At 36.4% G+C, this 270276-nt stretch overlaps 1 protein-coding gene and 2 pseudogenes across 15 annotated transcripts; 2 read left to right on the top strand and 1 right to left on the bottom strand.

The window, feature by feature from the left end:
* Positions 1–39250: 39250 nt before the first annotated feature.
* LOC129399262 (U2 spliceosomal RNA) lies at positions 39251–39338 on the top strand (annotated as a pseudogene).
* A 1535-nt stretch (positions 39339–40873) lies between these two features.
* Positions 40874–263351, top strand: KCNC2 (potassium voltage-gated channel subfamily C member 2). 15 transcript variants are annotated; one of them, XM_055118006.1, is made up of 6 exons: positions 40877–41350; positions 42665–43388; positions 224129–225056; positions 226735–226899; positions 232527–232621; positions 233697–233830. In XM_055118006.1, the coding sequence occupies exons 2-5, from the start codon at positions 42684–42686 to the stop codon at positions 232586–232588; spliced, it is 1860 nt and encodes a 619-aa protein (XP_054973981.1). In that variant the 5' UTR covers positions 40877–41350; positions 42665–42683; the 3' UTR covers positions 232589–232621; positions 233697–233830. The 15 variants fall into 15 exon arrangements, 14 of the variants coding, with proteins under 14 accessions (XP_054973984.1, XP_054973987.1, XP_054973986.1 ...); XR_008626937.1 differs by having other exon boundaries at positions 40879–41350; positions 231655–232621; positions 233697–233750; XM_055118009.1 differs by having other exon boundaries at positions 40874–41350; positions 226786–226899; positions 232527–233839.
* Positions 169322–169418, bottom strand: LOC129399258 (U2 spliceosomal RNA; annotated as a pseudogene).
* Positions 263352–270276: the final 6925 nt, after the last annotated feature.

Below are 270276 nucleotides of genomic sequence, written 5' to 3'. Positions count from 1 at the left end.
GTACGTGAGGAATTCACAAGGCGGCACATTTTTAAGCTTGTTCTTGTATTTGAACACTTGTAGCAGAGATATCCTGGGGAAATAGCACAAAGAACTGGAGCACATGTGGAGATTTAAGGTTCCATCCCTGGTACCATGTTTTCCCCAACACAGCTGGATGTGGCACAGTGGCCTGCAGAACTACTTGACCCTAGCAACACTGCTTTAGAGGGTCCAAGGCTTAAACCACCCAGACCACACAGCTTGCTGAATGTCTCAAGGAGTTCTCTTCTGGTCCCTTAGCTCTGTTTGCAAGCACCGCCCATCACAAAATAAATTAAAGTCACTTTAAGACAGTCAGTTTATTTCTTTGTAAAAAATATTTATTTTAATATAGAAAATAGCCACAACTGTTGATGCATTCTAGAATTAAAATCGATTAGGTAACAAAGTTGCCATGTTGAAATCAATAGATCTAGAAAATCAATTTTTAGAAAACATTGTTATATCTGATCCCAGGGTTGTTAAGTCTTGCCTAAGAACTTATTAGGCGATTTGTTGCTATAGGAGGTGTGGTGCGGCCTTGTATGCAGCTGCGTGGTCCAGAGACTTCAGGATCTATGGTCTGGCAAGAGTCGTATGGTGGCTGCGGGAGGTGGTTGTAGTTGCCACCTACTTTTGGAAGTGTGGGGGTGTTGGAGGGAGATTACTCACCCCAACTCCAGAAAAATCACGAATTCGCAGTCTAGTTTCTGAGTACCTGTAATTATTCGCAGATTGGTGTCTCTGCAGAGAACATTTGTGAAGCAGTGGAGTGAGCCCTTGGGTCACTGTCGTGGTGGGGTGAGGGTGCTGCTGCCGGGATTTTGGCTGAATGGGTGTCGGGCCACCCCTCTCCCTGTGGGCACTCCAGGCTTTTCAGCTCGGGTGACTGGTAAGCAGCTTGGTATGCATCTCCCAGGAGATTAAGTCAGGAAATTTCAGAATAGACGGTTTAAGTATCTGAATGTGTTATTTAAGGCAAGCGTCAACTCTCCGGGCAGTAAGCATCCCTAATAAAGAATGCACAGACTGAGGTGATTCAGTCAACGCTATTTATAAGAGCTATGGCACAGGGCCTCCTCTCCTCACTTCAGTTATCTGGAACTCAATAGCTGATGTCTAGCTAATTAACTTTATAAGCATAGTATTTTGTGTATTTATGAAGAGAGTGCCATTTTGGAGCCCTTGGGAGTCTTGGATCTCCCTGTGGATTAGAACAACTTCTGTTTGACTAAATCAAAGTGGGAAGCAAAACCAGCTGTACTCTGCTTAGCACAGTGGTGAGCACACAAGAAAGGTTAATGCAGATTCAACACAGCGGTGGCTGGACTCCCAGGGGAGCAGACTGTGGTATTTCACTGAGCTCACAGAATAGCTGGCGCTTGTTCGTTAAGATATGCTTGTTTAATTCATCTATGTGTGACTGACAGCTTTTGGTCCAGTTTATAATTAGTTAGGAAAGTAAAGAGGAGTGACTAATTTTCACTTACCCCAAACATTTGATGGGGTGATGGTGTCAGCACTCACTACTCTAAAGAAATTCTTGTGTTCGGTGAAATTTCCTGCGTCTAATTCAGTTACTGGTTTAAAATGGCAATTTTTTTTTATCAGATACTGTACTACTCATTGCAGAATCAAAAAATCAGGTAATAGTGTCTAAATTTTAGGAATTAAAAATTTAAATATCTTCAGTTTATGATTGATCAGGAATAAACAAGCTCAGTGGAGCATAGTTTGTATCTCTTGGGGGAGAAATAATAATTTACTACTTTGAAACATGTGATTTATTGGGCATAACTGAGAGCAGCAATTAATGTGATATATATATATACATATATATACACGAGAAAATAGCAAAAATAAATGGATATTCCTTTTTTACATTATAGTAATTGTAAAATAATTGTGTATTCATCAATTGCATTATTCTGAATTATTAAAATAAGTATTATTTAGATAGTTTCATAACCTTTTATAATATCCAAACAAAAATAAAATAAAATAAAATCTCCAAACAAGTTAAATTATTTGAAATCTGAATTTAACAGTTACCTGTATCGTGACAACTGTTATCCAACAAGAAAGAAATCAAAATTCCAAACATATATGATTCTTTTTGTCAAGTTATATATGGGATTTCTGAGCCGTGCCTGCCTGACCTGTATATGTTTAGTTATGAATGAAAAGTTTCTAAACTTTTGAACTCGATGTTGAGTTTCTTGGGTTTTTGAGATGATGAGAAATCCAATATAAAACAAATGACCGCAATTCAAGAAAATTATTCTGTCACTTGAGAGTTGCACACTTACCCAGTAGTTGAAGAGACTCTTACAGAAAAACTTTGAAAGCAATATAGGTTGTCAAGAAAAAGTAATATTTAAGGAGTATTTAGCTGAATACTCCATATCAAAATGTATGTAGAATGTTATTTTCCTAAAGATTTTGAAGAAAGAACACAAATTTAACTCTGCTGAATACTGATTTCAAATCAGTGCAAATTAATTGTGTGAATTTTAGTAGTTTCTTAGTTTTAGAAGTTCTTAGTATGAAATTTTACATTTTAATCTGAAGGTTTCTATGAAGCTTAAATAAGGGGGCTGGGGAGATTGTACAGGGTTTATGGTGTTTGCCTTATCGAACAGCCAACCCCAGATTACTGCATATAGTCCCCCCAAAATTGCAGGGATTTCTGTGCACAGAATCAGTAGTAAACCCTGAGCACTACTTGGTATGGCTCAAAAAAAGAATTGAGTAGAGATACAGTCATAGATTTAGTACATACTTATTTCCATTTTCTACTCAAAATAAATTACTTTTGTTAGTTTTTTCTGATAAATCCCAAACAACAATTATGAGTAATTTATTTAAAAAGACACAACAGAGAAGAATAATTTGTATGTCACTATTTCCTCCAGCATATATAAACTTCTTTTTATAGATACTCATCTTTCATCAGTGCACATGAAGGAAAAAAATTTTTTTTCTATTAAGACTCAACTCTTTTCCTTCTAAATATATAGCAAAGTGAGAGGATAAAAAATGATTTGTAGCCATATTCATTGTTATTGAAATTCTTTGCAAGAGGCTCACACAGAAGATTAACTCTGTATCTGGAGATTATAGACAGCATTCTGAATATCAGTGCACAATGAAACATTTGATTGCCTTAGTGTCTGTCATCCACACAATGTTTGTACATGACTTCACATCAAGAGGCTAGTCATGAAAGGGAGATAGCACAGGAACCAGGGAGCAGTATTTTCATAAGTAGGACCCCGATTTGATCTCTAACACTGCATTGCCTCCAAGCACCACCTGCTGTACCCCCAGAATATCCTTGAGTGTGTTGGTGCCTGTACCACAGGCCCAAGCGGAACCACATCCTCAAGCCCAGGTTGAGAATGGTTGACTGAGTATCTCATTGAATGACTGCAGTCTCCCCTGAACACCTCCCCTCACCCCCCCCCCGCCCAACAAACATACAGCCAAACAACCAATAAGTCTGTATTCTCTCTTCTTGGATTTGGGTAGGTTGTTACTTGTATATTAAAATAGTTTGTGGCAAAAGTGGTGCCTTGTTTATTTGCAGATAAGACAAGAGGAGATAATATGTTTGTTTCTGACTTGCTTGTTGAATCGCTTGAGCCACTAAGCAAGAAGCCAGACTATGAAGGACACCAAAGGAGAGAAGTTAAGTACAGATGCTGAGTCAGTTGCCCAATCTGTGCTGCCATGTGACAGATAGCACCAATTTTCTACAGTGTGTGAGTCATCAGGGGTTGATTGCAATCCTCACAACATCTCACTGCATTCACATGACAGACCCTATGTCAGAAATACCTAGGATGAGCTCTTCTAGAAAATTTTTGAAATGTCAGATTTATCTAAGTGACTGTCTTAAATGTTTTTTTTGGGGGGACAATTCTTTTCACACCCCAAAATAGTAATTATAATAATTCCTTTGTTATAATTTGAACAACTGAGGATTTAATAAAAATTTCCCAAGTATTCAAGAAGTTTAATTAACTTACTCCTCAGTTTATAAAATTCCTTTGTGACATTACAGGAAAGAAATCAGCGTGATAAGCTCATACTATTTCAGTTTGTGGTGGGAAATCAGTAGCTGTAATGTATAATTATCATAATCTAAAAAGTTGTCTTTGATTAATGTTAAATAAAAATGACCCAAATAAACATCTAATATGTTAGAAGTCTTATAGAACCAAAACATCTACTATTATATTAGTTTTGGCAATTAGTCAATTTATTACTCTCTTAGAATAAGTAGCATTCAATTTTTTCACTGAAAAAGAATGCCTAATCATTTTGAAAATTTTCACCAATGACTCTCATATAGATAATTGTGTTTGTTTCTTATTGCAAGAAATAAAATAGAATACAAGAGCCATCTCTAGTTTCATTCCCAGTGATAAGCCAGCTATTTTTGCTGTTATTGTTGTGTGTTTGTTTTGTTTTGGGGCCATATCTGGTGGTGCTCAAGGCTTACTCCTATGCTCAGGGATCACCACTAGAGAGTCTCTGGGGACCAAGTGGGGAGCCAAGATCTAATACAGGTTGGCTGCATGCTTTATTCACCATACTATCACTCTAATCCCAAGCCAGCTTTTGTTTTTATTCTTGCAGCGTCAGCAGCAGAACTACTAAGCCTACACTACAGAATCTAAGCCTACTCTACAATTGAGTGGTGCTCACACCAGTTAGTGAGAGAAAGGAGTAAAGAGAGAAAAAAGGAGGGAAAAGAAAGAGGAGGGGAGGGAGGTGACATAAATAGTCTTTTAAAAGTTAGATTAAAATTGAGATAGGCCCACCTAGGGTGGAAAGGGAAATTTGGGGGGTTTCTACAGAGACAGAAAGAAAATGGTTTTTCTGGTCCTGAAAAAAGTTAGCTATGGAACCTGTTCCCAGAAAACTGCTTTCTTGGAAGATGATGAGGATGCAAGAGCCTCAGGTGAGTCTGACTCTGTGTTGAACAGGGAACATCTAGGTTGCTAAAGCAGGTGATCCACATGTGTCTGAGGTACCACTTCTAAGGAACTTCGACGGTTTGTCTGAATTCTTAGTTCACCCAGTTACCCATGCAATCACAAAACTATTAGAGTTGTGCTTTTCAGTAACAGCACTATAATGCAATATTTTAAATTCAAGAAATATTACTATGACCAAATATGTCTCTTGTTCTCACCTCCTCTCAGATTTTGAATTTTATTTTATGTATTTTTTATTTTTATTTTTTTAATTTTTAAAATTCTGCTTTCATAAAAATGTTCACATTAATTGATTAAATTCAATATTTTAAACCAATCCCACAAACATTACACTTTCCCACCACCATTATTTCAAATTTTCCCACCACCACTCAAGCCTGCCTGCTGCAAGCAGATGCTAGATAATATTTTCTATTGCTCGTTATGAATAGCATGCTTTTGCAGACATGTGCTCCTCAAATTCTAAAATTGTAATGGTTGGGGTCTGGAGACACGTCTGTAGTGAGCTAATCCATTCTGAGATTCATTTGTGAGTGTCTGGATCATGGCTGTTGATGCACTTAAATGGCACCTGGAGGCAGTTCTTGGGCATGACAGCCGGGAGTCTGAAGAGGTGGGGAGACAGGAAGGACTGGCCTTGTGGCCTGGAGTCTTCAGTCCCTGGTCCCATGTACCTGGGTTTTACTTCTGGAAGTTTGTGGCCACCGAGGGTTCATTTGGACTAGGCAGAGAGAGAGGGAACGGCTGCTCCTTCTGAAGTGCCTGGTGAAATCAGCTCGGCACAGGGTCAGGAGAAATCTCCAGTGAGGTGCAGTCTTCTGGGATTCATTACTGAGTCTCAGAGTTTAAAATTTAAAGGCAGGGATATTAAACAATATAGTAATGAGTATTTTAATAATCTTTATGGAGAAATAATTATACTATGAGGCAGAAATTAATGAAGAAAGTCTCCTGTGAAGAAGTAACATTTGATTTGAAGCTCAAATGAGTCATTTAACTCAGATTAATAAAAAAGTGAACATTTTACAAATATAAGAAGAGTGTTTCATAAATCTGTTTTTTTAGTGTCTGTTTTTTATTCTAAATATTTTCGACCTCAGTGCCCCAATAACATCTTTAATTTTTATCTTCCATTAAGAGTTTTGTGGTAGGAAATTTTAAAGCTATGGTTTCTAACAGTTCATTAGGAGCATTTTCTGTGTTATCTTTAGTGATCTTTCTGCCAAAGAATATCAAAGCAGGGCAAGTGTGTTATTGTGCAGACACAGTGCTTGGCTTGACATAGTAATAGATTTTATAAAGGGAAATTTATGTTTTCAGAGCAGGGGATATTCTTAAGGGTTTTTTTTTTGGGGGGGGGAGGGAGTTATTCCCAGTGGTGTCATGTGGTGCCAGGAATTAGATCTGGGGTTTTCACATACAAAGCATACACTATCGTCCCACCTCCTTAGCCAGAAACCTGTGTGTGTGTATGTTATTAAATATAAAACTGAAGTTTCATGCTTGCACAGCCTACACTTTACCACTGATCCACATTACAAGTCTTAAGTTAGTAGATTTCTGTTATTCAGAAATTCCTCCTTAAAAACCAAAGTACTATTTCTGAAATATTCTATGTGTATAAAATGTTAATTTTTGATAGAGACTGAGTTAGTAATCAAAACATTACAGCATTATTTTTGTTTGTTTGGGGGCTATACTCAGTTGTGCTCAAGGCCTACTCCTGGCTCCTGTGAGACTATAGGGGAACCATATGTGGTGTCTGGATTCAAACCTAGGTGAACACTGTGCAAGGTAAGTATTCTTCTAAGGCGAGTGCCTGATACTACCCCAGAACTATCGCTGTGGCCCTGCAACAGATATTTATTTAAAGTAACATACTCACAGCCCAAAAAAATTCAGAGCTGTACATTTCAGATTCAACCAACTTTGGAAAAATACTTTGAGAACTGCTGCATCCAGGTCTCACTTATGTGATCATTTTCCTATATTATTTCTCTTTTTGTCCTTAACATTTTTTAGATATAGTTTAAAGAAGACCTTATTTTCCTCACATGTTGTCTGCTGCTCTATGATAAGATCTGCTGCCTCTTTACATGGTCTCTCTTCCTCACAGTGCTCCCTGACAGTGAAAAATCCTGCTGATATAAAGGTTTGCAGGAAGCTTTCTTTTGGCTTGGTTCCCATTGTAACATTCCTAGATTGTATCATAGCTCATTAATCCCAGTTGATTGAACCTGAAGTTTTCTGAAAACCTCCAACCACTGGCCTGATGCTGCAACAGACTACCTGCCCTCCGTGTTGATCCTTTCCCTCAAAATTCTTATGTTGAAAGTCCTAATTTCCAGATTTTCAAAGGTGATGTAAATTGGAGATAGAATTTTTGCAGATTAATATAAAGTAGAGTCATCAGAGTAGGCCTTAATTCAACATGACTGGGATCCTTTAAGAAAGGGAATTTTGGACGCATACATGTGGAAGGCGAATGAAGTTTGAACATGCAGAAAAATCACCATCTGAGCCGTGAAGATATCTGTCTCTAAACCAGGTACACTCTCAGGGGGAGCCATCCTACCCAAACCTTTCAGCCTTCACAACTGTGAGACATTAAATTTATGTTAGCAGCACAACTTGTGCCACTTAATTACAGTAGCCCTAGCAAATTAATATGATTATTAACTCCTGTCAACCTGTTTCTGTGTAAAACTTCATTGATATGATAAGCTCTCATAATAAAAGTTAGAATCTTCATTTAGTCAGTTTGACTACCTTTGTAGCTATTTCCATGAGAAATTTTGGCAGAGTTTAATATAATTTTGTAGTTAATTTAATGGGCTGGAGTGATAGCACAGCGCTTGGGTGTTCACCTTTCACGCGGCTGACCCGAGTTTGATTCCTCTGCCCCACTCGGAGAGCCTGGCAAACTACTGAGAGTATCGAGCCCGAGTGCCAGAGCCTGGCAGGCTACCCATGCATATTGGATATGCCAAAAACAGTAAGAATAAGTCTCTCAATGAGAGACATTACTGGTGCCCGCTCAAACATATCGATGAGCAACGGGATGACAGTGACAGTGACAGTTAATTTAATAGCAACATGTAGTTACTTTTTTTTAACCGAATCACCACTAGATGCACATATACAAAGTTGTTCAGGACTGGGTTTGAGTCACACAATGTTTCAACACCCACCCCTCCAGCAGTGTACATTTCTCACCACCAGTGACCCCAGTTTTCCTCCCACCATCTCACCTCCACCCCAGCAGACTGCCTCTATGACTGACAGACACTCTCTCTCTCTCTCTCTCTCTCTCTCTCCCATCCCTTCTTTCTATCCTTTTGGGCATTATGGTTTGCAATACAGATACTTAAAAGGTTATCATGTTTATGCTTTTATTACCTGCTTTCAGCACTCACTTCTTGCCCAGAATGATCATTTCCAACTATTATTATTGTCATAGTAGTTGCTACCCTTCCACCTCTACCCCCAACCATCACCACTACTTGTGGCAATCTTCCAATCATGGACCAGTCTTCCTTGCCCTGGTTTCTATTATCTTTGGGTATTATTCTCACACAATTGTTTTCCTTTCTTTTTCTTTTTCTCCTTCAAATGAGTACAATCATTTTATGTCTGTCCCTCTTCCTCTGACTCATTTCAGTCAGCATGATACTCTCTCAGGTTTATCCATTTATAAACAAATTTCATGACTTCATTTTGCCTGGTGGCTATATAGTATTCCACTGTGTAGATGTATCACAGTTTCTTTTTTCAGTCACCTGTTCTCTGGCACTTAGATTGTTTTCAGATTATGACTATTATATATATGTGCAATGAACATAGAAGTACAGATGGCTTTTCTACACTGTGCTTTGGGTCACTTAGGGTATACTCCCAGGAGTGGTATTGCTGGGTCATATGGAAGCTATTTTTGAGGAATGCCAATATTGTTTTCCAAAAAGGCTGGACCAATTGACATTCCAACCAATAATGATGAGAGTCCCTTTCTCCCTGCATCTGTGCTAGCACTGGTTGTTCTTGTGCTTTTTGATATGTGCCAGGTCTCTGTGGTGTGAGATGATACCTCACTGTTTTGATTTACATTTACCTTATGATTAGTTTTAGTTATGTAGAGCATTTATTCATGTGTCTTTTTGCCCACTTGTATTTCTTCTTTGAAGAAGTTTCTGTTCATTCTTTTCTGACATTTTTGGATGAATTTGAATGTTTTTTTCTTGTAAAGTTCTTCAAGTGGCTGTTTTAAAATGAGAAGAAAGAGGATGGCAATGGCATTATGGAGTTGACATGGGTTTGGGAGAAAATTAATGCTTTAATTTAGAAGAATTTGAAATTAAAACATAAGTTAATTCCACAAAGTCTTATCATTATTTCAAGTTTTAAATTTTGTATAAGTTTTACTTATTTTGTTAGACAAATTGAACTGTTTATTAATAATATTGTGATTTAAGCAGACATCGATTGCTCTTAAACACATTTGGTTTAAATTTTATTAGTTTTCCTTACTGAAGTAAATAGATAATAAATTTACTTTTGGGTTTGGGGACCACTTTTAGTAGTGCTTGGGGCTAGATTCACTCAGTAAGCAAATATTTAGAATCATTTAATGTGCCAGGCATTGCTTTAAGTATATCCATGAAAAATAATTCAAGTTTCTTGGAGTTTGTATTCAAATGGGAGTTGGTAATGAATGTATATGTGAATAATAAACATAAAACATAACAAATAACAAGGTGTGTTAGGTACTGATTATAAACAAGAGTGTGTGAGGAGTGGCTCAATAGAAAGATATGTATACATTTTAATAGAATGATCAAATTAGGCATTATTGAGAAAGCAACTTGAAAGATATTAAAAAGTGTGTCTTATGGAAACCTGAAAAAAAGTCAATGGCCAGTTCATATAAGTTAAAGAATTGTGTGTGTGCTCTGTGCTTTATGAACAGAAAGTTGTCATTATGGCAGAGATAGTGGGCAGTGAGAAGGCTGAGGGAAGGAAGACAAAAGTTTTTTTTATTTATTATTTTTTAATTTTTTAAAACTTATTGAATCACTGTGAGATAGTTACAAGCTTTCATGTTTGGGTTACAATCACACAATGATCAAACACCCATCCCTTCACCAGTGCACATTCCCCACCATCAATATCCACGGTATACCCGCCCCCTTTCCCACCCCTCCCCCTGCCTCCATGGCAGACAATATTCCCCATACTCTCTCTCCACTTTGGGGCATTATGGCTTGCAACACAGACACTAAGAGGTCATCATGTTTGGTTTCGTTATCTGCTTTTGGCACACATCTCCTTCAGCCATCATTTTCTTAGTGATCCCTTCTCTATTCCAGCTGCCTTCCTCCCCTCCGCTCATGAAGCAGGCTTCCAGCTATGGGACAATCCTCTGGCCCCTTGTATCTACTGTCCTTGGGTGGAAAGACAAAGTTTTACCATGCAAACATTTAATTTTATTTCTATAAGTCTTTTCCTTAAGAGTTGCTTCACTTTACATTCATTCAGATATCCACAAAGATATATTAATGATTAATGTCTGCAATATTCTAAAGACCAGGCTAGACCCTGGTGTCACAAAATAGAATAAAACATGTTTTGTCTTCGGGAAGACAGGCATTCTGTAGACTATAGATCTAAAAGGCAGGGGCCATGGCAGGGAACATTAGTAGCACCAACAGTTACAGAAGTAATAGTGTAGTTGAGTGCATGTATATATTTGTACATATGCCATAAAAATAAAAAATAGTGGAAGTTGAACAAGTTGAAAGGTATTATCTATGGCAATGGAAGACCTTAGGAGGACATAATTGTTATCTATTTATTTATGTCTTTCTTTTGTATTTCAGTTTCATTCAGAAGATAACTTTTATCTGTGAAATTTCTTGTAAACAGCTTAGAAGATGAAAGAAGCTTTTAGGTTTTATCTATGGTGCCATTAATATTAAGACTTGTTCTCTCACTCTCCTAATATCTACCCTTTTGTACTACTTTACTGCTTGCATTTATTGTGCCTATTGTCATTTTCCTTGGGAGGGAAGTTGGCATATTTTATTGTTTATCACTATTTTTTCATTGCAGTTCCTAGTTTTGTGCCTGGCACATAAATATGCAACAAATACTTTTTTTGGACAGACATAATACTTAAATTATATCTGTCTCAAAAATCCTAATATAGTTTATCACTTTTATATTGTATATTTTGTGCTTGTGTTTCTCTCCCATCACATTCTTTATGGTTTATGAAGAGAAGACATTTTTAAAGCAGGTTAGGTCTAAAAATTATTGCAGTTATTTAAAATCCATACTACCTTCTCTGACTGGGTGTTTTATATCTTACCTTTTAAAATTACTATTAGTTTTTTTCTTTTCCTTGTTATTTATGTACAGCTAAAGTGAAATTTCAGTTTATAAAAAATATGAAGATTTTAGGGTGTTCTTTTAAACTTTTCAGTTATTGTTGTTCTAATTGCTCTACTGTCCTTTGAAGAATAATAGAAAAGTGGAAAAGCTATTATATTAGGACATATAATCCTCAGCAATATACTTATAGGATATGAGCTAGAGATGATGTGGGAATAATAGAAATTTAAGAATTAGCTAGTGAATATCAGGGATGGGTGAAGTAGAAAGTAGAAAAGTTTATGAAGTCAAGTATAAGCAAGTAGAAATGAATGACAATATAGCATATGATATGATTGTGTGTGAATGTATGTGCAAGATCATGCACAATTTAGTTTTTGCAATATTTTCACTTGTCCAATATAAACTTGAAGTCTAAAGAATTGTTAGGAGCAGATCCAGAAAGGCTGCTTTTTCAGAACAATGGAGAGAAGCATAAAAGTATTTTCAGATCCAAGGGCTTCCGTTCAGTATAGTTCACATCCTTATCTCCAAATGCACACTAATGACAAAGCACCGATGATCTACCTATGCTCAGTACAATACACTCACATTTTTATTAATGGGTTTGTTGAGGCAAAACTCAAAAGTGCAATTGAACCATAATCAAGAAGAAGCTGATATGCAACACAAATTTATTGCTCTTTTTATTTGTTTGCTTTTGGGACACGTAAAATAGTGCTCAAAGATTATTCAGGGGACCCTATGGGAGGCTCCATGCAAGGCAAACACTCTACCTGCTGTACTATCCCTCCAGCTCCTTACTGCATTTATTTTTAACAAAACAACAAAAGATTAGGCAAGGTGGTTCCTGGCAATGGGGATTTCTGAAGCTTTCTTTTCCGACACTATCATCCCCTCTTTGGATGTATTACAGATTTGTCATAGGCTAGGCTCCTGCAGAAAATTGCCATGACTGTGTAAGAGCGAGGAGCCCATACTTAGATGGCAACTGACTATAAGATCATATTTAAATCTGACAGGAACTTGTAGTCCTGTTATTTAAGATGACTCCTAGGCATTTATTCTTTGAAACCACAATCTCTCCTCCAAGTGACACCAGCATAATTTGAGGTTGAAGTCAGCTATTGGGCAGATTTCAGGCACTGGGGTAAATTCATGTTGGTTTCAGGCATTTGCTACCCTGCTTCAATCCACAGACACGTTATTGTGTCCTGGGATAGGATGACAGGCATTTAAATTCTGACTATGTAGTGAAAATAGAGGCATACCTATGTTCTAATGCAACATTTGATAGATTGCATTGCATTTTATCCCTTTACTATTGCTAGTCAATGTTTTATAAAATCGATAACTGTTGAACCTTTGGACTGGAGCGATGGCACAGAGGGAAGGGCATTTGTCTTGCACATGGCCAACTGCGTTCGATTCCTCTGTCCATCTCAGAGAGCCCAACAAGCTACTGAGAGTATCCCGCCCTCATGGCAGAGCCTGGCAAGCTCCCTGTGGTGCATACAATATGCCAAAAACGGTAACAACATGTCTCAGAATGGAGACGTTACTGGTGCCTGCTTGAGTAATGGGATGACAGTGATACAGTGATACAGTGATTGAGCCTTTAAATTAAATTTGGCAGATTAAACCATCATTGTCCCAAACTATATTCAACTACATGAAATATCAATAAAGGGGGCAGAGAGATAGTATATGGACTAAGATGCAGGGCTTTCAATGGCTGATCCAGATTTAATCCCTGGAACCCTCTAGCATCACAAATTACAGCCCTGGAAATCCTTGAGCACTGCCATGTGCAACCCTGAATGAGACCCTTGAGCACTGCTGGGGTGGTCTGGGTAAGCCCAAATACTCTAGGACCCCCATGATAACTACATCCCAGAGCGCTTGCACTGAACCAGAGGCCTAGTTCAATAAGTCAAGTATTTGTTGTTGGCAGGGCCCCCCAGGCTTTAATTGAAGGAAAACTCCATTACATAAGCCTTTCTTCCACAACTTATGCAAGTCCTAAAAATAAAACAGATCCTTAAAGTAAGAGTTACACAGACTCCTCTGCTGAGGAAAAAAAAATTTATTCCACAAAATGTTTAAATCCAGTGACATAAAGAAGGCAAAATAAAATTCCTTAAAAATAAGTTCAAGTATCATGAGATGGGATGCCTAACACAATAAATTTAAACTGATGATGAAGAACATCAACAAGATGCATAAAATGCATAATTGATAAACAGTATATCATTAATTAAATATGAAAAATATATATTCAGAGGGATTGCCTCAACAAATAGATTGAAAATATCAAGTATTTCCTAAGAGTTGCTAAATATCAAAATATAACAACTGAAGGGGCCAGAGAGATAGTATAGGGGTTAGGGCACTGCCTTGCACAAGGGCAATGCTGGCTCAATCTCAGGAACCACATATAGCCCTTGATAACTGACAAAACTAATCCCTGAGCCCAGAGCCAAGGTAAACTTTAAGCACTGCTGGATATGGCTCACTACCGACTCTACACCCTCAAGAATATAACAAATGAAATAAAAAACTTCCATGGAGGGGCTGGAGTGATAGCATAGCGGGTAGGGCGTTTGCCTTGCACGCGGCCGACCTAGGTTCAAATCCCAGCATCCCATATGGTTCCCTGAGCACCGCCAGGAGTAATTCCTGAGTGCAGAGCCAGGAGTAACCCCTGTGCATCGCCAGGTGTAACCCAAGAACCAAAAAATTAAAAAAATAATAATAAAAAACTTCCATGGAAAACATAATGGATAGGTTCCATCTCCCAGAAAAAATAGCACTGCACTGTAGCACTGTCGTCCAGTTGTTCATCAATTTGCTCAAGTGGGAACCAGTAACGTCTCCATTGTGAGACTTGTTACTGTTTTTGGCATATCGAATACATCACAGGTAGCTTGCCATGCTCTGCCGTGCGGGCAGGCTACTCTCCATAGCTTGCCGGGCTCTCCAAGAGGGACAGAGGAATCAAACCCGGGTCCGCCACGCGCAAGGCAAAAACCCTACCCGCCGTGCTATCGCTCCAATCCCCCAGAAGAAATAGTAAATGTAATTGCAGACAAATTTTCAGTAACAAATCAATCAGAAGAGGAGAGAAAAATAATATTTAGGAAAATGAAGAACACTTTTGAGAATTATTACACTCCCTTAGAAGAACAAACAAACAAACAAACAAACAAAGCAAGAGTAGAGAACTTACAAAACTTAAGGAAAAAAAACTAACATAGATATCCAGGACATTGAAGAACTCTCAAATTTTAGAATTCAAAATGACATATATCAAATCATGTAATTTTTAAATTATCAATAATTAATAAGGAAAATATTAAAGACTTCTCAGGGTGGTTATGAAGTATTAAAAGTGCTGATTAGACTTTATTTATTTATTTTAATAAATTATTTATTTATTTTCTCTTGAAACACCATATTTTATTTAGAAAAAATTTTAAAAAATGTGTCTGGGAAAGGAAAGTCCAAAGACCAGGCTGAGACCCTTGGAAGCTGCTGCACACAGGCCTTGTGGGGCTGCTTGAAACGTCACAGGCCTAGACATTACCCTAGGAAGTTAAAGTTGCTCTGTCATGACATTTGGTTGACAATTGTCCATGACAATTGTCCTTGACCAATTGCATCCTGCTTCAGAAGCAAGAGGCATTTTTATCAAAAAATTATTATTATAAAATCACCCTGAGATACAATTACAAAGCTTTCATGATTGAATTTCAGTCATACAATCATCGAAAACCCATCCCTCCACCAGTGTATCTTTCCCACTACCAATGTTCCAGTATCCCTCATGCCACCCCCACCTCATCTCACCCCCTGCTTCTGTGTCAGGCACCTTCCTTCTTACTCTCTCTCTGCTTTTAGGTATCATGGTTTGCAATACAGATACTTAGAGGCCATCATATTTGGTCCTTACCTACTTTCAACATACATCTCCCATCTCGAGCCATCTCTCCGACCATCATTGACTTAGTGGTCCCTTATGTCTCCCTGCTGCCTTCTCGAGCTCATGAGGCAGCCTTTCAACCATGGATCAACCTTCCTGGCCCTATTCTTTCCTGTCCTTGGGTGTTAGTTTCATTCTATGTTATTTATATCCCACAAACATAGTAGTATGTCTGTCCCTCTCTTTCTGACTCATTTCACACAGCATGATATTCTCCATGTCCATCCACTTATAAGCAAATTGGAAGAGGCATTGTTGCATGAGTAAACAGCATATTTTATCTTTCAGCCCTGAGATCTTTGAGGTGAAGAGCTTGATTTTCATTGAGCATTTTTCTGATGATTTTTCTCAATGACCCCTGAATCTCTCATCTCTCTCTCTCTCTCTCTCTCTCTCTCTCTCTCTCTCTCTCTCTCTCTCTCTCACATTCTCTCTATCTCTCAAGAAATGAGGGGTATCTACTTCTTAAATCTTAGCAGTTACTTTAGGTGATGTGCCCACATCTCTGGGATGATTTGAGTCCATTTGTGTCCCATTTTATGCCTTTAACAATTAACATGCTTCTCTTCTCGGCCCCCTTGGCCCATGGGGTCTCTCCTCTGGCTCCTTCACTTTACTGCTTGGAGTGGAAATTCAGCAGGTAGATGATCAGGCTGTGAGTTCTTTCTGGACCTGTGACCAGGGGAGGGACCGGTGAAGGCCAGACCACCTGTTTCATCACCCACAGCCCATAGCACCCCACTGTTCGCAGAAGCCTTTATCAGTGCACTAATCTCTTTGAAGATAAAATTTGTTAGTGTGTTACTAAATGTTAACTTTCTTTTGCTAAACTACAGTACCATGTCTGAATTAATTATTAATATTTAAAATATCTCACTTCTTAACTCACCTTCATTTGCTTTGTCCAGAGCCTATTCAGGTCCTTTGTTTGATAGAATTCTGCAAAATGTATGTCACTTACTGCTGAGATTGCTCATACCTTCATATATTTACGTTGATTTATTTCTGCTGGTAGATTTTCTTGAAAGTGTGTAGAAAGTAGATTATTTTATGATAAAATTGTGTTGTGCATGCTCTATATGGAATTCAGAGGAAAACTCAGATTCAGTGATTGACAATGCAGGAAAAAAAGTGCCTGTAACTAGCCACTGTTCAAGTAACAGTGGTGTTATTTGTGTTTTATGGCCCTTTAGACTTTCATTGCTCTAAACTTCCATTTTATTGGGAACTCATTTTCTACCTGGTCTTTCTTGACAGGTTATTTTTCTATTTTAAATAGTTTGTAACCAGACTTTTAAAACGCAAAGTCTACAGTAGAATGATTCATAATTCTAAATGATAAAATCTTTCAAATGTAAAACCATATTCAAATGCAATAGTGAAATAAAGGATTTTCAAGATAGACAACATCTAATGATACTTAATATTAACAAACCTGCATTATACAAAATGCCTTATGATGCTCTTATAATGGTAAAGAAAAGCAAAACAACAAAAATAATTAGGCATATTAACAAACAGTAATGAGAACCAGAGCATAAACAAGGATAAAATAAATAAACAGCAAGACATCAAATGGAAGTAGTAATAGGACCAGACCTGTTTAGTCTAAATATATTTGACTGACCAATGCCAGCACAATAGTTGCTATTGCATATTTAGGTATATGCAGTATTATATATTAGATATTCTTGGATACTGGAAAATGAAAATATAGATATTCAGAATAAAAATGGAAGAAATTGAAAGAATCACCAAGTAAAATCACCCAAAATTAAAGGTTGAGAAATATCCCAAATATTAAAACTGAGGCAAAGAATACCAGATATATAAAGCAAAGGATACTTATAACTGAGTAATTAGAGCCCAAATATCAATGATCATCTGGAATACGAATCACTTGAACTCTGAAATCAAGACACACAGAGTGGTTATATACATGTACACAAGATCCTTCTATATTACATTTGTTTGTTTTGGGGCCACACCTGGCTATACTCAGGGCTTATTCCTAGCTCTGTGATGAGGGATTAACCCTGGCAGTAAGGGATATGAGGGATCATATGTGGTGCCTGAGATTGAATTCTGATTTATGAAATTCTATTCAAGCACTTTACCCACTGTACTTACTCTCCAGCCCCTATGTCTTTCATATACATATAGATATATATGAAACGGCCTCTCTGGCTCCTGATCAGATTGCTTAACCTTGATTCCAGAGACTGAGAAACAAATCTTGGAACCCAGTGGCTTTTGGCCGAAATGCATCTGGACTCCACATTAGGTTTTTGGCCCTGAGGCCACCCCAGATGGGAAAAGGTGCCGATCCACTGTCTTTACCCCCTGTACCTCGGGGGGCCGGGCCGTCATCATCCAGACGTCAATGGACAGACAGGTTTGGGCCCACAGTGAGGCACACAGGGCCTCACGGGATGGGGGTGGGGCCAGCTCTTTCCTCCCCTGCCCCAACGAGACCCGGAGTCGCCATCCATCAATGGCGTCTCTGGCTCCTGATCAAGTTGCTTAACAGCCATGATCCCAGAGACTCAAAAACAAATCTTGGAACCCAGTGGCTTTTGGCAGAAATCCCTCTATATTTAATCATTAAAATTCCCGAATTCCAAAATCGTATTAATGTGGACATCATATGCTATTCATAATCAGCAATAGAAAACAAAGTGTCTTATGTTGCCTTTCGGCAGATCTCTGTGTTGGGGAAAAATCTCAAATACCAATGGTGGGTCCAGTGTCGAAATATTGAATGTAATTAAAGTAGAGAGATAGAGAAATGTGGAAGTCATCTGCCACACAGGTAGGGGGAGGGTGTGGGATAGGGGGTATACTGGGGGTTTTTATGGTGGAAAATGTGCACTGGTGAAGGTATGGGTGTTTTATCATTGTATGACTGAGTCTTAAACTGAAAACCTTTGTAACTGCTGTCACAGTGATTCAATAAATAAATCTTAAAAAAGAAAGAAATAAAGAAACTCATCACACTTTCACATTTAAAGACAAGTAAAGACTCATTGTGAAAGTCTGTACTAACACATGGTGACTCAATACAAAAATTAAAAAAAAAAAAGAAAGTCTGTACTAAGGTTTATCAGCCAAAAACATGGATGGGGAGTATGGTACTGCTATATTAGTATCCAATAAATTAAATTTCAGCTAAAAAACAAATGAGAAAAACATAGACACTATATGACACTATATGACCATGGAGTCATCTTAATAGTCTATTAAGATTATATGACTATCATTAATATCTATGGACCAAACACTCTCACTAAAATATCTAAAGTACTTCTTAACAAGTTCTAAAGCAAGACATGGAGAGCTGCACATAATTCTAGAGGTTCTCAATATATCAGCAACATTAATAGGTGAATCTCTAGACAGAAAGTTAACAAGGGAATGATGACTTTAAAAGAAGCAATTGACCTGACGAACTTAATAGCCGGCTATAGAAATTTTTATCTTAAGAAAAATGAATAACATTTTTCCCAAGTGCACATGAGACATTCTCAAGGATAGGTCTCTTTTTGGGTGCAAAGCAAAATTCACCAGGCATGTGAATTCCAAAATAATATTACACATCTATCCTTACCACGATGATATAAAGCTATAAATGAGTCACAAGAAAACTCAAGCCCGTATAGACAAACCAACAATCATTCTGATAATTTCTTGAGTAAACAAAAAAAATAAAAATAATTTGGATACCAACAAAAATGAAGATGAGCTATCAGAATACGAGATAAAGTGAAAGTATTATTAAAAGGTTTTTCTTAGCAATACAGACCCACATCAATAAGTAAATTATTAAGTAAATTATCTAACTTCTAGAGGTACTAGAAAAAAAGAATAAAATCAAAAATAAATTAGTGTAGGCGCTATGGAAAATGACAAAAGATTTCAAAATAAAAAGTTGAAAAAAGAAATGTCATGCTATGGTAATAACACTCTTAGACATTTATCTGAATATTAAAACACTAAATTAAAAGAATATTTGCATTCCATATGACAAGTGACAAGTGGATAACTTTATTGATAATAACCACAAACATGGAATCAACCTAAATACTCACTGACAGATGCTGGATGAAGAAGGTGTGGTATGAGTACTCGATGGAATAATGCTTTGTAATTTTTTAAAAAGTTTGTCTTATTCCTTTCATGACATGGGCAGAACTTGAGGTAAGTGTGCTAAACAAAATAAGTCAGGAAGTAAAACCCAATTCCTTTATTATTTTATTCCTATGTGGAATAAAAAAAACCCAAGCTACCACATTGGTAAACAAAAAGTAACTCTTGGATGCTGTAAAACATGATGGTTTCCAAAAGAAAAGGGCAGGGTTTGAGAGGGGTGGGCAGAGGGAGACATTGTATGACATAAGAGGAACCTTGTTGTAGGTGTGGGGAATATATAATTATAGATATAGATATATAGATATATCTATATAGAGAGTGTATTAAGCCATGCTCTACAACATTTTAGTTTTATAAATCAAGTTTTCATTTATAAAAACTCTTCTCACGATGTATAATAAAGCTTTGGCTCACATACATTAAAGAAGGTCTTACCTTGTTTAAGCATTTCATTTAAGCATCAAATGATTGAATTTTAAACAGTTTAAAACAGTTTAAAACAGTTTTTAACTGTTTAAAATTTAAACTGTTTTAAACAGTTTAAAATTCTCTTAGAAAATTTCACCATTGCTTTGAGAGGAAGCAAGGACTTGAAATGGTTACTTAAAGATGTGACTTGTTCTGGAAAAGAACATGTTTGGCATAATGGCTTAGAAGAAGAAAGGCAAGAACTGAAATTGGAGAGCAATATTTCAATGTTTCTTACATATTAGCAAGATAATGGAATAATTACATGGTGAGATTTTGGAAAGCATTGGAAGACACTGAATGCTCACAAATAAAAAAAGTAGTAATTGCTTAAAAATATCATATTGGAGTAGAAAGCATTAGTAAGACCAAGGGATGATGGTGGTAGCTATGCAATTGTAAAAAAAAATAAATCTCCTGAAGAACAAGTTTCATGATTATTTGGAATGAAGACACAGAAACTTGAGGGGCTTTGGTTGCAGGTGACTGCATTTAAGTCAATAATTAGGCACCTTAGATTCAGATAAGTTTGATATTAATGGTAGTGGTTAGGCTTACCAGTAAGCAGCTTGTTCAAACGAGAAACTGAGAAATCTTCAGAGTAAAAAACAAAACAAACAAAACAAAACAAAACAAAAAGATCTAAGAAAATACAGAGCTCAAACACTCCACTATAGTTATCAGAACCACAAATAGGCATTTAAACTCCTTGGGGAATAGCAGTGCTGATGTATTTTTTCCCAGTTTTATCATTTTTACTGATCCTATGTTTAAGCAAAGACTAAGTTTCATTCAAAAGTTCATAAATTGGGAACTAAAATATCTGCTTTGTATTCTTTAGGAATGGAAAATTTCAAAAATTAGAAAGAAACATTTTCTTCCCCTTTAAAGATCTGTTGCTTCTGGGATTTAACTACTACTATTTTAACATCAGCACCAATGGTGGGCAAAGCTAAGAACAGTGATCTTCATAAGTTGCATCAACAACAAGTGGCCACACTGTTAGTTAATGACAAATATTAAGAGTAGATGGATAGAGGCACAGATGACATGTCCAAAAATGTAACTTGATATCAGAGAGATAGTATAGGGATTAGAACTCAGGCTTTGCATGAGCCTGACCCAGGTTCAATCTTCAGCACACTGGGTGTAGCCCTAGAAGCACCTGAACACCACTGGCATGACTTTGGTTGTCTTCAGCACTCATGGTTCTAGCATCTCACCCTCAGGCTCTAGTAGTTAGTCACCAGCTCAGTTGGTCTGGTATCTTCAGGGATGAACAATGCTTGAGAGTGCCCCCGCCAAAGAAAGAAAACAACAAGGATTGAACACTTGCAGCATACTTGACCTTTTAATAAAAATAATTTTAGCATTTGTTTACAGAATTATGAAATGTCAGGAATCTAACTTTGCATTTCAATATGTATGTGATTGTCACCATTTCCACCATAAAAAAATTCCAGTGACAACCAACAGCAAAAAGACCCCCCTACTAATTCTTCCATCACTTCCTTTCCTTTTCCCTGGTGGCTGCTAAGGTTTTCAGGAAGTACAAATTAGTTTTGTTGTTTTTTGCCAGTTTGTTTGTTTTGTTTTGTTTTAGTTGCACAAGTTACAAATGTGAATAATATGTTCTAGCAATTGTCTTTCAATAGTTGTCCATCTGCTTGTTGACATTTATGTAAGTTTTTCTGTTTTGGGCTACTGTGAATAATGCTATTGCATAGGGTGAAAATATCCTTTTGAATGAATGTTTTCATATACTTTAGATAAATATCTGAAATAAATGCTTAGACCTAATGTTGCTGGATAAAATCCTATTTCATTTAGTGATCAAGTGTAACATTGACAACAATAAGGCATGCACTGAGATGACAGAGTGGTAATGTGATTTTACCTTCATGATTCTAGGGCTACACCCAGATAGACCTAGACTCAGTGATTAAGGTTGGGAGAAATACCTTATTTCTTTGAATCATTTAGTCTAACTCCAATAAATTATTATCAGATATATTCCAATTGAGGGAGATTTGCAAAATAACTGAACAGTATGTCTCAAAATGTTCAAGGTCATAAAAAATTAGGAAAATTTGAGAACATGACATAGTCTAATTTAAGTTTTTTTTTTTTTACTAGATAGAATGTGGTATCCTGGATGGGATCTTGCAACAACAAACATTATTGAGTGTATTACAAAGTACATATGAATGAAAGATGGGGTTTAGTTAGTAATAATAATCATTGCTGGCTTATTAATTGTGGGCAAAGTGCAATAATTACGTATAATGTAACTCAGGGGGAACTGAATGTAGGTAAATAGAATCTTCTTACTCCTCATTTTTTAGAAATATCCCAGAGAGTCTCTTGCCCGAATGCCTGGCTGTCTTCCCCGGGGCTCTTTGTAGGGGGTGGGCTCCAGCTTCCCTCCCCACCGCAAGCAGAGCTCCTAGCAGCCGAAGACCACCGGAACCTAGCTACAACCATGCTCGAGACCCCTCTCCAAACGTTCGGACAGGCCTCACCCATGAAGGCACCGACAGAGGAACCCAGGTGTGTAATTGCATCAACGGTCAACATCCAGAGACTTAAAAGCGAGCTCCCAAAAGTGATATCTTGTAGCCTGCTTCTCCCTCTGGGAGAAATTGGCAAGCTTCTGAGAGTTTCCTGCCCACATGGGACAGCCTTGCAAGCTTCCCATGGTGAATTCATATGCTAAATCCAGTAACAAGCTGGATCTCATTCCCCTGACCCTGAAAGAGCCTCCAGTGCAACATCATTGGAAGGGCTGAATGAAGAGAGACTTCTAAGATCTCAGGGAAAGGACAAATGAGAGGTTACTGAGCCCGCTCGAGAAATCAATGATTAACAGGATTTCGTGATTTGTGTGATTCGTAATCCCAGACTATTTTAAACTAAAATGTTTATTTTAAAAATATGTTCTGAGTAATTTCTTTCTTTCTTCTCCCAAAACAGTAAAAACTTTTCTTTGATATATAATTCTGTCCTGTATGTCATTTATATGGTAGCCTGAAATAGCAAAACCACAAAGAAGGAGTCTTTCTAAAGTAGTCTGTAACTGAAGATGCCTGAGAGGAAAAGATCAATGGAAAAAGACTGCCCTTGTATCATAGTCAGAAACCCTGCAGAAATCCGCACAATATTTGGAAAGGTTTTCATAAGGGGGCCAAAGAAATTTATGAACCTGACTAGCTGGAAGTACGGGTCAGAAATTTATTTTTGATGCAATTACAAAGGTGATTTTTAACCACACTAAAAATAATAAATCACTGATTTATTGTGTGATACAATACTGGACACAGAGTATAGACTGTCTTCTTGTTCTCTTTAATCTCTATCCCTTGGATAGAGTCATTTAATCTAAGGTTGCTATGGAATCTACTGAACCTTGACCAGCTCATATTTCTCCATCTTTTCTTAGAGCTTTCTGTAAGAGACCTTGCCTACATGAGTGAGATTCCTTACTAAAAATTTATGATCAAATTTTCCTGATCTGGATCCTTGTTTATATAGAGATTAGCAAGACAGATATGTTCCTTATCCTGACATTAGAACTAGTTAGAAACACAAATATTAAGCAATAACTATCATACGATTATAAAGTTGAAAAGCAATTAATAGAATAGAATGATGACATAACAGCAGACTATTTTAAGTATTTGTGCCTCTGTGTAAAGAGTAAATACTAGAGAAAAATTGCAGAATTTGTTAGAATAAAATTATGTTTAAAAAATAAATAGAGTTGAGAAGATGAGTAAAATGAATAGTCATGAAGAAATGAAAAGACTGTGGCAACAGTAACACCTGAGCTTGAAGGGAATGACAAATAAGAGAATGGTAGGTTTATAAACAGAAGAAAGAACAGATGCAGAATTCCTGCATAGGGAAATTTACTGGAGAATATTATACTGGAGAAATTAGTATTTTAAATTAAGTTTCCCATTCAATAAAATGTATTGGATTTCTATTATGTGCCAGATTTTTAGATAAGAGGGATTCCTGTCTGTTTGGGGCATACAGACCAAGAGAAATGGAAAACTGTTAATTTAAAATAATTTATCATTGGTTAACTTATGTTGTCTAATAATTACAGCTCCATTTTATAAGATTAATAAATTATATTATTATTATCTTTTCTAAAATGTTCATTGGATAATATAGTCTTGTAATATTTTTACATTGTTTTCTCTGTATTTTTGAATATTAGAGAAACAAGATTCTCTCCAGGGTGCTAGTAGTACATGTACTTAACAAAACATCATTTCCTTTAGATTAATTTCTATCCCATATATTTTATAAATTCATTTGAATGTTATGATTCCCCTGGGATGACTCAACTGGTTTGAATGAAAATACTTCCTTTTGAAATATTACTGTTTTATTAAATATCATATGGCTTGACTTTCGACTTTGTCTTCTTGGTGTGTTTATTTTATTCTTTAAAAATAGTCACTCACCTTGAGGGAAACTCAAGTGCAGGACAGTTTAGAATTTTTTTCTTATAATGTACTGGTATTTACTCTAGCTGCTCCATCTTTGGTTCCTTGCTTAAATATGAACAAAAAATTGTTTATTAAGTTGCCCTTAGTATTTTTGTAAATTTAGAGTGCCTCAAGAGTAAAACTTTCTGAAAATATTTTAAGAACAGCTATCTTTTTTTATTTCTTTTTTGGGTCACACCCGGAGATGCACAGGGATTACTCCTGGCTTTGCACTCAGGTATTACTCCTGGCGGTGCTCAGGGGACCATATGGATGCTGGGAGTCGAACCCAGGTCGGCCGCATGCAAGGCAAGCACCCTACCCGCTGTGCTATTGCTCCAGCTTCAAGGACATCTATTTTAGCGTAGTCACTTGCTAATTTTTAAAAAAGAATATGTCAAGATATTGTGTGTATAAATCTCAGTTTGATGGTTTCTGGCCTCTCCCACACCCCATATTTACTCTCATCACAACCTTTTCCATAACAATGTAAACAGAATTATATTCTGTAGAGTGTTTGAAAAATCTTGAGGTCCTCCCTTTTTAGGTTCTAGTAATTTGAATTTTTTTCACCTTGCACTAAACAAATAAAAACATGTCTTTGAAAACTTACAAATATTGTCGAATAACCTGAGTTTTGGTCATTGTTCCTATTTGACACTCTGAGGAAGCATTGTTTCCTATTTCCAAAGTTCTTGTCACTTTTGCTTTACCAACCAATTTTTCCCCTATTGGTCATTATTAAGTTCAGAGTAGCAATTTCCCAAGTTGTTTCCACTACTATCTAAGAGGGAAAATTGTCAGTAAAAATAATCTCTTTACTACACAATTTGACAGCTCAGGACAATCATATTAAACCTTAATAGCTTAATATGGTTTCTTTTTTGATACTTAGACATTAGAAATTTAACTGCAGTCAACTTAACTACAATTGAGAAAATAACTCATTTATTTTTTTGCAGTCACTTGATTACCAAATGACCAAACTAGAATTAGCAATATTTATTCAACTAAATACTGCATGGTTTTAGACTTGATATGTAAAAGTACACTGTGTAATCTATGTTATACTTTTCCTAGAAATGTTTAGTTTAATCTAATAATGGAATAATCAGAGAAATTTAGCATTGGGAAATCCTGTGAGAAAAATTGACTCTTCAAAAACATCATGAGAAAGAAAGTAATAGAAAGAATTTCACATTAAAGAAGAGTAAAGACACAATGTGCACATAGACATGTCAACATGCATTAGATTCCAGGCCGAAATATTAAGCATGTAATGTTCATGGGGCATTATTGATCATCAATTTTCTTAGGTATTATGGGCATATGGGGAAATGGCTTTATTCAAAAGATATGCTCACCGAAATCTTTAGAGATAGAGTGCCATCTACACTTTATTATTTATTTATTGAAAAACACCCACCCAACTTCATATATATAAAACAAAATATATAATATATATATTTATGTGCATGATAGCTTTATAAGCAAAAAAATTAAAATACCAAGGTATAAAAAGGGTTTTCCCTTACTTTACTAATTATAAATTTGGAGCTTAGAAAATGGCTCAGTGACCTCAACACTTTCCAGCAACTGCCATGCCATACATTCAAATCTTTCAGAGTCAACTGTGTATTTGGGCAACACTAATGGCTCTGCTATCTGGGATCCCTGACAAGAAAGAGCACACATGTCTTTTTTTTTTTTTTTTTTTGGTTTTTGGGTCACACCTGGCGATACTCAGGGGTTACTCCTCGCTCATGCACTCAGGAATTACTCTTGGTGGTGCTCGGGGGACCATATGGGATGCTGGGATTCGAACCCAGGTCAGCCGAGTGCAAGGCAAACATCCTACCCGCTGTGCTATTGTTCCAGCCCCAAGAGCCCACATGTCTTAAAAGGGCTTAGGCAAGAGAACAGAGAGTATAGAGAGTATATGGTATAGGGGTTAAGGTGTTTGCCAGCACATAATTGACCCTTATTTCATTCCTGGTACCAGATAAAGTACCCTGAGCACTACAAGAAGTGATCCTTGAACTTAAAGCCATGATTTCATCCTGAACACTGCTGGTGTAGCGCCAAAACAGCAGCAATAAAACAATGCACTTAGGACAAGCATGAGGTCTTGAGCTTAATCCCTAACCCAGTTGTACAGAGATGATGCTCACAGTTCCACTATCTGGGATATCCTGCAGAGATGTGGGGGAGAAATGAGGAAATCAATGGGGAGGATATACTATGTTCACTGCACACTAATTACTAAACCAGAAAATGTGAAAACTATTCTAAATGATTTTTTATTTAAATACGAGTAAGGCATTTGCCTTGCATGCGGCTGTCCTGGGTTCAACTCCTTCATCTCTCTCAGAGAGCCAGCCAAACTACCGAGAGTATCCCACCCGCACAGCAGAGCCTGGCAAGCTCCTTGTGGCTTATTCAATATGCCAAAAACAGTAACAACAAGTCTCACAGTGGAGACGTTACTGGTGCTCGCTCGAGCAAATTGATGAGCAACAGGATGACAGTGATACAGTGATACCAAGAGAAAACTAAAACTTAAAAAAAAACCCTTAAAATGTGGCATATATCTTAAAAGTATAAACAAGCAAATTTTTCAACCATTCTAGATATTAGAAATAAAATACTGTTTTTATTATAATAAGCAAGAGTGCTATTTTTCCTTGAAAATAAAAAGTTTGACTGGGGTCTTATTTCTTTCAGGGCAGTAAATGTACAATTGATATATTATGGTACCATTCAGCAACAAATGCTTTTGGTGTCCCTTTTTAATCAGAATTTTACAATCAGTTTCCATTCAAAGTATTTTTATTATAATCAAGTAATATTACCAATTAGAATAGTCTTTTTTTTCAGCTTTTCATTTGGTTAGCCTGATTATAGGGTTTCCAGGTACTTTTCTTAAGTATGCTATGAAAGTTAGCAGCCCTGTGCCATTGCTTCTCAGCAATGGCACAAATATATTTCAGTACTGTTTTTTTTCTCTGTATATTACATTTTATATGATTTCATGTGTATGGGAACATTTTCCTTACTAAAAAAAGGCTGTGAAATTAAGGTGCTTACAAATTTTGATGGAAGTGATGAAATGTGTTTAAAAAAAAGTTGCTTGGTATCTGGAGTGCATATTTCTATGAGTGGAGCAAGCCAACAATTGGATTTTTTGGTCTTGTTATTGTACAGGGGCTGGAGCGATAGTACAGCGGGTAGGGCGTTTGCTTTGCATGCGGCCAACCTGGGTTTGATTCCTCCATCCCTCTTAGAGAGCCCGGCAAGCTACTGAGAGTATCCCGCCTGCACGGCAGAGCCCAGCAAGCTCCCTATGGTGTATTCAATATGCCAAAAACAGTAATAAGTCTCACAATGGAGACGTTACTTGTGCCTGCTCAAGCAAATTGATGAACAACGGGATGACAGTGCTACAGTGCTAATGTCAAGAGGGAAAAATGTATTCAACCTGATCCAAGCATTGCTTTCTAGTAATTTCTTTTGCATCTGGTAAGATAATACACCACATTTTGCTCTCCTCAAAACTTTATCCACATATATCATATAAATGTCTAAACTTTCTATCATATTTGGCATTTTATTATTCAGATAAACGAGAGTTTAAGGGACTTTTTAACGAATAAAAATGCATAATCTTTTGTTTTATATTAGACTTTTCCATCTGGTCTCCATACTCCATTGCTGTTGCTCAGGGCATGAAAATAAAGCATAATGAAAGATGATACAGGAATAGTTGAAACAATTTCAAGAGGTTTTAGGAATTTTAGGACTAGAGATTCTGCTCTCTTATCCTTACATAGTTATTTTTTTTTACCCTTGAATATAACTTTTTCTTTTATATACAATTAAACATTGCACAAACAAATTTGTAAGGAGCAAGAGTAAAAAGCTAGTATATAGTTATATTGTATATAATTTCACCTTCATTAGGATTCAAGGATGCAAAAATGTCAAGAAATAAAAAAGTCACAAGAACTTTCAATATCTCATCATCTGTAAATATTTTCCCTTTTAGCCTCCACTCTGTATACTCTCTATTTATTTATCCACTCTGTATACTCTCTATTTATTTATTTAACAGTTACATATTTATCTAGCTTCTAGGTGACTGATACAAGAGGTATCTATATAAGGACAGCCGACACTACAATGAAGCTGCAATAATGAATCTGAGATGGTAATGAAATAAAGGACAGTCCAGAAAAAGAATCACCATGATAGCAATTCATGCAAAGAAAATAGTAAGTGAAACAATCCCAAAGCAGTTTAATCCATCAGGAAAGGTAAACAAAACTACAATGGCCAGAGCTAGGTCTGTAATGTTACAGGATTAATTTTGAGGCCCCTTGAGCACCAATGTATAGCTTTCAACCCTCCTAGACCGCCAGGCTGGAGAAACTATGTTAATACATCCCCAAAAAAGATGAGACTATGTAGTTGGTAGTTTCACCCATTATAGCAATGAAATGTAGTTGGCTAACGATGCTATTAAATATGTAAGGTAAATTTCCAAAGTTAATCATGACAAAAGATTCAGGACACACACTCAGAGAGAGAGACAGAGACAGAGGCAGAAAGACAGACAGAGACAGAGAGACAGAGAGACAAAGAGAGAGAGAGAAAGAGAGAGAGAGAGAGAGAGAGAGATCTCAATTATTCAAGGGTATGCTTTGCATGCTGGAGGTGGAGGTCTGGGTTAAATCTCTGCCACCATATGGTTCCCGAGTGAGCACTGATTTGGGAGTCTCTTCTGAGCACCACTTACTATATCTCAAAAATAAAAATAAAGCAAAATTATCATATTACTTATAGTACACCAGAATTTTTAAGCTTTGGTATCTAAATATGGCATGAAAACAAATATAACTTTCTATCACAATTACAAGCAGTGTTTTATATCTCTTTGTAACTTTGTTCTTTTGTGTGAGAAGTTTAACATTTTCTTTGAGGATTATGCTATCCATATTGGACTCTTAATTTTTTTTGTTTCTGTCCACAAATTTGCATAAATGTTATGATCTGCCAAAGTTCAATTTATTTAAAAAGTAAATAAAAACAAATTCAAAGCTTGTTTTCGTGTTCTGGTTAGCAGGGTATCACTGTATCACTGTCATCCCGTTGGTTTTTAATCTGCTTGAGCAGGCCCAATAACATCTCCATTTGTCCCAGCCCTGAGATTTTAGCAGCCTCTCCCCACTAGAGGCTCTTCAGGGTCAGGGAAATGAGACCCATCATTGTTACTGTTTTTACCATATGAATACGCCACAGGGAGCTTGCCAGGCTCTCTGTGCACTTTCATAGCTTGCCAGGTTCTCCAAGAGGGTGAACTAGGCTATACGATGTTAAAGGATAATTTAAATAAATATTTGTTTCCATCTGTTTCTTCTTTAGAACTACTTCTTTGCCCAGTGCTGTCTTTATTTCCTCTGACTTCATTTGAAACGTGCATTCATTCAGTAGCTGTCAGAAGCCCATGTTTACACATGTCTAGGTGTCTTTAAATAATGAAGTTATAGAGGGTGCTTATATCTATTTATTTTTATTGCAAGTCTCTTCCGGCTTCCTCATTCCTTAAACTCTTACCTTGTGGGGAAACTACCCTGATTATTTCTAACTTTTCCCAGAGCAATATTTGTGACTCATGGTTTCTATTCTTCTCTTCTAGCATTAAACAAATCCAAATGAGTTCTTTTTAAAAATTCTATTTTGTTTTCCTTATTTTGATTATTGTTATTATTTGATGCGTATTTAGCAAGAAGAGGATACACAATGCTCATAAAACCCATTTCTAATGGGTTTTCAATTACAAAATTGGCATAATTCACATTTAATGCTATTTTATGACTATCATTTTTTATTTTTGATTCACATCATGGATTTTTTCTACATATTCAAACCATGGCTCTACTATTTACTAGATCATTGATCTTGGAATAAAACACCTGTGGGCTGATAGTTACTAGACAATCACTAGTTATATAGTGAGTCTAAATTTTTATTTGTTTATTTACTTATTTTGGTTTTTGTACCACACCCAGTTGTACTAAGGGCTAACTCCTGGTCAACTAATTCCTAGAATTACTCAGGGAATGATATGTGGTTCCAGGAATCAAACCTAGGTCAGCCATATGCAAAGAAAACACCCTATCTGCTTTCCTATCACTTTAGCACAAGTTTAAAATTTTAGAATCTCATGATGTTTTTGTTCATTCCATTGAGGGCAAATGGTACATCAGAAACTAATCCATTTCTCATGAACATTGTTTTCGTGAGATTCAGCTGCAATCTGACCTTTCCACACTCAGGGTCGAGGTCAGCCAGCATTTGTGCCAATTGTCTAATGCTTGGTGTTATTAGAATGAAGTCATCAGTGAAGCAAAGGTGGTGTAGTTGCTGACTGTCTATCTTCACTCCCATTCCTTCCCATTCCAGTCATTGCATGATTTTCTCAAGGGTGGCACTGTAGAGTTTCAGTGAAATGGTCACCCTGCCGAACCCCTCCATTTGCCCTCATCTGAACGGATATCTCTGAATACAGCACTTTATGTGTACCTAGGTTGAGAACTCAACATGACAAATGACCTGGCACCTGAACTGCACAGGAGAAAGAGAGCAGAGTGGAACACCTTCAAGAGCATCAAAGAAGTGGTTAAGAGGATGAAGAACCTTTGGCTCCAGGCACATCTTTTCGACTCCACTGTTCTGCACTAACATATGCCTCAGAGACCTGGGCCCTATGAAAACAGGATGAGAATGTTATTCAGGTATCCCAAAGAGGAATCAAAAGTCACATTTCACTCAAATGAGAGAAGGAATCTGGAGTTCCAAACTCTGTCTATGATTAAGAATCAGGGACGCTGTCTTGTTTGTCAAGGTATTGAAAATCAGATGGGCCGCAGATGGTTTCACTGGCGAATTCTTCCAAACATTTAAAGAAGACCTATTGCCTGTTTTCCTCAAACTTTTCCAGGAAATTGAAAAAACAGGAACTCTCCCAAACAGTTTCTATGAAGCACATATCTCCCTAATACCAAAAGCAAACAAAGACACCACTAAGAAAGAAAATTACAGACCAATTTCCCTGATGAACACCGATGCGAAGATCCTCAACAAAATACTAGCAAATAGGATCCAACAACTCATCAAAAAGATCATACATCACGACCAAGTGGGATTCATCCCAGGGATGCAAGGATGGTTTAACATTCGGAAATCAATCAACATAATCCAGCATATCAACAAAAGTAAAGATAAAAACCATATGATCATATCAATAGATGCAGAGAAAGCATTTGACAAGATCCAACATCCTTTCATGATGAAAACCCTCGCCAAAATGGGGTTTGGAGGAACTTTCCTCAAGATAGTCGAAGCCATCTATCACAAGCCTACGGCAAGCATTATCCTCAACGGGGAAAAACTAAGGGCCTTTCCTCTGAGATCAGGCACAAGACAAGGATGCCCACTCTCACCACTCCTCTTCAATATAGTACTGGAAGTACTTGCGATAGCTATTAGACAAGAAAAAGAGATTAAGGGCATCCAGATAGGAAGGGAAGAAATCAAACTCTCACTATTTGCAGACGACATGATACTATATCTAGAGAAGCCTAAAACCTCTACTAAGAAACTCTTAGAAACAATAGACTTATACAGTAAAGTTGCAGGCTACAAAATCAATACCCAAAAATCCATGGCCTTCATATATGCAAACAATGAGGCAGAGGAAAGGGACATGAAAAAAGCAATCCCATTCACAATCGTGCCCCAGAAAATCAGGTACCTCGGAATCAGCTTAACCAAGGAAGTAAAAGACCTTTACAAAGAAAACTACATAACGCTACTCCATGAAATCAAAGAGGACATGAGGAAATGGAAACATATACCCTGCTCGTGGATAGGGAGAATCAATGTTGTCAAAATGGCAATACTCCCTAAAGCATTATACAGATTCAATGCGATCCCTATAAGTATACCCATGACATTCTTCAAAGAAATGGATCAAGCAATCCTAAAATTCATATGGAATAACAAACGTCCAAGGATAGCTAAAACAATTCTTGGGAAAAAGATGATGGGAGGCATCACCATCCCCAACCTCAAACTTTACTACAAAGCAGTAACAATTAAAACAGCATGGTACTGGAACAAAGGCAGAGCCGTAGACCAATGGAACAGGGTGGAATATCCCTACACACAACCCCAAATGTATGACCATCTAATCTGTGATAAGGGAGCAAGAGATGTGAAGTGGAGCAAGGAAAGCCTCTTTAACAAATGGTGCTGGCACAACTGGACAACCACATGCAAAAAAATGGGTTTAGACCTTGACCTGACACCATGCACAAAAGTCAGATCAAAATGGATTAAAGACCTCAACATTAGACCACAAACCATAAGGTACATTGAAGACAAGGTCGGCGAAACCCTCCACGATATTGAAGATAAAGGTATCTTCAAAGGTGACACGGAACTAAGCAATCTAGTAAAAACAGAGATCAACAAATGGGACTACATTAAACTAAAAAGCTTCTGCACCGCAAGAGATACAGTGACCAGAATACAAAGACTATCCACAGAATGGGAAAGGATATTTACACAATACCCATCAGATAAGGGGTTGATATCAATGGTATATAAAGCACTGGTTGAACTCTACAAGAAGAAAACATCCAACCCCATCAAAAAATGGGGCGAAGAAATGAACAGAAACTTTACCAAGGAAGAAATACGAATGGCCAAAAGGCACATGAAAAAGTGCTCTGCATCACTAATCATCAGAGAGATGCAGATCAAAACAACTTTGAGATACCACCTCACACCACAGAGACTAGCACACATCCAAAAGAACAAAAGCAACTGCTGTTGGAGAGGATGTGGGGAGAAAGGGACCCTTCTTCACTGCTGGTGGGAATGCCGACTGGTTCAGCCCTTCTGGAAAACAATTTGGACGACTCTCAAAAAATTAGATATTGAATTCCCATTTGACCCAGCAATACCACTGCTGGGAATATATCCCAGAGAGGCAAAAAAGTACAATCGAAACAACATCTGCACATGTATGTTCATCGCAGCACTGTTTACAATAGCCAGAATCTGGAAAAAACCCGAATGCCCCAGAACGGATGACTGGTTGAGGAAACTTTGGTACATCTATACAATGGAATACTATGCAGCTGTTAGAAAAAAGGAGGTCAAGAATTTTGTAGTCAAGTGGATGGGCATGAAAAGTTTCATGCTGAGTGAAATGAGTCAGAAAGAGAGAGACAGACATAGAAAGATTGCACTCATCTATGGTATATAGAATAACAGAGTGGGAGACTAACACCCAAGAACTGTAGAAATAAGTACCAGGAGGTTGACTCCATGGCTTCGAGGCTGGCCTCACGTTCCGGGGAAAGGTCAACTCAGAGAAGCGATCACCAACTACATTGTAGTCGAAGGCCATGTGGGGGAAGGGAGTTGCGGGCTGAATGAGGGCTAGAGACTGAGCACAGCGGCCACTCAACACCTTTATTGCAAACCACAACAGCTAATTAGAGAGAGAAAACAGAAGGGAATGCCTTGCCACAGTGGCAGGGTGGGGTGGGGGGGAGATGGGATTGGGGAGGGTGGGAGGGACACTGGGTTTACGGGTGGTGGAGAATGGGCACTGGTGAAGGGATGGGTTCCCAAACTTTGTATGAGGGAAGTATAAGCACAAAAGTGTATAAATCTGTAACTGTACCCTCACGGTGATTCTCTAATTAAAAATAAATAAATTTAAAAAAAGAAACAGACATAAATTAAGACCCAAAAAAAAAAAAAAAGAAAATCAGATGGGCCGGACAGGTAATGCAATTTGGAGATGACCGCTGGACAAGAGCTGTTACTGACTGGATTCCACGGGATGTCAAAAGAATGCATGGCCGCCCACCTACAAGATGGTCAGACTTCTTCATCAAGACCGTAAATGAACGGTTTGAGGCTCTTTGTGTTCCTGGGGTGAGCAGACGCAATTGGGCTACACTAGCACGTGACAGGGACAGATGGAGATGTTACTGGTGCCTACTTGAGCAAATCAATGAACAATGGGATGACAAGTGATACAAGTGATACAAGTGATGATGTTTTTGAGTAAATACTGATACAATCACCAGTAGAGGATGAAGTGAGTTAAATCTAACATTATTAGTATTTCTTAAGATTTCTTATTTGCATCTAATCTCCTAAAAAGGAAAGCTCCAATAGCTACAATTTCAAATGTTGGTATTTTTTAATCATTCTGGAAAGCTCATGCCTAACATGATATAAATTGATATTACAATACATGCTTCTTTGACCTATTATAATTAATATTATGGTGCCTAAAGTTTGCTCTGAATAAATGTTCATTTTCCTCTTCTTTTACTCCTCCTGATATATTCTGAAGATGGACTATTTGGATACTCTCATCATATCTTCAATATTCACTTAACATAGCTTCTGTGTATATGTCATAAAGTTGGGTTACTTTCCTAAAACCATGACTATGTCTGCATCAAATCAATTAAATCTTAACCTTTTGCAGTTTTGAGAGCTCTTGGAATAGCCTGCTCCATTTCAAAGGATAGAAATTTCCTAAGACTGGGTGGCTATAAAAAAGGGGTAAAGAGATTCTCTACTCATCTTTCTATTTAACTTTGTCCTCTCTCTATCATCATTTTTATCGTCAATCCTTAGTACTTTATAATGTAGTTAAATAACTAAAACTGGTGCAAAATAATTCACAGAATATGCAGTAAATTTTTTAAATAAAGATGTTAAAACTTGGACCAGAACAATAGTATACCGGGTAGGGTATTTGACATGCACGCAACTGACCCGGGTTTAGTAATTCCTGAAGCAGAGAGAGGAGTAACTCCTGAGTATCTCTGGGTGTGACCCAAAAGGATAAAAAAATTATAAAACTTTAATGAAATGTCATATCTAGCACTTATGACCGGTAGGGGAACAAAACATTAAGAAAGTAAAGTGCACATTATTGAAATTTGTCAGTGATTTAACTTGTCATCATAGGAAATTTGCTGCATAAATTTAAACTCTTTGTTAGTTATATGACTTTATGGATTATAACTTGAATACCAGTTGCTCCATTTAGTAAGGATATGTATCTACTCAACTGATCAAATGTTTTTTTTTTTGTTTTTTGTTTTTTTTTTTGCTTTTTGGGTCACACCTGGCGATGCACAGGGGTTACTCCTGGCTTTGCACTCAGGAATTACCCCTGGCCGTGCTCAGGGGACCATATGGGACGCTGGGATTTGAACCCGGGTCGGCCGCGTGCAAGGCAAACGCCCTACCCGCTGTGCTATCTCTCCAGCCCCTCAACTGATCAAATGTTGATCAATCTATCGTTATAAGTCATTATATATTTAAGTAAATTACAGAAGTCTATGACCCAAGATTTTTCATAACAAGAGGTTGTTTTTGTAAAAAATTCTCATCAGTCAACATTATTCTATGTTCATAAAAAATTTCTTTCTTCAATGTAAAATTTTCTCTGCTCTCTTACACACTGCTGATTGTTTATGTTATTATTCTGGGAATTTATGCAGAGCCTCTGGTTCTTGACAACCAATGCAGATTATGCATTTCTCTCATATCAAAAGCCACGTTATACAATTAGTTATATATTAATTCTCACATGTAGGTCCATCTTATAATTATTACAAGCAATTATCTTGGATAGTAGAAAAAGGCTTTGCATGAAATAAAGCGTGATTAATTTATTTGTGTTTAAATTAAAATATTTGAAAAAAATGCAGACTTAATGAAAGATTCTAGAATCTGCTTTATTACATTATTAGAGCCAACATTGATCTCCTATATAATGGAGGATGGTAAAATAGGTAGGATTTAAGGTATTCAATAGAGGATATATGGGTTATCTCCTGCTGCTAACAATTATTAATTATATAATTTGAAGGCATGGTTTTTCTTCATTTGACAAAAATGATCAGTAACTAGATAACTAAAACGTACCAGATATATTCAAGAGTTTTATGTTTTATTTGCTTAATGTAATTTAATTCTCACAGTAACTATTATATTATCTTCCTGATTCTATAAAGGATTTATAGAATCAAGGAGTTATGCAATTTTTTCTAAGATTCCAGTTATTTTACAGTATTTCTTCAGATTAGACATTTAGTGAATGACATTCAAATGATGGGTTCCATTGTATGTATTTCCACAACTTGTGGAATTACTGTAAAATAGTGTTTTTCAAAAATGCATGCAACAAAGAAGATATGAAAACATATATTTGTTTTCTTATAAAATGCACAATTCATGGTATGTGTTAGCTGTCCTTAATAGGCAACTAAGGTCATAATTTTCCCCCTTCAGGTGAAGGGAACTTAGAAGATAAGTTCAATTTTATAGACAATTATCCCAAATGTAATAGACTTAAGCATAATTCCTTTTTTTAAATCTTATTATTCTGCAGATAAGTGCATTTGGGCTAGTCTCAACTGGACAATCTTCTGAACACATAGAAGAACACAAAAAAAGAGTAAGGCAACTCTACTTTGGAATTAAATGGCCATTACTTAAGGGTAGGTATGAAGTTTTATTCATGCATGGAGTATTTTAAAATAATAGTTGTTATTATTTTAGCTACTCTTAGCTATTTTAGCTACTCTTAGCTCTATTTAGCTAGTCTTGCCTATTGTGTTCTCTGACATTTTTCTAATATTATTTCTTTTTGTTCCAAAGGTGTATATTGTGTGTATGTGTGTCTGAGATATATGCCTCTCATATAAAACAGTTAAGACTTGTTCTCAAGGGTAGAGTTCAAACTGAGGGCAGAAACATACACAACTTTTGAAACCCAGGATTTTGAATTGATATAATGTCACTACCATTTTATTCTGTCGACCAAAGCAATTACAGAGCTAGTACACACTCAAGTGCAAGAGAAACAGACTTCATAGAAGAGTCTACAGTCGCCTTATAGACGGTCTCATTTAAAAGGAGGAATAGAAAGTTATAGCCATTTTGAAATCTAGTGGAGGAATTTTATTAATGCTTTTGTGAGTAATTTGCATTATTGTACTAACTTGAAGAGTTCATTTATTCAATTTTTAAACTTTTTCAAGCAACACATTTCAACAATCACAATGTAACTTCGTGAGATGAAGCCCTATTTCTGGCAGTGCTGTAGTGCTGTTTCTATAGCTTTCTATGATGCTAAGTCCAGGATCTAAAGGAGGCAGCTTTTCAAGGGCTTCTCTGTAAGGAGTAATGTCCATATGGCCTTTTAAATCCTCGTTCCACACAGACCAACAAAGGAGACCACAACTGTTATTTCTTACTTCGTTTTCCATTGCTATCATTCAAAGATTTGCTTTCTTTTTACTTTTATCTGTCTTTTACATCAAGATCAGTGAGTTTGTTAGCTGGAGGTGTTTTCTGTTCTCTCCTGTCTTATATAATGAAACTGGGATATTTTTCTTGGGGTCTTATATTGATTAAAATAAAAAAGACTGCCTTTTATTCATTGCTTCATCATCTCTCTTTTATTAGGTATAGCTCATGCTTTTTATTTTTCCACATTATTTCCAAACTTGCATGATATAATCTCTGATTTTACATCTATTCTGTAATGAATTACATAAAAAATTCAAATTCTAAAAGACACAATTTTGGTGTGATTATTTCTAGATGGCTCTTGTATAATCTTGGACTCAAGTGGATTCATTAGATCATTGTTTCCTTATTTTTCCTCCATAAGTCCTTTGCATCATTTTGTACCATTCCTTTAGGTTTCTCTATAGATCCTTCAAGCAACATTAATAGTATCAGATGAAAAGATTTTTTATTGAATTCTGCTATCAGTAAAATTATCTTTCAAGAAATTATGCAGGGGGCTGGAGTGATAGCACAGCGGGTAGGGCATTTGCCTTGCACGCGGCCGACCCGGGTTCAAATCCCAGCATCCCATATGGTCCCCTGAGCACCGCCAGGGTTGATTCCTGAGTGCATGAGCCAGGAGTGACCCCTGTGCATTGCTGGGTGTGACCCCCCCACCAAAAAAAAACAAAAAAAAAGAAATTATTCAGCTTAATATTATGTTCATTTAAATTAAAATATTAAAAGTGGTCATTAATGTAAAGAATTTGGTACATGGGAGCACCTTTCCCACCACCCCAAAACTAAAGAGGCTGAAGAGATAGTTCAGGAGTTAAGTTGCTTTTCTTGAATGTGCCTGACCCATGCTCTTCCCCAACACTGCATATTATCCCCTGAAAACCTCCAGGAGTGTTTCTTGAACATAGAGCAAGGAGGAAGCCCTAAGCAGCACCCCCAAGCCCCAAAACTCACCACCAAAGAATTTGAACACAGATCTCAGTAAAAGTGATCTAATATAGGGGGCTGGAGCTCTAGCACAGGGGGTAGGGTGTTTGCCTTGCACACGGCCGACCTGGGTTCGATTCCCAGCATCCCATATGGTCCCCTGAGCACCACCAGGAGTAATTCCTGAGTGCAGAGCCAAGAGTAATCCCTGTGCATCTCCAGGTGTGACCCAAAAAAGAAAAAAAAGAAGTGATGTAGTATAAATGATTTTGGTGCACTTCCTATTTGTAATTTATTTTAAATTAAACTTTATGCTTCTTTTTTCTATTGAATTTACCATTTTGCATGACATAAGATAATATATAGATAATATTAGAATTCATCAACATATTGCTTCTCGGCCTTTTGGCTAAGATCAAGTGTAGTAGAATTCATCAACATAAATAATTTGATTATAATTTTTCTTTGGAAATTTTTGCTACTTTAAAATGTAGTCTATTATTTATAGAATTGCCTTAGTAATTGATAAGAGTGTAAAAACTAGAATTATTACCTCAGTATTTAAATTTTTTTAAGTGTGAGTAAATCAGATTTATTTCTATAAACCTACATCCATAGGATTTTTTATGATCACTGCACTAAACTCTTATAGTACAGGTACACTTCCTATATGTTTCTGCACACCATATTTGATTGCAATAGTTTCTTAGGTATCTGTAATATTACAAAGTCCTTTCAGGTCTTTACTTAGTGTCCTAACAGTGTTTCACTTAATGAATTGCTTATATTTAATGTCCCACCTTTCTGTATTTTATATTATAAAACATTTTTTATTGAATAACTCTGATAACTCTTATCCTTTCAAAACATTTATATCAAATTTAATATCCTTTTTAAAAGATACACTCTCCACCATACTGTATGGTGTTTTCACTTACTCAGTGATCTTCAATCCTATCCAAATGACACGTCTTTTTTCTTTCTAGAAGTACTCGTGCCAAAGTAGAAACACAAGCTTTGTTAATGACATAGTCTGCTATGGGTTGTTTTCTACTAGGTCTCTACCCCCTTAAGAGGTAAACTTAGAATGTGACTTTAGAGTGAGATAGGATTTTTACCTCCTCTCAGAAGTGACTGAGTCAAAATGAGATGCAGTCATTAGTTATGGTGAATGCTAACAATTCTATTGTTTTTACACAAGTGCCAAATTTGGATTCAGAGAAAGACATGAATAAAGAGAAAATAGGGTAAGAAAAAAAGTTCTACAAAATAAGGTGGCCTGGACCAGATCATCCTCATAGCCTTCAGAAGGAACCAGCCCTCACTCTACCTTACTTTTGAACTTCTTGCTTTTCAGAATTTTAAGATGATACATTTCAGCTGCTAAGACAATCCAGTTTGTGATACCTATGACAGCTCTAGCAAAGGAAAAGACAAGGCATGTGAAATGTTTTAGAAAGGGAGAAACTGACTAATGAGATCATTGCTTTGGTACTTGGAAAGCAATCGCTCATCTCTCCAGCTTTTGATAAAGAGATGTGATTTTTTTTTTAACTTGCTGGAGCATTAGGTTTCTGGAATAAACTTTTAAAACTTGTTTTTATATAACCAGGATGTGGTGAGTGCAGACCTACATTTGAGGGAAAAAGAGCAAGCCAGAGCCATGTATAAGACAGGAGAAGCAAGACCCACTTGGCACCTGTAAGTCATCCTCCCTCTCCCCTCATTTGTTAGTAAGAGGGGGCGGAGGAGGGGGATTCAGGGCTCAGATTTTAGATTGTCTCACTTGTTGGTAGGGGTGGGGCTGCAGGCTGAGAAAGCCATGGGGTGGGATGTAAATAAGGCAGCTGGAAGCTCCGTGAGGGTGGGGACAGAGCTCCACGTTAGGAAAATATGTGAACCTGGTTGGTACAACAGAGCTTCCCCAAGACCCACCCACCCACCCACCCTCGCCTGAGCTCTGAGCTAGGCGGCGGCGGCTGGCGGCGTGTGGTGGTGGAGGGACAGCTCCAGCCGAGGCAGCGTGGGGAGGGGGAGAAAGACCATCTTTCGGTTGAAATCGGAGCCGGGTGACTTCACCTTGAAGCGGGGGAGCTCGGTGGACCTCAGCGGCCAGCTCCGCATCAGCCCCTGCCGGCCCGCCGGCCCCGCTCCCCGCGGGGTACTCGCGCGCCGGCTGGACCCGCCCCGAGCTCCATGGTTCGCCCAGCCCTGCGCGATGGGGACTCGGGGCGCGGAGGCTGGCGCGGGGCGAGCCCGCCGCGCACGGCATGAAGGCGGGGAGCGCGGCTGGCGGCGGGCGGGGGCTGGCTCGGCGACCCGGGCTCCCGGAGAAGCGGCCCAACCGCCTGAACCCCGAAAACGCCAACAAGTAGTTTCTCGTTGGAGAAGGGCGGATCGGTTGGGTGTCAGCATCCAACCCGGCTGCCCCGACAACCTCGTCCACTCGGAACCCAAGCAAGAACCACTTTTCTCTCGGTCTCGTTAAGGTATCTGGGCTGGGGAGGGGAAAGGGGGGTGATTCACGGGAAGGGCACGCTGACCCCGCGGGGTGGCATCGCGCCCTCCCCGCCCCAGCCGCGCCCCTCTCCCTCACTCCCTCTGCCCTCTGCATAAGGAGTATTAGAGGTGAAGCCCCCGGGGAGAGGTGGCGGGTGGCTGCAAGATTTTCCCGGGTGGCAGCCGGGATTTGCAGCTCAGGGACCCTGGGGGGTGTGCCTCCAGCAGTACCTCCCCACCCCCCAACCCCTGGCTCGCCCCTCCTAGAAAGCAACCCCCACCCCCTCCCAAGACGTTTGTTTTTCTTGGAAGGGGGTGGGGTAGGGTGGGATGCTTTGCTCACTTGGAGTCTCTAAGGGGGTGGGGGGAAAGATGCTAGTTAGTGGTTTCCTCTCCCAAGTAATAAGAATAATACTATTAACAACAATCACGCGAAAAGGAAATTCGAGCAGGAAATCAGTCTGCGGTCTCCTTGGTGAAAGGCAACAGCAGGGACATTTGTGCCTCCCCCCGCCGCCCCTCCCTCCCCCGACTTCTCCGTTTAGTCTTCTGCTCTGGGTGGCGAGGGAGGGAGTAGCGGGAACCGGGAACTGGGAGCGCAAAGGGCGCCCCCAGAGTGTCAGGGCGCCCCGAGCCGTCCAGCGTTGACCGAGGGTAGCGGACCTGGGTCGGGAGAGGGGATGTCCACTGCCCAGCCCCGGGTCTCTCACCTGACGTTGCTGCCAAGTTGGCCAAGCCGAGATAACTCCCAGCTTTAGGGAAGTGCCTAGTTAGGGGCCTGGGAGAGGGGTTCGAGGTGAGTGGAAAGAGAGAAGGACCCGGGGAGCGGCGGAGGACGGTGCTGGGGGACGGGAGAGGGGATGAGGAGGGCGTCTAGGAAGAGGGGTGTAGGGACAGGGGTGGGGGCTCCGGGAACTGGTTAGACTCGAGGGCAGAGCACAGAAGGTGCGAGAGCGGGGCAGCTCGGGTCCTGGAGGTCAGGGGAGCCTTGGGCTGCTCGCTCCTGACTTCCCTGCAGCCCTGGGCCCGGGGCGACGCTCCGGGCTGGGCCGGGCGGGGCGCTGACCTCTCGCGGCCGAGTGGGGTGGGGGTCGGGGGTCGTTGGTCTTCCCCTTGTGGCTCCGCCAGCCTCTGTGTATTGAGAGACTTGGTGTGTGTGTGTGTGTGTGTGTGTGTGTGTGTGTGTGTGTGTGTGTGTGTGTGTGTGTGTTGGGGGTGGGAGGATGCGAGTGGGGGGGGGGGGGTCACGATGCGCCTTGGCGAGCTCTTTTTAACTCGGTGCTCTGTGTTCGCCTCCTCTCCAGTCATGTCTGAGCCACAGAGATGGGCAAGATCGAGAACAACGAGAGGGTGATCCTCAATGTCGGGGGCACCCGGCACGAAACCTACCGCAGCACCCTCAAGACGCTGCCCGGCACGCGCCTGGCCCTGCTGGCCTCCTCCGAGCCCCAGGGCGACTGCTTGACGGCTGCGGGCGACCGGCTGCACGGGGGGTCGCCCCCGCCCCTGTCGCCGCCGCCGCCGCCGCCCCCGCTGTCCCCGGGCCCGGGCGGCTGCTTCGAGGGCGGCGCGGGGAACTGCAGCCCCCGCGGCGGCGGCGGCGGCGGCGGCAGCGGCGACCCCGTCGGGGGCGGCCGCGAGTTCTTCTTCGACCGGCACCCCGGAGTCTTCGCCTATGTGCTCAACTACTACCGCACCGGCAAGCTGCACTGCCCCGCCGACGTGTGCGGGCCGCTCTTCGAGGAGGAGCTGGCCTTCTGGGGCATCGACGAGACGGACGTGGAGCCGTGCTGCTGGATGACCTACCGGCAGCACCGCGACGCCGAGGAGGCCCTGGACATCTTCGAGACCCCCGACCTCATCGGCGGCGGCGACCCTGGCGACGACGAGGACCTGGCGGCCAAGAGGTTGGGCATCGAGGACGCTGCGGGCCTGGGGGGCCCCGACGGCAAGTCCGGCCGCTGGAGGAGGCTGCAGCCCCGCATGTGGGCCCTCTTCGAGGACCCCTATTCGTCCAGAGCCGCCAGGGTAAGGCCAGAACGCCCCCATCCCGCTCCCCAACCTTTCCCTTCTGCTCAGACTTCTCCCCCAGCTTTCCCTCCGTTTCCACTGGGTGGGGGTTGGAGAGGGTAACGGCTCTTCCAATCTGGTACAAGGGACATTTCAGCATCCCTCCCTACATCTTCCCCATCCAACCCCCCCCACCCCCCCACCACCACCACCGCGCACGCTGAATTTCCTGGACGCGAACATGTTTCCTGAAGGAGTCTTTAGGGCCTTCTCTTGTCTCTCTGCAAGGCTGTCTGGGAATTTGGTGCTGCTGAGATCTTGTTTTTTCCTCCGCTCCTGTACAAGCCTTTCCTCAACTTCTCCTTCAGCTCCGATGGCTCTTCAGGGCCTTCTGGCCATCATGACTTGACTTGACATTTTACCAAGGCCTGAACAGTCCTGCATGCAGGACTCACCCCGAGTTCAGCTCCAGTTAGGGATCTAATGCGAGGAGAGAGGAAGGGGAAGTATACTGATGGCAGGGGAAGGGATGGCGGTGGAAGAGGCAGTTGGGGAACATTTAGCAGGAGATTCACTTGCTGGGGCCTTTTCTCTTCCCAGGGAGATGCACTTTACCAGTGCCTCACTAGACCACTGTGGATTTGTGGAATCTGTTTCCTTTCCCTTGGTCCCCTTCTTCCAACTCTGTATATTACTGGTGGAAAGTGAATTAGTCCACTGGTGATACTAGTTTTGTCTGATTCTTTAAACTTGGAATAATTCTGATCCTGGTACACTTAACTTTACTCTTTTGATGGTGGTTGCTTCCTCAACTTGCCTTTTCATTTTCTGGCTTGAGGGAAAACTTAGATTTAAGCCTTGACACTCTTAATTACTTCTTCAGAATCCCATGAGCTACTATAAAAATAGCTATCATGGCTTCTACAATTTAAAGGAAATATATATATAAATAACTAAAAATTACATGGCATGTGAAGGGTTTAAAAAGATATGTGAAACTGGAGTGCTGTGTTTAATGTAGTAGAACTCTTGAGACAGTGTGTATCTGGATTGCTTCTGACAACCAGAAAAGATCCCACTTGGGAAGAAAATTCCAGCTTCACTTGGGCTTCGTCCTCATTATGTCTTCCTCTGAGTGTCAGAAGTCTCTGTGTTAGAGATGTTGTGCTGCTGTCTATCTACTAACTTGTCAAAACACTTGTTTTGGATAACACTCTACATACGCTGAGAATATGTTTTGATTTTAGTGTGAAATCGAATATGAAAGACAATTTGAAGCATTGCTTGTCTATCGGATATACTAGTTAAATGAATCTATAAATCCTAGTAGTCCATGTTCTCATATCAATGTAGAGTTAATCACTTCAACACAGAAATATTACTTTTAATATCACCCCATAAGTTCAGGAGTTGTTCAGAAGAAAACGCTCATTTATTCAAATTAAATCAGACTCCCAACAAATCTGTGATTTACATCATTCTCTTCTTTTACTCTTTTATTCACTCATTCATTCACTAATTCTTTTTTTCTCTTTTGTTTCTTCCTTACTCTTTCCTTTATTTGATAGATTTAAGCCAAGTTCCACAATGGTTGTTGTACTTGGTGACTAAAAGATGAACCTGGATTTGTTTATAGTCTCATCATGTGATTCCACCCACCCTCCCAGGTCTGATGTTATAAAAAACACAGGACATTTTGTTTTCTTTCCATTGGCTATATAATACATTTTCTTGTAGGCCAAATTGCATAGTAAAAACATTAAGAAAGTTTTATTTTTTATGCAAATATATTCAATTATCAGATAAAGCATCTGCCTTGAACCTGAACAAATTATTTTTAAACTATTACTAAAATTTCATTGTAATATAATATTAAGATTTGACCTGCATCCATTTTTGATGAGGAAAGGACATAGATAGACTTGAGATCAACACAAGGTCAAAGAGCCAATAGAAAAAGAATCAGCTGAGAATCCAATCTTAGACCAGGAAATTTCTTTGAGGTCACCTCTTAAAAACCTTTTGTTTTGTAAATGAGGGGAAAACAAAACATCCTACTCCTCAAAACAAAATGAAAAACAAAACCAAAAAATAATAACCCCAGTGGATTGAAAATGTGAAGAACCCAGTGGATTGCAAATATCAAGGTCATAATAGCAAATTAATAGCAGAGCCAAAAATGTGCTTGAGGTCTCATGACAAACTTCCCAGATCCTTTCCATCACAACCACTGATTATAACAATCTCAGATTTATGATACCCCTGCAGATTATGTTGCTCTTGTAGGATAACATTTCCCCACTTGAATGTATTAGGGAAAACTATATGAGATTTAATGCAGCAATCATTGGAATTCTAACTTTGAAAGGTCGTGTATAACTTTTTAAATGTATGTAATTCCAGGACTTTGCCTAGTAGGATGTAGATTTTAAAAAATTAACCCTGCTTTACCCAACATTTAAGTAAAAGGCTGGGATTCAAATTAGCTTCTTAAAATGAACTCTGAATTTTCCATTTTAATTGACCAGTCAATATGTTTTCTTTCTTTTAAATTAGCTAACATGTGTAAGACTTCTGGGAATTCTCTTTTCAAATCACTTGGGGAAGTCCAATAATCAGAAATCACCATTCTAATCAAATGTGATTTAATGTTTTTATATGTAACCTTTCAAGTTTAGATGGTGGCTTGATGTAATGCTATATGATTAGTTGATTGATGTATGGAATTACACTGGAAGATCCCAGGATGAAATTATATTTTGCATGGATATGCAACTAGGAGATAGAAATCAGTTTTAAAATGGTTTGCTTCAGCTGTGGTCTAACTGCCACATGTCTCATTCTTTTTTTTTATATATGATAATTTTTTTTTAACTTTTCAAAATTTTATTGAATAACCGTGAGATAGTTACAAGCTTTCATGTTTGGGTTACAATCTCACAATTATCAAACTCCCATCCCTCTACCAGTACACATTCCCCACCAACAATATCCCGGGTATACCCCCCCCTTTCCCACCCTCTCCCTGCCTCTAAGGCAGACAATATTCCCCATACTCTCTCTCTATTTTGGGGCATTATAGACAAGTCTCATTATTAATAGGAGTGAAAAAGTTAACTTTTAAAAGCATTGTTTTTATTCTACATTAGTTTATCTTTTATTTTTATGCTTGTGCGGAATAATTTTAACTGCCTGAATTACTTTTCCAATTTATCACACCTGCTTCATCATTTTCTTTATCTTCTTCACCAATATTGGGATGCTAGACTCAATTATATAAAAAATTTATATATTTTCGTGTATTCAAATATGTGTGTACTATTATTATACTCACTTTGGTGATCTAAATTGGTCACAAAAAAGACTGATAGGAATTGAATAATTAGAAGAATTTTGCGATATTGTATTTTTTCCTTTTGTGTTGGTTGATGTTTCCCTTCCTATGTTACTTTTAATTTCACTGTCATAGTGACTGTTATTCCATTGCTCATCGCTTTGCTTGAGCGGGCACCAGTAATGTCTCCATTGTGAGACTTCTTGTTACTGTTTTTGGCATATCAAATACACCATGGATAGCTTGCCAGGCTCTGCCCTGCGGGTAAGATACTCTCGGTAGCTTGCTGGGCTCTCCGAAAGGGGAGGAGGAATTGAACCCAGGTGGACTGCCTGCAAGGCGAATGCCCTACCCAGTGTGCTATTGCTCCAGCCCAGTTTTAATTTATTTGTTCAAATTATTTGATTGTTCAAATTAACCTGGCATGTAAGTTTACATTTAATGTTTAGTGAATTCTCAGCCTTAAGAGTAATAGTCAATTGTCTGGAAATAGCTCAAGTGGTATGTGTAAAACCCTGAATTTTATCCCTACAACCAATCACCACAACCACTAGCCCAGCTACTTGGGAACATAGCACCATAGACTGAAAACTGTCAAACGTAACGTGCTGCCCTCATCCCCACCACCTTGCCAGCACCTCTGAATGAGATCTGTAAAAATTATATTCAAAATACAAATTTATATTAAGAAGAGCTGGATAGGGCGTTTGCCTTGCATGTGGACGACCCAGGTTCGATTCTTCCATCCCTCTTGGAGAGCCTGGCAAGCTACTGAGAGTATCTCTCCCCCACAGCAGAGCCTGGCAGCTACCTGTGGCGTATTCAATATGCCAAAAACAGTGATACCAAGTCTCACAATGGAGATGTTACTGGTGCCTGCTCGAGCAAATCGATGAACAACGGGGACGGGCACCACTGTGAGACCACCAGAAGTGACCTCTGAGTGCAGAGCCAGAAGTAAATCCTGAACCTTATGTGACTCCAAAACAAAAACAAAAAAAGAAGGGATTATTAATTTGATGTGATTGAGTCATATTTACAAATGGTGAAAAAGGAAGTGTGTATAGATGTATTTGTAAAAGTGTTTTATTTACAAATTAATATTCAAATTTAGGAAACAATGAAGGTAATATGAGCTTTTATTCTGAGGATAGTGTATTATAAGTGAGTTGGCAGGCACCAGGCAGACATAGAACTTAAAGATGTTTTAGAAGATAAAAATATATAAAAGAAAAATATAAAAATCAAAACAATCTATTTGTTCCCAAGTTTGGAGAACTGAGAGCAGTTGCACTCTTTTCTTCTTTTGGATTAAAAAAGTTTTTTTGTTTTTTTAAATTTTTTTCCTTTTGAGTCCCACTCAACTGTGTTTAGATCTTACTCCTGCCTCTCTGCTCAGGAATCACTCCTGGTGGGTTTGGAGGAACTCACAGGGTGCCAAGGATTGAACCCAAGTCAACAGTGTGTTGGACAATTACCCACTGTGCTATCTCTCTAGCCCCTTCACTTATTCATTTATTTAATTTTTAAGGGAGGAACGTGATTGAACTAGTTTCTGTTTCATACTGTAACTCTTGGTAGCATGTAGCTATACCTATCTATATCTTTAATATTTGAATAGCCCTTTTTTTTAGTTAAAAAAACACTTTGCAAAAAATAAAAAATATCCATAGAACCATATTTTAAATGTTGCCATTTTGGTGTTAGGCAGATCATTTTATTTATGTTTTCCTGACTTTTATAAAGACGCCATATATGTAGATCATCCTGAATCATACATAGGTTGTGATTGCTGAATCTTGAAGATATTTACTTTGTTAGCATTTTATTTATTTATTATTGGGGAGAGGGGTTGCTCCCAAGCAGTGAACAGGGTGGGGACCATTCCTGGATGAGTTGGTCTGGTGTGTCAACTTTAGGCCTGAAGATGCAGAGTTGCTTGGGCCCTGAAGTGTCAGAAACTGCCCTTGGGCCCTCTATGGCTATACCCACCTCATGATGCTCAGGGCTGATGGGAATCCAACTGAATCAGGTGGTTTACAAGTACCCATACCTCAGTGCTACCTCTCTGATCTCTTTATTAGTGTTTCTCCCCTTTGCTTTTTGGGCCACACCCAGTGGTGTACAGGGCTTACTCTTGGCTCTGTACTCTGGCATCACTCTTGGTAGTAGCTCAGTCGGGGACCATATGGAGTGCCAAGAATCAAAATCCAGGTAGGTTGGTACAAGGCAAACATACTAACTGCTGAACTCTAGCAGTTTTATTTTCATGGTAACACTAAAATGCATTACTAAAACTATGAAGATTTAGATTTCAATGTTGAAATATACAGACTTCTATACATTTAAATTTTTTTGTTTGGGGAGAGAAAGTACTTCTGGAAGTGCTACCAGGGATACTGAGGGGATGCAAAGTACCACATATCCCTACAGCTTCAAATATGTAAGGCATGTACTCTCTCACTTTAACATAACCAGCTCATTTAATTTGTGTGTGTGTGTGTGTGTGTGTGTGTGTGTGAGAGAGAGAGAGAGAGAGAGAGAGAGACAAAGAAAGAGAGAGATTCTTGGGATTCTCTTGATGAGAGACATGAGTGGTGTGGCCCTGATGAGAAACTAAATTCTAGAAATATTAGAACTAAATTTTTCTAAAAAATATCTCACATGGAAATATTGCTGGACACGTGCAGAAAAATAACTCACTAAGAAATTATGGGGTTGTATTATTTGCCTTTACTTATGAAAGTGTTAGGCTTTTTAAATCTTGTTTTTAAGGCGGTCTATTAGCTCTCTTTGCAAGATTCTTAGTGAATATGACTATATCAAAGAACTGAATTATTTGAGGTGTGATCAAAGGTTTTTATCCTTTGAATATTAGTTAGAAGTTTTGCTTACATACAATCATATGACAATGCAATTTGGAAGTGAGGCCTCTGAAATGACTCTGTAGCACCGTAGCACTGTAGCTCTGTTGTCCCATTGTTCATCAATTTGCTTGAGTGGGCACCAGTAACGTCTCCATTGTGAGACTTGTATGTTATAATAATCTAGTGATACTTACATATTATGTAAGTACCAAAATATCTTGACCTTTCCAAGCCACTAATTTTACAGTTCAGGAGTAAATTTATTCTTATGCTTATATTCTGAATATTTAACAGGATCAAAGACTACCTAAATCAGCATACTACTAAAATAGCCAACTAATATCAATAGTCAGTTGCACTTTTAATAGATATTTGATCACTTTCTAAGTGATCTGATTCATTGCTGAGCTTTAGTTATGTCAAAGGTGATTGTAGCTAGATAGATTAAGTGTGATTTCTTTTCTGTGATATTTTGCTAAGAGTTCATTTGTAGATTTAAGTTTACAAAACCAAATGAGAGTCATTGTCAAGAGACTTATTTCCAAAAAAATTGAAAACAGGGAAATGTGTAGGTGTATATAAAAATTCAGGTCAACCTTTGCCATTTAAGAATGTGTATTACTGCCTTTTATTCTTACTACATAAATAAAATAAATGAAAATTTCAGGCTTTATATTTTTAATCTCTAGGTCATGTGTCCTTATTGCAACTACTTTTTAGAATATGTCTATAAGGCACTACTAGACTGATAAAAGAGAAACACAAATCTCTAGAAGGAAATATGAAGTGATAAAATGGTCTAAAAATAACCATTAAAATGCTATGTAAACCTAATTTTATTTGAAATATGAAGAATATGAATGTTCAGAGGAGCTGTCAAGATTTTTTTAATAACACTAACTTATGCTTTATCTGTAGGTTCAAAGGTAGTGGCTAATTATAATTCTCTGTAGTCAATATTTTCACAAGAAGTGATAAAGTGTGGGTGTTGGAAGAAGAAAGCAGAAGAGACTCTGGAAACTGCATTGTTAAAATGCCCTGTTTGGGATCTATGACACCTTTTCACCAGCCGTGATGTAACCACTAGCTGTGTGACCTTGGAGATTCATCTTTCTGAGTCTTGATCTCCTTTTTCTTATTCAAAAGAGAAGGGATTAAAAAAAATGACCAGGTGATGCCATTAGACTTGAATCAGGGGTGGGAATCCTTTATCCGCCAAGGGTCATTTGGATGTTTCCAGCATCATTTGCTGGCAGTACCCTACAAGCTGAGGGCAAGCTAATGTGAAGCAGGCGTCTGTCCAGTTCTGTACCATAGTCAGCCTCCATGATTTTATCAGTTCCATGATTTTATAAGCCATGGACTGGATTCCCCCCTCCCGGAGTACTTAGTATTCTTTTTAGCTTTAGATATTAAGGTTTGGAGGGAAATGGATATACTATTGCTTAAGATCTCAGGGGTTGAGGTGTGGAAGCACAGACATTTTGGGGCTATTATACTTAAGACTATTGCACTACTCAGGTAAATCAGCACTGACTTTTTGTAAAAAAAAATACATTTATAACTTTCTGCCCCTTTTTCCCTACAGCTGTTGGATAGCTGCTGTTCTGGTTACCATAGAAACAAGTTTGCTCCTAGCTTCCTGTTTCCATTGAAAACAGCTTTCTCTCAACCACATATTGATCTCAGGAAATCATTTTGTTGTGGTTCTGTCATGAAACCCATAAAGATGATTGTCTCTATCATATCCTAAGTCTTAGATTCAGTGCAGGTGTACATCCATCTACCCCCAAGGATAACTGATTTGAAAATATCAGTTTTATTTTAATTAGAAAAGTACCTTGTCAAAGACACTATCTTTCCCCCATCCTCCTCTTTCTATTTTTCGTGCAAAGGGAAAGTCTTATTCACTTGAGGATTTACAGATATGTCTAACACATTTAAGTGTTTACAAAATATTGTCAAGTCATTCTGTTCTAATCTTTTTAAATCCATTTTATCAGAATAAACAAATATAATAGAGTGTAATCTAGTATACTTTGTAGGTTTTTATTTAAAGTAGCCATTACTAAATTAATGAAGAACAACTTAAAATAAGTATCCAGGTACATTATCTAGTAACTATGTATTCCCTTTAAATATTCTCACTTAAGACATAGTTTTTCTGCTTAACAATACACCTATTCACATAAAAGGATATATACATTATTGTAGCATAGATACATTTTCAAAGAACAAGTATATAAAACATTTATATGGATAAACAATGGAAGAGACTTGTAGAAATTACACCTTAGAGTTTTGATGAGAGCATTTCTCTGTGTGTGCATTTTATATGTAAGTAATATATATATGTATATATATTTATATAAAATGACCCAAACATATATCCTTTGAAAAAAATTGACTGGTGAATATTACAGACTTACTAGAATTGGAAGGATTTGGTGATCATTTAATTTAATTGCCTAACTTCAGACAAGCCATCTGACTTGCTCATAGTGTTGGCTAATAACAATCCAGAAAGAGAGTTAGTGAGTGCATAAAATTTAATTGTTCAGAAGTCAAAAGTATATTGGGAATAATTGGATATTCTCTTTTATGTCCTATTGTTCAATGGCGAGAAATTGTTGCTCTGGTATTCACTATATTTTCAGATTACCCTTCATATTCTATCCTCAATTTCTGCAATTTCTGCTACCTCTATGTTTTCTAGTTTCAAACAAATGAGTTTTTTTTTGTTCTTTTTTTTTTTTTGCTTTTGGGGTCACAGCTGATAATCAATGCACAGGGGTTATTCCTGGCTGTGCACTCAGGTATTCCTGGTGGTGCTCAGGGGACCATATGGGATGCTGGGAATCAAACTTAGGTTGGCCTCATGCAAGGCAGATGCCCTACCCGCTGTGCTATCACTCCGGCCCCATAAACAAATGAGTTTAGAAGCCTCAACATTTACTCACTTTGCACTTACTGCTCTTTTACCCATTTGGCTTACAATCTTTATGACAGGATCTATAAAAGACTGCTCACAAACTCTGAAGTCATATATAGGTTTCAGAGGATAGTAGTATCACTGAAAAATAACATCTACATTATCTTTATCTATATGCGTGTATGCATATGCTTTTGTTTCTGTCATTTTTAAACTTTCTACTTTTTAAAATTTATATTTGGAATTTTTAAATGTCTTGTGTAGAATAACAGATCGTTCATACATTTTATATGCCATTGTCCTCTCACATATAATAAACCCAGTTACAGTGGGTTTATTAACTGTTTTTATTGTAGTTCAGGAAACTTGATTACCATAGCAGTGACTTTCATATTTTTGATGTAAAAAGTTAGCACACCTGACTACAGCCAAAGTGCCCAAACCTTCCACCACTGTCTTTATATTACTTCTAGCCTACCTCTCCCTTTCCCTTTCCCACACTGCTTGGTAACCCCAGCTTTGTAATCCAAGGCCAAAGGTTTGCCATCATTTAATAGCATTTCTTCCCTTGTTTCATTTCTATATACACCACAGATAAATCAGATTGTCATTAGTCATTCTCCCTCTGGTTTATTTTGTTTGACATGATGCCTTCAAGTTCCATTCAGCAAGCTACAAGAGTTCATATTGTTTTTTATAGCATAGTAATATTCTGTCATCTCTCTCTCTCTCTCTCTCTCCTTATCCCTTCACCCATCCATAGATATGCCACAATATCTTTATCCACTCATCTTTTTTTGTGGAAAACAGTATAGAGACTTATAAAAAAAGGATGATTAGAGTTTCCATATACCTAGTGATTAAACATGTTGGCATCTATCACCAAAACAGAATATAGTAATTTAAGAAAATAGGTGCAATCTGCATTCATTGACGCACTAAGTACAATAGCCAGGATATGCAAACAACTTAGATGTCCAAAGGCAGATAAATGATGGATAAAAAAATTGTGAAAGAGACAGACACACAGACAGACAAGCAGGCAGGTAGGCATGCATGCATGCATGCACGCGCGCACGCGCACACACACACACACACACACACACACGCACACACACACACAATGGATTTACCAGGAATGACTGGTGAATTTCATAGGCGAAATATATTTACAGCTATTAAGATTTACAAATGAGAGCAGATGTTGCTGTGATGCAGTAATAAGTTATAGAAAAACTTTTCCTTAAAATTTTCTTTACTATAAAGTTAGCAGAAGGTGATGTTTACTACACTGTGTTGAATATAAAGCAAAATTACAATTTGGAGAATAATCTATTTCACTCTCTAGGGATTAGAACAGAAGAACAGAGGTAAAATAAGTTGCTAATGCTATTGGAAAAATACTCATTATTTTCAATACTCACTTGACTGATCTCTTCTGGAAGTTAATAATAATGACATTTTAGTAAGCTGACTTTTTTTCAAATTACATGCATTAGGAAAATTCAGGCACATGCCTCGGTAGTAGCTTCTTCATTTGTAGTTCTAATTGTTTTAGCTATCGGAACTTATAGCTTAGCATATATATGTATGCTGAGGATATACATATATATGTGTATATCCTTATTTAGCACTGTAGTATTGTTGTCCCATTGTTCAGTGATTTGCTTGACCGGGCACCAGTAACATCTCCATTGTGAGACTTGTTACTGTTTTGGGGGCATATCAAATATGCCACGGGTAGCTTGCCAGGCTTTGCCGTGTGGGCAGGATACTCTTGGTAGCTTTCCAGGCTCTCTGAGAGGGATGGAGGAATTAAATCTGGGTCAGCCGCGTGCAAGGCAAATTCCCTACCCACTGTTCTATTGCTCCAGTATATCACACACACACATATATATAAATATATATATACATATATATATCTGATGTCCTTCTTGGTATCTTTAAAAATTAAAGCAGAGGTCAAGATAGACATAGATGCTCCTGGTACTTCTGCAATTGCAGTCTCAGCAATGTTCAGATTTGAGTTTTTTTGTATGGAAAGAGTCCCAGTGATGATAATATGCCAGCTTTTGATCACAGATATTCTATTACCTTATGTCAAAATCTCAACTCAAATTTGTATGATAAAATGCAATGCATTTTATAAAATGAATTGATTTAAAACAAGCTTTCAATATATCTAAGTAATTTTAATTTGAAATTCAAGACAACTTGTTTATGAATTATGTTTAATCAAAAACCATTTAAGCCAATATAAAATTATTTAAAGAGTATTATTTCAGACTAACATGAAAAAGCCAGAAAATACTCAGGATTTAGGTAAAAATCATGTTGTGTCTGTAAATTTTAAATGGAACTTGGATACTGGGTTGCTTACTTTAGTTTTTAAATTATTTTAAATTTTTTTGGTTTGGGGGGTCACCCTGTTAGTGCTCAGGGCTTGCTCTTGACTCTGTATTCCTGTATCACTCCTGGTGGTACTCAGGGGCCATATGGGATGCTGGGATCAAACCTGGGTTGCCCACATGCAAGGCAAGTCCACTAACCACAGTCTATCTCTCTGGCCATTTACTTTAGTATATTTTGTATATTGATGTAGGATTAAGTTGACATCTGCTAAAAGTGAATACTGCTTAACAATAATGTTGAAAGCAAAGGAAAGTACTCATAGCAAGTTCTTACTGTTTTGACATATTAATTCAGATAAAATTAAAATTTAGGAACACAGAAGTTGCAGTCATTAAAATTCTATTTTATAATCTAATTTTAAATTATTTCTTAAGTTGAGTGATGATATGACAATCTTAAAAATCAATGACACATTTTTATATCATGATGAATAAACTTTTATGAACTAGTAGTTAATTCCCATGTTAATATGCCTTGATATAGTGATGCTAGAGATGCATAATTAAGGAAAATTAATGAAATCAAATTTTAATGTACTAACAGACTTCAGTAACATTAAAAATTGATGCTCTTAATATAAAACACTGTTCTTTAACTGATCAAGTTTTCCTGCAAAATATCGGCTCAATTTTTAGTATAATATGAATCTTAACTTTAGTTTTAGTGAATATTTCCAAAATTTATTGTTTATGATTAAACATTACAGTAATTTATTTATAATTTCACTTTTTTAGGTGATTTTTGGTAACATTTGTATTCTAGAAATGAGTGTAGTTATTTAGAATGACTTTTAATTCAGCACTGTATATATATATATATATATATATATTATATGTGTGTGTGTGTGTGTGTGTGGTATTTTTTTAACCAGTAACAACTATTTGTATTTCCTCTACCTTGTTTTGCATTGATAGGTTTTGTGAAGTAACATGATATTGCCAGGCCTTCTGACATTTCTCTGTGGTGTTTAACAAACTGGATGGGAACCAAACATGAAAAATGAAAGCTTTAAAATGCTTTTAAATCTCTTAGCTAACAGCATTGAGGTTCAGCTGCTCGGTAGGACTCAGTGCTGAGAAAGCAAGAAGGTGAAAATCTGACATTTGTCTCAATGGCTATTATTCCATTGGAAAAGAAGCAGAATGTGTTTTGTTACAGTATAAAGTATTAAACTCTACAATCTAGATTCTGATATAGTGTGGATAAATAGACTAAACCAACTCTTCTCTATAGAAGTAATGATTTTTTAGTTAGTGTCCTAAATTCAAGTATTTTCCAATAATCAAAGAACAAGGTAACAGAGCAATGTGCCAGTAAGAATATTTGACAGAGAATAACATGCCATTAACTGAGGGGTAATACAAGCACCACAGCAATGAGGAGAATAGTCTTAAAAATAGCCAAGGTTTCAAACTGACATTGTAGGGACCTACGGATTTATGATATTTTCTTATCCTATTTAAGATGTTCAATCCAGGGAAGAACTACTGTTATTTTAATTTATTCCAATAGAGGTTCCCAAACTTAGTTATATTGAGAGTAGTAAGAGCTGATGATTATTATTTCTAGTTCTCAATTTTCACTTTAAAGGTTATAATTTAGTAGGGTTTGGATAGAATTTAGGTCAGGTAAACATGCTTAGGGTTGTAGCTATCTACTAACTGGTACTCTGACCTAATTATTGCAAAACAAATACTATTTAACAATAAAGTAAGAATATTGATTAGCATGCAATTCCCCAAATTACATTTTATAAATCTGCAATTCATCATGATATTAACTGGTGCTACATCACCCTTCAAAAGAGTGAAGAGGGAAGGCGAAGTTGGAAGTTAATTAAAACAAAGTTATAGTAAAATTTTGCTGATTTCACTACTTATTTTAACTGCAGATCTTTTTAGGATCAAAGAGTTGATACACTAATTTTTTTCTTTTTTCTTTTTTTTGGCTTTTTGGGTCACACCCGGCGATGCACAGGGGTTACTCCTGGATCATGCGTTCAAAAATTACTCCTGGTGTAATCGGGGGACCATATGGGATGCTGGGAATCAAACCCAGGTCGGCTGTGTGCAAGGCAAATGCCCTACCCTCTGTGCTATAGCTCCAGCTCTATTACACAATTTCTTGACAGCTGGGTTTGTGGTGAGAAAGAATCAGAGTTAAGGGCTTAGTTGGTTGAGTTTGTTTCCTTTGTGGTGTAGGGACACACCTCAGAGCTTGCATACACAGACAAGTGCTCTACCATGATACTTCTATCCCTGACTAGGATATAGTTGAATTTAAATTCTAATTTTCCACTAGCTTGATATATAAATGTCACCATGTTGCTTTTTATTTGAAACTGTGTAGGTAATAATAGTCCGTGATTCAAAGAATTGTTATGAAGGCATAATATTTTTATATTAAAAATATAGCCTGGAGATAGATCCTATTGCATAATTGTCTCATCATCATCATCATCATCATTATCATTATCATCATCATCATCAACATCACCGCTGTTATCATTCCTTTAGGCAAGCATTAGTTGTTTACTAGAATGGTTTGACAAAAATAGCCATTTTGAGGAATCTTATTATTTTTTGCATTTGAAATGATCATGAAAACCTAAGCTGTCCTTGAATTGTTTCATGTGAATACCAAATAACTGGTGATATGATTATATTTCTCGTGAATGACATATAATATGCATGCATTATATGCCAGGCAGTTTTGAGTGGGAAGGTGAGAGCATATTTGTAGCTTTTGAGGCATGTATGATCTTGTGAAACAGAGCACAAATGGGGAAGTGATAGTGAAATATGTTGATCTCCAACAGGAATAAGCATAGAATACTCTTAAGTTTAACATTGCTTTGCTAAGGTTGAAAAAGCTTCCTGGAGGAAACCCATCTTTGTTGGTGCTAGACTATGGAGGGGAGATAGCTAGATTTTCCAATAGAGAGGAAAGGCTGAACAAAGTATTAGGCATGCAAAATGCTCAAATAATTCCAAAGAGTATGAAATTGTGTGAAGGATGGGAAAAGGGGGCAGAAGAAAGAAGCTCGGACTATATGGAAACATTTGGTAAATTCTGAAGACTTCTGGTCTTCCAGTAATAAAGGAAAATGATTTTTAGGGAGGATGCTTGTCAGGCAGAGCATTGGGGTTAGGGTCACTCCTATCAATGCTAAGACCCATGATACTATGCTGCTCTGGCTTACCAGTACTGAAGTCACTGTGTTGGGGAGGAAAATATGCACCTCTCCAGGCCACAAGAATGCTAAGCCTGAATACAGCAGGTCCGGTGCTTGCCTAGAACACGACAGACCCAAGCTCAATTCCTGGCACCACGTATGGACCCCCAAGCTTCGCCAGGAGTGATCCCTGAGCACAGAGAAAGGAGTAAGCTCTAGGGTGTGGCCTCAAAGCAGCACAAGGCAAAGCAAAAGAACCAACCTGTGTGTGTTGTAGTCCTTTGAATTCTCCCTGGAATGTTGAACTCCTTTTTTTGAAACAAGGTAAGATTTTTGAAACTTATTTAGGAAAACGTGAGGAAAGAGGGACAAGGGAGTATGTGTGCAAGAGAGAATACCTCCAGAGTGGAAATAAGCAAGGAAACAGAGAGGAGTAAGGAAGATTCATGTTCAAGGGAGAACAGGGCCTTGAGGAGCATCTACCTGGGATGTAGAAATTCTGAAATCTTTAAGCAGAGCAATGATATGCAGATTTCTAATTAGAATATAATTCTAAAATCTTTATACCTGAAGAGGGGACTGGATTGGGGAAGGTGAGTACACATATGTCAATAGTCCATGTAAAGTAATTTTATTGATTGCTTCAGTGCAGTGAATGAAAGAGAAATCCACAATATTTCCATAGTTTCTGTTTGTAAAATACTGTAAGAAAACCTGAATGGCAGCTGTCTAATTCAATATTTGGTGGTTTTATGATTTAAGACTTTGGTTCATCAATAGTCATTTCTTCCATGAAACTTGACACTAATATTTTACTTTGCTTTGTAATTTTTCTTTTAAAATTTTCTATCAATTTCACAATTGCAGATGGTTATTTTATAAATTCTGTGGTTGTGAAATTAGATTCAGAATGTGCTCTGTAAAATTTTGGGGCACAGTAATTCTCCACCATAAGTTGGTAATAAGTTGGTAAGGAATAAGGAGTTCTCTTGATAAGGGATGTCTGCTTTTTATTGCTATAATGTGTTTTAAAGCCCAAGAAAGGAGTATTATGTTTTGCATAGCTCCTGTGATATGGAACAAATATCTAATGTACCAATTTATGTGGGCTTTGAAGCTGGAGGTTTAAGTTGAACTGGGTATTTTTTAAATTTTTATTTATTTTTTGCTTTTTGAGTCACACCCAGCAATGCACAGGGGTCATTCCTGGCTCTGCACTCAGGAATTACCCCTGGCAGTGCTCAGGGGATCATATGGGATGCTGGGAATCGAACCTGGGTCGTCCGCATACAAGGCAAATGCCCTACCAGCTGTGCTATTGCTCCAGTCCCTGAACTGGGAATTTTTTAAAAGGCTACCTCTATAGTCACTATTTCCTTTAGATTCAAGTCCAGCAAGAAGCAAAGTTAGTGAAGAAAGAATACAAAAGGAAAATATGTGCTCAGAAGTTGTCCTGTAAAGAGATGGTGACTGTAGATCAAAGGCAGATGATTAATTCTGAAGCATGATTATACAATGCTATTTCTCGCTTTAACACTCAAGTACTCCCCTCCCTTTTTTTTTGTCTGGATATTAAGTTATGCATTCCTTTTTCTAAGTCTTCCTTTGTCTATAACCTGTGATCCTAATAATACCTCTTAAAATTCCACTAGTAAAAGTATGATTTAAGCAACAGTTCATGTTTTGTTATCCTAGATTACATGTTCAGGTTGTTATACACTTGCAAATACTATCATCACAGCCTGAATAGTTTCTCCTCTTGGATTTAGTAGGTTGATTCAATCATCTTTCATTATCTTATCTAATTATCAAGTCTCATGTAGCACCTTCTAAAATTTTCCAAAGCAACTTCTTTCTATGAGTTTCCATGTCACTTTTCAAATGTGTATCATAACATTTGCTGACTGTAATAGATTCCCAAATCTAACATGGCAATTTGTAGCATAGTTCCTATCAGAAATCAATAAAAATTTATTTTCTAAAGTTCTAGCTCTACAGGCTACAAATCTGACATTCAGGTGTCAGCAGGAATGCTTACTTCTGGAGGTTCTGAGAAAAATATTGTTCTGTTCTAGTTTCTGTAGTTTGCTGGCAATCCTTGGGACACCTTTGGGTTTTAGACACAGACCCATCTCTGACTGCACCTTCAGAAGCATGTGTTTCCTTTATGTATACCTACTTTGTTTTCTCTTCTTCTGATGACACCCGTCATTGATTTGGCTATGACCTGTTCTAGTGCAGTACAATCCCTGACCTCATTACCTTTGCAAAGACGCTGTTCCAAAATAAGGTCACATTCTGAAGTTGAGATGGTTATGAAGTTGGGGGAGTCACTTTGCAAACCGCTCAACTGGCTTTTCAAATTTTCTATTATATTTTTTTATGCAACAAATATTTCACAATTTCTTTTTAAATATCAATATCCAATAAACACTGTATATTAATTATTTAATAAATGTTATTTTATTTGTTTGCTGTTTGTTGTGCCATACCTGGGAATGCTTAGAGTTTATTCCTGGCCCTATGCTCAGGAATCACTCTTGGGGATTGGGGAAACATATGGGTTGTGGGGATCAAACTCATGTTAGCTGTGAGTAAGGCAGGCACCCTACCAGCTGTACTATGTCTTGATGTGTCTTTTTGAAGATATTTATTAGACACATTTAAAATTATAAATAATTTTTTATGACGATCCTGGACTCTATATATTTTCCCCTTTCTTCACTTTTGTTCTTGTTCTTTTAAAAAATGTGTTATTAATCTTTTTCAAATTTCTTTTCTTGAAAGAGGGCGGGGTGATTATAGTGCTCTGTTGACAGATTGACAGGATTACCCAGAAACGTAATATTCCTTTCAAGGTCAGTGAGTAGGATTATTAGGTGTGCAAACTAGGGGCCTACTCAATACCTAAGAAAGAAGCTTTATTTGGAGAGAAGAACATTGTGCATTTCAATTAATCAAGTGACCTTTCCCTTTTCTCTTTTTTGCTGTACTTTGAGTAAATCTGAAGCTACTAAAGGATTTGCTTCACCATTTTCTATCACAGCATTGCTGCTAATTAGAAACTGTCTTCTGTTGGTTCAATTTAATTAATTTTTTGGTGTGTTTTTAGCTTTTTTTGGTCACACCCAGCGATGCTCAGGGGTTATTCTTAGCTCTGCACTCAAGGATTACTTCTGGCAGTGCTCGGGGGACCATGTGGAATGCTGGGAATTGAACCCAGGTCTGCCGCGTGCAAGGCAAACACCCTAAAGGCTGTGCTACTGCCCCAGCCCCGGTTCTATTTAATTTAGAGAGCTGTATCTTAAAGATAAAGGCAGTAGCCAGCCAACTGAAGGAAGTATGGAATAGTTTACAGGCAGCAACTTTTTAATGCTTGTTACCTCTTAGTTTGGGCTTCTTCTGGATATTGGAAGAAATGTTCTTTTGTGCACCTATGTTGAATTACATTTCCCCTTTCTTTCAACCTGTTTCTACACTGAGCCAATTCTACTTGTCTTAAATTTTAGTAGAAATAGTTTAGTAACAACAGTTTTGCCTGGTTTTCACCATTTTTTATAGGATTTGCTTATGGGTGAAGTTTACTTTCTTCAAGTGGAATATGATTTATGTAGCACTGTGCACTGTTGATCCGTTGTTCATAGGTTTGCTCAAGCAGGCACCAGTCTCCATTGTGAGACTTGTTACTGTTTTTGGCATATCAAATACACCACGGGTAGCTTTCCAGGCTCTTCTGTGTGGGCGGGATACTCTCGGTAGCTTGCCGGGCTCTCAGAGAGGGACGGAGGAATCAAACCCAGGTTGGCCGCGTGCAAGGCAAACGCCCTACCTGCTGTGCTATTGCTCCAGACCTTATCCGTAGTAGTTCTGAGCTTAAGACTAATGATACTCGTTTCATTCTTTTATTTTGAAACAGAGTTATGAACAGTGTCTGGTAGATTAATAAATGAGTTTTTATCACTATCCAAATTATTTCTCTCTGTTGTCTACAAAGATACATTGCTATATGATTCTTCTTCACAAGGTAAAAGTTTCTTTACTTTCTTTAGAGACCACCATTTTTGCTTCTGCTTTTATCTTTTCCTGTCCCGTGGTGTATAATTCAGCTGAATAAATTTTGCGTCTAGTGCATCATTTATTATTGCTATAGGAAATTTGTTAGGTTAGTATTAATATTAAATCCTGGAGAAATATCTCTTAGTGAACAGTGGAAATTTGTCATATGTCCTCTGAGAATATATTTGTAAGGAAATTATCTTTAATGGTTTAACATATGTTTGTGGTACATAAAATCACCAAATAAAGAGCAAACATTTATGAACTGTTTACATATTAGAGTACTTTAATTTTTTTCCACAGAGACATTATCTGTGGGACCAAATGTCTAGTTCCTATTATGTAGAGCAACATCCGACTAACAAAAATAGGTGGCAATGATTATCTTGCTAGCTTCAGAGAAACCATGCCTTTACCAAAGAATTACATGTCCTAGGAAGAGTTTCTGAAGCATGGGAATTGTAGCAGCAAGGAAATTAGACAGGAAAAGCAGGGAAAACAATTCTATCCATTACACTATAGTTATTTCATTTAATAAAATAGAAATATCAGAAGATAAGCCCCCCAACGCTATCTAAAATAATGGTTCATCAAACCAACACAGTAATGAAGACCATTAGGATCTGATAAAAAACTTAATTATGTCCTAATATTTCCCTTGAGATATGTTAAGTTAAAGAACTGGGATTACATATATTATACTAGTGGTAGCAAATTGACAGTAGAAATTTATTTTTATAATTATTTGTAATAGCAGAAATATATATCTTATTTTAATTTTTGCTCTTTTTAATTAATTAATTAATTAATTATTTTTAATGGCTCTTTTATTGGTCGTAATTTTTAGTCTTAATGTACCTGTTAAATTACTACCATTTTTCCTTTTTTTCCTTCTTCATTTTTGGGTTACTTCAAAAATGTTTCATGAAATTCTTGAGTATGACAAATTTTATGGAATGTTATTTGAGAAAATTTTTCTGTTGCATTTGTATATCAATTTCCCCAGTATACCCATTGAGAAGAGTCTTTATCTACTGGGGAAATGCGCAGACTCAGAATTTTTCTAAATTTCCTCATCATCTGTTTGTGTTATAGCTTAATATACCTTTCAGAGTCAAAAAACTATTAAGACTAAAGTTACATACATCTTTATATCGGGTAGACTTGAATTTGGGTATGACCCTACAGCATATCATTCCCATGATCTTGAGTGATGTAATTAACTTCTTAAAATTCCTGTTTTATTATTTATGAAAGCCACTTCCTAAAATGAATTTATGAGGATAGACAGTTGATAAGATAATGCATTTAATATCTGTAACAAAGTATCTAATATAAATTAAACTTTTTACACATTGTGAAGATTGTTGTGTGAATAGTAAGTACATTATTGACATTTATGAAAACTTGTTACCAAACTTGAGAATAAGAAGCTTTTATTTTCTATGAGTCAGGAGTAGAAAATTTGGAAAGTGCTATTATTAGAGACTCTATGGTTCTCTCTACCTTAATGCTAGAACATTTTGAAGATTATTTGTATTTTTTTTATTAAAGCAGCGACAACTTTCTATCATTGTCTTAACCATAATTTACTTTAACTTGGACCCTGTGTTGTAATGAATAAAGGTAACATTCCTGATGGCATTGCCTATTTTTCTGAAAATATGAAGGAATTGAATAATTAAGAGGTACAGAGTACACTGAGGTCACTTTTCTTTTTTTTTTTTTCTTTTTTACTTTTGGAAAAGTTTCTTGCCCGCACGCCTAGCTGTCTTCCCCGGGGCCCCTCTGAGGGGATGGGCTCCAGCTTCCCTCCCCACCGCAAGCAGAGCTCCCGGTGGCTGAAGACCACCGGAACCTAGACACAGCTATGCTCAAGGCCCCTCTCCACACGTTCGACAAGCTTCACCACGCATGAATGTACCGGCAGAAGAACCCAGGTGTGTGTAATCCCATCAACGGCCAACATCCAGAGACTTAAAAGCAAGCTCCCAGAAGCGTGTGGCTGCTTTGCGGCCGCGTGCTATCTTGTAGCCTACTTCTTCCTCTGGGAGAAACTGGCAAGCTACTGAGAGCTTCCTGCCCACATGGGACAGCCTTGCAAGCCTCCCATGGTGTATCCATATGCCAAAGCCAGTAACCAGCTGATCTCATTCCCCTGACCCTGTGGATAGGACGAATGTAGAGGTTACTGAGACTGCTCAAGCAACTCGACAATCAACAGGATTTCATGATTCGTGATTCGTGATGGTGCTTGGGAGACCATATGGGATGCCAGGGATTGCGCCCTGTCCAAGGCAAATGTTCTGCCCGCTGTACTATCACTCAGGCCCCCTGTGGTAGACCAAACTGAGGGCCTCACCTATGTCCACCACTTGAGTCTCACGCCTGACCTAGATTACTATATTATTAAAACCATTTCTGGAGAGTCACATATTTCAGTGAAGGCTTTTATGTGGTTAATGAGTGAAAATGATATCTGCAATTCGCTTACTAAGTTAAATACACATAAAGTATATTTTAAAACACACTCTAAAATAATACTGATTCTCTGGCCAGACTGGGACACAGTAGGTACCTAATGAGATGTTCTGTGACAAAACTGTTTCCTTAGTGGAGGACACTTCCCACTATGAAATGCGCCAAAGGCCTCTGCTTTAACCTACTGATAGAGCTCCTAGGGGCATAACTCTAAGATTTCTACTTCTCTCAGTTCTGTGGCTCTCTGGAAAGTTTGTCAATAAGGACCAAGACAGAGGAGTTACACTCACTACTGTTACATTGCTGATAGTAGATACCATAATTACTCCAGAACTGTCAAAGAGGAATGGCTAAGGAAAAATATTGTTGCAAGAGCAGGGTTCTTCTTTCTTATTAAGTAGTTCCTATTCTTTCAAAGATTATTGGTAGATTGATTCTTGGCTAATGTGATTAAGGGTCAAAGATAAGGCTAGCACCAACTCTAATTGTTGAACGCAAGAGAATATTTTATTTCTCTATTCTGCGTCAATATTCCTTCTCACACCATCTCCATTTCAAGAGTGTGAGCATAAATTAATATGAACCTTAATTCTTTGGGTGAAGCTCCAAAGCTATTCAGGGAGACTGTGGCCCCTTGCATCGATTATCATAGTACCAGGAATTGAACCTGGCTCTGCATGCAAGGCATATACATCGACCCCTGTGCTATTTGTCTAGCCCTGAGCATTAATTTTTAATTATTCTCATTAATAGACATTCAATTCACATAAACTTTTTAATATTCGGCATGTAGTTTTTGCCCTTCCTTTTATAGATTTTTATAAGGATTATAACCATTATGTGTTTTAAAAACATAGTGACATCTAGTTAATTTAGAATTATAGAAAACAGCATGAAAATGTCTTAACTATGCATAAGTATAAATATGTGTACAAATAATAGGGAGTACATGTAAATTTTAAATATTCTTACCCAGTATTCAAAATTAAATAGATTCCCTGTATTTTCATTTGCTAAGTTTGGCAGCCTTACATTTAGAGGTAAATTTTGTGCCTCACATTCTTTGGTCTTTTTCACATTTTAGCATTAGACCCTACACAAATTTTCCCAAACATTCACAAGGCTATCCAGTGTCTATGGTGAGTCTCTAATTTTTGAAGTAGCAAGTGTACAAATAGAGATAGATAGCCACTTCAGCTGTACAGGGACGCAGCTGTAGAACAACAGCAAAGATAGCCGGGTGCTTGCCAGCGGTGATTTCTATAGCCTCAGGGCCGAGGAAAGGGTATTATAAATTTTATTCAGATATTATTGAACCAACACACTTAAAATGAGGCTGTATTGTTTCTCTTTTTTTTTTCTTCTGGCTTTTCTACAACTCCTATTCACATGTTGAAAGCCTCTTTCTGGTATACTTCATTCTAAAATGAGAGACTACTGCATTAAAAAAAAAAAGAGGGCTTTTAATTATTACTGAAGATCTGCACAAAGGTTATGTTACTTGATGAAAGCTGCTAATTAGCTCAATAGAAATCCACCTTTTTGTTATAGGTGTATCTGAAATTTTATGGGTATGTAGATCCTCTTGGCAATTTGATTTCTCATAATTTTCATTTATAGCACTCCAGTTATTATATTTATGTTGTTAGTTGTGATATTTTCACACAGGCAATAGCCAGGGGGCAATTAAATTTAAATTAGGCAGTCTGCTCATGATATATGTTTCTGCCTTCAATTTGGTTCCACAGTCATTTCCTTTGGCCTTCACTGTGTCTCTTCTGCAAATAATTCTTCTCACAAACTCTGCCAGCTTGCCCCCACTGTGAGCTCCCCATGATTCAGTAAGTGAAGAACAAGCAGGTGAAGGAATGCAGCTGAGAAAATAAGGACAAAGGAAGGGGTTGGAACAAAGGAGCATATCCTATAACTATAATTCAGTAAGGCTGATATCCTGGTGTTTGGTACATTGTCTCTTGAAGTCAGTTCGAACAGAGGACTTCCAAAAATGTTTGAAACAATGACAATGTCACACTAAGGGCATAATCTCCCAAAGCAGAAGTGTGTTCTTCAGTACACAAATCCTTTGAGAGACTGCATCATAAAAAAACAAATTCTGTTTGAGAAATGAGTCATACCCTACCTTTATTTGTTGATTCACAGTGCACATTGTATATTAATGCCTCTGAGAAACTCCATTTAAAATAGGAAGGAAAATCGCTCCTCTTCCAAGTTTGTTTTTCCCCTAAAAATATCCGGGTTTTTGAAATACCTTTTGTAAAGTACTGTTGTAAGGTTTAAATGATAAAGGTCATGTCATCGCTTATCTAAGTTTGGTTTGTGTATTTTCACTTTTTGTTTGTTTATTTTTGTTTGTCTGTAATTTTGGGAGGGAGCATCCATGCAAGGGCAAGTGTATCTGGTAGATCAAACCCAGGGCCTCACCTATGTCCACCGCATGAGCCTCATACCTGACCTGGATTACTATATTATTAAAACCATTTCTATAGAGTCACGTATTTCAGTGAAAGCTTTTATGTGGTTAATGAGTGAAAATGTCTGCAATTCACTTACTAAGTTAAAGTGCAACCTGGATGGGAAGACACCAATTCGGTGAAGTGAGAGTTTAGCTCAACTCTGATTGCCTTGAGTTTGCCCCTTCTCCCCCTACCCATTTTTTTGTTTGTTTGATTTTAGACCATACCTAGTAGTGCTCAGAGATCACTTAGTGGTGTCTGGGCACTGTATGTGGTGTGGAGATTGAATCTGGGTTGGCTAAGTGCAAAGCAAGCACCCGACCCACTGTGCTTTCTCACCAGTTCCATAGTTTGTCCATGTTTAAGAAAGCAGTGAGGGTTTTGTTCATATGATTATGTAATAAAGTAATTAAGAACTAAAAGCTGTAATGTGACGGTAAGAATATTTCATACAAGCTAATAACAACCTTCTTTTAATCATAGGAAAGTAAACCACATACAATGCTGCTAAGTTCATAAATAAGCAAGGGTGTTTTTCTATCTAACAAATGTACTTTTAGGAATAGTAATTAGAAAATGTGTTAGTTTTCTCAAACTAATTTTTGCACAAAGTATTTATCAAATAGTTATGGAAATAAATTTGGAATCTATTTAATTTCTAATGAAAAGAGATGGCAACTCTAAATAAATTTTCTCACTGTACATAATAGAGTATTATTTTACTGTGAAGCACAGTATGAAAAAATACTCATAATATGAAAAATATTTCTACAATATTTTCATCACAAGTTGAAATTTTTCTTATCTGTTATATTACTAATAATTTACATAAGCATATGGTGAATAATTTTTTAGAACTAGTAAAGAGTTGTAATAGTAAATACATTAGGAAAATCTGTGATAATTTGCATTTTAGTTCTAAAAATTATATATTTATAAACTCATTTTTAAAATTATGAAGATAACATTTAAGAAATAAGTTACTCAAGTGAATAGCATGTACATGATACTGCTGACAATGATGGTGTAGCAATTTAAAAAATTTTTCTTAGAGAAAATATGATTATTAATAATCTCATTTCTAGTGTCTAAACTCTAATGCATGCTCCAGAGTGAAATTATCAGTGAGAAAAGTTAAGTATCAAAATTTTTATTTATTTGTTTATTATTCAGATTTTGGGAAAGAGAGTTTGATTGCATATCAAAGGGTTACTTCCTGCTCTGTGCTTGGGGTCCCCAGGGACTGCAGTGCCAGGCAAAGGGTCAGAGTAGGTTATATGCCAGGCAATCACAGTAGCCTCTCTAATAAATCTCTGGCCCCCACTGATTAGTTATTAATTGATCTTCATGATTACTAAGTGCTAGAAGTGATCTCAAGCTTAAAAAATTCGTACAGTTGAACTGAGATTTGTGAGTGGAACAAGACATTTAATCACGCAACTATACAGCTTGATAATTTGTGAGAGAGATACACAGAATTTCTTTAAAATCCGAGGTGTGAGCATCTCACCCAGACATAGGAATCAGAATAGATTTCCTTGAGAAAGCACTCTCTGAGATGTATCTTAAATGATATGTTTGATGTGAACCTGACCCGTAAGAAAGACATTCTCCATGGAAGGAGCAACACTGGGAATTTCTTTACTTTCAGCCAGTCATGTTGAAGGCAATGTTATACAGAGTTACAGAAGGATGGTTAAAGGATGTGCTATTCTTTCAAAAGCTTAAGAAGCTTTCTCAAAGAAGCCTAGCAAAATGTCCCAGAAGAGAACTCCTTCGTACTTTTTGGCTCCACTGTTGGTATATTTATTTATTGGTATTAAAAAGGAAATGGAATAATAAAATGTGAGTAAATTAAAAGAAAGAGACTGTGATAGTACATTTATTTATCAAACTTAAAGATTTTATAGTATTTTGTTTTAGGAAATTCACATAAATGGATTAAATATGAAAAATAACAAACCACATAAACTTAGTAGCATGTTTTGTCATTGTGCCCATTTCAGAATTCCATCCTCGTTCACTTGATTATATGGCATCTGTTACCATTCCTATAAAGAATTGCACATCAAGTTATTTTTATAACTTTATAATGCTGTATGCTTTATGAGAATGTTCAGTATATCTTGAATCTTTTTATTTCTGTATTTATTGCTTTAGAGTGGCCAAATTCAGAAAACTTTATTTATGAGAAGGGACAAGAAGGCGGGGAAGCTTCCAGGTTAGGGGAAGGGTCTCATAAAGAAGGGTTCCAGAGTAAGGCAGAAAGCCTTTCCCTTTCATACCTTTTTAACAAAGGGAGAAGATGAGCATTTCTTTATTATGTTCCAAGAATCTGGGTTGTTAAAATGGGAAGGGATGTGAAATGATTCTCCTCTGGTGTCTGGTTGGCAGGGCCTGGGTAGGCTCATCACCACCATACTAATGATTCCCTGTCTTTAGGGGCCATATTTCTAATCTCGTGTTGTGTGTTCCTCTTTTTTCCCTATGATTCACCCCTTTTTTATCAAGACTTCCACAGATCTTAAATCATGTTAGATGTGGAATATTTGTTTTTGCATCTTTCTACCGTTGCTCCCTTTGAATAAGCCTAGATTCACATACTCATTAATGCTTACATACTAACAATTTCCCAAGAGGATAGCCCCTGTCATAGTCATGTTGGAACTAGTCCTGAATAAAAACATTGGAAAGTTAATCACCATAAGCATGGAAATGCTATTATATCTGGAAATTCACAGATCATTTCATGAGGTGGTACCTGTGTGTTGTTCTTTGATCAATATATCAAGGAGGATTGAATGAATATTTTTAATGCATTCTTTCCCAAGTATTATGAGATAATTAAAAGAGACCCTTATGCCTGGTAACCTCTACTTTTCCTTATCAGAGAAAAGAAATACTTTGTGATAGGAGATTTTATCAGGCAATGCACAGTATTAAAATTGACTTTTTGACGGAATTAAACCTGATTTCACATATCAGCTGTTCCAGTTAAATTATTAACTTCTTTTCTAAAAGGACAAAAGTAGAAATGGTTAAATGAAAAAACTGCTTCCACCAGAAGTACAATCTAATAGTTAATAGTAACAATTCAGTGTAGTGCTAGTAAGGTAGAATTCCTCAGCCTTTATAAATCAGAATCTATGTAGACTCTCAGATGATTAACTTGGCCAAAATGAGAATATGTTTTTAAACTGTTAAAAAAACTGGTCAAATTCTGCAAAGGCATATAAAATTGTTCAAGGAACTCATTCTATTTTTAAGTCTAATGGAAGAATTTGTGTTAGTAATGGGTAAGACACAAATATGAATAGAATTAGCAATGAGTGCAATTGAACCAATCATTCTAATCAAATACAGTAAGTCTTATAGTGGAGTATGCACAGGAAACATATAAGAGGTAGATTCAATCAAATTAAGGCGGTTGGAAAAAACCTACAATAATTGAAGATAATATGCATCATTGGACTGGAGAGATAGCACAGCCGGTAGGGCGTTTGCCTTGCATGCAACCGACCCGGGTTTGATTCCTCCATCCCTCTCGGAGAGCCTGGCAAGCTACCGAGACTATCCCACACACACAGCAAGCTACCCGTGGCGTATTCAATATGCCAAAAACAGTAACAACAAGTCTCACAACGGAGACGTTACTGGTGCCCGCTTGAGCAAATCAATGAACAACGGGACGACAGTGCTACAGTGCTACAGTATACACCATCAAAGAAAGGAAGATTCAGAGAACTAGGTATGAGCAGGGCTGTGAGTGAGCTGTGAGAAGGGTGGGAGGCAGATGGGGGAAGTGTGATACTCTTGGGAAAGTTAATGCTACTGAGAAAGGCTAGGATAGTGAAAAGTTGAAGGAGAGAATGAACAGAGAGCAGGTTGATATTATAATGTTGCAAAGGGAAAAAGAAGTTATGCATAGGCCTAGAGAACCATGTAAAGGATTTTAGCCATATGATAAGAGCAGTGGGACATAAGTGTAGAATTTACAGTAAGTGAGTGAGAAATCAATTGGAAGTTTTAGAAATAATCATTACTACAGTTAGGAGGAGAGTAGTTAGGAGGGCAAGGATGAAAGAAGAGGCTAAGCCAGGCAAGGATTTTCTATTTCAATAACAAAATATATCTTCTCTCTTTTTTAAATTGATGTTTTATTGCGGTAAAATACTATATAGATTCTAGGTATATATCCACCTCTTATTTTTTCCTCCCTGTCATCACTTGAGTCTTCCCTTCTTGATAACCACAAATTGTTTCACATTTCAAAGTTTATTTTTGTAGCCAACATTTATCTTGTCCAACCCTCTGATATTTTTCTCTATATAACACAATTGAGTGAGATAATCATGTATTTGTCCTGCCTCTGGTTTATTTCACTCATCATGATACCCACCCCCACCCCCCAAGCCCATCCTATGAGCTTCCACAAGATGATGAGTTTCCACAAACTGCATCGAATTATTTTTTTCTAGTGGTTGCATTGTATTCCACTGTGTATATAAATACTGTTGTTTAATTTATCTTATATGCTTGTTACCTGAGCGTCATCATATGGCATTTGTCTCTCTTTATATGACTTCACTTTGCAAAATATTCCCAAGGTCCATACATGTTGTAGTAAATGGCAGAATTTTCTTTTTAGTTCTATAATAAACACTGGATTCTGCATATATTTTTGAAGGCTAAAATATGTATTTTTATAATCTGAGGTTAAATACCTAGAAATGTGATGATTGTATTATACAGAGTATTTTTTACTTTTGAGGAATTTCCACACATTTTTTTGTGATGCTGTCCCCATTTAGATGGCCTCCTTTAGTATATAAGTGTTCCCTTCTCTATACACCCTCTCTGACTATATTGTTACCACTGTCTTTTGGAATAATAGATATTCTCATAGATGTTAAGTGATATCTTATTGTTCTTTGACTTGCATGTTCATAATAAGAGGGGATGAACATCTCATGTATGTATAGAGGCTGTCTCTGTGAGCTACAGTAACAAAACTTTCATCTTTGAGTATCAGTAATACAATGATCGAACACCCATCCCTCTACCAGTGTACATTTTCCACCACCAATGTCCCTGGTATCCCTCCCCCTGCCCCATTTTACCCCTTTCCCTCCCTCCATGGCAGACAATTTCCCTCTAACTCACTCTGTACTTTTGGATGTTATGGTTTGCAATACAGATAACGAGAGTTTCTGCCCAATTTTTTATTATGTTGTTTTTTGTTGTTGAATTCATTGAGGTTTTGTGTATTTTGGATATTAACCGTCTGTTGGAAAAATACTATGCACATATTCTCTTCCACTCAGTAGAATGTCTTTTCATTTTGGTGCAAAACTTTGTGATGTGCTTTTATGTTTGTTTCTTCTTGCTTTAATTTCCCTTGGCATGGGAGATGAATCCTCAAACATAATTCATAGATTATCATGAATCTATAAGGTTCATGATAAGGAAACCATGTACAGTTTCATCTAAATATGTATAACTTTAGGTATTGAAATCAGAGCCTTGATCGATTTAATTAATTTTTAGATGTTAGGTAGTTGGCTATTTTCCCAAACACTGTCTATTGAAGAGCATTCCATATTTTATTGTAGGCTGTTGGCTACTTTATCACAAATCTGTTGTCCAAATTGTTTGGCTATATTTTGGATTTCTCACTTCTGTCACATTGATCTTTGTATGTGTTTATTCTGATACAATGCTGTTTTAATTACTATTTCTTTGTAGCGTACTTTGAATACAGGGAATGTATGTACTCTTCTTCATTCTTTCTCAGTAATGTTTTGCTAGGTCTTTCATAGTTCCTACTAAATTTTATGAATCTTTATTCATTTATGTGAATTTACTATGGGAATATTGATGGAAATTGCATTGAATTTTTATATTTCCCCGTGTACTATCCCTTTGTGCCTAATTGTTAGACTTATTTTGCCTATACATGAATATATGCACAGTGGATGATAAACAACTGCAGAATTTTTAAGACAAAACAACTCTTTACCAGATAGCCTGGACTTAAAAAAAAATGGGGGCTCTACATGATTCTGCTCAGTGCTTATTCCTGGCTCTGTACTTAGGACTTTACTCCTGAGTACTGAGAAGTAGGCTATAAGATGCCACGTGGCTGCAAAGTGGCCACACGCTTCCTGGAGCTTGGTTTTAAGTCTCTGGATGCTGGACGTGGGATTATATGGCACTGGGGGCAGTCCCTGGGTGTGACTGCCTAGCTACTGGAAAATGGGAAATCTGGGCGGAAAAGGCCCAGTCCCAATCCAAGCAGGCTTGGAGGTCTCTGCCCTGGGTTCACACACCTGGGTTCCTCTGCCGGTACCTTCATGAGTGAGGCTCATCCTAACGTGTGGAGAGGAGCCTTGAGCATGGCTGTGGCTAGACTCTGGAGGTCTTTGACCACGGGAGCTCTGCTTGGGGTGGGGAGGGAAGCTGGAGCCCACCCCCTCTTAGGGGCTCCGTGGAAAACATCCAGGCACATGGGCAAGAGACTCTCTTATAAAATCGAAAAAAATAATGCATCTAATGAACTGAAATAGTTTCATTGTCAGAGTGAAACAACCAGTAACTGGAAAGACCTGGAAACTCAATCACACTTGAAAGTTCTGTAAGGCTTTGATGTACCTTTGAAATATTATCTCCATATATTAGGAATTTTCACCTAATCCTTACGCTGCTTTTCATGTATAAGAGGATGAATGGTATTTCTGTCTTTCTGCTCTAAAAGGATGGTAAGAATATAAAATATCATGAGATGGTCCCACAATTTTAATAACAGAAAAATGTTTTATCTTTGTATTTGAAAATAAATTTAAATAATATTCTTGTCTTATAGCAGTTAATTAGTCAAGGTAAAGATACTATTTTCCAATTTAAAAATAAGTCCGTGGGGCAAAAGAGATAATACAGTGGATAAGGTGCTTACTTTTTATGCTGCCTGTGAGGCCCAAAAGCAGGCTTCTCAGAAGCCAGGACAGGCTGCAGCTAACATTAAGTCTCAATTCAGCCTCAGTTTCCGCTTCCCCAAAGCAGGACTTGCAGTTCCTGGTAAACTCCCAGTTGAGTAATCCACCTAGATAAGAAACTGGGCAGTTGGATCTGGCCAGTCATGAGGGTCGCCACACCCTTTTTGGAAAGAACCCCAAACTGTTACTGGTCTCTGCTGTCTAATTGCTGACCACTGTTGTAATAGGACAACGCTAAAAATAGATCAGTACATAAGCCGCTTCTAAACTGAACCCTATATAAACTGCTTGTGATTTGGAGTCAGGGTACTTGTCAAGATTTCACTGTGTTGGATGAGACTTCGACCCTAACATGAGCTAGCGCTGGCTTGGGCTAGTAATAAAGTTACTTTGCTGTTGCATTATCATGTGTGGAACTGGGTCTCTCCGCAATTTGGGATCTGAAACTTGGGCACAACACTGCCAATCTTGGTTCAATCCCTCTCTCCACATATGTTCCCATAGGCAAGCTATGGAGAGTTTCCTGCCCACATGGGAGAGCCTTGTAAACTCCCCATAGTTTATTCACATGCCCAAACCAGTCGCCATGCTGGGTCTCATTCTCCTGATCCTAAAAGAGCCCAATGTGGCATCGTTGGGAAGGATGAATAAAGAGAGGCTTCTAAAATCTCAGGGCTAGGACTAATGGAGACGTTACTGAGACTGCTTGAGAAATTTGACGATCAACGGGATGATGATGATGATTTTATATTGGATAAAGAAAAGAAAAACCAATAGTTTTATTATGGTGGCTAACATATAATAGACTGCAGTTTGCTTTTGAGATGATCTTGGTAAGAGATTTTGCTCCTTGCTTAGCAATTAGATTTGTCTGATTCAGGTTTGTGACCTCTGAAGGGATACCCCATTTGTAATTCTATGTCTCTGGGCAGAGCAACATGTTTTATTATTACAATGCTAGAAAAATTTCTAAGAATGAAATATCAATTATTAGTGCACTTCAGTTTTTGTTGTTGTTTAGTTTGGTTTGATTTTTGTGTCACACCTGGTGTTGCTTGGGCCTACTACTGACTCAGTGCTTGGGGACCATGTGGTACCAAAATTAAACCATGGACTTCTCAGCCCATTAAGCAATCTGTGGTTGCTGTTTTGTGAATTTTTAATGTCTGTGCTAACATGTAAATACGTTTTGTGAGTGTGGCAACTCTGTGGTCTTATTTCAGCCACAAAAACTAAAATGAGGGGCTGGAGAGATAAAACAACGGGTAGGGCATTTGCCTTGCAAGCGGCCGACCCGGGTTCGATTCCCAGCATCCCATATGGTCCCCCGAGCACCACCAGGAGTAATTCCTGAGTGCATAGCCAGGAGTAACCCCTGAGCATTGCCGGCTGTGACCCCCCCCAAAAAATAGCAAAAAAAAAAAAACTAAAATGAATCAGTAATCAAATTGAAAGATGAGACAATAACTTATTCAGATTCATTGTATTTTTCTTGCTCTACTAATAGTGATCTGGTTCACTCCAATCCTGAAAATTCTAGAATCAGAAGTTTTATTTATTTATTTTTTTAGCAACTGATTTGCAGTAAAACTTGTCCTGAAGTAATGTGAGGCTATTTTTAGTTGTCTTTATTTATTCCTCTTAGTGTGAATCCTTTGATTGCTGCAGAAATATTAATGGGCTTGATTATGGGGTGCTGCCCCAGACCTCCTTGGAGGTATTACATAACAAGTGCTAAACGTGCAATATTGCCTTCCTAAATTTTTTTTTATGGAAAGAATTTAGAAACACATCTGATCCTCAAAGTTATGAATAAAAAATGAAGATTTTACAAGGCATTCAATGCTTTTTATGACTCAGACTGGGCTGGGTGCATTTACACACAACACCATATTAGAGCATACAAAGGAGACAGCTTTTGCAGCTAAATGGGAAGGTTAAGATTTAGTCTACCTTGGTTGAAATGCCAGTTTTAACACCTAACCACCTGTATGTTTTAGGGTGTGGCCCATTTCCTTCCTTTACTTTCATGTTTTCATCTGAAAATAGAGATAATAACATGTTCCTAATAGGCTTATACAAAGAGTTAACTGATTTTTAAGAAATGAAGAGCCACTTAACTATCAATCTATAGATACTGTTAATCATGTTGATAAAATGGTATTGACACAAAGATATCTATTTATAAATGAAAATTTGAGATATAATTATGTTAAAGAGTGTACTTGTGTTTCCATAGCTGAAAAGTAATTGAAAGGGGTTTGAATTCATATCTGTGAGGTTACCAAATATGCACTTTATACTGAAGTAGGCAGGAATACAGGGAACCCCAAGCAATGTGATTAAAGTTACTCTGGTACCAGCCGAAAGGAATGACAGATGATTGAGATGCTGAAACAGAGGCTCAGTACTTTCAACATCAGCCCAAAGTCTGGAGCCCCTGCGACATAAACTTCCACAGAAACTAAAAGCTATGATGGGAATATAAAAGAAGACGACCAAGAAAGTCTCTAGCGTTTCCTCTTGATAACACCTTAGCAATAATTTTTTATCAGTATAAAAAGCCGTCAGTGAGACGGTTTGGGTAAAATCTATAAAACTAACTATGCATAGGTAAGCAACATTCCCTATCTCTGGGGTTTACCCACATCTCAACTTCTCAACTTGAGATAGGTACTCTCAGTTCTCATCCTAATGTAGAAGCACGTGCTCAGTCTTGAACTTGTGTCTCTTTTTCTCCCCTCTCATTTCCTGAGTAAAATATTTTATTTCACTCTTCTGTTTACTAAAAGTATTTCTTACAAGGGTAGACCTGGAATTGGGAACTGTGTAGAGGGAAGGACAGACTTGAAAAGAACAGTTTCTCACTTCAGCTTGAGGCCATAGTTCCCAGGGAATTTAGGTGATGGGCACATTTCTGCACGATGAAGATTAAACGTTCTTTGGGTACAGCTTGAGAGCTGGTGGGATGCTACCATACACAGGTGCTTGGGACAGGTGTTGCAGGTGCTTGTGGCTAACTCTACCAGTCCTAACACAGTGCCAGACAAAGTGTCTTGGTAGACAGAATGTCTTCTCCGGTAGCCCTGTTGGGTTGAATGGAGTAGCTCTTTCTCATTTTCTCAAGATGCCTATGTCCCTTGCCCCTATTTTAATGAAATTACTCGTGAAATTTGGCAGCGTAGCCAGGAGTCAGATGAGTGATCACATCTCATGAGCTATTAAGAAGAAATGCGGAGAAATAGCAAAATCAAGAAGCCAAAATGAATGTGTTGAAATGAAAACCTCAGGGAAAGAGGCCGCTTAGGGAAGATCAGGTGGGGGCTTTATAGTGGGGGGTCGACAGCTGCTATGAAGGGGGGTATATATTTAGGGGAAGGAGGTGCTATCAAAACCTGAGATGAAATTATTAATAATATGACTTTGGGGTCTTTGTCTATTTGTCTATGCCTTTGCTTATCTTTTCTACCTGTCTACATTCTATTAATATTTAAACTCCATCTCAGTACACACTGTCTTGAGAAATAGGGTTGCCACATCTGGCCAGTAAAACTGGAGGAAGTCCAAGCAAATACAGATTTCAAATAAACAATGTATTTAGAACTTACACATATTTTAACTGTTTATTGAAATTCAAATTGAGCTGGGAGTCTTCCAGTCTATTTTATCTTTTAGCCCTGCTCTTAAACTTTTAAGTGTAGAAGCAAAGTGTTTAAGTTGTCTTAAACACAAACTAGATGACATTTCAGTCAAACTTGGTTTTGAGAGGTTACAGCAAAACTAAGTATTTAAGACAAATACTTTAGACAACGTTATTTTCTGCTAATACTCCATGTTCTTTGTGGAAAAGCAAAAACAGCCAAATAACCTTATCTATCAATTCAAATACTACCATTTCAAAGTTACCTTTTCTTTTCTTTTTTTTTGAAATCTTTATTTTAAATTTTTATTTTTATTTTATTGAATCACCGTGACAAAAGTTACAAAGCTTTCAGGTTTAAGTCTCAGCCATACAATGACCAAACTCCCATCCCTTCACCAGTGCACCTGTTTCCCCACCAAGAACCCCAATATATCCCCCTCCCACACACCCCCACCTGAGTGGCTAATGATCTTCAAAAAGTTACCATTTCTTAATAAGACAGGGGGAAAAGAGAGTCTAGCTGAATCTCATATTAGCAATTAGATGCTTTTTGGCCTGGAAGTACAGATCACTGCAGTTTGCAACTCAGTAGCTAGAAATAGTCCCTTGGGCCAGTCAGCAGAGGAGGAACCACATAAGCACATTAAAGTCTGGAAGAAGAAGAAACTGTGTAGGAATAGTCCTAGTGAGATAATCCCTAGACACATTCTATAAATTGTGTTATCTCCATAAATGCTATCTCCTCTTTCTTGAGATTTATAGGAATTTGAATTCACTTGTTCATTTAATCAGTAATATTAATAATAATGTATATCATTTAAATTAATTTTTGACACACTTTAATCATTTTACATAAATTTTATCATTTGGGGATAAAAAATATTTGAAAGACCAAATCTAGAACTGTATTGATGGATCAATAACATGTGATTGATCTGATGTTTTGTGTGGGAGTTGAGTGCTCATCTACTTCCTAGCCCTGAGAGAAGGTATGATCTTGTCTTAGGGTTCCCATTAAAATGTCCATTGTACTGTCTACTTGGGTTTGTGGGTGTTCAATCTTTTCTCTGCTTCTCATTTGCTTACGAGTTCCCTTTTCCCACTCTCCAAGATTCGAAAATTAGGATAGGAAGCAAATTCCTTTACCTGGTCTCTATAGCTTTTGGACTCTTTGCTTGGAGGATTATCCCCAGCTTGGAGGATTTATATATGTTAATTTATTTTTCATAACCTTTTTCTTCAATGTTATCTTTTAAAACTGGTCAGATAAATAGTGCGAAAACAAAAGAGCAGATGCACATAAATCCACATTCAATAGAACTTATAGTAAATAGGTACTTGAATACTGTTATTTAACTTAGTGTGGTTTTCTTATAATAATGATGAATAAAAAGCATTCAAATTGAGACTTCTACACTGTAAAAGAACTCATGTCTAGAATGAAAAGGCATTTTGTTGACTGAGAGAAAATACTAGATCACCAATCATCTGACCAAGGGTTAATATCCAAAATAGATCAAGTACTTGTAAAGCTTAACAACCGAAAAACCTCATCAAAAATGGAAAAAGTAACAGACACTTTCTTAAAAGAGATATACATATGGCCAATAAGTATATGGAGAAATTCCTTTTATCACTTATCATTATGAAATGCAAATCAAACAATAACAATATCATCTCACACCATTAAGATTGACATACTGACATTAAAGAAAGAAAAAGAACAAAAACAATTAGTACTAGCATGAATGTGGAGGAATAGGAACCCTTATCCACTTTTGCTGTTGTTGGGAGTGTCAACTGATTTTGGGTAAATGACTGAATTTTGGTTGTTTTCTCAGGAAAAAATTTTTATTTTTCAGAAAAGAAAACATTTCAAAAATTGCAAAGAATTTGGGAATGAAAATGCTTCATTTGAAGTTATTGAACCTTCTTTCAAGTTAAGATGGAATTAATAGATTAATTCATTTATGTGGTGCTGGGAATGAAATCTAGGACCTCACATATATGAGACATGTGGGCCGAATATTGCATTGACTATTGAATTTAAATGACTACCTTATATGTAAAAGTAAAGCTTTAACTTTTCAAAGAAAATTTAAATCTCTATAGGTGACATTCTTAAATGTACAATGGTGAATTGTTTCCATTTTTCCCCAGGGTCAGATGAAGTAAGATGAAATATATTTTATTTACTCTATTTTTACTAGTATGTTCTCTCTGTCATAGAGATCTTCAAAGCTTGTTAAGTGAGTCAACTAAAGTATTGCAATATGTTTAGAAATTAGGTTTGTAAGGGCTTGAGAGTTATTCAGTGGGTAAGGGGCTTATTTTGCACAACATACCTGGTTCTATTTTTGGTATCCCATATGGTCCCCTGAGCACTACTAGGAGTGCTTCTTGAGTACAGAGCCAGGAGTTCCCTGTGAGTACCACTGGGTGTGCACAAAACAAAAACACAAAATTAAAAATTAGTTATATATAGCACTACCTATTGTGCGATGTTTTAGCTATGTATCTAATAATATTCAAGAATTCTATTCTAGCTTAAATAATGTTCTATTAATGTTTTAATGACATGTAAACTAAGGAACCATTTTATTAATATATTTTATAAATATATTACAACTGTGGTAAAGAATGTCTTTAATTGAATGCAATAAAAATCTTGATAAAAGAAGTTACTAACTTTTATCAAGTTAGAAAGATGAAGCATTTTATGATGATTAAAATAATTAAACTCTGATCAGAAAATTAGAATTTCTTGATAGCAATGTATAGGTAAAAATTTCAAACTGGTCTTCTACACTGAATATTCAATGAGGGAAAGTACAAGTGAAATTAATAAAATTTGGTTGCTTAGGAAATTTTCATATGGAAATAATATTCTATAATGTAAATTAGAGGAAAGGTTTAATACCTCTTTGAACTATAAATTTTTTGAAAATTAATATTTTGTATTGTTAAATTAGTTACACCATTACAACTTAAACAGCAATAGATATAATATTCAGATTCTTTGAACTATTATCACATTTTCATATCTATTTTTCTTACATAATTTTTCAAATAATGAATATTCTGTTAAGTATCAGTTTTTAATTTCACCCTATAAATTCTGCTTAAAAATTCTGAAACTTTCAAAAGGCATGCAATTACAGAAAAGGTACTAATGAAGATAATTATTGGCATAGGAATCTCTTGTGACAAAAACTGTGCTTGTGGAAGTATAAAAATCAATGGATTTTTACAAAATGTTTTGTCCGTTACATCTGTCTTTTCCACCTTTCATGTATAGATGTATAAATGAGGGAATATGGAGAAGTAAATAATGTGGCTTTATAGTTGACACTTTTTATAGAATGAGAAATGATTCATTTGTGTTCCTCTTTATTCTGAAAAGTTTTATAAAAAAGCATTACAGTTGTATTTTCTAGGCTATCTTTCAAGAATGGTTAGCTCTGATAAGGATCTTTTTTTGGTCAGACACATGAATGCAAAACTTAGCACGTTAGAGGAAGACTTAGAATTAACTAATCTAAAATAATTTACTAGAAAATGTTTCTTATTTTACTCGTGTATTTTTTTGCTATTGAGCTAGGAAAGGAGAAGGTAAAGTAGTGATTTTGGAGAACCAATAAATAATTTCCTAGGGAAATATAGAAACTATTGATATTTGAGGTTCAAAGGGATGGTAGCTATTGCTATAAAAGTATATGAGTCTATGACTGCATACGTATTATATATTGTTTCATTTTATTGACTACTGGAGTTTGAATACAAAATGTTCTTCTATTAGAACTGGTGTCTTTTAAAGTGTTTTATATCTGCAAGCACACTTTTTCTCCCAGTTTCATATAATAAGTGGTTGTAATAAATTTACCTTGTCAAGGTTGACTCCCACCAAGAGATTATAAATCAGTGAGTTACTGCTTTGGAAGCTTCTAAAAAAGTAGCAGGCACATAGAAATGGGTTAACTTGTAACTCTGAAGAATTGTAATTGGGGAGTTTTAACCCAATATAAAACCTTGAACTTGATTGTGGCATAAGCCATGTAGGAATGACCTGGATTTCATTCCCAGCCAAAGAGTGAAAAGCCCAGGTCATCCCCTACATCTCTCATTTACTAACATCAGTCAGGTAAAAGTTTGATTACTCTAAAATAGAAGAAGTTTCAGGCTGATTGATGATGCTCAAGTACATCAATATTCATTTGAGGGTCATGAGCTGATACAAATAGCCAAATGATCTTTCTCAGCATCTTAGAGGATGAAGATGCAGGTCAAGGTTGATGCACTCTTTCTTTGTCTTTCCATGCCAAGAAATACCACAAATACAAACTTGAGTATATTATATAAACCACAAATCTTATATGAGGTATGCAATGGAAACCTTGAAAAGGTGCCATGTGAAACAGTCACTTTGTTATCCCTTATTTGAGAAATTTGACATTCCTAGTGACAGAGAACAAAGGAATAATGAGAATTTAAAAATAGCTTATGCTTTTTCTTATTTTGTAAATTGGGTTGGGAAATGCAGGAAGAAATACATAATTTATAATTGTTTATACTTATGTAGGCAGAATTCTAATATGGTCCCCAAGTTTACAATTCTAATGTACACCACCTCACCTTTAATTGTTATGTGTGTTAATTGGATGAAATACCACTTCTGTATGTATTTAAGCATCATCTCAAACCCTGAAACTTGGAAGCATTCATGTATGAGTGGGCAAAAATCAACTTCTAAAGCACATAAGAACAAAGATATATCAGAGAACCTTGGGCAAGTATGTGATTATACGTTGTTCATTGCAATGGCCACTAATCAACTAATTGGACAGATTTAAAAAAAAACAAATAGAAATTGCATGATTCTTATGTTTTAGTCTTATTCTGTATCACTGTATCACTATCATCCCATTGATCATCGATTTGCTCTATCGGGCCCAGTAATGTCTCCGTTAGTCCTAGCCCTGAGATTTTAGCAGCCTCTCTTTACTTGTCCTTCCCAACAGTGCCACATTAGAGGCTCTTCAGGGTCAGGGGAATGAGACCCATCATTGTTACTGTATTTGGCACATGAATACACCACGGGGAGCTTGCCAGGTTCTCCCTTGTGTGGGCAGTAAACTCTTGGTAGCTTGCCAGGTTCTCCAAGAGGGAGAACTAGGCTATTAGATATCACGCTGGCACTTCGGAGAACTTGGTTTTATAGTCTCTGGATGTTGGCTGTTGATGAGACCTGATTCATATTAATTAATATAATTTAGAAATAAATGTAATATAATTGAATATCATATTTTTCTAAGAAATTAAGCATTTTGTTTAGTGAAATTTTCATGCTTAAAATGAATGGTTTTCTTTGATGACTGCTCATTATTTTGTATAGCTAGAATTCTTTGTTTCTTTATTTTAGAGGATCTGTGAGTTTCAAAGTTTGAATAAGAGGTTGAAATCCAAAAACAGTTTCTCTGCCTTAGTGTAGCTGAAAAAGCACTTGAAGAGGCTGAGTTGCACCTGGGCCGATCTCTATTACCTGTGTAAAGTTAAGCAAGTTACTGGATAAGTCTAGTTCTTGGTTTCCATTCCTGTATGATACTAACACCTCACCCCAGAGTATCCAGATGAGCTTCATAAAATCGTAAGTGTAATTGTTTTGGATCATGATCATCTCCTTTTAATTTTCTTATATTTTTTTGCTGTAACCTGGTAATCAGAGACTACTTCTGTAGGTGTTTGTGGTATCATACAATGCCAGGTATCAAATATAGAGCTCCTACATGCAAAGCACATAGTCTAACTCTTTGAGCTATTTCCTTGCCCAAGATTTTTACTTAGCATATCAAAGTGATATATTCTGGATTTGTGATTCTAATGACTTTTCTGACTTAGGAAAAAATGGTAGTTGTGACATTAAAATATTAAAACGTATTGGGATTTGTTCTTTTTTTTTTTTTTTTTTTGCTTTTTGGGTCACACCCGGCAATGCACAGGGGTTACTCTTGGCTCTACACTCAGGAATTACTCCTGGTGGTGCTCAGGGGACCATATGGAATGCTGGGATTCGAACCCGGGTTGACCGCATGCAAGGCAAACGCCCTACCTGCTGTGCTATCGCTCCAGCCCCCTGTTCTTTAAAAAAAAAAACTTTTGCAATATTTGAAAGGATTAACATTTATAACTTCTTCCAGTTCCACATTTTTTTAAACTAATGTTGAGTTTTCTTTTGCAGGCACAGGGAGCTCGATACCTAATGATTATAAGGTTCCTTACTTTAGAAATCTGGGCCAAATGGTTGTTGATAACATTCTGATAACATTCTGTATATCATGGTTTGCAAATCATTTGTCTTATATTTTTAAAGTTCTCTGATTTTAAGTTTTTTGATCATAGTTTTCTGATTACATTTCCACACTAAAGAAAAAAGAAAGAAAGATGAAAAATGATAATTAAAATGATGTTTTTTGGAATGGATTTTAAAATTTGGTCTAGTCCTTAAATGGAATAAAATATATTTACATTGTTACCTAAAATAAACAATAAATAACTCATTAATTTTACTTGCATAGGGGTATTTCTTCAACAATCTAGTAATTTGTACAATAAAATCTCCCCATATCTCTTTTGACTTTATAAACTTTAAAAAAAGAATTTTTTTTTACCCTGAGATTTATTAGTCGTATCTTACTGAAGTTCTTATAAACTGAATAATTTGTGAACTTGTTATTCATGCAACTAGTGTTTCAAAACTAATTGCAACTAGTTGTAATTCTCTGTTTATTATTACACAAAATATTACACAAAATATTTTTATTCAGTGCTCATGGCTTCGGTTACTGCAAGTGCTGAAAAATTTACCTGCAAGAGACTTTCAGAGAACTGGGGTGATAGATCAGAGGTCTGAAATGTGTGCCTAGAATCAGTGCCAGAATATACCAAGTCTCCCTAGCATTGCCTGATGTAGTCCTGCTGCCCTCTAGCACTGCCAGGAAGACTCAAAACAGCATTTCAAACAACCAGCAAAATGCCAGAGTCTCAAACAAGGGCAATCCCAATTAGGTCTATGCTTGAAAGAAATTATTTAACAACTATGATTTATGTATGATTGCATTTGTCTCTAGGCTTTAGTAAGAGAGGATGCATATCAAAATTAATTGCTGATATAGAGACAGATTTGACAAAAAGAAAAGTTTGTTCTTCCCCCTTCTTGAGATTTAACCCAATGGAAGAATGACAATTGAAAAATTAGGTGCCTTAAAAAGAAACATTTATTTGGAATATACTTGTGAGTGAATTTGCAATCAGAACAATGACATCAAGCAAAATACTATTTATTTGTTTATGTATTTAGTTAAATTTTGGTGATTTAATAGCTATTGCAGAAGACTGTATGATTTAGGAGAACAGCTTCACAACTCTTTAAATTTTGTTATGATACTAAAGCACACCACAGCCCATAGGACCCTTCAAATTGTTAATAAAAAATGTATAAACTTTCTTTCAAAAATATTGAAGTAAGCCAGAAATAGCTCAAGTAGTAGAGTATATACTGACCATATGAGCAGTCCTGAGTTTGTTCCCTGTAACCACATAATATCAGAGTCCTGCCTGGTGTAGTCTGATGAATCCTGATATATTGCCAGCGTATTCCTGCTGTAATATGAGTATCTCACAACCTGATCCAAAGTGTGGTCATCACGATACGCAAAAATAAATAAATAAAAAGTAAAATAAAACCTAAGCAAAAAACAACTCCTCAAAACAACTATTTAGAAGCATGGTTAATTTTTATTAATTGACATTAATTTCTAGTTTTAGTCAAACTGTTTTTTCACAATGTCCACTGAATTCGAAGTTATTTAGCTTTACATGTGAGTGAATTTTAAAATTTGAGCAATTCTCTTTACTCTCCTAATTATGATGTTAGTCAGAAAAAAATGTAGTTGCGAAAATATAAGGAAATAAAAATTCATACATATCAATTATGACTGAAAAAACGATTTGTGCAAAATTTATTAAATTTTATTTTTTTTATAACATTGACTGATGTGGAAGCTATTCAATGGTTTATTATATAACAAAATATTAGACAAACTTCTTAGATCTTTGGCATAGCCCCACTACTTTTCTTTTTTCATATTGAGCAGTTAGCGTCTCTGATTCATTGCCTGATTTTTCAAAACTGGAGTGGTGATACATGTTTTTTTATATTTTACTTTAATAAAAAATTGGACACAATAGCTGATCTATATACAGTTGCTTAATAAAACCATTATTGTTGTATCCATATAGATAACTCTATGCCTTCCAGATGACACATATTTTAAAAAGATTTATAACTAATTATAGAATGCATTCCTCTAATATCTGATTGGTTGTCCAACATACGCATGACTGTCAATTTTTTTCAAATCAATCATTTTTAAAAAAAGCTACATTCATTTTGTCAGTTACGGGATGGTGAGTGATGAAAAGCAAGAAAAGATTAGATTTATGGAGGGAGATATTCCAAAATACTTGGATGTGAAGCCCACTTTGGTCCTTGGCAATCTTATACTAAACATTTTTAACAAAGCCTTGTCATTCAAATGTGGAAGATAAATAGCTTACTTTAAATAAAATTGGAAATCATGATTGAGGATTTAATATAACTTTTATGTATTATAGATCAAAGTCCATCAATGTGTCAGGAAACCCTGAGATACTTTCATATTTACAATCATGCTTAAATAATATTATAAAATAGGAGTTGTAAAGAAAAGAAGCATTTTAAGATGAAAATACTAAAAAAAGTTATCCATTTGAATGTTTGACTTTTATATCTTTTTAATACAATCTTTTTTTCAGAATTACAGTTGAAAAAAACATAACAGCCAGTATCATAGAGCTGCCTAAACACAAAGTATTAACTACAGTTCAGCTGGTGGAGAAAGACCTTTTGGCTAAGGCAATTTTAGTTAGCAATTTTTATTTATTCTTATTTTTTACATTCTTGGTCTTTATGTTTCTTCAAGATTGCTTTTCTTTTTGCATTGCATGTGGTAATTTTGTTTTGATGCCTAGTCCAGATATGGTTCCATGAGCACTGCCAGGAATCACTCCTGAGCACAGAACCAAGAATAATCCTTCAGCTCCATGGGATGTGGTTTCAAACTGCCCCCTTCAAAACATTGCTTTATTTTTCTATTTTCCTCACAGTTATTTCAGTATTTATTCATTATTTCTGTTCATGCATTACATGTATGAAACATTCCTGCCTTTTATTTGTAGTCACAACAAAAAGCTTTTATTTTACATTCTTGAGAAAAATTCTAACTTTCTTTTTTTATTAATTTATTCTTTCATTGAATCACCATGTGGAAAGTTACAAAGCTTTCAGGTTTAAGTCTCAGTTATACAATGCTTGAACACCCATCCCTTCACCAGTGCACATATTCTACTACCAAGAATCATAGTATACCTCCCCCCAACTCCCCCACCTCTCCAGCCCCCGACCCCGCCTGTGTAACTGGTAAATTTCACTTTACTTTCACTTTATTTTGATTACATTCAATATTTCAACAGAAAATTCACTATTATTGTTTAGAGTTTCTCCCTCCTGAAGTCGGACCTGCTGAAAAGGAAGCATTTGATAATTTGTTTTCCATTGTTGAGAATGAAGAGATATGAGGTCGAGTGGCCGCACTAGTGGCCGCACGGTCCTAATTTATTTTAATCCAATAATTTGCTTTTTGTGCTAGTTACAAAAAAGTTTTATTTCAAAAATAAAAGTATTTGGGAGAGTATAACAGGTAAATGCTTGATTTGCTCGTGGCTGACTTGGATTCAGACCCCAGCACCCAACATGTTTTCAAAGCTCACCATGAGTAATTCCTGACCATAGAGCCAGGGGTAAATCGTGAGCACAGCTGGGTGTGCCTCCAAAACAAAACAAAACAAAACAAAACAAGTCTTCTAAATTTATTACTTAGAAACAAAAGTAGGGGCTGGAGTCATAGCACAGAGGGTAGGACGTTTCCCTTGCACACAGACCAGGATTAGATTCCAGGCTTCCCATATGGACCCCCGAGGTACTCCTATGAGTAATTCTTGCAGAGCAAGAAGTAACCCCTGAAGACCCACCGGCACCCAAAAATAGAAACAGAAAGAGAAAATAAAAATAGTTGATACGGTAAAAATTAACACATAACTCTTTTAGAGAATAGCATTACTTTTTGAATCTATATTGTTTTCTATTTTTCATATATTTTCATGTTTTTGCCACACATATACATAAGTACACAAACTAGAAATTTATATTTTACAGAAACTAAATCTATGATATGACTGTGTTCTTTTATTAATTTAATATACATATAACCATCATATCTTTTGGGCTGAGTGGGTTTCTTCTTTTCATAATTATGTAATTTATAAATTTAGTTTTACTTCTTTATAATTTTATTCTTTTATTTATTTTTGTTGCATAATCTTCATTTGGACTTTCATTATGACATTGAATAGATTTTCCTAGTATTAGAATTTATTCCTGAACTTAGTCTTATGCATTAAGTATGCTGATTTCTTATTGTTGTTTATATATCATTCTGCCCTTTAATAGATGATAGTTATATTCTAGTCATACTTTTGTTTAGTACTTTTGTCCAGAGAGTGTGCATTTTCTGCATTATTTAAGATGACAATTTTTTTCTTACATATTCACATTTTATTTTAATTATGGGCTGGAGCGATAGCATAGTGGGTAGGGCATTTGCATTGCACGAGGCCAACCCAGGTTGGATTTCTGCGCCCCTCTTGGAGAACCTGGCAAGCTATCGTGAGTATAATGGCAAGCTATCATGGCTTATTCACTATGCCAAAAACAGTAATAACAAGTCTCACAATGGAGACATTACTGGTGTCTGCTTGAACAAATCGATGAGCAACAGGATGACAGTGATACAGTGATTTTAATTATATCATGCTTTATTTTTAGATTTTAATTGAGACTTTTATTGCTGGTATAATTCCTACCTGGTACAAAAGTGTAAATATTTTATAGTTTATATTATTTTTTACAAGTATTTTGCTGAGTATTTGTGTGTACGTATGTGTCTAAATACTTAAATGATAATATTTTGTATTCTGTGATATATTGTTTTTGTAGCAGGGTAACTATGATGTCATAGAAGAAATCAAAATATTTTCTTTCTTCCTGTCTCTTTTGGGATAGTATGTAAAGGATTGGTATTAAGTATTTAAATGCTTGCTAGAGCTCACTAATAAAACTATGCATTCTGTGCCTTTTTATTAGTTAAATGGATAGTTTTCTTCTTAAGAGAATTTGACTTATCAGAGAAATAAATTGCTATTATAAAAGCATCTGCATACAGTAGAAATAATTCCATTCTAGAAAGAGCAGTAATGTAAAATACTGGCAGCAATTCAATAGAACAATCCCAGATGGTTAGGATAAGGCTAGCACTTAATGAGGATAAAAGTCTTCTCTGGGGAATTTTGATGATACCTGACAACTGTTCTATGGTGCATAAACCAAATTGAAATTTGGGATTAAATTTTGTACTGCCTCCCTGGCCCATATTTTCTTGGTTTGAAGAGTTTCACAACTTTCTTCATCAGATCAGCCAAGAAAATATGACTTAAACTTGTTTCAGAACTGTCATAGCACTGCCGTTATTTCGTTGTTCATCGATTTGTTTGAGCGGGCACCAGTAACGTCTCCATTTGAGACTTGTTGTTACTGTTTTTGGCATACCCAATGCATCACGGGTAGCTTGCTGAGCTCTCCGAGAGGGATGGAGGAATCGAACCTGGGTTGGCCATGTGCAAAGCAAACTACCCACTGTGCTATCACCCCAGCCAGTTTCAGAGCTAACACAGAAAATTCTAGTTCTGGAATAATTTGAAATTACAATAAGTATTTCATTAGATTATATTCTATTTATTGACTATCCACAAGGATAGAACCATGTGGTATTAAATACAGCAGTGGGTATCATTAAAAAATGATTCCACTGTCTAGGATTCAGGGTAATGGCTCAAAGTGGAATATCACATTTTGCATGTAGGAACACCAAGTTCCAGCCTCAAGCTGCAAGATCTCCCAAGCACTCTGTAAGTACCTCTGACACCACAAGATAACGAATTCCTGAGTTCTGTCAGGTGCTGAATTTTCTGTTTTTATTTTGAGTTCAATTTGACCCTATCAATTATATTGTTGTCATTTATAGTATATCCCATTATGATCTTTTTAAATTCCTCTATGATTGAAATTAGCTTTTTCTTAGTAATTTCAACCCACTTTTTTAAATAAAAATCTTGATAAATATATTTATATGTTGCTGTCTTGTCAATCTTTTAGAGAACTAGCTTGAATTTGCTGGGTTCCTTTGTTGTTTTCTCTCTATATATATGTATTTATTTCCTTATTTTAGCTTATTTGGGAACTTCATTTGCCTTTTATTTTCTAGCTTATTTTATTGTAGTTGAAGTAACCATGTAACATGGTTACAGTAATGTTAGTGCTTATTTTTAGGGATGTACAAAGTTATTGCACCTCCACTACCACCAAAGTGTCAATTGCCCACCACTAGTGCCTTGATGTGGAAGGTTAGATTTTGAGTTGAGATTTTTTTATAATATTTGTATTTAGAACTTAAATATTTCCCAAAACACTGATTTAGTTTTATCAAGTATTTTTTGTTCTATATTTTGTTTTTATTTATGTCCAAGTATTTACTAATTTCTTTAGATTTCCTTTTAGATAATTTTAAAATGTGTTGTTTAATTTCTGCATATTTGTGAATTTCTGAAATTTGCTTCTGTTATTTATTGCTAATTTAATTACATTAGAGTTAGGAATAGAATTTATTTGATTTTTAACTATTTTCAGATTTGTTGAGGTTTATTTTATCTCTATAGAGATAAATAGCATGGAGAATATTCAGAATATTTTATAGCCTGGAGAATATTGCATGTGATTCTAAAAACAATGCATGTTCTGCTGTTAGGAGAAAGGCTCTGTGTGTGACTATCAGGTGGATTTGTTTTAGTTTTTCCCAGAGTGGGTGACACTAACCATCAGGCTTAGTATTCTAGGGGGTAAGTCTTGAATCCAACTCTAACATGACATACAGATGTTTTTGTATGTTTCCACTAGAATATTTTATGAGTGAGCTTTCTAGATTCATAAGACATTCATAAGAATCTGTATAAGATATCACTAGTTAAATCACTAAGAAATGAAATAAAAACTTGAGTATGTATGATTAACTATAGTCTTATTTAAGAGCAGTAATTCTGTGTGTGTGTGTGTGTGTGTGTGTGTGTTTGTGTGTGTGTGTGTGTGTTTAACAACAGTGGTGTTTGGGACTTTCTCCTGACAGTATTGCTCTGCTGCAAATTTAAAAGAAAAGAGAGTATAGTCTAAAAACACTCCCAATCTCCAAAGTGGTTTTGGAATACCTGTGGGTTTTTTTGTTTTTCTTGCAGTATTTTTATGGTAAGTCTCATATCAGTCTGAAATGGAGTCAGTTGAATAGAACTGCTCTCAAGAATGTCTGGCAAACTAGTTTCCCTCATAATCACTTAAAATTATAAAGTTTTAGCTTTCAGCCAGCAAGCCACATTTCCTTTTTTTATGTTAGGTATTTTCATATCATTGAAATTCGTCTTAAGTGTGGTTGCCAGTATTTCTAAATTGTGTACTAGATTAATTAAAATAAATTAAAGTAGTTATGTTTTCTAATATTGTATGTTTAAATTGTATCATCAAATTCCACAGGGATATATGTGCTGACTGTTATATTTACTGCTTAGCATTCTTCAACTATACGTGGCTGTTACTGAAGCAAATTATTAATGTGCAGAAACTTAAATGAATTTGTACCAAATGAGAAGTGTTCTTTTTTGCCATCTGCTTGACTTTAAACTTTGAAATTCTATGAAAAAAATTCTCCCAACAATTCTGCTTATTTTCATAATAAATTCAGAAATACTTTTCTGGAAGATGAGCTATCAATCTCTTTTCTTTGGGGATCTTGTTTAATGGAGTCATATATGGGAAGCAATTCACAAAAATGAAATAAACTGTCAGCTTTATTAATTAACAGAAAAGCACATAAGAACAATATCTGAGAATCTTTGTTCATGCTCTTTTCTTTTGCTCGCTTGTCTCTCCCTCTGTTGACTTCGTGGGGAAGCTGTAGCTTGGCTTTTGGCTTTTGGCGAAAATGAAACATATCTTCTTCCCCAAACCACATACTGGAACAGTAAGAATGCCTGCACAGGAAGAGAAAAACAGGGTTTACTCTGCAAATTCACTTTATAGCTAATCAAATACATCTGCTTATGAAGATAAGTTACGAGGAGTCTCTTACCCTAATGTGCAGGAAATACAGAGGAAGAAGGCTATCATTTTGATATCCTGAACATGGATGTTCCTGTGCTGGTGAGTTCTTGATAATTGTATGAAAGATTTGTGTACAAAATTGTGTAGGATGTCACTTGTCTGGTCCCATGATTCCCAGTCTCCTGTAGAACTTCCTAAGTCCTGTCCCTCGTGGTTTACTCACTCTGGTGTATGATGGCTTGGTGGTATCCCTGTTTAGTTCTCTACCAAGGGTAAACTTGCCTAGTCTGAAATCTTGTCATTGGGCCTTTCCTGGACTCCACCCCCACTGTTCTATCTTTCCTGCATATGGGTGAGATTCCAGAGCTCTGTGTCTGACACAGTTCCCTTGCTAGCCTTGCTTTCCTAATCTGACCACCACCGCATGCTTTTGCGTGAGACTCATGTGCTCAGTTCCTGTTCCTGGGCCTGCAAGCCCTGCCTAAATATACCATCTGTGTGGGCCCTACCTGCTGCCACAGTCTGCCTAAGTGTATGCAGAGAGAGAGAGAGAGAGAGTGGGAGGGAGAGAGACTGGGGAGAGGGGGTGGGGCTGGGGGCTTCCTTTTATCTGCTACCATCTCCCACCTCCATCCATCCATTTATCTATTTTGATTGGCTATATGTTCAATGGGTGAGACTTACAGTCACTGAGTAAATTCACCCGGAGGTCCATCTTTCCATGTTTGCTATAACAGTTTTAGTCTTTTAAAGGGCTCTTCTCTCTCTCTCTCTCTCTCTCTCTCTCTCTCTCTCTCTCTCTCTCTCTCTCTCTCTCTCTCTCTTTCTCTCTCTCTCTCTTTCCTTCTCTCTCTCTCTGTGACTTTCTTTTTAAATATGTTATCAAAATATCACTGGATTATATTATATACATTTGGGTGCATCATTATATTTCTACATCTGTCAACAGTGTATTATGTGCGTGCAGTAATAATGCATGCAATTTTTCAACCTGCATAATCTGCATATTTCAGATTATGGGATAGGTGATCAGAGTAGCAAACTGGGGACTAATCTGGGATGAGTCACCCTGTCATCACATACAAACTGTCAGACCAGGACCATTAGATACACTAGTGAACCAAGTGTGCACATCCATGGGATGTGGGGAGAAACTGAAATACTCAGAAAAATGCAATGACACAGCTCTGCAAAGCCTTGTATAAACTACACATAGTAGCCTCAGTTCAGAATCAATTTTCTGTTCCATAAACACTATGGAGAAACTTAATTTGATCAAAAGGGTGTTATTTTTTGACTTGTGTTCACAGAGTCATTAGTTAAATATTTTTGAAGCTCAACCAGAAACTAAGTAAACTTTGTGGAGAAAAAACAAAACCCAAACTACACTCACATGGTTTTGCACCTTGGAAGTCAGCTATTTCTCTCTCTATTTTGATCGTTTTGTTTTGTTTGGGGCTACACCCAGCTGTGCTTAGGGCTTAGTCCTTATAGCTCAGAAATCACTCCTGGTGCTGCTCAGGAAACTGCATGTGGTGCCAAGAATTGAACCTCGTCACTGGCATGTAAGGCAAGCACCTTACCTGCTGTATTATTTCTCCAGCCCCTGGGATTCAGTTATTTCTTAATGGTTTTGTATAAATAATTAACTGTCCTGTATGTCTCGCAAGGTCACATTTCCACCAACCCTCTAAAAGAGGAACTTTTGTCATCCCTTTGGCATCTGATTAGGACAAGACTGAATCAAATTTTGTTCAATGTCAACTTTATAGCTGGATTGGATTCAAAGTGTCAGGACACTAAAATTAAATCCTTAGCAGATAACCCTGCTGTTAATAATAACTTTTGGCTAAAGCTTTGTTTTGGTTTCCTTATATCATGAGGCCTATTTCCAGTGCTCGAAAAGCCAGATTGATTTTTTTTTTTGAGTAAATGTCATGAGAAATGTCATAACCATTAAAAAAAAAACACAAAAAAACACCCCAGAATACCCAACTTTGCTTTGGTGCTTCACAGTTGCAGCACAGCTTGGTAGGGAATATCCCAAGGTTGCATCCAGTATATAACTAAGAGGATGTAGACTGTTATTTTGTTTTTGCTGTTTGCTTAGTAATGTGGGGCAGCTTCTTTCCTTACCTTTGATGCATGTTTAAATACATAATAGTCAGTGATTTTGTGATTTCCATATAAATGCATGGATTCATTCTTACTAAAAGTGGTTAGTAAAGTGTATTTCCAATCAAATAAGGTTGCAAGTGACATTTTTCTAGTTCAGGGAATTATGGGTTTTGGTAAATAAAATTACACTGTTAATTTTATTACTGTTCTGTTTCTTGGTGGATGCCAAACTTTTAATTAATTACTTATATTTCTGGCTTCCAATGTTATTAATCATGGTTTCTCATGGACATAATTTCAACACCACATCCAAGTGTGCTAGTCTTCCTCCCGAAGGACCCTCCCCTCCCCCTGCTCATCTGCCCCCAATTCAGTTGCATGTGTTTGTTCCCTCATTATATTGCCTTTGTATCTTTAAGTCTCATATACAAGAGAGAAGACTTAATCAATTACAATTTTATAAAGTATTAGTCAAATTTATATACACGTTACTGATTACGGTAAAAATATATATTAGTCTCCTACCGAATTCTATTGACTTCATGTCAATTGCATGACAAGATGCACAGTATTTGGTTAATGGTAAAGAATGATCAACTGCAAAATGAAAACAAAAAAAGAAAAAACAAAGAATGATCAACTGCAAATATAACTTGAATTAGTAACCTGCTTGAATATTTTAGCACTCAGTGGACTTGACATTAATAATGCCACCCTGCTGTTTAATCTTTGTAAGAGAGGAAGTTTTTGTGATTAGTGGATGAACCGAAGGTGATGTTTGAAGCTTTTATTGAAAATGTGATCATGTAATTGTATTGCTGATTTGGAGCATGGATTTTAAACTCCCAAATAAGAGAAGCTGTTGGCGGTCAGTGTAACAGTCATGTTATTTAGAGCCTGGTGTCTCAATTTTCTCCTAGAAAGGACACACCTTATTTCTTTTTCTTTTCCCCTTGTTCTTGCTGGTCCATGTTAGTTAATTACATGTTATCACAAATAAACAATCAAGCTCAGCTGTATGGTTGATTGTTTTGTTGTAATCCAAAAGAGGTATGCCAGTCTAAGAAAGAACTTCTGTTTGTTTTGGGATTTGAGTATACATCTAGTGTTGCTTAAAGGCTTTATCCAGTTCTGTGCTTTGGGGTGGTGATTGTTACTCCCACAGTTGCTTGGGGGAGAACTAAATCAGGGTTGGCTACATCCAAGGCAAAAGCCTTAATTCCGGTATTAGCTCTCTGCTTGCAGAACTTTCTGAGAGTGGAATTACTTCAAGATTGGATTTTGTTACAAGAGATTAAGGACACACACTAAAACAAATTAAAGACTTTGTTTTATTTTATTTATCAGAAAGTTTTGATGCATAGTTGCTGGCTTAATAACTCAAAAGAGATAAAGCTTAATTGCCCTCATTTGTAAAACACTTTTCTCGTAACCTCTAATGGCTGCTAGATCTCTAGACATGATGTACATCGTTCAGGGAGGACAAAAGGGGAGGGGTACGGGCCAAAAGCCAAAGTGCGATTCTAGTCGAAGAAGGAAGTCTCTCAGTACTCTCACAATTAGTTCTCATTACCGAAATCTTCCTGGCTTCAAGGTTAAAAGGAAAATTTTATTTATATTTTCTTTTTCTTGTTTTGTTTTAGCACATGGCTATGTTAACATAACTGAAATTTTCTCACTGAGGAAATAGGGAAAATGACTTGGTTGTATGCAATCATTGTCTCCACAGGGAGAAACAAGGGCATCTGGTCTCCTAGACAGTAGTAAACTCACGATAAATATTTCTCAAATTAAGCTGAGCTGTATAGTATTGCTTCTACTTGGTGTAAATAAAGCAGAGATTTATTATTATTTTTTTTTTTTGCTAATTCACCACTACTCATAAAAATATTAACCAGTTTACTGGAAAATGATAGCAGGATAAACTTGTATGGTTCTGACAAAAAAAAGAAAAATACTATATTGCTCTATAAAACCCATGATATATTATAAAAAGAGTAAGATGCAAAGTTAGGGAGTTAAAGTTGTTTGGGTAGGATATCTATAATGGTGATTTTTAAATTATTATTAGTGTATCATACTGGAGTAATTGCCATTCTTAAGATCACATAACTAGATTAAATATTGTAAATGGAAAGTAAAATGACTTTAGAGAAGGTTGGCAAAGGTTTTCAATGAACAGCCAAATAGTCAATATTTCACTTAGTGAAAACCACATCTAATATAGAGAAGTCAGAGATATTATGTAAACTGACATGAATATATTCTAATAAAAGTTAATTAATGAACACTATAATTTTTGCATCCTGAGATGATTTTTTATTTTTTATTTTATTATTATTTTTTTTTTTTGCTTTTTGGGTCACACCTGGCGATGCACAGGGGTTACTCCTGGCTCTGCACTCAGGAATTACCCCTGGCTGTGCTCAGGGGACCATATGGGATGCTGGGATTTGAACCCGGGTTGGCCGCGTGCAAGGCAAATGCCCTACCCGCTGTGCTATCTCTCCAGCCCCGAGATGATTTTTTATTTTCATGTTTTTAATCATTTAAAATATGTAAATCATTTCCCCCACTTTCCTTGCCTTTGTTCCATGCTTGCCAAAGATGAATATTTCTTGAATATTTCTCGTATTAAGTTGAGCTGTGCAGTATTGCTGATACTTTGCAGGGCTTTATTTTCTTTCAGTTAATGACCCACTGTGTAATTTCCCTAGGCTCTCTCTTTCACTGCCTACATTCGGTGGTCTAGGGCTTCTCCCCCTCCTGGTGCAGCCCATGCCATGGGCAGAGATGAGGGAGGAAACGAGGGCCACCAGGCTAGTTGATGATCAGTTGCTGTTTTTCCATTCTCCCCACATGTCTGTACCAGTCTCACTGAGCCCCTCATTCTAGTCTCTCACTGCTCCTCTCTCCTGTCTCCTATCTCTCCCCACTCATCTCTCCGGCGCTCCCTCTCGTAGCCTTTTCTCTTGTCTCTCCACGTGCCTGCTCCTGTATTCTTCCCCTACATTCTTCTCCCTCTGTCGCCCTTGACAGTCTCTTCATGCTCCATCTTGCTGTCCTGGTCTCTCTCTAGTCTCTCCCCAACTCCCCACATTGGGAGGTCGACACCACACCCATGTGGTAGCACATTCAACATATCAAAAGCCCTTCCTGATAGCCAGTCAGGCTCAAGGACAGAAATATCAGCTAGGTGTGTTTATCCAATTTTTAGTCCAATAACTTAATTAACATCTTAATTAACATCTCAATTCTACTTCTTAATATTAGTTATTTTGTTCGGACACAGTAAGAGATACATTGAGCTTGTAGGGTGGCTCTCCTGGGGACGTCTCGCTAAAGATCTCAGACTATAGTGCTCCGGCCAGAGCACTAATCTTTCCCAACCCTAGCAGGACCCTCTTCCAGTTATTACTTTTTGGATCATGAAGAATTTGTCCATGACCATAGTCTTAACTTACAGTTAAGTATTATGGGTCTTTGGCCAGGCCCATTTTGATACCAGGGTAGCTCACTGCTTGACCTGGGTCCATCCAGTCCCTCGTGCAGACCCTACTTTTGGGGTGCTAGGAAGTATGGAAAACTGACACTTAAGTTGAGAGAACAGATGCCCAGGGATGAATATCATTCAGTCAATTAACTCCCCAGTTACAAAAGCATAGCATAAACTGTCTTTCTGTGTCCAATCAAAAAGGACACTGCTCTGAATTAACTATGCAAAGGATTTAAGGAGAAGAGAAAAGCAATATTTACAAGTTAATAGAGCACAAAAATAGAAGTTACAAATAAACACAGAGGAATGGGAGCACTGTGATGGGAGTAACACAATAAACCTAGCTCTCTATGGCAAGGCAGAAAGTACAAACCAATGTTATCCTACTTATAAAAATACCACCCAGGCCTCAGTACTCACTCATTTTTAATTGTGCTCACTGGACAGATTGTTTTGCATTTTGGGTCACACTGAACAGTGCACAGATTTTACTACTAGCTCTGTGCTCAGTAATAAACTCTGGCAGGACTACAGAGGACAGTGTTTGGTGTCTGGGATCAAATCAGGATTATTTGCATGCCAGGCAAGAGATTTTCCTACTGTACTATTTTCCCAACCCATCACAGGACAGTTCACCTCGTGGCACTTCAACACACTTGACTCTGTGTTGGAGACTTCAAGTTCTGTGTAGCACATGCTAAGAGGTTCGGACATCTGAGCAATGGGGACCATGGGTAACACCAGGGATAAAACTCATAGTCCCACACTTTAAAGACAAGGCAAGTCTTTTTATTTATAGTACCATTCCTTGGGCCCTTAAATTATTTTTTATAGGAACCACACCTGGTGGCTCTCAGTAAATCTTGGATCCAGAGGTGCTTCGAGGACATGCATGGCACTGTTTGGGGAAAGCATGTGGGTGGGGATCCAACGCAGGGTCTCCCCCATGCTAGATTTGAGCTCTCCCACTTGGGGTATCTCCCTGTTTCTGTGATTTTTTTCTTAACTTTTGAATTGTATGAAAAAATGTATGGGCAATCAGAAGGCACATCTGACGCAATTTGTTGATGAGTGTATTGTTGTGTGCATTTATTTGATCTTAGTCTATATCTAATAACTACCATTGAGAATGCTGTCATTTTTTTCATGACTTTATGATATCTCCAATCTCAGAAATTATGAAGGAAAACCAATAATCATCACCTCTCCTGACCTGAAATCAGACCACTGGAAAATTCTTTCTAACCATTGACATTACATTGCACACCCTTTAAATGATAGTGCTACATTTTAGGAACTTATTTTCTATTTCTGTTCCTCATAGCATTCTCTCCCTTTGCAGATAAAAGTCTCTCTGTCTCTTTGAGATTTGGCATTAAGAAAGAAAGTGATAAACTATGTCTGAAGCACACAGCCTAATGAATTAAGACTTTCTCCCCTCTTTATTATGGAACTCTGTCCTGCTCCTTTTCAACTGTGTAGGCATTGCTAAATTCATTCATTCTCCTGTCTCCTATTTTTAAAAATATATTATCAAGTTAGGAAATTTAACCTGGAAATTTAACAAACCTTCTTATTTTCTGACATCAGGAAGTAGCAACAGCTTGTAATTTCACTTTCATAGGTTAAAGATAATGCCCTCCTAATGTGAAAATGAATTATCTTCGTTTTTCCTAATGTCAGCCATGAACTCTGAAATAAATCTAAATTAATCAGTTTGGATTCCACTTGTGAAATCACAAAAATGATTCAGAATCATTTTTTTGAATGACCACAAGTTTACTTTTGTGTCTGACATTTGTTTTAAATTGGATTTGAGACTAGTTTTTAGGACAAAGAATTATTGTTATTTTTAGGTTTTCTTTGTTTCCACTTTGTTCTACTGCCTCCAAATCAGCTGTTAAATGGTAAAGTGTGTGAAAGGAACTGACTTCATTTCAGGCACCAAAGAATAAAATTTCCTCAGTTTATGTAATCACCCTGATCCAGTTTGTGTGTTTGTGTGCCAATAGTTGTTATTTCAATGTTTACGCTAGAGACTTGTGCAGACAGAATAAAGGGGGGCATATTTTGGGGTGTGGCTTGGGGGACGAGGTTCGAAGACAGTGTTGAAATCTGCCATGTTTCATCTTTTAGTTTACCTGAAAAAAATTTTGTAAGCTCCAACCTAGCTAATAACTCCAAAACTCCCTTCATTCGAAGCACCCAGGACAGCTTATCAGGGAACAAGTGAGTTGAAACCTGAAAGGTGCTTCAGGATGAATTCCATAAAAATAGGAAAGTCGGCAGAAACAAGTTAGTTTTTTCGAAATGCTTAAAATGGGAAAGAAATCTCACATAGCAGTTGCTGTGTTGTAACTATTCAGAAAGCCACAGGCTTTTCTATGGTCTATTTATATACAGTGTGTTTACTTTTATAAGCACCAGTACCATATGATTTATGGAATGACATCAAGTGAAAATAGCCCAGAATTAGAAAAGTGATTTTTCCTCTCCTACTTATTTGGGTGACCAGCTCACACATTTCATGACTCAAGAACGTCCCATTGCCAGTCAGACTTCTTTTTTAAACACAGTGGCATCTATATCTGTGGCAGCAGCACCAGATGGAATGGGGGAATTTAGTCAGATTGATTTATTGTAGCTTATCTTCCACTCGCCATGAATGCTAGAGATTGAAAAGTGCTACATGCTTGACATTTGCCAAGGAATAAAGGTTGCATAAATGAGAATTACTGAACCTCTGGGAGGGCATCAGGCCAGGAATCTGGGTATCTACAACTCTGAAGGCCAGTTGATGATCCCTGGACAGAGTATCTTAGCTGAGTCTGCCCACATCTCAGCTGGTTCTTCTGTAGGCCGTTTTGTCTAAAGAAAATGGCTGGTTTGAAATGCCAGTCTTTCAGGAGTACTTATATAAATCTTTTGCAATCATTTCTTCTGTTACAAAAAAAATGTGATAATTCCATGGAATAACAAATAATTCAATACAGGGACAGGAAGAGTACCGAGGAGTTCATTTACTTCACCAAAGTACATCACTTCTATTGTGAAGCTAGTCAGTGGGATTTAGATATGTTTCCTTCCTCTAATGAGTCCTATTCATGGACTTATTTTATTGTGAGGCATATCATACTAGTAAGTAAATAAAACTTTACAAACAATCTAAGGACAAGGTTAATATCATTAGACTAAAAAATTGAACATTATTTGCATATTAGGAATCCTCATGGCCTCCTGCAATCCTGTGCTTTCAGTTTTACTACAAACTCTCTATTATTCCAATAACAGTTTCTTTAAATGCATGGATAAACAATATTTTTCCTGTTGTTGTTTTGCGGAATTTAAAATAAATCATGCAGTATTTTTCTTTCACCTTCCTAAACATAGGGAAATTTATCCTTGTTTATGAATTTTTTTTTCCCCACTCTTCTCCAAATACATATAGCATGCAGTTTACTTGAGGCTTCTAAAATATTAGTCTATGTTTTGCACTCAGATAAGTCAGATACCTTGGGTCATTCACTAGCAATTATTTTTGTACTATTTTTGTCCAACATTCTAATTTGGGACTGTATGTCCCACATCCCAAGATACATATACATTTTTTATTGATTTTTTAAATATTTTCTCATATGACAGCAATATGTTGTTAACTTATTATTCTTTTACAACTTAAATGCTATATCTGTGATTATTTTGGCAATCTAAGAATACCAAATTTTGGAAATTTTAGAATATTTTGGCAATGTTAGAATACCGTTCCAGTTAACTGTTCTCGGTAAACCAAAGGAGCTTTTATCTCCTGTCTATTTTTGCTCAGAAGTCAACAATTACCTTAATAACTAGTTTGAAAATACTTTTTGCTTTCTATTTGTATCATATAAATATTTTCCATTTATTTTTATAATTTTTAAATTTTACTATGATGTGTTTAAAGATGCTATATTTTTATTTTTCTGATCATAATTCATTAAGCTTATAGCATCTGAAGGTTTATGTCTTTGACTTTATCTTTTTTAGTATCACTTTATTCTTTTGCTCGTAAATGCTTTCTTTGGACCTATAATTGCACAATAATAAGACTTCTACTATCTATATGCAGTTGTTTATATGTTCTTTTTCTTTTTATTTTCCCTTGTATCGTATTCTGGATAACATCTCAGATCCTTATTAAAGTTCATTGTTTTCTCTAATTCTAATGCTTTATGTTAATCTCTCAAATGAGATTATGATTTAATTTTAAATACAATTTTTCATTTCTGAAGTTCTAGTTTTCCCAAATTATTATGATCTCTGGTCACATTAATTAACAATTATCTTGCAGATATCATTACTTTAATTATGATGAAGTAATTCTAACATCTGCTACTTTAATTCTTGAATTTTCTCTTCTCATCTCTATACCTACATACTGCATTCTGCTCTTCCTTGTTGATTTTGGCTGTTCTTTTGTTATGAGTTGAAAATTTGATCTTAACCATTTCTTTTGTTAATTTTTAATCTGTGGAAGTTCTCTTAGGTCTGGTATGAAATTGTGCTCCTCCAAATAATATTCAAAGTTATTTCTGGCAAACATTTGGCAGTTCACCAGATCAGAACACCTTTGAATTCTTTTTTTATTCTTTTTTTTTTTTTTTTTGCTTTTTGGGTCACACCCGGTGATGCTCAGGGGTTACTCCTGGCTCTGCACTTAGGAATTACTCCTGATTGTGCTCAGGGGACCATATGGGATGCCGGGAATTGAACCTGGGTCGGCCGTGTGCAAGGCTAACAGACTTTGCTATTGCTATTGCTCCAGCCCCAACACCTTTGAATTCTATACTGGAGGACATCAGAATTTAAGAATTTGTGTGGATTATATCCACAAACCCGTGTGAAAGTTAGTTACTGATTACAGATTGACAGGAGAAAGTTTTATTTTCCTTTTCACCCTTTCACCCAGAATCTAGATAACTATGTTTTGGGACAACTTATTATGACACATCTATGTTCTGAGGATGCCGAGTTTTACATTTTTGAAATTTTGTTGTTTCATTATTAAAACAAAGCTTAAAATTATTTAGTTTGAGTAAAACTCTGGTTGGAAAAAGTATATTTGGCATTTGGTTGCCTTCTATAATTCTTTTTTCATTTATGGTTTGTTTGTGTGGTACTAGAATAAAACCAAGGGCCTTAACTTGCAAGATACTTGTTCTACGCAGAGTCAAATACTGAATCCCTGGCTACCTTTTGATATGAGCTCAGTGAATATTTAAATCAAACTTGTATCCTATATATCAAAACGTACATAGCTATAATATCAGTATTCTTATCTATCTATATCTATTTTTATACTATTCTTAAACTTGTAGTATCATACAGGGAACACAATCCACCACACTGATGAAAGTTAATACCCTGAAAGTTAATTTAAGAACTGCAAATGCATGAATGACTAGTTCTACTTTTAAAATCCTAGTGTAGGATTTTGAAGGTTATGTTTTACGTAGTTGAATCTTAATTATAACATATATTTTATTCTTGTAACCATGTAAAACCAAATTTAGTGGATGAAGCAATGTTGATGTCCAGAATATGTTGCTTATTAAAAGTGAATACATAACATATTATCTTTGTTAAATAGGACTCTAAATCTTGATTTGAAAGGTATGGCCATACTATTATTTCTTTCTTAAAATAGTGTTTCATATACACATGCAAATATATTTGGCGTGATAACCTTTTCTAAGTTTTAACTTGTTAAAAATCATAGAATTATGTACATTCCTCATTTTCACTTTTGCCTATTCTGTGTGATATGTGTGTATGTTGTCCATACAAATACATGCACTTAGATTCATTAATAATCTAGTAGCTTATGTTTTGGGCACTTCTATGTGATAAATTCTAAATTCTAAAAATAAATTTTTTAATGTAAGATCTCTCTGTGCACTTTGAGAAAGATATCTTGTTAAGCTCCTTTTACCCAGCAGGTGATTGAGATTGAGGGTCTGAAAAACTCACACATATTCACACAATAGTTGTTATGAGGTTAAAATTAGCAGCTTGAAAGACTGATTTTAGAATCTTGTGCATTTGTATGTGTCCATGCATGTGTATGTGTGGTATGGATATTGAATCAAGGACTTCACACCAAGCATGCTCCAGACAACTAAGCTATGTCTCCAGAATCAAGAATCAAATTACCTTAAAATCATTAAAATACATATTTTTAGCTAAGTGATTTAATAAATTGAAAATATTATTTATGCAAAATTTTATTCTTTAAAAATATTTATTAAATACATATATGCACAGAAATTACTGAAAGCACTTGGGATATTGCTGTTTTTTGGGAATTGTAGTATAGTAAATGGGTAACCATGCCATCAAATAAGTATAACATAATTCTTATAAGATATACATGAATATATATATATATATATGGTGTTTAGAGCTAAAAAGTCTTCCTAACAGAGTAAAATAACATTTTGTTTCTTTGTTTGTTTATTTTGGGGCCACACCCAACGATGCTCAGGTGTTACTCCTGGCTTTGCTCTCAGGAATTACTCCTCGTGGTGCTCAGGAAGCAAGATGGGATGTCAGGGATTGAACTCCTGGTCAGTCACTTGCAAGGCAAACTTCCTACCCACTCTATTATCACTATGTGCCCCAGAGTAAAGAAACTTTTAAGAATGACTCTGACATTTATTCCAAGTAGGTTATGATGATGATTTATTCTGAAGACCAGACAAATAAAGGCAAGTAGATGTATTTTATTGAACTGTAAGGGTATAATTTCTGAGAGCATGGAGTGTTAGTGTGGATGATAAGGATATAAAGAAACATGGACAAAACTTTTAAGTAGAGATTAGCTAAAACTATTAAAGAGAAAAGTGAAGGGTTTATTTATTTATTTTTGCTATTATTATTTTTTCAATAAATCAGCTATGTATTTGAGACTAATTGTCTAAATTTTTTAGAGTTGTATAGGCAATGATCCAAAGCCTATCTAAGAATACATACTTAATAGTGAACATAAGTGAACTCTAGGTGATGAATCTTTATATGTGACTTATGCAAGTGTCTTCAAGATAAGGCAGATGATAGGCAGTGAGTAAAGCCAGATTCTATGCTTGGCTTCTAAAAAGTCCGTGCCCCCGAAAAGATACTTAACTCCTGGAACTGTCCCTGAAGTGCTGAATGATAATCTAGCTGGATAGTGTGTTCTTGGTGAGGCATTCTTTTCACTGAGTTTTTGTACTATATCCCTCCATTCTCTTCTGACTCATAAGTCTCATTTGATGATCTGCTGTAAATTTTATAGGCTTCCTTTGGATGTAAATTCCTCCTTTGATCTTGCTGCTTTCAATATTCTGTCTCTATCTTTGGTTTTTGTCATTCTGATTACAGTGTGCCTTGGGCTTTTATTTTTGGGGTCTGTTTTTTTTGGGGCCTTTGGGCTTCTTGGATCTCAATGCCTCAATTTATCAACTCTTGGAAATACTTTATCTATAAATATCTAACTATTGGTTTTCCTGTTCTTTAGAAATTCTGAAATAATATTTTTTTGAAGGGTAAGGGGTTCTGATTCTGATGATTCTTATATTGTTCTTCTTGAACAGATCTGATAGTGCTATTTATTTACTATCTGGTGTCCTACTTATTTATTTTCAAACTCATCCTACCTTCTGTTGTTTTCTAGAGGTTTCCTGTGTCTTAATGTGGAGCTTCTCAATCTTCTCCCAGCTGTTATTCTGCTGCTTGACGCTTTCATTGACTTTTGTTTGTCACCTGCTAGTTTTTTCTGTCATTTCTGACTGTAGTTTTTTCATTTTGGCTCTCATGATTTTTTTTTTTATGTTTTGCTATCTGTGCCATTGTTCCATTGAGGTTATAAAACATCCTCAACATGGTGTCACTATAGTCATTCTCAGAGAATTTGACGAACTAGTTGGGTATTGTTTGAGCCTTCTTTGTTACTGTTTTCATTTATTGAACTTGCTGGGCTTCTTGGAGAAGCCATTGTCTTCCCCATTGAGATCGCTGTGCTCTTGAATTGCTGAGAGTGCATTTTTGTAGTTATCTTCCCTGAGAGTCACAAAGTGATTAGGCTGGGAGTAGCTTCTTTCATTCGCTACCTGTTTTCACTCATTGACAGGAAGTATAACTGTGAGCAGTGTGAGATTTGATGACTAGAGTTGTGTATATATATATATATATATATATACATATATATGTATACACACAGTAACACTGTTGTCCATTGTTCATTGATTTGCTCAAGCGGGTACCAGTAACGTCTCCATTGTGAGACTTGTTACTGTTTTTCTGTTTTTGGCATATCGAATACACCACGGGTAGCTTGCCAGGCTCTGCCTTATGGGCAAGATACTCTCGGTAGCTTGCCGGGCTTTCCAAGAGGGGTGAAGAATCAAACCCGTGTCAGCCACATACAAGGGAAACTCCCTATCCAATGTGGTATTGCTCCAGCCCACATATATATGTGTGTGTATACACACCACACACACACACACACACACACACACACACAGCCTCATAATTCAGGAGACGTGCAGCTGGGTTTGACAGGGTCGGGGAGCAAACAGGTTTGGAGATGTAGAGCCTGGCCTGCTGATCCTGCAGAGGTCAGGTCAGCAGTAGAGCTGTCAAGACCTAACCCTCAAGGGGCAGCATCCGCTTTCCATTCCCCAAAAGCCCTGAAGATGTATGGCTTGTCAGTTTTGTCTTGTCTTGATTTTGCTTTGGGGCCACACCCAGCAATGCTAAGGGTTTACTCCTGGTTCTGAATTCAGGAATTGTTTCTGGCAATGTTGCAGGGATCTTACGGGGTCCCAGGGATCAAATCCGATTGACTGTTTGCAAGGATTATTGCAAGTAATAATTATTGCTCTAGTCCTGGCTTTTCAGTTTTTAAATGGAAGCACTAGTGACAATTAAAGATCTTCCTGCTATAGGATTTGAATTAGAGTATTTCTAAAAAGACATGCCACACTAGTGCTTTGATTTTTTTGTTGTTGTTGCTGTTGTTACCGTAATTTCTTAGAAAAATAGGTCAAGAAAACTCTACCACAAATGAAAACTTCAGGTGAACCTGAAACTATTAATTTATATAGTGTGTGCAGTTTCCTGGCTTTCATCATGTTAGTGTTATTTTATTCTTTGAAGAAAGGCAAATATGTGGTCTTCAGAAGAAAGCAATGCATTGAGAAATATAGTACTCTTGATTTTTGAGTGATATGTGGTCACAGGAATCATTTACTTTTGGACATACTTTTTTTTGATGAATATGTGGGAGAACCATATGATAAAATATGTACACTCTCTCTTACAAACAGACACACACTGACACGCCACACGCACTCAGGCAAACTTAAAGTTTCTTCAGCTTTTCCATGCCATTACCTTTTATAAATAACTGGATAAATTTTCCTTACATTTTTGTCCTTGATTCATTTAGTTACTGGAAATTGGCCATTCATCACTTGCTTCTTAACATTCTAATATTCTTGTTGACAGTGATACTATGTCATTTTTTAAAAAAAATATTTTTTAACACATTGATCATCAAAAAGATTCACAGATTTCCATGATAAAATATGATATCATAAGAACTGTAAGAAAAAATGCCATTACAAATATTTGTGTTGGCAGACAGGGGAAATCCTCAAACTGTTAAGTTGGAATTGAGGCAAAAATGGAATGAGGAAGCTGACTCATTCTTCTTCCCTAGATAGATATTAAGGAGAATTAGGCCAAAATAGATTTCACTTTTCTTGAAGAAACTGCCAAAATTTATGAGAAATTATAGAACTTGCCAATACGCTGCATTATGTTTCTTATTTTTTTTGGTAAGATAGATATTACTATTTTATTTTGCCTATAAAATACTACTTGGAACACAAATAAATAGTTATGTTTAATTTTCCAAATGTAAAAATTGACGTCACAGTTACTGTTAGTCATTTTATTCCAATGATTGATTGCTTTTAAACTGCAAGCAGATGAATTTAGAAGAAAGCCACTCAAAATATAACACTTACTCTCGATCTCTATGTCGATGAGGTCAGAACCTAAACTTGTAGAATTTAAATTTAAATCCAGGCCAGGTGTACTCCCTAAGTTCATTATAAATGAACAATTTTTAAAAAATGGATATCAGTCATGTGAATAACACAAAGTATTGTGACCGTTGCTGGTGGTTATTTCATTTTAGTCACATAAAGTATAAAATTTGGGCTATATTGAATATGCATATAACATTGAATCATAAACTGTATCTTGGTGAGAGTTTTTTGTCTTTAATTTACAATGAGCTCACTGTATTTTTCTTTGTTTTTAACAGTGTCAGAAATTGAACCAAGGATCTCACATATAAGAAAGCATGCACGCATTCTACCATTGAGCCACAACCCTGGTCTAGAATACTAATCCTAGAGTTTTAATCAGTACTTTTCTTTTTGGCCAATAGACTTAGCAGATAAAATGGCACTAATTTTTGATGTCCATACTTCTTATACTGATTGTTAAGGGACTTTACAGTTTGAACAAAAGAGTTTCCAGATTTACTTTCTAACTGTCACTTTGCCTTTTGATATTCAAAACTTTGATATTTGCCCCAGAAATACCTTCTGTTCCACAATTGCTCTGCATTTTGTGTTCTCTGAAAACTAGGTTACTTTGTCCCTTTTAGGGCTAGAACTTGGAAAGTGGAATGCGGACAGGTATGGAAGAAGCCCAGGACTCTACCTACTGCAGTACTGCATTTATCATTGGCCAGGCACAGGTTCTGACTCTGCTCTTTCCAGGCTGCCTCACTTTTCAGGAATAACTTCTTTTCCCCTTTCCTAGCTATCCACATTTTCTTTAAACTTTCAGACTCATTGTCATCTGTACAAATATCTTTTCTCATCACATTAGATGTAAATTCTTCCTTGGGATGACTATTTTTTTCACTTCTTGATATCACTTTTTTGGGTCTGTTTTATTTCTGTTTTGGGGCCACACCCGCCTGTGCTCAGAAGTTGCTCAAGCTCTGATTAGGGATCACTTTTTAGGGATCACTCCTGACAGTCTCTCTGGTCTCCTTTTTGGTCTCCCTTTTACCAAAAATTATGTGACTTTTGGAATAATTTCAAATTAATTTCCATGTGCAAATGACTTTAAGTCAATTAGAACCCTTTGTTGGTTTAGTGTAGGACAGTAATCTTTCATATACGATGTTAAGATAGCAAAACTTTGGGAGAATCCTACTTGAATAGTGATCAGAACAGCACTGAAATGATAGATAAATGTGGGGAGGAGTACTTTTTCCATAGAAAAAGATTTATCTTCAGAATGTTTAATGATATTGTTTATAACTTTTCTAAAATTTGTTTCTTTCCATAAATATCTTACTCACATATTTTATGTCTTAGTAGCTTACATATTCTCTTGCTGTTGTCAACAAAATAAAATATTTATTTAAAATATTTAATGTTTATAAGATACAGGATTTTTACTTTGAGCACATAGTCAGGAAAGCTGGCAAACTCTTTTGAAATGTAAAATTGTGTAAATTATCTTAGATTTTTTTTTCTGCTTTTTGGGTCACACCTGGCGATGCACAAGGGTTACTCCTGGCTTTGCACTCAGGAATCACTCCTGGCGGTGCTCAGGGGACCATATGGGATGCTGGGAATTGAACCCGGGTTGGCCGCGTGCAAGGCAAACACCCTACCCGCTGTGCTATCTCTCCAGCCCCAAATTATCTTAGATTTTGTAACATAAGAGTCTAATGGCTTACAAGTACTGTTTTTCTCTTTGTCTAATTCCTTGGTATCTCTCATTTTGCACTTATTGGTTTCTCATTTCAACTACTAAGACCTCACTACTGTGTTAAGTTTACCCAGTGAAAAGTATTTCACTTGGAAAAGGAATTTAAACCAATGAGAGTATATGTTGTGCATGCCTGAAATGTAATTAATATATTCATCAGCAACTACAGTTGGCAAGAATGCATTCTTGCATTCTGTTGGTGGAAGTATATGTAGTTATAATTGAAATACAGAGGGCTATCTCTCAGAATTTCTCTAGATGATTATCTTGAAGAAACATATACTGGAAGAACTATAGTGGTCATTGCACTATTTAAAATAGTGAAGATGTGAAATTAATCTATTTCAGTGCCATTCATTCAGATAAATGGAAGTTCATCCAAATAATGGACCATTACTTAGACTTGCAAATGAATAAAGCAGGAATACTTTAAATAACATGTAAATATCAAATCCATAATATTGCGCTAAATGTTAAATTTATAAAATTTAGAGTATAGTTCATTCATGTAAAATTTTACAAACATATGAAAAAGATCTTTAAGAAGGTATAAAAATGTGTATCAATTGGGTCAATAGAATAGGAAGGATTAATGATTTAGAGAAGATTAAGGAGGTGATTATTATCTAGTTCTTATAAGGGTGATAACTTGTCATTTTGCTTTTCTACAAGTAAATGTAAGATGAATTAATTGGCTTACATTCCCTTTGTAAGTTAGTTTTAGGAAACACTCACTTTGTAAATTTTACCAGTGAACAAAAAGTTTATAGAATCTATTAGCAGCATTAAGAAATTAATTTTGAATTAGAAATTATTTAAATTACAATTGTTTTGCCTGGACATTTTGAACTGAGAATTGTGTATATCTTATAGAGAATATGGTCTCTCCCTATTGTATGGAGAATATGGTAAAGATTTGTGAAGCACTTATATTTGATGAAATTTTTTTTTTAATTTTATTTTGTTTTATTAAATCACCGTGTGGAAGATTACAATGCTTTCGGGCTTAGGTCTCAGTTATACAATGCTGAAACAACCATCCCTTCACCAGTGCCCATATACCACCACCAAAAAAAAAAAAAAACCCACACAGTACACCTCCCATCCCGCCCCCCCACCCCCTACCTTGTAACTGATAAGTTTCATTTTACATTCTGTTTACTTTGGTTACATTCAATATTTCAACACAAACCTCACTATTGTTGTTAGGAGTACCCCACTAGATTCAGACCTACTATGAAGACAAATAAGGCCGCGCGGTTTTGAATTTCTGTACTTTAACAAGAAGTCCAGGGAGATTTCTTCCAGATATTAGATAATTGCAGGCTTGAAAACCCAATCTGTGGTCGTCTTAATATGGCGGCCACCGCGCCCTTCATCCCCGGAGAGAAAGAGGCGAGAGAGAGAAATACCTTTCCCCTCCCGGGCGGGCACGGGGCCAAGGCTTAGTTCTCAGGCTGGAGACATTCTGCGAGGAGTTGCTCACACCGAAAGAGGTTTTGCTGGGTCTGGATTCACGCTTGTACAGCTGTGGAGAGCTATTTGATGAAATTTTACCTGTAAAGGGTGATTGTGAATGAGGGAATTGAAGTGGGAAGGTTTGGATTATAAATATACTGTTAGAAGACTTTTATCAGTTTTTTTTCCAGTAAAAAATGTTACAGAAGATCAAGGAAATCTAATCATATTGAGTTTGTATTGTGTGGTTGACCACTGTAAATATCTTTTTATTTATTTACCTATTTATTTTCTTTTCAATTCTGTATAAGCTCAATTGAACTTAGAGTTGGTGAGGAATGCTCAGTATATTGATTACAGAGAAACTCCCTGTAATCAGGGTTGAGTCATGGTAACAATCTCTGTGTGTGTCAAAAGAAAAGAGTGTTCATCAGAGGTAACCCACAATTTAATCAAAGAGAGTTCTGAGGTTCTGGTGGTCTGTTCTTTATAATATTAGTTTATACAGTTATAGTAAATAACCATTTATACATTAAGATACCAATGGAAAAAAATTGTCTCAATCCACTGCTCCTACAAATAATAAGAATGCATCGTTAATCTACTGCATTGCATTAAGAATCTTTAGGAAAATGTCCATGTCTTCCCACAACTCCCATTGTAGACATTTTAGTGCTTTAATATTAAAAAATAGATGACAATCTGATAACCAATGGCAAAACTCACTGGACTATGCATTTGATTAATCTTTCTTTGTGTAATAAAACTAATATTTTGCATTTTCCACTTCAGTGGCAAGGAGTTTTATAATTTTCAATACAATGCCTGTCCTATAAATATGGGTATTTCCTATGACCTGCAATATTCTCTTAGAGAGGTTTTGGCTCCCACACAATAATTCTTTAGCTTCAGTGTCATTTTTGTTATCAGATGAAGAGTACATCTACACTCATATTAGCAACAATACTGCTGACACTTAAATTAGTTTTATACATCTAATTAAAACTCGGATCAAAACATATCATACATAATGGGAGTTTTCAAGCTGACACAGACGACATTATGGAAATGTTTTGCTTCCTGTTTTATAGAAAGAAGCACAGATCAATGAAAAATACATGGAGTCACTGAGTATTTTGTAACTCAATTATAAAAAGAGAAAGGGATGTGAAATAAACATTTGATCAGATGGCAGCTGGGATTTCTGAGTCAGAAAAAGGAGATCTATACTAGAACTCACTTGATCAAAAGGGCAAAAAGAACATGGGACAAGGGCAGATTTTTTTAGAAATAGAAAATTGTGCCTCTGGATGGACACTTGAGCGTGAGGTGTGAATACTAAGTATGGGAGAATAGGTGTTTAATTAACATTGCTCATAAATCTCACAGGTCTTTGAGGCCAACTAAATTAATTTTCTCATTGTGGACATGAGAACATTGAGATCTGTAGAAAATTTAGAAACAGACCAGTATGGTAGAACTTCAAGAAATTTTATTGTGTGTCTCCTCACTTCCAGGATAAGTTTTCTTTGAACAACATTATTATTCCTTGGGACATGCAAGACTGACTCATCATACAATGACTAAATTGCTTGAAAAGATCTATGTATGTCCTTTTTGCTAGAGGCAGTGTTGATTTGGGAATTGAGAATGATGTTGAGGCAGGGTTAAAAGACTGCAGCTTAATTTTTAAACAAAATTTAAGTTAGAGTATGATTAATTAATTTGACACTCCCACCTAAATTTTTTTTTTCTTTTTGGGTCACACACAGCGATGCACATTATTTAAAATTCCCCTTCTTCAGTTTTCATAACCTGAGAAATAGTCAATAAGTATTTTACAAAATTATTTTATGGATTTTATGTAGGAAGTTAATTTAAGAATTAGGCACTGACATTGGTTTGAATTTAGAAATGACCCTTAAAGAATGTTTACCTAAGAAAATTATTTAGGCTGATTAAATTTCTCATTTATAAAGTGGGGAACTATATGAGCACCCTTCACATGACTGTATTGTTGTGAGGATAAAATAAATTATGAAAAATTACACCACTGTATCACTGTCATCCCATTGCTCATCGATTTGCTTGAGCAGGTACCAGTAACCTCTCCATTGTGAGACTTGTTGTTACCATTTTTGGCATATTGAATACGCCATAGGTAGCTTGCCAGGCTCTGCTGTGCAGGCGAAATACTCTCACATAATCAATGTAAAATACATTTTTACTATAATTATTAAAGTTAAATCTGATAATTCTTCAAAGTGTACAGTCACCTTCTATTCTGTAACATAGTGATACCCACAATGATGACATTTTGTTTGTTGTACTTGTTGTTTTGGGGCCACTCCTGATGATACTCGGGATTTACTCCTGCCTCTGCATTTAGCAATTGCTCCTGGAAGACTCAAGGGACCATACAGGATGCTGAGGATAAAACCCGAATTAGCTACATGAAAGGCAAGTGCCCTACTTGCTGTACTATCACTCTGCCCCTGTGATGCCCCTCTGCTAACTCTAAAGGACCTTGACTCACTCACTCAGCCCACTATAATCATATTTTAATTAAATTGATCAATTAATTTATGTTTTGGTTTTAGGGCCACACCTGGCTGTGCCCAGGGCTTACTTCTGGTTGTTAACTCAGGGATCACTCCTGGAGAGTTTGGGGGCCCATATGGGATGCCAGAGATGTTCAATCAGCCATGTTCAAGGCAAGTGCTTATGTGGTATACCATTTTTCCAGCCTTAAAGCAAGATACCTTTGACTAAGAACACAGTCTTGTTACTAAAAATGTCAGTACATCACTGTAGCACTATCATCCCATTGTTCATTGATATACTTGAGCAGGGGCCAGTAACATCTCCATTCGTTCCAGCCTGAATTAATGTCAAATGACTATTATTTTTGCTGCTGCAATGACTATTTGTTAGTCATATATATATATATACATATATATGTGTAATTGAATCACTGTGAGCTACAGCTACAAAGCTTTCATGTTTGAGTTTCAGTCATACAATGATCAAACAGCCATTTGTCCGCCAGTGCACATTTTCCACCATCCAAGTCCCCAGTATCCCACTATCTCCTATTTCCCCACCCCCATCCCACCCCTCCCTCTGCCTCTATGGCAGACAAATTTCCTCTTACTCTCTCTCTACTTTTTTTTCTTTTTTTTTCTTTTTGGGTCACACCGGTGAGGCACAGGGGTTACTCCTGGATCTGCACTCAGGAATTACTCCTGGTGGTGCTTGGGGGACCATATGGGATGCTGGGAATTGAACCTGGGTCTGCCTTGTGCAAGACAAACACCCCACCCGCTGTGCTATCACTCCAGCCCCAGTCTCTCTCTACTTTGGGGTGTTAGGATTTACAATACAGAAACTGAGAGGCCATCATGTGTTAACCATATTTTAAAAGACTGACTATTTTAACTTCATTGTAAGAAGTATCATATTTATGTAATCTTTATTATAATATAATTTTGAAGAATTGAATTGCGTTATAGTTGGTAATGGCTATATGTTGGATGAAGGATGTAGGATGAAGGAGCCTTATTCCCTAGAGAGTGCTGACCATTTTTAGGGGATTTAGAAGAATACAGGGGAATGTGATTCAAGTGTTTGAAAATAAAACATTTTGAGGTAGAGTGTAGAAAACTTCAGTTTAGCCCAAAGAGGAAAGATATCAGAGATGTTAAAAGTACAGTCCTGAAGTGTGTGAAAGGAGATGTGATTATGTGAAGAGGGTAACCAGTTTTTATAGTTTTTCTTTCACCAAGAAAGGAAAAATGGTAAGTATAAGTTTCAGCATGAATAGCGAAAGTTCGACCAAAAAATGGTTCTTCCTCAATAAGCAGAATTGACTGCTGAGTGTAATTGATTTAATGGAAGAGATGAAGTATTTTTTTAAATATAACATTAAGTGGTGTCTTAGAGATGATAGACGTGTTTAACTTACAATCTAATGATTCTATTATATTAAGCAGTCTATTTCAAAACTACGCATTGTATATTCATACTTGTAACTTTCTTTTGTTGGAGTCCAAAATAATGATTCACACCTGGCGGTACTCAGGCTTATAATGTACATTTCATTGAGTTTGTGACTATTCATTTACCCCTTCCCATTTAAAAAAAAATCTAATTATCAGATATCTCTTTATAGCTGTCTGGAATATGGTGTCTCTGTTTACTCTGAAAAGATATATACCACAACTTGGTCTTCAGTATGCATCTTAAAGGCAACTCCTTAAAAAATGATAAACTATAATTAAATTGAATTTACTGCATGGCAGAAACAAATAGTTTAATGGCCAGTGAAAAAGGCATTGATAGACTTAATCCAAATTTACTTTTATACCACTGTGTCACTGTCATCCCATTGCTCATCGATTTGCACGAGCGGGCACCAGTAACGTCTCCATTGTAAGACTTGTTACTGTTTTTGGCATATCGAATATGCCACGGGTAGCTTGCCAGGCTCTGCCATGTGGGCAAGATACTCTCGGTAGCTTGCTGGGCTCTCCGAGAGGGGCAGAAGAATCAAACCCTGGTCAACCATGTGCAAGGCAAACACCCTACCCGCTGTGCTATTGCTCCAGCTGTTTATTATATTTGATATTAACTTTAGGCTCACACTCCATTTAGTGTTATAGTTCCAATATTTGTATACATCTTTACAGTCTATTTTCGGGAGGCCACATCCAGTGTTCAGGACTTACTTCTGCCTCTGCACTCAGGGATCACTAGTGGTGGAATTGGTGTACCATATGTGGTGCTGGAGATCAAAACTTCTCAGGCCACATGCAAAACAAGTGCCCTATCTCTGTAGTTGTAGGGAGCCATTTTACCTTACTGATATTATCCTGTCACTATTTGTTTATCACTAGCCAACCCCATGCCACACCTAGCAAAGGTTGCCACTCCTAATCTTACTGATTTTATCCTACCAGCATTTGTTTATCACTAGCTAAGCCCATGCCACATCCTGCATTTCTATTGGGGGTCCCGACATGCATACTATGCCACCCCCACCCAGCAGGGAGGTATAAATACTGTAACTGCCATAGAATAAACGCCTTTTCTCCCTCCTCCGGGCTCTGCGGCTGTTCATTCGGCTGAGTCCCCTTCTCAGCCCCACGAAGGGTTCTCCCTGCTGAATAAAACGAGACCTCCACATCCACTTCCACATGTAGTATCACTTTGGCCCAGCAGCGTAGGAAATAATTATAATATGAATTTGGTAAATGAAGATGATGATAATGATTCCAACTGTGGAAACTATATCTTTGAAAAATCTTCTCCCACACCAGCTCTAGAAATATTACTCACATATGTCAAGCTTCTGCTTGCACATTGTGGCTTGTTCTCTTGTGACATGTTGGAGAAATTAATCTTCGCTATCAATAACAAAAGTCCCAATAAGCCTACCAAACATGTGAGTGAAAGCACTATAGACTGACCAAGTCTAAGAGCATGATAGCAGTTGAGGATCACCGTCTAACACAATCAGAAGAAACATTCTAAGGAAATAAACACCTTCTATTTAGACTTATTTTCAAGGGGCAAGTAGAGCAATTTATTATACACAAATAGGTAAGATTGTGAATCAGGGAGGGGAGATATTGCTCTCTCCATTTGTCTATAAGGAGTCTAACTTAAACACGGAGATGCTATCAATATTTTATTAACTCAGCAGGTGGAAGAAGAAAAACATAGCAGTTATAATTCTCTAAAATTTTTCAGGAATTTAGACAATCATAAAACAAAATATGAATCATATTTCCAAAGTCAAATATTTTATTTATGTTTGAACAGGTAGCTTTAATGCGTTTCCACTATGGCATCTCCTCCTTGCTTGAATAGAATTATATTAGTCACTACCATAAAATGCACTAGAGGAAAAAGAGGAAGCCTGAGTGTGGGTAGTATTTATGGATCTGAAATAGCAGTTAGAATTGAACTAAATTCACACAGAAATTCTGGTTCACATAAGAAAATTGCATTCTCAATCATGATATTCTATTTAAGAGAGTTTTGTGTTCTTCTCCCTGGTTGCCAAATTGTATTTCACTCGCTGCTGTTTCTAGGCCGAGCATCATTTAAAGTTTATCTCTAATCATAATTCACAGCTTCCTTTGAGGAAGAGACAAATTTTTGGTTTATATTTTATTCTTTTTCATTTTCTTTCCAAGGCCTGTCCTTATTATATCTGGGCCAACTTGGATGCTTGAAGTAACAGCTTATTGTGCAGAATTCTGAAATGAAGCGAACTGGTTCTTTTAACTCTAAAGAGAGCAAAAGGCAGCCAAGCTGATCTTAAAGATGCAGATAGTAAGTAATGTGATTTATTGGTCCCTGAGTTTTTTCAGGACCTCCTGCTAGGACCTAGCTTTCATTCCTCTGGCATTTCCTCAGGTGTATAGCACTTGCATTCATTCCCTTGAACCTCTTAAAAATAGAATTCCATTTTTTTTAAGTTAGGTATTTTGTCTGACAGCATCACCTGCTTTCAACCTCTCTTCCTGATTTCTTATCCAAGTCAACTTCTTAAAAGCAATAAAAAGATATCTTTTCCAAATTTCAATGTTAGGACAAACCGAGAAGTCTGCTAAACAATAGCATCTTGCTCCAATGAGGTTATTCTTATTCGTGGATTTTCTGAGGGTTTCCAGGAATCTGTGGGTTTTTTTTGTTTACTTTAAAATAAATACCCAGATGATTCTGAAATATCTGTCCCCAAACATAGCTTCACAACCTTGAGTGTCCTTACATTGCTGCTCACTTCCAATTGTTAATTCACACATATATAAAAGAGTTATTTTAAGGGCCCATGATAAAGAGGTGAGAACATGCAATGACAGAGTTTTTTGTAGAGAAACAAGACAAACAAGTGGTTGAACAGAGGATTTGTTTCCCTTGGCAAAACAAAAATGAAATATTAAACATTTCATATAGTTGCCGTGCCCTTATGTCAAGAAACATTTCAGATGTGAAATGTTCCTAAAAATAAATATATTTTTTAAATGAAATAAAAAGGGTTCTGTTGTATCCATGTTAATATGTCAGTGTGTGTCATGAATGAATGTGGACTAAAGTCAACCTATGATAAGTAACTGCTGTATCCCCATATTGGGCTTTAGTAATGTTTGTGAGTTGATGAATTTTATTTTCTCTTTAGAAAGGTAACTCAAAGCTGTATTTCATTATTTTTCTCTTCAAGAATATGTGAACTGCTAAGAGGCATACATTTTTATGTGTCCTGGTCAAATTAGAGGTATTGTTGCCTTTCCTTAGGGAAAGGGTTGAGAATATTTGTAATGAATATTTGTTAATTGAAATGTAAAGAATTGAATTTAGATGTTTTTATGTTGTTTTTAATTTCTTTTTGTTGGGATTTTGGGGGAGGAGTCACACCTGGCTAAGCTTAGGGGTCATTCTTGGCTTTGCACTCAGGAGTCACAGGCTGACTTGGGAACCACATGGAGTACAAAGCATTGAACCCAAGTTAGACCTATGCAAGATAAGCACCTTACCTGCAGTACTGTCTCTTTGGCTCCATGATTCTATGTCTTTCTTTTTTAAAAAAAAGCACCCACTCACCCCTTGTGTATTACTTAGATGCTTTTAAATGTCATAGAAATGAAACATATTTATTTTTTAAATATAAATGATTTACTCAAAAGTCAGCATTAAGATACATATTCAAACAGTACATTGCAACAAAATATTAGTTATACATATAATTTAATGCATATGCTTTGTATATATGCTACTTTTTAGAGAAATGATTATTTCACTCTTTTCATTGATTTGATAAAGAAGTTTATGACAGAGAAGTTTATATAAATAGACATGTTTATAACACGTATAGACTCAGTAAAATCTTGGACTGAATCCAGTACCACAATGCATGATGCAGTTGTAAAAGTCTTTGCTATTAAGTGGTTAATAAAACCAGAAGATTAGTCAGATTTTTCAAGATGTGTGTACTCTGTGAAAAAAAAACTATTGAAAATTGGATCCTTGAGAAATTAGTGTATAGAAGACAAAAAATAATCTGAACACTGAAAATTTAAAAAGAATGACCAATGAGTTTGGAGGAGAGGGATGGGGTGGATAAGACATCTTCTTGAAGGCCAAAAAAGAGGAGTATTTAAAGGTTTCCATAAAATTCAGTAATTCAATGGTCACTGGTCACTGGTGAACTTGACAAAGGAATTGTCAAGAGAAAGTACAATGGATTACAATGACTTTTGTTCTGTTTTTCTTTTTATTTTTTTTTAAAGTAAGTCTGCTAACCGAGCCTATCATTTTAAATCTGGATCAAAAGAAGTGCCAAGACCATTCTAATGGATTAAATGTATTGTGGTGGAAGTGCTATGAAGTCTTATTTTAAGAATCAGGAGAAGTTTCCCTGGATGACTACATCCTGAAGAAACAGTGATAGTGAAGTAAAAGTTAAATATACAAAAAGAGGACAGAATGATGCTAGAACTGCATTCTAGATAACTTGTGAGACTGATCTGAGATGGAAAGATCAGTCAATTTAATAGGATTGACTGTATTTGTCCAGTTAACTGCAGTTATTCCATGTCTCTTCTGGAATAGCAAATAGAAGTTGAAGGTAAGCTTGATTTGCATTATGAAAAATAAGTTTTCTCAATATATTGCAATCTTGTCTAAATAAGAAACCAACTTAAACTCAACTACATTTATGATTAAGGAATATATAGGGTGCTACTCTCGATAGTAATAATAGTGTGCTCTTAAGAACCTGCATTTATTTTTCTCGAGCTAAGAAAGTTTATTGGTATGAGGTGATTGGCAGAGATCATGCACATTATTAGTTGTAGCTACACTTTCCACAATGGGCTGCAGCTATTACACAGCGGTAGGGCGTTTGCCTTGTACGAGGTGGACCCAGGTTCGATTCTTCCACCCCTCTTGAAGAGCCTGGCAAGCTACCGAGAGTATCTCGCCTGCACAGCAGAGCCTGGCAAGCTACTTGTGGTGTATTCAATATGCCAAAAACAATAACAAGTCTCACAATGGGGACGTTACTTGTGCCCGCTTAAGCAAATCTATAAGCAACGGGGTAACAGTGACAGTAATATTTTATTTTAATAAGGGGTGGCATGTCCTATATGCTCAAGGGTTATTTCTGGCTCTGATCTCAGGAATAGCTCCTAGCCATCACCAAGAAACCATATGGTATGCCAAAGACTGAACTCAGGGCTATGTCCTACACGACAAGCACCTAACTTACTGTACTATGGCTCTCACTCCTGAATTTCAATAATAAGCTCTCATCAAATGTTTTACAATTATAGAACTATCACTATGACATCACAATTTTATTCAAGTTTATAAATTCTTCATTTGAGCTAAAATTAATTATTTTCAGAACTGTGCTTGAGATCTGGTTGTAAGCATTTATTTAGGTAGTGGTTCCTTTCTCTCTCTTAGTTTCTATGGAAATGATTTAAGGGTCCATATTAGTAACGTTGGTCACTAAGATTGTATATAGGATGTGCTTATGTGATTGAAACAGCACTGAGCTGGCTTGTAGCAAAGAGGGACAGACTCCTGTCATTATCACTTTCACAACAAGCTGTGAGTGCAGAATGGTCAGGACTTGGTGGCATTTTTTTTCTTACTTTGTTTTTTTGCCAGAAACAAATTCTTGGAATGCTGCCTAATGAAGCCAGCTATTATCCATCTGTTTTGTCTTGAACTTATTCCCTTTTGCTGTGTAACTGTGGATAGGGACTCAAGAAAAACAGGTATTTGTAACCCTATCTTGTAAGAATTTGTAATATCACGTCTTGGTGACATAAGTTATGTAACTTTGGAGAAAGCAAATATGACTATTTTCTATTTATTTAGAGAAATTGGTCTGGTATTAATAATGAATGAGTACTCTCAGTCATTTATCTTTGTGAATATAATCATCATATGAAACCTACTTAAGCAGATAAATTGGAGGTAACTGATCTGAATTTTAGAACATTTAAAAGGTTTTTTGTTGTGTTAAGCAAAGCAATTTTTTTTTTATAATTTATTTATTTTTAATTAGAGAATCACCGTGAGGGTACAGTTACAGATTTATACACTTTTGTGCTTATACTTCCCTCATACAAAGTTCGGGAACCCATCCCTTCACCAGTGCCCATTCTCCACCACCCGCCGTAAACCCGGCGTCCCTCCCACCCTCCCCACTCCCATCTCCCCCCCACCCCACCCTGCCACTGTGGCAGGGCATTCCCTTCTGTTCTCTCTCTCTAATTAGCTGTTGTGGTTTGCAATAAAGGTGTTGAGTGGCCGCTGTGTTCAGTCTCTAGCCCTCATTCAGCCCGCAACTCCTTTCCCCCACATGGCCTTCAACTACAATGTAGTTGGTGATCGCTTCTCTGAGTTGCCCTTTCCCCGGAACGTGAGGCCAGCCTCGAAGCCATGGGGTCAACCTCCTGGTACTTATTTCTACGGTTCTTGGGTATTAGTCTCCCACTCTGATATTCTATATACCATAGATGAGTGCAGTCTTTCTATGTCTGTCTCTCTCTTTCTGACTCATTTCACTCAGCATGAAACTTTTCATGCCCATCCACTTAACTACAAAATTCTTGACTTCCTTTTTTCTAACAGCTGCATAGTATTCCATTGTATAGATGTACCAAAGTTTCCTCAACCAGTCATCCGTTTTGGGGCATTCGGGTTTTTTCCAGATTCTGGCTATTGTAAACAGTGCTGCGATGAACATACATGTGCAGATGTTGTTTCGATTGTACTTTTTTGCCTCTCTGGGATATATTCCCAGCAGTGGTATTGCTGGGTCAAATGGGAGCTCAACCTCTAGTTTTCTGAGAGTCGTCCATACTGTTTTCCAAAAGGGCTGAACTAGCCGGCATTCCCACCAGCAGTGTAGAAGGGTCCCTTTCTCCCCACATCCTCTCCAACAGCGGTTGCTTTTGTTCTTTTGGATGTGTGCCAGTCTCTGTGGTGTGAGGTGGTATCTCATGGTTGTTTTGATCTGCATCTCTCTGATGATTAGTGATGCAGAGCACTTTTTCATGTGCCTTTTGGCCATTCGTATTTCTTCCTTGGTAAAGTTTCTGTTCATTTCTTCGCCCCATTTTTTGATGGGGTTGGATGTTTTCTTCTTGTAGAGTTCAACCAGTGCTTTATATACCATTGATATCAACCCCTTATCTGATGGGTATTGTGTAAATATCCTTTCCCATTCTGTGGATAGTCTTTGGATTCTGGTCACTGTATCTCTTGCGGTGCAAAAGCTTTTTAGTTTAATGTAGTCCCATTTGTTTATCTCTGTTTTTACTAGATTGCTTAGTTCCGTGTCACGTTTGAAGATACCTTTATCTTCAATATCGTGGAGGGTTTCTCCGACCTTGTCTTCAATGTACCTTATGGTTTGTGGTCTAATGTTGAGGTCTTTAATCCATTTTGATCTGACTTTTGTGCATGGTGTCAGGTCAAGGTCTAAACCCATTTTTTTGCATGTGGTTGTCCAGTTGTGCCAGCACCATTTAAGCAAAGCAATTTTTATGAATACTTATTTAGAAAGATATGAAGGAAGAGAAAGGAGATGTTTTTTTTCTCAAGAGAGAACACAGGCTTCTCCAGAGATGAAATGAGATGTTCTTCTCCTATGTCCTCTCGTGTGTCCCCTTCTCTGTCTCTTCTGTCTTCTTCTGTTTTCCATCAGTGCCCCCACTGTCTCAGTTTATATAGCAAATTACATAGGGCAGTAGCACAAAGGTGGGTTTAACATTAACAAATCAACAAAGAAGGGTAAGACCATTTCTTGAGGAGATTAATAAAATCTCATCTAAGGAAATCTCATCTAAGGAGATCAGCTCAAGGGTGGGAGCCAAACAAGGGTGTGTCAGGGTGTGTTCTTTCTTCCTTCCTCAGCTAGTAATCCGCTTAAATAGTTATAGTGAATTTACTTCTAATATTTCTAGCAATGTCATTCTGTATGAGCACAGTAAGAGATACATCAGACTTAAAGTTTGGTTCTTCCTGAGGACATTCACTATATATTCCAGACCACAGTCCTCAGGCTAGGCTAGTCTTCCTAACCCCAGCAGGGTCCTAGTCTCGTTGTTACTTTTGGATCATGACAGCATTTGTCTATGAGCATGCTCTCAATTTATAGTTGAGTATTGTGGCACTTTGGCCTGGCCCATTTAGATGCCAGGGTAGCTCACAGCTTGCCCTGGGTCCATTCCATCCCTCATCGGGACCTTAGAAACTAAGGGCAACTGAGTTGAACAAGCAGATGTCCGGGAGTAAATATTATTGGAGTCAATCAGCTCCCAAGTTACAAAGCAAATTATTAACTATCTTCTGTGTCCATACAGAAAGGCCATTGCTCTAAGGTAAAGTTCCCTGTGGCAAGGCTGAAAGGACAAACTCCATGTTATCCTACAGTTCATGCTTTCCTACATATAGCATATCACAACACTTTTGAGGAAAGTAGTATAAATGTTAATAAAGAACTACTGTTATATACTCTTACAATACTATCTTTTGACATTGACATCTTCCTGCTTTGATGTTTACTATTGTTGTATCTTATGACACACATTATTTTAAAATAAATTGTTTAAGTACTATAGATATTCATCCCTCATGCTCTATTTAAATAGGGACCATATCTATCTGACCCATCACTCAGATATTACTGTACAGTTCATTTTCTTGTCTGAAACATATGTTGTATAATAGTTATTGAATGACTATACATCATTTTATTAATGAATGAAGTACAGAAAAATGAAATTATTTACTCCAGTTAATCTGGAAACAAAGATAAATGCATCCATTGAATTTTTAGTCTAATTTTCCTCTTCCCCACTGAACCATTCCCATACTATTTAGCCATAAAAATTTAGTATGCCCACAATTGTTACTAAATTTACCATGAAACTTAGTGACTAATTTTCATTTATTGAACTAATCTTACAGAGATAGTGCTATTATTTGTAATTTCAGTTGAGAGAAAATTAACAGAAGTGATTGAAGCTCAGGAATAGATGTGTGAAGAAATATGTAAGGAAGGTTTTTTTCTCCCCCTCCTCAAAGTGTCAGTGTAAACTTTGGGACTGTTCTGAGTATATGCTTGTAAACTTTTATTTTATTCAAATCGCTATTAGTGTAGTGATGTTCATTTGTCATAAATGATGGAAAATAATGTCATTTTTCCTTTCACCTTAGATAAATTCTTCCTAGAAAAATAATACTTGATCTACCTCAATTACTTGGTGCATAAATTGTATGTTACATATGCCATAGTCTGAATATGCATCCTAGCCAGATCTTGAAGACTGTTGAATCAATCAAAATTATAATTTACAAATATTTATTTTTAATATAAATTTGTACAGTTTGTTGCAAAGTATTGAGTATTACACATTACACATCCTTTAAGTATGAAATATCAATTTAATAACTTTTATTACTGAAGGAAAACACATAAACATTTCTTCAGTGATGGATGAAGTCAGAAAGTCATTTATAACTTTGATTAAATGTTCAAACTTCTCCTGGTAGTAGCGTGCTTAGGTGAATAAAAGCTAGTAAAAATATTTGGGTTTATGATCTATAAATCTATGCATCGAACTTAGATATATTGTAAAATCCTTAAAGGAACCTTCAGGGGGCTGGAGATAGTATGTGCATTCCAGGGCACTTGCATTCCATATGGTTCTCCAAGGCCCACCAGGAGTAATTCCTGAATGCAGAGAATGCAGAGCCAGGAGTAAATCCTAAGCATAAAACAAAACGAAACAATGAAAAAGGAATCTTCAGCTCAAAACAATAAGTTAAGTAATCAAAATAATGTTTGAAAGTCTAGTGTATATGTATTTGTTTTCCTTTGATTAGGGAAAAAATTAGATCAAGGTTATTTTGATGAATATAGTCTTCAACTGAAATATGTACATTGCCTAATTATTTAACAAAAAATAATTGCAGTTTGGAGAATTATTTATTATATCTTTCTAGAATATCTTTGAAAAGCATTAACTAGTGATGGAGAAATGCTACAGCTGGTCAGACACTTGCCTTACATGTGCTGACTTGGTTTTGATTCCCCAGAATCCCATATGGTCCCTCAAAACCTTTGAGGACTAATCACTGAGCACAAAGCCAGGAGTAAGCACAGAGCATTGCTGGGCATGGCTCCAAAACAAACACAAAGAGAAAAATATTAACTTACAAGCCCAAAGGAAAAAAATGTATCTCAACTTTGATCTAAATATCTGCTTAAGGGACATAATTTAATTTATTGTTTAAAGATACAAAAGTTTTTTCATAAATATCTTAACTTTTCTCTCAAAAATCTCACAAATGGAATCAAGAGTGATAATAAAAGTTGATCAGGACTATTTTAAATTTTATAGATAGACATTTGTGACTTGATAATTTTATTAGGCTGAAATCAAAATAGGATGGTCATTGATTGGACAATTATCATAAGGGAATTAATAATGAAAGACTATTTCAAGATCTTCAGAGCTAAACAATTTCTGTCTTATCTATTTTCAAGTTTTCCCACTATGTAAGTTAGGGCAATAAAATAAAATATATAGTACCTATATTTTTAAAATTGCCAACTTTTCCAAAATGGTTGCATTCTGTTTTCTCAATATCAATGCACAGGTTTTAATTTATTTAAACGTTTTAGAGTCTTGATATAGCTATTAATATAGCCATCTTCTTAGATGAGGAGCTGCATCTTATTGTTGTTTGAGTTGAATTTTTCTGATGACTGATAGTGGTGAGCACCTTGAGAACCCTTAGATATGCTGACTGGTCATTTATATATCTTTGCAGGGTTATCATTGTAGTCATAAAATTTATATTTTTATATAATTAAAAAAGGGAAAAACACCTTACATGCTCCCCAATGAATTTGTGAATAAATTTAATGCATGGGCTGGAGCAATAGCACAGCGGGTAGGGTGTTTGCCTTGCACACGGCCAACCCAGGTCCCATTCCTCTGCCCCTTTTGGAGAGCCTGGCGAGCTACTGAGAGTATCTCGCCTGCATGGCAGAGGCTAGCAAGCTACCCGTTGCATATTCTATATGCCAAAAACAGTAAAAACAAGTCTCACAATGGAGATGTTACTGGTGCCCGCTCAAGCAAATTGATTGGCAATGGGGAGACAGTGACAGTGATGATCACTTGTATAGTTTTTGTACAGTTTCCAATAACAATATATGTGATTTAATAACAAAAGATGAATGATACACTAATTTGTGCTACAGTATGGATGAGCTATAAATACATTGTGCCAAATAAGTCAAAACAGAAGGCTATATATGTATGATTATAATTATGTCAAACAACCTTCATATGCAAGTATGTGGTGAAAAAAGTAGATTAACACTTGCCATAGACTGAGAGAAAAGTAGAAGGGGAATGGTTGCTAATATTAGTGGAATTTATTTTTGGAGTGATTAAAATGTTCTAAAATTAGATAATAATGATAATTGTACTCAGTAATATACTGAAATCTATTCATTTATGCATTTGATAATGGTAAAAATCTCTGAAATGTGAATGGCCTAAGTAAAATTATTATCAAGAAAATAAATTGAGGGCTGAGAAGATAGCTCAAAGGTCTAGAGCACTTGTTTTATATGGAAATTTGTACTTATCCTCTAACCAAGAAAATTACAGTCATGGATGTCTCCACTGATAGAGTTTTTTTAAAAATTAAGTGAAATAATTTTAGTTACTTTACTTATTGAAATTTGAGGGAAGAGAGCGGGTGAGAAAGATAGGTCAAGAGAATCCCTGCCTCAGAGAAGTTTTGGATGCAAGTATCTGTCTGCAGCTACTTTTTGTCCACAAAAGTGACAAGAAGCAAATGTTTTGGAATGGAGTCCGAATTTCATGTTATGATCCACATGGCTGTGGATTCCTACTCCTCCAACTCCACGCTGAAGACATCAATAACCCACTGGAAATCCACAATCCTTGCACACCCGCTACTGAATCTAGAGGCTGAATCATCTAGAGCAAATTCATAGGAGAGAAGCACAGAATTTCACCCCAGTGAACAGCAAACAAAATGGAAACGCTACATAAAAGTCCACCATGTGCACAGATTGAGGATAATAGCTCAGCTTCATAAGCTCTCAGATAAAGATTTTAAGGACACCATGAAGCAGATTCTCAATGAGCTTAAAGAAACAATGGTACAGATAGGAGAAAGCCTGAGAGCAGACATAAGGAAACTGCAATTAACGCCTTTGACCAAGCAAGTGGAAACAAATATAAAGATATGGGACTAAGATGCATCTGCACTGCAGAAGAAAGAACGACCAGAATAAAGATACCCTACATACTGGGAGAAAATATTTGCCAACGACTCAACTGACAGAAGCTTAATTAACATCTTAGATATATAAAGCATTGTTAGAACTTTACAAGAAAAAAACAACTAACCGGTAAACAAATGGGGAAAGTGATGAAGAAAATTTCCTCAAAGAGAGATATAATTGTCAAAACATGTATGAATAGAACATCATTCATCATCAAGAAATGTAAATCAAGACAATGCGTGACCTCACCAAGAGACTTGCATACACCACAAGAACAAAAGGATCCAGTCTTGGTGGGGATGTGGGGGAAAAGCAACTTTTATCCGCTGCTGATGGGAATATCAACTGGTTCAGCCTTTCTGGAGAACAGTTTGTCAAAAACTAGGAATTGGTCTCCTATAAGATCCAGCAATTCCACTTGTTGGCATTTGGCCTCAAGGCCCAAAAACACTATTCAGAAAAGACATTTGCATTCCCAAGTTCATTGCATCGCTAGTTGCAAAGCCAAAATACAGAAACAACCCAAGTGACCAAGAACATATAACTGGACAAAGAAACAGTGGTTCAAATGCACAGTGAAATAATACTTAGCTATAAGAAAAGTCCAAATTGTGCTATGTAGATGGATCTGGAAATTATCATGCTAAGTGGAATAAGTCAGAAGGTAAGGGATAGGTAAAGATCTGTGTGATAGATAATGAAACATAGTAAAGAAACAGCAAATATTCAAAGGCAACAGAATCTGAGAACTAGTCTTTAGTAGGAAACATATCTCTGAGGAGAAGGGGAGAAGACGGGGCTGGAGACACTGGGACAGTGTTGGAGGGATGCTGGCCTTGGTGGAGGTCATGGTATTATAATGTTCATGTATGGAATCTTACCAGAATCAATATTATAAATCACAGTGCCTAAAATAAAAATTTAAAAGAGAAAACATGGTCTTCTTCAAACAATAATAACAACTCTCTGTAAACTCTAGGACATATCAGAAGAAATATTTCCAACCCCCCCCCCTTTTTTTAAATGGCATTTAATGTTTTATTTCATGTCAGGGCTACCCCAGGCTGTAAGATGTGAAGATCAGGTCTCATGATGAACTAGAGGTAGAACTTTCAGGTTGAACTGGATGTAGTCTCTGGCCTCTCGCTGTACCGGCAGTCAGGAATCCATCCCGTCCCGTCTTTAGTGCTGGGAGAGATCTCAGCCTCCAGTTTTTGGACACTGAGGGTGGGGTCCAGGCTGAGGCAGTCATTGCAGATTTGCAGCTTCCTCATTTTCCAAGGTACAGATGACGTCCAGTCCTTCCTTAAGCTGGCCTGCCTGTAGGGTCTCCCTGAGGTGTGTACGGCACTTGAAATAGCAACTGTTAAATACCTGCTCCTGTCATTATTTATTTATTTATTTATTTATTTATTTATTTATTTTTAATTAGCGTATCACCGTGAGGTATGGTAGGGACAAACTTACCAACTTTCTTATTCCAAACACATTTTCTGAGTTAAGTTTTGTAGATTCAAAGCAAGAGACATAAATTAAGATATATGGTAGCTGTGTACCTTATGATCAACAATCAAAATTATTTTTCCAATATTGACAAGCTGAATGTAATAATTTATTTAAAAGCTAATATAGGAGCTAGAGCAATAGTGTAGAACTAGGGTACTTGCCTTGCATGTCGCTGACCTGGCTTCCACCAACACCCCATATAGTTCCCCGAACCTTTCAGAAGTGGTCCCTGAGTGCAAAACCAGAAATAAGTACTGATTACTGCCAGCTACGCCACGCATCACCCCCAAAATGGGTAAAATATAATATAACCTATCTGGAATTTATGCAAATTTTTGTCATTTGAAAAAAATGTAATTCACCATATTAATAATGAAAGGGAAATTATATAATTTTCACAATTAGGTGAAAAACAGCTTTGATTCATAGTGAAAGTATTTAGCAAGTTAGGAAAAAAAGGGAAAATTCTCAATTGAAGTATATATGTATATGAAATATCTATGGCTAATATTTACTTAGTGATGAATGTCTATTGTTTTACAAACATAGGTTGTACATCTTCTTTTTATATTTCTATCTAGTATTTTACCACTTTGTGGTAGGGTTTAATTTATACCAGTTTATATTGGTGGAATCAAATCACTTGCCTAATCTCTAATGCAAATAATGAATTCTTATACTGCCATCTTTCATTATTTTTGTCTATTCCTCTCTATGTCAACTTTAAAGAATGATAGAAAGCCTATAATACATTCTTTACCATTCCAGTTCCTTTCTTTGCTTTCCCTTTCTTTATGTAGTAAAGATGTCTTCCATGGGCTTCATTTTTTTCTCCCTCATTCTGAAGAGGTTTCAGCTAATTAGGAAATATGACAAGAGTCCAGAAGAAACAGACCAAATGTCTCTATATACTCCTTTATTGCCTTCTCTGCTGAACCTTAATTTACTCATCGATTCCTTAATGAAGACTTCTGTGCTATAGCGTCCACTCTCTCCTGTGTCTCCTTTATTTGACTCTGTAAGCCTATTGTCAGCTCAGGATTCCTGATGGATTTCCTTGTCCTTTCCCACAATTCTATTGTGTGTAGAATTAAATAATATGCTGTAATTGGCATTATGTCTTTATGGTAGAGCTAACATTTATGGTCTTGGTGTACACAGTTACTTTACCTCACTACTACCAAAGTGTATCCTGCTCTCTGTGTCTTCCTGTCCATCTACACTTTCAAAATCTGGTACTCACAGTTTGTACCCTAGTTACTCAGAGTTTGTTATCAGTAGATACTGTCTAGATTTCTGTGACTTCCCCCTGAAGAATACAGATGAGTGAGATCATCTAGTGCTTATTCTTCTCCTTCAGTCTTGTTTCACTCAGTATAATAACTTATAGTTATATCCAAATTGCAGTAAAACTGCACGATTTTATTTTTTTCTTGTGTCTATATAGAATTGTGTATATATGCCACAAATTATTAGTTCATCTGTGGTTGGAAATTTTGGCTATTTGCATATCCTGCTTATTGTATTAAGCTCTTTAATGAAAATGGCATATATGCATTTATGAACATGTACCCATATCCTTTTATGATCAGTTCCATACCTTTTAAAAATATTTCTAATTTTCATTAAAAATCCTTCAGTTATCTGGTTTTAATAGGCCTTCAACTGATATTCCACACTGAACTATTATAATATCATGTAGTTCAAACAAAAAGGAATTAGTGGAAATCCAAATGTCTCTGGTCTTCATGTTGATTTTGTTAATGTTCTTGTAAAATGGTGATTGACAAGATGAAGAAATACCATATGTTTATTTCACCAGTTTTTTTCCAACTTACTAGCTAAGTATGATTCTATGATAAATTGCTTTCCTAAGACTCTGTTTTGCCCTCCTCTTACCCTTAGTTATCTCCTGGTTATTTATATAATTAGTGCTCCTGAACCAGAAATACTGCTGATTCATTTGTTTAACATGTGTTGTTTTTCTACATACAGAATGACTACTAACTTGATCTTAGTGGCTTCTGTACATGTGAAGTGTAATTATGATTAGGAGTAAATTTAAATATATTTGGAGCATGTGTTCAATTTTTAGCAGCAGCTTAATTTTACTTATTATGATGAAGTTTAGTTTTATAGAATAAATGGGTTTCCTCAATAGTTTTTAAAATTATGAAGTATAGTCCTTAGGGGCCAGAATTTTCTATATTTTAGTCAATTGTGAAAATGTATACTATAAAGGAAATTAGATCAGTGATCTATCATAAGCTCTGTATTACAAACACGGTAGCTATCACCTTGCTCTACTTGGTTGGGAAGAATATGTAATTCATTACAGAAGAAATAGGAAAATGTCAGTTGTCTTCTACCAAGAAAAAAAAATCCTTCGATCATGTTAAAGCATATATATTATTTCCCCTAAGGATAAACCTAAACATTATATTCTATATCTGAGGACAATATCTTTAAAACTTTATTAGAAATCTCCTATTTAAATTTCAGACACATTTTAAAGTCAAATATATATAGATATTAGTGAAAAGTAGGATCATAAATTCTCTTTATGCTCTCAAATATATAGTCATGATATATTTATTTGAGACTTTCTAGCTGGCTTGATCCATCATGTGCCTGAAACTTTATAATCTTCTAGTCTTGTTATTTTGGTGAACTCTATACTACATATCCTAATTATTCTCATTTCGGATATTTTCTTAACATATATTTATTTTCCCCAGACCCTGAGTGGTAATCTACACATAATTTTACTGATGCATCCAAATAGTGTTAGTTCAGAAAGCACAGACAATGTGATTGATCTTATCTTTAAATGGTAGATATTGATTATTCATTCATCATTGCCAGTGAACTTCCTAAAATGACTTTTCTGCCTGATCTAACCATGACCAGAATATCAACTTTTAGATTATAGACCTTTTACAAGATATAAAACCCTTGCATGATTTTAAAAGTGAAGACATTCAAGTCAAATAAATACACACAAATAAAAATAAACAAATACACTTAGACTTTCTATATCTACTCTAATTCACATTAATCTTAACCACATCCTTATGATAGTTACTTGGTGTTGATATTTTAAATATTTTTCTGGTATAATCACCATCACTGTATCACTGTCATCCCATTGATTATCCCATTGATCACCGGTTGATTTGCTCGAGTAGGTGCCAGTAACATCTCCATTCGTCCTGGTCCTGAAATTTTAGCAGCCTCTCTTAACTCATTCTTCGCAGCGGTGCCACATTGGAGGCTCTTTCAGGGTAAGGGGAATGCGACTCATCATTGTTACTGTATTTAGCATATCAAATATGCCATGAAGAGCTTGCCAGACTCTGCTGTGCGGACAGGATGCTCTCGGTAACTTTTTAGGTTCTCTGAGAGGGAGAACTAGGCTATAGGAGGTCAAACAACCAAATTCACTTCTGGGAGCATTGTTTTATAGTCTCTAGATGTTGGCCGTTGATGGTATTACATGGCACGAGGGGTAATTTGTGGGTGTGGCTGCCAAGCTATGGCAAAATAGGGTATTTGGGTGGAGGAGGCCCAGTCCCGATCCGGCAGGCTTGGAGATCTCAGCCCAGGGTCCCGCAAACCTGGGTTCCTCTGCCAGTTCCTTCATGAGTGAGGCTCGTCCAAACATGTAGAGAGTGACCTTGAGCATAGCTGTGGTTGGGTTCCGGAGGTCTTCGGCTGCCAGGGCTCCACTTGGGGTGGGGAGGAAAACTCAACCTGCCCTTCTCCGAGGGTCCCCAGTGAAGACAGCCAGGCGCGGGGGCAAGAGACTGGTATAATACTTTATATACATATTTAGTGAATGGCTGACATGTAATTAATCTTTACATCACCAGCATTTCACTTGCCGTTGCTTATGGGAGATGTCATATATGGTTTCAGAGATCACTGAGATCAGCTACTTACAAAACAAATGCCTTACCTCCTGTATTATAATTTTTTTCATATTAATTTTAGCAAACATTCAGACCTTTTTATTACATATAGTAGTTCATAATTTATTTATTCACCTTTTTAAGGACAAGTATGGATCTGCATAATCGCAGCTAGGTCTTGGATTAATAGAGATAAATAAGATAAATGTTCTAAAAACAGTTTTGGAGTAGCAGGAAAGACTAATTATGTGTTATCGTAAGAATGCAGTAATGAGGGTCCAGAGAGATAATACACTGTTAAGTTCACTTGCCTTGCATTCAGTTGACCTTGATTTGATTCCAGGCACTGCCTGTAATGCCCCAAGCATCACTAGGAGTGATCTCTGAGCACAGAATCAGGCGTAAGTCATGAGTACAGTTGTGTCTCCTCAATAAAAAAATAATTCATTAATTAGAAATATAATCATGAATAATAAGAAGTAGAGGAGTTAAGTCAGAAGTTGAAGAACTAAAAAATGTAAATGTATGTATATCTTGCTAAAATTATTTGGCGTAAGACTGAATATGAGTTTTATTGGGAAATAAATTAAGAAAATTATGTAAGTTCTATTTTAGATTGGTGCGTAGTAGAACCTGTTTTGGAATATGAACTTAGATTTGTTGTTCCAGTTACCATACTCTTAAAACTTAAGGATATCACTGTATATACCTCAAACATGACACAGAACTTAAGCAGTGCCATCATCAATGATGAAGATGATAATGATGATGATCTTAACCACATCCTTATGATAGTTACTTGGTGTTGATATTTTAAATATTTTTCTGGTATAATCACCATCACTGTATCACTGTTATCATCATCATCATCATCATCATCCCGTTGATCATCGAATTTCTCAAGTGGTCTCAGTAACGTCTCCATTCGTCCTAGCCCTGAGATTTTAGAAGCCTCCCTTTACTCGTCCTTCCCAACGATGCCGATGCCACATTGGAGGCTTTTTCAGAGTCAGGGGAATGTGACCCAGCATTGTTACTGGTTTTGGCATATAAATACACCATGGGGAGTTTGCGAGGCTCTCCCATGTGGTCAGAAACTCTTGGTAGCTTGCCAGGTTCTCCCAGAGGGAGAAGTAGGCTATAAGATCTGAGGTCGCGCTTCCAGGAGCTTGGTTTTAAGTCTCTGGATGTTGGCTGTTGGTGGGATTACATGTGGCGTTGGGGGCGGGGGGCAGTCCCTGGGTGTGACTGCCTAGCTACTGGAAAATAGGGGATCTGGGTGGAAGAGGCTCAGTCCCGATCTGAGCAGGGTTGGAGGTCTCAGACCCGGGTCCCACATACATGGGTTCCTCTACTGGTACCTTTATGCGTGAGGCTCGTCCGAACGTGTGGAGAGGGGCCTTGAGCATGGCTGTGGCAAGGCTCCAGAGATCTTCCACCACGGAAGCTTTGCTTGGGGTGGGGAGAGAAGCTGGAGCCCACCCACTTCGAGGGCCCCCCGGGGAAGACAACCAGGCGCGCAGGCAAGAGACTCTGCCAGTGCTATATATACATCTGATAATTTTTGGTAAATCTTTGTATGAAAATTATTATTATTATTATTATTTTCTTTTTGGGTCACACCCAGCAATGCACAGGGGTTACTCTTCTGTACTCAGAAATTACTCCTGGTGATGCTCAGGGGACCATATGGAATGCTGGGAATCGAACCTGGGTTGGTTGTGTGCAAGGGAAACGCCCTACCCGCTGTACTATTGCTTCAACCCCGAGAATGAATTTTTTTAAGTTTTTATTTTATTGAATCACCATAAAAAATACAAAGCTTTCAGGTTTAAGTGTCAGTCATATAATGATTAAACCCCCATCCCTTCACCAGTGCACATGTTCAACCACCAAGACCCCCAATATACCCCCCTCCAATCCACCCTCCACCTAAGTAGCTAATGATCTTCACTTAATTCTCTCTATACTTTGAATACATTCAATATTTCAATAGAGAACTCACTATTATTGTTTGGAATTTCCCCCCAACAATCAGGCCTGCTGAAAAGGCATCCTTTAATAATTTCTTTTCGTTGCTGAGAATGAAGACTCTATGAGCTCGCGCATCCGTGACAGCGGCCACGCGGTTTTGGATTTCTGATATTTTAGCTCAGTTCACAGTCTAGATGCATTTCTATAAGAAGCCACTCTGGGTGCCAAAATGGGTTAGAAGACCTCTCGGATCATAGTCTTTAGGAGCAGAGGGTTCGTTTTGCTCGCAGCAGCTCCGGATCTTTTCTGGGTGGAGGGCATGCTGGTAAAGCCCCCCTCCCATGATCACCTACGAGCCACATCACTGCAAACTCATACCTCTGGTTTGGGAGTCTTAGGAGGTGGCTCTGGCCACATGGATGTTGCCGCCGCCACCATTTTCCCCACAGAAAAACAGGGTAGAGGGGAAAAATCCCTCACTGGGCGGTACGGGGTTGTAGAGAATTAATTTTTTATATGTACTTTGATTCACTATTTACCCATTCAAGCAAATAAATGAGTCATCACTTTTCATGAATTTCTTAACCTTCAAAGATGTGCTATTAAAGTACAGTAAGGTCTTAGGAATAATACAATTCTATAAATATCTCTTAGTATACTGCTTATAAGATGGTTAAGATTGTCTTGTTTCTTGCAAACACTTCTCCTATTCCTGTTTTTCTGTTTTTTCCAATTCATATTATCTATTCTAGAAAATAAATTTATTTATTCCCCTGATCTTTTCTTCTGCTGTTTTTTTTTAAAAAAAACTTTCCTCTATTTCATAGTTCATAAATGAAGTGTGTCCTGCCCGCATGGGACAGCTTTGAAAGCTTCCCATGGTGTATTCATATGCAAAATCCAGTAATAAGCTGGATCTCATTCCCCTGACCCTGAAGAGCCCCCAGTGCAACATCATTAGGAGGGCTGAGTTGAGATAGACTTCTAAAATCTCAGGGAAAGGATGAAATGAGATATTACTGAGCCCTCCCGAGAAATCGGTCATTAACGGGATTTCGTGACTTGTGATAAATGAAGTAGTCTTGGGTCATGAAATGTTGTATACACTGGGAATGAAAACAATCAGTAAAGGTTTGTGTTGTATTGCTCTTAAGGAAATTAGAATGTAAGGAAGAGAAAAAAGTATTAATACCAATTAATGGCCAATGATCACTGCTATTTAATACCGAGCACTTGGTAAACTGAGTGGATGGGAATCATGTGCTCAATATGAGCCACTTTATCCTTGAGAAATATCACCTGATATTTGTCCCGGCATTTCTCTTGGGTAACTGGCAACCATGTGTAGGGGAAATGTAGGGAAAATCTTAGAGACTGTTGTTAGTGTCCTGACTTCTTGGTTGGTAGTGAGATGAAATAGTTTTCATCGTGATATTGTTTGCTTGTCTGTGTTGATCTGTCATTTATCCTCTTGCCATCTTGATCAATGACCTATAAATATAAGTAATAATATGTCAGGAAGTAGTTTGATAAAGGTGAAAACTATAATCATGAGGAGAAACAAATATATCTAGTTTACAAAGATTTTAAGTTGGCATTTTGACTACCTTAGTACGAGTCATATTATCAGGATGCTTTCTGACTTGAGAGTAACTTGAGTTTAAAAGTTGGTGAACAGTTTTTTATATTTGGTGACAATATGACTTTAGATTTACAAATCAATATCACTTGAATTTCTGAGATTAGTAGATGAGACGGTATTTTCTACTACTGTTGAGAAAACATGGGAATAATAAAGCACGAACCAATAGACAATGGGATTCACTACTGATGATTATCTGATTTGTATGCATTTTTCAGTGCCTCCTACATGAAATTAATGACTTTAAAATTTTCCTTCCTTTAAGGTCAAGAATTTTGTAGTTAAGTGGATGGGCATGAAAAGTTTCATGCTGAGTGAAATGAGTCAGAAAGAGAGAGACAGACATAGAAAGATTGCACTCATCTATGGTATATAGAATAACAGAGTGGGAGACTAACACCCAAGAACTGTAGAAATAAGTACCAGGAGGTTGACTCCATGGCTTCGAGGCTGGCCTCACGTTCCGGGGAAAGGTCAACTCAGAGAAGCGATCACCAACTACATTGTAGTCGAAGGCCATGTGGGGGAAGGGAGTTGCGGGCTGAATGAGGGCTAGAGACTGAGCACAGCGGCCACTCAACACCTTTATTGCAAACCACAACAGCTAATTAGAGAGAGAGAACAGAAGGGAATGCCTTGCCACAGTGGCAGGGTGGGGTGGGGGGGTGATGGGATTGGGGATGGTGGGAGGGACGCTGGGTTTACGGGTGGTGGAGAATGGGCACTGGTGAAGGGATGGGTTCCCGAACTTTGTATGAGGGAAGTATAAGCACAAAAGTGTATAAATCTGTAACTGTACCCTCACGGTGATTCTCTAATTAAAAATAAATAAATTTAAAAAAAATTTTTTTTCCTTCCTTTAGAATAACATAACCAGGTTCTGAAAACCTTGTTGAGTCTTTAGTATCTTAATTTTTTCTTTGCAGAATTAAAAGATGAGAATCCAGATATTAGAGTTCTTTCTTCTTATGAGCAAAGGAGATTGGCATTAAATGTAAAGCTTAAAATTCCCAACTTGAAAACATAAGCTACTCTTTTTCATAACAAATTATGTTTTCTTCGATTTCTAAACATGGAGAGGAGATGTATATACCTAAAACTGCAAATGACTTTAAATATAATTGTTAAAAAATAATATGGTACTAAGTTTTTTACTTTTTATTTTGGAAATTAGGTTTTTGGAATTGGGGAATTATGAAAAGCTTTGAGAATTCCATCTAATCTTTTTCTACCGGCCTGTTTTTAAGATTGTATTTGTACCTTTCAATCCTCACACTGCTATGGACATTGACAATTTTCTGTGGAAATAGTTATTTAAATGCTCACATACTCATGATTTCTTTTATGAAGAAGGTAAAATTTTTTCTCTTTCTTATTGTGGGATATTTGGGCCACACCTAAAGTGATTAAAACTTACTTATGGCTCTGTTTCAACCGCTCCTGACAGTGCTCTGGAAATCACAGGTAGTGCTGGTGATTGAACAAGAGATAATTCTATAAAAGACAAGTGTCTTAAGCCATTCACTCTCTTTTGGCCCTGATACTTCTCATTTGAAGTGAGTATAATAGAATAGATTTTTCTGTGGTTCAAATAAAATTAAACATAATTTTAGTTACTATTTTTATTGGATAATGGTGTCATTATTACATGGAAAAATTTTCTTTATCACTAAGACTCATTTAAAACATCTGTAGTAAATATTTTTAAAGATATTATAATAACAAAAGTAATAAAGAGCAAAAGGGGGGATCATAGTCTGTAGTGAGAATTTCCCTGTGACTGTTTGAAATGTTCTATTACATTAGAACATATTTTCATTGCTATGCCACTATAATATTTAAAGATGTTTGCAACTGTTGCCATTATTAATGACTTTGATTTGATATGTTTCTTAGGTATATACACATATCCATACTTTTCAGATGACTATAGTTATTGTTTACATGTAAAAATATGACACATCTTCAGTATTTTGCTAGAAAATTAGAAGAAAATACTACTAGAAATTTTATAATATATGCAAAGGTGCATTAAGTTGTGGATAGTCTGAGATTTATTTTAATTGCCTTGACACTTGTATCACACTTGTCTTCTAAACATGTTGTCATCTGCATCTTTTTCTTAAATGTTAAATTCTGTCATTTCACTTGCATCCTTTTCACAGAAAAATACCATTTGCTGACCCTTGCTTACTTTTATGTCACCTATATTCTTTATTATTTTCATTTTTATGAGAAATGTGTTCATTTACCTCATAATCCTTTTTGAAGCTTTGAGGTTTGGAGATTAGAGTCTACATGTTTTGATTACCTAATAAAGGACTAATTTTCTTTTTTTTTTTTTTTTTTTTTTTTTTTTTTTTTTTTTGGTTTTTGGGTCACACCCGGCGATGCACAGGGGTTACTCCTGGCTCTGCACTCAGGAATTATCCCTGGCGGTGCTCTGGGGACCATATGGGATGCTGGGAATCGAACCCGGGTCGGCCGCGTGCAAGGCAAACGCCCTACCCGCTGTGCTATCGCTCCAGCCCCGACTAATTTTCTTTAAAATAGAAACATCTTAAATAATATTTTTCAAGTTGCAGTTTTTCCAAGTTATTTGAAATAAATCTGACCATTGACCACAGGTGATTTTACTGTTGATGAAAATAAAGGATCATGGTTTAAACTTAATATTTTTAATTTTATCTTTCACATGATTATTTCTAGTTTATCACCAGCACCTCTTATGATGTCCAGAACTTTACCAAAAAAGGTTCCTTTGCACAGAGCCATAGTAAGCCCTAAATACTTTGGGTGTGACCCAAACATCCCAGAAAAGAAAGAGAGAAAAACATATTCTTCATAAAATGAATATGTGAGTTCCACAAAATCATAGAAAATTTCCCTTACATGCCAATTCCCCCTTTTCTTGTCAACTAAGAGAGAGTTGACCTTTTTCTCTTAAAGCAAGTGAAATATCCTATAATTTTCAATATTATTTCAATTTAATTTCAATTTACCTTTCAACTAGCTGTCATGAAATTGTTCTTACTTTGTTAAAATGTGGATTTTATGTCAGAACACAGAGATTCTTATATAATCTGTCTTCTATAATTTCCATGATGAGGTCTCACTCATAGATATTCAAGACAAATGCCATTCTCAAAAGATTAACTGAGACAAACTAGAGAGCAAATGTCTTTAACAGCATTCATTGTGTTTACTAGATGAAGAAATGTGTAGCATAAAACTGAGGTGATAGAAATCTTTTTGAAACCTGCTTTTCTTTGAACTCACAATGGTTATTTGGCTTTCTCTCAACTAATGTAATAACACTATGATCTTCTTGTCCCTAATACTTGTCCAGAGTCAGGTTTCTGATTCTCATTACTGATATAATATAATCTTTCTGTAACAAGTACTTTATGTTGAGTATTTTTTCTTATGGTTCTTTGATGGCTCCTTGTAGAATTCAAGATAAAGTTTAAACTATTAAGTTCAGACTATTATCATTTATTTTCACCATCATCTTCGTGTTTTGCATATCATGATTTACTCCATTTGTGTCATATGCTTTTATTCTTGTGCCTACTTCATGAAGTTTACCCAACAAAGAGGCAGGCAGGGGCTAGGGGTGGCTTGGAGAGTTGAGAGGGAAACAGGACACTGGTGCTGGGAAATTATACTGATGGAAGGTTGAGTGTTAGAACATTGTATGACTGAAACCCAATCATGAACAGCTTTGTAAAAGAAGATAAATTTTAAAAAATGATTAGGGAAGATATTCTTAAACAGAACTGAGGATTACAAACTATGATATATTCCTTCCTAAAGGAGGCAGTTGAGAAAGGTAGTTGCTAAGGGTGGTGGGTGGATACCACGCTGCTTGTTTTGCTCCTCTCCTTAAGTGTATTTTAAAAACATTTAATTAGAAGAGAAGTATTTCATGGTATCTATTTTTGCACTATTAAGAATAGAATTAGTTTCAAGAATAGTCTACTAGGAATTACATATCATTGATTCCAAGCAAATTTTCAAAAGCTTAGTGTCTAGACTTAATCTGTACATAAAATTTGCTTTGAGAAATAGGATATTTTTGCACAGTTTTCTACTATGCCCAAATTTGAAAGTCAGATCTTAGGAAACTTGCTCTCAGTTTTATCATAAGGTGGAATTTTGAGTTCATATCATAATGTAAGAGAAATTTTCATCTCTGCTTTTAAAATGGCAATATCTACATACCAATTTCCCCCACCCCTGGCATATTTGTACAATATATTTTTTAAAATGCTTCTTTTTGAAAAAACATTTAATTCTTTGTTCTGGTTAGATAGGAATTAATTTCACTTAGAATTTACTATCAATTACGCCACAGGTAGCTTGCCAGGCTCTGCCGTGCAGGCGGGATACACTTGGTAGCTTGCTGAGCTCCCCGAGAGGGACGGAGGAATAAAACCCAGGCTGGCTGTGTGCAAGGCTAATGTTCCACTGAATGTGCTATCTCCAAAAACAGAAACAAGTCTCATAATGGAGACATTACTGGTGCCCACTCGAGCAAATTGATGAACAACGGGATGACAGTGCTACAGTGCTACAGAATTTACTAAATGCTCAATTAAAAATATAATACCTAGTAATACATAAATTATAATGGCATTTTGATCTAAGATTTTTAATTAAAATAAGTCTGAGTAGTAATGAATCACTATTTTTAGTGAGATGATGGCCATAGCACTGCCTGGCAGTTTTCTTGCTTTCTGGTTTAGTTGATATCTGATGTTTCATTTTACAATCTAACCAAATGTTAAATAAAATGAGAAAATGATGTTTATACTTGGAAGTTTGCTTTGGTGTCTTTTAATTGTATTAATTTATTATGTACTCTATAGAGCAAGTAAGAAAATCCTATCCTTGAATTTGTTTTACTTGCTAAATATATACTTAATCTATTTTTTACATAGTACTTTGACATGATTTACTTTGATACTGCAGCTAAGTGGAGGATGTAAGTCCAATTTTTCTTATTTTACATTATTGCTCATGAATTCATAAGGACTAATGGAGGTCAAATCATAGATGGGAAAAGCTGGAACATGAATTGTGGTCTTTAGATCTTAAATTCTGTGCCATTTTGTTTAAAAGGTTATTCTTGTATTTTGCTTAAAGGATGGGCTAGATTTTCTAAAAGGCTGAGACTTGAGTTATGAAGTGTGAAAGTTAAAAAATACTTATACATATACTGTGGTCATAAGCCTTTATTAATAATGTGTTTTGATCTGAGTTCATTTTGCTTAGTTTTTTTTTGTTTGTTTGTTTTTTGGGTCACACCCAGAAATGCACAGGGGTTACTCCTGGCTCATGCACTCAGGAATTACTCCTGGCGGTGCTCAGGGGACCATATGGGATGCTGGGAATCAAATCCGGGCCAGCCTCGTGCAAAGCAAATGCCCTACCCGCTGTGCTATCGCTCCAGCCCCTTATTTTGCTTAGTTTTTTCAAAAGCACAACTCGAGGAATAATTTTAATTATGTGTATATAGACTGTAAAAAATAGTGCTTTTTAAATTTATTTGTTGCTTAAATTCAGGACTCTCACTTAAGCAATAAGCCTGCGTCATTTAATACAAAAATTAAAAATTACTAAAATAAATTATTGCCATTGACCCAAGTTTATGGATGGAAAAATCAGATAGTGAATCTAGTAAGCACCAGAACCAAGATTTTACCCGTCAATTTTGAACTATTCCCCTACTCTTAAAACTTTTTAAAAAATAACACATTCCATTGATAATCAGCATACAAAAAGAGCAGTTTTCAAGGAAATTTAATAGAAATATTATGTATGGTGAAACAAACTTGTTCATGATTTATTCCCTAATTTTTCATTGATAGATTCAATGAAGAGTTGAAGGTTTTATATCGTTATTAGTGTTTAACATAATACATTCATTCTATCATTCAAATATTTCTGAGATATGGTTTGGGCATCTTAAAACAAAGTTATATGCCTATTTCTATTTAGGCTTGGATGATAATATTTTGTAGACCTCCAAGTTATAACTACAAAAGATTAGATTCCATACCTCTTCTCTTGTACTAACAGATGGAATATATTGTTTGTGCATCTGAAAGAATACTATGGTAGAATATAAAGTATTTTTATTGGTGTTGATGAACTTTATCTTTTGATTTCTGGAAATAATCTTTTTTTTTCATGACACCATTTATCTAAATACTTTGGGTTAGATCACTAACTGGTGTAACCCTAGAGCAGTAATAGCTAAAGCCTCCTTGTCAGAATTCAAATCACTTACTGTAGACACCACTCAATATTCAAGCTGATGGCCCAGAACCCTGTGTTCTAACCCTTCCTTGCCCTGTTATAGGCTTTTCAGAGATTTTGGGTAAAATCACTTAAGCATAAAATACTTCACTTTATTCCCCTATAAAGTGGATTTAGTTGGGTTTAGAATCACAATGAACCCCAGAAATGGAATAGAGAATTTTACCTGGACAATACTAGAAAGTTGAGTGAGTGGTACATATTCTAACCCATCCACTGTGGTTGTGGAAAATGAAAACCCAGTAATCTTGGTCTGTGCTTCAACGTGAATCAGCCTTGAATAAAGAAAGACACAGCTACTAGATAATTTCTGAAGCTATTAAAATGATCAAAGTATTTGCAATTAATGAAAAGTTAAGTGAAGTTGATTAGAAATAATAAATTGACACTCATAAAGAGACATAACCATTACTTTTATTCCATTTAAATTCATTTCATGTAAATTTTCAGCCTTCTATTATAAGTAAGAGGCAGTTCAGATGATAAGGCTAAAGTCCTCTTTGAAAGTGTTATGCAGAATATAGTAAACTTCTGAGTCAACCTCTTTTTTTTTTACATTGGGATTTGATTTGGTTTTAAACTTGCATCTGAAAGACAAGTAATGTATGTTTGTATTTAGTTGTGAAGATCAACTATTTGTCAAACTATCATTTCTTAAGTTATAATTACTTAACACTGAGTCAAATTCTCTCTATGCATTGTCTCTATCCTAAAAAAGAAATTTTCACAGTTCTTTATTATCCCCATTTTCATATAAAGAGGAAAAGAAACCAAAATTTTGTAGATACTAATAAATTATGAAGGTAGTAGCAGAGTTGTACAGATCAATAAAAATATCTTTGATCTCAAGCTTAGACTTTTATTCTTGGCATCATAAAGCTCACTGGGGTAAGAGAGGGAGAGGCTTCAACGTACACAAACAGAATAAAGCAACGAAATTATTATAGTCTTGCATATTGGTTTCAGATTCTGGCCCTGTCAGGCAGTTATTGGCTGAGTGTTCTTAGTTAAATCATTAACTTTCCTGAATCTGTTTTTTTCATTTCTATATTAGAGATAATAATTGTTATAATAACCCTACTTTACAGTTTGGAGAATCATTTGAAATAGCAAAGTAGCTATTTCAAATGGAGAGTAGCACTGTAGCACTGTAGCACTGTCATCCCGTTGTTCATTGATTTGCTCAAGCGGGCACCAGTAACATCTCCATTGTGAGACTTGTTGTTTCTATTTTTGGCATATCGGATACACAACGGGGGGTAGCTTACCAGGCTCTGCCGTGAGGGCAGGATACTCTTGGTAGCTTGCTGGGCTCTCCAAGAGGGGCAGAGGAATCAAACCCAGGTCAGCTGCATGCAAGGCAAATGCCCTACTCAATGTGCTATCACTCCAGGAGAGTACTGTACAAATAATAAAGTAGTTCATGGTGTTAGTTTTTTTAAAGCTTTTGTTTCCTGACTTTAACAGACCCTATCCTAGCTATGCTGGGATTAAAGCAATTTTTTAAAGAAAACAAATTTGGAAGTTACAGATAAAACAGCTCATTTTGTAGCCTCTCCATGGGGTACTTGTTGAATTTTTGTGAACAACTGTGAGCAACCTCAGATTTATATTTCTATTTATTAAAATGAAATTATTTTTAAATCATTTATTATATAATTACATAACATTATATTACACAATATGATTATATAAATTGTTATTATTAAAATAATATAATAAAATTTTTATTTATTTTAAATATTTATTTATATTGATATCTATCAAGTTGTGAATTTAATACTTATCTACACAATAGGGTTGTTGAGTTAAATAAAAATAACTAGATATAATGAGACCATATTCAACAAATAATTCCACTTAATATTTCAGTATACTGGTACAATATTTTATTCTTTATAATTTAATATCTTGTTTTAATTTAAACAGACTTGCCAGGCCTGAGAATTTTTAATAAAGTTCATCAAAAGTAAAGTGAAGAAGTACTATATTTAGTTTGGAAACATAGTTCCTTTTCTTATATGTCTTCCTATGTTTGTAAATCATGATAGCGTAAAATAAAAAGGGATCGCATTTATGGTTGTACCATGCTTGATCCTTTGGGGTATTATCTTTTTGACTGTGAAGAAAGGGTTATAACACAAAATACAATCTCCCTTTTCCTAGATGATTGCATTGAGCTCTTAATTGACATTTCTGAGCCTATTTGTTACTTCATTTTTTTATACATATCCCAAGAGTTTTTATTTTATTTATTTATTTATTTATTTTTAATTTTTTATTGAGTCACCATGTGGAAAGTTACAAAGTTTTCAGGTTTAAATCTCAGTTATACAATGCTCGAATACCCATCCCTTCACCAGTGCTCATATTCCACCACCAAGAATCCCAGTATAGCTCCACCCCGCCCCCTCACACCCCTAACCCCCCCATGCCCCTAGCCCCCCCACCCTAAGCCCCTCCCCCGCCTGTGTAACTAATAAATTTCACTTTACTTTCACTTTAATTGCATACAATATTTCAACAAAACTCACTATTATTGTTTGGAGAGTCCTCCCCTAAAGTCAGACCTGCTGAAAAGGAAGCATTAGATAATTTGTTTTCCATTGCTGGGGATGAAGAGGTATGAGGTCGAGTGACCACACTTAGTGGCCTCTCAGTTTTGGGTTTCTGTAATTTAGTATTTTAGTAACTAAGTCCAGAGAGATATCTGCCAGAAGTTGCATCGTTGCCAACTTGTACTTCTCAGTTACATTATATTCCACATATGAGTGCAATCTTTCTATGTCTGTCTCTTTCTTTCTGACTCATTTCACTCAACATGATACTTTCCATGTTGATCTATTTATATGCAAATTTCATGACTTCATGTTTTCTGATGGCTACATAGTATTCCATTGTAAAGTTTTTAAAATTTAAATCAAACCACATTGGTTCTCTGCTTAAAACTTTGAGAGTATTTTCAACTAGAATAATATCTATCCTCTCATTTATATACAATAATTTTTTTTTTTTTTGCTTTTTTTGGGTCACACCTGGCTCTGCACAGGGGTTACTCCTGGATCTACACTCAGGAATTATCCCTGGCGGTGCTCAGGGGACCATATGGGATGCTGGGAATCGAACCCGGGTCGGTTGCATGCAAGGCAAATGCCCTACCCGCTTTGCTATCACTCCAGCCCCTATATACAATAATATTACATATATTCTTAAAAATATTAATAAATTACCTACACAACTTAAAAAATATATGGAAGAAATTATAAATATACCAAGATATCATTTATATACTTCCTATCCCTTCCTTCAAATCATGGGTCAGTTTATTAGTGGCATTGGGGAACTTTGTGGTGGAAGAAGGTAGGTACACTGGTGAGGGTCTTGTGTTGGAATTCTGTAGACTGGAAGCCATAATTAACAGAATTACAAATCACAGTAACTCAGGCAATAAAAATTAAGATAAATAAATATATAAAAAGAAACAAAGTGAGGGTCTAGTGTAACAAACTAAGGCTCGCCAAGGGGCGCGTGCACTCGAGGGCTCTCCGGGCGGCTCTGTCTCACCGCCCACATTCGGTGCTCCGGAACCGTTGTGTGTGCTGTCAGTCAAGGGCAGGCGACGAAAGGAAGAAGGCCAACTGGTTGCTCGATCAGTTTATTTCATTCTCTCTTTCTGGATCTCTCCCTGGATCTGTGGATCTGTCCCACTCTTACAGCCTAGTTAAATCCCCCCAGCATGAGGGGTTTGGGGCGTACACACAGGTGTGGTCACCATCAATAGGGTTGAGGTTCCTTTCCCTCAGGGGATGCTTCTCCTAGGACTCAATTCTCTTTCAGCAGGAGGATCCACCCAAGGGGGAGTCTCAAGAGTGTGTTTCTCCTCTCCTCAGCCAGCAAACATAAGAAATCATAATATTAATCATTTTGTATGGACACAATAAGAGATGCATTAAAGCTTATAGAATTGCGCTCCTGGGGCCATCTCTATCTCAGACTACAGTGCTCAGACCAGATCCGTCTTTCCTATCCCTAGCAGGGTCCTAGTCTCGTCATTACTTTTTTTTTTTTTTATTAAATCACCGTGTGGAAGATTACAATGCTTTCGGGCTTAGGTCTCAGTTATACAATGCTGAAACAACCATCCCTTCACCAGTGCCCATATACCACCACCAAAAAAAAAAAAAAAAAACCCACACAGTACACCTCCCATCCCGCCCCCCCACCCCCTACCTTGTAACTGATAAGTTTCATTTTACATTCTGTTTACTTTGGTTACATTCAATATTTCAACACAAACCTCACTATTGTTGTTAGGAGTACCCCACTAGATTCAGACCTACTGTGAAGACAAATAAGGTCATGCGGCTGTGGTAGCGGCCGCGCGGTTTTGAATTTCTGTACTTTAACAAGAAGTCCAGGGAGATTTCTTCCAGATATTAGATAATTGCAGGCTTGAAAACCCAATCTGTGGTCGTCTTAATATGGCGGCCACTGCGCCCTTCATCCCCGGAGAGAAAGCGGCGAGAGAGAGAAATACCTTTCCCCTCCTGGACGGGCACGGGGCCGAGGCTTAGTTCTCAGGCTGGAGACATTCTGCGAGGAGTTGCCCACGCCGAAAGAGGTTTTGCTGTGTCTGGATTCACGCTTGTGCAGCTGCGGAGAGGCCGCACATGCGTGCGGCCCCCGGGATCACATCTCGGCGGTGGGCTCGTCATTACTTTTGGATCATGACACCATTTGTCTATGATCAAGCTCTCAACTTATAGTTAAGAATTAGCCACTTTGACCAGGCCCATCTCAATGCCAGGATAGCACATAACTCACCGCTTGCCCTGGATCCGTCCCGTCTCTCGTTCGGGACCCTGCTTTTGGGGTGCTAGGAACTGAGGGCAACTGAGGCTTAAGTGGAGAAAGCAGATGCCCAGGAGGGAATAATATTCGAAGCCAATTAAGCCCCAAGTTACAAAAACATAATATTGTCTTCTTGTGTCTATACAAAAAAGACATTGCTTTAAAGTGAATTATTCAAAAGGCATAAAGAGCGGAGAAAGGCAATGTTATAATATTCAGTGTCCTAGGAAGGTCTGACTTTACAAATTAGCAGAGTCAGATTAAGGGAAATCCGCGTATTAACTGTTTTGGGGAAGAGAGCATAGAGAAGTGATTACAGCTAAACAAAGGGATGGGAGAGATTCGGGAACACCTTGATGGGTGAGACTGGGGTAAGTCTAAACTCCGGGAAAAACCCGGACAAGCTCCTCGTGGCAAGGAGGGAGAGGACAAAGTAATGTCATCCTACAATCTAGGTCATCCCAATGGAAATAAATGCAGCCCTAAATTATGATGCCAAAAGTATGGGGGTGGGGAGGGAGCAGGTCTGGAATTATGGTGGAAAGATCTTGGCACCCTGGTACAGAGAATGGGGTTGCAGTACTACATGTAAAAAGAATTGAAATATTAGTGCCATTATAATAAAATAATGATGAAAAAAACTTTATAAAAGAAATTTATGTTTCAGAGTTTAAAGTCCAGGGCTAACTTTATGATTAGCACCTTAAAGAAGAAGATTCCTTCTTTCTTTCATGTAATGATGCATCTGGAGGTTGAAATTGAAATCATATCTGTGGAGAAGCCTTCCCGTGTTCAGAATGAAAATCTATCATCCAAGCCACTCTAGGCCCTACCTCTACACTTGATTGTTTTCATTTTGCTCAGCAGCCATCTCATTACTTATTTCATTTATTTCATACAATCTTCTTGTCTGTTGCTCCCCACTGGAGTGTTTGCTACTTCATGGTTATGCTTATATATTATTTTTGGCTCTGGCCTTGGAACCTGGTACTTCAAAAGTATTTGATAATGGTACACAGAAGTGAATAAAATCATTTACCTAAAAGCTCTACATTAAATCACAAGATGAAATTTGGTTTTTTTATTTGTCTGAAAATATTGTCATATATATTCACTCCAATGCCAGAGACTTTATGAAGCTCTCTGAAAATATTAGCAAGCACCTATTATGTGTAGGCTTTTCTGTTAGGACCAAGGTATTAGGACAAATGATAGGTCTGGTTTGGAGGAGAGCATAGAGCATTGAGTCAGGTAAGTGCACAAAGGACTTTGATAGGGCTTGAAGTGATATTTCAGTGGGTAGGGTGCTTGCACTGCACACAGTTTTCCCGGGGTTCGATCCCTAGCATCCCATATGGTTCCCCAGTCCCTGCTAGGAGTAATCCCTTCTCAGGATTAAATCCTGAGCACTGCTGTGTATGGCCCCAAACAAAGCAAAACAAAGCAAAATAAAAAGAAAGAACTTTGACAAAGGTTGATTGTTATGTAGAATTGCTTAGTTGCAAAACTACAAAAATGCCATTCAGTTTGTAGTGCACTGTGCCTAATAACAACAGAAGATCTTCATAAAAAATTTATAAAGAAGAAACTACCATTTACATATTTAGAGTGCTGAAAGAGCATATTTAGACAATCATTATTTATTTTATGAATTTAAACTTTAAAAATTGCCCTCTTGACCCTGTTCTTTCAAACATCTCATTTTTAGTGTTAGTTTTGTTTTTTTTTAAATCTTGCTGATGTTCTTCCATTGACAAATATATTCCCTGAATACATTTAGCATTGCCATTGTTAACAAATAATGAGATGAGAAAAGTTGCCCTGAATTGTTTGGGGAATGGAGGAAACTAGCATTTGACTTATAAGAGTCATTTGAAATTTCAAGACTGGTCATGGTTCTAACTCTTGTCATAAAGAGAGTATTGCAGTCTTTTTTGGGTTAGTTGTTATGGGTAATTTATGCAAATTGTCCACTATTTTATTGGTGAATGTAGTCAAGATAATATAAACAAAGCAGGGCCAGCTTGTTGGTGGTGCAGCTTCCTTCTACCCCAGATTTTCCTCTTTGTATATTTTGAAAGGAGCAGGGAAAATTAATTCAAACAAAAACTCCTCAGAGCATCAGGAAGTACATACACAAAAAATCAAACATTTAAACCTTCAAAGTTCTCAATGTATGGAGACAAATGTGTAATTAAATCTGGAAGTTACTTCTTTTTGTCTTCTCCTTTTTTCCTTCTTTTTAAAACTGTGATAAAAAAAGAAAGAAAGGAAAAAAAGCCCAATTACTGGTGATAATGAGAGTCAGGGAGTAACTGTGTCCAAAACAGAAGAAAAAGTGTGTTGCTATGTGAGTGGAATTTTAGGGAGAAAAATTATAAAAAGAAGCTTTCTTAGGCTAGGCTGGAAAAATAGAGTCAGAGCAAGGTGCTTTAAAGGTAGATGATTAAAGCAAGGTTTTTTTTTTTTTTTTTTTGGATCTTATTGGCTGCAAGGAATAAGAGCTATCAAACATAAAATGTAGATTTGCATATGGAATGGAGATAGACGAATCAACGGAGGTGTCAGCAAGAGGGTCTAATCCAGAGGGTGGGTCAATATATGGGCTTAGATCAACATGACTGAGGATATTAGAATTGATACTATCTTGTTTTAATTTTGTATTGCATGTTTTAATACTTTTATCACCCAATGATATAAATTTCAGGATTCGGGATCATATCTGATGGGAAAGGGCTCTACTCTTGGAATGGGTTTTTTTTTTGAGATGCTTCCTGTGGTTTTTCAGGGGGCAATGAAATGGTATGGGACTGCACTCTGGGCTACTATATATGTGGGGAGAAAGGGACCCTTCTACACTGCTGGTGGGAATGCCGACTGGTTCAGCCCTTTTGGAAAACAATATGGATGATTCTCAAAAAATTAGAAATTGAGCTCCCATTTGACCCAGCAATACCACTGCTTGGGAATATATCCCAGAGAAGCAAAAAAGTATAGTCGAAATGACATCTGCACTCATATGTTCATCGCAGCATTATTTACAATAGCCAGAATCTGGAAAAAACCCAAGTGCCCTAGAACAGATGACTGGTTGAAGAAACTTTGGTACATCTATACAATGGAATACTATGCAGCTGTTAGAAAAAATGAGGTCATGATCTTTGCATATAAGTGGATCGGCATGGAAAGTATCATGCTAAGTGAAATGAGTCAGAAAGAGAGAGACAGACATAGAAAGATTGCACTTATCTGTGGAATATAGAATAACAGAGTAGGAGACTAACACCCAGGAATAGTAGAAATAAGTACCAGGAGGTTGACTCCATGGCTTGGAAGCTGGCTTCACATTCTGGGAAAAAGGGCAGCTCAGATAGAGAAGGGAACACCAAGTAAAATGTGGTTGGAGGCCACATGGGAGAAGGGTGAAGTGTGCTGAATGTAGACTAGAGACTGAATACAATAGCCAACTCAACACCTTTATTGCAAATCACAACACCTAATTAGAGAGAGAGAACAAAAGGGAAGACCCTGCCACAGTGGGGGGGGGGGCAGGGGGATATGGGATTTGGTGGGGGGGAGGGATGCTGGGTTTATTGTTGGTGGAGAATGGTCACTGGTGAAGGGATGGGTTCTCGAACTTTGTATGAAGGAAACATGAGCACAAAAATGTATAAATCTGTAACTGTAAAAAAAAAAAAGTGTGTCCAAACCTTCTGGACCCTTAGTTTTGTCTTTCATTCTTGCTTTTCCCATGTGGATCTTTTTGAATGCTGTTTGCACATCATTTTTTCCTTATTGGAGTATGTATATTCAACCAGTTTCTTTCGAAAATAGTAGTTTTATTAGAATCTAAAAAAGAAAATAATATTATGGAAATTGTAGAAATTCATAATAATGATAGTAATGGCTGTTTTATAGTCTGCATTTTGAAATCTAATATTTTTAGCTTTACTGTTATTATTATTATCTTTACAAAGAACAATTGCAATGGTACTACTAAGAAGAGATAATCTTTTGCTATTATTACCTTTCAAGCTGGAGGTATGAAGTCCCATGTGAGCCCAAATGGCCATCCATAAAAGTGTTCTTCAGACACCCTTTTTAAACATAAAAAAGTAGGTTTTGCAGCCAACTTCATAGCTCAATGCCCTTGAGACAGAGGGGTAGACTGGTATTGTGCTCTCTTCTAAAAGTTATAATTCATTGACCATGTTACTTTTTTTTCAAAATTTGTCCAAAATTTTTAACTTAGAAAAATGGAATTTGATGTTCTCATGCTAAAACAGTTACTTTGCATAATCTAAAGAATGATGTTGGGGTCTGGAGCCATAGCACAGCAGGTAGGCCTTGTATGCGGCCTACCCAGGCTCGACTCCCAGCATTCCATATGGTCCCCTCAGCACAACCAGGAGTAATTCCTGAGTGCGTGAGCCAGGAGTAGCCCCTGTACATCACTGAGTGTGACCCAAAAAGCTAAAAAAATAAAAAGATGTTCATTTACAGATAGTGACGCCATTCTTTTAGTTCAACACTGTGCCAAGGAACTCAAAAGAAAATAAATTATATCACTATTCTCAAAGAAGAGGTAGTTTTTGTGTAGTTATAATGAATGCTTTCAAAGCAGGGAATCCAGATATGAGTTTCAGGTATGCGTAATATCATAATTACATTCATTATATTTTCTGGAGAAGGCAACATGTGAAAGAAAAATATTAAGAATTTCCCAAGTAGAACAATGAATAGATTTCAAACTGCAACTCTGACTTCCACTTTATTTATATTTATTTATTTATTTTAATTTTATTTTTGCAGAAGCAAGAAAGTTTTTGTTGAAACTTGTTTACAAAGATGTGAGGGGAGACGAGGTGAGAAGTACATGTTTAAGACATAACATAGGCTTCTATTGGCAGGAAATAAATAAGCCAGCAAAGAAACAGAGAGACAAACAAGTAAGATGCATGTTTAAGGGAGAACATGGACTTCAAATGCAAACCTGATTTCTAGTTTAGTAGGAATTTAATGAAGAGACGCCAGTGTAAATATCATATAGAGAGGGAAAAATGAACATAGTTCCAGGTGCACTCCTTTAAAATTATTTGCGTGCTTATCTTAGAAAAAGATACGAAACAAACTAATTTAATACAATTTTTATATATTTTTATATAGTTTACCTTAAGTATATTAGTAGAATAAAATATATGAGGTTATATATAATTGGTATGAATTTTGGCATTTTCACTTACTAGCTGTCCGTTTACTATGATTTATAATGCGAGTTCCTTCATCTGTAAATTTGAAAAGAAATACCTTTTTCATGGGTATATTATGAATATTAAATTAGATGATATGTAAAAGGCAGAAATCTTTTTTTATTTAAGAAGTTATTTTATTATTTTTTATTTTATTTTTTGCTTTTTGGGTTACACCTGGCGATGCACAGGTGTTACTCCTGGCTCTGCACTCAGGAATTACTCCTGGCGGTGCTCAGGGGACCATATGGGATGCTGGGAATCGAATCCGGGTCAGCCGAGTGCAAGGCAAATGCCCTACCCGCTGTGGTATCACTCCAGCCACTAAGAAGTTATTGATATCAGTTCTCTTTTAGATTCTGAGTGCAATAGTATTTACATAGATCAGTGTAGTCATGAGATATCGAAGTTGACAGTTCACTAAAATTTCTAGAGAAAGGGTAACTGGAAATATGTAAAACTAATTGGATTCCGAAATAACTAAAAAACTAGAAATATGCTTTAGTGAAAACATTGCAAATAAATGTAAAGGAAAACAGTTTAATGTAAGTAATTCTGGAAACAAAGAAGAAAAGCATCTGGAAAAAGTCTGAATTCCTCTTGTCACTTAGGCTTTGATAAACCTCTGTGGGCTAGAAACTATCCTCCAATATTTCCTTCTCATTTCTTTTTCTTGATAGGATATTATATTTAGAATAGTGGTGAGTTATATGAGATAGTTTTAAGTGAGTAAAACTAACGTTTAGTTTGCTCATTACTATATTAATGTGATGAGACCAGTGCCTAGTATTAATTACATACTCTATATGTTCATCAAACAACTAACCAATACCTGCAAGGTATTTAGAAACTAGAAACTACTTTATTTTTCACACATTGAGGACAAAGTACAGTGAAAATAAAGTGTCAAAGTCTTTAAACAATTGCTCACAATTTTATCTTTCAATTTTGCATTTCACTTTGTTTAGAGATCCCTTTTATTAAAATATGATTATCACTAATTGATTTGAGTCTTTGACATTTGATCAATTATTTAAAATCTGGTCAATTATTTTGTATGTTATTCCATAATATTTTGGGAATCTCTTAATGAAATACTGTGTTGAGTCAAAATTTAATGTAAATTGAGTTTAATTTTCTTATTTTTCTTTTGATAATCACAAAACATGCTCAATGGAATTATATATTTATAAATAATGTAATTTTTTGCATGAGTTTACTTTGGATTAGGAAAATACATTTAAACATAAGTAATAAAAAAGTTGGATTGTTTTGATAAAAAGTGGCACTTGTCAAGATTTTTTTTAACTTTGTAATTCATGTGCTTTAATAAAATAAAATTTTGAAAACTAAATAAAATACAAAAATAATCATTCCCTGGAATCTCAAAATTATCTTTTTTTACATTTGTTATTTTGTTTTCTGCCACAAAGGATAAGTTCTACCAAGAATAGAAAACCGTTGTTAGTTTGTCTCTAGGGAACTTTAATCCCTCTTTCCAGTTCCAGCTTGAAAATGACTCTTGAAGCCATGGAAGGAGAGTAACATCAAATCAATACAGAAATTATATGTAAATATATATGTATTTGCTTTTTGGGTCTCACACCTGGTGATGCATAGGGGTTACTCCTGGCTTTGCAGTCAGGAATTACTCTTGGCGGTGCTCGGGGGACTGTATGGGATGCCAGAAATGGAACCCAGGCATGCAAGGCAAACGCCCTACCCGCTGTGCTATTGTTCCAGCCCCCAGACATTATACTTCCATGATTTGGGCTCTATTAATAGTACTTAAATCACAAGGTCTTGGAAATCTCCTTCCTCTTTAAAAGATGTTGGGTGGCAGTGGCTCTGCTTAAGAGAATCCAGCCCCAGCACATGTGAGATATGCCAAAGCATTGTGGGATAAATTCAGAATAAATCCAGCTTGTAAATTTTTATTCCTAAATTGGATATCTGTATGCTTTCCCAAAACCATGTTTCTGTTCCCTGGAAAATGCCACTCCTGGCTTATGCACTCAGGAATCACTCCTGGCAGTGCTCAGGGATATGGGATGCTGGAAATCAAACTCAGGTCGGCTGCATGCTAGGCAAGCTGTAATATCCGCTGTGCTATCACTCCAGCCCCAATAATAATAATTTTTAAACATCTAATCTGTTTTCTCTATGGATTATGCACTATGGATATATAATATAAAATACTTTTATTATTGTGACATTGTTTCTATTTTTGTCATATGAAGTAATGTTTGGGAGACTGATGTAAGTTGTAGTAGGCATCAGTACTCAGCTACTTTTGTTTAGAGCCAGGGGATCCTTTAACGCAGTACTCAGGAAACCCAGGCCCAAACTGCTCTTATGGTCGACTGCCAGGCACGAGATGATGTGCTGCTCAGTCCTTGTGGTGTCAGCACTTACCTGGATCATGTCTGTAGTGCTTTGGGGCCTCCAAGTCTGTACCCAGGAATGCTGGAGAGACGATGTGGTAGTGGGGATGTAATTCTGGTCAGAGCATGGTAGGCATATGCCCTCAGGGCTGTAACTATATCCTGGTTCCAATATTTAGTATTTTATTGCTGAATAATGCTCTAATTAAGGTACTTTATCATGTTTATTCATTTATCCATTGATAAGCTTTATTATTGCTTGACTTTTGGTTTTTTTGAATAATGTTCTATATAAATATTGTCTACAATTTTCTTCATGGACAGGTCTTCATTTTTCTTGAGTATATTTCTAGGAGTAGAATTGATGAGACATAGGGTAAGTTTATGTTTCACAAGTTGAATAACACTGTTTTTTTATAATAACTGTGGCATATGCAATCTTATCAGCAGTCCATCAAGTTTTCTATTTTTTTTACATAATTCTCAGTGTCCATTTTCTAAAAATTTTAAACTATTAGTGGTATAGTGGTTATGGTGATGTGACTTCTCATTGAGTTTTTGTTTACATTTCACTGTTTTGGATGTGGGGGTGGTTACACCCAGCAATGCTCAGGGGTAACTCCTGGCTCAGTGCTGGAGGGACATTTCTGGCAGTGCGAAGGGGATCATATGGAGCTGGGATCAAACTAATGCCTGTAGATGCAAAGAACAAGTTCCAGACCATTGGTGCATCTCTGCCTCATACAGATTCATTAAAAGTTTGTTTGTTTGTTTTAAATTCTAGAAGAGGTTTTAAATGACCAAATGTCTTAGGTCTTAGCACTAACACATGATTTAATTCTTGTGATACATATTGTTGAACACAACTATAGAATCAGTACATAAAGCAGATACTCCCCCTTTTATCTCTCTATATGTTGAATTTAAAATATGTATTTTGGGGATTTAGATTTAAATTTCTCATTAATAGTGGGTAGTCCATGTATTCTTAAACACAGCTCCCTGAAGTAGGAAAGTAAGTATGACATTTGGAATTGGAGGTTTGAGAATTTTTTAAGATTAAACTAAACTGGATCCTCTTTTCTTTCTTTGAAAAATTAGAGGAGAGTAAGTGCTTCTAGTGTGCAGATTCTCAAAGAACATATTTCTAAATGATTAATGAAGCTGGGCAAAGGTTGAAAATTCAACCTTCAAGAGATAATGTTGAGGACTTTTATTATGAAAATTAAGTACCTTCACCTTTTCTGGTTCAAATTCCTTGCTATAAATATTGTGAGTAATGTCACTACATTAGTTTTAAAGTATTTACATTTTTCAGTGGTAGGCATTGTCATCTATATATTTACTTTGACCACATCAACTGTTCAAATGTTGGAAATATATAATCATATACATCATTTCTATCATAAAATGTGTGTACTTTCTATGATATTTTTATCAAAACATTTTTGTCTTCCAAACTATGTTTATTTACTTATTTGGTTGTTAAACTACACTCAGTTGCTTATCCTTTATGAGAAATTGTATCTACAAAATTGAGTCAAAATTTATGTTTCCCTGTCAAACAACATTGGTTCTGTTTTGTTAGATTTGAGAATTTTTAATGAAGTTTAATTTTATATAATTTGCTGATCAAATACTATTGATTGTCAAGAAAGATGACATACATGCTCTACGCATTATTAGCATTATCTAGTATTGGCTTGGATATGGTGACTTATTCTTTTCCCTTTTGGAGGAATCTCCCTAGTGTGGGGGCTTTTCCTGTATAGACTGGCCTGGCGGTACTAGTTTAGTGAGTGCTCTGACCTAGCACTCCTGGAGTTATCAGGACAACACAAGGCAGTGTAGGAGTGGGTATGGTTGGAATAAGGACAGCAGTGTGATACCTGGATAAAATTTAGGGTCTTTGGTCTCTGTTCTACTCTTGGGTTGGTTGACTTTTAAAAAACCACTGTCACTGTCATTGTCATCTCGTTGCTCATCGATTTGCTCGAGAGGGCACCAGTAACGTCTCCATTGTGAGACTTGTTACTGTTTTTGGCATGTTGAATACACCACCGGTAGCTTGCCAGGCTCTGCCCTGCGGGTGAGATACCCTCGGTAGCTTGCTAGTCTCTCTGAGAGGGACAGAGGAATCGAACCCGGGTCGGCCACGTGCAAGGCAAACATCCTACCGCTGTGCTCCAGCCCCCTTAAAAATAAGTATTTAATAGTTGCATGGTTATATTAAATATTAAAATATACATGAGATATTTTTTTATAGATTTTTATGACTTTTTTTTGTGATTTTCCTGCATTTGTTGGGCCTAGTTAACAAGGTTCAGGCTTGCTTGATCAATTATGATATATTCTGATCTTAAAAAATCAAGAAGGTAAGTAAGAATTTGAACTTAAAGAGTAAGCAAAGAATATAGATAGTCTCAAAGATAAACACGCAAAAGGGGAAAATGGAGGAAGAAAGAACATAATGCACATTTTAGTTCTGAGAGCATAAACATGGAATAGTAAGGCTTGAAAGGATAATAAAACAGCAATTTTGGAGGGATTAACAAATCAAGGTCAACACAAACACTTTTTAAGGTTTAAAATGTCTTCTGCCACTTATAAATCCTGCTGGATTAGATATCAGATAGTAGGTAAGGCACTTGTCTTGTATGCAGCCAACCTGGATTTTATCTCTGGCACCACGTATGGTCCCCTGAGCACCATTCAGAGTGAACCTTGAAAGCAGAGTAGTCCTAACTGCAACCCAAGGGCACCCCCTCTCAATGAAAGTTCTGCTGAGGGGCTGGAGCGGTAGCACAGCGGGTAGGGCCTTTGCCTTGCACGCGGCCGACCCGGGTTCAAATCCCAGCATCCCATATGGTCCCCTGAGCACGGCCAGGAGTAATTCCTGAGTGTAGAACCAGGAGTAACCCCAGTGCATCGCCGGGTGTGAACCAAAAAGCAAAAACAACAACGAAAAAGTTCTGCTGAGCTAAATGTAATCTTTAGAAGTTGTCTCTATCAGGATTCAACTGTTTTTTCTTCTTTTATTTGATAGTTGGACAAATAGTTTATAAATAATTTTCATAAATAGTAGCATTGGATATTCTTATATATTCATAATTATTTGTGCTTATGTAAATCTTCATGTCACACAAATAAATGTGAAAATGCTAATTAATTAATAAGTAAATATAATAATTTTAAATAGAAAATATGTCTAAAATCATTAAAATATATTTATTAATATGCAAGATATTAATCTATAACTTAATGTCTTGTTATATTCTCTAGAGTAACTTTTTTTTAAACATATTTAAAGACATATTTAAATAGGGACTCATATTTAAAGACAGTCTGCACAGTTAGACTCATGTTTAAGACAGTCTGCACAGCTAATGCACTGCCATGGTGCATTAACATTCCTCATCCCGGAAGGTAACTTTGATTCTATTTTCAAAGTCTACTGGCTTATATTTGAACTTAATTTAGTTTTCATTATTATTGGTATGTCTTCAGATTGAACACATCTATGGAATCATGTAATAGTCCTGTTAATCTTACTTTTATGTTTTCTTTTGGTTCTTTAAGCCAACAGCTGGTCTCAGGGCTCACTCCTCAGTCTGCACTCAGAGATCACTACTGGTGGGATTCAGGGGGCCAAATGGGGTGCCAGGGTCAAACCTGGGTCAGCCATGAACAAGACAAGCACCTTACCCACTGTAGTATCACTCCGGCTCTCTCTGACTTTGTTTGTATAACTCCCACAAGTTGCATTATACCTTTCCATAACATTTTAACTTCTCTTTTAACTGAATAGTTTTCCATTGTATAAATATACCAACTCTCTGTCTGTCATTTATCAATGCATACTTCAGTTGTTTCCATATTTTAGCACTTATAAATAACATTAATAAGCATTTTGATGGTTACAAAAATTTATAGGGGATGGATTCTTTTGTGAATGTGTGTGTGTGATTTTTTAGTGATCACTTTTTTTTTTTCTGAAAAAATGGCCTATAGCAGAAATAAGTTTGTGGATCTCTGCAATAGGGAATGACATCTGTCATTATTCCAAATCATTCTCTCGTTCTCTCTCTCTCTCTCTTTATAGTATTACTTCATAGTAGGAGCCTTGAATACTTGCTAGAGCTTGTCTTTTATAAGGTGCATTTTTTCTCCTTTCCTGAGAGTATCTTTTAAAAGGTATCAGAAACCCTAGTAACTATAAAGATAAAATCTCTCAAGCTTTCATTGGTGCAGAAAGCAGCAACTGAATCTGCATGGTGGCCATGCTCTTGTTTGCTGCACGGCCTTCTGTAACTGATCTTCCCCAGTTGTCCCTGAAACATCCTTTACTTTTAGATACACTAAAAGCAGGTGACCTAAAACATTTTGGTGAATTGCTCAGCTTTACTGGGATTACCTCCTCTATAAAGGAAGTACATGCAATACATTAAGTTTCTTTTTGTAAGTTTTTCTTTTGTGATATCTTTGAACTTAATTTGATTATTTACTGGTCTAGATAAATCTAGAAGGAAAGAAGGATTCTAGCTCTCTACTCAGTACCTTCTTACAGATTCTCACAGATGAAAATTTGTAGATTATTTAGTCTCAGAATTTCTGCATAGTTAAAGATATTCTTATTTTATTTTTCCAGGTGACACATTGGCTTTGTGTCCCTTTCTCTCAGTGGCCCGTGAATGTTAGCTTCTTTTACACTTTGTTATTTTAGATACATTTGAATGTCATGCTGATTATTTTTTGTTTTTAAAATTTCTTATTTTATATAGAAGCTTAGAAACTTTACCTCATCTTAGAAATTCAGAGACATTTTAAAAAATGAACATAAAATATCATTTATATTAGTCTTTTCTGGGATGTAGCAAATCTTTTCAATCTGCAGCTCAAACGTTTCTTCAGTTCAGAAAGTGTTTTTGTCTATTGTTGGCTTGATTATTCGCTCTCTCTCCATCTGTTCCTTTTCCTTCATCCAGAATCTTATTATTTGCATATCAAACCTCTTGTATTTTTCCTTTAAACTTAACTTTTCTCCCATGATATTCCTATTGATCTTAGCTAATTCTTAAACTTTTCATCCTCTCTTTGGTGTCCTCTACTGATTAACACAAATCAGATTAGATTTTAAGTCCTCAAACATATCCTTTTATGCTTTAAAAAAAAGCTGTTATCAGTCTCTTTTTAGAGACTATTTTAAATAAATCCCTTCAGTTTGAGATTTTAAAAGTCCTCTCATGGTTTCTGCATTCCATTGCCTATTTCTAGCCATCATGTCAGTTTATAGATTACAGTAGGTGCTAGCCAATCAGGGAAAGGTATTATTAAACGTATAGCATTTTGTTCTCTTAGAGTTGCACAAAAAAGAAAATGAGCTACTTATCTTCTGATGAGGGTCCACAAAGTTATTTTATGAATACTCTGCTCCCATAACTTCTGGGAGCTAAAATTTCTCATAAGTGGAACTTTAGGTTCTCAGACCCAGGTAATTACTGCCCATATCCCAGAAGAACCTAAAGACTGCCGGGTTTGAGGTTATTTCTGAGGGCATCAAAATCCAAATGATCACCCATAGTCTTTGACTTCTGGTTTCCATCAAGACAGAAAGGAGAGCCAACTTTTTGTTTGACTTCTTGGTTCTTGTTTTAAGCCATTAAGACTGAAGAAGGGTAATGGGAACTTCAGGTAAATTTTGTCTGAACTGGAGTGATAGCACAGCAGGTAGGGCGTTTGCCTTGCACGCGGCCTACCGGATTCAATTCTTCTGTCCCTCTCAGAGAGCCTGGCAAGCTACTAAGAATATCTCGCCCACACCACAGAGCCTGACAAGCTATCCGTGGTGTATTCAATATGCCAAAAACAGTAACAAGTCTCACAATGGAGACGTTACTGGCGCCTGCTCGAGCAAATCGATAAGCAACGGGATGACAGTGAAATTTTGTCTCTCCAGAATCTCCCAAGTCATTCTATAAGATTATGATCATAAATGCATAAAAGATAATGCCATGAGGTTCTCTATGTGCCAAATTGTATCTATTTCCATATCAAAAAATTCTTTTTTATATATGTATGTATACATATGCATATATAATTATTTACCTTTTTACTTTTTACTTTTAAAAGAGATAACAGAGGCTTAGGTAAATAACCTTTCTACAGTTATATTAATAGGTGGTGAAAATTTTGATTCAAATTTATTTGGATTCTACTCTCACCAGTCGGTAAATTGTTTACTTTCCAAGTTCCCCTGATCTAGATTTCAAAGAAATTGTGAAAACTGCTGTAATATTCCATTTCCTTCCAAGCATACACATGAAATTTTCATTTGAATAATATTTACAAAGTTACATGGCAGTACCTGGTAGTTTGAATTTCACATGAAATGCTTTAAAAAAAAAACTTAAAAATGTTCATCAGCACAATCTCAGCTTTAAAACTACCACACTGGATTCATGAAAATACCATTTCTAATTTGACTTAAAGGGGTTTAAGCAGACTCCATTTGCAAGAAGCTGTAAGTACTGGGTGAGGGGGTGTAGACGAGAGCAAGCGGCAATGACTTATGAAAGCAGCAGCTGGTTTGCAATGGATAAGGACAGTTAAAGGAAAGGCTTAGTCATGGTAAATAGCAGTCCTAATTCTGAATTTATTTTTTCAATAATTTCTTTTAAGGTGAATGCTAAAAAAGCAATATTGAGGTTATTTTTCCAGAAGTTCTGGAAATTGAAAAGAAAGCTGATGACAGGGTCACCTGCCTCTGAATAATCCGTTCAATAGACAGGGAAAATACAGAACAGACAAGTCTGCAAATTAATTATTCTATGCAATCATGTAATCCCATGTAATCCCATCAACAGCCAAGATCCGGAGACTATATAAAACAAAGCTCCTGGAAGCTCGAGGCCTGGCCACGGGACCTCTTATAATCTAGCCCACTGATGTGCCTAAAGCAGCACATGTGTTTGGTTTTAACGTACTTGCTTATTCTCTGATATACATTCTCCGTCCCTCTCGGAAAGCCCGACAAGCTGCTGAGAGTATCCTGCCTACATGGAAAAGCCGGCAAACTCCCTGTGGTGTATTCAATATGCCAAATACAGTAACAATAATAGGTCTCATCCCCTGACGCTGAATGAGCCTCCAATCATTGGGAAAGACAAGTAAGGAGGGGCTGCTAAAATCTCAGGGCTGGGGCGAATGGAGACGTTACTGGCACCCACTAGAGTAAATCGATGAACAACAAGATGACAGTGATACAGTTATGTAATCATTACTGGAATCAAAGGCTAGTCACTGTTCTCTCTAATTTTTAATTTAAATTTGCTTTCAAGCTCCATCATGATACACTATAAGGAACTACGTTTGAGATATGGCTTGGCTACAGAATGGACATGGATATTTTCCATACTTGCTAAAAATTCTGAAATAGGTAGATGAAATATATTATCAAAATGAGGTGGGGACTGGATATACAAGGTAAGCTACTGTTGCCAAAGGTATCTCATTTTGTATTGATCCAGACTCTTCCCTAAATGATTTCTTTGTATTATTATGCATCCCTTGTAGTCCGGGAATGAACAAGATTTGGTTGAAGCCAAGTATTAACATTTATTTGGCTTATTTGAAATTTCATTAGAATTCCAATCCTAGGTATACTATCCAAGAAAACTTTGAAAGGGGTTTGTGTTTCCCGAGTATAAAGGTAGTGCTTATATCCATAAAGGGAAAAAAAAAAGTGTTTCTCACTCTGGTGTTCAGCTATACAAACCAGAATTAGAAGTCCTCAGTTATTGACTGATGGCTGCTTTGTAAATTAGGTGACAAATCGGTTGAGCCCAGTTGGTCTGGTAGATGCAGATCAGGTGAAAAGTTATTGAGCAATAATCTGTCAAATTTCAATCCTGAACTTCAGTGGAGGCTTCTCCCATCCCTCCTGCCCCCACGCCCCCTACTATAGCAACTCCCTGGAAGTAGATGCTTCTGCATACAACAAAACAGGACTGGAAATTCCTAAAGCCAGGTCCCCAATAGCTTCCAGTTTGTTACCCTGACAAAAATGAAAAGACTTCAACTTGGCTTAGATTTCTTGTTATCGTCACTGTATCACTATCATCCCGTTGTTCATCGATTTGCTCAAGTGGGCACCAGTAACATCTTCATTTGTCCCTGTCATGTGCTAGTGTAGCCCAATGGTGTCTGCTCGCTCCAGGAACACGAAGAGAACGTTGTTGTTACTGTTTTAGGCATATCAAATAAGTAGGTCATGGATAGCTTGCCAGGCTCTGCCATGGTTGTTATCTTAATAATAGAAAAATTTTAAACTTTATTTTTTCTCTTATTATGGATCTGAAACCCAGCAACCTAGAGAATAATGAGTATCATGCATGATGCTACTTAAAACACCAGTCATTCTAAGTTAGCATTTGCAGAATTAGTTGCTATATTTTGGATACTTTCAGTTAGTGTTATAGATCTGCTCCCCGACCCCTCCCTATTCCCAGCCTCGTTTAAGGATCGCATTAAGGTCCTTATATTTATACTTGGAAGCATGTGCTCTATCTACTATTGGGTCACTTTTCAGCCAAGATATCTTTTTTAAAAATTCATCTTTATTTATTTATTTATTTATTTATTTATTTTTGTAGAGGTAGGTGGATAATCACCTGAATAATGGTAATAAATTCTGCTTGGTATTTACTATTAATTTATTCAGAAATATTAATTTTTACGGTCAACTGAAGTATTTTATCAACTCCCCGAGGTCATTCTAAGGAGGATGAATGTAGGTGATTTTTAATTTTACTTTGTTATTGTTTTTTTTTCTCTTTCCACTACCATCTTTTCTGTGAATATAGAATTTAAAAGTAAATTAGGTTTATATGCAGAATTTTGACTGCTACTTTCAGAAAATAACTATCTGGAGAGCATTGTATTTTAATATGTATCAAGTAAAAGCAATTCTCTTGCAGCTCTTCCTGAATACATTAGGAAAGAAAGCTTAAAAAAATCAGTAATTTAGGTCTTATTTTTTCTTTGCTTGGTCTTATAGCTACTCTGAAATTTACTTATTTTTGGTTTATTATCAGATGTCTGTTACTCATTTGAGTTTTAATCTTAAAAATTTTAACTATGATATGTTAAAGCTATTTTCAAGGGGCATAGCACAGTTTGATATATTCTGTCTGTTCTTTCTGCTCCTCAGAATCAGAGCAAAGATTTGAGAAGATTAACTGGCCATGTCATTAATAGAGATTAGTTTTAGAGAAGTCTTCCTATTTCTGACAGAAATCATTAAAATAGAGTAAACCATTCAATGTTAAAATATGAAAATTATTAAGCTATATGTATTTGATATTGTCATAACCTAATAATAAAACCTCTTAACCATGCATGTAATCCCCAATTTCAATTCTATTGCATGCCTGTACCATAATTTTCAGCAGTTATGATCTTTATGTTAAAGAAAAATAGCATTAGCTTAATTTTACTGGCAGGGCTTGGTACAAAAACAATTATTAATTGTTATATGTTAATGCTTGATTACTATTAACTTCATTTACATACTAATATATAGTAAATTAGGAAATATTTAAAAAATAAAATATAGGGATTATTTTGTTGCTGATATAAACTGCATTAAATGACAATTATGAACTCTCCCCTATATCTAATTCATGGTACTCAATACACATTAGTGATGATTTTAATTTAATGCAGCTAACACCTATATGAGAGAAACCTACATGTGCTTTGACTCATATATATCTATCATTCATATCTCTTAGATCTATCTGATATTAAATGTGATCATCTCTCCTCTTAGTAAACCCTATTCATATAATCTCTTCAGTTCTAGTTCATTTCATTTCACTTCAGCACTTCATTTGTCTAATTCCTCTTCAGCAATTTTCCTTTTATCTTGGTTATCATTTTCTATTTCTATTGATATAATTCTCATCAGCTTAGAAACATACTATAATTTTTTCCAGTCAACACATTACTTTTATGCTTTTTATAGGAACTAATTCACTAAAGAGTTTTCTAGGCCTAGAAAGATGTATGGGCTGGAGCGATAGCACAGTGGTTGGGCTTTCACCTTTCACGAGGCCGACCCGAATTTAATTCCTCTGCCCCTCTCGGAGAGCCCGGAAAGTTACTGAGAGTATCGAGCCTGCGAGGCAGAGCCTGGCAAGTTACCCTTGCGTGATGGATATGCCAAAAACACTAACAATAAGTCTCTCAGTGAGAGGCGTTACTGGTGCCCGCTCGAACAAATTGATGAGCAACAGGATGACAGTGACAGTGACAGAGAGATGTATGTAGCAGACATCTCAATTCTTGGCACCCCATATGGTCTCCTGAGCACCAGCAGGAATGATTCTTGAGCACAGATCCAGGAGTATACTCTGAGTACTGTTGGGCATGACCCAAAAACCAATAAGAATGGGGCTGGAGAGATAGCACAGCGGGTAGGGCGTTTGCCTTGCACGCGGCCGACCCGGGTTCAAATCCCAGCATCCCATATGGTCCCCTGAGCACGGCCAGGGGTAATTCCTGAGTGCAGAGCCAGGAGTAACCCCTGTGCATAGCCAGGTGTGACCCAAAAAGCCAAAAAAAAAAACAATAAGAAAAAAAAAGGAATTTTTCTTATATTCTCTCTACATTTCCTGTGCTGGAATCATACTTAAACCCAGAACTCTGAGGTTTTCAGTCTGTTATTCACAGACACTGCTGATTTCAGAGTTGCCAGAAAACCAATAAACTTGTAAGTTGCTAAAACTAGGGGGAAATCATTAATCTTTGACAGTGTTGACATTTATCAGCAGCTTTTGGCACAATTGATCATTCCATCCAACTTGAAACATTTGTTTGACAGTTCTTCAGGTTTTCTTTTATCTTCTGTTTGCTCCTTTTCAGCATAATTTGCTGTTTTCTCTTCTTCTGCCCACTGTCTTACTGACTGAATTCTCTAGGAACTCAGTTTTCAAAAATTCATTTTCTTTTCTTCCATACATTTTCTTCTGTTTTCCAGAGTAGGAAATTTAAATTGCATCTATGTGCTGACACATATAGTTCTTTTCTTCAAATTCTGGATTCTTATATTCAACTGCTTTAGTTGACATCTCTTCCTCTTTGCCTTAAAACTTAATGCGAACTTAATGTGCTCCTAAATGAAATTCTGGTAAATTATAAACCTTTTCTACTTAAAATTTCATACTTTTCTTTGTCTCTACCACATCTACCCAAGACTAGGCAGTATTATTTCAGATATGTTTTTATAATACCCTTTGCCAGGTCTCCTGAACTTGAGCTTTGCCCTCTCATTCCATTTTTTAACCAAATCTACCTTATCCTTAAAAACTGCTTAATAATGACTGCTGAATCACTCTCCAAATCAAAACCAAGGTGTTTCCAAGACACTGTGGATATTGGTTCCCATTTTTCTTGGACCGCATTTTTTTGTTTGTTTGTTTGGGGGCAACACCCAGCAGTGCTCAGAGCTTACTCTCGACTGCACACACGAATCACTCCTAGTGGGTTCAGAGAATTAAAGAGGGTGCTGGGGACCAAACTTGAGTAAGATCTATGCAAGACAATCTGACACTACCTTTTGAATGCTCCAGCCACCTCTGACTGCACTACTGTTATCATCTTGTTCATACTACTTTTAACACAGCGATTTTTTTTTAAATGAAAATGTTATTTTACCTCATAGCCTTTGCACTTTCTTTTGCCTTTGCTAGAAAATACTTCCTTCTTTTATAAATATATTTTATATTCTTAGCTCCTTCATTCCTTCCCTGAACTGTGATCTCTATTGTAAGAAGATTTAAATTAGTGAATGTCCCTACACCTAGACTCATATTTCACTTGTTTGCTTTATTCTTCATTAAAGAACTGACATGCTACTCATTTTGCTTTTTGATGATGCCTGTGACTTCACTAAATATAACCTTCAGAGGAAAGGGATTTTTATATCCAAACTTTATTTCAAATTCGAGGCTTAGGGCTTGGAATAAGGTCAGTTCTCATAAATAATTTGTTGAGTAGATGGATTAAAATTATCATTAATATTGAGAACATGTTTTTATTTATTAAAGGTCAGCATAACTTTCTAGAATTTAGAACTGTAGTATCTAGATTGAAATCCTTGGTCTATCCTTTACTTTTTTGTAAAGTTTCTATGAAAGATTCTAAAATATATCTAAAATTTTCTGAAAAGACTTTGGGCAAATTGCTTATTTATCTTAAGTGTCAGTTTCCTTACAAAAATCTATTGTATCAGGATGCTGTGAAATAAAATTGATGCTTGCAAAACATTTAGAACAGACAATGGCATATATGATAGTTAATCATTTTTTAAAGTTAAATTCATATATGAAAAATATCTCAAAATTATAATCCTAAGTAAATATATTAATCAGTTTGAAGTTTCCAGACTTATTTGATTATTCCTGATAATTAAAGTTTCTTTTCTCAGGTGTATTGAGAAGGATGTGTTCCATAATGAGAATCACATCATGCAATGAACATGATCTTTTGTAATAAGATATTTTTGTTCATTTTCTCTTCCTAGTTGTGTCGCTTTAGGTTACAAATGTTTAATAGGGCTATGTATGTAAGGTTAAGTAGAACAAGCAAATGCGGTTAGAGGTATAAAATTCTCCATAAATATTGATTTTAAGCACAGATCAACAATAGTTCAGTAAGACTAGCAGTGAAGGGTTAGGGTCAGTTCCCAGGACATCATTTAATACTTACCCTTGCTTTCAACATGTTACAGAAATTTACTGGTGGCATTTTATGGATAGCCATATTTTTAGTTTCAGTATAAGGACAAATGATATTCTTTCCTTAAGAATTCTACTTAATAACAAACAGAAACGAAAAAAATACAGTTAGGAACGACAATAGTTTATATAGAACCCATATATCTAGTGTGACTCATGGCTGGAAATTTCCAATTATATTTGTTGGCTTGTTTGTTTTCTGAGGAGTAAGACATAACCCTTGTAATTGTCATCACTTAGACCATCTATGATTTGTCCTTGAAGTTCATTGTTCAAGTTCAGTACCATTTTAAAACATCTTCAGTGTTTCAATCTTTTCTGCTGATACCCCTGACGTTTTATTATGTGTCTACCTGTTTGAGGCACTCATATCCCTAATGCTCTTCTTTTTATTCTGAAGATATACTCTGAAAAAGTATTTATTATATATTTTTATCATATGGGATATGTAAAAAAAGCATTTATTTCAAATATTGATAATTTGAAATTAGTGATCTTAAAATTGAAGACATTATTGTCTACAGAAAATCTATTATCAGAAAACATATAAAGAAAGGGATGTATATCCTAAGCAGTGATAGATTTTTAAAACCTTCAAAAGCTCACCTTGTTAGTGAAAGCCTAAGTTTTGTCTACACTTCCTGGTCATGAGCTCCACTAATATTTAACTCTTTGATCTTAGCAGTACAAAATAATATAGATAGATATGTACATATAATTTTTAATGTATGCATATAAAATTGAGGCATTGATATATATATATATAGCCAGAAGTATATGTGTATATTTACATACACAATTGGGAATATTGAGTTTTATTTGGGCATTGATATTAAATGGTATAAGGAGATTTCTAAAACTTCAGAACTTGAGGAGTAGTCAGATCATATTTTCATCGCTTTAAATTTTATTGGGATCACTTTGGTTGCTAGGATGTTTTCTTTCTGGACTATCAACTGGAATTCTCTGCCATTAGAGGTATATCACAAGTACAAGTGTCATCTTCGTTACTTATGATAACTTGAAAAACCATTTCAGGGGCTGGAGAGATAGCAGAGCGGGTAGGGCGTTTGCCTTGCACACGGCCGACCCAGTTCAAATCCCAGCATCCCATATGGTCCCCTAAGCACCGCCAGGAGTAATTCCTGAGTGCAGAGCCAGGAGTAACCCCTGTGCATCGCTGGTGTGACCAAAAAAGCAAAAAAAAAAGAAAGAAAGAAAGAAAGAAAGAAAGAGAGAAAGAAAGAGAGAGAGAAAGAAAGAAAGAAAGAAAGAAAGAAAGAAAGAAAGAAAGAAAGAAAGAAAGAAAGAAAGAAAGAAAGAAAGAAAGAAAGAAAGGAAGAAATAAAGGAAGGAAGAAAGAAAAACCATTTCAGATATTAAACTGATAAGCACAGATATTACACTTGATCTTAGCCAAAAGGCCGAGAAGCGATAGAAAAACCATTTCAAATCATATCATTTTACTCTGGGGAAAAGGTAAAATTTGGTCAATGCATAACTATCTTCTTTGTCCCTACTCACTTTTGGAAAGTGACTGGATTTACTTTTTTAATTGATATCATATGCAAAAGTATTCTTATGTAACTATTTAGAAAAATCTAGCACATGAACTCTGAAAAAATAGGATTTGTTTTAAGAAGATAACTTGGTTTCCTGATTTCCTCTTTCTACCAAAAGAATCTAGTTGCAAAAGCAAATTTGGTTTTGTTGCCTGAGTACTTTAATAAAATCGCCTTGTGACAAAACACAGCATGAAAATAATGTATGTGAAGAAATTATTCTTGACATATCCCTTGCGCCTTTGACTTTCTTTGCTGGAAAGTCCATTGAGATTTAATATAACTAGTTTCTTTTGATTTGATTGTGTGTATGCATATGCTGTCAGTTTGCATTGCTAGGATAAACAGTTTTTACTAGATTTGTTAGTCTAATTGCCATGTCTTCCTCTTAAATTGAGTCTAATTTTCTAGAAATTTCAAGACTAATTAAATTTTGCCACAGAGTAAAATATATACATATATATGTGTGTATGAACACATAATTTTTATTTACCTTTTCTCTTATTAGTATCATCTTTTATTTTTGCCCCCAGGGAGGGCTCACACCTGGTGATGCTCAGGACTTTATCCAGACTCTGTGTTCAGGGACCATTCCTGGCATGGCTTGGTGGATGATTTAGGTTCTGGGGATTGAATCTAGGTTGACTGCATGTAAGGCGATTACAATGCCTTGCGGGCTGGACTATATTTTTTGGCCCATCATTCCCCCCCCCCAAATGTTACAATTTAGTATTAATCCCACAAAATTATCTAATACCACATATATAATTTTGTAGTATTTGTATTTTAATGAACAATGTGAACCCCTAATTATTTTTTCCTTCACAGTCTCATAATGGTAAGATGTGCACATTATTTAGATCTTAGAAATGGGAATCTTAAGGGCTAGCTTAAAGGTTATTTAGAGAAGGATAAGCAGTTTATGGACATGAAGTTTCATTATGATCATACAGTAAGCTAGGTAATTCTTTTTTTGTCACTTTCTTTCTTTTTTATTATCAATTAAATTTAGTGTTACCCCTTCTGTGGGTATAATAAATTGAAGTGACCAACACAGAGCTTTTAGGCAAATTACATAAAACCTAAGGTTCCCCAAATAGTTGCAATCTGTGAAAGTGATCACAATGAACAGCGTGTGACACACAGTTTTTGTTCTTGTTTTTGTTTCTAATGGGGGTCACCCAACAGTACTCAGGGCTTGTTTCTGGCTCTATGTAAATTATTGTTTGCTTTTAAACATGATTTCATCTTATAAATAAGTAAGATTGAGGTTGGAGATTCTTCCAAACAGGTCCACATTGAAAGGTGATCTTTACAATTGTATTTTTTTAAGTACAATAGAAAAATGGTTTAGTAAATATGGCAGTGAGTTTAGTTAAAAGTTCATCTAGTTAAAACACAAAAAATTTATATAAGATTCAGTAGTAATAAGCCTACACATTTTTAAAGACTATCAGCTTGTAGTTTCTTATTAATAAGTTGCATTGATAAGCATGTAATATGCATATAGACATAGTACATGTAACTATATTAAAAACTATGTTAATTTTCCCCAATAATATCTTGATAACTATAAGAAATAAATAAATATGCATACAAGGATAAATTTACGAATAATAAGTAGAGCAATATATCTGAATGGCACTAGGAAATTTAAAGAATTTTTAGATTTTGAACTTTTTATTGATCATGTAATTTAAAGTCATTTTAATGCCCCTCCTTTATATTTGTCCAAAATGATACATATTAATATTTAAAGTGTTTCATTTATTTGTTTTTAGTTTCTATCTAGTGATGCTCAGGGCTTACTTCTTGAAGGACTGCAGGACTGAAAGAACCCTAAACTAGGGATCAAATGAAGGTTGGTTGCAGGCAAGGCAAGCATCTTATTTGCTGTTCTATCTTTGCAGTGAATTTAAAGAGTTAAGAAAACAACTGAGTGCTGTTGCAGCTAATTGATTTGGTCACATTCACAGAGATGATAAGGATGTAATGCTCCTGACCTCCTTTTAATATTATTTTAATATCATAATTAACTTGCAATCAAGCCCAGTGTTAGAAAACTCAAAAAAATGTGAGGAAGTGTTCTGAATGCAAAGTGTGAGACAGAAATTTTGAAGTAGCATAACTTTATAAAAAAAGATTCTTTTTTTTTGCTTTTTGGGTCACACCCAGCGATGCACAGGAGTTACTTCTGGCTCATGCACTCAGGAATTACTCTTGGTGGTGCTCAGGGGACCATATGGGATGCTGGGAATCGAACCTGGGTCGGCCGTGTGCAAGGCAAACGCCCTACCTGCTTTGCTATTGTTCCAGCCCCAAGATTCATTTATTTAAAGATATTTTCATTTTAAATAAGCATCTTTTTAGAATAAAATGTGAGTGATTTCTAATGAATTTATATAGCTGACCACATAACTCAAAGTATATATTTTCATTATTACAACACGCAATGGCTCTTTGCATTCGGGTTTTTTTCTTTCCCACCTGCTAGACATCTCATCCCCCAGAAGCCACTGACTTAACTCTTTCTATAAATGTGTCATAGCATGAGTAATTTTTTTGTATCTGCATAATAGGAGATTTTTATCACAAAAGTGTTGGTCTCCACTGGAGTGGAGAAGTTTCACTTGTAATTAAAATCTATTGCATGTAGTGCAAACTATTTTATTGTTGGAAAATCACATTATAATAATATAAGCATACAATTCAACTGGCAATAAAAACTGGAAGGACTATGATGCTCTGACTGAGTCTCTAGGTAATGTTGTGGGTGGGATGAAGCTTATATTCGGTTTCTCATGGCAGTAGGAGGTTCTCCGAGCCCAGATCTTCTGTCACAACCTGCAGATAACTTCAGAACCATGGATAAGGAGTAAACAGCAACTTAAATTGGGTAGTCAAGCCCTTATATTTATATGCAGTTCCTGAAGTATGTATTTTGAAGTTATAATAGGTTGATATTTTTTTTTTATTTTAATTGAGGTAGAGTCTCTTCAGCCTGCCTAGTTTTTAAACTTTTCTTTGGCTTAAAAAAGTTCATCCCAAACTATGAAAAAGTTTTTAAAAACACAGATTATTACAGTATAATACTTAGTTATCTATTTAATTCAAATTGTATATTTTAGGATCATACATGAAAACTTCAGGCTGGAGTGGTAGCACCGTGGGTAAGGCGTTTGTGTTGCACGTGGCTGACCTGGTTCTCTTCCTCCATCCCTCTCGGAGAGCCCGGCAAACTCTGCCCCCATAGCAGAGTCTGGCAAGCTACCCATGGCATATTTGATATGCCAAAAACAGTAGCAACAAGTCTCACAATGGAGACATTACTGGTGCTTGCTCGAGAAAATCAATGAGCAACGGGATGACAGTGATTCAGTGATACATGGAAACTTTATAGTTCTAAACAAAATTTAGCACTTTTAAAATAAAAAAGATCATTTACTTAATGAATAAATCACATGATTTTATATATGTACATATTATTTATATAAATATTAATATATTTTATTTTTAGGTAGGTTGCTAAAGACAGCAGAAGCTGAAGAAATAGCATAGAATGTTAAGCTAGGAGTAACCTGATCATAAAAAACAGTGGTGGTCTTGTTTGTTTGTTTGTGTTTGGGGACCGTGCCCATCGGTGCTTAGGGTTTACTCCTAGCTCTCCTTTAGGAATCACTCATGTCAGTGCTCAGGGGACCATATGCGATGCCAGGGATTGAACCCAGTTCAGCCACTTGGCAAGGCAAGCACCCTAGCTGCTATATTACCTCTCTACTGCCCAGAGAGTGGTTCTTATATTAATATATGTAGTAGCATTTTAATATATGTTTCTAAAGGAAAGGTGAGTGAAATTCCCATAAGAACTCTTTATTTTTGCCTTTCCACATTAGGTATGGCAAAAACACATTCACTAAACCCAGAGATGCAATAATACAATTTTAAAACACCATCTTGTTATTGCATTTAATTTTGTGTGAGTTAACACGGGTTCAGATATTACAGTAGCGTTATAGGGGACTGGGGTGGGATGGGGGCAGAGAGACAGTCTTATTTGATTCAAGGATCTTAACTACTTTATTATCTCTCGTAGATCCTGATTGCAATTTTTATGACCATTAGATCTTGCCATCATACGGTGAAGGAAAAACAGATTCTGAACTACTTCTTCACTAGACCATAGCTCAGTTACTCTGCTATTCTGACAAATGTTAGAAGTCCTAGTAGTGTGGTATTCTTTCATATATGTTGTTTCACTAGTTTGAGGATATTCAAAGAGACTTGGTTCTGAAAAGTGAGTAATATAAATCTAGTATTTAAGCAAAAGCTGAGGTTTTTTTTTTCATCTTGCAGTGACTGATCATACAATAGCCATCTAATGAAGCTGTAATAACTCAATCAGTGTTGAATTCTTAGACCATGTGCTTGTGTAAAATCTCTAAGAAATGTCTCTGCTGTAATCTTCAAGCTGATAGAAGTTTTTCCATATGACCTTCAAACAAAGAAAATATTATTTCTGCCATTTTTAGTTTCAAACAAAAGAGCAATAGGATAACATTCCACTAATAAAGCTATGACCAAGAATGACAGACATCTGGGCAAGCAGCTGGGCCTTTCCTGATACAGCAAAGTGTATAAAAACTGAACTTTATTTGAATGTGAACCAAACATTCAACTCCCAGATTCCTAAATGCATTTTACATTTGTAGGTTTGTGTGAGCAATATTCAATTTCTTTTTCTCTTTTGAATCTTAGAATAGAAAGTATTTATCTGAGAACAAACGGCATCTTACATTTTGCCAAACTTCTAGAAACTACTTATAATTATTTCAAATTAATACATCCCTGTTTCCCTTCAACATTTTGCATAAGTAACAGTCATGTTTTGCATTTTTGCAGTTCTTCAATACTTTTATCTTAAGTCTATTAATTCATTAACTGTCATTAAAGAATGCAGAATATATTGACAATTTTTGCTTAATTTTCTACATTCTCTGAGGAGTCCTTGAAGAAGGTCACACATGAATCAATAAGAGGTTGGGAACGGAACCGTTCCAAGTTCTCTGAGGCAATGCTTCACTCTGTACTGGCAGCTCACTCAACCTTTCTCAGACCACACTTGACTTTGGAATTTTTACCCTGTGATTGCTAAGAAATTATGCTTCTTACCAGACCAATGCAATTTAAGAATTCTACAGAGCAAAAGGATTTAAGATAGAATTAGAAGATTTGAAAGTATCTCTGCTGTTCTTCATGGAAATAAAACCTGAATCAACTATTGAAAGCTGTGTGAAATAAATATTTTACAAAGAGCAACAGATTGCATAGTAATATAAGTGCCCCCTAAGCTATATAAGTACTTCAGGGGCTGCTGTTCATGCTTCTTAACAGAAATAAGAGAAACCAACCTCTCTTCTATTAAATGTTGATTATGTGTTTTTAGCATAAAATATTAATCAAGAAAGTCATGTCCTTTAGTTGTCCTTATATGGAGGATAATAGCATCTATTTACAAAGAAGTTCATGTTGAAATTTTGCAGTTATAAAAACCAATGAAAACCTTTATCTTTTAAGGCTTGGAAACAGCCTATTTGTAATAATGTAATTTACATACTTATGCATTGCCGAACTCCAGTAGGTAGAAGGTAGTCAATACCAATGATTCAGACTGAACTATCTCATAATTGTATATAATTTTATTTCCATAGTACTAATAAAATGTTGCTAGCTTTTTTCTGTTTTTTACATTTATATTGGAAAGACAAACACAAGGACATAGGCATGAATGTTATTTATATTTTATAAATGATAAAATTTTAATTTTTTTTTTTTTGCTTTTTTGGTCACACCCAGCCATGCACAGGGGTTACTCCTGGCTCTGCACTCAGGAATTACTCCTGGCGGTGCTTAGGGGACCATATGGGATGCTGGGATTTGAACCCGGGTCGGCCGCGTGCAAGGCAAACGCCCTACCCGCTGTGCTATCTCTCCAGCCCCTAAAATTTTAATTTTTGAAAAATTAAAATTCCTGCTCAATATGAAGAGGTGGTAAATAGCAAAATTTAACAAAAGGATGGTCTATCTTCTATGTTCTTATTAAAAATAATAGCATCTATTTACAAAGATTTATAAATTAAATTTATAAATTAAATTTTATGAATTTAATTTATAAATACTGTAATTAATTATTTCATTTATAGACTTTTTTCTACTTCCTTCCTTCCTTCCTTCCTTCCTTCCTTCCTTCCTTCCTTCCTTCCTTCCTTCCTTCCTTCCTTCCTTCCTTCCTTCCTTTCTTCCTTCATGTATTTATTTACAGAGCCAGGAGTCAAACTCAGACCTCATACATGCAAGGCATGTACTTTGTCATTGAGCCACATTCATTTATATTATTTCAACTGGAGCTAGACCTTCTACAATCACATTGGTTTGTTTCTAACTATGGTATGTCATGTAGTCTGTCTTATTGAACATCACTTTCAAAATAACAGCAAATGTTTTGTTGTGGGCACTGGAGAGATATACAGTGCATCTTTTTCCTTGTCATTTTCTATTAACAGAACTTTATTTTGATTATTCGTCTCACATCATGACTGCCACAGAACAGCTGTAGCTAATTAATCCTTATCAATTCTGATCCAGTTTTTTAAAAATCTTGGAAACTCTCAATGTATGTTTAAATTGTCCTTATGGAAGCTTTGATTTTAGGAGGTAAATTTATCATTAAATGAAAGCAAGGACTTTATAAGTTAGGTAATTTTCCTCATTGAGAAAATGGTTATATTTACCACTTGATTCAAATGAGGAGGCAAAATATTACAGAATGTAATTTTGAGGGGATGCAGAATAATTTGAGTATTCAGTTTTAGCTTTAAAACTAGATTTTGAAAAGAGGTGCAGATTCTTGTGAACATCAAGAGCAAAATAATTTTATTTCTACATTAACTATTCAATCCGTTACTTAAAGAATGACAAGTCATTCTCCTCTGTATTATCTTGGTATGACAAAGGTTTTGGTGGTTTAGATATAAAATATCATGTTAATATATGGGTTAAGAACATAAAACCTGTCTTTTTAAATATATATATATATATTCTGGTATGTATATTCTTTAGAAGTTTACAGACAAGTTTAAAAGAGAAATCTTATTTTTTTTATTTATTTTTATTTTTTTTATTGAATCACCAAGTGGAGGGTTACAAAGTTCTCAGGATTATGTCAGTTATACAATATTCAAACACCCCTCCCTTCACCAGTGCCCATCTTCCATCACCAACCCCCCCAGTATATCTGCCGCCCCCTCCCACCTCCCTAGTCCCCACCCTTGTACGTGATAAGTTTCACTTCATTTGCCCTTATCTCGATTACATTCCATGTTTCAACACACAACTCACTACTGTTGCTGGGGTTTCCCCCCAAAAAGAAAAAGACAGTCCTGTTGCCAATGAGGCATTTGATAATTCTCCATTACTAAGCATATAGAGATATTAAGTCCTGCTGTTTGTTACATAACTTTTCTTTTTCCCCCTTGCCCCGCGCCACCAAGTTCTCGCCTGTTTAGTAATCGCCACGCTGTCTGACAAAGGGAAAAAAAACCGAAGAGGATGGTTATTTCCCGTCATCAGCCGGCGTGGGGCTCTGGCTTAGTTGATAGTCTAGTAGAGTGTCTGGAAGCAGTTTCTGGAACCAAAGCTCTTGCGCTGATATCGGCTCCGGCTCGAGATACCACCAGCGTCCCGCTGGTCCATGTACCTAATTTTTCACCTTATTTCCCATTCCCACGCCACCAGGTCTGTTTGCTTAATGGACATCACACTATGTTTGACACCACGCCGCGTTTCTTCCCGAGAAAGAAGGATATTTCTTCTCAGCCGGCGTGGGGATATAGCTTAGTTCAGTCTAGAGAGATGGCTACCACTTTGATTGCCTTCAATATTTCAACAAAATACTTACTATTCTTGTTAGGATCACCCACAAAAGTCCCACCCATTAAGAAGGAACCATTACATACTGCTGATACTAAGATGACATTAGGTGTCATCTAACCCAGAACTGCCGCAGCCTCGAGGTTCTGGGTTTCTGTCTAAAGTCCAGGGAAAAAGTTGAAGGAGAGAGAGAGAGAGATTTCCGCACGGGGGACCTGGCGGAAACTCTCAAGTCACATACTGCAGGTTGCTGGTGGGCTGCCGGTGTCCCAAGCAGCTCCATCCTCTTCGTCAGTCATTCTGGGGGTGCGGGCACGGAGAAATGGGCAAGAGAAATCTTATTTTATTTAATTTCAGTGAGCATAAAACTGTGCCCACTTGAAATAGTGACCAGGAACTAAATGAGTTTCACTGATATTTTGAACTTCAAGCCAAAAGGAAAGCAAGTTTTATTTTTAGTTATCTAGACAATAAATAGAATTTAAAAAGAAAGACCCAGTTAAGCACTATACTGAGCCTAAGTGTTGGTATAGATGCGTTAAACTGAGCTCTTTTAAGGGGAACCTTAAAGCTCACATACCTTCGTTACCTCTCCAGTCAGTGGAAATATGTTTATTAGTTGGATATTAAAAAATTATAAATGTATTTTTTCTAAATATCTGATTTTTTTGTGAATAACCATGGATATAAATGATTATTGACACTTTAAATGGTAACAAAATTAATAGAGTAAACTGTAATTAATTTCAGATTGTCATAAGATTTGCAAACTAAATACAAGCTAAGCATCCTTTACAAATGTCATTAACCCTTTCAATGAAAGAAAATTATCTGGGACTAGGGAATTAACTCAGAGGGCTGGAATGCATCATGGCCTGTGAAGGCCCTCAGGTTGGTGACCAGCTCCATATTGTATGGTCCTCTGAGCACTCGATGGGAGAACTCCTCCAAATACAATCACTTTATCACTGTATTACTGTTATTCCACTGTGGGCACCAGTAATATCTCCATTGTGAGACTTGTTGCTGCTGTTTTTGACATATCGAATACGCCATGGGTAGCTTGCCAGGCTCTGCTGTGCGGGCGAGATACTTTCGGTGGCTTGATGGGCTCTCTGAGAGGGGCGGAGGAATAGAACCTGGTTGCCCGCATGCAAGGCAAATGCTGTACCCACTGTGTTATCGCTCCAGCCTCTCCAAATACAATGTAGCATTTAATATGTTGTTATTTATGCTTCTTGATGATAATAGTGCTTCTATTCCTGAGTGAACAAGAAAATGGCTTCAAGTTTTTTATTACCTCACTGTTTCATGGATTACCGATCATAGACAAACAGATCTGTTTTTCAACAAAGATGGATGTTGCATCAGAAGAAATCAGGCTTTCTGGATCATTAGCCTCTTACAGAGATTCACTTTGTAATATCAATCAAAGGAGGAAACATGTCTTAACATATCTCTCTCTTTTTTTTTTTGGACATAAATTGATCTCAGCATAAAAAATTAATTTCACCCATTGCCATTGTGGAAAAAAAGAAACAGATTTTAAAAGAGCACTTTTCTAAATATTTAAATTATTACTTGATGCTATTACATATTATATGCATATTACTTTTTGTTTTTAAGGTTGTCAGAGTATTTTGGTACTATGAATTCATAAAATGATAAAAAGCACTTGATTTTTCTTCTCTCTCTAGCCTTCTCTCCTTGTAAAGTGTTGAATATGGGGAAAGATGTACAGTTTCTCAGCTGGGGGTCAAGTTAAGATTAGGCATAGAAATTATGATATTGTAAAAGTGTAATCAATATGATTACATTGAATGTGTAATCAAATATGATAAATATTTATTTATAATAAACTAATGGAACAATATATGCAAGAAAGACTGCTAATGGGTACCATATATGTGGTGGTGCCATTTACTCAAAATCATTAGGTATAAAAGGAAATGCTTGATAGGTGATTCCTTGAGAGATTGTGAAAGAAATCAAAGAAGTGATTTTTTTTCACCATACAAATTTAAATCTGTATTATTACTTATTATTATAGAGTTTTATATGATTGATGATCACAACCATCAATAAAGAGGGAGTCTAACTTTTGAGGAATACTTATATTTGTTTAGTTTGCCTTGATGATATTTATACAAGTTGTCATCATTTAATTTGAATTTGAATTTGGATAAAAGACATTTAAATAAATTAACAAGCCACTTTAAAATAAGTTCTATTCCCCATAGAAGTTAGGCACACTGATTAGGGTATTTCTTTTAACAAATTTATATTGGCTATATAATCATCAGTGTATTTTTATATTTAGGCTGCTGAGATATTGAAAGGAAAATTTGAATGACAGATTTGTTATGCTAAAGGCTAATCATATAGGCTAACCATATATGTTAAGTAAAAAACTTTAATTGTCTATATGACTTTGGAAGAGAAATGAAAATGTTCCATTTGACCTTTATTTCTCCTTGACTTTGTCATTAAGTTGTTTTCATTCTTAATGTCATTAAACAGGGCTTTTAATTTTTATTACGTAAAGTTTATTTGAAAAAAAATGATCAAAATGCAGATCAGACCTCCTGTCCAAAAATTAAATCAATTTGAATCTGCATTAAAAAAAAACTCAAGAAGTTATATGTGTAGGTCTTGAAGGAATATTTTGAGATGTAGGCTGTTAGACTATTATGCTGATATGCTCTCTGCCCAGATGAGATCTGGACCAGCCACGCACAAAACGGCCCCTCTGCTCCTTAAAGACTATGATCCGGGAGGCCTACTAACCCATTTTGGCACTCAGTGGCTTCTTATAGAAATGCATCTAGACTGTGAACTGAGCTAATAATCTTCATTCTCAGCAATGGAAAACAAATTATCAAATGATGCCTTTTCAGCAGGTTTGATTGTTGGGGGAAAATGCCAAATAATAGTGAGTTCTCTGTTGAAATATTGAATGTATTCAAAGTATAGAGATAATAAAGTGAAGATCATTAGCTACTAAGTTGGGGAAGTGGGTGTGGGGGAGTATATTGGGGTTCTTGGTGGTGGAACATGTGCACTGGTGAAAGGATGAGGGTTTGATTATATTATGATTGAGACTTAAACCTGAAAGCTTTGTAACATTTTTTTCATGGTGATTCAATAAAATAAAAATTAAAAAAAATATTATGCTGATATTAGAGAGAAGTTAGATAGAAGCAAAGAGACTATAAACACAATTGAGTTAATAAACATATGTAATAAATGATAAAATCATTGAAATGGAATAAAATTTAACTCCTAAACTGACTGGAAATTATTTGTGTATAGATCCTAACAGACACGTTTATGTTTGTTTTTAGTCCTTGTAGCATTATATTTTCTATATGCAACATACTTTTTTAATACTTGAGCTCAATATAAGGACTTACTTCTGGCTTATTTCTTAGAAGCATGAGTATTTTTATCATCAGTGAGAAACAATTCTGCTTATATTCTAACCACTTCTGAACTCTATTTAAAAATAGAAAACCAAATGAATTTAGTTTGTATCATAGAAATGAAGATTTGTTTATTTGTTTGGTTTTGGTTTTGTGCCACACCTGGTATTACTCAGGACTTACTCCTGACTCTGAGTTCATGGTTGTCTTCTGGGAGCCTCAGGGGATGATGTGGGCTGCCAGGGATAAAACCTGGATCATTTGTGTGCAAGGCAAGTTGCCATCTGCTGTAGTCACTCCAGCCAAAATGGAGACTTTCATGACAGAGAGAGCTAAATGGGCTGAGTGCATCATGTTTTGCATATAGGAGGCTCAGGTTTGTTGCTCAGCTATGCATGCTCCCCTGAGAACTGCCAAAAAGTCCTCATAAACACAGAACTGTAAGAAGTGCCACCAACGCACCATCTTCATATCATCCTAAAGCAAAAACAGAGAGGAAAATAAAAATATTTTTATTACAGTGCCTTACCTGTCCTTTCTCTTATTTGTTTTGACCAGAATAAAAGCAATAGTTAAAAAGCTAATTTATAAATGGCTTTTAAAGAATTATTTTATGGTATTATATGAGAATTGATATAAGGGAACAATGAAATTAAAGAAGACTAACTTGGTAAGATTTCCTCACATTGATATCACGGTCCTTCATGCAATTCTGTGTTTACTCATAACACATTGCTTTTATTAAGCACAATATTTTCATTGAAGATTCTCCTTGAATTTTTGTAGTATAAAGAGTTGAAACAAATCATAATTAAAATTTCAAATATAAGTTTGAAGAAAGTTTGAAATGTAATATTGAAAATTAAGGTAATCTAATATTTCAGTAATTTAGTGGTAATAAAATTACATGATAAGGCAATAAGGCATGCAGACTACATATATTTGAGTCAGGATGAAAGTTCAATAAAAGTCTTTGCACTAAATTTATAAATCCTATAAAAGCAATCTAAGGTTATTTATAACACTGGGCTTTAACAACCTTTGAATAACTTTCAATGGTAATAAAAAGTATCCTGAGGCTATTTCACAGTGATGGATTGATCATGGCAAGTGGTTGGTGCCTTGTCTGATCCATTTTCTTTCACTAGTAAAAAGTATTATACAGAATTTTACCATTTTTCTATAAAGACATCCATGAGAAAAAAATGATTTCAAGGAGAGAGACCAATTAATGATGAGTTGATGATCATAAGATGATGATGATGATGATGATGATGGTGATGATGACCCAACAATGATTTTATGCCTAATTTTATCTCTAAATTATTCCTTAAAGAAAATATTTTCATATGCCACATTATGAAAACACTGAGGGCCACAAATATTAAGATTTTTAAACTTATTTTCAAGTATTTGTAAAAGGCTTAAAAAGTCACAACAGAAATCACCAAGGAATTGTGGGAGCTCTCGATAACACACATAAGAAGTTATAAAATCTCCTGATGCCGTGCTAAGGTGTGTGTACTTGATTTTGTAGCTGAGTCTGTCACCTGATTTGAATTATAGCACTGTAGCACTGTTATCCCGTTGTTCATCAATTTGCTGGAGCGGGCACCAGTAACATCTCCATTGTAAGACTTGTTGTTACTGTTTTTGGCATATCGAATACACCACAGGTAGTTTGCCAGGCTCTGACATTGGGGCGGGAAACTCTCGGTAGCCTGCCAGGCTCTCCGAGAGCGACAGAGGAATTGAACCTGGGTCGATTGTGTGCAAGGCAAACACCCTACCCGCTGTGCTATTATTACTCCATGGTTGCTTTATCTTCTGTCTAAAAGATGGATTGAAGTCAGAGGAAGAGTGATGATATAGGAAGTGAGGGTAGATAGAAGAAAAAGAGACCAAGAATTTCGTGGTGAGAGAAACACCAGAATGATCAATATATGTATGAGGAGAAGAAGATAAAGAAATTAGAAATGATGTGAAGACTTTTGTTGATATACTGTGGAGATCAGTGTGTCTAAACATTAATAGAAAAGGCAGAGAAAAAAGATAAGTAGAGTTTCTGAAAGTCGTCAGTCGAATAAAGCCTTTTGGCAGGGGTATCAGTTAAACTGTTGAAATCAGAGCAAAATCCTTAAATAGTTCTCTACAGTCAACTATAAATAATTCAAATAATAAAAATTATTAATCATATACCCTATTCCAGGTTTTTAGAAAGTACAAAACAAGATCGCTGGGTTTGAGGAAAATATATAATTTAAAAACAGCTGCTGGTAATGTCTAATTTGGGGTTGTCTGACAAAACATTTTCCCAGGCTGGAGCTGTTACCCAGCTACCCTACCCCATACATTAGTGACTTTTAAGCATGCAAAATATGGCTAATGAATTTAGGAACTAAATTCTAAGTTTTATTAGATTTGTATTATTTTAAAATTAACTATTCACTTGGGACTGGAGTGACAGTACAGCAGGTAGGGCATTTGCCTTGCACACAGTCGACCTGGGTTCAATCCCTGGCATCCCATATGATTTACCAAGCAATTCTAGGAGTAATTCCTGAGCGCAGAGCCAGGAGTAACCCCTGAGCATTGTTGGGTGTGACCCAAAGAGCAAAAATAAATAAAATAAATTACTTAGATAGTGACTGTCAAAGTAAAAAGTACAAGTCAAAATTTTAATTTGAAATAGAACATATGATATACAATTTGGAAAATTAAATTCTATTTGTAATAACTCTACTAAATTTGTTACTTAGAGAATGTAAGAATGCCCAATTAAGTGTAAATTGTTAAATATTGTGTGCTTTTTATTGCATATCCCTTATTAATTTTAGTAAGGCATGTAGGCAAAACTCTTGGATGTTTTAAAATTTATATATAATTAAAAAACTCTAATTTGGTTGTAATTTTTTGTACTGACTTCACTATAAGGTAATCTTACAAAGCAGAGCAGAGTTCAATTACTGATAGAATTATAATTACTTGATAGTTACAAAGTTATTGTAGTATATATTTAGGGCTTTTATATAGTGATTTTAAGACTCAATGATATTATTATTTAACTTAAACATTATTCAAGGATTGGCTATAAATTAAATATATTCCTTTGTTATAATACAACAGAATTATAAATTAAATTAATTTTAATAAAGTATTAATAGAAAATAAATAATAAGTATTTATATACATTTATAACATTAATTTTTGAAAATTTAGTAATTAATTTCTAAAAACGCTAACACTTTAATTTTTTGTTCTAATCTTATTTTTTATTTATTTATTTATTTATTTAATTTTATTTATTTATTTTTTTTGCTTTTTGGGTCTCACCCGGCGATGCACAGGGGTTACACCTGGCTTTGCACTCAGAAGTTACTCCTGGCGGTGCTCAGGGGACCATATGAGATGCTGGGGATCGAACCCGGGTCGGCCGCGTGCAAGGCAAATGCCCTACCCGCTGTGCTATCGCTCCAGCCCCTAATCTTATTTTTTAGAATTTAATTATAGCTAAAGTTAAAGAAGCTTGGAATACAGGGATTTGTACATTTTCAAAATCTCTACTCTTTTCTCTTAGTCATGTTCAATATGAGAACCCCAGTTTACATATAATTCTGTAGTATTTTTTTTATCAGTTTATATAAGTTCTAGTTGAATAGTGAAGCTAAAAATAAGTCAAAGTTACAAAGACAATCATAAACAACCTGACTTGGAAGTACAGTATTAGAAACTAATACAAGGTATTTTTGATAAACTCACAATATGCCAAGGATAAATGCTAGAAGGATATTCATCTGATGGCCATATAATTTTCTGTCACAGCCTAAATGTTTTTGAGGGGAAAAGAGAACCTAATTGTAACTGACTTAGGAACTCTAAGACATTTAGTTATCTTTGGACACCAGTTTATATGTTTTACATAAAGAATATAATTTTGGTTAATCTCAGCAGTCAACTAAGTGTAGGCAAAGATGTTCTATAAATTTATTCTTATATAATACACTAAGACTTGATGCTTATTGAATTCATAAGTGTGAGACGTGAGCCTGTTAACAAACCAAATAGCTATAGACATTGTCTCACAAAATTACTTTTGGGGAACTGGACATGGGTTGGGACCACACCCAGCTGTGCTCAGGGATCACGTCTGGTAGGGATCAGGGGATATATGTGGTGTCAATGATTGAACCCAGGTTGGGGACACTTAAGACACAGCCTTCCTGTTTTTTTATCTTTGCAGACAAAATTCTTAAAGCTTATAAGAGGTTAATTTTTTTATATTTCAGATACAGAAAATGAAACTTAGAACTTCATCTTTGAACAGTTGGTCAATGTTTTATAGAAAGTATCATACCTTAGATCTGTCTAATAAAATGTCTCCCAATTATTGCAAACATTTCTTCCCAAACTTGGTTTGTTATTGGAATTTTTGATTCTATAACTTGGGGCAAAATAAGGAATTCAAGGGGAAATAAATAAGAATGAAGGAGCCAAAAAATATCATTTGAGGCACTAATAAGACATGTGATTATATGTTACAGAATCAGTTACAGAATCAGTTATCTTTCTCCTTGAAAATTATTTTCAGAAAAGATTTTTAGATCAGATAACAAGTTTATCGGGAAGAGGAAAAATAGCTTTCTCCTGGTGCACAGTCATATTATGCACTAGAATGCTTGACTCCCTTCCAGCCTATGCTTAGGCTTTGCTTATTAAGCTCAGTAATATGTACTTGTGGGTGGAAACTGAATTAGCTAGTCTTTATTGAACTAGGTTCCCCGAGATTTGATTTGAAGGACTTTATGTGGACAAGTGGCACTAAGATTACAGCACTGAAAAGTAGGACTGAGTGGTAATTTTCTTGAGTGATGATGATTGTGAACCTCAACATAATTACAGCCTGAGAGAAGAAAATTAATCAAAATGCATTATGTCTTTATATGACCTCTAGAGGTTTAAACACTACCAACTAATAAGTGACAATCACAGAAATAATAATTTACAAAATGGTTCTAAGGCCAAGAGGTATTATTTGACTCATTCATAATAGCAAAATATTGATAAACCTAAACCTTTAGCATCTTGACTAATTGAAAGAGGTGTTACTAATGTTAAGGTAAATGATAAGAGATAAAAAGTCTTATCATCCTTCTGCTTTTAATTATGCTGTTAAACCTTGTAAAAATTTTGCTACACCATCAACCAACATTGATAGCTTGAAAACAGAATATAAATTTTAAAACAAGCTCATAGGATTATTGTTTTAGTTCTGTTTTGGTTTAGGACCACAGCATCAATGCTTAAGGGTTATTTCTGTGTCTGCATTCATGGGTGACCCCTGGAAGTGCTTGAAAAAACATCTGTATTCTGGGGATTAAAACCTAGGTCTGCCACATGCAAAGTCAATGTTGTATTACCTGACTATCTCTCTGGCTCTTTACTTTTTTCACTTTCCTTAGATTTTTCTTATCATTACTTAAACACAAAGTGACTCAACATCTTGAAGATATTTTTATTGTTGAAGTTGCCAGAGTATAATAATTTGCTAATATATATTTCTTTCAAGTTTCAAGTTCTATAAAATATAGGTGCTATTCATTTTTGCTTTCTTTTTTTTAGGATCAAATATTTAATTTTTTAAATTTTTTTTTTTTTTATTGAATCACCATGTGGAAAGTTACAAAGCTTTAAGGCTTAAGTCTCAGTTACATAATGCTTGAACACCCATCCCTTCACCAGTGCACATACTCTACCACCAAGAACCTCGTCCCCACCCCTCAGCCCCCCAGCCCCCCACCTTGCCTGTGTAGCTGATAAATTTCACTTTCTTTTCTCTTTACTTTGATTACATTCAAACAAAAAACTCACTATTATTGTTTGGGGTTCCCCCCCCCACAGAGTCAAATCTGCTGGAAAGGAAGTATTTGATAATTTGTTTTCCATTGCTGAGAATGAAGAGATATGAGATTGTGTGGCCACAATAGCAGCCCCGAGGTTCTGGATTTCTGTATTTTAGTATTTTAGTAACTAAATCCAGAAGAATTTCTGCCAGAAGTTGCATGATTGCTAGATCGTACCTCTCTGCTACTTTATATTCCACATATGAGTGCAATCTTTTTATGTCTGTCTCTTCCTTTCTGACTCATTTCACTCAACATGATACTTTCCATGTTGATCCACTTATATGCAAATTTCATGACTTCATGTTTTCTAACAGCTGCATAGCATTCCATTGTGTAGCTATACCAAAGTTTCTTTAACCAGTCATCTGTTTTTGGGCACTCCGTTTTTTTCCAGATTGTGGCTATTGCAAACAATGCTGCAATGAACATAGAAATGCAAATGTGATTTCTACTATACCTTTTTGCCTCTCCGGGGTATATTCCCAGGAGTGGTATTGCTGGGTCAAATGGGAGCTCAGTTTCTAATTTTTTGAGAATTGTGCATAGAGTTTTCCAAAAGGGCTGAATAAGTTGGCATTCCCACCAGCAGTGAAGAAGGGTCCCTTTCTCCCCACATCCGTGTCAACACCGGTTGCTTTTGTTTTTTTTGAATGTGGGCCATTCTCTGTGGTGTGAGATGGTATCTCATTGTTGTTTTGATCTGCATCTCCCTGATGATTAGTGATGTTGAGCATTTTCTCATGAGCATTTTCTCATCAGCCATTTGGATTTCTTCTTTGGGGAAGTTTCTGTTCATTTCATCACCCCCTTTTTTTCAATCGGGTCGGCAGTTTTCTTCTTGTGGAATTCAACCAGTGCCTTAAATATCCTTGATATCAACCCCGTATCGGATGAGTATTGGGTAAATATACTTTCCCATTCTGTAGATTGTCTTTGTACTTTGGTCACTGTATCTTTTGAGGTGCAGAAGCTTCTTCGTTTAAAGTACTTTAAAGTTATCTCTGTTTTCACTTGCTTGGCCAGTGGTGTGTCAGCTTTGAAGATACCATTGGCTACAATGTCATGGAGGGTTTTGCTGACCTTGTCTTCAATGTACCTTATGGATTCTGGTCTGATCTTGAGGTCTTTAATCCATTTTGCAATAGTGGGTAGGCAAGAAAAAGGTATTAAGGGCATTCAGGTAGAAGAAGAAGAAATCAAACTCTCACTATTTACAGATGATATGATACTATATTTAGAGAACCCTAAAACCTATACCAAGAAACTCTATACAATAGACTTGTATAGTAAAGTTGCAGGCTATAAAATCAACACCCAAAAGTCCATGGCTTTCCTATATGCAAATAATGAGAGAGAAGAAAGTGACATGATAAAAAGCAATCCCGTTCAAAATTGTGCCTCAAACGATCAAATACCTCGGAATCAACTCAACTAAGGAGGCAAAGGACTTGTATAATGAAAACTACAAAATGCTACTTCAGGAAATAAAAGAAGACGTGAGGAAATGGAAAGATATTCCCTGCTCATGGATTGGAAGAATTAATATTATCAAAATGGCAATAGTCCCCAAAGCATTGTACAAATTCAATGCGATCCTTATAAAGATACCCTTGACATTCTTTAAAGAAATGGAGCAAGCGCTCCTGAAATTCATATGGAACAATAAGCCCCCACGAATAGCTAAATCAGTTCTTGGGAAAAAGAAAATGGGAGGAATCAACCTCCCCAACTTCAAACTCTACTACAAAGCAGTAGTAATTAAAACAGCACTGTACTGGAACAAAGGCAGAGCTGCAGACCGATGGAACAGGGTTGAATATTCTGACATAGCACCCCAAATATATGATCATCTAATCTTTGATAAGGGAGCAAGAAATGTGAAGTGGAGAAAGGGAAGCAAGTTTAACAAATTGTGTTGGCAAAACTGGACAGCAATATGCAAAAAAATGGACTCAGATCTCCACCTATCACCATGTACAAAAGTCCGATCAAAATGGATTAAAGACCTCATTTTTGCTTTCTTGTATATAGCAAAGAATCCTTGTATATAGCAAAAATTCAGAAAGTAGTTTTATAATTTGTTTTGTTAAACAACTACATAAATCAAATGAAGCAAATCTTACCATGCTTTGAACCTTTTAAAAGTGTCATGAAAATATTTTGTGTAGTCATTTGACCCTTATTTACTACTTAAACCAGTGACATAAAACCCCCTCCACTTTACTTTAATGTAATAAATCTGTATTTCTGCATATAAATTCCCCATCTAATGTGGAACATTTAAAATGGTGATATTTCTTTAGTTCTTAGACCTAAGACTTTCATAATTTAACTTATTTTTTAGGTAATTTATTTTTATTACAAGGACTGTATTCTAATTGCTTGAAGGTGAACTAAAAATACTTTTTAGCCTTGAAGTCTGGTGCTGATTCACTGAGCTTATCTACTACATGATCAAATGTAGTTTTTGAACAAACTAGAAAGATGTGGCTTATTCATATTCATTTTTAGTATTTCAAAAAGGGAACATCAAAGTGATAAAATATACTGAGATAATTAAGATAGAAAAAGGCATCTTATGCCTCATCTTAACTAAAATCTTATTATTATTCTTTTCTTTGGCATATTCCCTCTGCTTACCTAGACAGCATAAGCATCAGATAACAGGGACTGCAGAGGGCTCAGCAGCCAGCCAGGAGCCATTTGTGGTTGAGCACTTTAGGTACAAGGTCTTCTAAGGATCAGATTTCCACCAATTGTTTCTCTCCTTCACTCTCCCCTAAACCTGCACAACATAATTCAAGAAAGAAACCTAGTCAAGTATTAGAACAAAAGAGTAACAATACAATTTGGGGTTAGAGATATTTTAGAGTCACCATTGATATTCTCTGCTTTTTCATTTTACCCCTAAAGCATAAATAGAACACATTGAAAGGGGAAATATACCTATGAAGCTCAATTTTATTAATGTTGTGAAGTTTAGAACTGGAGTAAGCATGGGTCAGTTTTCTACCTTTAGTAGAAAATGTTCAGAGTGGTAAAGTAAGGTCTTTTTAAATTCCACATAATTCTCTTTCTTCTTTCACACTCATTGCATAAGAAAAACATCCCTAAAGCTTTTAATCTTCTTATGTTAAGTGTTTGATATATGTTATAGTTTGGAAGGTCATTGTCTAAGTGATCGTAATTAGTTATATAGAACCTTTGAGAATACTCTTATGAAAGCCTGGGAAGAAATCAGAGATACTTCCCTACCATAGTTCCATACCATTAAGGAAAGATCTCTTTAAGCACACTACACCTAAGTGATCTAAGAGAGTTAATGGAATTTTCAAATAGATCAACCCATTTGCAGTAAATTCTCAATTTAAATAACAAAAGTTTCAATACTCGCTCAGGTATTTCCTAACTGTAGGAAATAAATTACTGAGTCTAGTGACAGGATTTGGGGAGTATGGAGGGTAGAATTGTAGATGAGATGCAAGAACAGGTAAGAGTCAGAGAGATTTAGATACATTAATGGTGCTAAGGAATGTGATTGAGCTAAATATCCAAACCACGGCAAAGCTGAAATCATGAGACTCAAACTTTAACAACAAAATTAAAAGTGAGTCTGTCGAGATGGAGTGCTGGGAGTGGGGTGGGGTGGAAGAGAATGGAACCTGGGATCACTGGCAGACAAATGTTGACAGTGGTGGCAGGATTGATGATGCAACATTGCATGTCTATAATCCAACTATGAATAACTTTGTAACTCACTGTGCTTTAATAAACTACAAAAACTACATACATAAAACACTGAATTTATTTACGGGGGTGTCTGAGGGTGGGTGGGAGGGGACCCTGAGACAATGTGAAGGGTGTGGTGTGTTGCTGTTTTAAGCATGAAATCTAATCATTAACACTATTTTAAATCAAAGTGCCTTAAATAAAAATAATTTAAAAGACGAACAAGTTAAAAATATAAGAACTGGAAAATTGCCTATTTTTGTGAATGCTTAAGGTAGTTGGGAAACTGAAAATGTACCTTATACTTTTTAACTGAGATACGTATTTCTAATTCAGGATGTGAAAAAATTTTATATCTGTTATTGTTTTTTAAAGGGTTGCCTCACAAGTGGAAGGATCAGCAGTTATTCCTATGATAATTGACTGACTTAGCCAGACGGTTCAGCATTCTGGTACAGGATGCAGTGTTGTAGAATGAACCAGGGTTTGTGGTAATTGTCAGATCAATTGCCACAGTCAGTCTGCAATTGCTCTAGCCCCTATTTTATACTTTAATGCAAAATGTTTTGCATCCCATATACATATATGTGTTTATATATAATATATAATAAACATAAGAAATGAGATTATGAGTTCTTAATGAGATGATTTTCCATTTTGCATTCTACTCAGCAGAGGAGATATTTCTTTATTTGAGGTGACTTACTTTCTTTGATATAACCATGCTCTGACCTTCTTTGAGAACACATTTGAAATGGTTAATGAGCTTGTCTTACACAGTACTGACTCCAGTTCAGTCTCCAGTACTGAATCTGCAGTATTTACTGTTTTGATGTAAGGTAAGATTCAACATAAGGTAGTAATAATACACCAAAAAGTTAGTTATAGATAGTATATTCACAGCTCCTCCGTGTTATTTTTCAATACTTTTAAAAAAGATCTCTTTCTCTCTCCTTTCCTTTGGTTGTTATTGCCGTGACGTAGTCACTGATTGGTTGTCATGTGCTGAGGTCACACACCTTTATCTTATTTATCTATTTATTTATTTATTTATTTATTTATTTTGGGGTCATATCTGGCAATGCACAGGAGTTACTTCTAGCTCATGCACTCAGGGATTACTCCTGGTGGTGCTTGGGGGTGGGGGACCATATGGGATGCTGGGAATTGAACCTGAGTCAGCAGCGTGCCAGGCAAATGCCCTACGCACTGGGCTATTGCTCCAGCACACACCTTTATTTTTTAACTTTATTTAAATGCCGTGATTTAAAAAGTTGTTCACAATACTGTTGTTTCAGGTTCAATATTCTAAAATAGTCCCACCACCAACATGTCCTTGTCTCCATCAATGTCCCTTGTTTCCCACCCATCCCCCAAGCCTGCTACCATAGCAGGCACTAGTAAATTTATATTATTTCAACATACATCTCATAATGATGTTACTAAAGTCAAGGCTTAAAGATTTACTGAACTGTTACTTGAGAGTTGGGCCTTCTATATCATTGTTTTCACTATTAAAATTGAGTAGAGCTTAGTGGGCTTCTACTCAATTTTCCCATCTCATTTTCTTGTTTCTCCTGGGCTCCCAGCAATGTGAAGTTTGGAGGTTTTGCCCATGGGCTTATATGGCTACTCACTTTAGGGGCTTTGGAGCTGGGACAATCAACTGCACATATTTCTCTGAGAGCAGTCCTGTAGCTGAGATATTTCTCTGGCAGCAGTGGGAGCCAGATGTGGGTAAGTAAAGCCCTGGGCCTTTGGCAGTGCCTCGACTTGGTCTGCCCTCATCCTCGGGTCCAGAGATCTTGGCTCCATGGTGAATGGACCTTGCTGGGATAACTCAGCTTCGGGCAAGTCTCCAAGATCAGTTCTGGAACTGGAACATTTCCCTGGTCCAGGGGAATCTCATACCTTTTAACACCAGGAATTGCTGCATGGATTTCGCTCAATACATGTGGTATAGTGCCAGGAATTGAATTCATAGCTCCATGCTCAGAAGATAGGCATTTAACTACAGAGTTATCCCTGGTTGCCTTACGTTATTCATTTTGCCTTTTAGATTCACTTTCCTAATTAATCTGGAATGCAGACTATATATTGAAATGCTGTCTCTAACAGTATTTTTATACAAACTTCACCAGTTTATGTCTTTGATATTCATTGTCTTCATTGGAAAAGTGATATTCATATCCATAGGTTTCCCTGAGTACAATATGGGTTTACACATGTACAAAACTGAAAATACTGCTGGTTTTATGATAAGAGATCTCAGTAAGCATTGGATATTATAATGGTGACCATTGGTAATACGTAAGGAAATTGCGCTGCCATTTCTCTTTTTCTGTGTTTTATGCTCATATTCCTAAAAGTCTAATTTTTAATAAACATTCTAACAACTCTAGAAATATGTTAAAATATTGAACTGAAGGTTCACACGATTACATTTTAAAGTTATCAGAAATAAACTTTATATTTATGTAACCTGAAGACCTGAGGATAATCCAGTGCCTCTGGCCAAATTTGATGTTGCAATACCACTTTTACCTTTTTTTTTTAAATATATCAGTACTGCTATTATTCAGCCATTGATTAAGCTGATTGAATTGGGCGTGAAGTCCACATTACTCCTTTTTTAAATTGAATCACTGTGAGAATAAGTTACAAAGCTTTCATGTTTGAGATTCAGCTGTACAATGATCGAACACCCATCCCTCCACCAGTGCATAATTTCCACCACCAGTATCCCCAGTATATTCCCCCCGTTCCAGTCCTCACCTTGTCTCCATGGCAGACAATTTCCCCAATACTTTCTTTCTACTTTGGGGCATTATGTTTTGCTCAAATTTTCCCACCATCGTTCAAGCCTGCCTGTCAGGAGCAGATGCTAGATCATTTACTGTCCCTTGCTCATTTTGAATATAATGGGTGCTATGGCCGTGTGCTTCTGGAATCCTAGATTTTAGATGGTTAGTTTCCAGAGACATTTCTGTAGGGCACTAATCCATTTTGGGATAATTGGGCATCTCTGAACCAGGCCTGCTGATGCGCTAAGATGGCGCTGGAAGCACGTTGTGGGTTTGACATCCAGGCCTATGGATGAGCAGGCAGGGAGCCGAGGAGGGACAGCGGCATGGATATTTAGTCCTGGAACCCACATACTTGGGCCTTGCTTGTGGAAGCTGTTGGTTGCCAGGATTCCATCTGGAATAGGTGGGGAGACTGCACCTGCTCCATGTGGGGTGCCCTGGTGAAATTGGCTCGATATGGGGCCTGGAGAGATCTCTGGCTCTGTGGTGTCTTCTGGAATGTGCTGCTGTATCTTTGGCTTTTGGTCTCTTTCGAGATTTATTTTTGGGTCTCTGGAGCAAGGCCAGTAATAGAGTTTACAGGGTGCCGCTGGAGTTGGTTCGTGAAGGTGCTTTCATGTGTATTGGGAAGTGGGGGGAGGTAGCCCACCCCAACTCAGTGAAAGCCTGGAGATTTCAGTCACAAACCCTATGTACCCAAATTTTCAGTGCATTATATGTTGGTGAGGTCCATCCTGAGACGGTGGAGTCAGGTCAGGGCTATGGCGGGGATTTTGGATTGTGGAAGCAAGAGACTGCTGGGGGCACTGCTTGGGTAGACAAAGGCCAATCTGCCCCCTCCGATTTACCCCAGTCTGTTCTGCCATGTGTGGGTCCGAGATTAACTGTGGCCTTTGGTCTTTTTTTGACATTTACCTATAGGTCTCTGAAATAAGGCCAATAAATGAGCAAGAGGTGTTTTATTAGCATGACTAACTTTTGGCTATTTAATTTCTTGGTAAACTTGGTCCCAACTTGTTGGGGTCCAGCCCAAGACACAGCGGCGATTTTGGGGTGTCAGGAAGTCTGAAGGCACCATCAGGCTGCTGATGTACTTGCCCTCTTGCCCTGCAGTTACAGGTTGATCTGTTGGAGGCACCATATCCACACCTTTTGTTTTCTTAAAGGATCCGCTCAAAATTCTTCAGTTTATTCTTATTCTTTTCTCCAGAACTTATTTCCAGTTTATTATTTCTTACTCTTACTCAGTTTTCCTAATGACTTATCTACAAGGTGCATATAATGGACTAGGATGGATTTTAGCATGTTATTATTATTATTATTTTCTTTTTTTGTGCTGCATCAGGCCATACTAAGAGCATTGGGTCCTATATTTTTTGGTCCTGGTTCTTGGTCCAGGGATCTTGCTTGGAGATGCTCAGAAGAACTTGGCATGGTGCTGGGTGCAGGGGATCAAACCTGGGTTGGTTATGCATCAGATAAGTGCCTTACTGGTTGTACTCTTTTTTATTTAATATATTATTTTTTGTTAAAGATATTTACACATAAAAAAGAAACAATAATAGAACAGAGTATGGTTACAAGTAATAGAACAATGCAGTGCTTGAGTCCTAAAATAGAAAGGAGTAGGTGATATTAATAAATAGGAATCTTTGAATAATTCAGTAACTGAATGTGTGATATGTGAATCTGTGCATTTTCTAAACATCAATATTACAGAGCAGTATGTGTACAGTACTTATTTATACTCTAAAATATCCTGCTTTTTATCACCTTTCTTGGTTAAAATAGTAGAGGTGGTGGTTCAAATAATTGGTCCTTCCACTTTGTGTAATATAATTTGGAGGTTTTATTCTGTCATTGCGAAAATAGTCTAGCAACAGATGTTCTAGAACTTCCTATGTTTCCAAGTTTCTGATGGTTTTGCATTTATTTTAAGATGATTAAAAGACTTATAGTTACCAATTAAAACATATTTTGGAGTCCTTTAGAAGATAGGAATTTTTTTTCCCTTCACTGTTTTTGTGAACTAAACACACACACAAAAATGAGTAATGCCAACTTGATTAGTATCTGAAACCTTACATTGTTTTCTTAATGATGGTATTCGGATGTATGGAATATCCCATTAGGAAATAAATTTAAAAATCGCCCAGACAGTATGTGACAAAATATTATTAAAATGATCATGTTTAGAAAGCCATTATTATATGAGTCATTTGGATCCATAAAAAAGAAATGTATTAGGTCTCAAAAATGACTGATTTTAATAAGGTTATAATATAGAAGAACTTTATTCTTATTTAAACAATGATGAAAAAGATACCCCCACCCTTCCCCCACCCGAATGGCCCCCCAACAAATACTAATGAAGTTTAACACTGGAATTAGCAAAGTATATCTCTGATACAAAAACTCTATCATTAAAACTTGGTGAGAGCCAGGAGATGATTCAAAGAACTGAGGTACAAGTTCTTGAGAATACTAGGTTCAATCTCCAGCAATATACGCATACTTGGCATTATTGCTAGTGCCCCTATTCCCCACATAATTTAGTGAATTTATAAATGGACTTATAATTTTGACCTTTGACTAGATTAAATTTGGAAACATTTTAAACTATAAATGAAAGAAAACCTTTATTGAGGTTTTGTGATTTACAAAGTCATTTACAGTTGGATTATAGACATACAGTGCTCCAACACCAGTCCCTTTACAAATGTCCCCATTTTTTAAATTTTGAGTTTTGTTGTATTTTGGAGCTCATGCTTCATTTTTATAGGTTCTGTGACTCAGCTAAATATACCAAAACACTACATTACCTGCCAGTTTGTTGAAGTGCCATCCCCCCTGTCCTCCTATTTATCTGTTCATATCCTTCCACCAGATCACTTGTAAGTTTTATTAGTACATGTTTGCATTGTTAGGGAGAAATACATATGCTTAAGTGAAAAATAATATATTAGCAAGTTAGTATTACCCGCTGTTCACTTAGAATAAAGTTGGTTCGGATTATTTATGTTAATTAGTATTAAGGAGCTCACATCCTGGAAGTTAACCATAAATGAAAATTTTAACTGACAATTCATAATAATATTACCCTCTATTAAACAGGACAAGTGTTTATTGCAAACACTGAGCATTTAAAGAGACTCTAGGACTGTTCTAGAATTCAGACTAAAATAAAAATGTGAATTATTTAAACATTTTGATGATTTTTCCTGTTTTAGGTAAGTGGGAGGAAACAGGTTTGAATTTATTTTATATTGTTCTAGAGCATCTCTGAACGTTCTCAAGTAGGTTAAGTGTTCACAAACATAGTATTAAGTAATTCAATTAAGAGATACTATACGTAATAAAAACTTTATATACAGTTGTAGGGTAATATTAGTGTCAGGTGGCTATTGATGATACACTGAGAATTTTGTATCCTTGCTTAAAATATTCTCTACAATTACAGAATCTACATAGAAATTTAAGACTGTGAATTATCCATCTAAAGGTTTGAATCTCAGAATTAGCATCCTAGAGAACACAGGCCTGACCTTATCTTTCTTTCTTAGTTCCCTCTATGAAACTCAGATCTGATTGTGAGACTGTGTTTTTTTCTTTTCTATTCTTATGGGGGGTCTTGCTGCATTCAAAGCTTATTCCTGATTCTGTACTCATGGATCACTCCTGGCAGTCTCTGGTGAACATATGGGGTACCAGGAAGTAAACTTGGGTCAGCTGCCACCCACTGTGCTATTGCTCCAGTCCTCCTCTGGACTTTTCTACCCTGAGGAAAGTCTATTTTCTGATTTTTGAAAAAATTCTAACAACAACTTTATCAATGACAGATAAAAAAAACTGTAAGGCATCATTGGTCGGGCTCTCTCAGCGTGCTGATTTCCTAATTTATCTTATAGATAAGAGCCATAGACAGATCTTTTATACTTAAAAAAGATCCTTAGTAGTGGAGAGATATTAGAGGGGTCAATTACTTGAAGTCAGAACAATTCTGGGTGTGGTTCTGTCATCCCGTTGCTCATCGATTTGTTCGAGTAGGCACCAGTAACGTCTAGCAAGCTACCCATGGCATATTGGATATGCCAAAAACAGTAACAATCAGTCTCACAATGAGAGACGTTAATACCAGCATGTACAACTGGTGGTTCACACTTAAATGTAGCTTAATTAACACAAAGTACAGTGAAAGTAATACTGCTGTTGACTGTTAAAGTTAGAAGACTAAATCACAGAGATGTTGGATATCACAAATTGGTATAGAAATATTGTATTGATATACAAGTCTAATTTATTTTGTAATATGTTATTATAAAAATATATTATGTTTGTTATTACTATCTGGCAATATTTGTCTAATAGCAACTTAGAGAATTCCTTAGATATTGCATATTTAATCAAAGAATGGCGACGACTCTTTCATGATAATAGAATATCAAGTTTCAACATATAACTTATCTGTTGATTCAGCCTGTGCTGAAATTTAAAGTCTGTGAATGAGTTTTGCAGTTCTCAGTTCAATTTGTTGCTTTTATGTCTTTTTAAAAATAGACTAATAATATTTCAAAGTCTTTGAATGTTCATCATTCTACCTACAGGAGTACAAAATGTATTACAGAAATCCTGGATTCCATATATCTCCAAAAATTATATTTTGCAAGACATGGATTTTTATCCTGAAATAATTTCTGATCAGTGTTTTTTAGAATTCTTATTTCAAACAACTTCACTGAAATAGCATACTCAGGGTGCTCGGGGGCCTCTTCAGATAATTTTCTGCCAATCAGGCCACAGTTCAAGGAAAAGTTGGAGGATGTGATGCAGTTTGGGCCCTGTGGTGCTGGGGATCACAGGAGTCATTCCAGTAGTATAGGAGGGGGGTTCCATGGACACAACTGGAGTTGATTATACCCAGGTCTCCCAGCACTGGTTGTGGCCTCTAGGCTTCTTAACTGGGTTTAGTAGCATGAAAAATTTCCTTAACTCCTATACTATCCCTCTGGAGTCTGAAAAGCTAATATTTAAATGAAATGTTTATATAAACTTAATTTATTTTTCTTTTGGTATTCCTTTTATTATTCTAGCATTCAAATTATTTACCATTCTACTATACTCAATTTGCTTTAACAAATTTTATAGGGTATTTATAGATTAATTTAAAACAATATTAAACTTTTTAATATCAAATACATCTTTGTACATTGTTACTAATTTATATAATTACAAAAAAACTCCAAAACTCCATAAAACCAGTAAGGTAAAAGCCCTTACTGAATATTATATAAACTTCAGATGTTACCAAACTTGATTTCAGGAAAAGTCATTTGTTTCTGGTACAAATTATCTACAAAATAATGTGGTATAAACAGTAACTGAATTTTACAATACTGTGGCTACAATGTGCCTTACATTGCCAGCCTGATCTCTAGAGTCCGTTTCCATTGACACACTTCTGCTGCTGGAGCCAACATCCAGAGAGAGACTTAAGAGCAAGCTCTCAGAAGAGAGTGATGCAGAGTCTCTTGCCCGCATGCCTGGCAGTCTTCCCTGGGGCCCCTTGGAGAAGATGGGCTCCGGCTTCCCTCCCCACCCCGAGCAGAGCTCCCGGAGGCTGAAGACCACTGGAACCTAGCTACAGCCATGCTGGAGGCCCCTCTCCACAATTTCGGACAGGCCTCACACATGAAGGTACCGGCAGAGGAACCCATCCTCTGGGTGTGTAATCCCATCAACGGCCAACATCCAGAGAGACTTAAAAGCAAGCTCCCAGAAGCATTCTTCTTCTCCCTCTGGGAGAAACTGGCAATCTTCTGAGAGTTTGCTGCCTACATGGGACAGCCTTGCAAGCTTCCCATGGTGTATTCATATGCAAAATCCAGTAACAAGCTGGATCTTATTCACCTGACCCTGAAGAGCCCCCAGTGCAACATCGTTAGGAGGGTCGAGTCGAGATAGACTTCTAAGATCTCAGGGAAAGGATGAAATGAGATACTACTGAGCCCGTCCGAGAAATCAGTGATTAACGGGATTTCGTGATTCGTGATTTATAGATTAACAAAGACAATATGTTAGAACAATTGAACAATAAAGAATAAATTTCAATCTTCCAAGAGATTTCATAATCTGATCCAGGGTTGTAGTACAAAGTGTAGGGTACTTGCCTTGCAGGCAGCCAACCCAGCTCCAATCCCTGCTATCACATATGGTTCCCCACACCTTACCAGGAGTATTGCTGTATTAATAAGAAGTAGATCCTGTCCACCACTGCTGGGTGTGTCCCAAAAGCCAAAACCAAAACCAGAAAACCCCCCATAGTAAAGCAAAATTAAAAACTTAACTGCTATTGTGTAGTCTGAAGAGACTGGGAGCCAAGAGAAATGTGAAAGACACTAATAAACTGGCAAAATATTGTGGGAACTCTGAAAGAGGTCAATTAATCACTGACATAGTGAGTTAAGGGAATGAGTAGTATTCTTAAATATTTTTATTGATTAATTTTCAAATCTTTATATTAGAGTAAGTAATTAGAAGTTAAAATCTTTTTTAGTGTTGCCTGAGTAAGTTTTGAATGTGATTTTCATACAGTTTGCCATAAAAAAGAGAGTTATTGATAGTTCTTAACGAAATAGGTGGAATTCAATGTCTTCTCCACACTGAAGCTTGTCCCATTCTCCTAGGAGTTAAATATTCTGTCTCTGTGTCCCCCAATGATGCCTTACATCTGTCTCATTTCTTGGTCTATCATGAGTCCTATGTGTTGTAGGTATTAAATGAGCATTAACTGAAACCATGTCTAATAAACTTGTTTAAGAGATTTTAATACACTACAATGTTTCATAATTTATCTGTTTAAAAAAACAAAGAAGCTTGAGAGATAATATCGTGGTTTGGGTGTTTACCCTGCATACAGTTGACCTGGGTTCAATTCCTAGCACTTCATGTAGTCTGCTGAATATTGCCAGAAGTGATCTCAAAGTACTGAGCCAAAAATAAGCTCTGAGCACAGCCAGATGTGGCCATTAAAAAAAAAAAGTTAAATAGAACTGTATATAGATAGAATTTTTAATAAGAGTCTGCTACAAACTAGGTGACTCTGTTTGGGGTTTGTTTATTTATTATTTGTTTCTTGGGGGTTCATACTGGCTGTCTTTCTGGATTACTCCTGTCTTTCAGAGATTATTATTGTTTAGTGCTGCTCAGGGTTCCATATGGTGTGTCAGAGATTGTATCAGAGTTGGCCTTATGCAAAACATGAAACTAATTTACTGTAGTATTTCTCTAGTCCAAAGTAGGTGACTTTAGACTTATAGCTTAATTTCTAGGAATTTTAGTGTTACTCATAAATTTAACAACTTTTAAACAATTTTACATATATAATTTTATTTTATGTTATTTTGTAATGCATATGAAGATTTCAATATATATTTAGTATATTTCTTATGTAGTATCACCTTAAATTGCATCTTTTAAATTATTAAATTTGAAAATACTTATTATTTTCAACTAATTAGTAAGAACAAGAATTCATAGATCAAGATCAGGTCCACAGTGTGGGATTTGTTGAAATGATTATTTTAATTTTATTCTTTAAATTAAATTATTACTTAAGAAGAAAAATCACATGGCTTAAAACAATTCTGTGTAATATTGTTACATCATTATAGTAGTAATAAAGTGCTATTTGTTTCAGTAAAGTTAATTGAAGATGAATTAGTTGTTTTGGTTATTACTCAAAATTTTACATTTTATATGCAAATGAATTAGATCGTTGCAAAATGATTATAGCCCAAATGGTTTATCTATGAATATAATTTAATTGTAATTTATGACATATATAATCCAAATTTATAAGTGATTCTATTTTATTAAACATAAGCCTTATTACTTTTAATGGTGTGAGATGCTCATTATAGCACAACTGTCTTTTTAGGAAAACACAGCTATTTTAACTATATTATAAATAGTATGTCAATACAATTAATATCAAATTTAGTGCCTTACTCCCTAAACTACTTCTCCTGTCCCAAGGTGTTATTTTAGAGAGTGCCTTATTGGCTATTCTTTAGGATTTTTCTATGTGGAAAAAATATATGTATATAATAATTCAGCACTGTGCAAACTCAAGAGAATATTAAATGCAGATTTTCCTATCTCTATTAAATATTTAGGAGCTTTTGTTCTGTTGTCTCTATATTAAGGGAAAATCCTATAAACCTTGCTCTGAAAGCTGTAAAATGAACTAATAATCTATGAAAATAGTCATTTCTTTCTCTAGTTTGAAAATAAAAATGAGGAGTTAGAGTACAGCAGATATGGTGCCTGCCTTGCACAGGCAGAATGGGTTCAATCCTGGCATTAGTACGGTATACTGAGCCCTGCCAGGAGTGATCCTTGAGCACAGAACCAAGAATAAATCATGAGAACCACAGAGTGGGGGAAGAAAGGGAGGGAGGAAGGAAGGAAGGAAGGAAGGAAGGAAGGAAGGAAGGAAGGAAGGAAGGAAGGAAGGAAGGAAGGAAGGAAGGAAGGGAAGGAGGGAGGGAAGAAGGAAGGAAGGAAGGAAGGAAGGAAGGAAGGAAGGAAGGAAGGAAGGAAGGAAGGAAGGAAGGAAGGAAGGAAGGAAGGAAGGGAAGGAGGGAGGGAGGGAAGAAGGAAGGAAGGAAGGAAGGAAGGAAGGAAGGAAGGAAGGAAGGAAGGAAGGAAGGAAGGAAGGAAGGGAGGAAGGAAGGGAAGGAGGGAGGGAGGGAAGAAGGAAGGAAGGAAGGAAGGAAGGGAAGGAGGGAGGGAGGGAAGAAGGAAGGAAGGAAGGAAGGAAGGAAGGAAGGAAGGAAGGAAGGAAGGAAGGGAGGGAGGGAGGGAGGAAGGAAGAAAGGGAGGAAGGGAAGAAGGAAGGAAGGAAGCAAGAAAGGGAGGGAGGGAGGGAGGGAGGGAAGAAGGAAGGAAGGAAGGAAGGAAGGAAGGAAGGAAGGAAGGAAGGAAGGAAGGAAGGGAGGGAGGGAGGGAGGGAGGGAGGGAGGGAAGAAGGAAGGAAGGAAGGAAGGAAGGAAGGAAGGAAGGAAGGGAGGGAGGGAGGGAGGGAGGAAGGGAGGGAGGGAGGGAGGAAGAAAGGGAGGAAGGGAAGAAGGAAGGAAGGAAGCAAGAAAGGGAGGGAGGGAGGGAGGGAGGGAAGAAGGAAGGAAGGAAGGAAGGAAGGGAGGGAGGGAGGAAGGGAGGGAGGGATGGAGGGAAGAAGGAAGGGAGGAAGGAAGGGAGGGAGGGAGGAAGGAAGGGAGGGAGGGAGGGATGGAGGGAAGAAGGAAGGAAGGAAGGGAGGGATGGAGGGAAGAAGGAAGGAAGGAAGGAAGGAAGGAAGGAAGGAAGGGAGGGAAGAAGGAAGGAAGGAAGGAAGGAAGGAAGGAAGGAAGGGAGGGAGGGAGGGAGGGAAGAAGGAAGGAAGGAAGGAAGGGAGGGAGGGAGGGAGGGAGGGAGGGAGGGAGGGAGGGAAGGAGGAAGGAAGGAAGGAAGGAAGGAAGGAAGGAAGGAAGGAAGGGAGGGAGGGAGGGAAGAAGGAAGGAAGGAAGGAAGGAAGGGAGGGAGGGAGGGAGGGAGGGAGGGAGGGAGGGAAGGAAGGAAGGGAGGGAGGGAGGGAGGGAGGGAGGGAGGGAGGAAGGAAGGAAGGAAGGAAGGAAGGAAGGAAGGAAGGAAGGAAGGAAGGGAGGGAGGGAGGGAAGAAGGAAGGAAGGAAGGAAGGAAGGGAGGGAGGGAGGGAAGAAGGAAAGAAGGAAGGAAGGAAGGAAGACAGGGAGAGAGGGAGGGGTAAGGGAGGAAAGAAGGGAGGGAAGGAAGGAAGGAAGGAAGGAAGGAAGGAAGGAAGGAAGGAAGGAAGGAAGGAAGGAAGGAAGGAAGGAAGGAAAAGAGGGAGAGGGAGGGGGAAGGGAGGAAAGAAAGGAGGGAGGGAGGGAGGGAGGGAAGGAGAGAGGGAGGGAAAGAGGGAGGGAGGAGGGAATGACAGGACAGACATATAGCAGAAAGATAAGCCCAGTTTATGCCTATTTACTTACGCATTTCAGATCTTATTTACATAATTAGGATCCAATTGGTAATTTGTTAAAATAATCAAAATCCAATTCTTGTAAACATTTTTTAGCCATCTTTGTACACGTAAAGTCAGTATATGATTACCATGCCATTCATTTATAAAAATCTTAAAATATAAAAAACAATAAGTAATAAAAAACTAGGAGACAAATTAGGAATAAATCTTAGGGATTTTACTTCTGCAGACTTATTGCTTATGTATTATTGACAACTATAAACATGTATGTCTGTGTGGTTTTGCACATATCACTTGTATCACTTGTCATCCCTTTGCACATCAATTTGCTTGAGCGCGCGCCAATAATGTCTCCATTCATCCCTGACATGTGCTAGTGTAGCCCAATGGCGTCTGCTCGCTCCAGGAACATGAAGAGCCTCAAACCATTGGTTCAAGGTCTTGACGAAAAACTCTGACCATGTCATAGGTGGGTGGCCAGGCATTCTTTTGACACCTGTGGAATCCAGTCAGTAACAGCTCTAGCCCATTGGTCACCTCCAAATCGTGTCTGGTCCATCTGATTTTTGACGAGTTGGCAAACAAGACAAAAAGACCTCAAAGAGAAAAGAGCAGCAGTGTTGGTTGATGCGGCAGAAGCCAGGAAAAAAAGTATTTGCACGTACATCTGTGTATAAAACAGTTTATAAGAGTACTCATTTTTTCTAAATATTTATATAATAGAGTTGAAGATTATTCTTTGGAAAAATGAATTCAGGGGTCAGAGAGATATCCAGAGTTTAAGGTTGGCCTTGTAAGCGGCCAACTCTGCATGCAACACATAGAGATCTCCAAGCACTGTTAGGAGTCAGAGTACAGAGCCAGGGTTAAACCTTGAACACCACTAGATGTGGTTCCCAAACAATAAATATATAAATAACTAAACTCAGAGTTGTCGTTCTGACATGTTGGGTCCACGGAACCTGGAAGGAGAGCCAGCAGTGGCAGTCTGCAGAACCCCACCCGTTTTTTACTGTGACTAGGACGGAGAACAGCCTCTAGACGGAGGATGAGTACACGACAAGACAAGGCAAAAAGGCAAGGCACGCGCTTCGGGCATCTCTGCAGGGAGAAGACTCACTTTACTACAATCAGGCTTAGGTGTTTATATCCTAAGAGAAAAGGGAGAATAATGAACATTTTAGGGGAGGGTGTAGGGGGATGATTTTCCGCACAAGCCCACAAGCAGTAAAACAGGGTGTTTTGGTTCCTCTGCATCTGGCTGGCAGTTAGCTTGCTCAGTGACGCCTGACATCTTGTTTTAGATATATTTAGGTATAGTGAACTGGACTTTGCATCCACCTTTCTGAGGAGGGAGAGAGGAGTTGCTGCCCGGAAGTCAAGGGGGCCCTGCTGGGGGAGGGGCCACCTACCGCTCATCCGCTTGTGCCAAGTCTGGAATTCCCTACAGCGCTCCATAAGAGAAACAAAATATTCTATGAAACGTAGACCTTTAGACCAATGTGCAAGCCTCAGTTTATTTCTGTGTAACATATAATAGAATATTTTATACTGTTGTATAGTATTAAATGATATAACTATATTTAAGACAGATGTGCATGCTAGCTAAATTATTTCCTACTATAATTACACCAATAGCAAACTAAAAAAAACCTTTATTTAAGGTTCCTTATGTTGGGTGCTGGGGATATAGCTTTAGACTGAAATTGTGGATCATATGCGATATCAGAAATTTGAACCTGGGTAGGCTGTGTGCAAGGCAAGCACCTTATGTCTGTCCTATCTCACTGGCCCTGGGTGCCATCTTTTTGAATGACAAAGACAGTATATTTCTTTCTAAGATTGTTACTAGTTTTTTCCTCCTCCTCCTCCTCCTCATCATCCCATTGATCGTTGATTTTCTCGAGCAGTCTCAGTAAAGTCTCCATTCGTCCTAGCCCTGAGATTTTGGAAGCCTCTCTTTACTTGTCCTTTCCAATGGTGCCACATTGGAGGCTCTTTCAGGGTCAGGGGAATGAGACCCATCATTGTTACTGGTTTTGGCATATGAATATGACATGGGGAGTTTGCGAGGCTCTCCCATGCGGGCAGGAAACTCTCGGTAGCTGGCCACTGTAAGATGACTCCTTCCAGGAGCTTGGTTTTGTAGTCTCTGGATGTTGGCTGTTGGGGGATAACATGGCACCGGGGACACTCCCTGGGTGTGACTGCCTAGCTACTGGAAAATAGGGGATCTGGGTGGAAAAGGTCACTTATAAATCATAGAAAACTGTTATCAGTGACCTACGCATGAATTTCTTATTTTCCTTATCTCTTTCAGGAATAGAGTTTCATTGTGGAATCTTGGTGTAATATCTAAAACTGAAAAAGCAGTCATAGAGCTATCATGTCGTATTACCTGTTCATAAACAGAAAAAAATGTCTATGGTTTATTCCACTATTTCTCAATTGAAGGTCTTATGGTTCATTTTAGCCCCCAGAACATTTTAAGGGGGTCATAGGAAAATCATGTAAAGGGTGAATAAGTGGGGGTCACCACATGAGTCTCAAGGCTAAAGATAGTATGTGGAGGGCACAGGAAAGAAACAAGGTGGGAAGGGGGTGTCATGGTCAGAAACAGATTGAGACAGATATAGACAGTTTGATAAGGTTTCAGGAAAATTGTAATAATATTCATTATGAAGCTCTTCACATTTTGAAAAACATGATCTGATATCACATTCTGAACAGCTTTGGACAACTTATAGAATAAACCAATTTTGTTTATTATTATATCAGAATTCATAGTGATCTCAGCTTGTAGTGATCTCTATGAATGAAATAAAAACTCTTGGGAATGCAACAATGTGTGTGTGTGTGTGTGTGTGTGTGTGTGTGTGTGTGTATTTACTCACCACTCAGTACCTAAAAATTCAGTGATCCCTTAAAATTTGTTTTTTTCTCATTTCCTTATTAGTACTGCTTCATTTGCAGAAACAAGTGCTGGCTTAATTAGCTCATCCAATATGTCTTTCTCCTCTTTATCTTCTTTGAACTTTGAAGAAATTGACATTGTTAATTCCTCCTTTTGAAGCAATTTCCTTTTAATCTCTGACATTGCCCTGCTTTTGTCACTCAAACTGACAATCTATGCCCTAATGAGGCTTAGTTCATCATTTTCTATCATCAGTTTTTGCTTTCATTGGTCTTTTAAGAATTATTCTTGGGGAAACTCTTTGGATATAAATAAGTTAATGAAAACTGAGTTGAGCCTTATATTTAATGTGACCATAGCCTTTGCCATTTCTTTTGTCACTATGTATCAAGTACTAAGTCAGCCTCATTGACAAAAATTATAAATAACAATTCTTGCTATCACATGCTTATGTTCTACCAAAGGAACAAAAAATAAAATATTGCAAGAATGAGATAAGTGGCATAGTAGAGATATGAATAAAAAACTACACAAAAATGCTTAGCTTTGCCTCATATTTCAGGAATTTTCCGAAAGCGTAAGTAATTTTTGAAATGGTTCCTGAATACTAAGTAGTTCTTTTCCAGTTATACAAAGGAAAGTGGTATATTTCAGACAAAAGAATCGCATGTAGAAACATAAGGATTATAGTTCCTGGTATATCATTGAAAATGAGGATGTTCACACTTGAAAGGTAATCAAGGTCTGAATGAAGATATTTTTGAATGGCATATTAAGGACATAATATTTTATTCAGTAATTGAGGACCGTTAAATTATTTTAAGCATATGAGCAGCATAACCAAAGTTATTCCAGAACACAATACCTATTCAGAATAGCTAATTAAAGACAACTAAAATCTAAGTTACTAACATTGAAAATAAAAAGAGAGAAAATGATACTATTATTTCACATATGAAAATGTGTAGTATTCATGATTCAACAGTGTTGGAGAGAAAAAAGGTCTGTAAGTAAAGGGAAAATTAATAGATAAATGATCATTCAGCTAGCAGATGTTGGACTGTGGAACATCTCAGACTCCAAAATTGCATAAGCCAATTTTTGCAACAAATCTCTCCTTATACCTATGCAGATCCTCTTGTTTTGATTTCTGTAAAAAACCTTCAGTATAATCACTTTGCTTGCCTTCATGTTATTTGTAATTTAATTGATACTGAAGAACATTATTTTGAGAATTATTTTATAAATCATAAATAAGATGCAAACTGCATTGATGGGAGTGGAATCAGATGAAATTGTTCAATTTTAAGAGATTCCAGCATTTTAGAAAGAGATTCAGATAGTTCTTATTTTCTTAGAGTTCTGGGAATACCAAAATGAGAATTCATATAAATCCAGTTAGGACTGTAGCACTGTTGTCCCATTGTTCATTGATTTGCTTTAACGGGCACCAGTAACGTCTCCATTGTGAGACATGTTGTTACTGTTTTTGGCATATCGAACACACCACGGGTAGCTTTCGAGGCTCTGCCAAGCAGGCAGGATACTCTCGGTAGCTTACCGGGCTCTCTGAGAGGGACGGAGGAAGTGAACCTGGGTCTGTCATGTGCAAGGCAAACACTCTACCTGCTGCACTATTATTATTATTATTATTTAATAAAAATAAATTTATTAATAATAATAAATCCAGGTAGCTTTAAAATAGTATATGGAGGGGCTGGAGTGATAGCACAGCGGGTAGGGCGTTTGCCTTGCACGCGGCCGACCCGGGTTCGAATCCCAGCATTCCATATGGTCCCCTGAGCACCGCCAGGGGTGATTCCTGAGTGCATGAGCCAGGAGTGACCCCTGTGCATCGCCGGGTGTGACCCAAAAAGCAAAAAAAAAAAATAAATAAAATAAAATAAAATAAAATAGTATATGGAAATGAATATTTTTGCTTAGTGAAGCATGTAAATGTATTAAAAATCATCTCAGAGGCATTTTGATTTTGTGTAGATTCACTAGTTTTTCCCATAGCAGAAGGTAAGGACACCTGTTTTTCTGGTTTAGGATACAACTATATGAGCAAGCATACTTTTAATGAAAGGAAATATTACAAAAAATCCTAGGGACTGGGAATATAAGTCAAAAGGCTGAAGATATTCTATGCATGAAGGAGGCCTGGGTTCTATCCTTGGCATCACTTTCTTCTCTGAGCACTGTCTGGAGCAATCCCAAACACAGAGCTAGAAATTGCCCTCGAACAATGCTGGTATGCCCCACTCCCCCCCAACAAAAAGAAAAAATGGTGAATTTTTTTTCAAATCTCCTTATAACTTAATATAATATGACTATATTTGTCTATATCAGAAATTTTCAGCTTGGTATAAATGGGGGTTTTGACTATAAAGTTTCAGTTAAATTAGCAGAAGCCTTAGAAAAACATGTACAATGAGTATAATGTAGCATGTAACATTATACAGGTTATACAGACATATAATGTGAGTATAATTTCTTGATTTTAGAAATGTTTATATTACTTTGTACCTATCTCTATATACCTATTTACACATATACCTTAGCTACATGATTTATTCATACTCTATCCAGAATACACATTTCTATTCATGAACACAAGCTTTATATATATATATATAGAATGCTTTAAATACAAGTATGACTTCATAGTAACATGGAGTTGAATGTAGTAATCATTTAAAAGAGACCAATTTGCAGTTGGATAGTAAGGAAGAAAATATGTTAAATTTCTTTACTAGAACTTAATACTTTACTGAATGCAATGTTTTACTGAATAACAACATTAAGTAAACTTTGGGTGTCTGTTTTTATGTAGCAGAACTTGTATCACTGTATCACTGTCATCCCATTGCTCAATGATTTACTGGAGCGGGCACCAGTAACGTCTCCTCCCACCCCCTTTTTTCGGGGACTCGTTGTTACTATTTTTGACATAGAGAATACACCACGGGTAGCTTGCCAGGCTCTGCTGTGTGGGCAGGATACTCTTGGTAGCTTGCGGGGCTCTCCAAGGGGGCGGAGGAATCAAACCCGGGTTGGCCGCATGCAAGGCAAACGCCCTACCACTGTGCTATCGCTCCACTTTGAACAAAGAAAAACTATTCTTACCAGCATCAGAAGTGAAATAATTATCAGCTCTGCTTGGGACCAGTAGACTGGGATCTAGTTATCACCACTTGGCTAGCCCTAGAGGATAGATTTACTAATGAAAAAGACTTTTTTTCTTTATCTCTGGAGACCACAGTTCTGTGAACAACACCACAATCTTGTTAATTATAACAAAGATAGTATATGAGATGAGTGCATAAATAATTAAAAGCATCTGCTAAGAAGCTTTAGGTGTGATAGAAAAAAGCTGCAAATTGCCAAGGTGTAATCTCTGTGAATGAGTAAAATCAGCTAAATGATCTCTTAGAATGAGCATTCAGGTTGAATTCGCACTTGATCATTATATTTCCATTTTATTTAAAATAAAGCATGTAAGGCATGACTGAAACTTTATAAAATAACTTAAACATTGTGCAATTTATAGAGTCAATTAAGATTCCCCATTAATAACATACCCACCTGATACCACATAAAACCCAAAGACAGTGTCACTGCTAATAGCAAAGAGTTTCTATTCTGGTTGCTAAGCAGTAGACATAAAAGAAGAAATGGAGCACGACTCCCCATGTCATTTCTCTACAGTCCTTTTCTTTGTTTGTTTGCTGATTTAATATATTTCAGTGGGAACTAAGGATATCTATCTTGTTTTTTGTAATACTCTGTTATGGTTGAATTGTCAACTAATGGACATTGTAGTTTTTTTCTGGTCTTATGTATATGTAAAGATTTTAGTGAATGTCATTATACATTTACCCTTGTACTTCCTATTTCATCTTTTTGCCAGAGTAGGTTTCTAAAAGTGGAAATTCTGATATTTCAGTACAATAAGCTTTTCCTTTTATCATTGATTCTTTTAAATAGTTGAACAGAAATATTTGAAAATAATTATTATTGAAATAATTAATATGGGAATAATAATTATTTTTTAAATTATGTTTTATTTTTATTGTTGTTCAGAATAATTTATTACATTCAATATTCCAACACCAATCCTACCGCCACTATTCCATCTCAACACCTTATTTTGAATTCTACATCACCACCCAAGGCTGCCCCAAATCAGATCCTAAATAATTTATTTTGTATTGCTTATTATGAATAGTCCACTATTCATAACAAGTGAATCATAAAAGTGATTCATAAAAGTCACTATTTATAAAAGTGATCCAAAAGAGTTTTCTTAGAGGAAAGTGTGTGAGATTGTTGTATCTCACCATGGAGGCATTTTTTTCTTGTATAAAAGATTACTAACATGTTGTTACAGATTGAGCCCTGTGTGCTAATTTTTTTTTTCAAAAATATCTGTTGCCTTCTACTTTATACCTCCGTCATATGATGTGCTACTCCTGGTGCATCAGTGGCTTAGAGAATGAAATATCTAGGAATACTAAAATTTTAAATATGGTGATAGAACTGGAGTTAAATTTTTAACTGCCTGGTGACTTTTGGGTCTGAAGACATCTCTGAAGCTGGTGTCACTCTTCTGAGATTTGTGAGTCCCTGGGTCATGGTTGTTAATGAGCTCATTTGGTGCCAGAGGCAGTTTGTGTGTTTGACTACCAGGCTCCCAGAAATACAGGGAGATGTGGTGAGGTCACTCACTCCCAGCTCCATGAGAGCCTGGAGACTTCAGTCACAAATCCCACGTATCTGAGTTTTCCAGTAGATTCATTCTCATGTATTAACCTTGCTCTGAGTTTGTGGAGATTGGCCATGAGCATGGCAGCAATTGCATTCTGGAGGTTCTCCACTGCTGGGCTGTGTAGGGGCAGGTGCAGCGTTCACCCACCCACCTCTGGTTCACCCTGAATGAGACTCAGCCTGGAGCAGACTCTGGAGGCATATCTAGAATATGCATAATTAGAATGAAACATTTCCACGAAGTAAATACGTAATATCTTTAAAATATAAACTAATAACAGATGTGTCTCATGTAGAATTATAAAAAAGAAGTGTATATACATTAATTAATATAATTATATTTTTAGATAGCTTGTATTAAAAATCTTTTCAGTGCTCATTTCTAATATCAAAATATTTCATTTTCATTTAAGAAACAGGTTAATTTTTCTAATGTAAAACCTCTAAGTTTTACAATATACATCAAAGTTTCTAATTGTTAAATAAAATAATGAAGAGACCATTATTGGAATGGGTTTTATCAAGGAAAGTGAATTTTTTTACATATTAAATAAACATACGTTAAAAATCTGTTCCTTTAGTTTCAGAACAGGAACAGAAAATATACCTTTATGCCTTTTTTTTTCAGGACCTGTCCTAGTTTCAGAGTACAGATATGTAAGTTCTTCCTGTTGAACCACTTGTGGACATGTCGAAGCAATCAAAGCAGTAACTAAATTGTGGAATCAGTAAATGAGACTATGTAAGGACATCTACAATATCAGTGGCCCTGAGCAAAAGAAGCATAGGGAAGTGTCATTATCAGTCTGGTCCTCGTTACTTCTTTAAATTGCTATCATTTTAGAGTTAGTTATCAAGTTCAATTATATTCATTATTATTTCTTACTCTCTGTCTCTGTCTCTCTGTGTGTGTATATGTGTATGTGTGTGTGTGTTGGGTGGGGGAGGGTTGGTTTGATAGTCCGGGTTGCTCTTAGCTCTGTACTCAGTGATCACTCCTGGTCAGATTCAGGACATTATAGGCTTATGTTGGCCACATGCAAGACAAATGCATTATTTCCTGTACTATTTCTCTTGCCATGTTATATTTATTTTACTACAAAAGAAGAAATGATAAAACATTAAAATTTAATCTACACCTGCCCTATGCAACACACTTTTTGATTCCTAGATTTCTCATTAAGAGATCTATTTAAAATTTTTTGTGTTGAGGCAAAATTGGCATAATACCTTTTACGTAGAAACTGAGGAATTAAGTTTTCTATGGCTCTAGTTGGAAACAAAATGTACTAAGAACTCTATAGAGCTAAGCATGGATACTTTGATTATACTGAAAAAGATGGATACTAATTCACTGTCTCTGTTATGCCATTGCTCATCGATTTGTTCAAGCGGGCACCAGTAATGTCTCTCATTGGGAGACTTGTTGTTGCTGTTATTGGCATATCCAATATGTCATGCTTAGCTTGTCAGGTTCTGCCTTGCGGGCGCTATGCTCTCAGTAGCTTGCCGGGCTCTTTGAGAGGGGCGGAGGAATCGAACAATGGTCAGCCGGATGAAAGGCAAATGCCCCACCTCTGTGCTATCGCTCCAGCCCATGGTTACTAATTATACCCATAGAATAATATTTTTCATAAGGTATTTCTATTTTAAGATTGCCTACTGATACATAGATTCTATGAATTTAAGTCAATTTGATGCATCTTGACTGGATATATAACATGATAACTTATTTATTTATTTATTTGTTTGTTTATTTATTTATTTATTTATTTATTTATGTTTGCTTTTTGGGTCACACCCGGCGATTTTTCAGGGGTTATTTCTGGCTCTTCACTCAAGAATTACTCATGGTGGTGCTCAGGGGACCATATGGGATGCTGGGGATTGAACCCAGGTCGGCCATGTGCAAGGCCAATGCCCTATTCGCTGGGCTATCACTCTGGCCCCTAACATGTATTATTTTATTTTTATATAATGCTTATAAAAATTTTGTAATCCCATCTGCCCAATCGAGGAATAGATTCACTCATGAGTGAGGCTCGGCCCGAGCATATGGAGAGCGGCCGTGAGCATTATGGTGGTTGAGTTCTGGAGGTTTTTGGCTGCTGGGACTGGGTCCCTTTGAAGTTGGGACAGGTTTTACCCTCTCCCCTCCAGGGCGCCCCAGTGAAACAGACTAGTGCCAGTTCTGGCAGCATGGTTATGGCAAGCATTATGTTATGCTCCCTTCCGGGAGAAAAGAACATGCAATCTCTTATGTTTTTCTTAATATCATTAAATCTAACCTCCAATTTATTCATTCCAGGTCAACTCAAAAAGTTGGTAACTTGCAGCCACCATCAGAAAAAACAAGTCATGAAATTCACATATAAATGGATGGAAAGGGAGAGTCTCATGCTGAGTGAAATGAGTCAAAGGGAGAGAGACAGACATAAAATGATTGCATTCATTTTTGAAATTAAAAAAAACATGAACAAACATTATCATACAGCAGATAGAGCATTTGCCTTGCATGCAGCTGACCTATCTTCAATCCCGGGCATCATCCCACATGCCATATGGTTCCACAAGCATCACTATCAGCAATTCCAGAGTACAGAGCCAGGAGTAACCCTTGATTATCAACCAGGTATGACCCCAAAAGTAAAACAAAAACACAACAAACAAGCAAAAAAGCATAGCGTGATACTATAGAAATAAAACCTGAAGACAGTGGAAACAAGGACCGGGAGGAAGGGTCTATGGTTGGAAGCTTGCCATGAGTGATGGTGGGGGTAGTGCAGTTAAGATAGAGTAGAGACGACTATGCCAAAGATAGTTGAAAACGTTACCTCTGAAGAAGAACTGAGTGATTAAAGTAGGTAAAGAGATGGACATGAACATGATAACCTTTCAATACCTGTGTTCTTAACCATAATGCCCAAAAGGGGAGGGGGGAGAGAGATAGAGAGAGAGAGAGACAGAGAGAGACAGACAGAGAGACAGAGACAGAGTCAGAGAAAGAGTGAGAGAGACAGAGAGACAGAGAGGGAGAGAGAGAAAGAGAGAGACAGAGACAGAGACTCAGAGAGACAGAGAGAGAAGAAGAGAGAGAGAGAGAGAGAGAGAGAGAGAGAGAGAGAGAGAGAAAGTGCTTGCCATAGAGATAGGATGTTGAAAGCTTCCTGAGGGAACCTGGGCACATTGGTGGTGGTATATATGTACACTGGTGAAGTGATGGGTGATGAAACATTGTATGACTGAAACCCAATCATGAACAACTTTGTAACTGTGTATCTCATGGTGATTATTTTTTTTAAAAGTTGGTAAAGGAAAAAGACATTTTCTCTATTTAAGGTTCTTAGACTGATTTCAAGGAATCACACAAATTCCTTGTTGATGTAATTTAAATGTAATTTAAATCCAGATGATTTAAATCATTAGGTTTCTAAGATCACCATTTCATTTGAGACTTAAATTTAAGTTTCTTTCATTTTTATTTTGGTTTTGTATTTTGGGCTGTATCCCAAGATGCTCAGGGGTTATTCCTGGCTCTGCATTCAAGAATTACTCCTGGTGGTGCAGGGAGGACCATTTTGGATGACAGGGATTGGACCTAGGTTGGCTGTGTAGAAGACAGCCATCCTTCCGTCTGTACTATCTCTCTGGCCTCAATACACTTAAACTACGTTCCTATTAAATTGAATTCATATTTTTCCCATAGGAAACTGGCTCTTTTAGCATTTCTAGTGGATGTCATTGGAGTTAGGTTTCTCTTGATTGCCTTTTACTCCTATTTCTAGATTTCCTAATTTTTGAAGCAGAGGGTCTATTTTGCCTCCCATGGTTGATTATTTAAGCACTATCACTATTAAGAAGATTTGTATAATATTTTGTATAAATTGTATAAAGAAGGCAAGGTCCCTCTTTACCCCGAGGGCCTTTTTCTGAGGGGAGTTCGGCTCAAGGGGGAGAAGCTTAGGGACAGCTTGTGGGGAGCCCGCAGGGCACCTGGCATTTCCCTTGCCCCTTTCTCCCTGCTGTGGCCCCCAGCTGTGGGAAACCTGGAGGTAGATCAGACTTGGTCCTCTGACTCCTGCTGCACCAGTCACTGCACTCATTTGGCTTCTGGAATCCGTGCTGTTTGCCAGCATTTGATAATTCCTGTTTGTAGCCAGGGGATCTTGGGCACTGAGGAAGCAAGGTGTAGAAAATCCATCCCAAGGATAGCACAGCAGGGAAGGCACTGGCCTCCCAAGCATTTGACCCATGCTCAATCTCCTCCAGCACCCCGGATCTCCCAGGAGTGGTCCCTGAGCCAGGAGTCAGCCCTGAACACCTCTGGGTGCGGCTCCACGACAAAGAAAGAACAGCCAGAGCCAGAGAGATAGTGCAGGTTATAGAGCGCGTGCCTGGCATGCGCAGAGCCCAGGGTCTCTACCCAGGTTCACACAACCTGTCCTGACCCCCGTCCCCAGACCGACACTGGGTTCAGCTCATGTAGCCCCTAAAAATCACTTCAAGTCTCCACCCACTCCAAGCACTACTGAGGGGGCCCTGCTTTGGTGGGTATTCTTGGTGTTTGTTTTAACTCCATCAGGAGTCTGTGGGTACAACCCTCACTCTGAGCCTCTGTTTTCATGTCTTTAAAAGAGTAATGGTAATAGTAGCTGCCTCTCAAGCTTGTGGGCACTAACTGAAGGAGTAAAGGTTTCCTCAGCAAAGAAGTGTGGGAAATCATAACTCCGCTACCATGATTTTGAGAATAGGCCATCGTTTATTGGGGCTCATAAGTGCTGTCTTCTACTGTGCTTGTGACACCCCGTTTTTCTGACACCCAGAGATCCTCCTAATTCTGTTGTTTGGAAATGGTCGAACACATCCAACTTGGCCTTTCTGTACTCCCTGCTGGTCGCTTGTGCTTAATCCACGCTTCCACCAGGCCACGGGAAGCAGAGCTCACAGGGTACAGAGCCTTTGTCAGCGGGCCGGGGACTGCCAGCGAGGGAGTTTTAAAGTCTCCATGTTATTAAGGATACAGAATTTTTTTTTCTTTTTGGGTCAGTCACACCCGGTAATGCACAGGGGTTACTCTGGCTCATGCATTCAGGAATTACTCTGGGCAGTGCTCAGGGGACCATATGGGATGCTGGGAATCGAACATGGGTTGGCCGCATGCAAGGCAAATGCCCTACCCTCTGTGCTATCGCTCCAGTCCTAATACAGATCTTTTTTTTTTTAATTTTTGGGTCACACCTGGCAATGCACAAGGATTACTCCTGGCTTATGCACTCAGGAATCACTCCTGGTGGTGCTCAGGAGACCACATGGGATGCTGGGAATCAAACCTGGGTCGGCCCCATGCAAGACAAACGTTCTACCTGCTGTGCTATTGCTCCAACCCCGATATCTTTTTAAAGATATAAAACAGATCTTTTATTTTTATGAAAGTAAACCTAGAAAAGCAGACCTTAATTCTGATTTATTTTTCCTCTGAAAAATCACTAAAGTTTCAGGTAATAAAGTGGAGAATCGACTTAGTGATTTCACAACCGGATTTCTTCTTGGAGGCAGAATTTTGCGCTTCTCATGGCCATGAATGTTGCGCTTCTCTGTCACACGGCTTATGTAGGTGTGACATGGGAATGTGCTCTGATTCATTTGGGGTTTTAGAGTGTGCGGTAACATTAGGGACTAAACTAGACTGGAAGTTTATCATGAATATTTTACCTGGATTCTTTCCTCTTCTGTGATCTGGTAAGAAATCCTCGTTTAACAAACTGATACACAACTTGTGAAGATCGTGGTGTCATTTTTTTTTTCCAATGTCAAAGCCTTGTTTCTTTATTTAATCCAGATAATTCATGAAGACTTAAGCTTTTGTGTCAGGGCGTTTACCTTGCATCCAGTCGACCTGGGTTTGATTCCTCTGCCCCTCTCAGAGAGCTTGGCAAACTACTGAGAGTATCTCACCCACATGGCAGACCCTGGCAAACTCCCCGTGGCATATTTGTTATGCCAAAAACAGTAACAAGTCTCATAATGGAGATGTTACTGGTGCCCACTCGAGCAAATCGATGAACAATGGAATGACAGTGATAACAGTGATACAGTATAATATTTTACTGAAGACATAACAAAACAATCATCATTTTAAAAAATTAAACAGTTTCTATTGTCACAAATTTCTATTGCCATACTTGTGGAGTTATATTTCACTTTCTTAACTTTGTTTTAGGGGGTCCTTGCCTCTTTTTTCTTAGATATCTGTTATTACCCTTTTAAAAGAACATATTTACCTTAGTCTTTCCCACTTTCAAGCTGATGAATGTCAACTTTTTATTTCCTGTCATCTGTTTTAGTTCTTAGTTCTAACCTGCTCTACCTAGTGCTTTTAGTTTTACAATAGAAAGAGCTATTTACAAATAGAAACACCCCCTAAGCTAGCTGGGGATGTTTCTTTAATCTTTTTTTTTTGTATTTGGGCACTGTGATTTTCAAAATTTTAATAGTCGAGTTGAGTTCTAGGCATGCAATGTTTGGGCACTGTTCCCATCATTGGTGTCAATTTCCCTCCACCGGTGTCCCAGATTTTCCACCCCCAGTCTGCCTCCTTGACAAGTACATTTTAAAATTTGATTGTTGCAGTTAGGATATCATATTAGGATCTCATATTTTCAGTTTTGTTGGTCCTGTGCTTCCGATAGATGACAGACAGGCAGACAAATAAATGCCTCAGCTCCTTAGCACCAATTCATCTGAAGCTCCTGCCTCATACCCCTTTTACCTCCTGTCCACTTCTTACTTCCACTTTCTATTTATTTCCTTCCGAATTCTCTCAGATCTCCAATCTAGGGTGAAGGGTAATCTAGGTAATCTCCTTTGTTATCTTGCTCTTCCCTGTCTTCTAATTCTATATATCACAACTGAGATCATGTAGTATTTGGCTTTTTCTTTTTTTTTAAATTTAGTTAATTTAGCATGATGCCCTTCAGTTCCATCCAGGATGTACTGAGTTTTATGATTTCATCTTACCATATATATATATATATATATATATATATATATACGACACCTTCATAATCTACTCAACTGTCATTGGAAACCTAGGTTGACTCCATTTCCTAGCTATTGTGCTAAGTGCTGCAATCAGTGATGGTGTGTATCCTTTTGAATGAATGTTTTTATACCTAGTTGCTTTTAACTGTACAAATAAAAAGTGAATAAGATAGCTGGGATTTTTAAATGATTATCTACTTCTGAGGTGAATGTTTTCTTTTTACTAGAGGAGAAAACAATCTAAATACTCTTTAGTTTCATATTATATCAAATTCTGCTGATTTATTAAGATTTTAAAACCACTAGAATTTGAATATGTATCATTGAAGCACATATCATGGGATATTTTTCTTTTTCTTCAATATATTTTATGATTTCGGGGGCTTATAACCAAACATGCAACACAGTTTGAGTTAGCTTTTATGTGTAGTGTGAGGTTGTGACCCATTTAAGTGTTTACTATATATGTCCCAAGTGTTTACTATATATGTCCCAACATTTAGTGAAGAAATTTCCCTTCCTCTATTTTATGTTATTGGTTTCTTTGCTGTGAACTAACTTCCCATACAAGTGAAGGTTTGACTCTTAGTTCTATTTATTGTGTCTACTTCTGCCTGAGTCTGGTACCACAATGGTTTGATTGCTATAGCTTTGTTGAATAACTTAAAGCTCAGGTGTGTGATGCCTCTGTTTTACCCTTTCAGGATTGCTTTGGCTATTCAGAACACTTTGAAGTTCCAAACACATTTCAATAACAGTTGTTTTGTTTTCTTTCTTTGTTTTTCCCCATTACTGACACTACATTTATTTTTCTTTAATTGGATCACCATAAGATATACAGTTACAAAGTTGTTCCTGATTGAGTCCTACAGTGTTTCAAAATCCATCCCTTCAACATTTCCCACCACCAGTGACCCCAGTTTCCTTCCTCCTGTCTCCCTCCTGCTCCAGCCTAAGCAGGCTTTTCTCCCTCCCTATTCCCCCCCCCTCTCTTATTTTCTTTTAAAAACTGTGGTTTTCATGTTTTCTTTTCTTGAAGAATGCTGTTGGATTTTTGACAGGGATTACATTAAATCTGAAAAATGCTTTGGTTAGAATGGACTGAGCAATAGCACATCTCGTAGGGCATTTGCCTTGCATGGAGCCAACCTGGGTTTGATTCCTCCATCCCTCTCGGAAAGCCCAGCAAGCTACCGAGAGTATCCTGCCCTCATGGCAGAGACTGACAAGCTACCCGTGGCATATTCAATATGCCAAAAGCAGTAACAACAAGTCTCACAATGGAGACGTTACTGGTGCCTGCTCGAGCAAATCAATGAACAATGGGACAACAGTGCTACAGTGATAGAATGTTCACACTGACAATGTTAATAATACCAATCTACGTGAAATAAATATCTATTTTTAAAAATTTATTTCAACATTGACTTATAGTTCTTAATGTACAAGCCTTTAACAGACTTTATTAATTTGATTCACAGTTGTTTTTTCTTCAAATATTTTTAACAGACTTTATTAATTTGATTCACAGTTGTTTTTTCTTCAAATATTTTGTAAGTAAAAATCAACATGTTTTTGTCAATAATTTTATAGATATTCCCTTTACTATATTACTTTCTTAATTTTAAACATATTATAGCAATTTTAGGCTCTTCTATGTGTTATGTCCTATCATTTGAGAATGTTGATAATTTAACTATAATTAACTATTCAGATCCCTTTTATTGCTTTTTGTTGCTTAATTGCTATGACTAGACTAAGGCTTCCAATATTTTATTGAATAATCATGGCAGGAGGGAACAATCTTTTAATGTTAATTTAATTTTGTTTTGTTTCTTTGTTTGTGGGTCATACTTGGAACTACTCAGGGTCTACTCCTGGTCTGTGCTTAAAAATTACTTCTGGCAAATCTCAAAAAAACACTTACGGTGCCAGTGATTAGTTTGAATGTTTTCAGGGCAAGAGTCTTAGCAGCTCTTCTAGCTCTCCACCCCAGGATGGACATTCTTACCTTATGCCTTTAGTTACCATAATTATGCTATTATTTGCTTGCTATTGGTCTCTAGGAATTATTGGAAGAATTCTTATCTCTTCAATTTTTTGAGAACTTTAGAAGATCATTTTGGAACATCTAGTAGAATTCATCGGTAAAGAGTCTAAAAGTGCCCACAAATTAAAAGCTGTTTCAATCTATTTTTAAATGACTGTCAATCTTATGTTACCAATCTGTTGAAAAAAATTACAACACAGGTACTGCAGGTAGGGCACTTGTCTTGCATGTGGCTCATCTGGGTTCAATACCAGGTATCTCACCTGGTCCTATGAGCAGTGTCAGGATTAATTCTTGAGAGCAGAGCTAGAAGTAACCCCTGAACAGTGGCCCAGAATCAATCAAACAAAAATTACAAAAGGGACATTTGAACTTTATTATTTGTAGTACAGTATTCATGGTATTCACCTGGGAGTTTAGTTAACTATTTCTTTGTTTCATGCATGTGAATCTTTGTCACATACATGAAGTGTAGATCAATAGTTAATAATTAGCTAAATGCCATATGAATTTGCTAGTAGTCTACAGACTACTTTTCTTTTCTTGAATTATGGTGGGTAATTGAAATGTTTTAAAGTACATGATGATTCATGTTACTTAATTCCAACCACCAACGCAATCTTAAGACTGTGTTGACCTTTTCTTGACAGTGCAATTACTCATTTAATGGATACAGACATCAGGCCTTACAAACTCTTACTGATCCAATAAATGTTTTCATTTAAAGTACTAAAATATGTGATGATTATTTTCAATATTTATATAATATTTTAAAGTAATTTCATATAATATGTTTCATATTCATCTCAAATAAGGCTACTGGTATAACTTAAGACAAGTGGATTACATAGGCTTTCTAAGTGGTCAGTAAATTCAAATGATCACTAACAATAAAATGCCTGTACTGTAGTCATACCATCTCCTTGAAATATCCAGGTAAAATTTGTGCTTGATTTAAAATTCTGCAGAATAAAAGAACTTAACCTTTAAAGTCATGATTCCTATTCTAGATTAAGGTGTTTTACATGACAACATGTACAAAATGGCTGATTTAGAGAACTTGCTATTCCTGTGGTGTTAGTCAAGTTATGATCTGAGTTTGTGAGACAAAAAAATAACAGGCTTACTTTTTAAAAAATATTTAGTCAATACTATATCAGTCGATCAAATCCATGGCCTCATACTTTTAAGTCATATTTTTCACTACTGAACCATGTCCCTGGCCACCTTTAAAAAAATAAAAAGGTTATTGCTATTTGTTTAAAAAACAATCATTTTTTTTGTAAAAAAAATCTAATTATTTGCTATATAAGTCTTCTCGTTCCATCAAGTTGACCTCCATATATATCTCAAACTTCAATCTTTTGTTATAGGTTTCTATAATACCTCAGTCTAAATAAATCCCTTTAAAAATTCTTTCAGCAAATCTTTTTAATTCCATTGATCATAATGGGAAGTATGTAATTTTATGTGATTATTTAATGTTTATAACTCTCTCTAGTCGATTGTGCACTCCTCAAGCACAGTTTTTATTAACTGCTGTACACTTATAGAGCAGCATTTAATGCATATTACTGAATAAGTAAATGAAGTTTGCAAAAATGTCTAGAAAATGGCCCAGAATTTTATAGAGTAACAAATAGCAAAGAATACAAGAAAACTGTGTTGTTGTAAAGGTATCAAAAACAAGCTAGAACTGATTTGAATGAGCTACTTTGGGAAGTTCCACTTAATTCGCTACTGTATGTGAGTGGGAGAGTTGGGGATTGCAATGTTAACTGGAAAAATGCTGAGGATCGAGAAATATAAAGTAAAAATTGCACTTTCGTTTACTATCATATAGGTAAAATTTTTTATTAAAACTTTTAATGAAATCTGCAGACTAGAAAGGATGGTGGAAGGTGGGAGTGGCAGCAGAGTCAAAATTGTACAGTGGGAATAAAATTTCAGACTGAATCAGAATTAGAATGACACATATGTATATCCGATTAGATGGAAAAGTCATGTATATTACAGATAATTGATTCATTCTCTAAAACTATCACCGGGTTTTAGTAATACTATGTGTTTCAACAACCACGATTAAAAATAGAACTGAAATTATTTGTACATTAAGAAAGTTGAGTAAAAATTATTCTTAAATCATGTAATACATCCAGGCAGAATGAAGCTTCAAATTACAACACCAAAGTCAAGGGAATTTGGAAATTGTGGGTGGGAAGTCTAAACCATGAAAATGACATGTTTTATGTTACTATGAGAAGGCTGGAGAGATTGTACAGAATGCAGGCATATTCCTGAGCCTCCACCTGCATTAAAACAAAACAAAATGTCAAATTATTGTCAGAATAATATTGTAATAGAGACGTTACTAGTGCCCACTCAAATAAATCGACAAACAATGGGATGACTGTGATACAGTGATTGTCAGAATATTATACAAATTAGCACAAACTTGCATGAAAGTTGTTTTTAAATTTGCAGTCTTTTTTTTGAGGAAGATAATAATATTTTTAAACATTTGATTTTGACTTGGGGACAGACTTAGCTAGCTGTGCTCAGGTTATACTCCTTCTCTGTCCTCGGGTATCACTCCTGGTGGATTTAGGGAACCATGTGAGTGCTCTTGATCAAACCAAGGTTGGCTGCATGCAAGGTAAGTACCCTACCTGCTGAACTATAGCTCTGACCTCATTCTAAGTACTTTTGGCTATTTTTCTTTTCTTATTTTTTCTTTTTGGGTCACACCTGGCGATGTTCAGGGGTTACTCCTGGCTCTGCACTCAGGAATTACTCCTGGCAGTGCTCAGGGGACCATATAGGATGCTGGGAATCGAACCTGGGTTGGCTGCATGCAAGCCAAACGCCCTACCCACTGTGCTATCGCTCCAGTCCCTTGGTTATTTTTCTATATATCTCATATATCTCATGAATTGAAACTCACCCAGGTGAAAAATGTGGTGATTTCAATCTCTTTTGAAACCATGATCTTTTCAGTGTTATGATTGCAGAATAGATATTAAGGGATAGCTTTGGGCTTGAGATAAAACCTATTTTCACCAAATAATGACTTCTCTACTTGATTCTCTCTAGTTGAATGATAACCTCTTGCATCTGAATAACTTATTTAGACATTTATAGAACAGTCTATTAGTTGCTTATTAATCTTGCTAAATCTTATAGAATTATCAAAGAACTAGGTATCTATGGTGCTTACCAATAGATAATGGGTAAAGAACTACTTGATTAGGCACAGTGCAGATGAAATACTGGAAATTAGAACTCAGTATCATAACAATTGCAAGATCAAATCTTTAAGCTACAATACTCGTTCTCTAGGAAGAAAAAATGTCCTTTAATTTGCCATTTACCTGTTTCTCTTTATTATTGTTGACTAGTCTTTCATTGATTTATTCTTTTGGATAAATCCTCACCTTAAACTGATACAATTTAGTAACAAAGGTAACATGGATCAAAGGTGTTTTGTTTTTACATTTGTGCCTCATGATAATGAAACTATCTTTGCTAGAAAATAAAAATTGGATTTTAGGAGATTACAAATTTCCATTAGTGTGGTCTAAAATGTTTATAGATATAAAACTTTATGTAAGAAATGAAAATTTCTAGTTTCAAAGCAATATTTGTAGTTAGTTTGTATTCCTTAGTTTGGAGTTATTAATATCCTCTTTTCACAATGTATTTTCTTATATTAAAGGGTCCAGAAACTTTTTGTTTACAATATAAAGATAATACTTTTTTTTAACCTTTGTAAAAGAATACACGTCATTTTTGAAGCTCCAATTGTTGCCTACATATCTCTTTTTTTATAACTTAAATCATGCTACATAAAACTTTTAAATATGCTTTTACTTTTTTTTTAATCAATAGAAGTCAAGGCTTGTAGATTTGGGTCAAGTATATTATGGTTGAGTTTACAATTTTCTTTCTTTTCTTTCCTTTTCTTTTCATTATTTCCCCCACAGTTCATTGCTTTTGCTTCTTTATTCTTCATCCTGGTTTCAATCACAACCTTTTGCCTGGAGACACATGAAGCTTTCAACATTGTTAAAAACAAGACAGAACCTGTCATCAACGGCACAAGTGTTGTTCTGCAGTACGAAATTGAAACGGATCCTGCCTTGACGTATGTAGAGGGAGTGTGTGTGATATGGTTTACGTTTGAATTTTTAGTCCGTATTGTATTTTCCCCTAATAAACTTGAATTCGTCAAAAATCTCCTGAACATCATTGACTTTGTAGCCATCCTACCCTTCTACTTAGAGGTGGGCCTCAGCGGGCTCTCATCCAAAGCTGCGAAAGACGTTCTTGGATTCCTTAGGGTGGTCAGGTTTGTGCGGATACTGAGAATCTTCAAGCTTACCCGACATTTTGTAGGACTGAGGGTGCTTGGACACACTCTTCGAGCTAGTACTAACGAGTTCTTGCTGCTGATCATCTTCCTGGCTCTCGGAGTCTTGATATTTGCCACCATGATCTACTATGCCGAGCGAGTAGGGGCTCAACCTAATGACCCTTCGGCGAGTGAGCACACACAGTTCAAGAACATTCCTATTGGGTTTTGGTGGGCTGTGGTGACCATGACTACCTTGGGCTACGGGGACATGTATCCCCAGACTTGGTCAGGGATGCTGGTGGGAGCCCTGTGTGCTCTGGCTGGAGTGTTGACAATAGCCATGCCAGTGCCTGTCATCGTGAACAATTTCGGAATGTACTACTCCTTGGCAATGGCGAAGCAGAAACTTCCAAGAAAAAGAAAGAAGCACATTCCTCCGGCTCCTCAGGCAAGCTCGCCCACCTTTTGCAAGACAGAATTAAATATGGCCTGCAACAGCACACAGAGTGACACGTGCCTGGGTAAAGAAAACCGGCTTCTGGAACATAGCAGATCAGGTAAGGCACGATTTCGAATGCATGCCAATAAATACTTTCTAGACAAGTGCATCCTTTAGGGGGAAGGCAATCATTTTTCATTTCTGCAAAAGTCCATGAATTTCGGTTTACTTTTCACAACCATGTTTGTGGTAGGTGTGTAGATAGCTAGACTAAAACTTTTCTCAATGAACTCTAAGTAGATGGCTTGCTATCTGGTCTAGAGAGTTATTTTTTGCTTTAGTGGGGATGCCCTTTGCTGATGATGCCAATATTTTCTTTTGCTTTTTTGTTGCTTTTGTGCCGATGTTTCTTTGTTTCTTTGCATGCTGTGATGGTATGGTATTAACCATTTTCCATCCTTCATCCTCAAAATGTTTATCTCTCTTTCATTTGGATTGGTATGTTTGCCTCAGTTTTATCACTGCCACTTGGGGCTATGCACCTCAATCTGATTCACAAGAAGCAGTTATTTAAGAAGAACAGCTGTTACATTGCAAAGGCCTAAACGCTAACGAGGTGTTATGGAAGATAGCCCTTTTAACAATGGAGGTCTTCCTAATTAATATTTGGGAGAATTGGCTCAATTCTCATTGTTCTTAATTGGTAGGGCATTTCAATGTAGTCTCTTTAAACAAAACAAGGAATTTGGTCATATAATCAATCCTCCATTGTTCAGTGGATAAGTTATCATTTTTGGCCAATAAATGGCAAAGTTCAATTACTCTTATTTTCTCTTTTTCAAATTTTTCTATCCACTGAGTTCTATTCCATCTGTAAACTGGATTTTGGATAATTTATTGCTTGCAATTAGCTGAATTCCTACTCTTTTCATTCTCACAGATATTCTAGACAGAGAATCTAAGTCTGTTTACTAGTACACTTTTCTTTTGTGTGAATTCTGTCTAGATATCTGCCAACAGGCCAAATATATCTTGATGAGAGTAAGAGTTTAGCTTGTTCTGCTTCTTTCATCAACTTGTTCTCAGAGTACCTGTTCAGAGTGCTTTGAAGGGCATGGAAAGAGAAGACTTCTCAGTCTGGGTAAACATTATTATGACAAATTAGTATCTAGAGCAATAGCATGTGAAAAAATTTTGCAAGCATGTAAGAGCAAAAAAGGCAGTTCTTTCAAGGGTACCTGGAAGTTTATTTTGTACCAATGTTGCGCTAAAAATATTTTGTCACTTTATAACAGAGTGCCTACACACAAAATATGTGAGCTTTAATATCATTTTTATTAAGAGTTTTGGAAAAAATACTTTCAAGAAAGATTAAAAGCAAGCGTTTAAGAAGTACAAAGGCGCATCTAATTAGGCATTTTTCTTTCAATAAACCCCACTTTTTAAAGACTTGTATCCACAATAAATAGAGAGCATATTAAGATAAAATATTAATTTGTGTTGCCCCCCATTATCACATTTCTTTTATTAAAATACTTTCCCCATTAAATAAGTTACAAGTGTAATTTAAATTTCTCAGGGCATTTTTTTCATTCTACCTTCCACAGTACTTTTGCTTCTACCATTTTGCTTCATGTAAAGTTTTGTAATGAGTGATAATTTTTTTTCGTATCATAATGTGATTATTATGTTTTGTATATTGAGTGATTGTATTATGAGCATTTGGTGTAAACTCTCTGTACTGTCTCATTTCCTCATCCATCACTGTCTGTCAATGGGCATGGTGCTGAGACCAGTGTTATCAGGTGACGACAGTACAGGAAGTGAGCCGCCATTATCACCCCCAGAAAGGCTCCCCATCAGACGCTCTAGTACCAGAGACAAAAACAGAAGAGGGGAAACATGTTTTCTACTGACAACAGGTGATTACACGTGTGCTTCTGATGGAGGCATCAGGAAAGGTAGGCCTGCATTTAAACAGCTCCTATGAGGTGACTTAGCAGTTAAGCGATGCGAATATGTGGAATGCGAATGCTCTTTCATCTTTTTCTTAGAAAGATTGTACTTAGTGCTCTTTCCACTGTCTTCACATCTTCCTTTCTTTTAGACACGTACTAATTTTACTTGATTGTCATGTTGAAAAGCATTTCACACTTCTATATTTCCTGTTTTGCGATTTTTCTATGGGTAGAATTTAATGAAGCTTTAAAAATTTCTCACTTACCCAGTTATTTTAATGTAATGCATTTAGGAATGTTTAAATATTATTTTGTACAATTAATAACATTTACTAATTAGCTCTATATCTATATTTAGTAAGTAATTATGAGACAATGACCAATATTTTATTCAAATAAGATGTTCTGCATATTGTAATTTCTTATCCAGTTTGAGAGCAGTTTTTATCATATCTTGGGAATTAACAAAATACAAGATCCTTAAGCATACAGAACAGTATATCTAAATACTTGAGCAGTTATTTATGTACTTACTGAATTTTTCTTCAGGCTAATAATAATTTTAATTTATTACTCTTTTCAGTATATACTGAATATTGCCTGGCTCATTGAAGACACTTAAATATTTGTCGAATGAATACATTTTGTTGGCTGAGGATATAAAGAATACTAGAGCTCCACTCCATCACATGATTCTGTTTTCATTGATTATGCCTCTTTAACTCTTCCCTAGGTGCTGCTTTTTTAATTTTCTTTTGAGTAAAATTTAGCTGTCTTAGAGCTATTGGGCCCTTTTCCTTGTCCTTAATAAATTATTTGCGTACAAGTCACCTTTGTCAAAAGGCCAGTTTGCTCTTTGATTACCTTCATCTTTGTTGTCTCTAGTTGCTTTGTTGCTAAAATTATTTTTCTGTGCTAATTGAGATAATAGTGAAAAGTCTATAATTTCTTATGCAACGGAATGAATTTAAATGAAAAGACACTTTCATGTTAGCTATTGTCAAAAATATTGTGCTTATTTGCTATTCATTGTAGTTTCTCCCTCTGAACACTTATCTACTGTTAAGTCTATAATATTTCTTTTGTGACTCACTGTTCATTTAAAATATCTCATTGCCATGTTATACTTCTCTTTCATTTTCTCTGAACCCTTTCTCTTGTCCTTTCTTCTACATGTCTTTGAGTATCAAAGAGCAATGAAACTCTTCTTTTGTCTCTGCAAGGTGTGATATTTTAAATGCTACTTCATTTTGATTACTTTCATTCTCTGCATCTATGCTGTACAACAAAATGTAGTTCAATGATCTGAATAGGTTTGTTAGCTATTTTAAATTTAAGCATTATATAGAAATAATTTTTGAATATTTTATGAACATAGGTAATATACTATTGTAGTATTTAGACAAAGTTAAGAACATCAAATAATATCTAACCAATGATATATTATATTTATATATTTTAGCAAACTGTATATGCATGTATATATGTTTATATGTAGTATGTGGTTGATTATAAGTATTTTTGAGCATTACTTAAAGTATCATGTGAAATAGTTACACCAAGAGTACATGTTTCAGGAGTTATCTAGAACTTTTCTCTTCCATGCTAGACAATAGTTTGAATTTTAAACTGTCAAGGAGATTAAAGATGGAAAAAGACTATGCAAATTATAAGGTTCTATGTGAAGATATAGAATTTTTTTTGTAAAGTGGCATTTAATGAGCAAAGCAATTAATAAGATATTTAGTGTGTATGAAAAGTTGTCTCACAAATATAACTGATTTATCAAAGAGAGCATCATGGAAAATTTATAATTCTTTTATTCTGTCATTTCTCACTAAAATTAACTTCTTTTTCATTCTTGCTTAATTCTTTTGCAGCTTTGCTTTTTCCCCCCATTAGATCTGGTAACATTTCTGGCTGACTTCACCTAATCTCTGTGTGTTATCTTGTCATGTCTTTCAGGACTTCATCATTTCTCACTCTCTCTCATTTTATGCAGATGATAGATTTCTTCTATTTCTACCATTTAACCACCATGTGAAATCTTGTTTTATCATTCAAGTTGTCTACTAATTTGATTGTAGAATTCTTAATATTCTCCCCTATATAAATAGAAAGAAATGACTATTTCCATTGAACTCCTTTTTATGGTCATATATACTGATAGTATATTATAACAAGTATTAGTATGTTTCTATCTATAGTTGGGAAACAATAAGAACACATATGAATTCCCTAAAAGTGCAAGTTCTCAATATGTAGAGTTGATATTCATATTTATGCAGAATATTTATTAGGAAAACATCACAAACAAAAAATAATGCTCACTGACTGTATTCAGATAAGCAATTTCAATACTACTTCAAATAAACTCATACTGTTAAGAACAGTATAAAATGTAGAATATATTTATAAATTAGCACAAAGTTCAATATTATTTATTCTCAGAAACTATGTTTTTGGCCATTCTATTCAGTAAAAGTAAGATTAGGAAATTTTAAACCAATTTTCTTGTTGCAATTAAAGACTAAATAAGAAATGAATTTATATGAATAACCTAATTTTACTGATTTACTAATTATTACTAAGTTAATATATTTTCAAATGAATACTGAGATTATGTTTATTAAAAATAAAATGGTATGCATCTAAAATTTATAGTCTTTGATTAAAAAACTGATTCAAAAATAATTGAACATCTGTCACAGTAATTGATTTACATAAAGCTAGGGATAATAATATAAAACAATGAAACATGTTTGACTTCCTGGTGACTCTTGGATACTGTTGAGAGAAGATGTACATTTCCTATATATATGCTTAATTCTTTTGCAGCTTTGCTTTCCCCCTGCCCCCTTAGATTTGGTAGCATTTCTGAGTAACTTCACCTAATCTTTGTTTTTTTGGTTTTTGGTTTTTGGTTTGTTTTTTTTTTTTTTTGCTTTTTGGGTCACAACTGGCGATGCACAGGGGTACAAGGGTTACTCCTAGTTCTTCACTCAGGAATTACTCCTGGCAGTGCTCTGGGGACCATATGGGATGCTGGGAATCAAACGCGGGTTGGCTTCGTGCATGACAAACGCCCTACCCGCTGTGCTATTGCTCTAGCACCATCTTGTCTTTTCTTATAAAAATTATTGATAGCATCCTGTCTGATTCATGCATATTTAACCTGTTTTTAAAATCTAAATCATTTTAGAGTCTAGTTTATATTTTTATTTTATACAGACAATTAGAAAAAGTTATTTCAAAAATTCTCCAAATTGTGTGTCCAATCCATTTACAGGATAACAGTTACAAGTATCCTTCCAACCATGCTATGAAGTCAATTTAATAACAAACTAAATACAACTAGAACTATTTAAGATATCCTCCCAATAACTATTTACTCATTAATGAGGAGAAAAAAGCGCACAAAGCAACTCCTGTTTTAACCTTAAAATATTAACAAAACATAATGTTAGATCATTTTCTCAGTAGCAGAAATTGTTTCCTAGAGAAGTTTACCACAAGTGCAGAAATGTCAACCAAAATATACAAGAAGACATTTTGTGTGCTGGAAGTTTGTGTGTATTTACATTGAGAATGAGTACTACAGAAAAATGTGTATATGAATGCTCATAAATCAAAACAACAGTAAATTTCTTAGATAAGTTCTCCTTTCATGAATTCTTCCAAGAAAATCCCATAAAAATATATTAAAAAGAAAAGTAGCTTGGAGGACCACAAAATTAGAAAGTAAAGTAATAAAAAGGAAAAAAAGAAGATTAAATTGTTTTTAATTCCAGGCAGGGGAGAGTCAACTAATAATATCATACAATCAAATTCTGACTTAATTTTACTGAAATTATGACTCAATATATTTCACTCATTTTTGAAGTCTTTTTTTCTTTCTTTTTTAGTTCAGGGCTTAGGAATGGACTTTCTCTGTATAGTCACTAAATAATGGCATTATTTATTAATGTCATTATTTGAGATCCATCCTATTAACACTATAAATCATAAAGATTATAAAAAGTGGAAAAAGACTTGTTAAAGTTAAGCATGCTTAGGGAGCAGAGAGATAGTACAGAGGGTGGGGATGCTTGCCTTGCATGTGGCTCACCCAGTTTCATACCTGGCACCCAACATGGTTCCTCTGAGCCCTGCCAGGAGTAATCCCTGAGCGAAGAGCCAGAAATAAGGTCTGAGCACAGTTGGGTGTGGCCCCCAAACTAAAACAAATTAAACAAAATAGAAGAATAAAAAGAGAGAGAAAAAAAAGAATGTTAAGCATGGCTTAATAGTTTGGTAAATAATGAAAAACTAAAAGACAAAAGTTAGACTATTAGTTCTTTTAGGAACTTCTAAATTTAAAATTTTTAACCAGCTTATATCTTACTTAAGTTGCTTTGCTTAATTTTTAAGAGTTCTGGTGTAGTATAAACCAAATTCACATCAATATAAACTATAATCTAGGAAAACATAGGTTTTGAATTATTGGCACTGTAATTTGTGATTTTTACAATTTTGGAAATGGCAGCTAGAGTAAATTTACTCTTTTGTAGTAAGTTTTAACTTACTCTTACAGTAAATTTACTCTTTTGGAAGTGATGGATATGGTAAACATTTTTAGTTATAAATTACTTCAATATTGATTTATTTGTAAACAAATTTTTTTAGTTAAAATGATAGTACTTTTTCTTACCCTGCATGGTGTTGTTTGTCTACTTTCTGGTTGAATTCAACTGATATCTGTGCATTTTTTCATAAAAGGATATGAAAAATCCAGAAGCTTAAACAACATAGCGGGCTTGGCAGGCAATGCTCTGAGGCTCTCTCCAGTCACATCACCCTACAACTCTCCTTGTCCTCTGAGGCGCTCTCGATCTCCTATCCCATCTATCTTGTAAACCAAATTGCATCAGTCAGCTAAATTGTATTAACTCAAGTACTGTTTACCCCATATTGAAAATAATTAAATGTAGAGTTACTCCAATCTCCATTAATACAATATAAATCCTGCATGATACCACTATCTGAGGTCAGAAATGCCATTTGGATAGCTAATGAATCTTATCCTGACTTCAAAGATTATCTAAAGTAGTGCTACTACTTCTCCATATTAATTGCCCTGATCGTCTCTTGCAATAAAACAACAGATAGTGTCAGATATCGGCCAGTACAACAACACATACATATACCTTCAGGGAGACATATTTAAAATAATGTGCTTCCAAACGCCGAACACTTCATTGGATATCTATTGTTTTGGTTTTTCTTCTTCTTCTTTTTGGATGACTTTCTAATATATTTTGAAAATGTCTGGGATCCTATTTTGATTGCACATAAGTCTTTGGTGAGCTAATTTGCATGGACTGTCTTGTCTCTGTCACCTGAAAGCAGTGTCTCAGTTTTGGAAATCAAGGATGGCTCAGGATGTCTGTACTTGCCGCAATCCATCCTGCTGATATGAAAGTATTGACTTACTTTTCTGCATGTGGGGGAGGGCAAATTTCCTCTGACGATATTTTCCTTAACTCTTTAAAAGAAATATTTGTTTTAAATAATTTAATTTCTTAATTCATTGACTTCTATTGAAAAGTATTGTATTAGTGTTCTGAATGTCTCTGGTTGTTTGCACACAGATAACTGCAGAGAGGTTGTTATTACTGGTTACACGCAAGCTGAGGCCAGAGCTCTTACTTAATGGCTTGGGAAAGGCACAAAACACGAGAGAAAGGTAACTGCCAGCCAGGCATGCATTGTTTAGCCAGGAATTGCTGCTTGGTATTAAAGTCATTTTTTCAAACCCCAGAATTTGTCATAATTTTTAGAGGCAGAGTGCCAAATATCACCCAAAACTCTCGTGTCTTTTTCTCCCTCCCTTCTTTTATTAACAAATCTTAATTTTATTATTTATTCTATTTCTTAATTTTGGTATTAACATCAAGGAGCATTGGTGTTCATGGGAGGCTTTCTTGATCAGCCTTAAATTTCTGACTCATAGGATTTATTCAATTTTCAGGCAGTGTTTAATCAGGTGCTTTGTCCTGTATGTTGTTCTGTTTGTCTGTCTTAGCCCCCTGTCTTAACTGTATACCATCTGTCTCCATGAAGTACAGAAACACCTCGATATAAGAAGTTCATGATTATTGTCCTAGGTATTCTCCCCTAGTGCCTGCCTTCTTTACTATTTGGAACAGCCTCTCTTCTTTATGTATAAATTAACAATGCCCTGTAGTCTACCTAATTGGTACTGTGAACCTCTGTGATAAGCAGGATGTAGGTAGCAATATTACCATTGAATTTGTGGTCTGTTGCAGTGACCGTTTCTGCAACCTAGAAACCAGCATTCATCATTACTCTAGAACAACCCCCCTAGGGACTCTAATTTAGTCCAGTGGAAGGAATTTTGTTTACACATTCATATGAATGCAATAGCAATAGTGTATCTGCTTATTGAGCATGTGAAGGAAGAAAAATGCCATTATATGAATTGACTGAAAATTTCTCTAAGGCATTCAGGATCCTTGAGATTGTTCATTGATTCTTAATTTTATGTTTCCTCTTTGTTAGGAATACATTGTCACTTTACTATTGACCACATTACATGTACTACTCCATATCCCCAAACCCTATAGCATGATCTGCATGTCAGAGATCTTGTACAGCAGTGTATTTACCCAGACGTATATATCGGATACCTAGAGATTCAGTGATGTTTTGATAACTGTACACATAGAAAGTAATAATATCATACAGCTTTATTGTAAAAGAATTAATATACTGTCTGGTGCTGCTGTTATTGACTGCAGTGTTATACAGAATGTTTCATGGATTTTTGACTGCTGAAAAGGGGACAATGGAATTTAGCCATACCAAGGACTGTTCTGGAAACAGACTTCTGCTGCTGATCGTGCCCTTATGTGACCAGGTTGCACTTGGAAGAGGTTCTTTCTCAACTTCTTGAGTCATTTAAAGTTTATATAAGAAGTGATTGGAACTCATTTGGTGCTTCCCATATGAGTGGTCTGCTTGTGGACTGGCCAGTGTCCGTGAAACAATGTAAATACCAACATGTATGTGCATGGGATAACAGCTTTGGCCATCTTACTTCAAAGGAAGGCATATTCCTGACCAACATCTCTGAAGCTTCAAATACTGCCCAGACCTCTGTGAATTACCCTTCCTGGGCCCACAGTAGATTGTGCTGTGAACCATACAAGGCCGTGATATTGGTGTAGTTTAGGTCTGTCTTAATATCCCAATTTTGTTGTTGGTTAAATTCATGAACATTGATTGTGTAATTTCCTTATAAGCCCCTTAAATAATCAGCTTGTAATATGACGTTGTGAAATTTCAGTGCCTACTTATCAAAAATGACTTATTTTTAGACTCATATTTGTTTAATTCTGGAAAGTCATGATGGCAAAATATAACCTCACCATCATTATTCATAGCTTAAGTCTTTTGTCATTGTTACCTCCAATTATAAATATTTAAAAAAATTCTGGCAATGAGAGTATTTTTTTATTAAATGATTAAAGAGCAATGTCATTATATAGTGGAATAGTAACCAAATTATATCTTAAAATGTATATTTTGCATAAAAATTTATTCTTTAACTACTTTTTGTGAGTTTTGTGGCCAGTGAAACTTGTGTTTGTCTATAACTGTTGTAGTTGAAACTGTAAAAGAAATCTTTACTTTGCTTACTAAATATTTCTAGAATCTATAAGTTCCCCTGGAATTCTGAATATAATATATATATAATTATGAACCCCTGTATTGTGGACCTTTTGTGAACATATCAAGGTGCATGTACAACCTTGTAACAACTGATAAAAATGTAACAACTGAACTGAAGAATAAAAGGCAAAGGAGCTGGGGCAAACTTCTAAAAATAAAAGGCAAACTTGAATCCTATCTGATTAAATTATTCATATTCTTTTCTTGGCTCTTCTGTTTGTTTTGGAGTTTTCACTATTTTCATGCTTCCTTGTCTAAAACCAGATATGTAAAAAAGAATTTGGGATGGAAGAATTTATAAATATACATAGTTATCACTTTCATTCAAATATTCAGCTGAAAGCCAGTGTTTTCCTTTTCTTAGTGTTTAGCCTTGCTTACATTTCTCTCATAACTCTGATAGAAAATAATTAATTATTATGGTCTCTAATATTTACATGGCATGTTGTGACTAGTACTGAATTTTCACTCCCACTCTCCAATTTAATCATCCCAGAAGTGATAAAGGTAGTTTTTTTTTTGTTTTAACTAGTCAAATTGTTCTTTAGTTTTAATTTAAGTACCAGAAAGGCAAAACTATTCTCTTTAAGAATCTACCTTGTCTTGTATGGTTTAAGTATTCACTGAGACTTTTGCAGTAAAAGCGTTATAGTCAAACATGAGTTTGTTTCATTTTGGAGTAACCTTTGTTCAGCACCACAGATCCCTGCTGAAAGAGAACTATTCCATTTAAATGATAAGATTATGTATACATTTATTTAGCTTCTAAGAGTTAGAATGAACTCAACTCTAAAGGGTTAAATGAAAAGCGAAATAAGGTTAGATAATCCAATACTTACCTATAAAGTATCAGCAGATGCTTTTCTCTGATTAAAACTGTTTACTGTTTATTAAAGAACAATAAGTAAATGATTAAGTCATGGTACTTAGAAAAATAATCTGCCCTTCAAAAACTAGAAATTGAGCTTCCATATGACCCCGCAATTCCACTTCTGGGAATATATCCTGAGGATGTAAAAGAACACAGTAGAAATGACATCTGTACCTATATATTCATTGCAGCTCTGTTCACAATAGCCAAAATTTGGAAACAATTCGTGTGCCCTAAAGCAGATGATTGGTTAAAGAAACTTTGGCACATCTACACAATGGAATACTATGCAGCTGTTAAGAGAGATTAAGTAATGAAATTTGCTTATAAATGAATAAACATGGAGAGTATCATGCTAAGTGAAATGAGTCAGAAAGAGAAGGACAGACATAGAAGGACTGCACTCATTTGTGGAGTGTAGGGTAGCATCACTTGTACTGACACCCAAGGACAGTAGATATAAGACCCGGGAGATTGCCCCATAGCTGCAAGACTGCTTCATGAGCGGAGGGAAGAAGGCAGATGGAATAGAGAAGGGATCACTAAGAAAATGATGGCTGGAGGAACCAGTTGGGATGGGAGAAGCATGCTGAAAGTATATGATGGACCAAGCATGATGACCTCTCAGTGTCTGTGTTGTAAGCTATAATACCCAAAAGTAGAGTGAGAGAGTATGGGGAATATTGTCTGCCATAGAGGCAGGGGAGGGTGAAAGAGGGGGAGTATACCCGGGATATTGGTGGTGGGGAATGTGCACTGGTGGAGGGATGGGTGTTTGATCATTGTGATATTGTAACCCAAAAATGAAAGCTTGTAACTATCTCACAGTGATTCAATAAAATTAAAAAAAAAAGAATCTGTCCAAGTATGATTACTGAAAAATGTTTCTAAACAATGGTGTCATGGTCTTATATGTATGTACTATATAAAGACAAAGTATGTAGGAAGGGGAGATAATATATATTAATAGGTAACAATTACCATCAAATTTTGATTAAAAATCAAGATTAAATAGTCATAAATGAAAGTGGAGATATTCTTTCGTTTTGGAATGATCACAAGACACATTAATGGAATAGCGTTAGTGAACTTCAGAGACAATGAATACGTTAAAAGGCACTATTACAAAGCAGCTACTCTGGAGGATTTATAATATACTTGAAGACAGAGTTAAATGAACCTATTAAGTATTAAAATCCATGGGCATTTATAATGATTAAAATATGTGGTTTAACTTTTTTGCACTGAAAAAATTGTATCCTTTCATTTTTTCCCTGCCAAAGTTTAATTGTTTAACTGTTTGAACATTATTAAATTTTAGATGTGTATTCGCTTTCCCATATGAAGGGTTCAGTTTATTAATGATTATCTTAAATTTTAAATATCATTTTATTCCTTAAATCAATTCTGTTGGAAGGATATTCCATTTTTATTATTTGTCTAAAAGTTTTAATTATTCAATTGAATTAATATAACAATTTATTTTCTTTTACTTTTCTACTTCTTATACTATCATGTCAAAATTATGAACCACTAATTATGTATTTAAACATTAAAATCTTGAGACTATGGCAAAGCTTTTGAGTAACCAAAACCTGTCACACACTTAAAAATTTAAACTTTAATTTTGAGGGCCATTTTAAGTTCAGAGCAAAATACTGTGAAAAAGTATAGAGTTCACTACCTACCCCTCACTCAGGTCCTTCTCTACTGCCTACATTTTACAGCACAGTAATATAATAATCACAAGAGTGAACTTATATTGGCATGTCATCATCACATAAGTTCATAGTTTTCAATAGGTATTTTTCTTGGCACTGAAAATCCCATAAATTTAGTAAATGTATATGACATTACCACCACTGTGCCTCAAACAGAATAGTTTTGCTACCCTAAAATTCATCTGTACTCAATCCTCTTCTATGTTTAACCATGAGAAATCATGAGGATTTTTATATCTCCATAGATTTGTCTTGTTCACAATGTCAATATAGTTAAAATCATATTGTACACAGTTTTTACAACTAGGCTTCTTTCACTTAGTAATATGCATTTAAGTTTACTCCATATCAGTTCATAACCTGATAGTTCATTCTTTTCAGGACTAAATACTATTTTGTAATACATTTTGCTCATTCACCTACTGATAAATGATTTTAAGTTCTGTCATTTATGAATAAAATGGGAATAAAGGTCTATGTGCAGATTTTTGCAAACACCTGTTTTCAAATCACTTGGAAATTAAAATCAAGAATTATAATTTCTGGTGACGGTAAGTTATTTGCACTTCTTTTGTCATTTTATCATAGTCCATAGAAAATCTTCAGTTCTCTTAATTCATTTTCTCTGTCAATTGTGTTTATCATTCATATGTTATTTATGGAATAGCTATTGATTCACTTCAGACTGTAAATATGTTGTTTGATTTAAATTTTTAATAGAGTATGGTAAAATTATTATGGGAATCAGTTTAAATTTTATTATAGTTCCATTATTTGTATCCCACAAATAAAATGTTTTATTTGCCTTTTCTTCCTTTTGTTTTCTGGTATTAAGATAGTTTATTAGCATTTCTATTTTTTTTCCTATTTTCTAATAAAATTTTAAAAAATCAGCAGTTTGGTGTTGGAAAAATAGTACAGGAATAAGGTATTTGCCTTGAGCACGGCTAAGCCATCTTGCAATGGCAATCTTATATGGTTTCCTAGCAATGTGAAGAGTAATCCCTGAGTGCAGATTTAAAAGTTTGCTTTGAGTATACTTATGCCCAGCTCAAAAATATTTAAAAAATTGAGAGTTAAGCGCATCTTCACTGTTGTATAATATTTTGATCAGGAGAGTTTTTTTGTGACTTATTTCGACTGAAAATATTGATTTACAGAATATTAAAAGTTTAGTTACCATAATTTATTTTTTAATTTTTTAAATGTTTTGATTTTTACTCTCCCCACCCTCCTCCTTCTAATAGAATGACTTTTGTATGGCTATGTTTGTCTGATGGTACCCTTGACCAACCTACTGACCAGAATAGGTTTTGTATTCTTTTTTTTAAAAAAAATGTTTATTTTAATTGAATACACAGTTACAAGGTTGTTCATGATTGGGTTTCAGTCATATAATGTTCCAACACTATCCCTCCACCAGTGTATTTTTCCTACCACCAATGTCCCCAGTTCTCCCCCTGCCTCTCTACCCTGCCTCTATCTTTATAATAGACACTTTTCTTCTCTCCCTTCCTCTCTCCCTTCTCCCCACCCCATCCCTCCCTCCTTCTCCCCACCTCTCTCCTCTCTTCTCTCTCTCTCTCTCTCTCTCTCTCTCTCTCTCTCTCAATTTCTCTCTCCTTTTGGGCATTATGGTTTTCAGTACAAAAACTGCAGTGTTATCATGTATATCCCTTTATCTATTTTCAACACTCAGTTCTTATCCAGAGTGATCATTTCCAACTATTATTGTCATACTGGTCCCTTCTCTTCCTAACTGCCCTTTGCCCCACACAAACTTGTGATAATTTTCTAACCATTAACCAATCCTCCTAGTTACCCTAATCTAATAAACTGCTTTCTGATAGTCATTACATTTTATATCAAATAGCAGCAAGTAAGACTGACATTATCATTAACAGGACAACTCAGCTACACCATAATTCAAAATCACTTTGAATTGAATCATTTAATCTATTTTATTAAATATATCAGAATTTCTGGGCTGGAGCAATAGCACAGGGGGTACAGCATTTGCCTTGCATGCGACCAACCTGGATTCAATTTTTCTGCCCCTCTCAGCCTGGCAAGCTACCAAGAGTATCTCGCCCGCATGGCAGAGCCTGGAAAGCTACCCGTGGCATATTTGATATGCTCAAAACAGTAACAGCAAGTCTCACAATGAAGACGTTACTGGTGCCCGCTTGAGCAAATTGATGAGCAACGGGATGACAGTGATACAGTGATATCAGAATTTCTAAGCAGTGGTTATTAAATAATGCTGTTTTATTAATTTGAAAATATGTAAATTAGCTTGAATAAGTAATGTTTTGCAAATATCATGCAGTCCTTACTCTTCATCTACATATTATTCTAATAATTATCTAAAAGTCAGCTAAAGGCTTTTTTAAGGAAATTAATCTTTTTATTAACCATTAATTGTGATTCTAATAATTTCTTGCAAATTGTGTGTATATGGTAGAGTTTTTATCTTCATTTTTAAGCGTATATTTTTATTATACAATAGAATTACATATAACTAAAAGCAAACACTAGTGGCAGGAAATACAAGTTTATAGTTAAATATGGGAACATAATTTTTCCTTCAAGTTAGAAGCCTTATTATTAAACATGTTTTTGCATTATTTAAAAGTTTATATTTGTTTTGCCCACATGGCAGAGCCTGGCAAATTCCCCGTGGCGTATTCGATATGCCAAAAACAGTAACAATGATGGATCTCATTCCCCTGACCCTGAAAGAGCCTCCAATGTGGCACCATTGGGAAGGATGAGTAAAGAGAGGCTGCTAAAATCCAGGACTAGGGCGAATGGAGACATTACTGGCACCTGCTTGAGCAAATCGATGAACAACGGAATGACAGTGGTACTGTGATGTTTGTGTAAGAAGTCGTAAGAAGTTATATAAAACTGCTAGGATATAAAAATAAGCCTTTTTTTGTGCGGAGGGGAATACCCAGTGGTGCTGTGTTCAGGGATCACTATGGCAGAGATTAGGAGTCCCATATGTGGTGCTGGGACCCATGCAAGGCAAGTGCCCTATGCTCTGTGCTGTTGTTCTGGCACCACAAATTCTTAGCACACATAACATTATAAAGTTCATCTTTCAAAATTCCTGGTTATATATTTGTACTGATAATTCTAAATATAACAATCACAACGCTGACTCAAAACATATGGAATAACTCGATTGCCTTCAATAGTATCTTTGCTTTTTTCTATATTGATATGTAATTTGCTGGATTTGTAGACACAGCATAACTAGAATTGTATTCTTTGACATAAGTGTTCCATTGGAAAGTCACAGGCAGAAATTTCTGCAGCCTCCCCAGTCATATAATTCCTCATGCAACTAAACTAGGTTGTATAACATTTTTCATGATCAGAAATATCTAAAATGTATTTGAATGACCAATTGATTGCTTTGACTAAGATTCCTTAATATTTCCCTCAGTTTGGCTAAATGTCAGACAGATTTTATTCTAACCATATGTCACTGACCCATAAGAGTATTTGCTTTAAAAAAAAATATAACTCGGGGCTGGAGCAATAGCACTGAGGGTAGGGCATTTGCCTTGCACTCGGCCAACCCGGGTTCAATTCCCAGCATCCTGTATGCTCCCCCGAGCCCTGCCAAGAGTAATTCCTGAGTGCAGAGCCAGGTGTGACCTAAAAAGTAAAAAAAAAAAAATACAACTCAAAATTTCTGGTTTTGCCCCTTAGTCTTCTTCCAGTACTTGCCAATTTTATAAGAAATCAATATCTTTCTCAAGGATCTGTGACATTTCTTTCAAATGAATATTCATTGTGATCTTCCAGTTATGAATAATGAAAAAACTCAGCACAAAAAATGCTTGAGAATTTGGAAACATTGTTGACTCCATAGAGCAGCTGTACCAATGTGTAGACCTTTAGTTACATGCCAAAAAAATTTCTTCTATGTTTCAGGTTTATTTCTGTTTGCTGGGAAACACTTGGTAATTTAAATGCATACTTTTATAAAATAAAAACATGAAAGAAAGGAATAGAGAGAGGAAGGAAGGGATGGAGAGAAGGAGGGAGGGAGGGAAAGAGGAGGAAAGGAAAAGACAAACCAGTTATTGTCAGTTAGTAAATGAAAGTGCCGTGATCATATCTATCAAGCTAATGCCCTAAGAGTGTTCTCCAGTGCTACTCATCCCAGCAATTGAAAACCCTCTGGCTTGTTGTTTTCAGTCAGATTGAGTGTACTCTCTCACCTCTATTTCAACAGCTTTGATTTATAATTCAATAACCTACAATTAAATCTTCCTTGCTTGAATTGGTTAAATGCAGTTTATCTTTAACAATTCTTTCATAAATATTGATATGGTGAAATACATTTTTTGTAAATAAATTATGGTGAAACACAAAAATTAATTCTAAGAATCAAGAGTGGAGGAAAGAAATAAGAATCCTAACCACTCTATGAGTTATTTAATTTTGAAATAGGTTTTTAGATTTTGACATTGTCACACTTATTACTTGAAAGAGTTTAAAACTCAGTTTCTTCTTTTAAAATTAAATTTTTGCCTTCACATTTTGCTAAGTTGATAAGTGAGCACAGTAGCAAGTTGCTGTTGATCATTAAGTTTAACACCACTTCCAAAGATCATAATTAAATTTCTTTCAAAAATTTTCTGGACTCTATTTTTTGTTTACTACCAGAAGATATTCTTTACTCTATTTTCATTGCCTGGCACTCTGCTACAATCACAGAAGAATCTTAAAGCAAGTTTGTTAAATCAAAGTATTACAAGGACTGATTTTTTAAAAACATTTATAGTGTACTATGTTCTCCATTAGTTATTCAACAACTGATGTCAGAATTAAACAGAAACTTTGAAGTTTACTATTCAATTTTATCTTTTGGTTCCTTTTAACCTATTTTAAGTCAACTAGTAATTCATTCATTTGTTTTTCTTTTTCAGTATCTCCTGATACTACAAAGTGTCTGAAATATATTGGACACAAAATTCCTGCTTTTGTCTTGTTTATATAATGTCTGGACTTTATCAGATATTATTGCCACTGTAGATTAAATTATAATTTGCCACAGACACTTTGGTTACTGTATTTAAGCTTCTTAAGTTAGTAAGCTTCTTACTTATTGCTTTAATGTTTTTAAATAGCAACTCCAAGTTAGTTTCCCTGGACCAGAAATTCAATTTACCAATATCCCTTGGGAATCCCTCCCCTCTAATTAAACAAGTGGGTTGATTCTATTGTATCTTGTTGATCATTATTCACTTCGTGTATATCCTTTACCTACTTACAACACTCAATTCTTGATCAGAGTGATCATTTCCAACCATTATTGTCATACTGGTTGCTACATAGAGATTCAGGAATATAAAATGAAACAGAATGAGCAAATGACAAATTACAGGAAAATTAAGAGTAAGTAGGGACCTGAACACTTCAAAGTAATATTAATGTGGCTGGCTTGAGTTTGGTTCCCAACACCCTATATAGTCCCCTGAGCGCTGCCGTGAGTGATTCATGAGCTCAGCAAGAGTAAGCCCTGAAATAGGCAGTTTCCCCCCAAATCAAACAAAACCAACAAAAAGTAAGATTAATGATGAAGGAGGAAATTACTGATTGTGTGTGCCAGCCATTGGATTTAACAATGAGACTCCATTGGCAATATTGACAAAACCAGCTTTAATGGTGTCATGAAAGCTTAATTAGTATAGGTTTAAGGAAATGAAGAAGAACAAGAGCTAGCAAATATAGATTCTATTAGGAGATGTCTTGCAAAGAAGAGCAGAGAAATAGGTGATTCAGATGCTAAAAGTGGAAATTAGTGATTTTTTTCCTAAGATGGAAGAAATCACAGCAAATGCCATGTTAGCATGAGAAAAGGAGAAGCCTTTAAGAATACCTTGAAGATTAGTTCTGTTTACTTCTAAACAAAACTAAATATTTTAAAGATTGGGCTTGTAAGGGGGTTTATCTTGCATGTAGCAAGACAATCTCTGATAGACCATATAGTTTTGGCATCCCTAGCGAGGGATCCCTAAGCACAGACCAGGAGTAAGCCCTGAGCACTGCTAGGTGTGACCCCAAAGATAAAATTTAAAATAAAATATAATAAAATTGCACATAAAATATTGATAGAAGGTAACTTCTATTACTTAACAGCTTGTGGAACTTTTATCTCCAGTGATCAAAAATTTGTTTTTAAATTAAATTTAGCTGTGCCTATAATTTTTTTGTTTTGTTTTGTTTTGTGGGTGATGAATAGGGGTTACTTCTGGCTCTGCACTCAGTAATTATTCCTGGTGGTGCTAAGGGGACCATACGGAATGCTGGGAATGGAACCCGGGTCGGCCGCGTGTAAGGCAAATGCCCCACCCACTGTGCTGTCACTCCAGCCCTAGCTGTGCTGTAATTATCTTGTAAAGTTTATAGTTTGAATTATAGGAATTTATTCTTTACTGTCTGGACCAACAATAAACTGGGTGTGTTTTTCATTCACTTGGTTAATTGGTAGCTGAGGCATGCACTAGAATTTTAAAGTGACTTTTAAATGCTTAAATAGAGGATATAGAGAGAGGATATCTATAACTGACTATACATATGTATATATATATATAATAGTCTTTCCAGGTAAACACAAAAATATTCATTACGAGCAGCAACTTAGAAAATATAACAGTTGTGGGGCCAGAATAATAGCCCAGCAGGTGGGGTGTTTGTCTTGCCTACTCGGGTTCAATCCCTGGCGGCATCATATATGGTACCCTGAGCACCGCCAGGAGTAATTCCTGAGTGCAGAGCCAGGAGTAAACTGTAAGCATCACTTGGTGTGACGCATGAAGCCCCTTCCCCCCAGAAAAGAAAACAAAGAAAAAAAATCTCCCAGTTTAGGGGGCTACAGAGGCCCATTTGCCATGAATGGAAAGAAACTAAATAAAATGTTTAGAAGGTTAAGACAGGGATTGTACACTCAGAGAAGGGTAAAATCTTCAAGACTTAGACAGAGGGAGGCCTTGCAAGATTGTTAAAAGGAATAATAGATAATTGTACCAACTTCTGTTGAAGAGCTGAGAGATGCATCACAAACCACAGAAGTTGCTCCATAGAGCACCGAGAAGGACTCTGGAGAGCAGAGATTCTATGCCAGACACACATCTCAAGTATCAAGGCTAATGTCCTTTACGGATAGTGTTTCCATACAATTCACTCAGGAAACAGAATTTTTAAATATCTTGAATAAAGTTTTAGTTTTTGACACAGAATATAATGGTTGTTGGCATTGTCTTAACTTGCACAAAGTCATTAATGACCAGACACTTAAAGGTTCCAGGATCCTTATCCAGAAAATTTAGCATGTTGACTTTTATTTTGTTAGTTTTCACATGGCATCTATACTTCTAGCCTTATGTCACTATTCCAGGAATTAGGACAAGGCAGTAACACGAAGGAAAACAATATCCATGACCTGCTTTTATTCCCTGCCGGGACTGTATCACCTTGTTCATTCAACCTCCATAGATGCTGGTAAAGTATTTAGTGTTCACAGTCTCTTAGACTATGAATAAGGAAGGAAAAAGAAAACAGGTTGGAAACAGAGGATGAGTCAGGCAGTTTTGTAGTTTCTGTTATATTAGTTTTGTTTCCTCCCTCTAGGGAAAAATGTTTACTTGGAATACAGGCTTGTCCTCAGCTTTCTAGGGAATAAAAGCCCAGGGGCCCTTTATTTTCTGGACTATAAAAGATCTTAGTATCATTAGAAAATCTTAAAGACAATGCAAGAGAAATGCCTATGACTGTGCTAAATTTCTTGGGATAATGACAAATTTTAAAAAGAAATAGAGAAATCGAATCTAATTGCTAAACTATCATGGGGTATTTCTACTTTAAAACTTTTCTTTAGTTTTTGGGCCATACCCAGTGATGCCCAGGAGTTACTTCTGGCTCTGCAGTCAGGAATTACTCCTGGTGGTTCTCAGGGCCCCATATGCGATGCAGGGGATCAAGTCTGGGTCAGCCACATGTAAGGCAAACACCCTACCCTCTGTACTATTGCTCCAGTCCCTCAAATGATATTTATTGCTCATGATGTATTTTGTGGTATTAAAGCTTAATTAGATAATTAAAAATTATCTACCATATTTTTTCTGTATCATGTGATGGTTCAGTTATTAATTTTTTAATTTATTATTTTTATTAATGAATCACCATGAGGGTACAGTTACAGACTTACATATTTTCGTGCTTGTATTTCAGTCATACAACCCATCCCTGCACCAGTGCCCATTCTCCTCCACTGATGACCCCAGTATCCCTCCCACCCCCATCCCATCCCCCCACCCCACCCCACCTCTATGGCAGGGCATACCCTTTTGTTCTCTCTCTCCTTTGGGGTGTTGTGGTTTGCAATAGAGGAATTGGGTGGTCATCATGTTCAATCTATGGTCTACATTCAGCAAGCATCTCCCATCCCAAGCGGGTCCTCCAACCACACTTTATTTGGTGTTCCCTTCACTATCTGAGCTGCCTTTTCCCCCAGAATGTGAGGCTGGCTTCCAAGCCATGGAGCCAACCTCCTATTACTTATTTCTACTATGCTTGGGTGTTAGTTTCCCATTCTGTTGCTCTGTATTCTGCAGAGTGCAATCTTTCTATGTCTGTCTCTTTCTGACTCATTTCACTTAGCATGATACTTTCCATGTTGATCCACATATATGCAAAATTCATGACTTCATCTTTTCTAACAGCTACATAGTATTCAATTGTGTAGATGTACCAAAGTTTCTTTAATCAGTCATCTGTTTTTGGGTACTCAAGTTTTTTCCAAATTCTGGCTATTTTAAACAGTGCTGCGATGAACATACAAGTGCAGTTGTCATTTTGACTGTACTTTTTTGTGTCTACGGGATATATTCCCAGAGTGGTATTGCTGGGTCAAATGGGAGCTCAATTTCTAATTTTTTGAGAAGCAACCATATTGTTTTTCAAAAGGACTGAACCGGTCAGCATTCCTACCAGCAGTGTAGGAGGGTCCCTTTCTCCCCACATCCACCCCAACACCATATCTACCATAATTTTTATGATATGGTTTTAACAATAACTCAATAAACTGAAATCCCAATCACAAAGTTTAATTAATGATTGATCTCTCAACTGATAACCAATATGTGAATAAATACATAAAAACTTGTACATAATTGTTTATATATATGGGGACAATAAAGATATACAGTAGAGATATACAGTAGATATCTGAGAGATATACAGTAGACAGGGTGCTTACTTACTTGGGTTTGATTCCCAACATTCCATATGGCCCCTCAAGAAATTCCAGGAGGGATTCCTGAGTGCTGAGATAGGAGTAACCCCTGAGCATTGCCAGGTGTGGCCCCAAACAAAACAAATAAACTTTTGATATTTTAAATTTCTGAATTATACGATTTTAAATAGATAAAATGCAAAAATTACACATAAACCTATACACCTGAGTGGTTTGTAAGGTGCATACAGTCACTGACGATTTTAATCTTTTTTTTTTTTTTGCTTTTTGGGTCACACCCAGCGATCCTCAGGGGTTACTCCTGGCTTTGCACTCAGGAATTACTCCTGGCAGTGCTTGGGGGACCATATGGGATGCCGGGGATCGAACCTGGGTCGGCCGCCTGCAAGGCAAACGCCCTACCCGCTGTGCTATCGCTCCGGCCCCCAATATTAATCTTTTGAAAATGAGTTTTGAAGATGAGATCCCTGTACATTTGGCTGCTCACACAGAGGGCTAATCTGTCGGGTGGGTATGTGGACAGAGCTGCCTACTCAGTGATTCAATTCACCTAAAACCCAATTCTAGCTACTGCCATGTTCCATGGTTCAAAAAATTTTTCCTACTGGCCTTGATACAGCAATAAAATTTTTCTTTTTCTTTCCCAGGTTAAGATATTGGAGGTTCCAAGGGTCATCTCAATACCATTTGAGAGGCAAATAAGTCAATTAATTGTTGATTTTAAAAAATCCCCTCCAATCAAAGGTTCATTCACCTTTTAAGATATTGTGCATATGGCATTCTGACATTCATAATAGACTCATGAAGAAGAGGGTCATAACTAATATTCATATTCTTAGGAATAAAGTTTCATGAAGACAGCATTATCATGGAAGTTGTACCCTGAAAAGATCTATGGGGAACTGGGGATCAGACTGAAGGCATAGAAGGTAAAAAGAAAGTGGATAACCTAGAGTTTTTATTATTCCCCATGTTCATACCTTACTCTGGTATGGTCTAGTCTAGGGGATCATGTTAGAATTCCAAACATAGAAGACCTGGGTGCTTGAGTAAGATATTTCAACTTTTGTGAGACTCAAAAATTTTACAGAACAGTGCATAAGAAATTACTTTCATAAGTGAAAATAGAATTCTGTTACGGTATTTCACTCATAGTAGGTAACACATTTGAAGCACAAATATGAAATTCAAATAAGAGCCTTTTATATTACACATAATAAATTTGAACAGATTAATAAGTAGCTGGTTGCAGAACATGGGTGACAAACACTGGTGCAGATAAGACCCGTCCTTGCAAAGCAGCCCAGAAGCAAAGCCTCGCAAGAGGGAGTATCTGGGCAAAGTTGGCAAGAACAGGGTGTCAGCCAGCATCAGGTGTTCGGCCTTGAGCCTCACTGGACCTCCTAGGCACATGTGCCCAAGACACAGAAACTGTCACATACGCCCAGCAAGTCATCCTAACTGCAGCATCTAGCCTTGATTGGGATTGGACAGGGGCAAAGCAGAGTTGGAGAGGTGATAGGCCAATAATGCTGGACTTCATGAGACTGAACTTGCTTGTAAACCGAGACCCTCTATAAAATATATGTGTATCTGGCAATAAGGTGACTTGCCCGCTCCCAGAGGGTGTTTCTCCAAACGCTCATCATCCTTCGCCCCATGTCTGCTCAGACCCAGTGCACAGCATGTCTGGGCACATTGGGGGGAAACTGTTCCCCAACAGCTGATCAAGAAAAAAACACAGAAGCATTTTAGATATATATAAAATCCAGTATGAAATAGAAATTCCTGATTAAATGAAAAATCTCAAATAACTTGACATAAGAGGTTTTGATAGCTTATTTAAAAAGCCGATGGGAAATTCAGATTGACTTAATATGGAAAACTAAAACCCATTTGTCAGTATTTGAAGAAAATAAAATAATCACTTTTTGCATTTTTTTGATCAACCCTACAGAATTACTTGAAACATCACAAAACTAGTAGACATTTCTAATGCTTTTGTATAAAAATTAATTTTGCATACCAAGCTTATAAAAATTTATTGTCCACTTGCAACACAAATGCAAAGTCAGATAGGTAGGAAATTATGATAGATTAGCACTGTCATCCCGCTGTTCATCGATTTGCTCTAGTAGGCAGCAGTAGCGTCTCCATTGTGAGACTTGTTACTATTTTTGGTATATTGAATACACCACGGGTAGCTTGCCAGGCTCTCCCATGCAGGCATGATACTCTCAGTAGCTTCCCAGGCTCTCCGAGAGGGATGGAGGAATCGAACCCAGGTTGGCCGAGTACAAGGCAAACACCCTACCTGCTGTGCTATCGCTTCAGTTAATCAGAGGGCTTGGTGATATGGCCCGTGGTAGAGCACGTTGCAAATGTGAGACTCTGCATTGGATCCCTGGCACCACAACAGTAAGACCTTGGTCACAGGGACTTCACATAGCCAAAGAATTAACTAATAAAAGATTTTTAAAATTCTATGAACAAAATTTAAAACTCTATTAAAAGACTAAATATAACATCCACATAAATAAATCTCTTCATGGTCACAGACCAAATCTTATCATGGATGAAGTAGCTTACTAAAGTGTTAAATCTAAACGAACTAATTAAAAATTAAAACTAATTCCAACAGAATTGCCAAAGCATTTAATAAGAGTATGCTAAAATGCATATAAAAGTTTAGCATCACTATCACTGTCATCCTGTTGTTTATCAATTTGCTTGAGTTGGCTCCAGTAACGTTTCCATTCGTCCCAGCCATGAGATTTTAGCAGCCTCTTCTTACTTGTCTTTCCCAACAATTGGAGGCTCTTTCAGGGTCAGGGGAACGAGACCTGTTATTGTCACTGTATTTGGTATATCGAATATGCCATGGGGAGCTTGTCAGGTTTTTCCGTGTGACAAAATCCTACAACACATTATTATCTGTTGGGGTCTTAGCAGCTAGCTGAGACCCTGGCCAAATCCCCTGCCCTTAGCAGCAGGAGCAGGCTCTCTTCACAGGGGCTTAGGGCCCTGTGCCAACACTCCACCCAGAAAGAGACTCTGGTTGAGGAGATAATGGGATGAAAACTGAAAGTCACCACTTGTCTGAGCCAACATACCCGGCCTTGAGAAACGGGAAACATAAATCATTAGCTAACATCTGTGAAGGGCCCAGCAAAGTGTACGTAAAGAGCGTGATAACCAGGTGCTCACAATATCCAAGCTGCCCTGAAATTGTGTATAAATATCTCGTTGATAGCTAATAAAATGAGAGTTGCTTGACCTCTAATACTCCCCCAGGCCAGGGTCCTCACAATTATCTACAAGCTGGCATATATAGAAAAATTATATTAGTTTTGAAAAACACTATTTGAAGCTTCACCTTATAAAAATTAGAATAATCTCCAAAAAGATATTATGCTACTTAGTATAAAACAGACTATTGGATCAGACTAAAGAACTCAAATGTAGGTATACAGGCTATATGGTCATTGAGTGGAACAGTGCATTGAAAAATTAATTCATTGTATGGAGAAAATTGTTGAACCACTGTCTACATTTAATTAAATTTAAAGTGTTTTATATCAAATATTAATATTAGGGATGATTCTGCAGTTACTAAAAAATTTAGTTAACTATAATAATGGAAAGATAAAATGGATTTTAGTCCATTAAAATTTAAAATACTGTGGTTGTGTTGAAAGGATATGTTAAAATGTGTTCAAATGGTCAAATGAACTGTGACAAGCTATTGGTGCTTTCGAGGTGGGTGTGGTGTGGTAATAAACTTTGGAGAAGTATAAAATTGCATCCTAAAATATATATAGCCATTTATACCTGTGTTACCTCAATAAGTAAATAAAATTTAATTCTCTTCTATAGAAATAACACTATATAAATATAACAAATGAATCTTTATATGTCTCTTTCAAAATTTTAAAGTTACTTTAAAATGGACTATATCTACAGTGTGACACACACACAAACACACAAACACTCCAGGAACTTCTGTTGAAAGTGGTCAAAAAGTAATTCATAGAATGAGAAATTCAAATGACAAATATTGCTAGATAGATAAAAATATTTGTGTATATATACATAAACTTGTGAGAAAATTACAAGATAAAATGGCAATTCAATGCTATTTTATTCTAATCACTTGGTAAATTTAGCAAATAAAATAATTTTAAAATATTGATGGTTTACAGGAAAGCTTTCTATTATTCTAATAGAAAGCTATTTTATAGGGCAAGCTTTTAGTAAAAGTGTGCTGATTAGTGGCAGAGTAATTACCAAAGTAGACAATTTTGTGGATGTTAGAGTAGCATGACCAAAAATAAATAAATAAAGTGGTATTGCAGTACATTTTTGTTTGAAGACCTATGAGAGTAAAAATCTGTTGTACCATAATATTGTTCATTAATTTCTTATGTGTCTATTATTTCCAAATATTTATTTATTTATTTTTATTTTTTAAATTTTTTATTAGTGAATCACCGTGGGGGTACAGTTACAGATTTATACATTTTTGTGCTCATGTTTCCCCCATACAAAGTTTGAGAACCCATCCGTTCACCAGTGCCCATTCTCCACCACCAGTAAGCCCACCTTCCCTCCCACCCTCCCCAGTCCCATCTCCCCCCCACCCCACACTGCCACTATGGCAGGGTATTCCCTTTTGTTCTCTCTCTCTGATTAGGTGTTGTGGTTTTCAATACAGGTGTTGAGTGGCCATTGTGTTCAGTCTCTAAATTCAGCACTCCTCACCCTTCCCCCTTATGACCTTCCACCACATTTTACTTGGTTTTCCCTTCTCTGAGTTACCCAGAATGAGGGACCAGTTTCCAAGCCATGGAGACAGCCTCCTGGTACTTATTTCTACTATTCTTGAGTGTTAGACTCCTATACTAATATTCTATATTCCACAGATGAGCTCAATCTTTCTATGTCTGTCTCTCTCTTTCTGACTCATTTCACTTAGCATGATACTTTCCATGCTGATACACTTATATGCAAACTTCATGACCTCATTTTTTCTAACAGCTGCATAGTATTCCATTGTATAGATGTACCAAAGTTTCTTCAGCCAGTCATCTGTTCTAGGGCACTCAGTTTTTTTCCAAATTCTGGCTATTGTAAACAGTGCTGCAATGAACATATAAGTGCAGATGTCATTTTAACTATACTTTTTTGCTTCTCTGGGATATATTCCCAGCAGTGGTATTGCTGGATCAAATGGAAGCTCAACCACTAGTTTTTTGAGAATCGTCCATATTGTTTTCCAAAAGGGCTGAACTAGTCGGCATTCCCACCAGCAGTGTAGAAGGGTCCCTTTCTCCCCACATCCTCTTCAACAGCGGTTGCTTTTGTTCTTTTGGATGTGTGCCAGTCTCTGTGGTGTGAGGTGATATCTCATGGTTGTTTTGATCTGCATCTCTCTGATGATTAGTGATGTAGAGCACTTTTTCATGTGCCTTTTGGCCATTCTCTTCCTTGGTAAAGTTTCTGTTCATTTCTTCGCCCCATTTTTTGATGGGGTTGGATGTTTTCTTCTTGTAGAGTTCAACCAGTGCTTTATATACCATTGATATCAACCTCTTATCTGATGGGTATTGTGTAAATATCCTTTCCCATTCTGTGGATAGTCTTTGGATTCTGGTCACTGTATCTTTTGCAGTGCAGAAGCTTTTTAGTTTAATGTAGTCCCATTTGTTGATCTCTGTTTTTACTAGATTGCTTAGTTCTGTGTCACCTTTGAAGATACCTTTATCTTCAATATCGTAGAGGGTTTTGCCGAACTTGTCTTCAATGTACCTTATGGTTTGTGGTCTAATGTTGAGGTCTTTAATCCATTTTGATCTGACTTTTGTGCATGGTGGCAGGTCAAGGTCTAAGCTCATTTTTTCGCATGTGGTTGTCCAGTTGTGCCAGCACCATTTGTTAAAGAGGCTTTCCTTGCTCCACTTCACGTCTCTTGCTCCCTTATCAAAGATTAGATGATCATACATTTGGGGTTGTGTGTAGGGATATTCCACCCTATTCCATTGGTCTTCAGCTCTGCCTTTGTTCCAGTACCATGCTGTTTTAATTGTTGCTGCTTTGTAGTAAAGTTTGCGGTTGGGGAGTGTTATGCCTCCCATCGTCTTTTTTCCCAAGAATTGTTTTAGCTATCCGAGGACGTTTGTTGTTCCATATGAATTTTAGGATTGCTTGATCCATTTCTTTGAAGAATGTCATGGGTATACTTATAGGGATCGTGTTGAATCTGTATAATGCTTTGGGGAGTATTGCCATTTTGACAACATTGATTCTCCCTACCCACGAGCAGGGTGTATGTTTCCATTTCCTCATGTCCTCTTTGATTTCATGGAGTAGCGTTTTATAGTTTTCTTTGTAGAGGTCTTTTACATCCTTGGTTAAGCTAATTCCGAGGTACTTGATTTTCTGGGGCACGATTGTGAATGGGATTGCTTTTTTCATGTACCTTTCCTCTGCCTCATTGTTTGCATATATGAAGGCCATGGATTTTTGGGTATTGATTTTGTAGCCTGCAACTTTACTGTATAAGTCTATTGTTTCTAAGAGTTTCTTAGTAGAAGATTTGGGCTTCTCTAGATATAGTATCATATCGTCTGCAAATAGTGAGAGTTTGATTTCTTCCTTTCCTATCTGGATGCCCTTAATCTCTTTTTCTTGTCTAATACTATCGCAAGTACTTCCAGTACTATATTGAAGAGGAGTGGTGAGAGTGGGCATCCTTGTCTTGTGCTTGATCTTAGAGGAAAGGCCCTTGGCTTTTCCCCATTGAGGATAATGCTTGCCGTAGGCTTGTGATAGATGGCTTCAACTATCTTGAGGAAAGTTCCTCCAAACCCCATTTTGGTGAGGGTTTTCATCATGAAAGGATGTTGGATCTTGTCAAATGCTTTTTCTGCATCTATTGATATGATCATACAGTTTTTATCTTTAATTTTGTTGATATGATGGATTATGTTGATTGATTTCCGAATGTTAAACCATCCTTGCATCCCCGGGATGAATCCCACTTGGTCGTGATGTATGATCTTTTTGATGAGTTGTTGGATCCTATTTGCTAGTATTTTGTTGAGGATCTTCGCATCTGTGTTCATCAGGGATATTGGTCTGTAATTTTCTTTCTTAGTGGTGTCTTTGTTTGCTTTTGGTATTAGGGAGATGTGTGCTTCATAGAAACTGTTTGGGAGAGTTCCTGTTTTTTCAATTGCCTGGAAAAGTTTGAGGAAAACAGACAACAGGTCTTCTTTAAATGTTTGGAAGAATTCGCCAGTGAAACCATCTGGGCCTGGGCTTTTGTTTCTAGGGAGGTTTTTGATTACAGTTTCAATTTCCTTAACATTGATGGGTCTATTCAGGTATTCCAAGTCTTCTTTGTTCAGTCTTGGGAGATTGTAGGAATCAAGGAATCCATCCGTTTCTTTTAGGTTCTCCTGTTTTGTGGCATATAGACTTTCGAAGTAGTCTCTAATGATCTTTTGAATCTCACTGGTTTCTGTTATGATGTCCCCCTTTTCATTTCTAATTTGATTTATTAGGGTTCTCTCTTTCTTTCTTTGTGAGTCTTGCTAGCGGTTTATCAACCTTATTTATTTTCTCGAAGAACCAGCCCTTTGTTTCATTGATCTTTCGGATTGTCTTTTTGGTTTCCATGTCATTAATTTCTGCTCTAATTTTTATTATTTCTTTCCTTCGTTCTGGTTTGGGTTCCTTTTTCTGGTCCTTTTCTAAGGTCTTGAGTCGTGAAGTCAAGCTGTCTATGTGGGCCCTTTCTTCCTTCCTGAGGAATGCTTGGAGAGCTATAAATTTTCCCCTTAACACGGCTTTAGCTGCGTCCCATAGGTTTTGGCAGCTCGTGTCTTCATTCTCATTTGTTTCAAAGTATTTTTTGATTTCTTCCTTGATTTTCTTCCTGACCCACTCATTGTTCAACATCGAATTGTTTAACTTCCAGGTGTTTGATTTGATTCTCCGTATTTGTGAGTGGTTAGCTTCTATCATCAGCGCATCATGATCTGAAAAGATGGTTGATACAATTTTCTATTTTTCCGATTCTATTGAGGTATGTTCTGGAGCCCAGTACATGGTCTATTTTAGAAAATGTTCCATGTGCACTGGAAAAGAATGTATATTCTTTCTTTTTGGGGTGTAAGGCCCTGTATAGGTCTATTAGGCCTCTCTCTTCAATTTCTTCTTTCAGAGTCAGTGTTTCCTTGTTGAGTTTTTTTCTTGTCAATCTATCTAGAGGCGATAAGGCCGTATTGAAGTCTCTGACTACTATTGTGCTGTTAGTGATGTCCTCTTTGAAGTCTGCTAGGAGTTGTTTTAAATATTTAGCCGGTCGCTCATTAGGTGCATATAAGTTTAAGAGTGTGATTTCTTCCTGTTGTACATATCCCTTGATAAACAGAAAATGACCTTCGCTGTCCCTTTTAATCTTTTTCAACCTGAAATCTATGTTGTCGGATACTAGGATGGCCACTCCAGCTTTTTTAAGGGGGTTGTTTGCTTGCAGGATTGTTTTCCATCCTTTGACTTTGAGTCTATGTTTACTCTGTTTGTTCAGGTGAGTTTCTTGCAGGCAACAGAATGTTGGGTTTAATTTCCGGATCCATTTTGCCACTCTGTGTCTCTTGATAGGTGCATTTAGGCTGTTGACATTGAGAGAGATTATTGTGATGGGGTTTTGTGTCATCTTTCTGTGGGATTTGTTGTTCTTATAGGGCTCCTACTTGTCTCACAGTAGCCCCTTTAGACCTTCTTTCAAGTTTGGTTTTGAGTCTATGAAGTTCCTGAGCTGTTGTTTGTCCGAGAAATAATGTATAGTTCCTTCGAGTTTGAGTGAGAATTTAGCCGGATAGAGTATTCTTGGTGAGGCATTCATTTCTTTGAGTTTTTTCACTATGTCGCACCATTGTCTTCGGGCTTGGAGGGTTTCCTCTAACAGGTCTGCTGTAAGTCTGAGGGGTGTTCCTTTGTATGTGATTTCCTTCTTTGACCTTGCTGCTTGCAGAATTGTGTCTCTATACATAGCATATCTGTCTTTCTGACTATGATATGCCTTGGAGTCTTTTTATTTGGGTCTCTTTTTGCTGGTACTCTTCGGACTCCTTGTATCTGGATGCCTGCCTTCTCCAGCTCTGGGAAGTTCTTAGCAATGATGTCTTTGACTGTGTTTTTTTCATTGGGGTTACTTCCCTGTGGTTCTGATACTCTAAGGATTCTAATGTTTTTCCTCTTGAAGTCATCCCCCAGGGCTCTGATTCGTTCTATAGCCATGTTGAGGTCTTTGGCCATTATTTGTTGTTGTCTATAAGCTTTCTGTAGCTCATCTTGTAGGTCGCTGATTCTGTCTTCGGCTGTAGTCATTCTACTGTTGAGGGCATCTAATGAGATTTTTAGTTCATCTACCGACTCCTTTATTTGTGTGACTTCCGTTTGTAGCTTTGAAATTTGTGCTCTCATTTCTTCCTGCTTTTTCTTGGTAGACTGTTCCAGTGCTTCATTCATCTCCTCCCTTAACTTATTGGATGTCTGTTCCATGGTTGCTTGTAATAGGTCGACTCTCCTCCAGATTTCCTCTCTGAACTGTTTATCTGAGAGGACGTAGATGTGAGTAGCCCCTGATGATGTTTCTGGAATCTTTTCTTCTCCCTCTCTTGGTGGAGGGGATTTTCGCTGGTTCTTCATCTTGATATGGAAGTGTAGAGTCTGAGCTTTGTAGTTCTTTATTCCTGTTCCCTCTTGCTGTGGGAAGGAAGGGCTCTGTTTGTGCTAAGCTTCCCTTATTCACTGATAGGTTTTATAAAGTTAGACTAAGCTAATGGGTATTTTGCATAGGTGGTTGAGATGATTAAAGTGATTTTCAAAGAAATAGACAACACCTATTGTGCTAAGGTCAAAGATATTATCTGTGGAGATAATATCTGCAGCCAAGTTAGTGGCGGCTCCGACAGGAGGCCACGCCCACTTTGAGACCACGCCCACCGAGATACAGGCCACGCCCCCAGTATCTTCCTGGCGGGGTCGCAGTTTCTCACAGGGCCGCGCAGCGCAGGGAAGCGTTTCTGGTAGGTCGTTGTTACCTGGTCAAGACTCATGAGATGGGGCGGCAAAGTGGGGGAAGAGGATGCAGAGGAGCCCAAGCCAGCAGAGAGCCGACTTGGGGGACAGTTTCTCTATTTCCAAATTTTTACTTACCAGTGATTTGCCATTTAAAGTAGCACCAGAGATTGAGGGTAAGAATAGACTATGAAAAAGATGAAACCAAAATCAAAGAAGGTAGAGTCAATACAGCTACAAACCTGGTTTCAAAATGTCTTCTTTAAATTTGTCTTGACATTGAAATCTTTTATCAAAAGAGCAGGACATCAGCAAAATCTGATGTTAATTCTGTTCAAGCCACAGACTTCAATGTACAGTTTGAAAATACAGTGTAGCTATCTGGGATGGATACATTTCATTTTTGAATATTAATTTGATTAATAAATATTAAATGCAATCATATTCTACCAAAATATATTCTAACTGAATTTTAAAAATGTATTAAAGTAAATTCACCAGAAATACAATTTTTCAGCATTTTCACAACTTATTAGGTCATACACAGACACAGGCAAAAAACAGTCAACAGTAAATTTTAAGAACTTGTTGCTATTGGAGGAATGAAACATAAGGAATAAGATAATTAAATTGTGGAGCTTCTCTTTACATTTTCCAATAAATAATAAAACTTGCATCTACACTTTTATCAAGAACTTTGCCTGATAATATGCTGTAAATACTAATATGAAACTTTGAGCTGACATAGTCTTATCATATAGAGTGCTTATACATAATAATGATAAAAAGATAGAGCATTTTTAAGGAATGCCTATTTTACATTAGTTTTCAATCTGAACATTTAACATAAATTTTAATATATTTATTTTGACAGAAAAAAGCAAAGAAACCAAACTACATAAGTTCATTTTCCTTTAGAAAGCAACTTTGCTAAGAATCAGAGCTTTGTTTTTTTTTGTTTCTGATGAATAGGGATTAGTAGTGGTAAACCTAAGCTGGAATCAAAATACTTATTACATTCAAAATATGGTAAGCAAAGCATTTAGACATGTTTTTTTCATAACTATGAGGGCCCTCAAAGTTAAAAGATACTGATTTTTAAATTAAATAAAATAAATTTGGGAAATAATATAAATGTAATGTTGAATACATGCTATCTATAACATATAAAATGCAATACAGTTCATATTTATTTATAATATCTACAATAATTTTAAATCTTAGAAGATTTAAAATATATTGTAAAAGAATCAGAGAAATAGATAAAGAGTAAAAGAAATAAGAGAAAGAAAATGATATAAATGTTTAAAGTATTTTATGTAAATAAAATATTCCTACGTAAATGAACACACATAATTTACATTAATTTAAATATAACTAATACATCATGATGTTGATTTTGAAAGATCAGAGAAATAAATATTTTCTGCAAATATTTTCAATTATTGGTGAATTTAACTCAGTGTGATAAGCATATTCTTTTTTATTATTTTATATACATTCCTCTAAGGACTATGAATATGTCAGTGTATTTTTTAAATGAAACTGATGTTGCAAAATTTATTATACTAAAATTTAGTACCATGAGAATTTATGCAAAATATAATACAATTTAAAAATAAAAGCAAAAATCCTTAATTGACTGTTTTAAAAATATAACAAAAAATCAGTAACTCCTTGATCTTTTTCCAAAGCAGTGATTTTGAAATTAAAGTGGATAAACAACTCACTTAATAGCTATTTTTTTAACCTATTTAGTAAAAAACGTTTTTAAAATGCAGTACTCGTGATGATGTTGTATTGCTTTTTTTCCCCATTAAGCAGACTTAAGTTGTTGGAACATAATAAAGTTTAAATCTTTATTCCATAATTGTGTAAAAATATGTAGTTCCAAATTACTTCTATTTTTATCCTTATTTCTTATGTCCTTTAGATTATGGAATGGCATGATAGAAACAGATAATAAAATTTCCCCAAATTTATGGCTGAATACATAATCCTAAATCAAATTGCTTTATAATCCTGTGGATGGTATACCAAACATGTCAAAATAATTTGACATCGAATTATTTATTTCCTTAAGATTGTGCTATATCAAGAATTAAATTCAGTCTAACAACTAATGTAATTTAAACCTTATGTATTTGAGATGATACAGTGATATGAATGAAAATGTAAGAAGTTGTACTTGTCTTTAGAGTGGGTATTTATTGTTCTATTTCTTTGATAAACCAAAATGTAGTAGAAAACTTTGAACAATAAAGTATTGCTTATGTTGTGCGATACATTTGAAACTTCAAAAAATAAGGAATTCTGACTGCTGAAATAATTTGGTATAAAGACTGTTAATATACTTATTTTCTTTAAACAATTAAAAAATCTGTCTCAAGTGATGCAGAATGTTTAATGATTCAGAATGGCAAAATTGTGAGCCTGACTTGAACTCCATTTTTTGCGAAGAGACTAAACAGATATTGTTTTATGTGGCAGTATAGATGAGGTAATTGGGCATTCACTATTCCTGTTGAAAAGTTTAATCGGGCATAATGAAGATAACTATATGTAGGTAAAAAAAGACCTGACTTTTTAGCATTTTGTTTAAATCATGAAAAATCCCTCACAACTTACTTTCATTCAGCCAAAGTTTTTCATGTTGCTTTTTGTCTCTTTTCCTATTCTCTTTTACAGTGTGAAGGTTATTAGTAAAATGTGCAAATTTTACTTAACTATAAACATATCTTCACATTTTTCAGTACTTCTCTGCATCCAATACTATCTGCTGTAAGTAGGCAGCTATTTTTCACAAATAGAATAAAAATCGCTTGTTTTTACGTTCTAAAGTGCAGAGCAAGGAGATTCCAAATACTTTTACTAGGCTTTGTTATTTTTCAGTTTGATCTGATTTGAACACCTTGACTTGCCAACATAATCCTACAAAGGTTGCCAATCCCAAGGAAAATACGGCTTAAAATATTCTTAGGCTATAGCTTTCTGGGAGACATTTTTTTGCCAAGACTTTTCTGATTCAACATCGATCTATAGAACATATTTAAATTGCTGAAGGAGATTACTAGAACATTACTCAAAATTGATTTTTAAACTGGAAACTTACAATTTCCTCATCTCTGTTTCTTGTCTTTGGAAGTATATTCAGTTTGTCTTCCTATAATTTTTGCCAAGTGTGTATTTTTGAAGTAATAATATAAAATAATCACGGTCACTGTCACTGTCATCCCGTTGCTCATCGATTTGTTCGAGCGGGCACCAGTAACGTCTCTCATTGAGAGACTTATTATTACTGTTTTTGGAATATCCAATATGCACGGGTAGCTTGTCAGGCTCTGCCACTCGGGCTCAATACTCGATAGTGTCAGTACCTTGCCAGGCTCTCCGAGAGGGGCGGAGGAATTGAACATGGGTTGGCCAAGTGAAAGGCGAAAGCCCAACCGTGCTATCGCTCCAGCCCAATACAAAATAACAATATAATTGAACAATAAAATAAAATAATAATATGCCATTACAGCTACCTGAATAGTGTTGTAATAGACCTGAGTCCTACAAGGTCCTTTATATAAACTTCTAAGATTTGGGTGGGGTTGTGGGGACTTAGTCTTGTGGTTACACAAGACAAGCCTTATATGTAAATTTCTTTGCATAATAAAGCTGCTACCTGAAAACCTTGCCTGCCCTTTTGACTGGGGGTGGGGTGGTGGGCGGGGATAAGGGCTATAGAAATCAGTGCCTGCTCTCCATGTAATGTGGGTTAATTTCGGATTTGATACATAAGATTCTTAAAATTTATAAACAACTATCATCCTTAGCAACATAAATTAATAAATGAATGATCATGGTTTATTTCTAATATTTTCTGAAAACTATAATGCATCATTTTCAAAGAAAATAATTTAAGGGGAAAAAGCATGCTCATTATCTAAAACATCAATACATTAATTCTTTTTTTTTACATTAATTCTTCTAAGTATATTTCTAAAAAAAATTACCTGCGCTGCACGATTAGGATAATGATTTTTATAATAGTACGTCAAGATTATCTATTTTTGTTTTTCTGTTTTCTAACTAGGACATTCTGCCTGGAATTAAAAGCTTATGCGTTTAAAGATATCAAAAATTGATGATTAGAATACTTTTCACTGCTGTCCATCAAACTGTTAGCTATGTTCCAAAAAGCAGAGGTTCTGCCTGTGGATATAATAGTATAGTACAGAAGCTATAGCTATAGCTTAGGACAAACACGGAAATTATGCACCAAGTACATCAAGTACTATAGCATAATCTAATAAATTGGTTGTTATTAACTTTTAAAAAAATTAACATCTGGCATACCAACGCAGTTTCTACTCTCTAAGGAAAAAATAAATGATAGGAAAATTGGGTAATATCCTTTAGAAAAATTTAATTTTCTTTGGAGAATAAGCTATTTTCAGGAAGCATGCTCAGGAAGCATCTCTTAACCTAGAGATTGATAGACTTCTCAGAACCGTTTTAAGAAAAATTATTAGCTCAATAGGATATAGCTAAATTGTATTAGGTAAGATGGTACATACAGAAATATTTATAGCTTATGGTATCATACAAGTTGAATATTCTATTTCTCAGAATTTTCTTTCCCATCTTTTATTATACTTAGTAATTTTTAGGAAGGTTCTGTGACAAATTATCCAGATTATTATATTAGAAATTAGTTATGTGCATTTAGAGGGTTGTTATTTACTTGTGCAAATTAGATGATCATCATGTTTCTGCCAATTACTTGTGGAATTCTCAATATGAAATAAAATACCAGAGGATAGGATGCTTGACTTGCAACTGGGCTAACCTAGGTTTAATTGCGGCAGTCCATAGGACTGCCAGGTGTAGCCCATATCAACAACAACTGAAAAGGAAAACAAATACAATACTAGCTCTAGGGCTGCAGAGATAATAGAGAAGGTAAGGCATTTGTCTGCATGTGGCTGATCTCAGTTCAATCCTGGGCACTGCATAGTGATCCCTAAACACGGTCAGGGGTTACCCATAACCACAGAGACAGGAATAGGCCCAGAACACTGATGGATGTGGCCCAAACTTCCGCTGACAAAAAAGGTAAAATGAAACACGACAATAAACCTGCAGTAGTTAACAACAGAAAACAATATAACAGTACTAGACTTTATTATAGATAAAGTTTAAGGGCAAGCATATTCAGTAAGCAATGAAAAAATAAAATTTTGAATATCAAAAACCATCCTCACAGATGAAAGAGACAGGTGAGTGACATGGGGATGGGGATAATTTCAGAAAATTGACCCATTTTTATGGTTTCTGTAGAAGTGTAATTATCTCAAAAAACGTTCATTTTTCCTCAATGGTTGCACTACGTTTTAACACTATAGTGTTGTTTCTGAGTAAAGGTAAACCCAAATACCTATACAGTAAACTAGTAGGAGTTATTTTGATTCCAGTGTCTGTCACTGTTGTGGAAAAAGAATTAGTGCCAGTTGTTGAAGATTAAAATACAGAGGCTAGAATTGTTATTGATACATAGGTATAAAATTTGTGTATTGGTTTTCTATTATTGACATAATTTTGACAAATTTAGTCATAAAATAATGCTAAGTTTTAGTATAGAGTTCTGAAAGTTAGAATTCCAAAGTGTATCTTTTATGACTAAAATTAAAGTGTTGGCATTGTTTCTTCCAGAGTCTTGTTTCTTCCAAAGTCTTTAGGACACAATCTATTTGCATTTCCTTTTCCAGCTTCTGGAAGTTTCTTACATGGATTGACTCAAAGCCCCTTTCTCTGTTCTCAAAATTGGTAGTGTTGCTCCATAAAAATATGTCTGACACTCTCTTCTACTTCCTCCTTTTACTTTAGAGGACCCTAGAAATTAATTTGGGGTTATTGGGAGACTCAGCAGCCAGCCTGAGACTTTGACCAAACCCCCTGCCCCTGAAAGCAAGAGCCAGCCCTGTTTGCAGGGGCCCAGGGGCTTGCTCCATCACTCCACACACACAGCCACTTTGGTTGAGGAGACAGTGGGATGAAGACTGTGACAGTTAACATTTGCCTGAGCTAGTTAACCCGGCCCTGAGATTGCGGAATACAAATCATTAACTAGCATCTGCACTGAGCTTGAGGAGATAAGCATGATACATGCATGGAGTGCCCCCCTTATCCCCCATTGTGTGCATAAAAAGCCCGGTGTAAGAGTCAATAAACTGCTTGACTATCAGACTCCCCCCACCCTCTGCTCAGGGATGTTCTTTCTCGGTTTCTTTCTCCACGGGGGTGAGGCAGGAATCCCGCGGTGAGCAGAGGGCCTGGGCAGAGGCTTCTCCCATTCCCACTCCCTCTTCCATGGGGAATAAGTCTGGGGACTTCGGGGGATCATACTCCAGTGTGTGGGGGTCGACTGACCAGGACCCCGACATGGGGTAATCTATAATGGTCTTCCTGTTTTAAGTTCATGTGGTCAACTGTATAATTCCATTTGTGACCTTAATTCTCTCTCTGCAGGTAACATATCTGTACCTCCCTGCAGTTATCTTACAGATTCTGCCTGCCGTGGCTTGGAGATCAGTGATGAGCTTTGTCCTGTATCTTACTTCACTGTGGCTGTTAATTATCAGCAATGTTGAAGAGGCATTTTGGAGAATATCAAGGCACAACTACAAATTGACAATCAGGAGGTTAACAGAAGCAAAACAAACAATTTGAGATTGCATGAAGATATTTCTCTAAAGCAAGTGACAAAGGGAAAAATAAAACATACATAGTGTTGGTTTCAAATGGTAGCATTTAGCAAATAAGTTAACAGAATAGCACAGAAAATCTGTTGGAAATTAATAAAACTCTTTAAAACAGAACTTGGGTGTGAAATGTCACTTTTAATATTCTTTGTAGGTATACTAATTCAGATGATGGCAATAGGTAGACTGTTATGATATCATAGTATTAATTAGTGATTTTTCCATCTTAATCTGAAACCTGACAAGTTAGTGTAAAAATTTTACAAAGAAAGCCTGTGTAACCAGTGTTTTTAAGATAAATAAACGGCCTGCCAGGTTATTCCTAAGCATTCTCTTGGCTTGCCTTCCAGAATGCCTGAAAGCAGTTGACACAGCAGCTCTTGTTTAAGGTTTTAGGTAGAGGGAAAAGCCCTAGTTTTCGTCTTTGAGATGCATCCATGAGTCTGATTAAGGTTTCAAGTGAATATCACAACTTATAAAAAAATCACTGGCTGGAAAGTCGGATCTGGAAATAGCAACAGCAGTAAAAGTTGATATGCTCTAGAGAATGTATGTCATTAAATTATTCAACATCTTAATTACATTTCCTTTCTCTATCCAAGAGCCTACTAGGAAATATCCTGTAACTGTCTTCACTGCTTCCTTATGATTAAAACTGCCAAAATAGATAGTTTGCAGTGCTATATTTTCTGTTACATTTTTGTGATAATGAGAGGCATGGGTATAATATAAGCTGCAATATGAAATATCCAAAGGTCCTATGCTCTGATGTGTAAATATTTGGCATTGAAATTCGAAACTGAATGACTCCATAGGGTTTATTTTGATGATATTTTTAAAGTTACTGGACCAGTATGTGTTCTTCTTTCGTTGATATTCTTAAGAAATAGCAGATGAACTTTTGGGGGGGGGGGGCAGAGAGGCTACTTAATATGGTTTCTTGATCTACCCCAAATGAATACTTTTTTTATCTACCCCAAATGAATACTTTTTTCCCAATTCATCATCCCATTCATTCTTATGTAAAATATTACTACCACGTATAAGAATTATTCTTCAGTCAGTAACGAGAGCATATCACATTCTTATCTCAAACTTGCTCCACTCCACCTGCTTTTGTATGCCTTCACTGGCATGTTGTATGACTTCATTGGCATAAGTCCACTTTTTCTCATTTGTTTCTTTCTATTATATTTTGACTAGAATCCACTATCCACAGTTCAATGCACTTTCAGTAGTATTTTTCATTTCCTGGACTCATATATTTTGTTACATCTATTCAACACCATTCTAATTTTGGTTTTATTTTGTTTTGGATTTTGGTCCACACCTAGTGGTGCTTGAGAGCTGATTCCTGGCTCTGCATTCAGGATTCAATTATGGTGGGCTCAAGGGGCCAGGTAAGATGCCAAAAATCAAAACTGGGTTGGCTGTGTGCAGGGTAAACTCCTTACCCACTGTACTGTTGTTCCAGCTTCATATTCTAATTTGGAATAAGACCAAACATTTTCTTTCCAGTCAATGCACAAAACTAACTATGAGCTATTGACAAAAGTTTCACAATATGGGGGCCGGAGCGATAGCACAGTGGGTAGGGCGTTTGCCTTGCACGCGGCCGACCCGGGTTCGATCCCCGGCATCCCATATGGTCCCCCAAGCACCGCCAGGAGTGATTCCTGAGTGCAAAGCCAGGAGTAACCCCTGAGCCTCGCTGGGTGTGACCCAAAAAAAAAAAAAGTTTCACAATATGGCAATAGTGATTCACAAAGTTAAACATACATGAATACTGATCAAAAATTCTACTAGTGCACATATATGTATTGCTCACAGAATTTTTTATTTATAGCAGTAAATTTTCTGAACTCCAGAGACATATTCCAACAAGGACTTCAATATCCTCATTTGAATGTTTCCAAAGCTCCTCCAAGTTAAACTCTGTGAACTCATTTTTGTTCTCCCCAATTGGTTGTTTTTGAAGCTCCAACATTGATATTCTTTGCACTCTCATTTCCTACAATATAGAGTTAAGCGTTGTAGAATATATAGAGTTAAGCATTGTAGAATACTTTTGCATCATAAAAATCCTTTTCAAATCAGTCTTCTCTCTCTTGCTTCTTCCTTTTCTCTGCTGCCTACAGAATGCTCTTGTTCCTTTTGCAACAGTCCCCAGCTTTACTCCATATGTCTAATCTATACCACTAAGTCTCTCCTTCACACTAAGCTAGATATTCTATGAGATGTAAATTTAGACATTAGACTTCTTCAAAACCTACAAGAGTGTCATGATTTAAAGGGCCAAAATATTTGTCAGGGCCTGTAAACACAGCTTTAAATATCCAGCCAATCTAACTTTAAAATTTTAATTTTTCTATATTATTTTTATTGCTCTCAAGATTGCCTTGCCTTTGAACTTCCTCTTTTGTCTTCCTGACCACTTAACAATTTTCTTCTTTATATTTCAACTCACTCTATACTTTTTTCAGAAATTTTTCTGACATACAAATGCCTAGATGCCCAATTTAGAAGCTTAGGAATATCAAAAGCTTTTTATGGTTTTTTGTTTATTTTGAGGTTGCACTGAGAAGTGCTCAGAGGCTACTCTCAGCTTGGTTCTTGGGTAATTCTTTATTCTTTACAATGCTTGGAAGGCCATGCAGCACCAGGCGTCTAACCAAAGGCCCCAATATGCAGAGCATATTCTCAACACTTTGGACCATCTACTCTACTCCTCATAAGACTTTGATAAATAATTTGCTACTTTTTTTTTTGAAGTGGGGAGTTAGAGGGTTCCCAAACAGTCCTGGTGATGCAAATGGCTTCTCAACTAGTTATGCAAGTCTCGTGTGTCAGTTCTCAGGACCAGTGATATGGTGCTGCTCAGGTCCAGCTGTGCTGGTGTCTACCGGAGCTAAATGCAGTGATTCGTGATGATTTATAGTGTGAAGAGTCAACAGAGAAACTTGTTCATCCGAAGCACCAGACCCGGAATATGTGATCTATCTTCTTACCTCCCACAGTTTTATTTTATACTATTGAACACTTCAATTAATTTCTCACGTATAACATGGTAAAATCACAGAGAACAAAAATAAAACAGAGATGAATAAAATTACTTGAATACCAGCAGTATAAACCATCTCTGGTCATCCTGATATATATGCAAGTACCAACTTAAATGTTGAGGTATTATCAATACTGAAATAAAAGATTGTTTTGGATGATCTGTGATACAGCAGAGATTTGGACCACTTATTCTTAGAACATGATATTGCATTTATTCAACAAAATAAAACAAAACTACTTGGGTTCTATTTTCTTTCTCATTGACTAACCAATTGTTCTAATGACTGGATCTCACCGTTTAGTTTTAATGGTCTCATGAATAGATTGAAATTTCACTATGAAGTCTTTCAAGTGCTTGATTCCCATCTGCTTGCCTTGGTGACAGCAAATGTATAGGTCTTAGTTCTGCATTTGCTCCCTTTCTACTTAGACACCTTGAATTTCGGATACAGTTTGAATATTTAGGATAAAATCCAAGCAGCATTCATTATGTCATTTATGTGTTCATTCACTACCTGTTGTTTTCTCTACATGGAATTCTCTGGTTATTCAAAATTTCTTTGTTACTATATATTTACCATTAAAAGTTTTAACTCCAGGATGAACAAAAGCACAGTGGGCAAAGTATTTGCCTTGCACACAACTAACCCACATTTCATCTTTAGCACCACAAGTGATACCCCAGCACTACCAGAAATTTTCCCTGAGTGCTGAGTCAAGGGTATATCTCAAGGACATCTGGGTATGGCTCCTACCCCTCCCCCCAATAAAATAAAATTAAATTAAATTTAAAAAATCTGATCTCTTTCTCCTGTATTTAGATCTTTACTTTGATTCAGCATGATTCCATGTCAGCTACTCTTATTCAATGTAACTTGTTCTTTAGATAACCTGGTTAATTATTATTATCGATGTTTGAAGTTTAAGTTATGGATGCCTGTGTAATGATCACAAGTTCATTACTTTAGAAGATTCCATTTGAACCTACCAATTATCTTTGGTAAATATTATTGCTAAACTACACTTAGTAAGAACATTATGCTTATAGTAGTTACTAGACTTAAGCAAAATCATATCATTATTAACTGAGAAAACATAAAATGGATTTTGATCTTCTGCCTGAAGTTCAATGAACCTTAAACAGTAATCTACTTACTGCCTGTGATTTATACACATAAAGATCTTTTGAAGTCCAAGGAATATTATAAGTCTTAAGGTACTTGCTTTGTATTCAGCTGATCCAGATTTGATCTTGAATACTACATGGTCCTTGGTACTACCTGGGTGGTCCAAGTAATGCCAGCTCAGTGGGGCCCATACTGTATAATATCTTAGGGTTCTCACATTAAACCACAAGTCAGCTGGCTACTGATAGAGCAGAGTCACCCAGGATTCCTGAGCATGCTTTGTAGATTCCCTTTCACCTCAAATTAAATTAAAAAAATCATTGATTTGGAGGGTCATTTATTAAATCACACATACATAAACATGCATATAAACATATATACAAATCTATATGGCTTTATTTTCTTATTTGGAAATATTTGAAAATATATGGTCACCATGCAGTGACCCATTAAAAAATAGAAAGATCAATGAGCATATACATGGTATGGGCTGGAGCAACAGCACAGCAGGTAGGGCATGTTGCCTTGCACATGGCCAACCTGGGTTTAATTCCTGCACTCCTATCAGAGAGCCTGGCAAGCAACCGAGAGTATCTTGCCTGTACGGCAGAGCCTGGCAAGCTACCCGTGGCTTGATATGCCAAAAACAGTAACAGCAAGTCTTGCAATGGAGATGTTACTGGTGCCCACTCGAGGAAATTGATGAGCAACTGGATGACAGTGATACAGTGACAGTGATACATAGTATAAAGCCACAAAGGATGACTGAGGCACCTAAATATTGTTAAATATATTCTTAAAATGTTGTACATGGAAGTAATGGACTGTAGTCTCTTAAGAATTGCATGGAGACTCAAGGAGCTGCAGACCAGATAGCTTTGTATTAGACAAAACTATAGGATAATAGTCTCTAGATGTCCATACAATTTCTCAAAGCCTGCTTTATATTCAGAGGCATTGATTGTGTGGCTCAATAGAGTAGAGGCTTTAGCCTCAGCCATAAAAATCAAGAGGTTATTAAGTGCAATATAAGGATAATTCTCTTTGAAAACATGTATAATGTAACATTATAGGTAATATTATTATAATTAGTAGAGCAGGGCTTTGAGTTGACTACTATGGACTGAATTCAAGGCTTATAAGTTTTTAAAATGTGGATTATGTTAAACAATGTAAAATTTAGACAAATCGTTCTTCATTCTGTAAATCTTCCTGTGTAAAAGATGTGTGTAATCTTGTTTTTTATCCACTTTCTCTATAATTAGACCATACATTATAGATCACATAGTGATTTATGCCATATTTTGCTGCTTATTGTCAATTTATTTCATCAAGATTTCAGTGAGACATGGTCTAGAAACAAAAGTATTTGAGACAAATTTCTTTATTTCAAAAAAAACTGTATTTTTAGGTAGTTATGAAAATAAAAGCTTGCACATGGAGTTCCATTTCCAAATGGATGATGTAGTAATTAGAAATGCTATGGATATTCAGAAAGAGAGCAATTAGTGAAGAATGGAATAATGTAGTAGTAATGATGTAAAATACTTTACTGAATTTGACAAAAATGATAGTTTCAGGATAATGTAAAAGAAATATACCCTTTATGACAGTGTTTTATTTTGGCAAAACTATAAAGAAATACTGCATATGCAAGAAAATTTAGAGCTGCTTATATTCATTAAAGGGAAAATGAAAAAAGACTGGGAAGATAGTGGGGGGTATGGTGTTTGCCTCATAAGAAGATGGCCTGGTTTCCATCCCTTGCACCGCATATGGCACCTCAACTCTGCCAAGTGTGATCCTTGAGTGCAAAGCCCGAATTATCCCTTAGGATAGTGGGTATGGAAAACAAAAGCCCTTTGGGGGACACAGATAAATAGGAATGGATGACCTATGTGTTAATCTAACAGCTTTCAGAAGAATTCAAAGTTTTAAAAGTAGAAACATAGGTAAAGCAGAAATACTAGTTTATTCATTTGGCTAAGAAAAGGAGTACCTGTATCTCCCGGCCATTAGGAAGTAAGTACACAAACTGTGCGTGAATAAATAAAAGAAGAAAGATAAAATATGTGCCTAATGGAAAAGTATATTCAAAGGCTGTTCAAGTCAAACTTTACATGTAAATTATGATAGCTACTAAAACATATCTATGAGCAACCTGAGCTAAATTTACTACCTTTTGGAGGTTATGCATAACCTGAGATTAGGGAATATATTTTATGACTTTCATCTCTTCCATCTTTGTAGAATACTTGAAAAGTATTGGCGTTGTCTGCCTGAATGAAGGGATAAATCTCACCTAATAATGACTCCTCCTCTGGGCATAACAGAAAGCACTTCAGAGTGCTTGCGTACTTGACTACTCATCATCTCCAGGTAGCATAAAAATTTTGCATTATGCAATTTATCCTCTCCTAACATCATAATATAACAAATTGCTGCCACTGTTTAAACTTTACAAAAGAAAAAAATAATTTCAGAGAAATGGATATGACCAAAGTTATTTAACTAAGATAAAATCTAAAAATAAGTAGCAAAGATGTGATTCAAAATTCTGTGTATGTATGTGTGTGCTTGGCATACACTTCCAGCAGCTTACCAATTAATGCAATCAAACCTAGTGTTCAGTGCCTTCTAATACAATATAATGCAATATGCAACAGAATAATTTTTAGAAAACATGATGTTTTAATGAAATTATTATTACTATTATCATCATTTAATTTGGAGGCCACACCTGACCATG

This window comes from Sorex araneus, chromosome 10 (genome assembly GCF_027595985.1).
Source record: "Sorex araneus isolate mSorAra2 chromosome 10, mSorAra2.pri, whole genome shotgun sequence".
Classification (NCBI taxonomy): domain Eukaryota; kingdom Metazoa; phylum Chordata; class Mammalia; order Eulipotyphla; family Soricidae; genus Sorex; species Sorex araneus.
The sequence above is the reverse complement of the archived record's forward strand: the minus strand, read 5'-3'. Positions and strand labels throughout refer to the sequence as shown.

Excerpts from the sequence above, each read along its gene's own strand:
- KCNC2 (XM_055117999.1), top strand. The coding sequence starts at position 42,684 with ATGGGCAAGATCGAGAACAACGAGAGGGTGATCCTCAATGTCGGGGGC. Across the intron at positions 225,057-226,734 it reads TCTGGAACATAGCAGATCAG|TGTTATCAGGTGACGACAGT; the intron begins GTAAGGCACGAT and ends TGCTGAGACCAG. Across the intron at positions 226,900-233,696 it reads TGATGGAGGCATCAGGAAAG|TGTTATACAGAATGTTTCAT; the intron begins GTAGGCCTGCAT and ends TATTGACTGCAG.